Source organism: Micrasema longulum, unplaced genomic scaffold, assembly GCF_059751315.1.
Source record: "Micrasema longulum isolate JH-2025_06_02 unplaced genomic scaffold, ASM5975131v1 h1tg001137l, whole genome shotgun sequence".
In the NCBI taxonomy this organism is placed as follows: domain Eukaryota; kingdom Metazoa; phylum Arthropoda; class Insecta; order Trichoptera; family Brachycentridae; genus Micrasema; species Micrasema longulum.
Window position 1 is genome coordinate 112728 of NW_028278325.1, and position 288358 is coordinate 401085.

The following is a 288358-nucleotide window of genomic DNA, read 5'->3' on the forward strand; positions in this document are numbered from 1 at the left end:
TTCCATTTGTAAATACTCACTACAAACTACAAACCTTAAAATATCTTTTTTTCACTTAAATTTTAATTTTTTAACAACTTTCATTTATGTTTTCTTTTTCCTTCTCTTTTTTATACTTTCATAACTAACCTAACATATAATTGCTTTTTAATATGGAAACTTCACTGGTCCATTAGAATTAAGTCTAATTGTGTAAAATATTAAACTTTGTAACTGTACTGTATGTTTCCTGAATAAAAGAAAATAAAAAATAAAACAAAATAAAAATAAAACAATAAGCCAAATTTCGTTGATTTTGAATTTTTGTTTTATTTAACTCATTTTTTAAAAATGCATTGAGTTCGTTTTATCCGTGCATCCTTCAAATAGCATACTCGTACAACACATTTTGGGCCCACAATTTGAGTAAACAAGTAAGAAACGCGCACAAACAAAATTAGAAATGAAATTAATTCCGAATCCTAATTGAATAGACTCATTTCCATATTAAAGTTTACATTTATTCATTAAGCAGTCTGCCTGTTTATTTTCTCAACATCCATTCACACTTTCTGATGTGGGAAACAAAGGGAATATGGAATAAATAAGAAGAAGGGATCGTTTCTTGTTGTTACAGGAACAACTAATTAATCCTAAAGTACCAAACCGTAATTCTAATTAAGATACGACTGATGTACTGTAAACCCGAAATTATGCAGAATCTTTTGTTGATCTACGAAGCGAGCAATTTGTATATTTGTAACATATGTATTTATACGCAATGTTTTAATCGCGTCTCAATTTTGGCGTACGCCTTTTCCTTGTTAAAGAAAAATGTTAAAATACATTCAGAAACGAGGTAACACAGACATGTATTAACTTTTGAAGGATGAACTTTGTGGAAAAAATATTCCATATAATATTCTACAATGTTACTAAAAACAAGCAACGCAACGGAAAGCGGTTTGGCCAGATACCGAGAATTTGGCCTTTTGTCTTTTTTTTAAGCAAATATATTTTTAATTGAAAAATAATTTGTTGTAAACATTTTTAATCGCTAGGTTAAATTCTTTTTTAAGTGTACAATTAATAAAATAAAAAAATTATTTTTCCCATTGAGTAATTTATTTATTTATTTATTATATATATATATACATATATATATATATATATATATATATATATATATACGGCCTAAGCCAATTACAACAGTTACATGAAGAAACATAAATGCAAGAAACTGAACAAAAAGAACATAAAACTATTTAGCAAAGACAAACAAGGGAAAAACAATAATAGTATACAATATATTAAAAAAAACGAAAGACCAAAAACTTTGAGCTTAACCATGCCAATCCAACTTCATCCCACACTGTTTAGTCGCGAAGAGATCTTCTCAAATAGTCTTGATTTAAGGTAATTCATAAACAAATACGTTTATTTCTATTTTTATATTTCTTTAGTTTTTTAATCTTTTTTTTCTATTGAATATGTTCTGTAACTTGAATTATAAAAATAAAACTTTTATTTTATTGGTTGGTTGGTTGGAAGAAATTGTCATTTGGCAATAAGCCCGCCAATGTACAAATAACATTATGTACAAAAAGTAAAATAAATAAATTTGAACTGAATACTGACGTTTACTGATCGTTTACTTTGTGGTCAAAATATTTTGTTAAATGTTACTAAAAACAAGTGATGCAACGGATAGCGATTTGGCCAGATATCGGATATTTGGTCTGTTGTGTATTTTTAAAAATTTTAATTGAAAAATCGTTTGTGGTAAAAAATTTTGATTTCCAGGTTCAACTTTTATTTCAGGGTGTATACTAAACGTTAAAGAACGTATTTGTGCAAAAAAAAATTTTCACATAATAAGGGTTACTTCCTTTTTCCCAAACAAGGTCGATATTAATAAATCAACTTAGTCGCGTTGATTTCATGAAATTTTCGCAGCTTAATGAATATTCAGTATTAGCCAGATATTAGGCTATCCGGTATCCCACCGGATAGCAAATTAGGACCAGATAGGCCGGATATTGGATATCCGTTTCATAATTAAATTAAATATACCGAGCAACTATTTAAGAGCTAGGCAACACAGATTGAAATTTTGTAATTTTCTGTAATTTTCTGCAATTTTCTCAAACTGAACGGTTTGGGTAGCTAGGACGAAATTGCCTTAAGGCAATATGCACGCTCGTATAAAGTGCTAAATAAATCTAAAAACATTTGTTCTTCCTTAATGCAGGACAAATTTACCGTTGATGGTGCCGGAAAAATGATTGGTCTGTTGAATAGCTTACCAAGTGAAGTAGATCATTTCCATGCTGGGATTATCTTTTTAAGATTCTTCCTTTCTATGAATCATAATGTGTATTAGTGACGTATTCATTTTGTTAACTATTATTTTTATGGATTTATTTATATGTTGAACATTGATTTTTTTTTGTGTTTTTTTAAACATCTAATAACAAAAAATGTATATACCTCAGAGTAATAATGCGCCAAGTTATAGAGAAGCCCAAACGTAGGAAAACCATTCTATGACTATTGGGTATTAAGTTAGTTACAGTTCGCAGCAAAACAATGGGCTTTACTCGGGTCGAGAATTGCCAAATGGATATTAATTTGCATGGTAAATACTTTGAAATTTGTACCTGTGTATTCATTATTGCAGACTTATTCCAATTTATTTTTCTATAATTCGCCTATATTTATTTCATAAAACTGAAAATACATGCGTGTGTTTATTTATTAATTTATTTATTCATTTCATTCATTATACACTTATGTTGCATTTATTAAGACAAAAATCCCAACTCCATGTAACCAAAGTCCTGTGTTGAGTTTGTTTGTTTGTCCGTCACATCTCTGAAACGACAAGTCGTAACGGCCTGAAATTTAGACACGTCATTTTAGATGCAATTTCAAGGTTAAAGTTGTTATTTTCAAGTAAAATTTGAATCAACCTGTACTCGATAAAGACTCAAATTTTATACGGATGCCTAGTGCGGCCCTGACATATTGCCCGTAATCAACTATCATTATCAACAGTAAACATAGTTGAATTCACAAATTTATCCCCGAAATTTAGAAAAAATTGTATCTGAAGTAAATATGTTGATACTCGTATAAGGAAAGTTTTTTAGCACCATAATTTACGTGTCGGGACATTAAATGACAAAAATCAATGTAAATCATTGGAAAATATTCTAAATCAATTACCTGTGAAAACTGACTCCTTTAACACCTTTGACGCTCTTACTGTTGCAACCAAACATACTGCCATTCACAATTGTCAATTTTTATTTATTATAACCTAAATATCCAAGTTATTTACAAACAAAGCCAAGCACAGCGACAAAAACATCCGATAGAACCGTCACGCGTATATTTTAAAATAAAACGGCCACCAATTTGTTGCTAACTAACATCGCTTGCGTTTTATGAAACATAGTGATAGGGCTTCTCTATAGGTTGACGTATTATAATTCTGAGGTATATAGAAATTATATTTGGCAGTAGTGCTAGTATTGTACATTTAAATTAATCTCTACTTAAAACGCGAAAACCACTAAAATTGCCTAAATCACCTGATCAGTTTAAATCAGTGTTTTTTTACAGGGTACAAGCAAAGCAAAAGTGAAAAGTAAGGTATGAAAAACTGATATCCTGGGGAGAGGGGTTGCGCTAGATTTTTAAAGATCTGGTTTTCACCCCTTGAGCTTAAATTTTATTTATTATTTAACTTTTACATTGCCCATGACTGCGTTCTTTTTGAGCGAAGCAAAAGTTAGTCCTGGGGGTGTGGGGGAGATGACCAGCTATTTTTCTACTCGTAAGGGGGTCACGTATTAAAAGAGGTTGAAAAATACTGATTTCAATCATGACTCATATAAGATTTAGAAATCTTAAATACAATTAATAAATAATCACAAGTAAATAGTATAGAATTTTACATAAGGAAGGTTGTAAGAAATACTGTCCCTTTACTTATCAATAATTAATTAACCTTTTAATATAGCCCATTATATGAAACTGATGCTTTTCCCAAACCTCTTTTTTTTATAAATTACAATGAGTGTACGTTAGTGTTAGCTACTAAAAACATGTGTTGTATCGGGATATTGCTTTTATATTTTTGTACAATTACCATTGAAAAATCAGTGGAACGGGTCATGAATTTCAGATACCTTGGAGAAGAAATCTCAAGTCATGGCGATTTATACACTGAAGACCAAGAACAGGTCAACAGAGCATCAACTGTGTCTGAAGAATGTAATATGAAGAAATAAGGATATGCGTACAGAAAGTAAGGTCAGAATATACAAGACATGTGTGAAACCCATCATGATGTATGCTGTGGAAGCGCAAGCTGATACTGATTGTACCAAAGGGCTACTCAGAATTGCTGAAATGTAGGTCTAAAGGTCTATTATTGAAAAAACTATTCGAGACTATGATACTTTAATTAGAAATACGTGCGAAATAGAGGATATTGTACGATGGAGCAGATCCAGACTAAGATACTGGAGGGACTATCTAAGCAGGATGAGTGGTTACAGTCTTGTGTACACTGCAGCCAATAAAATCCTATTTAGACAAAGTCCGCTTGAAAAACCACCCAAGAGATGGAGGAACAGTTGGACTCCATCATCCCAGGAGAATAATTAGTTTTCCTTTACACAAATCTTAGGTTTCTCAAAATGTGAATAAAAGAAGAAGCAATTACAATGGGGAAGGTGTATCGTAAGATGTGCACGTTAGTTTAATTGGGGTCTTGACAAAGAGACAGGTCCGTCTCAAAACCGGTGGACATAGAAACGTCGGTAAGTGATTGTATAGAAAAATTTAGTCACATTCAATTGCAGTTTTTTAGACATATTTCCAGAGGAAACTCTGATAGTTATGAGAAAACTATCCTCCTGAGAAATGTCCAAGGGACAAGGTCGCGTGGACGTCAGCCGACAAAATGAAGCAGCCGACAAGATGAAGCCATGCCTGGAGTCAGGAATGATCACCATTCTCAGACTTTTGAGGCACGGAATGCAGATAAAGAGAGAGAGAGAGAATTAACAGTATTTTAAATTTGTCCAATTGTTAAAAGAAAAAGGTGGGTTTTTCTCCTTAAGGAGTTTTTAACTGTTAGAAGACAGTGAAAAGGAATTCCTTTGCGCGAAATTATGTAAAATCGTGTTAGCACAAGTAGAAGACGGAATATTCTAAAGTTCAGACATTTGAAAAAAAACATCGACACATACTGTTTAATAATTATATTTCAATCATTTATATTAAAAAAAACTTATGATTTTGTCCTGGTATAGCAAAATAAATTTAAAATCATGAATACGCAGCTCATTTTACGTACGTGCGTACTCTATCCCTGTTAATAACCGACTGAATCTGTTTCACACAAACACTGGCCACAGAGCAGCGTCTCTGTCTTCCTTGTTGTGAGTTCTATCTTCGTGCTCTCTCTCTTAAACAGATGTATTGCTGCTTTAAAATCCAGCATAGTTTTACAGTTTTCACTTGCTAGATAAGTTGTGAAAATGACAATTTGAAGGATTTAAAAAATACCACTTTATTATTTTAAAAAAATAAGAGGGATAAATCCACTTATACGAGTGGAGGCGTATAAAAAAAAAAATCCAGTCTTATATCGTATATAGACATCACAGCCATACAAGAGTTAGAGTTAAGTTGAAATGTATTGCAGCCATCGGGTTTCGATAATGGCTTGGTAATGATGACCTGAAATATTCACGAGACGAAGGAATTATATAATGTTTTCAAAGTAAATTATGGCAAGACGGCTACAATAACGGATTGAGATAATTTTAATAATTAGTATTCAGAAGGCGAAGCCTCTCAGTCCACGTCTCATTCTGTCTCCAGTTTCAGGTTACACTTATCCACAATAATAATAATAACATGATCAAATTTCCTGGGAACATATTTTCCTTATACCACCGGAATAGATAAACATGAAATTGTTTGAAGTCGATCCTTTGATTTTGGTGCAAACCCGTTAATTATTACAAAGTTATTTATTATATTTTATTAAGTACAATTCGAAAACGGTACTCTTAGAGTGCTATTTTGAATCGACTCCTTGTACTCGGCGATAACTATTCTGATATTGCTGATATTTCAATGTTCTTTATATATAATTTTTATGTGCGTGTGATGTCGCTGAACTCCTAAATGGCTTAACCGATTTACGTGCGGTTTTCAGCTAAATGTAGATCTTTGTGCTGCGCATGTTCGCAGAGATTGAAATTTTCAATCGAATCTGTAATAAAAAAGTAAGAAGCATATTTTTTTTATCGATCTACCAGGGTTGCATTCGACGAGAATGCAAATACAAAAAAATGGAAGAATGTTGTTTTTTTGTGTTTAAAAAAAATCGCTTTTTATGGATCCCAATCAGATTATTTCTCTACATGCCTTATAATTTTACTGAATGTTTGGTAAAACTAAAATAATTTTAACTGCCATTCATTACATTTTTGAAAATTGCATCATGAATAAAGTGCACCCTGTAGGTTAAAACGCGGAGCTTGAGTTTAACATTTACAAAAAGAATATTTGAAAAAATATATATAAACAATATGTTTTGGAATTCAACCATAAACAAGTACCTCGGTACCTACTTAAATTCAATATTTGAAAATTAATAATTTTCAGTTTTGGAATTCAATCATAAACAAGCACCCAGATACATCAATGAAAAGTTTTTTTCCAAGGTAATAGCAGGCAAGTCAACGTTCGGGCAGGACAACGTCTGTCGTGTCCGCTAGCAGTTTATATAAATCAACTCTTTTTAATTATTTTTATGATTGTGAACAGTAAAGCTTGAGTTTCCTAGGACAGCGGTGCCCGTATATTAACGGCCGTAGTGAACATTAATGCGATTGACAGTCGTCGTAACGGTGACTTGAGAGTGGTTTCCTATAAAAATGGTGTTGATAATACCGTTAAAAAATAAAATCACTCTCTAGTCACCACTACGACGGCTGTCCACCGCATCACCGTTCACTACGGCCGTTAAGATACGGGCACCGCTGTCCTAGGAAACCCTAGCTTAACTTACATTTGCTGAGCTATAGTTGAATATGTTGAAATGAATATTTTAATGAACACCCGGGCTGAAAGGGTTCAGTCTTTCAAGCTTTCTGTACAATTTAATTTTTTTTTTTTTTTAATAATACCTTTCTGATTATATAAAGGTATTATACTATTATACCAAAGTATTATCATACCACCGATATTCATTTTAGAGTAAAATATTGCAAACAACTGTCACGCTTGAAAAATGAGACTTTTTTATTCGACTTCAATAAAACTTCTAATCAAAATGATGCAAAAGAACTACATATTTTAAATGCGACAGTTTTCTACTATTCCAATATCAGTTTCACTTTAAGAGTTCAGAAAAAATGTCACAATGCTTAATGGAACGCTTTTTTATTTACCTCCTGTGATAGTTTCGCTTACGAAGAGACGAAAGAACTATCGCAATGCAAAATTTAAACGTTTGAACGACGTTTTGCTCAAAATACAAACGCTTACAAGTATTTTGCGACACTTTTCTCAATTACTGCCACAATCAAATGCCATAAAATTATCGAGTCACTTTGGTCATATAACAGTTTGTAGACCAAGTAAAAAAGATAGTTTTCTTTTTATTTATTTTTTTACATTTTCTAAATTCAGCTACATATTTAAATCAAAAGACGTATTTGCTTTACTAGTGACTCTTTTTTAGGAAGGTTCGACCTTATTTTAATTGGTAAATATTTTTTCATAATGTTTCAAGCGTTCCTTAAAAGAGACCAAGAAAGGTGCATTTTTCGTATAAAGAGGTAACTCATAGAGTGGGCTGATGATGTATGAGGTGCTTTTATTTTTTTAGACATCAAAGTGAAAGTGGTCTTAAGAGTTGCATTTTGGATCACATTGAACGTAAACATTATTAAAAATATATTCCATACTACTTTTAGTCTTCAACCGAGGTTTGAAGTTTATAACTTTCTGGATATTTTCTTACTTATCTGTATTGATAAAATATTTTTTATGTTAATGAAAATATAACTTAATTACATTACAAATTCGAACACGTTTAAAAACTACCAAAATGCAAAAAGTTTACAAAAAGTTTACACTCCACGGAACTGATTCCGTTGAGCGCCTGGCTAATATTGACGAAAACAATTCTACCCATTTATTACAAAACAAATTGTAACTCACGCCCTTAGATGCTTATTTAATAAGGTTTAATGCACTCTACAAAATTTAATTGGATTGATTTTCTTACTTAAATACAAAATGACAGCTGGTTTAGCGTAAAAAATAGACTTTTTCGACAATTTCAAGCTTTGGTTGGGGGCCAAAAGAAGTAGCAAATATATATATATTTTTTTTTACTTTCTAAGTAATTCAAAAGGCAACTTTTTAGACCCATTTTATTTCAAAATTCGTAAAAAAAAATATTTGCCCACCCTAGTAGCTCATTCTAAAGTCTGGCACATTTAACAGAAAAGGAATAGCTTGAAAAAATATATGGCTTAGTAACCTCTCTGCCTACTCCTGTGGTGAAAAAAAATTCGGTGGTTTGTTTGTTTGATTAGTGATATTGTATTTATTAACTACAGCGATAATAAATAACCATTTCTGTATTAAAAACGTCTGAATTTGCCAGGATAAAAAGTTTATTTTTTCGACTGAGATAAAGCTTTTATCTAAATTATAATATCAGTTACAGTGATTTGTTCGATCGAAAACGCAGCAAAATAACGAAATCCTTTAAAACAACCAAACAACCCCTGTATTTGGTTGAATGAAAAATTGGCCGCATCAACCAGGCAGAGAAAGCTCTCACCCCAAACATAATTCTTCCTCAGCTTTGAATGAAGCCTTCGGTTACTTATCGGTGTACGAATTAAGGCTTCGATTTATACACTTCACGGCAGATCGACTGGGCTATTTGAATCGTGAGAAAATTCGAGAAGCATTGAGAAAAAACATCCTTGAATAATTTTCTTATTTTCCGAGAGATAAATTTCCTTTTGATGATCGTAAAATCTAAATTTTGTACTCCGATAGTATACCGCTTAAACGTTTAAGTGTTCTTCAAATCCGTTTTTAAATTTGCGCACTTTTTATTTATATTTCAGATATTTTTTTTATTTTTTTAAATTAAATTTTAAAATGAGGGAATTATTTTCTCGTATTATAGGTACTAATCCGTGGTTTTGATTGGCTTTCATCATGACAATGTCCCTTGTCCAAGGCGATGTCCCTTTGTGTAATTGCTTTGAAACTGCAGTGGAACCAAGCGTTGTCAACCTTACCAATTTTTCTGTAGATCTACCAATTTTGGGTGAAATATACCGAATTTCATAGAAATTCAATAGATTTTAACAAAATTCTATTTTTTCCTTTTTTTTTTACTCTTTCTTCATTCCCAATCCACTAACAAATGAATAAACCAAATACACACTTTTTTCTTTTTGCTCAAAAGGGTACTTTTTATGCCATCTGTTTAATATGTTTTATATGTTATGTTTTTTTATATAATTTTTTTTTTCATATTTATGTTCAATATATGTTAAAGGCAATTTATGCCGTTTATGTAAAATAAATAAATATTATAAAAACTACTTATCCTTTGGTCATACATAATACATACGTTGATTGGTTAGTATTAGAAAATAGTAAATCCATGTTTTTTTCAAAGTTGATAAATTAAAATTACGTGATTTCATAGTTTCTATTTAATTTTGTAGCAACAGACAGGGATAACATTTTGGGAAGAAAATATGGCTTATGACTTGTTATTGGCTAGTTTGTATTCCCTTCTTAAAAATATGTTCCCTCTCTGTTGCAACAAACTTAAATATGAACAACTTTTTCAATATTACAATATTTGAGTTTGTCCAAATGTTCGTCGACAAAAGACTGGATTTCACCCCCTCGGGAGTCAATAAGATTAACAAATTACAACAGGGATGGAGAATACCTTCACTAAAATCAACAAATGGAAGAATTGAAGAAATATGGATGTTCAAACATATGCAAAATGTTACACAGTGTGTAAAGTGGCCACTTACATCAGCCAATGACAGGTCATAAGCCCTGTAAATGCCTAGACTTCCATATGCCCTTATTTAAGGTATTCTCCATCCCTGTTGTAATTTGTTAATTTTTCAATATTATTTCCTCACAAGTCTTAACTCAAACATTTAATTTTTACAATTCCTTATTTTTGTTACGTTGCATTCAGTGGCAGCTGAAGGGGTTAAAAGTGATGGGGTAATTTTTTGACTAAATAGATACATGTATATTTCACAATAGTTTTCACAATTAAAATAAATTCTTTTTTTATTCTTTTTTTTATTAGTAAATTTCATAAAAAGTACATGTTTTTGTAAAATTCTAAACATATCTACTTTTACACATTTAGTAAATGTTATCACTGTAACTCTCCAAAAAAAGAGACTAACTCTTGTGCTTAGAGAGAGACTTACACTGTTTTAGTTATTTATTTATAAGAGTTTATATAATTTTAAATACGAATACATGAAAAAAAAAACATAGGATATAGAAAGAAAAAACATAAAACAACAATACATTCATACTTATTAAAATTAAATGTTGTTTTTACACGTGTTCAAAAAATTTCTTTAGATTATCTTTAAATAATTGATTGATATATTATTTTTAATATTTTTTAGTTCATTGGGAAGATTATTTTAATTTTGTACACCTTTCAAGACAAAGCTATTTTGACCATGACTTGTATGGAATTTAAGAATTTTGATATTATGTATTTGGAGGCAGTCACAATATGATAAACAAATGCACAAAATATTACATTTTGAAAAACCAGTTAGGGTTAAGTAAGAAATATATCTAAATAAGAAACATTTTGAAATATTAAATTGAATCACCATTGGACAAAAATAATTATTGTTTACGGTATATTTGGTAAAAAATATACTAAATATTTTTACGTATTTGAAATAAAACGCCGATTAGTATATGTATTTTATAACTAAATATACCTCAAAAATAATTGTATTTGTTTTATGTTTATTTGCTTTATTTTTTAAGGGCACAATTTTGAAAGGAAAACCGCGTTTTTAATGGCTAAATCGTAAAATTTCCTCAATTTTTATCAGACCACAGCCGCCCGCCTACGTAGTAACTATTTATTTATATTTGATAATTATTCAATATTAAACAAATTTTTACGCAGATAGTGTTTTTCTGGGTTATTATGCCGTGTTTGTGGGCTTTGTATTGCCGACGTTTCGGAGCACATTGCAGTGTCCATCTTCAGGGCTGAATGTATGAGTGTAGTTTTTAGTGTGTTTAATTGTGAGGAATTTGTACCGTGTCGCAGTCGGGCAATGTATGTGGTTAAGTGTGTGGAGTTTGTACCGTGGGCTTTGGAAGTACCGGGTACCATGAGGTTCGTAGTCGTAACCCATCATCCCTGTTTATGTTATTAGGATGCTTGTATATTTCTATGGCTTCCTTTATTAAACGGGCTTGATGATTTTTGGGCTTTCCAAGGACATTTGGCTCAAATGAGAAATTATGCCCTGTTTCTATGTAGTGCTCTGCAAGAGCTGATTTATCCGGGTAGCCCAACTTGCATGCACTCTTGTGCTCTTTTATTCTTGTCATTATGTTTCTGGCAGTCTGCCCTATGTAGACTGTTTCACAGCTTTTGCAATTTAATTTATATACTCCATCTGTTTCAAGTGGGTCCCGATCTTTTACTGATTTTAGTAAGTTTCTTACTTTTGAGGTCGTACCGAACACTGTCCTTATGTCCCGTTTCTTAACAGTGTTCAGTGTCCTTATGTCCCGTTTCTTAACAGTGTTCAATTCAAATTCAATCGGAATTGTTTTTTCTGGTTGACGAACAAGCTAATGAACTAACATACCCTATCGCAGTCAGAATTGGGAAAATTAGATTAAGGGTGATAGACAAATCGACTACGGGCATTGGAAAAAATGAACGTAAATTTAAAAAAAACGAGAATCTTTTGTAAACAAAGAATTTTTAAAAAGGTAAAAAAATCATGTACCGTTCATTATAGCTAAAAAAAAACTTTTTTCCTCAATATAATGTACGGATCTGGGTAAGTAAGTGGCTTTCAATTCTTTTTTTAATGTTGGTTTAAAACTTGTCTCAAATATTTTTTAACTCAGGTAAGTCACTGTATTGCTCCCCTTCCTTACCTCCACCCCCACACATTTTGCAACATATCGCTAAATATTATTAACTTAATTTTAGTGCATGTTTGGACATGGTGGTGTTTGCATCCTTTTTAACTCCGCGTGTAATTTATGTCTGTATTTTTTCATAAATACTATGTGTACTACGGTGATAGTAAAAGTGAAGGTAAATTTCAGTATTTGCATGTTGGTGTAGTGAGTATCGAACACAGTACGAATTTTGCACTCTTCCATCAGTTTGTCCGGACTTGGGTATCGCGTTGGGAGCTCCTCAGATGCGCGGACGCCTAGGTGGGTAAAATATGGTGGGACAGGCAACTGTTTCTGTGGGATGCTCATTCAGTTGGGACTGTGCTTCCTTCCGAGCGTAACGCACACGTTCTTTTGTTTTGTCCTCCCCTTACGGGGGTGGTGTTCGGATCCTCTGCCTCTGACCACCCAGGGAGTCCTTCTTTATTCAAAACCGTTCTCTCATTGTAAATATCCGTGTTTTAAATTATGTTTGTTGTGTAAATTATCTTCTTTGTATATTTAGATACGTTTAATTATGTAAATTATTTGTGTAAATACATATTTTTTTAGTAAAAAAAAAACAAAGGCATTGAAAAGATCCTGAGGGGTGAGGACGACATGTTGGCCTTTGTCCATATATCCTCCTCCCCCCTCTTTAATCTGCATAGAGTTTGTATTCCTAAGGAATATTTATAATGACTTTTCTCTATGCACAGCTGAGAGTCTCCCAGAACTCTATAACAGCTGCGAGTGGATGGTGGGCTTAAGGATCTCCCCTCAATGTAGTAAGTATTCTGACGAAGAGACGAGTACTTCTCGAAACCGGTTGACATTAAAAATCGTTAAATAATTAAATAATTATCTTTACGAATATTAATTAAAATTTTTGACGACAAAGTTAATGCTTTGAACATAAATAATGCAATATAAGCTATAATCAAAATAAAAAAATGAAAATAAGCTAGCTTAAGAAATATTTTTTTTAAAATACAAAAATTTGCCTGCCTTTATTTTGACAGTCTAACTTTAAAAAGTGTAAACTGTTTTATTAACTGTGATTAACAGAGTTCGGAACAGTTAATTTATCTTATACCTTTCAGTGTCCCAATCGATCATTTTCAGCTTTCGGGGGAAATACATTTGTTTAAGTTAAGAAGCCTGTAATCACAAATTAGGGGTAGTTAGGCTTCGGTGAAAATTTATAGTAAGACCTCTTGCCTTTATTCTGGCGGTAAAACTCGAATGGTAAAAAACCTGCTTGGTAAATCAGTAAAATTTAACGATGAAAGCGGCTACGTATACCTTTATAAGTTGAATTTATAAATTCACTCGTAAAAATATTATAGACACTTACAATACTATTTAAAAGAGCCATAAAGATTGTATAATACAATGGAAAGACCGTAGCTATATAATTACAACGTTGTATACATATTTTAAAACAAGGGTAAAAAATAAATAAATTTAAAATCCTCATATGGAAGAATTGAAGAAATATAGATGTTCAAAAATAGGCAAAATGGTTGACTTAAATTAATATATTACAACAGAGATGAAGAACATTTAAGAGAAGGTAATATGGAAGTCTAGGCATCTACAGGGCTTATGACCTGTCGATGGCTGGTTTAAGTGTCCACTTTACACACTGTGTAACATTCACCATTCTGCCTATATTTGAACATCCATATTCCTTCAATTCTTTCATCTGTTGATGTTTGTGAAGTTAAAGAGCTGAAACCTTTATTTATGCGGGTGAGATTCATATAATTGAATTATTTCACCTACATACTAGGCAACGCCTGAAAATATTATTTTTTCAATTTTTATACTTCTTCATGGACCAAGTATTTTATCAACAATATTTTGAGTTTGTCCAAATTTTTGTAAATAAATTTGTTCCATGAAGAAGTATAAAAATTGAAAAAATTGTATCCAAACATTTAAATGTAACCTGGGCAGTTCCCTTCAGTCTTATGATCAGCGTCTAGAATATTTTGGTCTAGATAAATTGTAATTTAGGAGACAGGTTTTAGACTTGATAAATATTTATAAAATAATTCTTTGTAATGTTGATCCTACATTTTGTTTAGAGAATGTACCTTTGAATGTCCCCAGTTGGCAATTGATATTGTACACAAAATGTTCTCTTCCAACCTTCAATAATAATATGGCGCACTTTAATGCATTATCACGTATGTTAAGATTGTATATCAATGTAGAAAGTAATGCTGATATTGATACCTTTAACGATACATTTAATAATTATAGAAAAACTGTAACGCAATTTATAAAATCAAACAGTCACTTGTGTTAGTTAGGTACAATAATTTGTAAAAAACTGTTAGTAATAATTTATAGTAATAACTTTTATAACACAATAGAATTCAATTAAACTAGCCAATTAAAAAAAATATCTATTATAAACTTTTTTTCTTTATTTTGCATGCTGTGTTCACATATAATTGATAAACAATATCTAAAATAACAATTTGTAATTATTATACCAATATCATATGTATTGTTTATTGTTTGTGAACCAAAATAAATAAAATTAAAAAAAAAAAATATGTTTTGAATTGTGTAAATAGATTCATTTAAAAATAAATTTATGATAGCAGATTGTAAATTAATTCTTTAAACTGACAATAAAAGCTAGTGGATGCAGCCAAAAATTTATCTCAGACCAGAGAAAATCAACATGTAATAACACTAGCTAACTTGGTGTTGAGTCCTCTTACGTGTCGGCGATCAGCTCACGCTCTCAGAGAAATTGGTGATCAGGAACACTGCAGGCACACAATTTCGTCTGGAGGCGGCGAATGATGATGAACGGCGATGGATTGATGATAAATTTGCGGCGTTGTGCGAGTTTAGGCGAAGTTATAACAACTTACACGCTGAATAGTGGACAATACTATTCAAAAAGCTTGCGAACAAAAAAGTCTAAAAAGCGAAGAGAAGTGCGCGCGGGCCAAACAGTAAAGTCAAACCAAAAATGCTACGTCAGGCGTAGCAACCTCACAAAACCAAAATTAGCCTAACATTTGATTCTTCTGGCTAAAATACATACAAAAAAAATATTGGCTCAACCAATATGTTCATATGCTACTGATTTATACAAATTAAACGGTTTGGGTAGGTGGGTAGAAATAACCAATAGAAATAACCAATAAAGGCAAAATGCCCGTGTAAGTCATGTATATTTACGTAAACTGTGTATGTATATAAAGTTTTCAAATACATTAATATACAACTAGAGGCTCAAACTAATAATCATGTTTTTTTTGCACCACAAGAGGCCAGGAAGCCCAATTACTGTGGTGAATTACATCACAGAACACCCAGGCTTGATAAAAATCACATTCGATTTTTTGTTCTCATAGGAGTTTGAACCGTCTGTAGGGTCGCAGTGAGTCACATCTTGCTGGAGGGTGTGATCATAATTAATGCTGCGAACGCCCAGTTGCATTTCACCGGCAACACTACTGACTAGTCAAACTTGTGAGCGTCCACGTCGCGAACCCTGGAAAATGGGATCACACTTATAATGGTGTGATCACAGCAGATAACGAGGGGATGAAAGGCGAGTTGGTGGCACCTCCAAACCAGAACCAACCAGCTAAGGGAAGGTAACCCCCTCAGAAAAATCCACCAGAGAAGGCAACGAGAAACCACTCTGGTCATATTTTCCCAGGAATCACAATGGCGAGTACATCCAATAAGCAGTTGACCAAAATGCTTTCGCTGTAGTGATCGCCAACGTCGGGGGGACCTGATAAGGCACCGCAAGAAGAAGGGAATCGAACTTCCGTGTGTGAGTCAAGCGTCTTAACCACTACACCATGGAGGCCGCCAAATGTTGTTTTGGCTCTCCTATAAAATAGTTTTATTCGTACTTTTACTCACAAGTCCTTCCACCTTAGACATAATAATTTTTCTAATAATTCGTTCAATTGTATTTTTCCTCAAAACATTTCGCATTTATTCCCGTACAAAAAAGCTGCTTTTATATTAAAAGGTATTGGGGATACTTAAGCTGTCAATATAATGATGTATCGAGAGGAAAATCGATACTGGAGAGAGAAAATTCATTTCCCAGAAATAATAGATACTCTATTAAATGTTGATATATAATAGATACAGGGCATTAGGGTCTGAAATTATAACTATTAAGAATTGACCTTTTATTCGGCGAAGGAAATATACCAATATTCCATTTTATTTTGTATACGTTTCTATTTATTACGTAATGATATATTTATTACAATAAAATATTATATTATAACAAATATTAACAAGAAGTCGATGCATTATAACTTTTTTTCCATACATATATAATTTACATAGAAATATGATTACAAAAATACACTTTAGAAAAATACATCTTAAAATTAAGCTATAACATAAATTGGGAAAAATGCCCACGAAGACTTCAGCGTCTGAGCGTGGGCCATTCTTATTTTAATTATTTAAAAGTTTATAGCATATAAATATGGTAAGACATGACAATGAAAAGAAAATAAAAGAAAAATAAAAGAAACCAACCAAATGCCGATATTACGAAAGAATAATTTATTTGCAGTTCGCATTTATTTTTTTAATTTTTAAAAGAATGGGTCTATCTGTTCCTTCCATGCTAATCCAAGACCTCAAACCTACTTTAAACTGTACCAGCGTTTGGTCTCGGGAGATAGTATGTGGGCATTAGGGTAGGCCGATATTTTTTTACTGTATTTTGAAATAAAAGGGGTCTAAAAAGTTGCCTTTTGGATAACTCAGAATGCAAAAAATATCCAAAAAAATATTTGATACTACTTTTGACCCTCAACCAGAGCTTGAAGTTGTCGAAAACATTATTTTTTTGCGTTAAACCGGCTGTCATTTCGTATTTAAGTAAGAAAATCAGTTCAATTAAATTTTATAATTTGCATGAAACTTTATTAAATAAGTATCTTAGGGCGTAAGTTGCACTTTGTTTTGTAATAAATGGATAGCATTGTTTTAATGAGCCATTGTTCTCGTAAATATTGGCCAGGCGCTCAATGGAATCAGTTCCGCGGAGTGTAAACTTTTTGCATTTCGGTAGTTTTAAAAAGTGTTTAAATTTGTAATGTGATCAAAATATGTCTTTACAATTTTTTTAAAATTTTTATTTAATATAGATAATTAACAAAATGTTCAGACAGTAATATACTTCAAACCTCGGTTGAGGGCCAAAAGTAGTAATAATATATATTTTTTTAATTTTTCGTTTAATGTGATCCAAAATCCCTTTCACCTTGATGTCTAAAAAAATAAAAAAAACTTCATACATCATCGCCCACTCTAGTGGGCATGTATATGCCTGTCATACCTAAACGAGACCATTAACTTGGCTCTTGGGAGATCGAGTCCCCTTCTTAGTTTTCACTGGAATAATTATCATTCAGCGTGTCCGCGTCGCAGAGGTGGACACCTTTCACTTCAGGATACTGGAGTTTTTTGTGGTTAAGTTTGTATGGGGACCCAGTATTTATTTATTTATTTATGGTTTCAAGAACCTTTTACATGATAACAATAAAACCAGTGAAAAAAAAATACAACAACCAATAGTAACAAATATAAATATTTACCTATTTAAAAGAAAGGTAAATGAAAGAAAATATCAGTTTTAAAAAAGAGGAAGAGAAGAAAAAAAAAAAATGAAAGTGCTTGAAAAGAAAAGTTAAAATATTTGCACCACGGGATATATAAATATTAATATTTTACAATAATCCATTTAAAAATAATGAAAAACACAAGAGTAAAAAGTCAAAACAAAAGTAAAGAACCGATCCCCGAAATATCGGCTTTGACCGAACACCACATAGAAACGAGGCATAAGTTTAACTTCTAGCCGATAATCTTAGGGCATCTCGACAATATAAACAGGAATGACGGGATGCGTTTAAAATCATCCTGGTACCCAGTTACAAATCACATAAAAGCGTAGACTGTGAGGCGCCACAGATATAAAATAAACAAATAACATCAACCCTGATGATAGACGCTGTAATGCAATCCAAAACGTCCATAAATAGTACTAATGACACATGGATCTTCATAAAATTGGCTTCAGTGACATTCTTCTATCAAACTATCTTATAGATCGAAAGCAGTATGTGTCATATGGACTCTATCAATCTGCAGTTTTTCGGACCTTCTCGGGAGTGTCCTAGAAGTCTAATTTAGGACCAATGTTATTCACAATATTTCGAAATGACATCAGCAATTTTCCTTTTTTTTTTATTTGCCAACGACAGCAAAATTTTTGTGAAATACAAACTCCTTTGGACTATCTGAAACTTTCGTACGAAATTCAAAATATTATATAAAATGGAGTAAACAAAACAAACTGTTCTTCAATGTCTCTAAATGTTTTGTCATGTCGTAAACAAGAATGTTCAAAACAATTTATATCAAATTTATATCAAACAAAACAGTTATATCACGGATGGAGTAAAGCTCGAACGAGCGTCGACGTCCAGGAATCTCGGGGTGCTGTTTGACGCTAAGTTATCATTTAATCTACATATAATATCATTATTCAGTAACTCCCTTTGTTAATGCTTGGTTTTGTTTTGAGAAATGTCTCCTCTCTCCTCTCTCCTCTCTCCTCTCTCCTCTCTCCTCTCTCCTCTCTCCTCTCTCCTCTCTCCTCTCTCCTCTCTCCTCTCTCCTCTCTCCTCTCTCCTCTCTCCTCTCTCCTCTCTCCTCTCTCCTCTCTCCTCTCTCCTCTCTCCTCTCTCCTCTCTCCTCTCTCCTCTCTCCTCTCTCCTTCTCTCTCCTCTCTCCTCTCTCCTCTCTCCTCTCTCCTCTCTCCTCTCTCCTCTCTCCTCTCTCCTCTCTCCTCTCTCCTCTCTCCTCTCTCCTCTCTCCTCTCTCCTCTCTCCTCTCTCCTCCTCTCTCCCTCTCTCCTCTCTCCTCTCTCCTCTCTCCTCTCTCCTCTCTCCTCTCTCCTCTCTCCTCTCTCCTCTCTCCTCTCTCCTCTCTCCTCTCTCCTCTCTCCTCTCTCCTCTCTCCTCTCTCCTCTCTCCTCTCTCCTCTCTCCTCTCTCCTCTCTCTCTCTCCTCCTCTCCTCTCTCCTCTCTCCTCTCTCCTCTCTCCTCTCTCCTCTCTCCTCTCTCCTCAAGATTTTTTCAAATATTCAGGTTCTGAAAACATTGCATAATCTTCTAGTAAGAAATCGCTTGGAATTTAGTTCCATCATTTGGTCGCCAAATGAAACCAAATATTCCTTAATGATGGAGAGCGTGCAGAAAAAAATTCTGCGTTATCTGTTTCTCAGGTAGTGTGGATATTACCCGTGGTTTTCCCCGACTGACTTCTTACTAGGAATGCTGGGCTAACAATCATTGTTAGGGAGAAGGGATATTCATTTGGGTGTTCACTTTTTTCTACTCATTGGTGGTCACAGCTTGCCCACCATAAGTCTCCTTGGCGGTGCCCACATACACGGAAAATTTTCTCATTGTCAATCGAGAAAAGCTGCCCGAAGGAGCTCTCTGAAATCTGGTAGCCTTAGCATCTTTGTGCTGAAAGAAAGTAATCCAAAAGTACATAATATGTACTTCATTGGATTGAAAAGAGAGGGAAGTGAATTCTTCACTGACTGGGATTAAATTGATTGGACATGATCAATTCGCCGAAATGATAACAAAACTTTTTAAAAGCCTTGAAATTCATTTTGGAAGCCACCAGATCTGTATATCCGACAGATATATCCAACAGATAGTAGCGAGAAGCTCCATTCGGTAATCATAGAGAAGGGGAAAGGGACAAGACCACAGAATGTGTTCAGAAGATTGGTTAGGATATCCGCAGCAGCACGAAGGGGAGTCAACAATATTAAAAACAAATATTTTTTTATTAAATTTACCATGACCTGATGAAAACTGCGTAGTCCAGTGATCGGTGATAACCCAAGAAGATTCTAAGCTCTGACGGATTGAAGGAAAAAAAAGAAAGGTAACCCTCCCTGAAGGGGAAGATTTCCATCGCGATTGCCAAGCATTAAGAAGAGCATTTAAAGTTATTTTTTTAAAATTCGATTGCGACATTCTTTCAGTTGGTAGTAGACGCCACTAATCACAGAGGAACGCCTTATTTTTAGGTGGAAATTTGCAGATCGTCGCTGAACCTCCAAATCTAAAGGAAACAAGCCCGTTAGAACCGGGAGTGCATCCGTCAAGCATGTCCTATATGCTCTAGAAAGAGCCAGAAAAGGTTGCTTTTGTCCGCTTAAAATAATTCGCCTGAAATATTGAAACTCACATCGGTGTGCCCAACAGCCAGCTGCATAGCATACAATGCCTAGGAAAATGGATTTATAATAGACCGTTGAAGTTTCAAAAGATTGGTGGTCACAGACATAATTCCGATATTCTGAATGAATTTAGTATATTTGTCCCTGATAATTATCTTCGACTAAGGCAACACAGGTTGTTCTACTTTCCACGATGCAGAAACAACCTGCCAATGGTTATGCCGGTAGGTAAAGCAATCGTGTTATTCAATCGTATCACCTCGAATGTCGATATATTTCATGACAGTGGAATTTCTCTTAGGAAGGCAATTTCCAAATTGTAATATGTATGTCCATTTTATATGACTTTTTTTCCTCTATTTAATAAATCTGATGTATTTATTTTGTAATGTATTGATAATGAATTGGTAATACTTTGCAATTTACTCATTGTAATTAAAAAATAAAAATATCAGGTCGATGGGTTCAAATATATTTTTGCGTTTTTATGACCGAAACACAAAAACTCGCTATCCTACTTTCAAGATATACTTTCAGGAAATAATTACGAATAAACTTAATGTCTCAGTTTTCATACGCTTTCTAAATAAACCCCTAGCGAAACCTTAGAATGAAAACAAAATCCTTCAAAGTTGTTAGAGATCCTTTTGTAAATTAGTCAGGTACATGGTATCGTCCATGTACTAATTCGGATACGCTGTTTGTGCGAATAACGCAAAATCAATTAGAAATTAATAGAGTTTCGATAGAAGGTAAGCCTTATTGAATTTTCAGCGTAAAGATAAATTCCAATTTGAATTGATCTCACGTTTAAAATTATCTCGGCCTGTACAAACTGGAGAAAGTTTAGACAGATAGATAATTTAAATTAATGATTTGGTCAGTTGAGAAATTCATAATAATTAATTTGACGATTTCATTATTTTTTTGAAAGGTTAACTGTTTCTGTTTTATTTCAATGTACAAAAACGAAGTAGTTCTCTCCTATACACGTTTTTAATTACACAAACACATCTTCACACATTCATTCACACACATTCATACACACATACATGTATACAAACGTCGCGCACATACAAGTTTACAAACTCTTTTCTTATAAAATATTATGTATTATTAGATTAACAACGGATTTTTAAAATCGGTTCTAGTATTGTTAATATATTTCTACTTATTTTTATGTAAATAGCTGTGAGTATCCCAAAAAAACTAAAATAATTTGAAGTTATTATTATTATTACTATGGATAACTTATGTAGCGGTATTTTTGTAATACAATACCTCAAGGGCGCTTAACATAGTGATTCTGTATAAAAATAAAATTAATTGAAGCTTTTAAATTTGCAATTCAATTAAAACAATTTTTTTTGCTATTACATGCTACGGATTTATCGAAATGATTTAGACAACAAGTGGGTTTTAAGTTTTTTCCGAAACATCACTTCACTCTCACAGCCTCGCACCTCTGCTGGGAGAGCATTCCATGCCATAGGGCCTGCGAAATGCGCGTTCACCGAACTGAGTGCGCTGTTTGTGTAAAGGTATAATAGCCTTTTCTCTCACCGTAGCTGATCTAAGCGTAAGACACCTCTCAGCTAGTTCATCTGAAATGCATAGTTCCCTTAGATATTCCCGAGCAGAGTTTTTTTTTTATTAATAAATTTCATAAAAGGTGGATGTTTTTTTTTAAATTCTATACAGATCTACTTTCATACATCTAGTAAATGTTATCTCTGTAACTCTCAAAAAAAAGAGACTAACTCTTGTGCTTGGAGAGTGATTTACACTGTTGTAGTTGTTTATTTATAAGAGTTAATATAATTTTAAATTTATGAGTATATGAGTAGAAAAAAAAAACATGGGATGTATAAAGAAAAAAACATAAAACAATAATACATTCATACTTTTTATATTTATATTTTTTTTATTTATTAATCATATGCACAAAGTATTTTACAAGTATAATACGGTGAATTAGATTCCCAGGAGTTACAACAACTCAATTCGGGACATAAATAATATTAACATTTAGAAAATAACACATGTTGAGAACAACAAAGAAACAAAGCAAGTTTAGCACCTTTACAACTAAATATAGCACAACAATATATACTAATTGAAATGTAATGTAGTTTTTACACGTGTTCAAAAAATTTCTTTAAATTTATTTATAGATATATTATTTTTAATAGTTACTGTGTTATGTCGTTTTATATTTCATTTTGTTATTTGCGTACTGCTTTGATTACATTTTTAGACATGTAAATTTTCATTAGCAAAGGATAAAACTGTAAAAAATAAATATATTACAGCTGTTGAATATTTTGTGATTTGGAAACGACGATGATATTTCTTTAATAATTTATTCAGATTCGAGACGTGACGTCATCGTGCTCCAAATCCAAAATCCCCAAAAAGCAGACAAAGCCAGATCCTCTGAATCACAATGAAATCAAAGTACCCACCTACGCAATGAGCAAGCCAAAACATAACATAATAATAATAATATTCATTATTCGTTCGCCGGTTTGAATTCACAACGTTTCCAGCGTGGCAACAAATGGCCGACTGATTATTTCCGGTCCGGTAGACATTTTGATAATAAATGCAAAGCCTAACAATTCAAAACGTTCCATGTCCAAATGCAACGGATTTGTAGGCAGATAAGTTCGAAATACAAAATGGCGGATGTTTGTGTTTCACGTATATTAAGTAGTTACTAGATAATTCATAGGGGTGGATTAAAATAAATTTTATGAATGGATTATCTATCTACTCTTCATAAATTACGGTTACAGGAAAATATAATACTAAATTCAACCCTTATTTCTTAACGATGACGATCTTAGGCTGAATGCTGTAAAAAAAATATTTTTAGGCAAATTTGTGGTGATTCTTAAGGGTTTTCTATTGAGAACACTTAAAATTTTAATAAAACAAGGTGTACATGAAATATACTATTTTTTTTTGTTTAATTTAAAAGAATATTTAGTTACATTGTGAATTGAATATGGAATTGACCAAGTGACCGCCTTTTTTTCTGGAAGGCACGTATCCAAGAGAACGAATTTACGGTGACTCGACCGCATAAATCGGGCCCTTTGATGGAATTGTTTATTTTGACTTTTAAGGCACCAATCGTCTGATGTTTATTTGCATAGACCAGTGATATAACGTAGCCCCACAAGAAAACGTCTAGTGGCGTTTGATCACACGATCTTGGTGGCCAGTTGACGTCACTGAAACGTAAGATGACCATGCCGTGGAATTTTTCCTAGAGAAGGTTTGTTATTGCATGCGCCGTGTGGCATTTAGCGTTGAAACCACGTGTTGTGGAGATCCATATCTTCTAATTTAGGTAACAAAAAAATGCCTATCATAGACCCATATCTCTTGCCGTTGACAGTTATGGCGGTTGGTGGTGCCAGCTTTATTTTGGGGAGTTCGGGCCAATGACCCCACCGGACTAAAACTCACACCAAACAGTGACTTTTTCTGGGTGGATCTCATGTTCAACGATGTTTTGAGTATGTCCAAATGTCTTTGTCCATATCTAAATTTGTTGCAACGGAAAAGAAAAACATTTTTGAGAAAGAAATATAGAAATCTAGGCATTTACAGGGCTTTCTTCGACCTGGCCACTTTACACACTGTGTAACATTCGCCATTCTGTTTATGTTTGGACATTCACTTTTCCTCAACTCTTCCATCCGTAGACTTTTGTTTTTTCGCACTATCCTGGATTCAAACTAAAGATATGAACTCTTTTTTTCTATGATATATTTTGTTGCCCTTTAATAACAATATTTTGAGTTTGTCCAAATTTTTGTAGACAAGGACTGGATTCAACTCCCTGGGGAGGTGTTTATATTAACATTTTACAACAGAGATGAAGAACATTTAAGAGAAGGTAATATAGAAGTCTAGGCATCTACAGGGCTTATGACCTGTCAATGGCTGGTTTAAGTGGCCACTTACATAGGCAGAATGGTGAATGTTACACAGTGTGTAAAGTGGCCCTTTAATAATATGGAATATTTTTATGTTTTTTTTTATATTTTTTATTTCCTTTGAATTACTATAAAAAAAATTACTATGTCATCTTTTATAGAATATTTTATTTTTTCTTTCTTATGTTACACAAAAATATCATAACTGTCTATTTACAATAGGAGCGAAAATTCATTAACATTTTCTTGTATACCCACGAACAAGCCACGCCTTTGTGGGATTTTTTGTTTACTATTTTTTGCTACAAAAATTGTTTTCAGGCGTTGCCTAGTAGGTGAATCGGTTCAGCCAGATGAATCTCACCCACATGATATAAAGGTTTTAGCTCTTTTATTTCACAAAAGTCAACAGATGGAAGAGTTGAGGAATAGTGGATCTTCAAACATAGGCAGATTAATTAATGTTACACAGTATGTAAAGTGGCCACTTAAACCAGCCAATGACAGGTTATTAGCCCTGTAAATGCCTAGACTTTCATATTCCCTCCTCAAAAATTTTTTCTCTCTCTGTTGCAAAAAAATTAAGATGTTTATCTTAGGTTAATTGTTATCTCTCCAAATGCGGCAAACTGTTCTTATTTAGATAGCCACTTATCCAAAAATGGGCATCGTCACTTAAGATTATTTTTCTAACAAACGTACTGTAGCTGGGGCAAAGTGCTTGAATAAAATATTATCAGGTTGCCAAGACTGGAACGCAGACCTGATATGAACCTAACTTCACTCTATGACACTTGAAAGAACATCGCTTGCTGCATTTCGCTGAACTCTATTTGATATAATTATATTGTGATATACTCAAGTAATAAATATTTCAAATCTAATCAGTATGAGTTTTTATAAATCCGCACTCGCACATCAATATCCTTTAAATGGTGACCCCGACGTGATATGGAAAAAATTCTCAATATATCTAAAACTGGCCAAGGACCCTGCGTGCAGAGGAGACAAAAGATCGAGAAAAAATGCAGCGACTGATGTCCTTTTAAGTTTTATACAAAGTGAAGTTAGGTTCGTATCAGGTTTGCCAACTGAAGAGACGATTCAGTGTTGTCAACCTGATAACGTTTATTCAAGCACTTCACAATTATTAAAGATTTTTAAACTTTTTAATGTAATTTTTATTTGCTTCGTTTTGTTTTTACGCCGTTGAATTATTGCTTAGCGAGCGATTGTTGCATTCGTTAGTTCGCTAGTTCAGATTTCAAAATTTAAATTGTAAATCGACGAACGCTAAATGGTCCCGCGAAAGTGTTGACCAATCAAACAGTTCCATTTTGTTCTATTTTTAATTAAATTCCACGAAATGTTTATTCATTTTTAAATCGGTGGAATTCGTTACGAATATAAGGGGAGAGTCCGTTTGCGAAATATTTCATAATAAAATGGAGGAGTTAAATTAAATTAAAACGAAGATTCAAAATATAAGCCGCGTCATTTTTACTCCATTTTAATTTAATTATTATATTATTTCTTGAACATTTGACTTTCGTATTTCTTTTAGTCGTCTTGTTTTTCGCTAATAAATTGGGTCTTTTATTTATGAGTCAGAAATGAATACAACGCCAAATTATTGTTATTATTCTTAATAATTGCTTTTTAATAGATTCTCGTGTCTAGGCGAAGTTAAGAATACAATTCTTTATGTAAAATATGATCAAAGTCTTTAACATACAATTGCTTTACACTTTTTTAAGTACAAAAAAGACTGCCATCACTATTATTATCTGTCAAAAGTACCTTCTTATACTACCTTTTTTTGTCGGCCTCGTGGTGTTGTGATTAGCGCATTTGCCTACCATAAAAGGGGTCTCGGGTTCGATTCCCGACATGGTTGAGATGAAATATTTATTGAAAAAGGTGTTTTTACACTAGAATATTTCATAGTCCCTGGACTGACACATGAACCGTAGGACTGATCATCTTATCTTCATGTAATTAAAATGATCAAGATTGCTGCAATTGGTATGTCAATGCAGTGCCCTGCCCTATGCACCATTAGGTGTGAAAATGGAATGATGAATTATACAGAAGTGCCAAAAAATAAATTCGTAAAGTGGTCTCATAACAATGAGTTTAATTTAATAAATATAATCATGGTTTTCAACAAAGATAATACCAACAACAACAACAACAACACCAACAATAAACCATCATGCCGTTTCCCCGTAAGGGTAGGCAGAGAGGATAGAACGCCACATCACTCTACCTTTGTAAAAAGATCTCGCTTTCTCTACATTCATACATATTAATTGGTCTTGTTATTTGCTGTTATTCTTTATGTATTGTTTATTACTATGTAAAGTTATTATACCTCTACGCAAACAGCGCACTAAATTCGGCGAACGTGCATTTGCGGTCGCAGGCCCTATGGCATGGAATGCTCTCCCAGCAGAAATCCGAAACTGTGAGTGTGAAGTGATGTTTCAGAAGAAACTTAAAACCCACTTGTTCTCTAAATCATTTGAATAAATTCTTAGCACGTCCTGGAAAAGTAATATGAAAAAGCACATTATTTTTCTTAAATTAAAAAGTTAAAATTAAATTTATATCTTTTTATAATCAGTTTGTAAAGCGCCCTTGGGGTAATTTATTACGGAAATGGCGCTATGTAAGTTATTCATAATTATTATTATTATTTTGACTGTGTTGGTTTCAGAAATAAATAAATAATACAAAATATCTGTTTGTTTACTACAAATTTGAATGTAGAACTTTTGGTTTCCTAAATTAAATAAAAATAATAAAAAAACGATTCAATAAATAACATTCTTCGTCTTTGACGAAATATCTACGAACAGTAAAACACTTTGTTCTCGGTCTTAAACGGCCATCTTGAATATTTATCCACCTTTTAATTACCGAAATCCTTCGGCAGTCCTTAAAAGTTTGGGTTAGTAAAATTCTTTAGTTACCGAGTTGTACAATGAATATTCCCCTACCGATACTAAAGGCCAAGTTTTCTCCTCTTGAGTTATTTACGCACAAAAATCACAACAAATCTTTATCGGAAAATGCCTCGAAATTTTCCAGCAGTGGTTTCAAAGAAAACTTTTCGCAAGTACAAGTTTCGGGAATCCAGTTTATTTCACAACCTCATTAGCTAGTCACCCGCTAAGGCTGTGTCAATACAAAATACCGGCGCAGGTATTTCGTGTTCTTTCGAGTTGTGTCGTGTTATTTGGGTTTGTGTCGTATTGTATAGTGCCACGTTATAGTGTCACGTATTGTACCTTGATATGTTATTTTTTTATTATTTTATTCATACAAATACATACATTTTACAAAAAAATATAATAATAACGTATCCCAAACTTTATGAGGCCAAGGGCCCTGTGTTGAGTTAGGATACAAAATAATGGAAAGTGGAACAGGTACATAATGAAGTAATAGCAAAAATATAAACTAAATAACTAACTAACCATCACGCCATTTCCCCAGAGGGGTAGGCAGAGAGGATAGAACGCCACACCACTCTGTCCTGGCACACTTCCTTTGCTTCCTTCACATTCATACATCTTCTCATGCACGCACGTCGATTATTCCGACTTTTCACATGACCACTTTCAAGAATTTGTTGTACTTGATCATGCCATGTCTTTCTCGGCCTTCCTCGACTTCTACAACCAGACACATTCGCATCATAAATCTTTTTAGCCGTTCTTTCATCATTCATTCGCTCCACATGACCGAACCATCGCAAAAGACCTTTCTTAATTTTGTCGATAATGCCTCAGCCTTGCATTCTGCTCTAATTTCGACATTAGGGCACCTATCATACATTGTTTTTCCGCACATTCGCCTGAGGGATCGCATTTCAACAGCATTCAGTCTACTTTCGTCCCTTTTTTTCCAACTCCATGCTTCGCTTTCATACATTAGGGTTGGTACCAGAACTCCATTATGAACTGCTAATTTAGCCTCTTGCGATAGACGCTTATTTGCTACGACAGACTTAAAGGCACCATTAACTCTGTTACCGGCACTAACCCTCCTTTCAATATCCTTGTCCATATTTCCATCTCTAGTAAACATACTACCCAGATATACAAATTCTATAAAAATTAAATATTATTAAATATTATTTCATAAACATACAAACACGGGTTTTGGGGCCAGACCGCGAAACTTTAGAGTAACATTCTTTACGGTAAGCTTTAAAAAAATCGTATTATTTTTTTCCAAAAAGTAATTTAAAAAAAATAATAAAATATTTCAAAATGGAGTAAACCTTCAATTTCTCGGACAAGCATCCCTTCCGCAAACCCTAACCCTCCCTGACAAAAAAAAACTGCTATAAAAACGTATTTGAACAACGAAGCAATACGCACCAGACGCGGGCAAGGGAAGCGGCTGGGTAGTAGAGGGGTAGGGGTTTGTAGAGGGACTATTTGTCCGAGAAATTAAGGATTTACTACATTTTGAGATTCCATTATTTATAATGACTTTTTTTAAAATTTTGTTTGTTTTTTTTTTAAAGCTTACGATTAGTAATATTCCTCTGATGTTTCGCAGTCGGGCCCTGAAAAACCGTGTAAATTTTAAAGGGCATCTGGACAACACGCTTAATAGTATATAAATCTATGCAATATTTCGCAGCAGTCTCCTGCAATGGTCTCTTTCCTTAGACGAAATCCAGACTTGTACACTCCTCCTCAAAATAGATTTCTATCCAGGATATTAAACACTCTTGGGGCCACAAAAAAAAATCCTACGAGCAAACGTCAAACGTGTTTTTGGAATTAAATTATTCAAATGACAGGAAAACCTCGTACGAGCATTCTGCTGGGATATACTCTTGTAGCCACATGACCAGAAATGTGTCAAAGGCTCTTCAAAAAAAAATTGTCTAATGTCCAGTACCTTCATGAATTGGAACAATGTCTCAGATAGAAAAGTGAGGAGACAACGCAGCATCACTCTTAGTAATATTTTTTGTACGTTTATTATGTCGTTTGTATCGTGTTGTGTCGTATCGGTCGTCCCACGTCGTGCCGTAACGTGCCATACGGAATTGTTTCATGTCATTGCGCATTACATATTGCGGTCATATATCGAGGCTGTACTGACAGAATGCATTAAGTCAACAGTCTTTATATAAGAGTTTTAGAAGTGAACTTAGAAATCTCCACCAAAAACGGAAAACTAGTTATTGATTCCAAAATAAACAATACATAAAAACCTACCTAAATAATAGCGCGATTCAAAACCGTCTCTTAATCTTCCAAAAACAGATTTCAATTACACCACTTGACATCGCAAACTAAGCATTCTCTATTGAGTGGGTGAAGTATAATTAGAAATCTCACAATTCTTTTTTTAAAGTTTTTCGCTAATATCTAAGTAGTTCTCCTACAGTGAAGATTTCCCTCTCATATATTTCAAATATTTTCAAATATAGATGCAAGCTCTTGAATTTCAAATTTAATGGTATGCCTAGAATAAAGATTACTTATTCAAAGCATTAAAAAAAAAAAAAAAATAGAAAGTTGTGGGAGAAATAATGCTTTAACTTCTAAAGACTGTGGTAAATATTCCCTTTGCGCGAGGTGATGTAACATCGTGTTACCACTAGTAAAAGACGGAATATTCTAATGTTCAGACATTTGAGAAAAAAAAACATGGAAACATACGAGTACTATTTAATTTACACAGATTTATACAGAATAACAAAAATGCTCAATCTGGAGGAATTAATCTACACAGAAAAAATAAAAATGATATTTAAGATGGAAAATAATAAAATAAAGACAAATATTAAATTTAATTTTAACTACAACATACATAAAATAAATACAAGAGCATCAAATAATTTAACTTGCGAACAACCTAGGACCAACAGAAAAAGAAACAATTTTTTTATATACAGCAATAAATTTTTACACTTCACTTTTTAATGACCTAAAAAATATACAAAACATATACGTACTTAAAAAATACCTAAATAAAACAGTTTTTACAGCCCGTGTGACGAGTGATATGTGATGATATTTTATCGACTTTTTATTTAAACTATTGTGTAATTATATATAATATCACCTCATACCAGCACTTTTGCTGATTGGGAATATTTCGTTAATATGTAATGTTAAAATATGTAATGTTAAAATATGAAATGTTAAAATATGTAATGTTATGTAATGTGTAAAGTTTAAAAACCTTGTATTTTGACATAAATAAATAAATCTAAAATCAAATAATTCCTTTTCCATAATTTATGATAATAAACATATAATTTAACCCTGTTATAGCAAAACAAATTAAAAATCACAAATACGCCGCTCATCTTACGCGCGTACGTCCCCCATCACTGTCATCAACCGACTGAAGACTGAATGTGTTTTAGACAACACCCAGCGCAGAACAGCGTCTTTGTCTTCCTTGTTATTACTTTCATCTTTGTGCTTTCTCTTGTATAAGGTATCTGTATAGATGTGTTGCTGAATTAGCGGACATTCATTCTTCGTGCAGCAAGGAAAAATATTTTTTCTATTAACATTTAGCATAGTTATACAAATTTTACTTTCTAAATTGGGTGTAAAAATGTCTATTCAAAGATTACAAAAAATTCGAATTCATAATTTTAAAAAATAAGATAGATATATCAAGTCTTGTGTCCTATTTCGACTAGTGCGACATCACAGCCACACAAGAGTAAAAAGAATAAAAAATCTTTAAATGCGATTATTTCGGAACTTGTTTTAATGACTTAATGAATTATGTATTTTTGAATAATAATAATAAGTAAATGATTCTAGCAAATCCCAAAACGAACACTCCCACAATACCAGAGGTCAAACTAGGCCCCAAAATATTCAACATGTTACCCAAAGATTGTAAAACCATGACCCGGATTCAATTTAACAAATTTGCAAAAAAATCGGTTACTGGGTTATAGGTCGAGAAAAATCTGAAAATTTACTCAAAATACATTCCTAATAAAACAATATTGTAAAATTGTTTAGTAAATTAACTTGTAGGTAGTAATGTTATTGTTTATTTTTGCATAAAAATGTCTGCCTTAAAACATGTTGTACCTAGTAAGGCAAACTAGACATGATCCAGAGAAATCTATTACCTGAGTGTGTATGTAGTAGATAAAGTAATTGTTATTTTTGATAATAAACTATGATTATTTATTATTATATCAGTATAGCCTCGATATTGGTGTCATGTTTTTGATAGATAGAAATTACTGGCAAATGTGGTATATTTTTTTAATTATTATTTTATAAATAAAGGAGAATGTCAAATAGACGAAAATGAGCATTTTCGACACTTCCTTCTGTTTACATTCAATCGAGAGAATAAAATAATATCTGTAATGTAAAAGCAAATACAATATCTTGTAAAACATGGATTTTTATTCCGAATGACGTAACTTTCGGTGGTCGTTTTTCAATTTGAAAAAAACTGACATAACTTATGTTGAAACCTGATACAAAGTATGATCGAAAGAATATTAAACTACATGTTGTAATACAAAGAGTGCTAACCTTCCCTACGCATGTAAATGCTCAGAGGATCATCTATATGGTATGGACTGCTGACTGAGCAGATATCGATAATGTAAAATCTTCCCTTCGATTCATTACACTAAAAATGATGACTTTGGCGTGATGAAATATTCAAATATTTTAAAAATATGTTTGCTAAGAAAAAAGTCAAGTTTACAACAAATAAAATATTTTTTCATCAATATTTTGAGTCTATCCAAATTTTCGAAGACATGAACTAGATTCAAGTCCTTCGGAAATTATCAGTATTAATATATTAAAACTGAGACGAAGAACATTTTTTAAAAATGTAATATGGAAGTATAGTTAATAACAGGACTTGTGACCTGTCATTAGTTAGTAAAAGTGGCCACTTTACACATTGTGAAATATTCACTACTCTGCTTATGTTCAAACAGATAAATTTGTTCAGTTGCTCTGTTGAACTTTGTGGAGATAATAATGTAAATACATGAACATATTGTATAATTGTTCCATTTCCAAAATAAACGATTGCGAATTTTCTAGAACACAGCCTTGTACATGACATGTAAGGCTACTAACTACACGGGGTCCCAATCCTTTTTTTTAAGACTGCTATATTCAACAATAAATTTAAAAATATTTTCCTTTCAATGGTTTCGTCAATAACGGATCTTGGCATTGCTTAATTAATTTGTTTTTTTTTTTTTAAAGAAAAATAAATATCAACGTTTTTATAATTTACCCGTATATTTCAATTTTGGTGGCCACTTTTAACGAGTTGTAAATAACTCACTATTAGAAAATTCAAATCAAGTTGAGGTAGAGTGGGGTTCGACCCTTGGACCTCTAATCCGTGAGTCCGCAACACTAGCCACGGAACCACAACCCGATTCAAATTTCATTGCCGATTCAGTTAATACTATAAACTGTGGTAAAGTTGTGACACTCGTTGGCACTAGATGTCGCTACTAGGCTAGCCATGTGACGTGAGAGTGGAAGTAACCATCTGAAACGTAGCGATCAGCAGCTTGGCTGTAGGTAAATTACTCGGGCACTCCGATTCAGACCTTCCTAGATATGTTTATTATCATCATTCCCTTTCCACACCTAATGGGCGTAGGTCACTGCATTGATACACCAATCGGAGCATATTTTACTATCTTTCCGAGTGTATGTATCGAGACGTTATAGGAGCCGACTTTGTAGTCGATCGGTAGATACATACAGACGATCGCTAAGCGTACCGTCTAAGGTGATTTCCAAAAGTCATGCAAAATTCATGTGCAAGCGAGCATTTTTTGCTTGAATTGGGATTTATTGCAGCACTTTTTATTACAGAAACATATTTAAACTATAAATAAGAACTATTTTAAATGTTTATGACGTAAGAAACGCGGACTAATTGTTTGCGGTCATTCCATTGACTCCTGTTTTGATCATATGATGTCGATATGACAAGTAGGTAGAACGTACCGAGGTAAGATACAGATAGTACAGAAGTTAAGTATACCGTCTCGATATATACAGATGAAGATAGCGTTCATAATCAAAGCACAGGGACTATGAAATATTTTTGTGTAAAAACACCCTTTTGATTGATTATTTCATATCAACCATGTCGGGAATCGAACCCGAGACCTCTTGCATGGTAGGCAAACGCGCTGACCATTACACCATAAAGCCGATATGGCATAAAACGTATTCTTTTTAATAAACTTATATCTCTACATTAATAAGCTTTTCTTTTCTGACCATCAATTTATTACATTTACAAATGTCACAAACTTCTTGATTTTGTCAATAAAATGAAGACGGACTATTAATACTACCGAAACTATTGATTGATTTTGTGTTTATTTTATAGAAATTCATATTTAAACTTTTAACATTGGAAATCAAACACTAATTCGAGTCTACTGAGCACTTTATTTTATTTTTATAAATATAAAAACAAAAATTTCCTGACAATTGTTTCGCCTTGTTAGGGCATTTTGTTTTCACATTCGTTTTAAAATGAATAAATCCGCCAGTATTTTGTATAAATTAATATTTTAAACAAAACACAAATTCGTACCACTTAATTCCTTGTTTTAACATTATAATCAGCTTAAAATAATATGTTCTGACAAAATAATTTTTCCATAAATCATGATTTGTTGTCGAGAGCAAATTCACCCCATTTAAATTCAAAACGTTTGAGTGGGTGGAGTACATTCGAGAGAAAGAGGGATGATTTTATCACAAATAACAACTATTGTACCTGAAAAAAAACCTTAAAATTTTGCTTCATTTTATTCAAAGGCTTGCTTTTGACAAAATGTAAAAAATAATTACGAAAACAAAATACGAAATTATTCAATACGACACTGGCTTCTATTTATCAATTATTTATTTATTTATTCATTCAAAATTACACTTGGTTACATATTCATGCATTTATTAAAGGATTTGCATAATAATCAACAATAAAAAATATATGGTAATGGTAAAAAAAATGTAATTTTAATAGCATGTGATGCGATAGAATCACAATCCACAAAGCATAAACAAAAAATAGAGGAAGAAAAACAAAAAATTACAACAGAGAAATATAGTGTAGAAAATCAGCTTTAAAACTAATATTTCATGGTAGGAATCGAATCCAGGACCAGGATATTAGGCGGACGCATCAACGACTACAGTACGGGCGGACTTATTTCGACCCAATTTCCTTTTTCAGGATTTATAATGTATTCACCTACGCACAGACCATGCCTATGTGGGATTTTTGTTTTTATAAATAAATAAAGTGATAAATGTTACTTTATTTTATTTTTATTTTTATTTATTAAGGAAAAACAACAGTTGTTATATAAGAATACAAAATATAAAAAATAGTTCATACACCCAGTTAAAGTTATTCACAAATATAATGAGAGAACATGTTACACAGTAAAGAGAAAAAAATATATTAAATGAGACATGAGAAAAAAAAGAGCTCATAAGAAGGTTAAGGGATGAGGAAATAGAGTGGAGGAGTGGAAGAAAGGGATTTCCATAATATAGTTGACCAACTCAACAATAAAATAATTATATTTGAAGGAACATAAACTTATTACACACTGACAAATGTTTCATTTTACAGTGTTTCAAAAAATTTTTTTTTTGAAGTCACAAGATTTTGTATTAAAAATATCTAAATGGGGACAAAGTAAATTAAATTTGGAGCAGCTACGATAAATAAACGAGTTTTGAACATAATTTTTTTTGGGCAATGAATTATTAAAAAATGAACTTGTCGTGTTGACTTAATGACTTTACGGGACAATTGATTGAAATACGCTTCAAGAGATATGGACTATCGATACAATTTTGAAGAGGAAAGACAGATCAGAAATGTTTCTACGTTTAGCAAGGAAAGTTAAACTATGAAAAGAAGAAGAGTCTTCATACGAGTCAAAATATCTAAAATTAAACAAATGTAAACAAAAATTATAAATGAACAAATAAATATCTTAGAGTAATTGATTCGAAAGCAAACTCCAGGGTAGGTTTTGTTCTATTTTAAATCCAGAACTGTATTTTTCGTAATTTTATTCGTTGTACTATTTTTAGTATGTCCTAGTTTTATAGACAAACATGTAATACTTATCAAATTTTATCGATACAATTTGATCTGTTGCTAATGAAAATTTATTCCAAAATATAAACATAAAGATAAAAAGACAAGGAAACACATATCGGACGAGCAACATTTTATCTCTATGAATACTCGTACAAATCGTAACAACTTTTGGAGATTTTTTAAGAAAATAAAGTTTGTACAAGACACTGAGCGTACAATGGTTTGAATGACGCACTATAGTTGGCTATCATTATGAATTTGTGGACGCCATAAGCCCCATCTAGGCAGCGCACGTAGTAGCATAGCTAAAGAAATAGCGAGTTTTATAAAATAATCTTCAATCAAAGCTTTAGAATAATCCGTTCCCCCGGAGTAAAATAATTATAATCTATAAATAAGACACGTCCGCCGATACAATATAACCTCATTTCTCTGAGAAATTTTGAAATTCCTCCGTGTCTCTCTAACACAAAGCCTTCCTTAAGCCGCCCTTATAGACGCGCGTGCGTTAAAAATTGGCTTTCTAGTTCCTACCCCATTTCACCCCCATGCCTAGAGCCTTAGTGCTGAAATCACTCACCTCAAATTCGTGTGCGACTTTCGCGAATTGGCAAGTGACATTTATTTTTTTAATCTGGCATGCGACATTAAAAATCAAACCATTTAACTAGTCAACCATATTTTGAGAGCCCTAAAAACGACACGAACTTTTGCATGCGAGAAGCCACTTCTATGTCACTTTCTTCGTGCGAAACACGCACGATGCGTCACATTTCATATTATGACGCGGCTGTGAGGTTTATAAAGAAATAAATGGAATTCGCAATAGTTTCAGTAACTTACACTTGCTGGAATGTAATTTTATTATTGATAAAACTTTTTAATTTTATAGGTATTCCTTCCGAAATAAGTTCTAAATTTATCTCTTAAGTAATGAGATGAGTGTTAATTTTTTCATTCCTTGACCATGTTTTTTTATCGTCTATTCCTTAGTCCGGTGTTTCTTAACCTATGGTCCGCGGACCCCTGTGCCTCGATTATAAATGCTGTCTTCATCTATATATATCGAGACGATATACTTAACTTCTGTTCTATCTGTATCTGTCTGTTTGTATCTACCGATCGACTACAAGGCCGGCTTTTTTAACGTCTCGATACATACACTCGGAAAGATAGTAAAACATTTGGAAAAAATGTAATAACTAAATTATTTTTTTAGAGTGGTAACTTGCTAACGCTTGGCTACTCTTATTTGTTAATAAAACAGAATCTAGCGACATTATTTTCATATCTAGGCATTCGTTTTATTAAAAAGACAGTTATGTCGGAATTTAATTCGACTTCAAAATTTACTTATTTCTCGCTCATATTTTAATAGGCTTTAAAGAAAAAAGTGCCAATCATAATCGAGGCCCTGGGGGTCCGCAAATATATATATGGGGGTCCACAGTCTCATCTCTAGACCATTGAAAAATAATAAATAAATACCACCAAAAGTCTCCTAATCGCTACGCTTACTTTACACGGCGAACGTGCGACAGCGAGCAGTGAGCGAGACTGACTGAAGTGAAGTGAGTAAGTTGTGTGTTGCCAGTGTTGCCACCTTGTCATTTTGAAATGCCTCTTTAACATTTTTTCTTCAAATCCGACAGGAATTCCGTCATCTTAAAAATCCCACCAAATACGACATTTTCCCGCTTTAAGAGCGCTCCAATCCGCCAGATATGATGGGAAATCCGTCAAGATGGCATCGCTGGCGCTGGTCAGTTAGTGAAATAAGTGCAAACGGGTCGTGACTCTTTTTACTAAGAGGGTCCTTGAAAATTGTACTTGATTTCCTAAGAGTCCGTGGCTGAAAAAGGTTAGGAAACTCTGCCTTAGTCTATACCTTACTCTATGGCCGCTCTGTCTACTTCTGTCTATTAGTTATCCCATTCATAGATGGATTTCGTTTTATATAAAGCGACATTTTTCCAACGTGTTACGACGTTCGTTGACTTTACACGATCATTTCGAAAATATCAAAAAGGTTTCTGGTCGAAACAGCGTTATACCATCATTACAAAAAATTGGAGAAAAAGGACCTGTAATAATTTACGTATCAAATATCCTGCCTTCTCGTACTTGCGTGCCTGCCGTATCGATTACGAATCGTGTTGCTTTTGTTTTGTTGGTGAAACAACGCCACATTGACACCCGCACGATTTTTATTTACAATCTGTATTAGAGTGTTTTAAGTGTTGATGTTTTCCTGTCTTTGAAAAAAACTGGAAAACGATACGTTTCGAACGTTATTTTTAGCTGTCGAAAACAATCGGCGCCATCTTGAAAAACATCGAGGATGTAGAATATTTTTAAGTGTGGGTGATAATGTATTTACTTTCTAAGAATTTTATATTTAGAATTTAAAATTTATTGCTTCAAACCAAATTGTTTACCACGTATAAGTCCATAAAATATATTTATAAATTTGTTTGTTTTGTGTAAATTTGAATTTCGGGGCCACTATCAATAAACATCGATTTCTATTTTGAATACTTTGTCCGACATTTTATGTGTTCAATGCTAAATTTTTCCTACTTTTTTGATAAACCGGCAGCCTTTTTGGATTAACAATGAGTGATTAAAAAAAAAAAACAAATTTACGGACAATGTCTAATTTAAACAAATTATATAACGAAAAACAATAATAATAAAGTAACAGATAATAGAAGGAATACAACAAAGAAAAGCAAAGACAAGCTAAAACATTAGACAGGCATTGTGGAATCCAGGTTAATTTTACAAATATACAGTCAATTTATTGGGAATATTTTTTCAGCCTATTTGTAAAAAAACTCAATTTAAAATCAAAATAATTCACATCTTGATTTTCATTTACAAATCTAATCATTCTGGGTAGGGCGCATGGAAACCATAATTAGTCTTATGATGACCGAGGAACAGAATTTCATTATTTCTGAGTCTACGTGAAGGAACATTAAAAGATATTTGTTGGAGAATAGTCGGGACATCAAATAAACTATTAAGTATCTTCTTCTTCGGCCTTATTCTCTCCACTGCTGAATAAAGGCCTCTTCCAAACGTCTCCGTTCCTTCCTATCACCCGCTTTCATCATCCATGTTTTACCGGCAATAAAAGCAATGTCATCGACCCATCTTTTCTGTGGCCTTCCAGCACTTCTTTTATTTGCCCATGGTCTCCAATTTATTATTCTGGGTGTCCACCTGTCATCATTTTGTCCCGCCAAGTGTCCTGCCCACTGCCATTTTAATTTCGCTGCACGATGCATGATATCCATGACTCCGCTTCGGCACCTTATTTCTTCATTTCTTACTCTGTCTCTTAGACATACACCGAGCATTTGTCTTTCTATGAATCGTTGCGTGCATTTTATTTTAGGCTACTTTTTTGTGTTATAGACATGATTTCTAGTCCGTATGTTGTTACCGGCAATATGCACGATTCATATACTTGTCTTTTTAAGCATAAAAGGACTTCTTTATTTTTTAAAATATATTTAAGTTTGCCGAAAGCATCCCAACTTAGCCCTATTCTTCTTGCTAATTCCGCTATCTGGTTATCTTTACCAAGTTTGACTTTGTGTCCTAGATATATATATATTCATCAACCACTTCGATTTTATTATTGTTAATGAAAATGTCTCGTCCTGTTGGACTCATAATCTTTGTTTTATGAACATTGATCCGAACCAATCCTTTTTGAAGCCTCATGTAGTTCCATAATCATTTCGCCTAGTTCATCCATGTCTTTACTTATGACCACTATATCATCTGCGAATCTGAGGTGACTCAAGTACATGTCATTAATCTTTACACCCTTATTTTCCCATTTGAGGGTTTTCAATACATCCTCTAAGGCTAGCGTAAAGAGCTTTGGCGATATAATATCTTAAACATGCAAATTAAATCTGCATTAAATCGACGTCGTGAGAGACTGGATATATTCAGGAAAAGTTCCATGTCAGTATAGTAATAGTGATCTTTTGTGATTCCTAGTTTGTATGCAATTTTTCTGATAAATTTATGCTGAACGGATTCGATGCGATTTATATGAGTAACATATGAAGAAGACCATATTACGGAGGCGCATTCAAGAACGGGATGAACCAATGAGAAGTAAAGTGTTTTTAGAGTTAATTTATTTTCAAAATTGGATGTAGCTCCATTAACAAATCCAAAGAATTTAAGAGATCTGTTAATGATCTAGTCAATGTGTGCATTAAATTGATATGGAAAATATCTCTCATCATTTAATACAAACCTCAGAAATCAATTCAGAAAACATTGTTTTCGAGTTTTACACTATTGATTGTGGTGTATTTTTCAAAACTTCTTTACATACGTTCTGGTTTATATTTATATATATATATATAATTTCTCTGTACGTGTGATGTCACCGAACTCCTCCTAAACGGCTTAACCGATTTACGTGCGGTTTTCAGAGAAATATAGATCTTTGCGCTGTGCGTGTTCGTAGATATTAAAATCTTCAATCCAGTAGGTAAAAAAGAAAAAAAGAGAATAAATGTTTTATTCATCGATATACCAGGGTTGCATTCGAGGAGAATGAAAACATGGAATGATGTTGTTTTTTTCTGTATAAAAAAAATGTTTTTGAATGTTTACAAACAGCATTCGTTTTTTGTGGATCTCAATCATATTCTTTTATTAAATTTCTTATAATTTCTACCCCTTTATTTATTTTTTACAGGATTTTTGGTAATACTTAAATAATATTAAATTTAATACATTTTTAAAAATCGTATTCCAACATAAGTACACCCTTCTGTTGGTGAAAAGACTGGAGTTTGACGTTTGCAAAAAGAATGCCATATTTGAAAAAATACATAAACATTATGTTTTGGAATTCAACCATAAACAAGTACCTAGGTACCCACTTTTAGATGAAAAGTCTTTTTCCAAGGTAATAAATAGCAGGCAAGACAACGTTCGGGCAGGACAACGTCTGTCAGGTTCACTAGTTGCTTTTAAAATGTGAAACAACAGATTAGATAAAAAACAATAATCTACTTCGAACATCATCATCATTCCTTCTCGTGATTTTTCTCAGGCCTGGGAGTTTTGTGATTGTGATTGTGTGATTTGTTCCTCTTGGCCTATTGTGGGGCAAAAAAAATATATGTATAATACATATTGATCATTCCCTTTTCACACCTAATGGCGAATTGGCCACTGCATTGGTACACCAATCGCAGCGAATCTTGATCATTTTTGTTACATAAAGATGATCAGTCTAACGCTTCAGATGTCCAAGGACTATAAAATATTCTAATGCAAGAACACCTTGTTTTATAATAAATATTTCATATAAACCATGTCGTGAAATGAACCAGACACCTATTGCATGGCAGGCAATCGCGCTGACCACTACACTACGAGGCGGAGTAAACAGTATTCATCAATAAATAAATCGTATTTAAAGTGTTTTCAGGAATACCAAAAGGGAAATACCACGTTTTTTTTTACTTTTTTAAAGTAATTAGGTCTATAAAATACTGCCCAGTAAAAAAATAAAAAAAACCTAATTATTAGTAGCGTGCATAATATTTTTTAATTTGTAATTTTGAATTCGCGCAAAAACGGACGTTCCATTGGCCACGCCCCTAATACGTCACAATTTATGTTTATTTGTTCCTACCCACTCAAATTTGTTTAGAACATTATCACGAATCTTGACGTCACAACTACCATGGCCAAACATGTTGCGTTTTTCTAACAACGTATTTTTATTAAATTTCTTTTTTACATTTAAGTATTTATTAATTTATATATACGCCCAATAGGCCTTTTTAAGGACATATTTATGAATACAAAATAATTATAAAGGAAAGTAGAAAGACACAATGGTATATATTAGATTTATTTCAACAGAGAGGGAAAATTTTTGAGAAGGGGATATGGAAGTTGAGGCATTTACAGGGCTTATGACCTGTCATTGGCTGGTTTAAGTGGCCACTTTACACACTGTGTAACATTCACCATTCTGCCCATGTTTGAACATCCACATTTCCTCAAATCTTCCATCTGTTGACTTAGTAGGTGATTTGGTTCAGCCGGATGAATCTCACCCACGTGATAAAGGTTTCAGCTCTTTTACTTCACAAAAGTCCTCCCTTTGGCACTAGTCCAGAAAGACACCGTTATCGTTTGCACTGGTCACTTTGCACGTTTTCTTGTATGTTGGTGATTCGAAATCACTGTCACGCTCGCGGTACGGTTTTCGCAGTTGTGTTTTATTGTTGTGTTGTCACGCGTTGCTTTCTTGACTCGCCGTCAGGGAGGAGTAGGTACATTGGGATTCAAAACAAGGACCACCGGAATCAAAGGAAGGAATGGCTTGACACTTGAATAAAAGAAAATGAATCCGAAACAATGTATGAAAACATTTCTCCACAGCATTTATATTGATTTTAAAAATACAATTAACGTTTCTAAATACATTTCATATATTTTTATCGGTATTCGTAGTATGTGATATTTCCCTATTAGAAAGAGCAATCGAGATAACCACTCGATATATTAGTCAATGGGCGACAAAATATCATATAGTTCCAGCATAAGGCTCGTGGTTCATCCCCTTCCGTGAATAAGATGACAGAAGACAAAACAAAGCTAAATTTGCATAACCAACTTTTGATTTTGATGGCATTTTTTATTATTTTATCCAGCCACCGCGTTATTTCACGGGAATGTTTGCAATTTAAATAAGTGTATTTTAAGAATTAAAGTTAGGGATTACGAATTTTCATTTAAAAATTATTATCGCAAAATAAAACCAAGTGCAGGGAGGTTGTGGTCCCATGAATCAGAGATCTGAGTTTCGAACCCCAATTTACTTCAACTTGATTCTCATTTTCTATTAGTAAGTTATTTACAACTTTGAAAATGGCCCTAAAATTTAACTATTTTTTTTAATCATAATAACGCAAAAATTCATTGAAAAAATAATTATAAAAACTGAAATTTTGCAATTAAGTTAGAAATAAAATAATTTTCTTCTTAACCGCTACAAAATAATTTTTTTATTTGAAACACCTACGTTGGGGTTATTCGTTATAATAAACGTTGGGGTTATTCGCTATAAGACAACTGGGTTTTCTTTCTTTACCGACCGGTTTTAAAGCTATAGAAGCTTCTTTTTCAATGCTTAATATATTAATGAATCTTACCATATTTTATTTTAACACTGACTACAAAATAATAAATTTAAAGTTGTGACGTATTAGCTCCACAACATGTATCATTTTGTACTTGATTTCATAAATATATTATTTTGAAAAGAGATCATGTTTTTTACCAAATCGCGACACTAGAAACTCAACATTTGCTATATATTCGATACAGCTTGTAAACGAATAACGTTTCCGTAAGAATCAGTGGTTTTTTGATACTTTTAATCGAGGTCGAATAAAGTCATCTATCAAACTAAAATGATTATCTCGATTAATCCCCGCCTATAAAATATCGATTCAGTACCTGTGAGTACTCTATTTCATATCAAATTTCGTTATTCTAGCATATAAATCAATTTCCCTCATAACAGTAATTGTTCATCAACAAATTAATAAATTAATACGATGGTCGTTTGACAGAAAACAAGCCTTCGATGGGTGGCGTAACGTGACAGCAAACGTCATATTGTTTTTTACATTTGCCATCCAGCACACGACGTCTGACAAAATTTGAAGCAAAAAGAAAATTTTTTGTTTGGTTTTAACGATACAAAACAACACTTCAAAATCACTTTTACGACTTTTTAAGAGAGTGTTATTCATTAAATATATCAATTTTACTCAACTCTGCTCAGTAATTACCACGAAAATAATAAAATTTTGCACTGTCAGCTCCACCATCAAATCGCACCGCACAATAAAAATCTTGAATTACTCAAAAAACTTGAAAACAGTGCTGCTGGTGTAATTCATTCGCTAAGTTCATTTTAAAAATCCCAACGAGCCACGATAGTACATACCGATCGCAATTGAAGAATGATTTTTCGAAGAGTCTTAAATCAACATTTATCAATTTCAAAGAAGAAACACCAATGTAAATACAATTTCAAGCTGCATAATCAGAAAAAATACTTTCAGGTTCGGAAATTTACAAATTTATTTATTTATTTTATACACGGTCAAGGCCAATTAAAATAGTTATACGAAGAAACACATGTACAAGAAACTGAACAAAAAGAACATAAAACTATGTAGCAAAGACAAACAAGGTCAATAAAATAATGGTATACAATATATTCATAAAAACGGTCAACACAAAAGACTTCGAGCTAAACCATGCCAAGCTATCTTCATCCCACACTGTTTTAGTGGCAAAGAGATCCGAAAATCCAAAAGAAAAATATTATTTCACAATGCGCTCAAAAATCCTTATTTTAATATAATGTTGATGCATCTTCTGAGTTGTCTATTGTCCTGTAAAGCTAGGGTTTCCTAGGACAGCGGTGCCCGTATCTTTACGGCCGTAGTGAACGGTGATGCGGTGGACAGCCGTCGTAACGGTGACTAGAGAGTTGTTTCCTAGGAAAACGGTGTTGATAACACCGTTTAAAAATAAAACCACTCTCTAGCAACCTCTACGACGGCTGTCCACCGCATCACCGTTCACTACGGCCGTAAAGATACGGGCACCGCTGTCCTAGGAAACCCTAGCTTAAGAGAAAACAACCATTGGCGTCGTCGCTATATTTGGGAGCTATATGAAATCTGCGGAGCGCCAGATGTAATCAACTACGTCAAGGTGGGGCGCTTGTGGTGGGCTGGCCAAATAATTAGAATGGACGATAAAAACTCCATAAAACCCTTAACCCTCGCTGTGCCAAAAGGACGACAAGGACCAGGAAGGCCCAGAATGCGATGGATGGACTGCATCAGTGCAGATACGACAATGTTGGAAGTGAGGAACTGAAAAGGAAGGACATCAGACCGGCAAAGTAGAGAAGACTCCTGGATTCGGTCAAGGCACGCCCAGAGCTGTCAAGCTTACGATAAATTACAGTAAATTACCAAAGTGTATTTAAGTGATCTGATTGCATGACTCAAATCAAAAACCACTTTGACTTATCGTACAAAAAATCACTTAACCTTGTAGGATTTTGATGATTGAGGTGATGACTCTGCTCCGGTTGGAGGTGGACAGAGGGCACGAGGTTACTGTTTAATGTATATTTTTTACATGGTGAATAAAAAATCATGAATTAAATTGTTAAATTGAAGTAACTGCACTTGGACTACATGCTGGAACTGAGTGACTGCGCAGAACTAACTCTTCGGGCTGGCTGAGCTGACTGGACTGACTGGACTGACTGGACTGACTGATGTTGACTGACTGACTGGGCGTTACCTTGTCCTGGGGTATTTATACAAAGCCATTTTCAGAAGGAGTGTACACGTCTGGATTTTGTCTAAGGGAAGAGACCATTACAGGAGACTGCTGCTAGAAATTGCATGGCTTTATATACTATTAAGCGTGTTGTCCAGATGACCTTTGAAATATATGTATTTATTTATTTATTTAACTTTTTGTACATAATATTATTTGTAAGTTGGCGGGCTTATTGCCAAATGGAAATTTCTTCCAACCGACCAAGAAAATATTTTTTTTATTTTTATTGGCCACGTTCCTTTGTTCATGTCTCTATGGCGTGAATGTACTATAGAACATCGCTTATATGTCTTGCAAAATATAATAAATCAATTCAATATAAAACGATGACTTGCTTTATCGATCTGTATATTTGGATAATTTACAACAAACCATCACGCCGTTTCCTCGTAGGGGTAGACAGAGAGGATAGAACGCCATAACACTCTATCTTGGCATACAGACCTCGCTTCCTCTACATTCATACATCTTCTTATGCACGCACGCCGATTATTCCTACTTTTGACATGTCCATCTTCAAGTATTTGATGGACTTGATCGTGGCATGTCTTTCTCGGTCTTCCTCGTTTTCTGCATCCATCAACATTTGCATCGTAGATCCTTTTAGTCGTTCTTTCGCTGTCCATTCGCTCTACATGTCCAAACCAACGCAGCACCCCTTTCTTAATTCTGTCAATAATGCATGTCTCAGCCTTACACACTTCACGGATCTCGACATTTGTGCACCTATCATACATCGTTTTACCACACATTCGCCTGAGGGATCGCATTTCGACAGCATTCAACCTACTTTCATCATTATTTTTCCAATTCCATACTTCGCTCCCATACATTAGAGTTGGAACTAGAACTCCGTTGTGAACTGCTAGTTTAGCCTCCTGCGATAAACATTTGTTTGCCAAAGTAGATTTTAGTTCACCGTTCACCCTGTTCCCGGCACTCACCCTCCTTTCAATATCTTTATCGTCCTTTCCGTCCCTAGTAAACATACTTCCCAGGTACACAAATTCGCGGATAATTTATATGGCGCCATTTTCGTGAAAATCACCTCAAGGGCGCTGTATAATAAATCAATATCCCAGCACGTCTTGCAGCTACAAAGCGCATGGACATCAAGTATATTAGCCCCTATTCGTTTTTTTTTAATGTGACAATGAAGTTTGGAGTTTAAGTGATTTTTTTTAAAACTAACTAAAAACCAAATTTATCAAAATAGAAGCTAGATTACATCAAGTCTTGCAGCTACTGAACGCATGGACGGTTGGAATTCTAGACCCCATTTACTAAATTTAGGTATTTCATAGTTGATATCATTTACCTATTGAAGCCACTATTATTGTGGATAATGTGCGGTCGTCGCATTATTTCAGGTGAAATGATTTAGCAAGTGTGTGTCATTGATTATGGACTTTGAACTCCACAACCTGATAAAAACGGACAAAACACAAATTACTGTTTTCTCCACGGTCTACTTCGATTAATTATTTATTTAAATTTACATTTTCCTAACTTTTGATAGACGTGGGACGTAGGTTAAGTTGATTGAGGCAGGTAAAGATGCCACATTTGACCCGTATACATATTTTCACTTCCCTCTTTATCTCAATTCAGAAAAGTTCCTACGGTAAAATTCTTTAAATTATTCAAAACACAAATGACTGTTTGCTGCTTCAGTCAGATATTGATTCTTTTAATATGTGGTGCAAAGCCAGCTATCTAGAATTAAATATTAAAAAACGTAAAATAATGTATTTTTATAGAATGGAAAAACCAATCTCCTTAGATGTAGTCAAGTCTACTAAAGACCTTTGAGTTATCATGGACTGTAAACTTACCTTTAATGAACGTATTGATCCAATGATTAACAAGTCACTAAAACTCTTGGGTTTCGTTAGCAGGACATCTAGTGACTTTATTAATATGTTCACAGTTAAAAAAATAAATTGCTCACTTGTTCGCCCTTTTTTAGATTATGCATCCGTAATCTGGTCTCTCTTCTATATAGGCTGGATAAATCATATCAAATCGGTTCAACATCGTTTGCTAAGAAAAGTACCATGGATGATTGGCCTCGAGAGGGGAGACTACACTTACGGAGAAATGGAGTCAATGTTAAAAATCTCAAGTCTACAAAAACGTAGAAATAACATTGACTCCGTATTTATGTTTAATTTGCTGAATGGCTTAATTGGTGTACCATCGTTACTGGAACAAGTGGCATTCAATGTTCTGATCCACACGTTGCAAAATAATAATGTGCTGTTCCTCAATCAACACAGCACAAACAATGGCTTGCATGCACCAATGTCCCGATTGTGTCATATTGTAAACTCGAGACAAGATCTGATTTTTTTTGGTGCAAGTCTTTATAGATTTAAAAATTCACTAAGATGGATCGGATCTTGTCTTAAGGTAGTAATTTTTATTTTTTTTGTCCTAGCTTTAATTTAATTTAGTTGTATTTTATTTTATTAGTGCCTGTATTTATTATAAGAAATTGTATTTACCATCGTTAGAATGGATTGCATAAGTCCGTAAAATAAATAAATATTATGTGCATCTGAATTACCCTCTTTTGGCACAAATATGCCAAGACTACTAGATTATAGAGAGCTTTTACGGGCAGCTTTTCTTGTTTGGCAACGAGCAATTTTTCTTTGTATTTGGACACCGCCAGCGAGATTTAAGCCCTCGGATGCAGTATGTGGTGAGCAAGCTACTGTATTTTTACTAATGCTGTTTTTGGAAAATAAATCAATGAAAAATTTTGTCATTTTTGCCATATTTCGTTTTAGTCTGTTACTTCCCTTATTTTCGCCCTTCTCTCACAATGTATTTCATAACTTGTGTTAAAACTCGAATGAAACCAAAAAAAATTCATCAACAGTAAACTGTACTATCTACATTGAAAACCCGAAACCCTCTTTAAAAGCTACTGTGGGTGATTAAACTTGTTCGTGTTTATATAATAAATATAAATTGGTGACTACAGTATAGACTGCTTGTATACATGATGTTTGTTATTTTTATATTTTATCTTTGTAAACATTTGATTTTTTAAGAGGATGAAAGTAAGACTATATAATAAGAGATCACATATTCTGAATCAGATAAAAGAATAAGTATATCTGGGAAGTATGTTTACTAGGGATGGAAAGACCGAGAAAGATATTGAAAGGTGGGTGAGTGCCGGGAACAGGGTGAACGGTGCACTAAAATCTACTTTGGCAAACAAATTTTAAATAGGAGGCTCTAATGTATGGGAGCGAAGTATGGAATTGGAAAAATGATTATGAAAGTCGGTTAAATGCGGTCGAAATGCGATCCCTCGGGCGAATATGTGGCAAAACGATGTATGATAGGTGCACAAATGTCGAGATCCGTGAACTGTGTAAGGCTGAGATATGCATTATCGACAGAATCAAGAAAGGGGTGCGGCGTTGGTTTGGGCATGTAGAGCGAATGGACAACGAAAGAACGGCTAAAAGGATCTACGATGCGAATGTTGATGGATGCAGAAAACGAGGAAGGCCGAGAAAGACATGGCACGAGCAAGTTCATAAAATACTTGAAGATGGACATGTCAAAAGAAGGAATAATCGGCGTGCGTGCATGATAAGATGTATGAATGTAGAGAAAGCGAGGTCTGTATGCCAAGATAGAATGATATGCTGTTCTATCCTCTCTGCCTACCCCTACGGAGAAACTGCGTGATGGTTTGTTTGTTTGTTTGTAATCAACAATATTTTGAGTTTATCCAAATTTTTGTAGACAAGGACTGGATTCAACTCATTGGGGAGCTGTTAATATTAACATTTCACAACAGAGATGAAGAACATTTTAGAGAAAGTAATATAGAAGTCTAGGCATCTAGGCATACACAGTGTGTAAAGTGGCCACTTAAACCAGCCAATGACAGGTCATAAGCCCTGTAGATGCCTAGACTTCTATATTACTTTCTCCAAAATTTTCTTCATCTCTGTTGTAATCTGGGAAGTAAGTTTATTAGGAATAAAAAGACTGAGAAAGATATAGAAAGGAGAGTGACAATAACACAATATGTTTAAAGAAAAAATAAAATATATATATCATCACCATCATTTCCCTTTCCATATACAGCGGTGCATGAGGCACTGCATTGATAAAACAAATACATGAAATTTCGAATTGTTGACCAATTTGTAGTATTTTTTTTTGTTTTTTATTTTGAAAACAGAAAGATAACTGACAACACTTATGTCAATACTAAATAAATAAAATAATATATTAAATTAAATTTAACTTGTTAAAGTAACATATTAGTGAATTTACAAATTTAATTAACTAATCCTTTACGTTCTACCCTGTATAAGATATAGGTAGTGGGTATTGGTGTATATAGCGCAGTACTTGTGTGTAAAACTGTCTGAACAAGTGATTTATTACTTTTGGAAATAACAACCAATTTTACTTATTTCATTTATTTTGCCACAATGGAATGAATTATTATATACAGTTGTGGCAATTTCGTTTCGTCAAATCAAGCCCTTTTCAGGGGAATAAAATGGCTCGTATAAACACGTGTGCTTCCGTTATATAGAAATGTCGACACCTTAGGGTTGTTTAAAGTGTAAGGCCGATTTCGCCCCGGTTGCGGCCATACAAATACGTACGACATGGTAAAATTAAAATGGTTTTTTTTTATTCTGTTTAATTTTTTAACACGAGCTGAATTTAAGGTCTGTGAGATTGTTAGGACGATTAAGGTCTTGGCATAGGATTGTTTCTACTGTTGGTATTAGGAAAATGGTTTTTGCGGGGAATTCAGTACTATGACGAAAAGTAATTTCGTCTGAGTTCGATAGGGATCATGTTAGGATCTGTGTTAGGATTTTGCCGGTAGTATCTTGATTATTTGATGTTCCACTGTGATTTGTTATAGATACGTATTGTTTTTCTTCTGTTGATTGAGTGCATGTTGTATAGGGCAAATTATTCTAATGTTTCCTATATGTATTTGGGTTTCGTTTCGTTTGATTGATTTGTTTGTATTACTACGTTCTTCTTCCTTTCCGATGCGGGATTTGGAGCGTGCGGCCGCGGTCTCAATTTGGAACTAACACTGTATTCCTCCACTGTAATACTGGGAAAAGGGTGATTCTGCTGACCATGTGTATTTGATTGATCACAAACTGACAATACTGCAGTGAGGGGTACAATGAAAGTTTTTAAAGTTTATTTGTTTTGTTATTTTCGCGGTTTGATTGTAAAGAAATATTAAATTTTCGCTTAATTAGTTTAAAACAATAAATAAATTGATATTGATATGCGAAACTGAAGAAAGACTCGAGTCTTTATGAACAGTTTCGGGAAAGGGGTGGATGCTTTCATTCTAACACGAGCTGAACCCGACAAAGTTAAAAATGTGATTTTTCTATCGAATGAGATTCGACATTGGACCGGTAAGGGTTTTAAGGAAGCTGAACTTGCCTCGATAGAGTGGAAGTCGATAGGTTCTGTGAAAGAAAAAAAGTTTAATTTCTCTTTTTTTAAAATTGAGTAATTAATTTCCATTCGTGCTCATAAAACCATAGTGGAAAAAGTAATATCATTCATGTTAGCCCAGTGAAAGGACCGATAGTCTGCTGCCAGGGACTGTAGAATCAATATTGCAGTTTTACCTTTATTTTATGTCATAGAAAAAATATGGCCACCGGTATTTCTTCCGCAAGAAGCACCACATAAAATGTAAAAAAAAACCATTTTAAAATTGCCTTTTTTTGTTATACATATTCCAATTTCAGAACGTCCCGACGAGACCCTAGCGAAATATGGTAACCCTATACTAGCCGCATACATTCTCAAGTCTCCATACACATGCGAAGAGTTAGCTAATTGAGTTACCCATTTTCACATATTGCGAATACAAACTGCATTCATATCGTTGTGAATTAAGACTATCGTCTGATAAAAAGTAAAGAAATCACAATATTTTGTTTACCCTTCCCATTGATTAATTTTTTTAGATAATCCTACCTAATAATGTTAAGAATGTATCAAAAACATTTACAAATTTACTGCCGAATTCTTCCAATAATAATACGCTTTTGTTTTTACTTTTCTCCGTGCAAACAGAAAACCATAGAATTAAGAATAGTCTAGAAGGAGCGTAGAATCATATTTGAGTACATTGGACTGTGTCCAATAATTCCCCCACTGTGCATTACTTTCGCCGCGCGCATTCGTGATTCCGTCGCGTAATGTTGCACGATGGGAAAAAAATATAATTATAGTAAATAAGTATAGTACTGTCTTGTCCTGTTCCAATAAAAGTTTAAAATGCTAGAATTCATTGTCTTGTCCTGTCCTGTCCTGACCTTTCCTGTCCTGTCCTGTCATGTCCTGTCCTCCTCTGTTTTGTCCTGTCTTCTTCTGTACTGTCCTGTCCTGTTCTGTCCTGTCCTGTCCTCTTCTGTACTGTTCTGTCCTCTTCTGTACTCTTCGGTCCTGTTCTAATAATAGTTTAAAATGCTAGAACTCTAATTGAAAATAATAATTATAATTTAATCTAACTGTCCTACATAATATTTTTTTTTGTTTTCTTCAATACAATTGTAACCAATAATTTGTCCTGTACTATCCTATCCTGTCCTGTCCCGTCCTTTCCTCTTCTGTCCTGTCCTGTCCTGTCCTGTCCTGTTCTGTCTTGTCCTGTCTCCCTTTGTCTTGTCCTGTCCTGTTCTGTTCTAGCCTGTCTTGTCCTGTCCTGTTCCCTTTTGTACTGACCTGTCCTGTCCTGTCCTGTCCTATCATATACTGTCCTGTTCTGTCCTGTCCAGTCCTGTCCTGTTCTGTCCTTTCCTGTCCTCTTCTGTCCTGTCCTGTCCTGTCCTCTTTTGTCTTGTCCTGTCCTCTTCTGTACTGTTCTGTCCTCTTCTGTTTAAAATGCTAGAACTCTAATTGAAAATAATAATTATAATTTAATCTAACTATCCTACCTAATATTTTATTTTTTTTGTTCTCTTTTATATTGCAACCAATTAATTGTCTTGTCCTGTCCTGTTCCCTTTTGTCTTGTCCTTTCTCGTCCTGTCCTGTCTTGTACTGACCTGTCCTGTCTTGTCCCCTTTTGTCTTGTCCTGTCCTGACCTTTCCTGTTATGTCGTGACTTGTCCTGTCCTGTCTTGTCCGGTCCTGTCCTCTTTTGTCCTGTCCTGACCTGTCGTGTCATGTCCTGTCCTCCTCTGTTTTGTCCTGTCTTCTTCTGTACTGTCCTGTCCTGTTCAGTCCTGTCCTGTCCTCTTCTGTACTGTTCTGTCCTCTTCTGTACTGTTCTGTCCTGTTCTAATAATAGTTTAAAATGCTAGAACTCTAATTGAAAATAATAATTATAATTTAATCTAACTGTCCTACCTTATATTTTATTTTTTTAGTTCTCTTTAACATTGTAACCAATTAATTGTCCTGTCCTATCCTATCCTGTCCTGTCCCGTCCTTTCCTCTTCTGTCCTGTCCTGTCCTATCCTGTCCTGTCCTGTTCTGTCCCCTTCTGTCGTGTCCTGCCCTGTCCTGTCTTGTACTGACCTGTCCTGTCCTGTCCCCTTTTGTCTTGTCTTGTCTTATCCTGTCCTGTTGTGTCCTGTCCTGTCCTTTCCTGTCCTCTTTTGTCCTGTCCTGCCCTGTCTTGTACTGACCTGTCCTGTCCTGTCCTTTCCTGTCCTCTTCTGTCCTGTCCTGCCCTGTCTTGTACTGACCTGTCCTGTCCTGTCCCCTTTTGTCTTGTCCTGTCTTGTCCTGCCCTTTCCTCTTCTGTCCTGTCCTGTCCTATCCTATCCTGTCCTGTCCCGTCCTTTCCTCTTCTGTCCTGTCCTGTCCTATCCTGTCCTGTCCTGTCCTGTTCCAAACTTTTAAGTTTAAAATGCTAGAACCTAAATTGAAAATAATAATTATAATTTAATCTAACTGTCATACATAATATTTTTTTTGTTTTCCTTTATATTGTAACCAATTAATTGTCTTGTCCTGTCCTGTTCCCTTTTGTCTTGTCCTGTTCTGTCCTGTCCTGTCTTGTACTGACCTGTCCTGTCTTGTCCCCTTTTGTCTTGTCCTGTCCTGTCCTGTCCTCCTCTGTTTTGTCTTGTCCTCTTCCGTACTGTCCTGTCCTGTTCTCATAAAAGTTTAAAATGCTAGAACCCTAATTGAAATTAATAATTTCATCTAACTCCCTCACATAATATATATTATAATATATATATATTTTTTTTTTTGTTTTCTTTTATATTTTAACCTCATACTTTTTTTTTGTTTTTTTGTTTATATTGTAATTTGTCCTGTCCTGTCCTGTTCTGTCCTGTCCTGTCCTGTTCCGATAAAAGTTTGAAATGCTAGAATTTATTGTCTTGTCCTGTCCTGACCTTTCCTGTTATGTCGTGTCTTGTCCTGTCCTGTCTTGTCCGGTCCTGTCCTCTTCTGTCCTGTCCTGACCTGTCGTGTCATGTCTTGTCCTCCTCTGTTTTGTCCTGTCTTCTTCTGTACTGTCCTGTCCTGTTCAGTCCTGTCCTGTCCTCTTCTGTACTGTTCTGTCCTCTTCTGTACTGTTCTGTCATGTTCTAATAATAGTTTAAAATGCAAGAACTCTAATTGAAAATAATAATTATAATTTAATCTAACTGTCCTACCTAATTTTTATTTTTTTTTGTTTTCTTTAAAATTGTAACCAATAAATTGTATCGTCCTGTCCTGTCCTGTCCTGTTATGTCGTGCCCTGTTCTGTGAATTACAGTGGTGAATTACATCACAGAGCACCCAGGCTTGAGAAAAATCACATTTTTAATTTCTGTGTTCTCACCGGGAATCGAACCCGGAACTTTCCGTGCGTGAGTCAAGCGTCTTGACCACTACACCACGGAGGCCGCTTATGCACCATTGGGTGCGAATAAGGGTTTGATGATGATCAATATAATGTCATTGTATTATTTTTAATGTTTGTAAATCTAACATTGTGGATCATCGCAATATGTAATTTTGATTTGAGAAAAAAAAATATTATTTTGTGATCCACTGTATTTGTTTACACAACCGAATATATGTATTATGTATGTTTACTTGTTAAAAAACCCTAAAGAGGGAAATGTTTTGTAGCCGAAACTAATCAGTTGTGTGAACACATAAAGTGGTTTACAAAAAAAGTGTTTTTAATTATCTTTTTTTTTTGTATAATTTGATTGTTTTGGTAATTTTGTTGATAGTTGATTTTCTGCTTACTAAAGTTGAAGGCATAAACAAGGACTCTTACACTCGCATAAGTTAATGATTATTGTATGAAATTATTCCTTTATAATGTCAACATAATGATTCAAATAATATATACATTCAAATTAACAATGCACTGGCCTATGCACCACTGGGTTCTGATAAGGGTTTGATGATAATGTATTAAAATTTTACCGAAGTATGTATAAATTTATTTTAATATAAATAAATATCCGTTTTTATCAACGATAAATCGATATTATTATCGAAGCTAATTAAAACGAATAATGGCGGTACATCACTTTTCCACCAACACATTCGTAAAAACTCTTTGAGATGTTCTTATGAATATTATAAAACCGGTTGATCTAATCGAATATTTTTTATCCGATTTTTTTTTTTAAATTGGTATTGATTTAAAAACAATATTTTCCGAATAACTAAAACTTAAAACTGCACTAAAAAGTTTATGGTATTTATTTTATACCCTCTCTAATTTGTATTATACAATAATGGGTTATATTGTTCATTTTGTTTAAATATATGTATTTCATTAGTGTTTACATGTAGTTGACGAAAAATAAGTAGTGTATTTTTTCTTTCAATGTTTCTGTATTTTATTTTTCATTGTTTGTAAACCAAATAAATAAATAAATAAATGTCAGGCGGGATGGAATTGCTATGAAGACGATATATATTATTCAATAATACGCTAATTAGCAGCGCAGTTCATTTAATTTTCTGTGCAATTGACTTAACGGTTCCTAATTTATCATTTCATTTGTGAATAAAAAGTAGCAGATTTAAGATATATGCAAATATCTATAAGTAAAACACATAAACAAAATTTAAATAATAATGCGTTGTGAATAAAAATATTCATTTAGTCATGTTTCTTACAATTAAAGGAACATTATGAAAATTCCATTAAATGTATTTAAAACGTTTGTTATTTTTTTACTTGTCTAAATCACTCTAAAGCTTACAATATATTTGAATACTGAAGAATAACACAGTGTTTTTTTATTTAGCTAATGAAATAGTAAAACAAATCAATGCCACCTAAGCCAAATAAAAATATATCTATCTTTGCTCTTTTGCTAATAATTTAGGTTTATGCTTGATCAATTTCAAGTATGAAATTCAATTTTAAAAATATATGTTTGTTTTTTTATACAGAAACATAATTTTAGTTTAGTTTCATTGATTTATCATTTTTTGACACTAAATCTCAATTCCATAGAACCAAATTCCTGTGCATTGAAAGCTAAATACAAAACTATTGTGTTTATAAACAAAATGAACAAAAGTTTTGAACAAAGGGACTAAGGTTTTTTTCTAATCAGTGTGAACTTGGATATGAAACTAGAAATAAAAATGAAGTAAGGCTGCCATTTAGTAAGAAAACGAAGACTCAGAACTCGTTGATGCACCGAGCTCGACAGTTTAAAGAAATTCCATTAGAAATAAGACAGCAAAAAAATACCTCCAAAGTATCGAATATTTCAATATAAATATACTGAAATATTACAAATAAAAATATGAAAAATATATATATATTAGTATACACTTTACACCATTTATATAAATAACATTAATAACTATCACTATCAAAAAGATTTAAGTTATATTTTTAATTGCGACACTTTTGGATTTGCTATTCGACTTTTCGTGTTTTAATATTTATTTATAATTCGGAATGGTCAATACTTTCCAGATACCTTTTTCCGAACTTCGTTGAGCAAAACTTCGGTACATGAAGATTCCCTGAGTTACGCGTTATTATTATTATTTTCGAAATATTATTTTATTATAAAATTATTTTATAGAAATTCACCATTCCTTTCTCAACAGTCCCCTTGGTAAAACCTGTGTGAAGGAATATGTATTTAAAAAAAATAATAGTAATAACAACAAAAAACATTAGAAAAAATATCTAATTAAAAAACACTTTTTTCTTAAGAGAAATGGCCAAAAAATAGTTTTCACAATAATAATAATAATATTACGATTACAATACATAAGTTCTTATGTATTTTTTTACTTAGTTTATACAATAATGCATTATAATAATAGGCATATTTATATTATATATTTTTAATTAATATTTTTTCTTTCATTCTTCATACTTCATAAGTATTTTGAAAAAACAACGCATTATCCATAAATAAAAAGTCGATTATAATCTGATTCGGTTATTCGAACTATTAATATTGATAATAATCGTTTGCGATTAAGCACACCCCGACAGTTTGGAAGATTTTTGTCTGGCATACCGGGTCGTCTTCATTTTACAACGCGTGTGAAAAGGTAACAGATTTTGTATGCGTTTGCAGGATAAGCACGGTAAAATATCGGGTCGTATGGATTTGCGTGGCATGTGTGAAAACGGCCTTAAGCAACCAACAATATCAAGAACTCGGACATTGAATCGATTTTAGTGATCTCCGACAGCGTCAGCACAAACTTTTTTACCTTCCGAGTTCCAAAACCAGCCTGCCTCTAGTCATGCCGCTATCGGACTGTTTTTCCTATGAAAAACAGTCAGGCAACTGAACATGCTCACTTTGGAGATTGACATCTTTTACATCAGTTAAACGATGTTTGAGGGGCAAATCTCTTGCTATTGGAGAGTTCTATGCTTTCATAATCTTGAGCCATTTTCCAAGGGTCCTGGTTTATTTGGAATTCAATTTTGGTCAACCATAAAACGAATTTGAATTTCATACCATTGAATTTCAAATATTCCACGTGTATTTAAAAATCTGCTGTAAATCTCACGGGAATACAAATCAAACAAAAATCAACGGAAAATAGTATAACTTTTTAAAGGAATCACTAGCCATGATACAGTTAACGAATAACGAATGCATATAATGTTAACTCATGTGAATGAGTTTTAAATTCAAACGCACTACTCCTGGGAATCCGTGAAACGCGAAATTGTAAATGAAAAATTGTTTCAGAGACTGAAAATTGATTGCACAATCAAGTTTTGCAATGATTGCATTCACTTGGGCACGCATGTCGAGTGCAGCTTCTGATTTTATCGAATGCAATAAAGTACCTAAGTGCACTTAAATGCCATTTTGCCACGAGAGCTCCCTTGAGTATTTTCAATAATATAAATCATAGATTTTCCAGCTTTTTCCTACCATAATTCAAACATATTTTTTTCAGACACTTAGAATCATTAAAAAATGGCTTATTTATTCATTTATAAATTTATTGCAAAAAAATATATACATACTTAATAACAGGGAATCTATATAAAACCAATTAATGTAAAATAAAAACGGAGTGTTCTCTGTTTACGATAGTCTCCATCTAACATGGCACAGCCTGTTCTGAGATGGAGATTTTCTATCTTTAGAGCATAAGTAGTCCTATACTAATAAAACAATAACATAAAAAAGAAAAACTAAGACTACTTAATTATAAATGCCTAGCTTATCAAATGTAAGAAATTACAAATCGTTATTATACAAATATAAAGTATATATATGTGCCAAGAATACATGTTGCTTAAACATAAAAAATATAGTATAATATATAGTAAAACAAATATAAAGCAATGAAACACATAAAAAGTACTACGTTTTTTGATTTACATATATTTTTCAAAAAAATCTCTCGCCACACTATTTATATGTGCAGTTATTTTTATTTTAAAATTTGTTTTACATTTTGATTGATTTATTTATTTATGTTTTAATTTATTTTATTTATTTAATTTATTTGTTTGGGATAATTTATATAGCGCCATTTTTGTGAAAATCACCTCAAGGGCGCTGTACAATAGGCATCCCGATACGCTTTGCATCTACAGAGCGCATAGGCGGTTGGGATTCTAGTTCCCTATTAAATTTCCATTAAAGTAATTATAACAATGATATAAGAGCTAGATTACAACACGTCGTGTAGCTACATAGCGCATGGACGTTTAGAAATCTAGCTCCCATTTACACTGCACAAAAAAATTAGTAGGAAGTGTCTTTAATTTATAAATGAAGGTTTACAAATAAAATCTAGATTACATGTCCTGCAGCTACAGAGCGCATGGGCAGTTGAAATCTAGACCCTAGTTAAAGTTAATTTTGATATAATATGAAAGCTAACATCACAAGAAGTCTTGCAGCTACAAAGCGCATCGACGAGTGGAATTTCAGAAACAAGAGAATGATTTTAAAAAGTTTACAACAAAAAACGCAATAATTATACATCAAGCAAAGAACTAGTAAGTATATCAATTTAGTGAACATGTAACAGCACAAAAAGTAAACGATAAAAAACATAAACAAAGAAAGTATTCCTTAGTGTATTAAAATATTTTTTTTATAAACAGTGAATAAATCTAAAGTAAATTTAGAGAATTTTTTTGAACCCGATAGCATTCCATTTTAATTTGTAAATCTGTATTACAATTTTCTGTTTCTTTTTATTTCAAATAGTTTTAATTTTTTTCTCGTGTATATTCGAAATTACATAACTTCAAATGACTAAACTTTACACACTGTGTAACATTTACATTGTGTAACATTAACAATTACACAGTACGTAAAGTGGCCACTTAAACCAGCCAATGACAGGTCATAAGCCCTGTAAATGTCTAGACTTCAATATTCCCTTCTCAAAAATATTTTCCCTTTCTATTAAAATAAATTTAAATATGAACAACTCCCTAGGGAGAAAATCCAGCCAGTCTGCAAGCATTTGGACATAATCAAACATTGTTGAATTACTAAATAAATATAACAGTCACCAAGCGAACAATTTAGTCTCTTTTTTGAAAAGTTACAGTAATAAATTTAAAATTTTATAAAAGTTAATTGTAATAGAAAAAAAGCTTGTTTAATTTATGTAACTATATTAATTAATAAAAAAAAATTAAAAATCTATTCTATTCACTACCTTTTGTAAATAGAACAATTAAACAAAAGAGCACAGAACTATTGTTTAACCTACAATACTTCATTGTTCCTAGACTGGACCTGAAGCATAAGACTGATCACCTTACCATCATGTAACAGATGATCGAAATACGCTGCATTTGTTTTACCAAAACTGTGCCCTATGCACTACTGGGTGCGGAAAGGGGAATAACGATGGTGGCATTTTCTGTTTATAAATTAAAAATATTTTTTAACGATTATATTTAAAATTCATTTCTGCAATGAAATGTCAGTTTATAAACTCGATAATCTTATTAAGGGTGGAATAGTCGGTTGTTTGTTCTACGCTTAAAAGGGTAATGTTTTTTCCCTATTAATTGTGTCGAGTAACCTTTGAATTCTCCGAATTTTGTAACTATATGCACCCTTAACCACGAAAGTTCAGAGTCACCCAGAATCAGAAATAGAAATTAAAACTAAGAGATTTTCATTAGCAAACACTAACCAAACCATCAAGGCAGGGTTGGTTCAAATATTTGGTTTTGTTAATAGTCTCTTCTATACCCTCCCCTAAGGTTGTATAATTAGATCTTATTCACGAAGTTTGTATGGCGTGCCCATGTTTCTTGCCATTCCCCCTGTAGCGGTCAGACGTATAGGAGAGGGTAGAGCCTAAACCCCTTATTGTATGGATCAGAAATCTTAACAATCATTATTCTATTACATTGTGTTTAACCGGATTAATGCGGCCTGTGCAATGCATGCTTAAAACCAATTTTACTTTAGAGATGCGAATCGTGGCATCAATGTAAAACAAAACAGCATATTGTTAATTTTTACCTTTTAATTAAATTATTCGGTTTATTTGTTATTATTTTATACAAAATAATGTAAAATGTTTCCCTCAGCACTATAAAAATAAATACAATAATTTATAAATAATAATAAAATAAATGTGGATTTCAAAAACACATTACGATTATCACTATTCATATTCTTAAGGGGGAGATCAGTGTTTTACATGCTTCTGACGCCACTGTGGCCTATGAAGATCTATTGTGACGGATCTCCGTGAATAGTTCTCACCCTCCAAGCCGAGGTTTTTAAAGAGCCTGGCTACTGTGTGGAAGGCAAGAGTTCTCATTTTACTAAATCTCCCCCTCCGAGCCTGGATTCGCAAAGTATCGGGCTATTAGGTAGGGGGCGAGCTCTTTAACATCTTCTGGTTCAGCCCGTGGTTCCCCGAGTATGAGATTTCTTTAATGATGTAAAGCATCACATTGACATATAATGTGTTTTGGTTTTTACTCAGCTGCACTGCAACACCTACATGTAGATGTTTCGGAAAGGTTCATTCTAGCAAGGTGTTTGTTCAATCTTCAGTGCCCTGGGCGGGCTCTAGTGATAACCCTCACGCGATTTCGGCTGAGTTTTTTTAGGTCAAAAACAAACTTTTGCGAGTACCCTTTTATCAGTTCTTTTGCATGGTGCTGATTAGGTACTTTTTGCCAGAGCATTACACTCTGCTTCCTGGCCCATGACCTAAGCTCGTAACAAAAAGCACATTTAGGCAACATACCGTAGGGCTCGGGGCCAATTGGGGCTGTCTCTGCTCCAAGTCTTTCAAATTTCTCTCCTGCCTCATTACCGGAATCTGGATCTATTTCACACACGGAATTTTTCTCTTTATTCCACCTGGCAATATATCCGCCCTTATCTGTACAAAAAAATATTTATGTTAATAAAGATTAACCATATTTTTTACTTAATCTTATAAACTTGTCCCTATCTGAATTGTCAACGATACTTTAAATTTTCATAAAATGGCGGATGTTACGGTACACTGGACGTCCCGGATTTAACGAAACTGATAAGTATGAAAGTACCAAATAGAAGTAAAAGATTGCAGTCTACCTTTGTTGTAGCGTCTGGTAGATAAAATTATTTTGTAATTTCTTCAATCAAAAGACTACACCGGCTCGTAAATGAGTACGAATTTGACGTTTTGTTGGTAGTAAAAATTCTCACAGCGATAAAATGTTGCGAAATTCGAATACTGTAAAAATCACAGGTACATTTTTTATTTTGCTTACCTACACTTAGATAATCGTCATCGTTCTTTTTTTTGTTACATGAAGATAAGATGATCAGTCTTACGCTTCAGGTACCAGTCTAGGGATTATAAAATATTCTGTAAAATAAAACCAACTTTTTTTCCCCCCTAAAACTGCTATAATTGTAAACACATTTAATTTTGTACCGACGTATTTTTATGCAGTGTTTTATCTTCCAAATATAACGCGTTCGTTACTTTTACATATTTTTTGAAAATATTTAAAAGTACTTGTTATTACATAAAACTCTTAAACTTTAATTTTATACCTGTCATGTAAAAACCCTCTGGGCGTATAAAGACAGTAAATTATTAAATAAATTGAATTTCTTTATAAAACTTCGCGATTTCAAAAAATGCCGTAGTGACCTTTTTAAAATGTCGAACATTTCGACTCAAATTGAACAGAAAATGGGACTTATTCTAAATTTAAACATTTAGATTCCAGATTTGACGACGGAATATTTTCTGAATAAAAATCTGTGAAATTTGTCGTTCAATTTTCAGATCCATATAAACAGGGTTTACTTCGGGCTTGGAAATCAAAGCACACCCTGTATTGATAATCGCTAGAGGTCGTCTGGACTGAAACGCAGAATTGTTATTATTTATATTTTCCCAGATTATTGTTGATTTTTACGTATTTGCCAGGTGTGACCATAAGAAAAGTCACCATCATCATCATCATCATTCCATTTCCGCTCTCTAGTTGACGCTAAAAACCTTCTCTTACACAAGCAGAATAAATATTTAAAAAAAAATGCTTTTAAGAATAAAAAAAAGTAGTGAATCCACTAAGGGATATAAGGTCGTTAACATCACATGCCATGCAGATGATGCTGCCATGGTGATGATGAGAACATATCCATCTCAGTTAGTAAACATCTGGATGCTTAAGAAATGTCGTATAGTACAATGAACACATGATTATTGGAAACATAATTCGGATATACAAAACGTGTGTCAGACCAAATCATGGTGTATACAACAGAGGACAATAAATAGTAAGGACAAATGCTATACTATACAATGGCTTTAACACCACAATCACTTACCTGACTACAATATAAAATATGTTGGAGACAAATTTAGTTCAACATGAAAAAGCACATGACTTTACTAAACAGACTAGACTCAACATGACTTAACTTTTAAATATGTTTATATTCAATTTTATTAAATTATTTTTTTTAAATATAACATACACATAACAAACATATTATATTCAAAACGTACATATTACAAAAAAGAAAAAAAATCATGAAAGAGACTCATGTCAAAGTAGTAGGAGAATCCTGCTCCGGAAAACCCCTTCGGATACATGCAACAGATCAATATCCAGAGCGATGTTGTTCAGCATAGCGGTAGCCCTTCTAACAGGCATAGCCATGGGCAGGTTGGTCCTGTATATCGGAATATGAAACAATCTATGCTGACGCTGTCTTAGGTAATTATCAGGAACATACAAACCAATGCTCATCATAATCTCAGAATTATCGATCAAACCGCGCAACAATCGATAAAAATTTGTAGTCAAATACACATTCCTTCTAGTCTCTAAACTGTTGTAGCCAAGCATACCCCGGAGAAACTCAGTCGGGTAGAACCAAGGATAATACCCGCACTCTCTCATTTAGAGATATCTCAGAAACTTGTATTGGATTTTCACTATCATAAAAGAGTACTTCAGTTCATGTGGCCCCCAAACCTTCGAGCCACTACCGAGTCTACTTCGCACCGAGGAGTTGTAAAGAGTTCTCAGTACGCGGGTATTTTCGAAAACCCTGGCAGTAAGCAGAACAAATCCTAACAACTTAACCCTCTGGGAGTCATAGTCCATTGATCGATGACACACACACGTACGCAATGATTTCACCTAAAATAAAGAGCAACGATTGCAAGATACGACTCAGCGTTTTCTATTGGATACAATACATTATATTATATTAAACAGTATCGCACATAGACATCCATCGACATGAGAATAAAATCCTGAAGTACATTAAATTTGTTCCCGCCATGGAAACATGAAAAACTAAGGAAAACAGCCTATAAAGAGATCACCGAGCGTGGTAATGTCGGTAAGCTCAAAGAGTCAGCCCAACCGAGTCAGCTCAACCCAGTCGTGCAGCAAGCCCATTCCGGCACGCAGTCCGGGTGCAGTCAGTTCAACACATTATTGCCGTAATACTCGACATAATTCAATTCATTATTTATTCATCGTGTATTGAAAACGCATCAAACATCAGCATAGTTTCTTCTGTCAACCTCCTACTTGGGTACGAGCTCCACACCCAACAACAACAAAAAAAACCTACAGCCCTTACGGGTTTCTAAAATGATGCATGAATATTCCCATTTTTTCAAGGTTTGAATAATGAAAAGTTTTGATTAGTAATTATTTTGAAAATGTTTGGTCGTCTTAATTATTTTCAGAATTTCGTTAACAAGGCACGGGGTAGGAATTTTCTTATTTGAATTAATAAACCGAAATTAGCTCGGTGGGAACTAATGCTTTCTATTATATTTCTCAATCAGCAATGTTGTTAGAAGTTTCATAAGATAGCTTTTGTAAAGCCGTACCTTTGTATATAATTCCGCGTGCATTGTTAATGCCTTCTAGCCCCGAAATAGACGCAATCCCGGGATACTTAATCTTCAAATATTTTATCCCGGGATACCCTTTTGGAGACCGCAGTCTAACTTTTCTTCATACAAACATATTTCAGTATTTTCTTCCTGAATTACTCCAAACAGCGATGATATTTTTACACATTTTCTTAATGCCTTTTATAAGAACTAAAACTGTACAAAATCTTTTTAAATCCCCCGGTTTCATCTGCTGTTTACGAACGTACTGTATACAAATATAACGACTATTTTATTTCATGAACGAGCTGACACAAACAAAATCGGATACTGTTTCTTTAAAAAAAAGCAGGGAGTATTCTTGATATTCCTCTAGCATCTTTATATCGTAAATGCAGAATTACATACGTACCTCTTGTTATAGTAAAATTCTTTTGTTTTATCAGAAAGAAAGTTGAAATCAAAGGAAGAAACTTCATATATGAAGTATTAAATTATTGATTTAATGTGTATGCAGATAATTGCTAGAATTCCATAATGAAACATATAGTTTTTTTACACTTATTCGTTTATAAATTTGTATAAACCACTTTTTTTTTTTTTTTAATTACACTTCGACCGGTGTCGAGGTTACTACCTCGTCGTCAGGAATTTAACTAACTTATAATTACAATATTAGGCCAGCTTTTTATACTAATAATAACATAGGTAAAATATTAACAAATTGTAAAGATAAGGATGATAAATTAAATCATTCGGGAATTTATAAATTAAATTGTTTAAATTGCCCAAATTTCTATATTGGAAAAACTTCAAGTAAATTTAAAGTTAGAATCAAAGAACATGTAAGATGTCTGAGTAATAATAATTTTTCAGAATTCGCAAATCATCTTATATCCGAAAACCATGAATTTAATCAAGAAACAGGTGTAAAAATTTTGCATGTCAATAAAAATGGTTTTTGTTTAGATAATTTAGAACGATTAGAAATTAGTAAAGCCATTAATCAAAAACTTCAAATAATAAATAATCAATTAAATTTAACTTCGAGTCCTCTTTTAAAACTATTCCCGTTATAATTTATTTTATCTTTTTTCTCTCTCTTTCTTTCAATTTTCTGTCTCTTTCATACAATATTTTACTATATAAATAGCAACGCGTGTAATTATAAGATAGTTAAATTCCTGACGATAAGGTAGTAACCTCGAAACCGGTCGAAGTGTAATTTTTAAAAAATTAAAGTGGTTTATACAAATTTATAAACAAATAAGTGTAAAATGTCATACGACAAAGTGAAAAATGTTTTTGATAACAATAATATATAGTTTTTTATTTAACTTTTTGTACGTTGGCCGGCTTATTGCCAAATGGCAATTTCTTCCAATCAACCAATAAAATAATAGTTTTATTTTTATAGTTCAAGTTACAAAACATATTCAATAGAAAATAAAGATTAAAAAACTTAAGATTTATGTAAATAAAAATAAACGTTTTTGTTTTTAAATTACTTTAAATCAATACTATTACCCAACAGGAAGAAGGAAAAAAGAGGAAAGGAGGAGAGATTAAGGAAGATAAAAGAGATATTTCTTCAAACGTGATTTAAACAGAGATACGGTAGTAACATTTTTAATGGTGGATGGGAGATGATTCCACAGTCGAGCCGCTTGGACACTAAATGAGTTAGAGAAGAAAAGGGTATTGTGGATATGTATTAAGAGAGTGCTTTGAGAATTAGAACGAAGAGGTAAACCATGAACTGTTGAGCGATAAAAATTTTCACATAATAAAACTAAACTTTTTTATATTTAATTAAGATTTAAATTAGATTTAAGATAGTTAAAACACAAATTTTATTTCTATTTTTGTATATCTTAAGCTATTTTTAAAATATTTTTTATAGAATATATTTTGTAACTTGAATTGTAAAAATAAAACTTTTATTTTATTGGTTGGTTGTAAGAAATTTCCATTTGGCAATAAACCTACCAATGTACAATTTTTTAAATTAGGTACAAAAATTTTTATAAAAAAAATAAAAAATGCAATGAGTTTTGAGACTGTTTTACTCCTTATTGACAATCTTTTAATTTTTCTATCTCTTCTTTCGTATAATGCCATCATTGTAAGTAAAATTTGATTATATTTTTGTTTGATTCAACCAATTAATTATTTTATGAAATAACATGTATTTTTAATTTTACGATTCTCGCCTAAGGGGCATTTATATAAATAATACAGGTTAGTAAAAACATAGAAATAATGTTAAAATAAACAACACGATTTTTTTTTTAAATACATGTATACCAAAATCAGTGAACCGGGTTGTGGCCCCGTGGCTAGTGTCGTGGACTCACGGATCAGAGATCCGAGGTTCGCACCCCGCTCTACCACAACTTGGTTCCCGTTTTCTAATAGTGAGTTAGTTACAACTCTTTGAAAATGCCCCCCAAAATTAAAATATTTGGGTAAATCGTAAGAACGCAAAAATTAATTTATTGCTAAAAAAAAGCATGCTGCGATGCAAAATAAAAGTAAAACTTAGAGGAATAAAAAAAAAAAATATATGTTTATAAAGTAATAATATACATTGAAAAAAAAAACAGTAGGTTCAATAAAGTAAATAAGAAAAATGATAGAAGGAAAAAGTAAACTGCAAATATTTTTTTAAAAGACAAAAAAACGATTAGTCTTATTAAAATGTTACAATTCGCGAATTATCTCCTGTCTTCGTCCTGCTCAGTTAGTCGCTCGTAAAACAAAACGACAAGCATAGGTGACGCGTATGCGGAAGGGAGCGACATACTGAATATAACTCACAGTAGACCGATGTAAACAGTCCACTCTTTCTACTGTACTACTTGTTTTGCTAGTCAAAGTGACGAGGTGACGATATTTGCTATCTCCGGTGGTCAATCCCTGTCTTTAGGGGACGACTTTTTAGCTCGGATTTGTATGGAGTGTTATCTCCATATATTATATCTCAATGGTAAAAAAATAGAAAAATTTATTAAAATGTGTTGAATAAATAGAAAAAAAATTACATATTATTACAGCCAAAGTCTTTTTAACGTTTGTGATCACGCCACATACAGAATCTCTAGCTCACAGTGCTCACGTGTTTCAGTGCCAGACCGCGAAACTTCAGAGGGAAATTCCTCACAGTAAGCTTTAAAAAAAATCCTAATAAATTTTTCCAAAAGTTCATTAAAAAAAAATATATATATACGTATATATATATATATTTAATCTCAAAATGGATTAAATCTTCAATTTCTCAAACTAGCATCCCTTCCGCAAATCCCTACCCCTCTTCAACAAAAATATAGATAAAAACGTATTTGACTAACGAAGCGATACGCACCAGACGCGGACAAGTGAACTAGCTGGGTAGGAAAGAGGTGGGGGTTTGTGCAGGGACTGCTTGTCCGAGAAATTAAAGATTCACTACATTTTGAGATAATATATTTTTTTTTTTTAAATGACTTTTTGAATTTTTTTTATTAAGATTGTTTTTAAAACTTACTATGAGGAATGTTTCTCTGAAGTTTCGCGGTCTGGCACTGAAAAACCGTATGTACATGTTTTAATTAAAAATTTCGTTATCAACAATGCTCTGAACTCCAATACAAAATTATAAAAGACACTCACTTTATTCTGGGATTCTTCACCTTGCTGTCCGAATATTCTCGCGGTCAGGCTCGCTAGAATGACGCTTGGAACTGAATCCTTGTCACTTGAAAGTCACGCGCAACGACACAGTGGATTTGTATAAATAAATAACTGCAATTGCGCCGTGCAAGGATCATAAAATTAAAATTGCAATTGCCATAACCAAGCGACCGCACGGCGATACAGAATCACAAGCACTCGCATATACAGCCATTACCCCATTACCGCAGGAAAAAGTATTGACACCAATGGTGAATTTGCTACATTTTTATCAGAGCTCAGGGGGTAAATTTAAATTACAATATAGCAACCTTCATAGTAAAATGTGGCGCAATCAGTTTGACTAGATTTCAGACCATTTTTATTTATATTTTTTGATGTATTATTATTGTTTTAAGCGAGCAGGTTAAAGCTATATATTTAAGAACGTTAGTTATTGGCGTGTTTCCACCTTTTATAAACAAATATACCCCATTTTAATAATTCATTTATATGTCAACATTTTTGGTTAATGTTATATCATCCGCTTGCATGTTTAGCTAGGGTTTCCTAGGACAGCGGTGCCCGTATCTTAACGGCCGTAGTGAACAGTGATGCGGTGGACAGCCGTCGTAACGGTGACTAGATAGTGGTTTCCTAGGAAAACGGTGTTGAAAACATCGTTAAAAAATAAAACCACTCTCTAGTCACCGTTACGAAGGCTGTCCACCGCATCACCGTTCACTACGGCCGTTAAGATACGGGCACCGCTGTCCTAGGAAACCCTAGCTTTTCCCAGAGCAACTTTGTGTACATTTTTTATCCTCTCAATTTTTGTCGAGTATTTGATATTAAACTCATGTTTTTTCGTACAGTTCAGTTGTATACATATATATATATATTTTTTAGTAAAAAACTTTATTGGTATTAATAAACAATACATCCAGTAAAAAATTGGAACTTTCCAAAAAAGAGTCTGGCTCTTGTGTTTGGCAAGTTTACAAAATAACATAAAAAAGAAGCAAAACATGCAAAACAAGATAATAAAAAAATATACAATCTTAAAAATTGAGATCAGCGAATTGCTCTGCAAAAGCAAGCGCCTGCATCAGTGATGGTTTGAGTCACGGTAACTGCTACAGGATGCTCACCACTCGTTTTCATTGAACAGGGTGTAAAAGCAAATCAACAAATCTACCGTGAACCTGAAGCGATTTCAAATGATGCGTTGTTACCTTGGGCACGTAAAAAAATTGGTAGAAACCATTGAACGTTTCAACAAGACTCAGCCCCATCCTATAAAAGTTCCCAGCTTCATTTCATCTCAACAGTGGCCTCCATATTCCCCGGACTTAAACCCAGTGGACTTTTTCATATGGTCCATTCTAGAGGCCAAAGTATCAACTAAAAATTTGAGACAGTCGACGCCTTAAAGATATCTCTTCGCCGAGAATGGGACAAAATACCATCATCCCACATTCGTGCAACGTGTGAAGCCTTCTTGGACAGACTCAATACTTTTATCCGCGCTAAAAGTGGCTACATCAAAAAAAAACATTTTTTTTAATTGAAAAGTTTTTACGATATGCTGAAGTTTTTAAATTAAAAAAATCAAAATTGATAAAATTATACAATTTTTAATTGTTAACACTTCGAGTGCAGACCCCTGTATTTTATTTATTTGTTCATATTTTTCGCTTACAAACTATAATTAATAATAAAAATAATGTGACCTCACTGGGGTTTCCCGTGCCGAGGACACTTAACAATTTAGTTTTTTTTAATTACATTTGAGAATAAACAAAGAAGACTCACTTAAAAAACAAACATAATTAACAAATATTCAGACAGTTTTAAAAACAAGGTAATTATGTACATCTATATTATTTTTATTACAAAACAAACAATAAAAACAACAAAAACCTAACATAAGCTATACAGTTGTGGAGCAGTTGATTCAGCATTGGTATGGGTGAATGAGACAATCCATTTTACTTCTACCTAGCTCCACTATCCATTTTTTTATAATCTTTTTAAACATTTTCTTGTATTTGTTTAAGTTGTTTATGTGTTGAGGATCTAGTGATTATATTATTTGTATGTGATGTATTGTGGGGGTTATGTCTTTCATTTGAGTAAGAGTAGTTTTTGAATCTATAAGTGAGTATTGTTTTAGCGTATAATTGTTTTGGTGTCATAAGTTGTGATTTATGGAATATTTCTTCAGTAGATGTCTGTATCGGGACTCTGAGTATTATTTTAATGATGGATTTTTGTGCAACCAATACACTATTTAAAACTGTGTCACTCGCACCACCCCAACCGATTATACCGTACTCCAAAATTGATTGGCACAATGCAAAATAAATCTTTAAAAGTTCCGGTACATTAATTATATTTCGAATTGTTTTGAATATATACGTTAATTTCTTAAGTTTATTAGTAACAGTTTTAATCTGCTGTATATAGATTAAATACGTTTTGTACCTTTATTTATAAAAACAAAACCTTAAGTTGGTTAGAAGAATATGTTTTTTGGCAAAAAGCTCGCTAATGTACAATTAACATCGTGTACAAAAACTTCGATTAAAATAATTTTGAAAAGGGCAGAAATATGCAAAAGCCTAAATAATAATTCAAATAATCAATTTGTAAATCATTGAAAACTACTGATATTCATTTCAAAGATGTCACAATCCCGGAAAATAAAAATTCGGTATCGCGATTTCTGCCCGGGATTTCTCAGCCCGGGATTCGTAGTGCGCGAAGTAAACTTCTGGTAAAAGTGTGGTAACAGGTATACAGGACTCGGAGAAACAAAATGTTCCCAACTTTGATTGAATAAGTTCGGAGTTATTTCATCCCCAAATAAGTCGTAAGGCCGTCAACAAAACGACATGGCGAAAAACCTGAGACCGAACTATTATCAGACAATTTATTTCGCCTTTTCCGACAGCTGTTTCGAGGGCCGTTAATTTGAAAGTGTAAACTTAGACGTCTCGCGTCCGTAAATCAGACCGGTAAATAAATTAAATTTCCACGAATGAAAACATGATATTTTTTGTGTTGTTTATTTTGCTCTGTACCGACGCAAACTATTCATTATCCAGATGCATTGAGCGTACAGTTTTGTGTGTGAAATAGAACCAGTAACTCAATCACAAATAACTTTCGACGTGCTTAAAAACACGATAAGCATATGAGCGATCACAATTTACAATAATGAACATGCTTAAGTTATCGCAGTCATAAGTCAACGCGTGTGTAATCTCTACGTCAACGCTCGTGTCTGTTAGTTTTTTGTTTTACTCGTAAATAAATACAGTTCACTGGCAAAAAATCTGCGTTTACTGTAAAAAATAATACAATATATTGCATTTGCAAAATAGTAAGGAGTATCTTTTACAAAAAAAATAATACTATGGCGACTGCTTTCCTTGACATTTGGCTTGCCAGCCGCCGGCTAAATACAAAAAATAGCATGATAAATAATAAATAAATCAAAATAGCAGTTTTGAAATATTTTCCATATTTACACCGGAGAAATTCAAAGATGTGATTGCGCAGCAGGACTATACGTCGCGAAACGTAAATATTTTGACATTTAATATTAGGTGTTCACGGATGTTGCATTGTGATCGCGAATACGATAAACAATTATAGTGAGAAATTGTCGATAGTTATTTTTGATTGAGCTACAGAACCCTGGACGAGCGAGTTTGACTCGTTGGGTTCCCTTAAGAGGATATGCGGTGTTAGACAATTTTGATTAAAAGGTACTTAAACATTGTTTTTATGTTACTCTCTCGCACACGCCTCCTCGATACTGTGCGAAAAAGACAACTGCGCGTCGGAAAAATTCTGCCTAATTTAATTTGCCGAAATTGACGTTTCGCTGTCCCATTTTCCGCACCTCAAAACTAAACCCATTTTGTTGTAGAAATTGTATCAAAATGAAATTTTATGTGTTGGTATTTTTTGGGTTTTTTTAAAATAGTCATGTTTTTATACCGTACGTCTGAAGACCGCAGATAAAGCTGGACGCTTTTAAGAGTTTTTGGAAAGATCTAGTTCCCATAGAAAACAGTTTATCAAAAAAACAAAACTTTACGAACTCGCTAAATAAACAATAAACTCGGGTAAATTTTTATAGTTTGTAAAAAAAACATTGCTCTAGTGTTATAATCCAGGAAGAAAATACGGGAATGCGTTTGTATGATGAAAAGTGAGGCCGCACTAACCAGTACTCGCACACTATGACAGCCAGTAATCTCCCCTCGATTTCCTTTAACAAAATTTTCACCCGCGAGTAGAAACAAATGAAATAAAACGAAATAAGAAAAAAGTAAATAAATATCCACACACCATAATTTTACCGTACCGGATGGATTGGGACGATACGTGTAAAACGGACCATACGCTGCCCATGTACTACTGGGTGTGGATATAATTTTGATGGAATCTTAATTTATATAATATTTTTTGGTATAGAGAATAGCAAAGTTAGTTCGTTGATTATTACTAATACTACTAATAATACGTTTTTTCTCTGTAGGGATAGGCAGAGAGTATGTTCCGTCGAGTTTTCGTCTTCCCAAAGCAAATGCGGAGAAGTTCCTTAACTAGGCCAGAGCCGATTATCCCACCAGATCCTCACACTACAGTAAAAGTAATTAGAAAAAACATCTACTGAAGGAATATTCCATAAATCACAACTTATGACACCAAAACAATTATACGCTAAAACAATACTCACTTATAGATTCAGCAACTACTCTTACTCAAATGAAAGACATAACCCCCACAATACATCACATACAAATAATATAATCACTAGATCCTCAACACATAGACAACTTAAACAAATTCAAACTAATACCACTTTCGGACAAAGGGATTTTGAGTATTATTGAATTAAAATCTATAACCTACTTCCACTATCTATTAAAACAATTAGTAACGAGAAAATGTTTTAAAAGATTATAAAAAAATAGATAGTGGAGCTCTCGGTAGAAGTAAAATGTATTGTCTCATTCGCCCATACCAATATTGAATCAACTGCTCCACAAGTGTATAGCTTATGTTAGGTTTTTGTTATTTTCATTGTGTGTTTTTTAATATAAATAATATAGATGTACATAAATACCTTGTTTTTAAAACTGTCTGAATATTTGTTAATTATCTTTGTTTTTTATTATAATTATGTTCATATTCTAATATATTATGTTGATGTCAGTAATTACGTATGTATTCGTATGTTTATTATTATATTTTTGTACCTTTTACATTATTTTTGTACAATTTTTTTCTTTTCTTTAAATTTAAATTTATCTTGTTTTTATTCACTTTATTTTTTATAAGTATATGTAATTTTTTTTGCAAGTTTCTATGTGCTTAACAATTTTTAATTGCTTTTATTTGATACCGATAATGTACTTAATTGATATCTTACACCACTGTGGAAAATTTTTAATGACTGTTTTCACAATTTTCGTTCATATGTATTCTTATTTTTGTTTATGTTTTCGTTCATATGTAAACCTATATTTGAACATCTATATTCCTTTATTTCTTTCATATGTTGATGTTTGTGAAGTTAAAGAGCTGAAACCTTTATTTATGCGGGTGAAATTCATCTAATTGAATTATTTCACCTACATACTCATTAACTTCACAAACATCAACAGATGAAAGAATTGAAGGAATATAGATGTTCAAATATAGGCAGAATGGTGAATGTTACACAGTGTGTGAAGTGGCCACTTAAACCAGCCATTGACAGGTCATAAGCCCTGTCAATGGCTGTAGATGCCTAGACTTCTATATTACCTTTTCTTAAATGTTCTTCATCTCTGTTGTAATATGTTAATATAAACAGCTCCCCAGGGAGTTGAATCCAGTCCTTGTCTACAAAAATTTGGACAAACTCAAAATATTGTTACTAAATTTATTTGTCAATTTTTAAAATGTGTAAATGGGGGCTAAATTTCTAACTGTCTATGCGCTCTGTAGCTGCAAGACGTCCTGTAATCTAGCTCCTATGTGTTCTAATTTTTTATTGATCTTAATTGAAAACGAGGAACTAGAATCCCAACCGTCCATGCGCTCTGTAGCTGCAAGACGTACTGGGATATTTACTAATTGTAGAGCCCTTGAAGATATTTTGTTAAAAAATGGCGCTTTATAAATTATCCAACTATATATGTATATATATATATACCACTTATTTTCTCAAATTGAACACTTTAAGTAAGTAGGAAGTAATTGCCTTAACCCTTGTGCATGTGTAAGTAAACTTTTTATACATGTCAAGTGTTTAAATAAATAAACATATAAGTGAAGTGAAGAAGAAAGTGGTAGAAATCTTTTGTTTAATTATGTACATTTTTTTATATGGAAAATCAGAAAGTCGGTGCGTTTTATATTGATTTTACATTTTTTTCGGAAACCTGTTAACGAACTACTTAACACTCTCACAAACAAGTAAATAGCGATAAATAAGGAATTTATCTGTTCGCCTAATGAATACAGATCGTATTTTTCAAACCTAATTACGCGGGAAAGTCGTTTCCTGTCGGAAAAACGGACGCATTCAGTACACGAACACATAACTTCACAATAAGTTGGCCGCCGTAACGGGTCCCTTGTTAATAATTAAACACAATAATTAAACACAATAATTAAACAAGCAGTAGCTTTGCTCTAGCCACCCTGTACTTTGCAATTCCTTATCCTGCTCGTGTCCTAGAATCAGGTTTTACTTACTTTCCAAAAAAAATTTTTTAAAAAAAACAGTATTTCATCTGTGTCTAAGCATATAAAGAATACAGTTATGTGTGTGTAATAGAACCAGAACGCTAGATGTGTTTTATTTATTTATTTATTTTATTTGGGAAACCAACAGTACTACATACATATTTAAAGTAAACAAACAGATATAGTGCATAAACTCAGAACTAATAACTGATTTCCACATAGTATACAAAGTTAGTAAAGAAAATATATTACATATCAAATAAATACATATAAGTTTATACAAATAAAAATGTTATTTTCATGTACTCGTAAATATTTTTCAATAATCAAATAATTTTTAAATATTTATTTTCAGAACATTCAGTTACTGTAAATTGGGCGGGATTAAGACAAGAATGCTTGAAGAGAGGATAAGGAGGGGGAGGGAGATGTACATATTTATTATTATAATGTCTACTAAGTTACATAATGCATTTTTAGTGTAAATTTTAAATCTGACAGAGTGATGTTTGTGTAATCTATATTTTTAAATTTTGTATTGTACACTGAAAAAGTCCTACGAAAAAAAGCATTTTTAACATACGATGTTTTACTTATTGGTACATGAAACAGGTGGTACCGTCTAAAAATCCTGGCTGGCACATGTATTGTTTTTAAACTAAGTAGTTCTGTACAGTCAACTATTTCTGACATAATTTTGTAAAGCAGTAGTTGGTCCGCACACACTCTGCGGTATTGTAGAGAAATGATTCCATGATTGCATGAGTTGCTTTATTAAGTCTTCTTTGCTAAGAAAAGTAGCATGGATGATTGGCCTCGAGAGGGGAGACTACACTTACGGAGAAATGGAGTCAATGTTAAAAATCTCAAGTCTACAAAAACGTAGAAATAACATTGACTCCATATTTATGTTTAATTTGTTGAATGGCTTAATTGATGTACCATCGTTACTGGAACAGGTGGCATTCAATGTTCCGATCCGCCGGTTACGAAATAATAATGTGCTGTTCCTCGATCAACACAGCACAAACTATGGCTTGCATTCCCGATTGTGTCGTATTGTAAACTCGAGACAAGATGTGGACTTTTTTGGTGTAAGTCTTTATAGTTTTCAAAATTCACTAAGATAGACCGGAACTTGTCTTGAGGTAGTATTTTTTTCTGTCCTAGCTTTAATTTTATTTAGTAATATTTTATATAATTAGTGCCTGTATTTATTATTTGAAATTGTATTTACCATCGTTAGAATGGACTGCATAAGTCCGTCAAATAAATAAATTAATAATTAAAATAAATTTATTATTTGGACATATTATTTCATTTATTTTTTTTATTTTTTTCACATTGTTAACCATAATAAATAATACAAATTAACACTTACCCCACCTCTCTGTGGGGTTACTCGTGCCTAAGACACTTAACTCTACAAAGAAGACTTAATATGCATAGAGAAATCACTAAATCGTCGCTTCAGTTCTTGTCCAACAGACCAAAACACAAAAATGCAGAAATAAAGCTTTGAAGGTTTTTTATTTAACCAAATAGGCATATAAAATTACTACAACTTTAGAAATATATTTTTATCATTTAAGAGCCACTCTGATTGTGGCAAAAAGTCACGGTGACTAGTAGTATATGAGAGTGTGCTCACTGTGGTGACATAACAATACGGTGACAAAAAGTTCCAGCGTGATGTGACTGTCACCCGGCCTGTACATTGCTATGGGAGTGCGCTCACTAGGAACTTTTTGTCACTCTGCCGGCAGACGCCTACTGAACGGACGAGTGTTGTGAATTTTGCAGTTATATTTAAGATTAACATATTATTACAGCAGTGACGAAGAACATTCAAGACAAGATAATATAGAAGTCTAGGCATGTACAGGGCTTATGACCTGTCATTGGCTGTTTTTTATTAATTTTTTATTTACAATAAACATAAGAGATAAAACAGAGTATTAAAAAAAAGCATAATTACATAGCAAAGAAATACATATTAAAAGTAAAAATAGTAAACAAAAATCCCACAAAGGCATGGCCTGTTCGTGGGTTAACAAGAAAATGTCAATGAATTTTTGCTCCTTTAATAAATAATTGACAGTCATAATATTTTTGTGTAACATTAGAAAGAAAAATAAAATATTCTGTAAAAGATAATATAGTATTTTTTTTATAGTAATTAAAAAGGAAATAAAAAATATTTAAAAAAACACAAAAATATTCCTTATTATTATTAAGAATTTTTGCAAATAAAATAAAATATTCCTTATTAGTTTAAGTGGCCACTTTACACACTGTAAAACATTTACAATTCTACCCATATTTGAACATCTATATTCCTTTAACCCTTTCATCTGTTGATGTTTGTGAAGTTACAGAGCTTAGTTATGCGGGCGAGATTTAAGTTGGCTGCTCCTCTGCAAGAAGATTATATTGACAACAAATTGACAATAGAAGGCATAGAGAAAAGGCTAGCATTATTTACAAAAAAAATTAAGGAATTATCTGATATTTATTTGAAAAGGAAATTGTGGGACGAGATTTCAATTAAATTATTTCAAAACTGTTTATTGACATACGAAAAGAATTATAAAAACTTGAGAGGATATTGACGTAATTCAGAATACAGGGAGTAAAATTTTCATTTTAATAATCGTTCATTATATATGGGATGTACCCAATAATATTTCTTTCGTTTAATTTTCCTTCTGCGTAATTCAAGAGCGCAAATCACTGAGACCTTTTCGAAATCCATCGCTAAATTAACATTTTGTCACCAGTAGTGAGTAGTGAGCGCACCCACAGTGACAGTGACAAAAAGTCACCGTTAGCGGGTGGTGTTAATTTTATAAATAAAAGCTTCCTCAGAACTTCTGTACACTTACTCAATCTCGTTAAATATGGTCTGTTAAAAAAAACAAACTAAAGCGACAAAATTTCAAGGTAGTTTTAACAATGACGTATTTATCAATTAATTTTATTTTTTGGGTGAAACCGTGTCTGATGGATTTGTCCCGCGTTAGGCTACCATTGCAGGAGCCATCTTCGGGGTAAATTGAGTGTTTTGTAGAAAAAAAATATGTGTTTAAGTACTAGTAATTTGTACCGTGTCGCAGTCGGCAGCAGGCACATTTTTATTCATTTTTGTAGTACATAGTGCTGGGAACCATGTTGAGTTTAATTTAAGCCCGTCGTCTTTGTTTATGTTTTCTGGGTATCTGTGTATTTCAATTGCCTCTTTTATTATTCGAGCACTGTAATTACTGGGTTTATGCAACATTTTCGGTTCAAAGGCAAAAAAATGTCCGGTGTCTATAAAGTGTTCCTCTATTGCAGATTTGTCAGGGTGCGCGAGTTTACACACTCTTGTGTTAGTCAATCCTTTTCTTTGCTGTTTGCCATATGTATACTTTATCACATACTTGGCAACTTAGTTCATAAACAGCTTCTGTTTCCAGGAGTTTTCTACAAAACACTCAGTTTACCTTGAAGTTGGTTCCTGCAATGGTAGCTAAAACGTCTGAACAAATCCAACAGACACGATATCACCCAAAAAAGAAACAAATTGAAAACAGTGACCGTGAAAACCTTCGCACCTATTTATTACTTTTTATGTTTAAATTTAATTTTTGTATACCTTTATTATCAAACTATATTTAAGATGAAGATCCATAATTAGATTTTATCAAAGGGTAGAAATGAAATGTCACTGCCTAAATATTTGAGTGGTACTTTTCTCCTTCTTCTTTCCTTCCCGTCTTCTCTCCTCTCTTCATGGTATTGTGTTAATTTTATTTGGTAACTTTTGTTTTTAATTTTGTATAAAATTTTAAGATTAAGTATACTCGTAATTCCTTAGAATATGTCCATGTGTTTGTAATTTTCTCAAACTGAACGGTTAGGGTAGGTAAAAAGAAATTGCCTTAAGGCAACATGCCCGCCCTTATACGTATATAAATTGTATATGTATATAAAGTGTTAAATAAATAAGTAAATCCAAAAAACTGTATTATAACTGTACTATTCTGTATATGAAGGCGATAGGTTTCAATATTTTTTTTTTAAATAAAATAAATCAAGAAATGTGTTTTTTCTAATCTATAAGCTATTCTCGGATAAAAATTCTGAATAAGGAAATCGAGTGGAGACAACCTTGTCTGCCATTCTTGAGGCCTTGGGTTCGATTCCTGCATGGTAGACGTGAAATATTAATTTTAAAGGTGATTCTTCTGTACAATGTTTCAGTTCCTAGACCGGCACCTGAAGCGAAGGTTTCATTATCTTACCATCATGTAATGATCAAAATACTCAGCATTTAGTTTTCCAATGAATCACTGGGTGCGGAAAGGGATATGATGGTGATTTTATCAGTGTTTTTACACGCTTCAAAAAACACTTATCAGGCATTTTGATTTCGAATTAAATGTCAAGCTCACGTCAAAACCCGGCTGGCGGTTAGGAAACGGCTAAATACGCGTTGGGCACCAATGAGTCTTTGGACATGAGCTGAGTGTCATAGTTTTAGAGTGATCAGGGAACGTTTTTGTGTATTAATAGGTCGATGGTTTTATTTAAAAACACCGAACATGTAAATATCGTTACATAACGGTAAAGTTTTACGTTAACTTTAGTTTAACTTTAACTTAATTCCACACTTTTTTATTGTGTTTAAATGAAATCATCTCTGTACAAATACACACTCAAATATTACAATAGCAAAGCATTGCCGAGTTCAGCTCATTTAACTTTTATGATGGCCATGACATCCACGCTCAAATAAACCTCACCGTAACTTGCGTAACTATGCTGTATTTGCTACAGGAAATTTAAGAACCAATGTCTGATTCTTCTCACTTCTGCTCTCGTCATGTACAGTAGAAATCTTTTCCACCCCCGCGAGAACTTCAGAATAGCACCCCTGACCCCCGTTTTTATAAATGTGGTTGAGAATACAGTGGAACGACTCTCGAAGTTTTCAATACGAGGAAAAAATATAACAAGCGAAGAAATCTGAAATAAGACAGGAAAGTGAAACGAACGCAGAGAAAGGGTGTACCAGATTCACACCGGGAAACTTAGAGCATTTCGAGATTTAGAAACTTTTGTGCTACCATAAATATTATATAACAGCGCTAAATGAAACGGCTTAAAAGGCCACCCTAGCACTCAGTACTACCACGTTACACAAAGCTCTCGTTTGGAATAAAATACCTCTCCTAAATTTTACCCACAAACTTTCTTCCTTCCTACTCGTGCGTGATCGTTCACAGGCAAAAAATAAAAGCCTGGACAAATCCAGATTGAAAAAAACGCGTTTTGTCGAAAAATAAATTAAGCAACCAATGGATGGATTCACAATTATTTACAACAGACGAAAAACATGTTTAAGATATGATACGTCATTGGCTGATTTAAATGTTTATTTTACACACATTCTGAATTATTTTTTCAAAATTATTGATTGTAAAGGTTTATATTTTGTATATGATTTTAGGTGGGTTTTTAGAAGTCTCTCTACAGTCTTGAAAATCTGTATAATTGTATAATTTAACCTGTACATTTTCAGTTCGCTGTTCAACAGTCGAGATCGTCCTATTTTTGTTTTTGTTGTCTGTATGTGGTAATGATGTGAAATTCTCGTGCCGTGATTATGCATGTCAGTTTCTTTTGTTTGTGTGACGTCGTCATCCTTGATGTGGCCTAGTGTGATTTTGTGTATTATTTTGAGTATTTCAAGCTTTCTCAAGTTGTCAGTGTATAGGTGTTGTAAAATTTTGTACAGTATTATTATCGGCGCTAAGTAGTCTATATTGTATACATGTATCTTATTTTGTTGTATTTGTATTCTTCATAGCTTTGTTCTGTTTAAAGTTCCCCAAAAAGTTGTGGGGTTCATAGTCCAATGATCGATCACATAGACAACCTATGAAGCAAGGCATCATTTTATATTGAATCAACAATGCAACATACATGTATTCCGCAAGATTAGCAGTATTGCACATTACGACGAGAACAAGGTTCTGCAGTACAATTACATCATTCCTACCATGGAGAAATGAAGAACAAAAAACGTGGTCTATAATGAAATCACATGATGTGTTAAAGCCCAATCAAACCAAACAGTCAGCCCGAGCGAGTCAACCCAGTCGTGTAGCAAATTAGTTCTAGCATGAATTCCAAGTGGAGAAAGTTCAACTCCTCATTAGACTCACGCTCCATAATTCAATTCAATATTATTCAATATGTAATATTCACGCATTGAACAGCAACCTCGTCTCTTCTGTCAATCTCTAACTGGGGTAGGAGCTCCAACTCTTAGCTACCAAAATCTTAATATCATCATCATTCCCTAGATTCATCTGGACCTGTATTCTGAGTCAACCGTCTAAAATTGCAATACGATATAAATTTTGATTGTATAGATTCAATTCAGTTAATGTATTTTTTATTAGTTCAGATAAGATGGCTGCCCTTTATTCTGATCACTGGCTGTTTTTATTTATCACTTTTCAAATTAAAATTCTAACGCATATTATTAACGCATGGTATTTATCAATCAAACTAGAATCCTTCCATATTATAGGCTGGTAATCAAATAAAATAATATATGTAACGTAAAAATAAATAAAAAAAATTATACAGCTAAAAATTTTCTTTCGAATGAGGTTTAAAACCTATAACCAATTTTTTTTCTTTTGGTGCATTTTTTTTAATTTGGAAAAAAACTGACACAATTTATGTTAACACCTGATATTCAAATACTTTCAATTTTTGAACCTCAATCACCTGGTGTGAAAATGCCCATTGTGAAACCAAATAAATTTATCCGCTACAGAAGTATCTATGAAAAGCGAAACAAACCGCGTCGAAAATCGCCGGACAATTGAAATGTCAGTGGACTCCGATTTAATAATCGCTAAAGAACCCTCAAATTTTAATTCGAGTGGGCGCGAAACACCCTAAAATATAGCAGCCACAATGGCTGGGTTATTCATGAGATTTCAGGGGCGGGGATTATATGTATTTAATGGAACGGGGTACTTTTAGGGCCTCCAATTAACCGCCTAATTCGACTAAACGGTTTTCGGTAATTTTTAACGTGAAGGCATTTTACCGGTTTAGGCAAATAGGTTGAGAGAAACGGCGCGACAGTGTAGTTAGTAGTGATTATTAATTTGTATGTATAAGGGTATAAGAAGCAAACTTAAAAATCTCCATTGAAGGCGTTACTGAGATATTTGCGAAAAATTTTGAAAAAATAATTGTGAGATTTCTAATCTATTATGCTTCACTCACTTGATGGAAAATGCTACGAATAGGTTTGCGGTGTCAAGTAGTATTATTCAAATTTGGTTTTGCAAGATTTAGAGACAGTTTTGAATTACGCTTTTTTTAGGTAGGTTTTTATGTATAATTTATTTTGGCATCAATAACTAATTTTCCGTTTTTGGTGGGGATTTCTGTGTTTGCTTGTTAGAATATTGTAATTTTATTAGAATATTGTAATTCAAAATCACATTTCTAATCAATAATTCTGTGGCTTGAATCTGAAAGGGCCAAGGTCAGATTCCGTTTTTTTCTTGCCAACATTCTGTAGAGGGACGATGTCATATGAAAAAAAATAAAAAAATTATGTGTACATACTTACGTGGTAATATGTTTTAATAATTATTCGTTTCCAAACATAATCAAGAGTTTATTATGAAAAAAAAAAAAAACTAATCAAGAGCTTCTCCATATGAATCTATTAGTGATAAGATTTTAAGACCGTGTCACCCAAAAACCTTTTCTTTTTTAATATTTAATTTCAATTTCATTATTATCATAATATTTGATGCCCAAAATTTTAGCATTGAATTGAGTAATATACAGAAAACTGTTATTGGCTTTTCATTTTTGTTTAATTTTAAATATTGTACTTTTTTATTCTAAAGGTTATTAACACATTACAACAGAGATGAAGAACATTTTAGAGAAGGGAATATAGAAGTCTAGGCATCAACAAGGCTTATGACCTGTCATTGGCTGGTTTAAGTGGCCACTTTACACCATTTGGCCCATATCAAAACATCTTTATTCCTTGAAATCTTTCATCTGTTGATGTTTGTGAAGTTAAAGAGCTGAAACCTTTATTTATGCGGGAGAGATTCATCGAATTGAATTATTCCACGTACATACTAGACAACGCCTGAAAAAAATTTTTTTTCAATTTCTATACTTCTTCATGGACCAGGTGGATATATCAACAATATTTTGAGTTTGTTTTCTTTTAATAAAAAATCATAACGTTACAAAACGGCTGCAAAATTACTCTGCTGTGATATTGCGATTTACGAAATTGGCCTTTTTAGATCAACAAAAAAAAGTCGCAGATTTTAGGGGTTGAAATTCGCAGAAATTGAATCCGGCACCTCAAACACTACCACCACACTAACCACCACGCCATGAGGTGACTTTGTATGCATTCGATTACCTTTTCGGGATTTTTACCGGAAGTAGCAATCGATTGAACACTCTGGTTCAATTTCACACACACAAGTAAATCGATCCATGTTAAAGGGGCACAAGTCCGTACACTCAAAGTTTGAGAAAATCGATAAAAACTGTCCCTTTTTTATTGGAACTCGCCATAAATTTTAATAATAATTTGGTGTAAATAAGTAATACTGATAAAAAAAATAATTAAAAATATTATTTAGTAGGTAAGTTATTTTATTACATTGTTTTAATCCAAGGGCTTTTGTTCCTTTTAAGCATCTTAATATTTTTCTAATAAAATAAAAATTATTAAATCGTGTTTTATATTTTTTTCAGTAAAACAGTAAAACAATGGGGAAATATTACGTACTACGAATGCCGATAAAAATACATGAAATTGATTAAAAATAATTCATTGTATTTTCAAAATCAATATGGATATTGTGAAGAAGTGTTTTCATACATAAATATTTAAAAAAAATCAATAAAAATACGTCCGCAGAAAAACGCGACGTATTTGGCCTTGGTTGTTGTGACGTCAAGATTTGTGAAATTGTTCTACACAAATTTCAATGACAACGAACAATTAAACATGAATCGTGACGTAAAGGGGCGCGGCCAATGGAAACACCATTTCTGTTGAAATTCAGAATAACAAATTTAAAAGTATTTTTTATTCTACTAATAATTGGCAAAATTTTTTTTTTATTGGACAGTATTTCAAAGACCTTTATGACTTTTTAAATGTAAAAAAAACGGTATATTTCTTTTCGGTGGTTACAATAATAAGTATATTTGTACTTCCTACAGTTATGATGATTTATAGTTCTCATTTATTTACTACCATCTCGTCAACATCGTGACCACATGCGATGGTCAGAAGTGCGATAATATCTTCATAAAAAAATCGATGGTCTTCGGAAAGGTAATTTATCATCTTCTTTAAATCGACTGATTTATTAGCTCTCAAAGGTACAAAGTCCGAAGTATAAGCTCTTGTGAGTGAAAAAGAAGTTGTGACGTGACTCCGACGACCAAGTTCGAAACTTAGTTCGCCGATGCCTTCAATAAACTCCCGAGCTAAGATGTAGCCTTTGTGTTTAGACTGGTAGATGTATTGATGGTAGTTATTAACACCAAATGATATACAACCCCAACAAATGAGATTATTTATTTATTTATTTATTTATTTACGGACAAAGTCCATTATAAACATTACAATTAAAAGAAATTTTTACAAAGGAATAAAAAAATATAAGGAACAGAAATAAGCAGCAAAGACAGATGATAGATTTTTTAGATTAAGTAAAAAGCATAGGCTAACTATACAGATTCTTTAGCTGATTTGTAAAGAAAGACATCCTTACACCATAATAATCAAGATCTTGATGATCGTTCACCCGCCTGATCATTCTGGGCAAAGGCGACTGTGCACCATAATTGGTCCTGTAGTGACCGAGGAAAAGCATTTCATTATTTCTTAGTCTACGGGTGGGAACGTTAAAAAGAATCTTTTGCAAAATTTCAGGGGCATCAATGAGACAGTTCATAATTTTATACATGCAGATTATATCTGCAATGCATCTGCGTTTTTCAAGACTTGATATGCTTAAAAACCTCTCCATATCAGAATATGAATAGTCTCCTCTTTCCAATCCCATCTTCCATGCAATTTTTCTTATAAAACGATGTTGAACTGATTCAAGGCGCTTGATATGAACAGCATAATGAGGGGACCAGATTACAGATGCATATTCAAGAATAGGGCGAACTAAAGAGCAATAAAGTGTTTTAAGTGTAAGCATACTTTGGAAATCAGACGTAGTTCTATTAATAAAGCCTAAAATTTTTAAGGATCTGTTTACTATATTATCAAAGTGTTCCAGAAAAGTTAGTTTATTATCTAGGATCACTCCAAGATCTCTTATAGAGGTGACAATCGAAAGAACTTGGCCATTAAGTTTATAATCAAAAATAAAAGGATGTTTACATTTATGGTATGAAATAATTTTGCATTTATCGATGTTAAGTTCCATGTTATTAGTTTTGCACCAAGTATGAAATGCATTTATGTCTTCTTGGAGTCTGACACAGTCATCAATATTTTTAATTAGCTTAAGTATCTTGTTATCGTCAGCAAAAAGCCAGAATTTTGTAAAAGAAAAAACATTAGCAGCATCATTAACAAACAGATTAAATAGAAGAGGGGCCAAGTGGGCACCCTGTGGTACACCAGAAGTTACTAGGAAGCTATTTGATATGAAGTTATTGATTTTTACACTTTGTTTTCTATGTGAGAGGTAGGATTTTAAAAACGATAAAAAGGGATCTCTAATGCCTACAGCACGAAGTTTAGCACATAAAATGTTGTGATCAACTTTGTCAAAGGCCTTGGAGAAGTCTGTATACAGTACATCAGCTTGAAGATTATTCTCGAACGCTGTAAAAATAGTATCAGTAAAAGAAAGCAAATTGGTCGTCGTTGATTTGGCTGTCCTAAATCCATGCTGCTCCTCAATCAGCACATTTTTAAATATAGGTGTTATTTTTTTGTAATAATTGATTCGAATAGTTTAGGTACAGGAGATATCATTGAAATGGGTCTATAGTTAGTTACGTTAGATTTATCACCAGATTTGAATATCGGTCTTATTATAGAAATTTTCCAAATATCAGGAAATACACTCGTTGTTAAAGACATATTAAACAGTAAAGACAGAGGCTTGGCAAGACTAGATTTACAATTTGATAGTAGTATTTCAGGAATACCATCTGGACCAATACATTTACCATTACCAAGTTTACTTAGAGCGATTCTGACATCCTCAGCTGACACTTCACAATTATTCAGGTCTACAGTATTAGTATAGCTAAATAAGGAATTAACATTGGAAGAATTATTAACATATACTGAAGAAAAATGCGTTGCAAAAAGATTAGCTATGTCGGTACCATTAGATGCGTGTTTATCTTTAAGAAACATACTTATTGGCAGATCGTTATTGAAACGCTTATTAGAAACAAAACTCCAAAATTTTTTGGGATTTATGGACAACATTGTTTCAGTTTCATTGATGTATGATCTATAACAATTGGATGATTCAGACTTCGCAAGTTCTCTTAGTTGAGAAAATTGTTGATAAAATTTGAGATTCCCAGTTTGTTTATAAAGTTTGTGGATCCTTTTCTTTTTCAAAATCAGAGTCTTTAAATCAGAGCTAAACCATTTTGGAAACTTAGGTTGAATAAAATTTCCTTTTGGGATAAATTGTTCCATCCCAATTGCGACTTTATCATTAAATAAGATGACTGCATCATTTATATGAGAATTGCTTAGAATACTGTTCCAATCAATTTCTGAAAGATATTGACTGAGGCCAGCATAATCACCATCTTTAAATTTAAGATATAATGAGTCATTAGGTTTGAGTAAGTTATTAGAAAATGAATGGCAAATATCTCCAGAAAGTGGAGGGTGATGTTTATCGACTGGTAATAATGGATCAATGGATTCAATGACAGTAGAATTAGAATTATTGCTAAAGATTAGATCAAGGATTAGGAATTGATGCCACTAACCTTATCTCGGTTCTTGATGGAATTGCTGTGGTCCAACTGGTCATTTGTGAGTAGCACTAACACGAGGGCCGGCCCTCAATCTGGAGCTCAACAGTGGTGGTTGGTGGAAACAAAGTTTATGATGCGGTACACGTTTGACAAAATAAACGCGCCATGTACGACACGATGTCTTAATGTGGCGGGTTATCAAAGGATACTGAAGTGGGAAGTGAACAGTGGTTGTGGGTACAAAGGGTGTAGAAGTTGTGACAATACTTGACCAATGCATACCCACACAATTCGCAACCAGTTGGATTTAAAGCATTTTCGTTAGATATCAAATAAGCACTAAAAGATATGTCAACAATGTTTGAGTATGTCCAAATGCTTGCAGACTGGCTGGATTTCCTTCCTAAGGAGTTATTCATACTAAAATTTATTTCAACAGAGAAGGAAAACATTTTTGAGAAGGGAAAATGAAAGTCTAGGCATTTACAAGGCTTATGACCTGTCATTGGCTGGTTTAAGAGCTCTTTTACTTCACAAAAGTCAACACATGGAAGAGTTGAGGAAATGTGGATGTTCAAATATGGGCGGAATGGCAAATGTTACAGTGTATAAAGTGGCCACTTAAACCAGCCAATGACAGGTCATAAGCCCAGTAAATGTCCCTCATATTCCCTTCCCAAAAATATTTTCCCTCTCTTTTGAAATAAACTTGAAAGGTATGTATTTTTTCAAAAATCTTACATAAAAATGTCAAAATCACCAAAAGCGTGACTGGTGCTTTTTTAACATGGATCGATTGAAGTGTATTTTTTGTTTTTATATAATCGGTTTTACGTTACGTTTTTAAAACTGAGTTTCGGAAACCCTGACTCCATTCAAGGGTTCAAATGAATGGAATTCGAAACATGATATCTCACTTCACTACGGACTATCTGAATACCACTCCGAGTGATTTGAGGGTCTCTTGAATCCATGGTCGGGGAAATATTCCGATCTGGAGAGAAACATTAGTTGAAGCGGTCGGATCATGTTGGACAGTGGAACCCGTATTTGTAGAATCCCGTGTACTCGACTGACCCTTGAAAGGGCACTTCCTTTTACTAGCGAGGTTGCCAACTTTACATAAGAGTATCACTTGTAAACTTTAATATACCTGTTAGAGAAGCTTTCCGTCATAAGTACCAGGTACGAAATAACAGAACATTGGAATGAAATTCATATCTAATTAATAAAACAAAACACACGCTAACTCACGACTACCTAATCCAGATCTCAGAGTAATAATGCGTAACCTAGAGAGGAGCCTAAACGTAGGAAAACCATTCTATGACTATTGTGTATCAAGTTAGCTACAGTTTGCAGCAAAACAATAGGCCGTACTCAGGTCGAGAATTGCCAAATGGATATTAATTTGGATTGTAATTACTTTTAAATACGTACCTGAGATTTATCATTGCAGGGTTATTCCAATCTATTTTTCTATAATTCGCCTATATTTATTTTATAAAACTGAAAATACATGTTTGTGTTTATTTTTTTATTTATTTTTTACACTTATTTATGTTATATTTATTGAGACATAAATCCAATCAAAGTCCTGTGTTGAGTTTGTTTGTTTGTCCGTCACATCTCCGAAATGGCGAGTCGTAGCGGCCTGAAATTCGGACACTTCATTTAAGATGCGATTTCAAGGTAAAATTTGAATTGACCTCTACTCGATAAAAACTCAAACTTTATCTGGATGCCTAGTGCGGCTCTGACATATTGCTCATAATCAACTGTCATCATCAACAGTAAACATACTTTAATTCACAAATTTATCTCCGAAGTTGAGAAAAAATAGTATCTGAAGTAAATATGTTGATATAAGGAAATTTTTTAAGCAACATAATACACGTGTCGGGACAATAAATGCCGAAAATCAATGTAAATCATGGGAAAATATTCGGAATCAATTACCTCTGAAAACTGATTTCTTTAACACCTTTGACGCTCCTACTGCTGCAACCCAACATACTGCTATTCGCAATAGTCGATTTTTATTTATTATAACGTAAATATCCAAGTTATTTACAAACAAAGCCGAGCACAGCTACAAAAGCATCCGATCGAACCGTTATGTTTATGTTGTCAAATAAAACAAAATGGCCAACAATTGGTTGCTAAACAAAAAACCAACATCGCTTGCGTTCTATGAAACATAGTGATAAGGGCTTCTCTCTAGGTTACGCATTACTACTCTGAGATCCAGATATATTATATTCAGAGAATATCATTTTTCATCCAATGCAGGATATTATAACCCTCTGTCTGGCATGTGTAAACAGCTGTGGCGTGCGTTATATAGAAGCATATTTTATTAGCAGTGTCTACCCTATTCATCATAATCATTCCCTTTCCGCACTTAATGGTGCATAGGGCACTGCATTGGCGCACCAATTGCAGGGTATCTTAATTATTATTTTTTGTTTCATGAAGGTATTCTGGTGTGAAAACACCCTTTTAAATCAATATTTTATATTAACCGTGTCGGTAATCAAACCAGTCGGTAATAAATAAGACAAACGCACTGACCATTACATCACGAGGCCGACCTACCCTACCAGGTTATCATAAAAAATATTAATAAGATCAAAAATTAAACACAAAATTTATAATTGAAGCACTAACTTTAGGGTTATTCAATATAAGTTTATTTATTTATTTCATTTAAACGTCTTTAAGGCTTTTACCCTTTTTACATTCATATATACAAATAAAGACAGACATGCATTTTACTCAGAAGTAGCAAAAAAATATATAAATAATTTTTATAAGAAAAATATTAAAAATGTCATCTTTACATATTAGTATAAAAGTGGAAAGAACAGAAGTGCATTTTCAAATATGAAGACAGAAATGCATTTTACACAAAAAAAGTGCAAAAAATAAAAATGTATTAAGAAGATTAAGAAAAATAAAAAAAAATGTCATTACATATTAGTAGAAAATATATGGGGATTCATATTAATATATACATATATTGCAGTGAAGAACTGGAATGTATTATTTCGAATAGGTTATGTTAAAATAATCTTAAAATTAGAAGAAGTGAGAAAAATACTAATTTAGAATACAGATATAAGTCAATAAACGGTAAACAATTGAAATCAACATAGTGTTATTTAGGTATTACAATTTGAAGATAGTAAATTGATACACTGCCTTTTAAAATTCAAAAGTGTTATATTAAATATATCTACGTCATTTGCGTATTCATTTGCAAATGTATGAATTTTAAATTTTAATAGTTAAATAATAAAATAAATATAAAACAGCTTTGTTTTTAACCACTTTTATTTTCCACCGAACGGTTTCGAAGATACGCAAGCTTCTTTATCATGGTATACTCAACTCATGAATTCTATCCTATTTTATTTTTACATTTTCAAATACACGCATTTTCGTACAGACAATCTGATTTTATTTTTAAGAGAGTTAGAGATATCTATGTTAAGTTCCCATTGTAAAAGGGGCCCTGTAAATGCCTGACTTCCGTATTTCCTTTCCTTAAAGTGTGTTGATTTTAGAATTACGTGTTGTACGGTTTTTTACGAATATCATGTTTTATACCCCCCCATTGATAGCGTTGCATGTGAAAATGTAGACCCATTTTAAAACGAATTACGAAAATATTTTTTAGCAAGCATTTTTAAGAAAGACAGAATGATTAATTCAAAAATAAATTATTCAGCGTTGTACGATCTTAAATCTCCATTTTAGTTTTTTTAATGCCCTTAGGGAATTATTTAAAGACGAGACGAGTGGCACGAAGGATTACGAGAAACTCCGGAGTGGTTTCTAAGAAGCAAATATAATCGTTTTCTATCTACCTACGCATCTATCGTGTCCTCGTATTCTAGTTTATACCGTACAAACTCCATCTGATTCTCCAGTTCAAAGATATTTTTTAAATTTATTTATTTAATCTAATATAAAATACAAATACAACGTTTACAAAAGAAAATTTAATACAATAGGTACGTTCAATATATTTTAATTTTTATTTATGGATGTGGCCACTCCACTGGCCCACAGGCACGCTCCGGAGAGTCAGTGTATTATTTATTTTATACATAATTGTACATACTTTCACATCAACTGTTTAGAAAAATTCAAAAGAAATATGGAAAAAGATTTTAAAACATACCTATATCAATTAACCGAGAAAGGACTTTCAAGAAACTAAAATTATATTCTGATTTATGAAACATTTTCCTCAGCTTCCTGCCTAGTCTTTTTAGTAATCCATTTATGGACTCGAGCTTTGAAAATATTGTTTTTTATTTTGTTTACCAATATTTCCTTGCTTAAAAAGTTGTATAGCTTAGGGGCCAGAAAAGTATAATGCCTCTGTACGTAATTTGTTTTTTTCTTTGGGAGCATAAGTATTGTTTTTTGTCTTTGCCTAGTGTCGTAAATTTGTTGTCCGTCATTATGTCTGTCAGGATTTGGATTATGATTCTTATTCATTTATTCATTTTCTTCATATTATAAACAATAATTCTTTAAAATATCTTGTAACCAACAGGACAAGACTTTAAGCTACATTCAATTTGCCGATACCTACTACTCGTGGACAAATTATTTTTTCTTTAGAGCATGTCATTTTAATACCACTCCCTCCGGTCACTCGGACACGTTTCATCTCTCTTATACGAAAGATAGAAGATTCTAAATAGCATGACAAATAATAAATAAATAAATAAAAATAGCAGTTTGGAATATTTTCCATATTTACACCGGTGAAAATCAAATATGTTATTGCGCATCAGAATTCTACGTCGCGAAACGTAAATATTTTGACATTTAATATTAGGTGGTTACGGATGTTCCATTGTGCTCGCGAATACGATAAACAACCATGGTGAGAAATTGTTATCACGTCGCTTATTAGCACGTCGATAGTTATTTGTGATTGAGCTACTGTTTAGTGATACGATGTCAGTAAATGTGTACATATGTTCATTATTGTGTGTTAAACCTTCTACAAAATTTTTGTTTAATTGTTTTACATGTCTTACTCTTTAGTTTTTTTATTATTTTTTATTTTCATTTACATATTTATTAATATTATTATGTAATAACACATTTGTATTTTCTTACATTTTTTTATTTGCAATTTCTAAATTCCTAACATTTTTTAATTTTATAATTACTTATATTTTAATACCTATAATGTACTTAATCAACAGCTTACACAACATGCATGGCACGCTTCTCGGTTCAATATCTGCACAGTACCTATGTGTATTATATTACTAATATAATGATTTTTTTGTAATTTTTATTATTATTGATTTTACCATTTATTTGTGTAAGTATGTGTACATCTATACATACATTTATGTATGCGCATATATTATTATAGATACTAACTATTGTAACTTGAAAAGAATATAAAAATAATGTAAATTAATGCCTCAACACGGGTTATGCCCAGTTAGGTGTTTATATAGAACAGAAAAAATATAAAGTTTTATATGAAATATATAAATAAATTAAATATATTAAAACAAAATCATTTTGTTTTTATGTACCACTTATATTTTTATAATTTGACAACCAACTAGTTTCGGCAATACTATGCTTTCTTCGGTGTTAATTACAAACAAAGTGATTTTATTTTAATATATTTAATATAATGTTCCGCAAAGTAAGTGCTTCAAACATCAAAAATATATATATTAATAAATAACTGTGGAAATTTTATAATGACTGTTTTTACCATTTTAATATCTGTATATTCTTATTTTATGTGTTCAAAAACTGTTCTTTTTTTCCCAAATAATTAAAAATAATGTAACCTCACTGGGGTGATCAAATCTCATGATAAGGCCCAAGGCACAAACTAGCTGGCCGGCGATGCAAGGCATTTTATGCACTTATGCATTTCCACATCCACCTTACATATTTAAAAAAAAATCAAATTTAAACCGACGTGCGTCTAGCTCAAAGTATTTTTCCGAACCAACAAAAAAATAAATTGGATAGATTTTTTCAAGACGGCCGAAAAACGGTTAAAAGAACCAGCTTTATAATCACTAGGTAGATAAATACAGACGAAAGTTAAGCATACCGTCTTGGTAATTGTCAAAAAGCAGCATTTATTGCTTGGATTGGGATTTATCGGAGTTTATAATTGCTTTGATGTGATCACTTTTTAACACAGAAGCCAATTTAAAATAAAAACTATTTTTAATTTTAACTAAGTAAGGACCGCGGACTAAATTTTCGGGGTCATTCATTGGTTGGATTCGTTCATGTGACGTCAAGATGACGTTTGAGACAGTTTCACAATTTCGTCATTTTTAGTACGTTCAAGAAATCTAATTAATTTGTAAGCAAAATACATTTCGTACTTTAAAAAAATATTTGGTTATGTAGTTAGTACTCTATCATTTTAGGTTACAAACAGTTTTACGTTTATATTTCATATCTAGGTCCGTTTGTGAGTTTTAATGAATTCGTGAGCTTAGAGACATTTCGCCATTACGGAAATAAATAATGATGGAACACAAAAGGATTTCGTGTTCTCCGAACCCCAAATTATACAGTAGAGGCCTATTTCGATTTCAAAGTAAAGTTATGATAGCTAAGTGGGTGAAATTAAAATTCAATTATACCTACAATATCGACTGTGTGATCAAGTTAAAGGTTAAAACACTCTTGAAAATACTAGAAGTCAAACGATTTTTAAACATTTTAATCGTAAATCGCACTTTACCCCAACTTTTTTTATTTATTTTTTTCATTATACATAAGAGGTAAAACAGAGTATTCAAAAAACAAAGATTAATAACATAGCAATGAAATACATATTATCAGTAAGAATAGTAAACAAAAAATCCCACAAAGGGATGGTCTGTTCGTGGGTATACAAGAAATGTTTATGAATTTTTTGCTTCTATAATAAATAGACAGCAGTGGCAAATTGCGATTTTATTGACAGGTAAGCTATAAAAAAATATCATATATTTGTATTTGTAGGAGGTAGGTACATAATATAATGTAAGTAATATATACTATAAATTGATATTTTTCTGTGGTTCTGTGTGATACAACAACTCTCATCCATGAAATCAACTCAAACGATGTAACTTCGTGATATATTATACTATATAGATATATTATCCATTACTTTAATATGTAATTAATTAAAAAATAAATTAAAAAATACCATGAATTCAGTCGATATTGGGTATTCAATTGAAATGTCAACTGGCCGCATTGTTCTAGTAATTAAGAGTGCAAAAACGGCCGCGTGGAGTGCTGGATGTCCTGCAATATGACGCATGAAAGTAATTATGGTCTTATGTCGAAAGTACCATCTCAAAGAAAAATAGTCCTTAAGAAAAAATGTTAGAAATACTGTTTTCCAAATCAAGAATCTTCAAATACTTTGTGTAATCTGCAAGTTTAATCTAGGATAAAAAACCCGCACCGGGGTGGGGTTAATATATTCAAAATATAGTATACTTATTTGTATGAAAAAATGAGCTGGAATAATCGGCTAGTTTCTTAACTCACCGCAGGAGCTGGGCGCGCTTTTTCAAAATTTATATTTATATTAGGATAAAAATACAAACAGTGGAAATGACGCAACTTTTCCACCTGTTGACTTTTGTGAAGTATTAGTGTGTTGAGATTCATCTATCAGAGTTATTTCACCTACTAGGCTTAAATACTTTTCATTTTTTATACCAGTCAGTTGAATCAACAATATTTTAGTTGTCTCAAGTATGTCCAACTGTTTGTAGACAAAACTGGAAGAGTTATTAAGATTGATTTATTTTTTATACGTTTTATCATATTTACATATTTTACTTAAAAACTGTGCCCAGCTTATGACCTGTCAACAGTAATAAATTTCATTTTAGTTGTATCCATTCTGACTTGGTTATAAGATACCACTTAAATAGTTTACCCGTAACGTAAAACTAACCTTTTTTAAATGGTAATTGTAATATTATTGACCTTGATGTACGAGGTTTATATTTCAAAAGTGGATTTTATTTCCTGGCTATCTATATCTAAGAAGTGTTGGGAAAGGGAGGAAATTTCGGATGTGGACTTTTATAGGAACTTCTCCGCATTTGCTTAGTGAAAAAAAAACAGAGAAAACTCATTCAAGAGAAGCCGGACTATTGATAGACATCGGTAGGCCATCCATTTAACTTGAAGAGATCACGGCATTTTGTGTCCAGTTATCATTTATTGTCCTTATTACCTGTACTGTCCTAACTATTAAAGATACTACCTCTTGTGATAAGCCATTGTGACTTATTACGGAATGGATGTGCCTGATCCTCACTGACGCGTCTGCATCGGGCCTCCAGATTATGTCTTTCGACGCTGAAAAGGGGGCAATGCACCAACAAGTGGGGAACATCTTGAGGGGTTTCATCATCACACGGACAGCACTTGATCTCGGAAAGTTTAAAACGGTGACGGTAGCTCATAAAACCGCCATGACCCGTGAGGATTTGTGAGAGTTTGAAGCTCATACATTCTGAGGATCAAGGATATCAAAAATAGAAAGAAAGAATATTTTAGTTATCTGTCCTGTGCTTTTGTTGAAATAACGTACATTCCAGAGTTGCAGAGTCCTGCTTCTAATTTTTCTTTTAGCAAAACGAAGAGGAAACTTCGCAAAATCGGGAGCTGTCCTTTTAAACGTAGCTTCCCGAGCCTTTTATCTGCTCTTTTGTTACCTAGAATTCCATTGTCCTCTAACGTATACAAAATATAAATTTTGAGATCAAATTCGCAATTTGTGGACTTGGGTTTTTTTTTTATTTTTATTATTTCTGAAACCAACACAGTCATAGTAATAAACAATACATAAAGAATAACAATACCAATTATGGGTTTCATATAGGAACAAAAATATTTTATAAAAAAACAAAATGTACGAAATGGGAAAATAGGGAAGGAAGAGATGAAGAAATAGTAAGTATATATAAAACAATGTAAAAAGAAATAAAAATGTACATAAATGTACACATACAACATACATACATACACACACACATCCATATATAAACATACATATACACGCATGAACATGCATATACATATATACACATAAATACACACATGAACATATACGCATACAAATAAATAATTAATAATAAAATAATGAAAACTAATAAGTAAAACAATAAAAAAATAGTAACTATAAATTTTGCTCTTGTGACGTCTCTATCGCAATTTTGATATATCTTTTGAGAGTATTTTCTTTCGTTAAAAAGATCTATCGTGCTAATTTTTTTATCGTATGACGAGCACACTAGAGGATGTTCATTACAATAGTAAGACTGATCACATTAACTTCATATTACATATTTTCAAGATTACATTTGATGTACTAATGCAGTGCCTTAATTTTTATTTTTATTTTATTAAACTAATTTTGAGGATGTTCATTACAATAGTAAGACGTAAGACTGGTCACATTAACTTCATATTACATATTTTCAAGATTTCATTTGATGTACTAATGCAGTGCCCTAATTTTTGTTTTTATTTTATTAAAGTAATTTTCCTCCCGGCTGTATGTCCCATTCACTTGGGGTCAGCCCTCCCCTAGTCCTCAGTCTACACGTCGGGCTAGGAGATTGGTTGTTTGGTTTCTGTTTTACGGCCGGTTGCCACCTGACGCCGACAAAGTAACCCTTCTTGTTAATTGGGGCTTAGGATGCCACTGTCGACTATTGTTCATCCGCGACACACCGTCCTATCCGGCGCCGCAGTCTTCAACTAGCCCGAAGTGTGTCCAAATGACCTGAGAGAAGATTTGTGCCCCTTCCGGCTGTTCCGCCGAACTGATGCACTTCATCTCCACCATCACAGCCGTTGAGTAATTTAATTACGCTACGTAACGTAATTTAACTAGCTTAGTTTAATAGTTTATTAACAAATAAACATATTAAAAAAACCACTAAGCTTCCTCATTGCCTCTTCTTTACATCTGGGGCTCCCGCTGTCCAGGAAGGCTATCAATGACAATTTTTTGGTTTTACTCGGCGGAAGTAAAGAACAAGGCGAGAGTGCTGGCCGGCGATATGATACATTTTTTTATTTAGTTTGATAGTCTATTAATAAATAAAAAAAAATATTTAAAAAAACCCTCAACTTCTTCATTGGCATATTGTATTATTTTCAATAAATTAAATAGGAACATTTAGAAATAAAAATAGACTTGATTACTTTTAAACAAAGTAAGAATGTGTATTTAAAAATAAATTTTTCAATGTACTTAAAAACTAAATGAAAAAACACAAAGAACATATTTCAATAAAATCATCAAAATATAAAAATAAACAAATCGACTATAATAAAATAACTTATAAATTTAATTAAATGAAACCCAAATTTGTAATTCATTATATATTATGAGATCAGAATATTTGATTAGAAATTATGATAAAATTAACAATTATTACAGGAAAACATGAATTTGAACACCTTCTTAACCTCGGAGTAATAACCAGAGTAAGCTACCGCTTATAGAGCTGCTCATGTGGGCAAAAACTGTTCTAGTATTATAAATCACGAAGTTAGCTACAGTTTTCAGCAAAACAACTCAGTACTCGGGATTAGAATTGCCAAATCGGTATTAATTTGCATTTATTTATTTAATAGATGCCCCTAGGGCTCTAACAATATACAGTTAAAATTACATATAAAATATTGCAGAAAATAACAAAAAATAAACTCACAACTATTACACTAAACATGTAATTCATTCTAAAAAAAATAAAAAGGAAATAAAGTGAAGATGAATGGAGAAACACATTAATAGGGGAGAATTGGGATGGCCATTCAGTGGATAGAATAGCATAGCATAATTTGATAGCAGCAGGAGTGGTGTGGAGCAAGTCCAACAGCTCAGCATAATTATTAGCTGGTCTGTGGATGCTCACTAGGGCAGGGGAGAATGGTGGGTGAAGTTTGTCCTATTGTATTTACACTGGAACACGTGTTGGAGTCTGTTGGTTCTTGTGGGTACACGAAAGTTTATCGGGGACAGTAATTTTGGGCAATCTATTATGGTGCGTATCACTTTGTGCATTAGAGTGAGGTCAGCAATTGTCCTTCTGGTGGAGAGCAATAGTAACCTCAACTCAGACATTAAAGTTTCGTAGCAAATTTCATTTATAGGTTTACCCTTTTTGAACTGTTTGTAGCGTAAACACTGTAATTACTTTTAAATGTATTTATTTATGTAGGTATTATATATGTAATTATTATCGCAGGTTTATTCCAATTAAAATTTCTATAATTGTTAGTTTATTATTATAATACGGAAATTTCTATATTATTTATGAGCAAATACCAAGATGAAAGCGTCTATTACAAGTTGTTTGTTAAACCAAAAATTTGCAATGCTTTTGTTCTATGCAATAGAACGAAATGGCATCTCTATAGGTGGTAGCGTTTGTTATTACTCTCAGATCTTTAAACATTTTTGCAAAGAAAAATGATTCCTGAGAAAATAATAAAATAATTTAGTCGAACTCGGTTAAAACGGTCACGGAAATAGCGAGATCTCGGATATAATGAGGAAACATTAGTAGACAATTAAGTTTGCAGTTTTCTCCATACATTTATTCACTTTTATAACGAGCTTCTTCTCGGACATACCGAACAACAATATTGTCAACAGTTGAGCAAAAGCTCTTCAATTGTTTAAAAACATAATTTTCGAAATAAGAACTTAAGTAGCAAAATCCAAATGGGGGACCAACTTATTACCGATGTCGCTGGGCGTTGGGATCGGTTTACGTTTATGATACTATGCAAGTGTCCAAGTACCTGATTGGTGTTTTTGCCGACAGCATTGACAAAGTATCACACATATCGTTGAAATTGCGTGTAAAAAATCCAAGGTTTGTGAACTTAGTAAGCACAGGCTCGGCACCTCATTACAATTTACAAGTTCTTTTGTAGTTTATGAATGACATCCTTGTTTCGGGGGTTATAGAATGTTTTTTTTTAATGTTCTATGGTCAATGCATAATGAGCATTACAAGTGGGTGATGTTAGATAAGTTAAAACCTGACCCTTGAATGGTAAACATGACTACTAACAAACGGAAGTGTTTCAATTTGCTAAAAAGTGGTAATTATTTGTAAAAAGAACGTGGCGCGAAATGTGTTGAAGTGTGAAAAAAATTATCAATCCCTATCACATTGTCAACATTGTGAAAAAATACAAATGTTTATTTTTCCGAATTTGAAATTTAGAAACTGGTATGTTTGTAAGCATTTATTATAATTTTTAATAGTGACAATATGCAATGGGGATTAGATTTAAAAAATCTTTCTCTTGTATAACTAAACGAGAAAATTCAGTCGGTCCCATCTTCCTCGTAATAACCAAGTTCGACTGTATATAGTTTGACATTTTTCAACAACTCAAAGTGAATATTTTATTATGAAAATTCAGTCAATATTCGTGATTTTTTCATTCCTGTGACTTAAAAATTTATGAACAAAGAGAACATTTGGCAAATAAATTTTTGATAATTACTAAAATGACTGAAAATCACTCAAGCAGCTAAATATAAAATTTAGAAAAATTAAAACAATTTTCATATACAAATTTTTGGCATAAATTTTAGAGCTCTTCACATTTTATTTTTAAAGAACTAACGCCGGTCTTAGCTTATTTACTTTGCATTTACTCAAATTTAATATAATGTACGAACGATGCATAAGTTTAGAGATCCGTGCATTACTGTGAGGCCGAGATAAGCATTATCGACAAAATCAATAAAGGAGTTTGGCGTTGGTTTGGACATGTAGAGCAAATGGACAGCGAAAGAACGGCTTACAATATTTATGATGCAAACGTTGGTGGATGCAGAAAGAAGACCAAAAAAAAATGGTACGACCAAAATCAACAAATATTTGAAGATGGACATGTCAAACTATCTTCTGTCATCCCTTACGGGGATGGTTTGTTGTTTTAACTCAAATTTTGAGATTAGTAGCACCATGTTTATCAAAATAGCTTAGCGAATATGCAATGGAGATTCGTCGGTTAGTCGTGAATTTTTCGGTTTTTTCCCATCTGCTCAAAGCAATGGGAAATATCAACATTTGGGCATTTTCGGTTACAATCGAAAATACAAAATAACCTTAAACATGAGACAAATACAAGTAAAAACACACTAGTGAATTGTAAAAATCCATAGACAAATTAGCTGGTCTGCTCAGTTTACCATAATGCAAGAAAAGGTTGCCTGGTAGGCTTTCGTGTTGTAGTAGTCAGCGCGTTTGCCTACCATGCAGGGGATCTCTGGTTCGATTCCCGACACGGTTGACATGAAATATTTATTTAAAAATGTGTTTTTACACTAGAATGTGTTTCATGGTCCCTCGACTGGCACCTGAAGCGTAAGACTAACCATCTTACCGTCATGTAATTTTTTTAATTAAGATACACTGCAATTGGTGTGCCAATGCAGTGCCCTATGCGTCATCGGATGTGGCGAAAGTATGACGATGAAGGAAAGGCTACCAGTCAAATGAGTATAAGTGACGCAAAAAGAAAGTTTTAATGGCACATTCTCGATATAATATGGTTTTAAATGACTCATGTTACATAATAAATATTTTAAGGTTATAAGCTTATGTTTATTTTGATGTTTCACGACACGATACATTTTGTAATTGAACGAGATCATTTACACTTTAAAGTTTGCATTTTTTGCGATTGAAGTGTGTCCAAGAATATTTAAAATGAAAGATACAATATAAAAATTGTGTGTAGTTCCCTTTTACAAACAATAAAATTATTTAAAAATATATATATTTATATGTATATTAGCCTTATAATTTACCCAAATGTTTATATTTTGGTGGCCATTTTCAACTAGTTCTAAATAACCCACTAATAGAAAATAGATATCAACTTGGAGTAGAGTGGGGTTCGAACTTCGGACCTGTGATCCGTGAGTTCGCAACACTAGTCACAGGACCACAAACCGATTCTGTATTTTAAAAAATTACATTTTACACATTTTGTTTTTTTTTGCACCACAAGAGGCCAGGAGACCCAATCACAGTGGTGAATTATAGCACAGAACAGGAAGCTTGAGAAAAATCAAATTTTAATTTTTGTGCTGTCAATGGGAATCGAATCCGGAATCCTCCGTGTGAGTCAAGCGTCTCAGCCATTACATCCCGGTGGTCGCTTTTTTAATAATTTTTCATTTTTAATAATTGATAAAACAATTGTATTAATTGTTTCAATGCTGAGTAAAGTATTGTAAAAATTTTCAAATCAAAGAACACACTAAAAAATTATGCATTTTTCCCGGTTTGGCTTATATTTGTAAAAAAAAAAACATTTGCAATAAAATAATTTGCAATAACTGTCAAAAATTCAACCCAAGTATCTTGCTTGCAACTGTTTCTTTATTATGTGCTAAAGACAGATAAATTTTATGATTGATTATAGTATTCTGACGAACAGTAAACTCAGTTTGTACCCCCTTTTTAGAGTAAAATACATCCGATTCATTGGGTGAGTTATACAGGTGTCCCAAAAGAAAGTTTTAATTTCATCGGCTCTCTGCACAAATGCAACAACTCTGAGGGGCTCGGGGCCTATGTCAATCGATAGTTCCCGTCGTTAGGAATTTAGTAGCTATGGAGGATTTTTCCAGAGAAAACTGTGTGTTGTGTGCGTGAGAATTTGACAAAAATAATGATACGGGGACTGTAATTCAGAGAAAAATCTGCAGTCATCATGGTTTGAGTAACATTAAAAGAGCGCTAAGTATTCCTCTCACCCGGAAATGGGTTCAAAAGTTTGAAGAAACTGATTGAACAATGGATAAACCTAAGTCCAGTGACCAAGGTCATCAAGAAGTGACTAAAAAGCGTGAAAAGTGCTTTAAATGTCCCTCAATCATCATTGTGTGGAGATGTTTGACAATTTATTGGTACTTGAGCTGCAAAACTTTACTCATTATGATCAAAGAACATGGTTTAAGCGGGACAAGAGTTTGTGAATTTTTCCCTAGCAAATTGATCTCCAGGAAGGGAGCCATAAACTGGAATCCACGCAGTCCTGATTTGACCCTTATGGACTTTTTCATGTGGATATCAAAAATCAAATGTTTATCTCAATAAACCGGGTTCTCTCGTGCAGAAATATCCGACACGAAATGGCAGCAATTACAGAGACTATGGAATTCTGCTGTTTGTATAGATGAGTGCCATAAGAGTGAAGGTTTACGATTAGATGACATTATTCTTCAAAATTAATTTTCTAAAATGCGTATTTCAATAATAAATATGTAAAGGTTTTATTGATGAGCAAATCCCTTTTACTTATATTGCAATACCAAAAAAAAAAATCCTTTGGGATACCTTGTAATCTCAATGTAGTATATTTTTCAATATTGTTAATCAACATAGTGTTTATGGAGAAAAAAGCCACAGTTGCATTGAGACATTGGTCATAACGGAAACAATATTATGTAGTTATATTATGTATGTACATAAGAAATCAGTTAACATTTAATTGCGTACATCAAAACAAATTTTGCACACCTCTATTTTAAGTGCGATACATCAATGGTAACATGTTTCCTTATAATTAATTGGTTATTATATAACATCACGACAATTCTTACGCAATACAAATACATTTATAAAATTACATGTATACAGTCAAAACATCCAATAAGTTGTTCGCATTATTAAATTGAAATAATATTACAATAAAATGACATACAAAATGTAAACAAAGCTACTGTTTGGTGTGTTGTGTCTCACAAATGGATTCACATGATATAAAAAATATTCATATACGGCTACAAGTTTTAAATAAGTTTTACTCGTATGACTTCCTAAACATTATTATGTATGAAATCCATCTTACAACCTTATTTATAATGAATCTAAAGTAGAAATTTTCATTGAAGATTCAATATTGTTGAAAATTGGCCCCAGAAAAGATTTTCCGCTTCTCAAAAAGCAAGCTTAGTACTGATTAGCCCGAATATAACGCAATGCTTTTTACCCATAATTCAGCCAGATGAATTTCACTTACATCAATAAAGGTCTCTGCTCTTCTACAAAATATTTTTAAAATAAACATTCGCGTTATATTGGGGGCTAGATTAGTGAATTTTCACTTTTATAACTGCTCCAAATATATAGATCACGTTATATTCGGACAAAAACAGTATTTGCCCAAACAATGGATATGCAAAATAAGTTTTTCTGGGTTATTATGACGTGTCGTTCATCGGATCGCATTACAGAGCCCACCATCAGAGTTTATGTTACTCGTGTAGATAGAAGTGTAACGTTAAGTACTTAGTATTCGTACCGTGTCACAGTCGTCACAATAGCGCAAATGATTATAAAAAAATATTACTGTTTCTCAAATCAAATGTCAAATTTTTAGTGCCATACAAAAAAAAAAGTGATACCTTATAAATACAATTTTCCAATATTTAGGGAAAAACTAGTTATTTACATTTTATGCATTTAACTTTATGCATATTCAAATTTTTATTTTCGTGTTTTTAAGGTTAGGTACCTAGATGAAATTATTTATGCATGTATTTATTTTAATTCAATAAAAAATGACACATTGCAGTATTGTTTTAATAAATACAAAATATTTTTAATTATATCATTGCTAAATATGAATAATACCCAATCATGACAGTTTTCCTGCAGTAAATTTAGTATCGTCTTGTACGATAATTATATTTAAATGAAATTTAATTATTTCCATCCATTTTTCATTTCCTCACTTTAAAGCTTTCCTCAGTTTTACACTTTTTTTTGTTGCTCTCTTGAAAAACGTAAAACGGGGGTTTTACTGTTTTAAGTTTATGTATATCATACTACATATATGTTGACAATATATATCATTTATATTGTCGGGATGTTTGTAGATCTCGATCGCCCCTTTGCCAATCGAGTTTGGTGACTCTTAGGTCTCTTTAAGATTATCGGCTCGAAGGAAAACTTTTGCCCCGTTTCTACGTGGTGCTTTTAAATAAAGCTGATTTTTCGGGGTAGCTGAGCATGCATGCACTCACGAGCTTCTTTACTCTTGTTGTAATTTTTCTGGCAGTCTGCCAGACATTCACCTCGGGCCAGTTTTTACAATTCAGCTAATAAATACAGTCAGTTTCAAGAGGATCCCAGTCCTTTGCTGATTATAGAAAATCTCGCATTTTTGTGAATGTGCCAAAAACGGTTTTGTTGCCGTGTTTTTTTAGACGCTGTAATGCAATCCGAAACGTCAGTGAAGAGTACAAATGACACACGGCATAATAACCTAGAAAAAAAATATTGTGCACCTTAACGGCTGTGAAAATCTAAGAAGTTAATTCACAATAAGATATATTCACATATCAGAATAACGTTAAAGATTTTATTCATATTTAGAGCGGATTTTAACTATTCCAAGGATATAACTGTCAATGTATAAAATCCTCGCAATCGCAGCGCTGCAATCACAAGAAATACAAATGGAACATACTTTCTGGATACACCGAGTAGAAAGAGATGAAAATTAGTAACTCGGAGTTGAAAACACTTAAAATTGGCGATTCAATTGGATTATAAAATTAAATAATTGTTAACCTTTTTTCGGGCCTTAAAAATAGATAATATCAAAAATACATACATATTGGTTTCACAAGCTTTTACCCTTTTGTTTATAATTAAGATATACAACGTAAAAATGAAGCAATTTTTTTTATTTTACATGTATTTAGCAAATCATACCCACAGACTCAAATTTAATTGTGAGTATCAAACGAAATATCATCGTAAGCACACTGGCGACAATAAACATTTTCATGGCGATGTAAGATTTTAATGACACACGTGACATTCTAAAACTGCAGAGAAATGGTGCCCAAACACACAGTTTAACACAAGGAGAGTGGCAAATATTACACAGTGTGAAAAGTGAATATTTAAACCAGCCTGTAAATTAAAATACCTTCACTTCCATATTCCCTAATAATTTCATTGTCTCTGTTGAGATGTCTCTTTATCATGCAATTTCAATTATTATTATGCTTCCTTGAACAGTTTCAGAAGTGTTATTACTACTACTGCTACCATCCTGCCATTTCTCCGTAGGGGTAGGCAGAAAAGGTGGACCGCCACACACGTCTATCTTAATATACATTCCTAGCTTCTTCCTCATTCATACATCTTGTCATACATGCTCTCTGCTTTTGAAATGCATTAAGACTTTGGTTTATCTGATCATGCTGAGTCTTCCTTGGTCGTCCTCGTCTTACGTTACCGTCTATTCGCGCCATATAGGAATATCTGTTTTAACATTCTTTCGTTCTACATGACCAAACCATATCAGTGACCTTTTCTTAATCTTATCGATTATACCTATCTCAGATATCCTCTATTGCCTGATTGTATTATTCGTAACCCTGTCATACATTGATTTCCCACACAGTCATCTAAGAGATCGGATTTCAACAAGTTCACTCAGTTTTCATCCTTCCTCTGTCAGTTCCATGGTTTTCTTCTATGCATAAGTTTTGGGACTAAAACTCTGCTGTGCACTGCCAGTCTCGCTTCAATCAACATATTTTTATTATCAATTACTGTGCTTAATGCGCCATTAATTTTGCTGCCCACATTCACTCTCCTTTCTACCACTTTTTCTACTCTTCCATCTCTTTAAAACATGCTTCCCAGGTACACAAATTCCTCTACTTGTTCAAGACATTCGTTGTTTACATTAATTAAACAATCAGCAACCTTACTTCTCCTTTCAAATACCTTCACTTTTGACTTACTTTCATTCGTCACCAATTCGCTCTCCAGGCATACATCACACTACATTCAAGAGACTATTAGTTGCAAATCCTCCTTGCTGCTTGCTATAAGAACTGCATCGTCAGCGTACAACAAACAGCTTACTGCAAAATTATCAATTGTAGCTCCAATATCCATACATTATATCTCTTTCATACAGTTGTCCATGTGTAGATTAAAAAACCGTGGTGACATTACACATCTGTTTTATGCCTTTTGAGATCGCAAACCGCGATGTAATGTGTCCATTTCTTACATCAAATAAAAGCAAATCACCTGACAAAGTTATTTATGTAAAACGGTGAAGTCAAGTAATTATATCAATTCAACATCCAAAATGAATAAAGCCTTTAACATTAGCCTCTAACTTAAATATGCATATATTAATATTACAACCCTTTCAAGTCCTTAAAATGTTTTTAAAAAAACATTACGATCCCACACTCCATGTTTTCATTTTTATCAAAATTTTACATTATTGTTACAAATAATGTGTTTGCACTTGCCACAAATATTGATAAGCAAGAAGTTCAAATGAAATGACCTAGATGTAGTCAATTTTGTCAGTCAATATTCAAATTAGTCAATTGTGAGAATCAACATGTATTTGGCAGCTGTAACAATATTTTCACCAAAAATATTGAAAAGCCTATATTTTTGAGAAATCATTGTTATCTACTGGAAAAGTATTCCAGTAATTAATAACAGACTGTTATTTATATCAATTATGTTTCATTTTAAATTCTTAATTTTATTTGAGAGATTCCTCTATGCATTCTCGATTCCAAGCCCCAGTTTGAGAAATCGGGTCATTCTCTTGGATCATGAGTATTATGTCATAAAACTGTTTTTTAATATTGAAATGCCACGAGGTTATTTATTCTGTTGGCAAATAATATTAAGTAATATTTATGACTCTCCTGCTTGCAATTTGAATCTAAATTGATATTCATTCTCAAAAAAGTTTAAAAAAAAAAAAACCTAAAAAATTACTTCCATGGAAATAGGGGCCACATTTGAGACCTCGTATATCAGAAATATCCATTTTTATTTATTTGTAAAATGGGAAAACAATCTCAGTCTTGATCTTACATTTTTCTCTTTCCAGCTTCAAATATATGTTTTATGTGTTCAGCCACCCAATCGGAACATTCAAACGAACATATCGATGGGTGCGAAGGTTTTCACGGTCACTGTTATCAATATTATGTATCTTTTTTGGGTGATACCGTGTATGTTGGATTTGATCCGACGTTTCGGCTACCATTGCAGGAGCCATCTTCAGGGAAAACTGTGTGTTTTATAGAGAAATGTATGTGTGTAATGTGCCTACTGCTGACTGTGACACGGTACAAATTACTAGTACATAAACACATACATTTCTCTATAAAACACACAGTTTTCCCTGAAGATGGCTCCTGCAATGGTAGCCGAAACGTCGGATCAAATCCAACATACACGGTATCACCCAAAAAAGATACATAATATTGAACATATCGATTTTCCCAATGAAATACAGATATATTTAACATTGATAGAACATTTTTTGACACATTCCTTTTTCCTTGATGAAGTATTCTCTGGCAATGGATTGAGAGTATTTCAAAACCTTGTTAAGTCCCTTATCATTGGGGCAGAGTTTCTTTGCGACCAAAAGGTCCGCCAATCCGAGGGAATGGTCGTTCATGGCCATTTGAGCTTGCCCACGCCTGAATAGGGCCTTGGAACAGTTCGGATCATTCTGCAAAACCTATAAAAAAAAGTTACAGATTCACAAAATAGTCATCAAAGTCAAAAATTTTGTAAAGAATAAAATCATTTTTTGTTTTTGAATGGCCAAAAGTTGCAACATGTGGAAAATAGAGACATAATACTTGACAGAAAGGCAACAAAAGGTCTAAACAAATAGGTACCTCAATGGAGGGCAGCGGCCCAGGGGACTCGCACAGATTAGCTTCAATGTACCTCACTGCAATTTGCGTACCGATGCTGTATTTGATGTAATAAATTTAAGAACCAGCGTCGGATTTTTTCCAACTCAGCCAAGAATCCTCAGAACATTTGGCAAAATCTCACACAACAGCACACTCGATGTGTTACCACAGCAAAGGCAAGCATTAAAGAAGCAAACGGTGTTATTACTAGTGGCTTAAAGATAACACTCTTGCCATGTCTGCCTAGATCATGCTATTACCATACCTGCTTTAATTTTAAATAGTTTCTAAGATTGTTAAGGTTAAGTTCAGATGATGTATATAACTTTAATTTAATCCATAAGGGCTTTTGAAAAGCCTGTCGATTGGCTTTAAAAAATAAAAAAAAAGCAGAAACAAGGAGGAATAGCCAGAGACAGAAGCCGATAGAAAACACTTATGGAATAGGTCAAATCCCACCCAGAGATGTAGCGTCAAGAAGAAAAATAAAGTTATTTGTACAATTAGCAAAAGGGACGTCATTTTATATACTTCATTCTGTTGTCAGACTCTGTTTAATTACAAGTGGATGATTATAAAAAATATATTACAGAATCTACTTGGTTGGGTTTTCATTTAGGTGCATTTAATTTAACCTAGAAGTCACTAGTTGTGTACCCAAGACATTAGGAAAAAAGAGAATAGATTTTTAAGAACACTAAACATCAATCTCCAAAATTTTTTTTTATGACTCGCACTAAGCCAACGACGTTCACCTTTAAGCAAAATCATTGAGATTTTATATAAAATACGTGCACAATAAGGGTTTATATCCTACATCATGAGAGAAAGCTAAAAAGTATATTTTTAAATACATTGATATTTTGCGAACCAGCTTAATTAATAGTAATAACCGAGTTAATTATGAGAAAAATAGTGTTGTCACCTACCTCGTTACACAAAAAAATAACATCTTTATACTTTCGCAATTTCAATTTTGTCGCCGCAAGATTGAGCGAGGATTCCAACTTGGCTATTTTCACTGTCTTCATGATGGGCAGATCAATCGCCTTTCTGGGTCCTTCCTGAAGAGATATCCGGTCACTGAGCCACTGTGTGTAACGAATGGCTTTCTCATAGCGCCTGTCTGAGGTCTTGTACTGACCCTTGGAGAAGAAGTTGTTTCCACTTAATTTCATTCGGTTAATAAATTCCAGGATCTCATCATACTGAAATCAAAGGGTGATGATATTATTCACTTGAAATTTGAAATAACACGTTCCTAATATCAGAAGACACATTAATCTATCTTCCGCACGTTCTTGGAAACTCCTACATTCACTCGGGGTGGGCAAAGCTATTTCTGAATTTGCTGAACCTTAACGAACTAAACTTGAATTTTTCTTTGCCTCCTGTGGTGATTGACGAACCTTTAAAACATTATTTGCTACGCAATATTAACAATACTCAATATACCAACATCTCTCAGTTTCGTTTCTCTGTCGTCGATGAAACAGAAGTATCACGTATTCTGCTCTCTATCAAAACCAAATCTTCCTGTAGCGATGAATTGAGTTTGTCAATGATCCAAATGACTATGCCTTCTATTATATCTGTAATTACTAATATTATTGATTATTCCCTCACATCTGGTCACTTTCCAACCCAATGGAAATCTGCTTTTATCATTTCATTTCCTAAAAATGGGTCTCCAGCATCTAAAAAGGGTAACAGACCCATCTCCATTTTGCCCCTTTTCTTCCAAGTTTTCACTCAAGAATGAATAGCCTACAAACAAATTGATTGTTATCTAATACAATTTTTTTTTGTTAATTTTTGTTTTAGATTGTTCTATAAAATTATAAAATTCTGTTAAAATATTTCTATTAATTAAATTATTACTTGTAATTTTTTCAAACTGAACGGTTTGGGTAGGTAAGAAATTGTCTTAAGGCAATATGCCAGCCCTTTATGTACATAAATATCGTCATGGCTAAAGATAAATAAATTGAAATTAAATGTTAGTAAAACAAAATATATGGAAATAGGTAATAAAGCACATGGCATAACAATGAATGTAAATATTGATGGTAAAATTATTGAAAGGGTTGATGAAATGAAATACTTAGGAATTATTCTTGACTCCAGATTAAATTTAACATCACACTTTGAATATATACATAAGAAAATTTCAAAAAAGATTTTCTTCCTAGGAAGAATTCGAAAAAAAATAAATAAAAAGAGTACAGAACTTATATACAAAACAATAATTGCCCCTCATTGGGACTATTGCTCTACTATATTATATTTAGCTAACGAGGGAGACATAAACAAGTTTGAAATACTACAAAATAGAGCAATGAGAATTAAACTGAAAAAAAGCAAATATAATAGTGTTGAAAAAATGAGAAAACAATTGAACTGGATAGGAATAAAGAAAAGACTATTGTATAATGTATGTGTATTTATATATAAAGTGTTTAATAATCTCATGCCAAAGTATTTTATAAGTGAAATTATATTAAATAGAAATGTACATAAATATAGGACAAGAAATAGAAATAGGATAAGACTACCACTTAAGAAAAAAACAAAATAGCTTAATGTATAAAGGGTTAAAACTGTATGATGAGATGCCTGAAAGTATGAAGAATGAAAGAAAACTTACGGATTTAAAAAAAAAATGTTATGTTTATTGTAATAATGTAGTTATGTAAGAAATATTTAATAAGTATTTGTTATAATTGTAAATATATTAGTTAATATACAATGTAATATTAACTAACTTAAGTAAATAAATATTTTTTAAAAAAAAATTGTATATGTATATAATGTATAAAATAAATAATATCGCATATGCTTATCAACTTATCAGAGTTGAAATGTCATAGAGTACAAACATAAAGATTTTTTCAGCCGCTAAAGTTCATTCGAGTTGAACGAGAAGAAATCTAGTATGGAGAATGGCGTACATCCGTATGTTACGGACGCGTTCAGAGGGTTAATGGTATAAGGTAAGGCAATGATACTTCAGACATTTCTCGAAGACACGTAATGAAGTGCAACTGTTACATAAATGAGTTATTGAAAAACGAAATATGATGAAGTGGAATGCAAAGAGTTATGTTGTTTGATTAGCATAGAAAATTATAATAGACTGAAAAACAGTAGAATTTATAGTGATATTTTCAAAGACAAAATTCAATACCATTTTATTTTTTAATCTCTAAAAGCTAAATGCCTACTCACTGTTATATTAGGGTCGTGGTCCCAATCGCTAGGGTGCGCAGGCAAGTTGTCTATGGTGCAGTTTATATCTCCAACTACCCAATCATCACCCGGAAAAAGTTCCCCGCAGTCAGATATAATGCAATCCTGCAACAGATTAGTTGAAAAACTTACACGGAATATTTGAATTTCGAATTTAAATATGGAATTTTAAGTCTGTTATTTTTCCTAGATTGGTACAGATAATTTTAATAAATTTGTCAATTTTCCGCCATTTAGGACACATAGTTGGTTTTTGACAGACAAAATAGTGATACATATTTTGGTGTGACCAGAGAATTTCCAATATTTTTATCAAGGTCTGTGGCTTGTTTGCAACTTTCTGACAAAAAATCAGATTGTATCAGTGTGTATTCTCGATCTTAGCCCCCTGCGACTTTTAACTGTTCCCAAAGATGAAGAGGATTATGAAAAGACGGAATTTCATGACACTAGAGAAGATGAAGACCAAATCGCTAAACTGATGGCCATACTGAGAACCTCATTCCAGAAATGTTTTAAGGATTGGATAAAACGCTGGACATGAAAGGAACATCATTAATATTGAGGAATAAATAAAGATTTTTTTGATGTACTCTAATTCCATGTATTTTTAAAATCAAACTGTGTATTCATTTGATTATGAAATCCAAAGAGAATACAGATCTGGACACATACGATGAAAACAATTGATAATAATGATGAAATTTAGTCATAGGAATGAGTAGATGATAGAAAAATGGTGGAGCATATCTGGTAGAAACATGTCAATGACAAATTACGATCATCAAATGACGCAAGAAACATAAATTAGTCTATTGTCATATGAAAATCATTAAACATCGCATGAAACATTATTTTGTCAGTCATTCAGTTTATTGGCTACTTAACATGTGTACTTTTTTTTATATATACAAGGGAGTAAAAAAATATTCTCACATCTCACAACATCTTCGAGATTTGCACTGGTTAAAAAGCCCAGAGAGAAAAAAATACAAGTTGTGCTGGACAGTATTCAAATCCCTTCATGAAATGGCTCCAAAATACCTATCGGACCTTTGTATTAGGGAAAATATATGTCAAAGAAAATCTACTCTTAGGTCAGCATTTGATTCAATCCGGCGCTCCCCAAACACTAGATTTGGAGATCGTGTTTTTGCCACCGCCGGCCCCTCTGCCTGGAACCAATTGCCTTTAAACTTACAAATCATCGACAGTCCCAGTCAGTTCAGATCCCAACTAAAATCCCACTTCTTTAGACTATCATCCCCTCAATTTAAAATCTGGAAATATAATATGTCACTTAAGTTTAGTTAGAATGTAAGTTTAGATATACAATTGTAAAGCGCCCTTGAGGTGATTTTTTACAAAAATGGCGCTATATAAATCAGCCAAATATTATAATATTATTGACCAAGTTTATTATTTTTTAAATAACAATTACTTTTTCTTACAATGAAAATTCTGAAAAAATCAAAGCATTTTCATTAGAGAAAGATAAGTTTTTTGAATTAACAATATTAATTTATTTTTGCACCACAACAGGCCACGAAGCCCAATTACAGGAGTAAATTACATACAGCACAGAACACTCGGGCTTTAAAAAATCACATTAAATATAATTTTTGCGATCTCACTGGGAATCGAACCTGGAACCTCCGTGGGTGAGGCAAGCGTCTTAGCCAGTAAACCACGAAGGCAGCCAATCATAAATCGAAGATTATCTGGTACCAACTGTCAATATTGGACGATCACCATTTGTCGGCGACACTTGACGATCTGTATTTTAACGCAGCTTGTCTATTGTCGAGTACATCTATAGGCAGTTGTAGTGGTGGTTAATAAACTTACCACAAGGAGAAAGTTTTTCTCAGTCTGCTCAACTTTGTCCATTTCTATCATGAAGTCCAATCCTCTTATGACCCTGCCGAAGGCGACATTTGTGCCATCGAGGTGTGTACACGGAACAGTAGCAACGAAGAACTGGGAGGAATTTGTGTTAGGTTTTCCAGTATTAGCCATGCTGACAGTACCCACTTCATGCTGCAAACAAAAGTCTTTAATCAAACATTTAGTTACCAATAATAATATTACTATATTTAAGCCGTAAAACAGTAGCCAATGAGAAAATTGAGTGCTAACTGGTTGGAATATTAAGTTTAATTCAGTGATATGAATGTGCAATAAATATATAGTTTATCTTCTTCCTAGTCAGTCCCTCATGACTGAGGATCGTGACAACCATGTCGCACTCTCGAAACTGCAGTCCTCCACTTGTCTCGGCACCTCACATATTCCGGAGTACCACAAGGTTCAAACCTTGGTCCTCTCTTCTTTACCATCTTCATCAATGATATCGCAAAGGTTATAAACTTCTCGCGATTTCTTTTATTTGCAGATGACTTGAAATTATTCCTTGAGATAAAAAACCCAATTGACTGTTTGCGCCTTCAGTCCGATATAAACAATATCCTAGATTGGAGTAATATCAATCAAATGTATTTCAAAATGCGAAATTTTATCTTTCACTAGAGCATTGCGCACTGTATATCACAGATACGCAATGGGTGGCCACCAACTCATCCGTGTTTCAACAATTAAGGATCTTGGGGTAATCTATGAAAGCAGATTGACTTTTCATGCTCACATCGAGAGAACATGTGACCTTGCAGTAAAGATGTTGGGTTTTATTCTCCGAACTGGAAGGGTTTTTGAGAATCCCCGTTCACTCAGAATTTTGTACAACTCGTTGGTTCGCTCGAGGCTTGAGAGTGCATCGGTGATATGGAGTCCTCACGAAGCGAGATACTCATGTTGGAGAGGGTTCAGAAAAAATTTCTGAGGTATCTCTACATGAGGGAGTATGGTAGTTATCCGTGGCTCTATCCCACTGGGTTCCTCTTGGATATGCTTGGGACCAATAGTTTGCAACTTAGAAGGGATGGGTCTATACTGACCCACTTTTTCAGACTGTTAAGGGGTTTCATCGATAACTCGGCCATTTTAGAGAGTATCAATTTTTATGTTCCTGATGGCTATCTCCGACAGCGTCAGCACAGACTGTTTTACCTCCCGGTTTCCAGAACCAACCTGCCTCTGGTCATGCCGGTTGGAAGAGCAGTCAAGCAGCTGAACATTATCACTTTGGAGATCGACATCTTTCACATTAGTGAAACTATGTTTAAGAGGAAAATACTCTCGTATAACCTTAATAATGTAGAACCATCGCTCAAGGGTTCTTGGTTTGATATAAAGTTCCAATTTAACGTCTTAAATCCTTTGTTATTTGTTAATAACATTTGAATTTGAATTTCTGAGAAAGCAAGTGCTTGTTGCAGATTTTATCTGGTCTGACCACCGAAAGGGAGACCTCCCCCGTCCTCTTCTTCCCTCTACGCTGCTGAGCAAGCTTCCAGGCAATCTTCCACTCTCCTTGCAAGGTGACCAAAATATCGGAAAACTCTTCTGAAGAATATCCAGGGTATTCGTAGCATACGCCTCCAACATCACATCTCAAAGGTATCTATCATGTTGTGTTATATGGATAAATAGTGCAAAATACATATATTCTTTTATTCCTCGCTAAAAATTTCAAATAATGTCATTCGTCCCTTTTCAAAATATAATTGGTTATCTAGGCTAGTTATGTACCTAAAGAACAACTTGCATAATTGACTCAAAACTCTTTTTTTTCCCCATTTCGATGTTCCTTTCGCGCACAGCATTTATGTTTTTATTTAAAACATCCAAGTACAAAAATTTTAACAACGAAGTTTATTTACAGGTAGAGCTTGCACATATGTATAAACTTATTAATAAAAATAAACTTATGTTATACTAAATGTGAGATCAGAATGAACGGAGATATTCTGAATCAGGTAGAAGAATTTGTGTACCTGGGAAGTATGTTTACTAAAGATGGAAAGACCGAAAAAGATATTGAAAGGAAGGTGAAAGCTGGGAACAGGGTAAATGGTGCACTGAAATCTACTTTGGCAAACAAATTTTAATCGCAGGAGGCAAAACTAGCAGTTCACAATGGAGTTCTAGTGCCTAATGTGGGAGCGAAGTATGGAATTCGAAAAATAATGATGAAAGTAGGTTAAATGCTGTTGAAATGCGATCCCTCGGGCGAATGTGTTGTAAAACGATATATGATAGATGCACAAATGTCGAGATCCGTGAACTGTGTAAGGCTGAGACATGCATTATCGACAGAATCAAGAAAGGGGTGCTGCGTTGGTTTGGACATGTAGAGCAAATGAACAGTGAAAGAACGGCTAAAAGGGTCTACGATGCGAATGTTGATGGATGCAGAAAACCAGGAAGACCGAGAAAGACATGGCACGATCAAGTCCATCAAACACTTGAAGATGGACATGCCAAGAGTAGGAATAATCGGCGTGCGTGCATGAGAAGATGTTTGAATACAGAGGAAGCGAGGTATGTACGTAAAGACAGAGTGATATGGCATTTTATACTGTCTGCCTACCCCTACGGTGAAACGGCGTGATGGTTTGTTGTTGTTGTTGTTACTTATGTTATGCGCATTCTGTGATGAGGTAAGTGAAATCAGGTAATGAGTATAAAAAGAGACAGGAGAGGATCCAGGAAAGGGAAGGAATTAAAAATATTTTTAAAAATTAAAAAATAACAAAATTACGGGAGGTTCCGATTCTACCGATAATTTATTTATTTATTTGACTGACTTTTGCAGTCTATTCTAACGATGGTAAATACAATTTCTTATAATAAATACATGCACTAATAAAATAAAATACAACTAAATAAAATTAAAGCTAGGACAAAAAAAATAATAATTACTACCTCAAGACAAGATCTGGTCTATCTTAGTGATTTTTTAAATCTATGACTTACACCAAAAAAGTCCAGATCCTGTCTCGAGTTTACAATACGACACAATCGGGACATTGGTGCATGCAAGCCATAGTTTGTGCTGTGTTGATCGAGGAACGGCACATTATTATTTCGCAACCGGCGGATTGGAACGTTGAATGCCACTTGTTCCAGTAACGATGGTACATCAATTAAGCCATTCAGTAAATTAAACATAAATATGGAGTCAATATTATGTCTACGTTTTTGTACTTGAGATTTTTAACATTGACTCCATTTCTCAGATAAATAATGTTGATTCAGGCGTTTATTAAAAGTGGCCAAGAAAGATGCATTTTTTATACAGAGAGGTAGCTCATTCCAAAGTCATTCTTATTGTGATTACATAGATGCAATGTTAATATGTAAAACTTACAGAAATAGTAAAATTTTCATCATCGAAAAATTTCCCATAAATGCTTTCTCCACTCGTTCCTTTATTTGTCGAAATATCGCCTCCTTGTACCATGAAGAGAGTGACAGCTGAAAAAATGTAAAAATCTGAGTAGAATTTTTAAAATATATTTTATATTTCTTTATGTCATAATTCATCATCATTCCCTTTCCGTAACTAACTGCATTGGTACACCAATCGCAGTATTTATTTCAGGAGATAACAGCTGTACAATAATATTAATCACACATAACATAAAATAATAATAATAGCCAATAACAGTTCTCAAATTGATGGCACCAAAAAATATAGAATAAAACAAAATAACAATTCAGAATGTGCAACTTAAGCACACCGGCACATTTCACTGCAATGAGAAAGTTCGGTGCTACAAGAAATTGGATATAAAAAATGTTTACTGTGTTTTTAAAGGATTTTGGAAATTCTATCCATAACATTCTCACATTTCGCAAACAAGTTATCCCTTTACAATTGTCGTTATTAATGATGATAATTCATGTGTCTTGTTTGTATTTGATATGAAAGCTATTCATCATGCTGTAATGCGATCCCGAAACATCAGTAAATAGCACAAATGACACAAGGCATAATAAAGATTAATTAAATCGGATCGTGGTCCCGTGGCTAGTGTTGCGGACTCACGGATCAGAGGTCCGAGGTTCGAACCCAACTCTACCCCAACTTGATTCCCATTTCGTAATAGTGAGTTATTTAAAACTCGTTGAAAATGGCCCTAAAAATCGAAATATTTGGATAAATAAAAAGAACGCAAATGTTTCCTTTTTTCCTTTAAAACAAAATATTTAAAAAACCCAGAAAAACTAATTGTGCACAAAATTAGCTCATTACGTTAAATCTTTCCAAAAATGGTCTCGGTCCCTAAAAGAAACGATGGGATAGTAACCTGACGATGAGGAATACCTCCTGTCTGAACCACCTCCTGAAAATAAATCTGTCGACGTATAAATCAAAATTAAAGATTCTATTAATCTTAAAAATGTAGAAATAGTTTGAGATTTGATAAATGAAATAAATACCTTTGTGGAACTTGGATCCTTTGTAATGAAGAGGTTTTCCACGTAATCCGATCCCACGTTCTCCAGTACACAAGCATCTGAAGTTCTCCACCGTTTTAGGCACCACATCTTTTCTCAGTTCTATGATCACTCGGCCAGCTATAAAATGAGTATTTGATTGAAATTTCCATTTTTCCACGAGAACTTACGAGTCACGGGCCATAAGATGCACCCGAGTGCAGCCGTCCGTAATCCGACACATCTCGACCGCAGGTTTCGGCTGAGCCGAAGTTTCGGTCAATTTTTGGCCAAAACCGAAACCGCGTCAAAAACTCAGTTCTTCTTACTTTGATACCATTATCGTTTCGTTATTCATTTCTCCAAGCAGAGAAAAATTGTTTTCGATTCCTTGAATTTTACATTTTAAATGAAGAACTATTTGATTATTGCAGTCTAGTACTTACTTATCTACGTAGTACCTAGTACCTACATTGTCGCATATAACTTCCATATTGTTCTTAGTTTTTATTATTATTTGTTACAGGCAAGGCAGCCTTTGCTGATGCGCCTATATCTTGTGTACTGCTTTTGGTCAATTTTACAGTTAATTTAAATATCAATTTATTTATTATTTAATTTATTTTCCTAATAACTTACCTATGTAAAATGGCATTGATTAGTAATAAATTTCGTATGGCGCAAATGCATTTTGAAATCATTCAAACCTATTTAGCTATTGATGGGTCTCCGGATGATATAGACAATTTTTTGGCTTATGTTAGTGATATCGAAAATATCAATAAATCATTTACAGATTACCATATGTCAGTTTTGAACAATAAAAAAGAATAAATAGAATTATTAGAATCGGACACAAATTATAAGCGTTACAAATAATTATGAAATTTTGAAATGGGAAATGAGAATTTCCAGTGTAAAAAGTCACACTAATCTTTCTAATAATTTATTTATTATCGCCCAAAGGGCTTTTACATATACAGAGGTTATAAAAAATTGAAAAAAATTTTTAAAAAAATTACAGGCATAAAAAACAAATGAAAATACTAGAAACTAAAATACTAATCAATTTGCTTTTTTTTAATAATTGGCTATTGAAATTTGATAAAGTTTTAGCAAATATATCTATTTTTTGGTCATCAGTATATTTGTTCTCGAGAGAGTGAATTCTCGGGAACAGAGAATTAATGTGCGAATTCGACAGATATATTAATATATCTAAAGGAAATATGATGCCTCATTGGCCTATTGGGCACATTGAAATAGATACATTTAACCAAATCAGGAACATCAAAAAGATTACTAATAATTTTATACAAAAAAAAAAAACAGATCAGATATTATTCTTCTTTTTATTATTATTATGGATTACTTATAAAGCGCCATTTTCGTAATATAATATCTCAAGGGTGCTTTACATAGTGATTCTATAGATACATAAATTTGATCGAAGCTTTTAAATTTGTAATTTAATTAAAACAATTTATTTTGTCATCACATGCTACGGATTTATTCAAATGATTCTATCACTAATTTGAAGTAAATTTAGGGGAAATTTCACCATCTCCTTGTAAATCCTGATTAACTTATATGTCCTACTAAATCGGAGTTAACTTTAAAAACCCATTTCATGATATTTAAAGGAATATCCTTTGTTTAAAACACATTTAAAAATGGCATCGTGTTCTTTGTCGTTTTGACTGTTCTACTCGAATTTTTATGGCATTGAAAACCGTTTACAATCTAAATAAAATTAGCTAGGTATCTTTTCAACAAAATACAATTAAAGTTGATTACAGCGTGTATAAGGAAACATTATCTCGGTACGATTTCATAACCTAGCTGAGTTGTGTTTTGAATTTTGACGGTTAGCAGTTGTCGCAGTTCCGCAGTTGAAGGCACAGTTCGCCGGTGTTTCACTGAGTTTCGTTGCATAGTTTTGTTGTGTTTAAAAGGAGTAAATATGGAGCTGATCCGAGATGTAGAGGAAGAGATTTCAGAGGCGATGGTAATATTACGAAGGCAACAAATATTCAGACCCAGAGTTAATTACATAGATTCTCGATGATGTTGACTTTCGATCAAGATTTCGTTTGACCAAGGAAGCCGTCAAACATCTTCATGATTTGGTCAAAGGTAGAATTACTCCTCGAACTACACGGTATGTAAATTCTCTGTAGTATAATATGATACAATAAATAGTTTGATAAAGTGGCGGCTTCCGTAATGTAACACTTGTAACTTTGATAAGATTGTGGTTTGATTAAATATAAAATATATATCTTGTTTTTCAGAAATCGAGCCGTTCCAACGATGAGCAAATTGCTTTTGATATTGAGATATTTTGCTACCGGCTCCTACCTCATGTCAGCAGGCGATTTCAGTGACGTTAGCAGGTCATCTGCTTGTTGGTTCTTCAGAGAAGTTACTGATGCCATAGCTTCGTTAGCTCCAACGTTCATTGGATGGCCCCTAGATTTCGGTCCTATAAAGCAAGGATTTTACAATTTGGCTCGCTTCCCAAGGGTCATTGGAGCTATAGACTGCACGCACGTTGCTGACTCCAAGTTAGTATGCAAATAAAAATTATTATTCTATTTATTGATTCCTTCAAAGAAAGGGAAAAAATATGTATGCCTAGCAGGGGCGAATGCTCCTTATAATCGATTACATGCAGCTTACCATATTTTTTTGGGTTGCGCTACAGCCCGCTGTGGGCCCTGGCCTCTTCCAGAATTTGTCTCCATTCATCCCTGCACCCCGCGGCTATTCTCCAATCGCTCTTATGTCACTTTCCACATTATCCGGCCATCTTAATTTTGGTCTGACTCTGCTTCGTCTGCCTTCCGGAGTGGTAGAAATAATCTTTTTTGGGGTGCGGTTATCATACATTCTGTTTACATGGCCCAACCATTGTAAGCTTCTTATTTTGATGAATAGTGCAATGTTGGGTTCGCCATACAGTGCCCCTAATTCATGATTAAACCGTCTCCTCCACACTTCGTTTTGGTTGACAGCACCAAATATCTTCCTAAGTATTTTTCTTTCGAATACTAATACCATATTTTCACGAAAAAATTACTTTAGATAAATCAAACTAAACGCTATAAAAAGTAAACAAAATTATTGATTCTAATCTTAAATAATGAATAAAATACTGTGATATATCTTGGTTACGCCACATTGAATCTATGTGCACACATTTATATATATTATATATATATATATATATATAGCACATTTGCTAGGATGAGACATTCGGATTTATTTACTACCTACAGGACCCTGGTTAAGATGTTGCATTTTGCCTACCGTGGGTACCGAGATTGTTCTGGCGCCAGAATAACAACTGAACTGGGCGTGTGTACATGTGACTTCTTATATTCTCACTGCGATCGCAAAGAAGATGTTTTGCAATCAATAACTATTCAATCCACTGTGTTGTGTAATTCGTCAAGTGCCCTTCCTTCCTGACAACAAGATCAGATCTGATCCTGACTGCCACGCGACTGAAGTACCAGCAATAAAGGTGCCAGAACCCAGAATAAGGTAGGAATTGAAATCATTGTATTTAGGGTTCTGTGGCAAAGTGACTAAAGGATAACGCATCCTGCGAACCAGCAATTTCGAGCGTCCATCTGCTAACGGGCAAGTGGCGCAATCATATCTAAAACTTTGAAAGACTAATGAAAACTGATGAATTGATGAAGTTGCTGAGAATTAAGAATGCATGGGTAGGCGTGTTTTGACAGATAAGTGATTGATTTTTGTCATTTTTGTCCATAGATTTTTGCATTTCGGCATTTGGCATTGTGTTGGCAGGCAAATGTCTTTATTAACTAGTCAGAAGATTGATTTAGCATTATTTCGATGGTGAAATCGGTACGTTGCAAATATCGTTTTAATCGGGTAGAAAATTTTAACTTACATTTAGTTGATCAGGATTTACAAGTAGATGGTGAATTACCCCCTTAATGTATACGAGGGCGGATTGATAATGAAGCTACCTAGCGCTAGATGGCAGCACAATCACAAAAAAGATTTATTTTTTCCAAATTGGGATCTGTCAAACGGCAGCTGTTAAAATGTCACCCAAATTCATCGATTAGTTTATTTGTTGTAGACGTTTGAAGAAAAACAATTTTATGTTTGTTGAAAAATGGAAAAAAGAAAAAAAAAAAACACAAAAATTCAAAATGTTAATACCATTTTTGATGATTCATTTTATATCCCTTGACTTTCGAACATTCAACATTCGCACACATTTTCAGGAACCGATTATGTTCGAAAGTCGAGGGCCTACTGTGCTGTATTTTTCCGGGTATCTCCAAGGCCAGACCTGAAAGAGAACCTTCGTCTTTAATTAGGCCCCAGCACTTGGCTAACAGATACCGGGCTTCCTAACTGTAGTCCTTAAAATATAGCTTGATAAAAATGACAGCTGTCAAACTAATGTCACCAGTGATGGGAAATCATTGATCATGTACCGATCAAATCTATTTTATCAGTTTTTCATGCAAACATGAGACTGTTTCCGAAAATTGATATAAAAACGCAAAAACATGCCTATTATGATGTGTTTAAGACAATTATTTACTAAAAAATAAGACATTATTTACTTTTTTTCATGAATAACAATGAATCATTTTTTATTTGATCGATTTACGCTGATCAATTTGTCTCATCTCTAACATTTTTACAAAATAACGTAACCTTGTAGGAACGTCGTTAATAATTAGGTTTATTTTAGTTTTAAAGCTGATTTTATATAATTATGTTGATTTATATGTCAAGCATTGTAAATAAAAAAATAATTAACATGCCAGATTGGAATGATTTTTAATGTATCAATATAAATCACTCCTAAGACGTTACCACCAAGTATGTCCTTACTTTTGTTGACAACTGTCATTCTAATCAAGCTATATTTTAAGGAGTATAGTTTCTTATGTGCGCGCGTCAAAACAAGTAAGAAACATGTATCCATGTTTTTACAAAAAAAAACCAATTATATCTGATGTTAAATGGAGTTAAGACTTTTATCCACAATTTTAAACTCCCACGATAAAAACACGATCATTTCTACATCCTATAAATATTATTTGCATATCGGCACCATGCTGGCGTACCGGCGTCACACCAGTCAGAGACTACGTCTGACAATTTTCTTTATGACCATCACAATAAGCAAATAATTCATATTTTAGGTTTGAAAAGCACCCTCCGATATACTGTATATAATCAAAATAATATTACTGAACTAAAAACTCCGTAGAATGTAACATAATCAAATGATAAACAAAACACGTCATGGAACCGATAAGAAAATAAATAATAAAATAAGTTACCTCGTTCTCCATCGATGCTTACTTCTAGAAAAACGAGCGGATTGTCGGGATTTAAGTCTTCTGGCCTCAAAAATTTCCTTTCACAATAATCCATTAGGTGGCTGCGTGCTGAACCTAACAAAATATGAATTTTGTGCCGGTTTTTTTTCCCACTTTTTCTACGTCTCGTACCGAGGTGCAAAAGTCAGACATAAAATACACAGATTAAAAGTTAATAGGTACTAGATGAAAAGCAGAGACTAAAGAAACTTGAATCTCATGGACATCCATAAAGTATTGACGAAATAAATCATCGACTAAAAAACTTTGCTTAACCAAAATAGTACCTACCAGAAGGCAGGAAAATTATTTCTTTATATAAAATACTTCCCAAGAATAAACTATATTGGCTTCGTGGTGTAATGATCAGTGCGTAAGCTTACCATGCAGAGGTATCGGGTTCGATTCTCGACATGGTTGGTATGATAATTTTTTTATTTTTTTTAAAAGGTGTTTTAATATACACCAGAAAAAATATGTCATAGTTCCTGGACCGGTACTTGAAGCATAAGACTGATAATTTTACCTTCATTTGACAAAAATGATCAAGATACGCTGCGATTGATGTAGCAATGCAGTGTCTTATGCACTATTCTCATGATCAGTCTTATGCTTCAGATACCAGTCCAGGGACTTTGAAATATTATTGTGTAAAACACCCTTTTAAATAAAAACTTCATGTCAACCATGTCGGGAATTGAAACTCAGACCTTTTGCATGGTAGACAAATGCGCTGACCATTACACTACAAGGCCGTGAAGTCTTGTATAGTTGTGAAAAACTTTAATTGGACTAAACTGTTAATGGACTGTTAATGGACTAAAAAATTAATTAAAGAATTATGTGAATTATTTATAAATTTTCTATTATTTTTCCAAATAAATAAATAAAAAAAGTTCGCAGAGCCAACCCATTGAAACTCCATAAGCCAAATTTTCAATCACGTGTTAATATTTTATATTACAGATTTTTCGGAATGGGAAGTGGATTTGGTAGCATTTTTTTGAGCATTGTACTTTAATACTCTTAAATATAAAAAGTAAATTGTGAAGCGCAAAGAGGCAGTATTTGTAGATAAACAAAATCTAAATCAACTTAATGTCGAAGAGCCAATCAACTGCGGCCTGGTGGGCCAATAAAATGAGAAATTTTTATGAGATTTAACAGTTGGCGATAAAACCGTTGCCTGTTAGGAAAGTGTAATACAAATAACTCCAACACGAAATCTCTCTTTCAACACAACCACCTTGTTCCATTTGAGAGGGAGAAACGTAAAATGAAAATATTTAGGAATGTAAAATTTTGAACATCTAACAAATAGTGTTAATTTTAATAGTGAAACTAGGCAAAAATACAACACCAATAATTTTCTATAATACCTACTACATTTATAACGTTTTCCCAAGGATTTTCTTCACGCATATACATAGTTCTACGTTGTCTCTGGCATACATATAATAACTGAACTCCAACTCATACACATATATTTTTCAACACATACAATAATAAATATACATATACAATAATTTTTATACACATCTACGATAGATTAATAATATTGCGCATGAGCCGCGTGTTTTGAATTGAAAACTCGATTTTTGACAAGTTTGACAGTTCAATACAACGTATTATTTGATATTGTAATACTCATAAAATCTAACATCATCTTTGGGTGAGTTTTTACCGTAGAATACGTGTTTATTTATGCTATTCGAACATTATTTATTGATGTGTTTAGTTTCTAGGTATTTTATCCGATGTAGATAACCCTACTTTTGGTGTAGTGCTTTGGGATACGTTCACAGACTACAGATATCGTTACGTTTTCTTGTTACCCTCTTTATCGAAGCGGTTATGTTTTTATACGTTTCGTTGTTATTGTGATGAAAACATGTTAAGCAATGTCTCTTTACGCCGCTTGTTATCCTTTAGTAATAAAAAACGAAACGCATCATCTGAATCGAACCATGATATCACGAAACAAAGATTTTTGCCAAATAGTAAAACCCGAATCATAAAACGTGCGCCCCGCGCAAAAGTAGTTTCCCAAAATTGTAATGAATCCGATTTGAAGGTGAAAAATAGTAAAAATGTAGACTCTTCGGTAAATAAAAACAGTAATGTTTTTAATGAAGACTTGGGAGAATTTCGTTTGAATGAAATTAATGTTCAAATGCTGTCAAGAAACATTTGTGAACAACTTTTTGATAAACTTCATGAAAACACTTCTCCGAATTTAGATGTTGTCAAAAGGTAAGAAAAGAAAACACCCTTTTTTCTTCAACTTTGCATAATTCAAACTCAAAAATACACGTTATGTGAAAACAAAAAATATATTGTATCAGTTATCTGGTTATTTTTCATAATAATCACTGACCCAGGTAAGTACTTGATTGAAATAAAAATTTTAAATTATTCAACTCGAAAACATTAGGTATTTTTTTCCAAATTTGATTTTTCAAATATTGAATTATTTCTGGTTGACATTTCAATTTTTTAAATATTTTTCCTTCAAGTAACATTATGTCGCATTGAGTAATGTTGTAATATTTTGAATTATTAGATGTAAGGGACAATTGCATGATCATGGGATGAAAACAGAAGACTGTCCTAAGCTTCTTGATGTGAATTTTAAATTACCGAAACTGCAAGGAAATGATATCCTGGAGCATTTTTACAATATTGGAGAAGAACAAAGCTTTCCTTACAAAAATCTTATAGATAAGCTTATTGAGAATGATATTCCGCCTATTCCAAAGGTAAATTTATCACATTTATAATATATATATTCAACATACTGATTTAAAATTTATACTGTAGAATCATAGAATAGTCCAGAAACCGCATACGCACATCAAACAGAAGGCGACTTAACTACTCATAAATGAGTAGATTTACGTTTTGACCCATTAGTTGCTTCATAGACGTCGCTCAGTACGCAACTCCTGATTTGAATTCAACTATGCAGTGTTGTGTCCTTTTAAAGTGTAGAAATACTGCTAGGATCTTAAAGAAACAGGATGCAATCACATTTCATGTGTAAATGAATGCGTATGTAACAAATGCATTACTAAAAAATTGAATTATTTTTCCATCTGCCAGATTGTCGAATAAACAAAATGAACATTTCGTTAGTGTTGCCAGGGTAGTAATTTTCTACCCTACTTTGCTCATCTAATGAAAAAAAGAATGAAAATTAGACCTCGGGTTAAACAACGCCGTGGGGGACATTTGAACGACATTATCTTTAAAACATAAAATATTATTTTACATGATATAAAAATATCAATTTTATGTGAAATATTTTTTAAAAAATATTTTAAGTTCAAAGTTCATTAATTCAATTACTCTTATTAAAAGACTCTTTACTTATCTACTCTGTTGTGCCAATCAATGTTTCCACGTGCACAATAAAATTATAAAGAAATTAACAGATTGCTTTTTTTTTACCTTACATTTGTGTTATAATTATATTTTTTCCCATCGTGCAACATTACGCGATGACATCAGGAATGCGCGCGGTGAAAGTGGGGCATAGTGGGGGAATTATCGGACACAGTCCGATGTATACAAATATGATTCTACGCTCCATCTGGACTATTCTCAATTCTGTGTGTAGAATACATTTTTCGGGCTTTGTTAATATCTTGTCGGGGTCTACGTTCGAAGCGCACGGAAGATATGCAGCAGTGTACTGTGATGCTGTCTGGTTGAGCTTAGAAAAAAAATAGCCGGCCAATGTTCATAAATATGTTATATTCTTGAATATCTAGGTGCCAGTTTTTATCACATTATTACCGTGTACCTCGAACGTGGAGTCCGTCTATAGTTCTAACTTTTATTTATTTACTTATTGTTATACTAATGCAGTGGTTTATGCACCATTAGGTTTGGATACAATATTTTTTCTGGTAATTACAGCAGTGGAAATGTGCACCAGGATGGCACCAGTATGGGAAAGATGGTGTAGCCGTTCCAATTGATTATCCTCCAGAAGAAGCGCTGGTATTTGATATTGAAGTTTGTATGAGTGCGGGGTTCAACCCAACATTAGCATGTGCCTTGAGTCCTACACATTGGTAAATAGTTTTCAATGTTTTTTTTATTTTTAATCTTTTCATTCATTTGATTTTCATAAATGTTTCATGTTATTTATATTCAAAGAATTAAATTTGTAGTTGAGCATTTCAAACAATCATCATTTGCATATGGCACTGCCTTGATACAATAAATGCAACGAGGTAGTTATTATTAAAAAAAAATATATTTATAAATAAATATTTGCATTCTTATAATTTACGCAAATATTTCAATTTTGGTGGCCATTTTCAATGAGTTGTAAATAACTTCTTATTAGAAAATGGAAAAAGTTGGGGTAGAGTGGGGTTCAAACCTCAGACCTCTGATTTGTGAGTCCGCAACGTTAATCACGGGACCGCAACGTTAATCACGGGACCGCAACCTGATTCATCATTTTAATCGTACCTGTAACTCCACTTTATTATTCTGGGTGTCCCCCTGTTATCATTCTGTCTCGCCAAGTGTCCTGCCCACTGCAATTTTAATTTTACTGTATGAACCATGATATGATATAAAAATGTTGATATGATAATGTTGTTCGAATGGCAAAGGGGTAATTATTCCTATTTCGAAATAGAGCAATCTCCTAATCTTCATTGGCGAAACGTAGAACTAAAATGGAGCTTATATGAATTTTCAAAATACTTAATACTATAATTGATGTCCCATATCTGTTGCAATCAATTTCTTTTCATGTTTTCAACCGTGTCACCAGAATTCAAAATCTGCTATTTGTCAAATCTTCTAAGCGCAGCTTTTGTTTTTATACCCCTATGTCCAGAATGTATAGATTAGTCGATTCATCAAACAACTTGAAATTTTTTGGGATGGATCTTCCGGTTTTTTGTAGATCTCTTCGCCACTAAAACATTGTGGGATGAAGATGGATCGCATGCTTTAGCTTGGAGTGTTATATGCTAATCGTGCTCTTGAATATATTGTATTCCATAATTTTACTGCACTTGTTACTGACTATTTGGCTGGTGGGGCAGAACTTCCCATCCGCTATTCTCCAAATAGTTTTTAACGGGTTGAGCAATATGTGGTCGAGCATTGTCATGTTGGAAAATCAATGTTTCGTGTCTGGTCTCCCATTCTGGCCGTTTTTCCTTCAACGCTCTGTTTAAACGAATCAGCTGTTGTCGGTACAGCTCTCCAGTAATGGTTTCACCCGGTTTTATAAGCTCACAATACCTTTTGGTTTCATCAAATACAGAGCATTATCTTGGCAGCGTAAATATTCTTCTTCGGTGTCGATTTGGCTGGTTGGCGTTTTCTTTGCAAAAAAGTGACTCAGCAAAACTTCCCGCAAATGCTGCTTTTTTTTTGACAATTTTCAAAATTTTCTATGGTTGAAAAAAATATGACACGCACAAGCAAATCAAACACTGTTGACTGATTTTGACAGCTTATGAATAGGGCTTCAAAATGACATGCATGTCAATGATTTGCTACAGCGCATACACAAGTGCTGACATCTAGTGTCAAATTCCGGTTTTTAAATTATAGACCTAATAGTAAATAAAATAATATATTACTTTTTTGTTTATTTAAATTTAAACTAATTGTTTTTTTTTGTCTTTTATGTTATTGTTCATTTAAGGTATGGCTGGGTCAGTCAAACTCTTCTAGATGGAAGTGCTCAACCTCGAGATACAATACACTATGGCTTAAGTGATCTTATACCTCTGGAGAGTTTACCTAGCGCTAAAGGTTATAAACTTAACGAAAATCTCCTCAAACCAAAGCTCGTTGTTGGACATAACGTATCCTATGACAGAGCTCGAATCAAGGAACAGTATTGGTTAGTTCGAACAGGTAAATATGTGTCTTAATTGGAAATTATTGTCTGTTTGAGACCACAAACAAGTTTTTAAAAACTAGTTTTTATTTGAAATAATTTAAAACCCTTACGGATTATTACATGTTAATTAAAAAAAATATTATAAATAAAACTAGTTTTTTATAGTAATTTCAAATTATATTATTTATTTATTTATAAACGCCCAGGGGGCTCTTATGATATTTAGTTAACAAGTACATAAAGTATTATAGCAGTTGACATAAAATAGAATCAATTATTTCACTGATATGTTGATAATTTATTTAATGCACAAAATACACAATTTTATCATAGGCACAATTATATGTTTTTTATGTCCCAACTTGTTTGAAAAGTTGGGACTCTTCGATATATAAATCAAAAATATTTATTTACACACTAAAACAATATACAAGTTATCAATACAATATGCAAAATAATCAAAACAATGTACAAAATAATAATAGAAAAATATAAATAGTAAAAATTTATACATGTCAAAAAATGGAATGCAGAAAAGTTTAATAATAATACGTATGATAACCGATATTAACATTTTAAAACAATATATAAATAATCAAAACAATATACAAAATAATAATAGAAAAATATAAATAGTAAAAATTTATACATGTCGAAAAATGGAATGCAGAAAAGTTATATAATAATACGTATGACAGTGATGATATACACATATACGTATATGGATAATAATGAAGACAGCAGCGATGTTATATATTTATTGCCGAAGCAATTTCATACAGTGGTCTCTACCCCTCGATACAATCCAATTATGGATCTTCATCCTTAATATAGACCTTGTTTTTGAGAACTTAATATGTTCATCCAAGACGTTGAACACTCTTGGAGCTATATATGAAAAGTGTCTCCGAATTATATTTAAAAAAGATAAAGGAAATAAGTACAGATGAATAGAAATCAAAAAGAGGAGAAATGAGGGGATGGCCATTTGACGGAAAGGATAGCTAATTTGATAGCAGCAGGAGTGGTGTGGAGCGAGTCTAACAGCTCAGCATAATTATTAGCTGGTCTGTGGATGCTCGCCAGGGGAGGGGAGGATGGTGTGTGAAGTTTGACCAATTGTACTCACACTGGAACATGTGTTGGAGTCTGGTGGGTCTTGTGGGTACATGAAAGTTTATCAGGGACAGTAATTTAATTGAATTATGAATAATATTTATGCAAACAGGCTTAAATGAATCAAATGAAATGAATAGTTTAAACAAACAAATCATCACACTTGTTTCTCCGTCGGGGCAGGCAGAGAGGATAGAATGCCATATTCCTCTGTCTTTGCATACAGACCTCCCTTCCTCTACACTCATACACCTTGTCATGAAGGGCGCCGATTATTTTGACTTTTGACAGGTCCATCTTAAAATATTTGTTGGATTTTATCATGCCATATCTTTCTTAGTCTTTTTTTCTGCATTTATCAATATTCGCATTGTATTTTTTTTAGTCTATTCTTTCGCTGTTCAGTCCGAACCAATGCAGAGCTCTTTTCTTTGTCGATGATGGTTATCTCAGCCTTAAATAATGAATAGTTAATTTATTAAATAAAAAATTAAAACATAACATAACTAAGTTTTTAAAATACTCATTGATGAATTAATTTTGTTTGCAAGATAATGCTTTTAACTCTTTTGTGGCTATGATGTCACATGAGTCTACATAGAATGCAAGATTTGATATATCTCTCTTTTTTAAAAAATAATGAAGTCATATTTTGCAATGACAAGCCTAAATTATGTTATCGTTTTATAAATTATAAAAAAGCATGAATTAAATTCAAATCATTTTTTTTTTCAATAAATGTAATTCAAAATATCTCGTCTTTTGCTAAATGTAACAGAGCCATTTGCAAAATGATATTTTAGCTTTCTTTTAAGCGTTAAATTGATACATTCATGTTTATAAGAATAATGACGTCTTGTTTAATTTTAACTTTAGCCTTTCCCGTACTGTCCGAAAAACATCCACACAATACAATGCTGTGTAGTCATTACATTAAAATTAGAGATTTTATATCGGAGAAATGTAATGTTCGTAGGCAATTGGTTCAATTATTTATAGTCAAATTCAAAAATGATAATATTTTAAATCTAATTGCTAAAAACATTAAAAAAAACATTTAAGTTGGTAAGTGAAAATTCTTGATGGAAGTTCATTGTAATTTATTATATAAATAAAACACGAGTGATACTTTAATCCACAAATTTGGAATATCCAGTGACCGGTTTCATCGCTTTCGCGACATCTTCGCGACTGGTATCTTTATTAAAGAGTTAAATGTATTTATACAAAACTCATTAGTTAACCCAAAGAAAATTTGTTGATAATGATCCTTAAGATAAAAATAACTTTATTTAATTTACTTACATATAACTTTGAATTATCTATCCTTACCTCTGTTTTGTATAAATACATTTAACTCTTTAATAAAGATACCAGTCTCGAAGATGTCGCGAAAGCGATGAAACCGGTCACTGGATATTCCAAATTTGTGGATTACAGTATCACTCGTGTTTTATTTATATAATAAATTTTAAAAAACATTAGCTTGTGCTCGCAGCTTGGGCGAAAAAACCACCCTCGTCGAAAGCCAAATGGCTACTAACTGGCATCTGAGAGAAGTGCTAGAAACTTTGCTGTTTGTCTCTCCTGCTCCCGAATATACCTGTATTATCGAGAGCGAGACCTAAAAAGTGTGTGAGATAATTATATTCAATATTATAAAAGGTTCTCGGCAACGCACGACTTTAATAAACTTACTTCTTTATTGGTGATTTATCTCCGATTTTTGATAAAATGCTTTTTCTGTTCCTAATAACCATTAATTATTTAATAAACAAATATTTTAACCAATACGTAAATGTATAACGGAAGAATTCCAAATATCTTAACCCATAATTTTTTATGTTTGTGGAGATGTTTAAGTTATTAGATGCACTGTGTACTAGCTACATATCACTGGGAAGGGAGAGTTCGGTAGTCAGATGGCAGATGGGACCATCTGTAATTTTCAAAAATGTTCAGGAGGGCTGAAATAAGACTTAATTTCATGACTTTAATCCCTAAACTAAAATATTTTCAAGTTACTTTTCAACGATAAAATACCATTCTAACTAATGCTGTTTTTTTTTTCTTTTTTCCATGTGTATTTACTGAAATATTATTTTAAAATTTTTAAAACTAAAACACAGAAAAAAATACAGATGGTCCCTTCTGCCATCTGACTACCGAGTTAAGAAACAACTTTTTTCCTTTGAATATTTTTCCATACAACAACCCTCTGGACACAACCCGTGTTGAGGCATTCAAATAAATACAATGTGTAAATGAAAGTCCTTAATAAAGAAAAAAAAGTATTAAATTTATTTACCTTTTCATCTTCGTTTAATATTTTATTTATTTTTTGGCTTAAGCTTCAAGGTTGGATGACATCGGCTGCTGCTGGTGAAAATCAACAAATATAGCATACAAGCTGCTCTATCAGATCAAGTTTTTTAATACCGCATCTCTTAAATTCATTAAAAAATTCTTCATCTTTCCACTACCATTTGTAATTTTGCAGGCACTCGATTCCTCGATACAATGTCCATGCACGTCTGTGTGAGCGGCGTGACCAGCTACCAAAGGGCCGTGTTGAAATCTAAAGATAAAGAAATTGATCCTGAAGATGAATATTGGATGCAAATCAGCTCCTTGAATAGTTTGGCAGAGGTAAATATGGTTTCATTCTAATGTTTATCTTTCCGTACATAAATTCCGGATATTCTTCTCATGGAGAAAATTGACATATTACTTTCATTGATTTAATAATCAATGGAAAATTCACATTCTACAATCGATCAATTATGAATAGCCGATTAAATAGTAGTACGCTAGAACCTCTATTTACAATTTTAAAATAACACTGTACAAAAATCGATACATGTATGTATTTTTTAAACATTAATTTAGTAATGTGTAATACTGATATAATTATAGTATTCGCCTTTTGCATTCCCTACATCGCTCTTTTACTTGCTTTTATTTTTAAATTTTATTGTCGTGTTTTATTTTTAGATAAAATTTAAGTACAATAAATAATAAACAATGAGGAAGTTTAGTGTCTTTTTTTTATTTTTTAATTTGTTCATAGAATATTAAACTTAGCCAAAATTTTTGATTTTTTATTTTTATAAATCTTGTTATCAGCGCTATGATTTTTCAAAGTTTTGTATTTCTGAAATAACTCAGCGTGTGATGTCAGAGGTTGTTCTATGACAGTTCATCCGATTGGTTAGTTTACGGTGACCAAACAGGATATCCTGCAAAGCTCTCATATCATTGGATGGTTTATATGAACCTGTGATGTCATTCAAAGTAGTGAGTTTTTGTTAAATTATATTAAAAAAAAAAATTTCGTACATTTTTAAGAAATTTTACCGAACAATTTAATGCTCTAATTTTTACCACGAGAAAGAAATTATTTTTTGTATCTAATTTCCTGTATGACTGAAGTTCTTCATTTAATGTTTTTTGAAATCTCGTTTTTTTTATTCGTTACTGCGTGGAACATATCCACCTTAGAGTAAAAATAACTCAATTCTGCTACAGAGTTGCCTATACAGACAATAATCATTCTAGAATTATCAATCACAGAGTTAATTATAGTTTACAGCAAAACAATGGGCCATAAGTACTCGGGTCAGGAATTGCAAACACAGCGATGAAACCATCCGTTACATGTTTTTTGTCAAACTAAAAGCCAAACCAAAAATTTACAACGTTTTTGTTCTATGCAATAGTGCGAAATGGCATCTCTATGGCTGTAGCGCGTTATTACTCCGATATATTCACAGTATAAAAAGAGGTTCTGGTGTATTGCGGATTGCAGATCATTGGTTCACTCCCTGATGTACCACAGCTCAATTATCATTTTCTAACATGTTTATTTACAATTTAATAAAAATAGGTCTAAAATTGAAAAATGGTACATCATAAGCTCGCAAATATTCCCTGTTTAAAAATAAAAATATGTGTATTGTTCATCTTCTTTTAGGTCCATAAGCTTTACTGCGGGACAGAAATATCGAAGGAATCTAGAAACATATTTGTTGAAGGAAGTCTAGAAGATGTGAAAAACAACTTTCAAAATCTGATGGATTATTGTGCTGGTGACGTTATAGCTACTTCATCAGTGTTGAGAAATCTCTACCCCATGTTTAAGGAGAGATTCCCACATCCGGTCACCCTTGCTGGCATGCTAGAATTAGGTAAAATTGGTTTAAATTAAAATGAAAAATTGATTTAAAAATACGCAACATATTTTGAAACATTATTCATACCTAATTTGGAAGATTATGGTGTCATTGTCACTAACATACTTGATATATATTTTATGTTTGTATTTTTTTATCAGTTTTTTGTCTTGATTCATTTACCTATATAGCAAAATGTTTGTTTTTTGTTTTACTGATTACATACGTATTGAAAAAAACTTTAGTTAACTGAATATTATATTATGGTATATATTTTTTTTTATGAAGAGGGTATGAATGAATGTAACCATAATGTTTTCTGTGACTTCTTTCTCATTGAAAATATATATACACTTATGTATATGTTTATAAATTTGTATAAACCACTTTAATTTTGAGTTGCACTTCGACCGGTTTCGACAGTTTAATTCCTGACGATGAGATAGTTACCTCGAAATCAGTCGAAGTGTAACTCAAAATTAAAGTGGTTTATACAAATTTATAAACATACAGGGTGTTCTTTAAACCCTGTCACATCCGAAACCACGATGATCAGTATGGACAAGAAGACATAATGGCATATTTAAAAAAATATTTAGAACAAACAAAATAAAAATAAAAAAAAATTAAAAAAAACAATCGGTTGCCTACTTCTGCAGGGGAGAAGTGAGGGGAGCTCGGCCATACGGTTGCCGGCGTTTCATATCCGTATGCAGAGACAAAACTTAAGGTGAGGAAAGTACATTCTAATCTCAAATGCAGAGAATAACCCGAAGGTGAAGACAATAGAATGTACTTTCCTCACCTTAAGGTTTGTCTCTGCATACCGTATGCAGAGACAAAACTTAAGGTGAGGAAAGTACATTCTAATCTCAAATGCAGAGAATAACCCGAAGGTGAAGACAATAGAATGTACTTTCCTCACCTTAAGGTTTGTCTCTGCATACCGTATGCAGAGACAAAACTTAAGGTGAGGAAATTACATTCTAATCTCAAATGCAGAGAATAACCCGAAGGTGAAGACAATAGAATGTACTTTCCTCACCTTAAGGTTTGTCTCTGCATACGGGTATCAGACTCCCCCCCTCGTTTCTCCCCTGCAGAAGTAAGCATCCATTTGCTTTTTTTGATATTTAATTTTTTAAAATTTTATTTGTTCAAAAAAATTATTTGATGTGCCAATATGTCTTCTTGCTCATACTGATCATCGTGGTTTCGGATGTGACAGGGTTTGATGAACGCCCTGTATAAGTGTAAAATGTCATACCACAGAGTGAAAAATGTTTTTGATAACAATAACGAAAATTCGTATTTTTCTTTTATTTATAAACCCTCACAAATTAAACAATGTTTGATTATGTCCAAATGCTTGCAGACTGGCTGGATTTCCTCCCTAGGGAGTTGTTCATATTTAAATTTATTTCAACAGAGAGGGAAAATTTGAAAATTGGAAAATTGTTTTCAGGCGTTGCCTAGTAGGTGATTTGGTTCAGCCGGATGAATCTCACCCACGTGATAAAGGTTTCAGCTCTTTTACCTCACAAAAGTCAACAGATGGAAGATTTGAGGAAATGTGGATGTTCAAACATGGGCAGAATGGTGAATGTTACACAGTGTGTAAAGTGGCCACTTAAACCAGCCAATGACAGGTCATAAGCCCTGTAAATGCCTAGACTTCCATATCCCCTTCTCAAAAATTTTCCCTCTCTGTTGAAATAAATTTAAATACCTCACAAATTACATTAATTGAAAAAAATAATGTTATGTTTTTTTAAATTCATATTCTATTGTTAATGATAATATTTAAACATCTTTTGTAAAGGTTGTCTGGTAGTTTATTGTACAATAATTTCAGTCCCTGGATTATTAGTCTCGACTGTCCTTGTCTCGTTTTAGAATGTTGTATGTATATGATATTGTTCAGGTATTCTCGTATTGTGTCTATGTTTACTACATTTTTTTTCAAGTATTAGTTCTTTGTCTACAATTTACATCATAAATTTTATTTTAATTAAAAAATGTATCATTCTGTGGCCTGAAATGACCGTTATTTTATGCCGAGTTCTTTTTCTATTCAGGTTCTCCATATTTACCTGTAAATTCCAACTGGACAGAATACATTAATTCATCAGACCTTACTTACGAAGATGTGGAATTGGAGTGCAAATTACTTTTGGCTAAAAAAGCCGACAAAGCTTGCCGATTGATGCACAACCAGCAATATACCAAAGATCTCTGGATGTGGGACCAAGACTGGTCAACTCAGGAGCTGAAACTAAGAAAGGAAAAATCCATAATCATTAAAAGATCTAAAAAGGGAAAAGAGGATTCAGAACCAGTAAAGCAAAATGAAATGGAAAAATTCTTTGAACGAGCTTCAATCCTTAGCTCCGATGAACTTGCGATGAATCCGAATGATGATAAAATCTTCGGTGCATTTGATTATAAAGGAGTCTTCAGTCTCTTCCGGATCAAAGATAATTATATTTCAAACAGAGAGAAGTCGAAGCTCGACGACGAGGCTGCAGATCCATTTCCTGATCCCCTTGAAATAAAGTTCAAGGATTTGTTTGATAAGGCAAGCCTGCTCCCAATCAGGAGGCCATTCTTGCCAGGATACCCGGCCTGGTACAGAAAACTTTGTACCAAGAATGGAAAAGATGAAGAAAGCAATTGGGTGCACGGCCCCCATCATATAAGCACCAGTATGCAGGTAAATCTAATTTTGTATGTGTTTAAACAATTGTACATCAAATATACACTTCCAAAATTATATAGAATGTCTAAACTAATGTGTTTTCAACAGTAATTATGAAGATCCCAATTAATCGGAGGTTCTTATTTCTTATTTTTACTTCTCTTGAATAAAGATCCTAAAAAAAGAAATTGAAATTACCTTTAGAAATAACAAGTATTGAAAAGATAAAATTATTTAAATCGAAATTAAAAAATCATGTGAAACCCTCTCTCTCTCTCTCTCTCCGATGGCGCTAAAGCCCATATCGAGCTATGGCCTCCTACAACTTTCGCCTCCAACTCTGTCGGTCCTCAGCCGCCGTCTTCCAATTTGCCACCTGGAGAAACTGCGCTGCATCCTTTCTCACTTCATCCTCCCATCTCAGCCTGGATCTTCCCACTAATCTCTTTCCTCCCGGGTGTCCGCACATTATTGTTTTAGGGACACGTGAGTCAGGCATTCGCTGTACATGTCCGGCCCATCGTAATCTACGCATCTTCATATGTGCCGAGATGCATGTGAAACCCACTCCATCCTAATTTCCATGCCGTATCAATTGATTTTTGTAATCAAATATCATCATTCCTTTCCGCTCCCTAGTTGGAGCATATGGTATCCACAAAAAGCCTCCATGCATCTCTGTCGGCTGCTAACTTCTTTGCTTCCTCCCTAGTCACGTTCTCATCAGGAAGTTCCGACATAAACTGCTGGTGAACTGTCAGCAGTGGACATCGAGAACCTGATGCCTTGTAAAGTAGGCAGGCGCGGTTAAGGCTCTCGAAGGCATCTGCAGTATATGGCCTAGCCAACTGTATCAAATATACTTACATAAATATTTTTGTAAATCTTTCCAGTCACTGGACTAACCCCAGCCAAGGACACTTTTATACTTATTTTTACATTATACTCTTTTTTTATTAACGAGAAATACAGATAGAAAACTTTGCATATCTGTAGACAGAAAATCATATTCATATAGTATCTTTAGTTTTATATACGTATAACAAAATATCGAGATACATAGACGAGTAGTCTCTGAATGGGTGAATTCAAAACCACAGTGCTGTTTTTATTCACATTAATTACCTATTGAAATATTGAAATGTATTGTAAATTTCTAGATAACACCGAAACTGATGTCTCTGTCCTGGGAAGGGTATCCTCTTCATTTCATCAAAGGTCATGGCTGGGGTTTTCTGGTGCCGTATAGACAAGACAGACCAACCCAAGATGAAGTCACAGTCAGCAGTGATGATGGCGAGAAAGGGGACAATGTTCCCTTTGAAACTCTGGTGGAGCGTTGTCCCGTAGTTGACCCAAAGCAACTCTCAGCCAACTGTACGCAGAGTGAAGGAGTGTTAAAAACTCTTTGGAAAGATGTGGAGGTGAGTTGAATTTTACAAAATGTATCATCATCATTTCCATATCTGCACCCAGTGGTGCATAGGGCGCTATATTAGAATTCCAACTGCAGCGTGTATTATTATTATTTTTTTTTTTTAAAAGAAATATTTGCGTTCTTATGATTTACCCAAATATTTAATTTTGAGGGCCATTTTCAACGAGTTGTAAATAACTCACTATTAGAAAATGGAATCAAGTTGGGGTAGAGTGGGATTCGAACTACAGACCTTTGGTCCGTGAGTCCAAGACACTAGCCACACTTATGTATTTAAATTATTTTTATGATATGGAAGCTCTCACTTATTTCGTTTACCATACCCTCAATTTTAAATCAGAAAATATAATATGTAACTTTAGCTTAGTTAGAATATAAGTTTACATATAAAATTGTAAAGCGCCCTTAAGGTGATTTTTCACGAAAATGGTGCTATATAAAACAGCCAAATATATTGAAAAAAACAGTTAAAATGAAAAAAAAAATATTATTATAAAGTTAAGGTGATCAGTCTTAGGCTTCAGGCGCCAGTCCGGGAACAATAAAACATTGCAGTGTATAATCATCATCTTTAAAACAAATATTCCTCGTCCACCCTGCCAGGGATCCAATCCAGGACCTCAGGAATGGGCGATGATTACTTACGAGGCGGGCTTATCTTCGCTCGATTTCTTTTTTCTCATGAAGCGAGTCATCGTTTTATCTTAAATACAACACATTATATTCTGCATGACATGAGAGCAACGTCCTGCGGTACATTAACACTGGGCGTGGAAACGCCCAGTCAGCCCCAGTCAGCCCGAACAGTCAGCCCGACAAGTCAGCTCGACACAGTCACTCAGTTCCTCATCGCCGTAACACTCGCGTTACATAATTCAATTCATTGTTTATTAATGTTTATAAATAAATGAATCCCAAGTTAATCATATTTAATTATCCTTTTAATTGGTGTACCGATAGTTACGCACATCACTCACCACAGAAAAGGGATTAATTTATATATTTTTTTCATTTCTAGACCCAGATTAGCAAACGAGAGTATTATTGGAAGAAGAAGAAGGACAATAATACATCAGGCTACACCGGCACTGGTGTATGGAGCGGTGTTACACTTGCTGATACATGCTTCTTCATGAAACTGCCCCACAAAGATGGCGCTGGTAAAAATGTGGGAAACCCCCTCGCCAAAGACTTTATAAATAAGTTCAGCGAGAATGTGCTGAATGGAGAAGGCCTCGATGCGGAAAAGGTGAGCGTTTCAACCCTTTTTATTGCACGGGGCCAAGCATCAATCTCAACTGGTGTATATGCAAAAAATCCTACAACATCTATCATCAAACCCAACTTTTATATACTTGAAAGAAATAAAGTTATTAGCTATAATACCCTTCTCATACAATTCACTCATATGGGTACATATCATTTTTTAGAATATTTCACTTTTGATTGAACCGCAGTTGATGGTTTAAAGTAAATCTTATGTTTTTTTACAGGAACAAAATATCTCCTTCTACCATATTCAGTTTCACGTTGGCTATAGCCGTCTTCTCTATTTATTTCTTTTGGTCAAAATCTTGTCTTGCATTTAGGAAATGACAAATGACTACAGCCGGCATAACCGCGAACTTGTCAAAAATCCCAAACAGCCCATCATCGATCCCAACTAGTGTACATGCCAAAGTCCCGCAGGGCCGACTATCAATCCCCACATGTACACGAGAAAAATCCTACAGAGCCGATTGTCAACCCCAACTTATACATGTAAAATATCCTACTAGGCTAATCTGTTTCAGTGTCTTTTTACTTTTTTTAATAACTTTGAGAATTATGCATGTCTCAGCGGATGATCGTCACGGCATAACAGACAGTTGAGTTAAATTAGAGTAATAATTTAATTTTTTTAAGTAAAACAGAAGGCGACTAACCTACTCACAAATGAGTAGGTTTACGTTTAGACCCAATAGTTTATTTGTAGACGTCGCTCAGTACGCAACTTCTGATTTAAATTCAACTATGCCGTGTTGTGTCCTTTTAAAGTGTAGAAATACTGGTAGGATCTTAAAGAAACAGGAGATAATCACATTTCATGTGTAATTAGTAAATGAATGTGTATGTAACAAATGCACAACTTAAAAATTGAATTATTTTTCCTTCTGTCAGAATGTCGAAGAAACAAAATGAACATTTTGTTAGTGTTGCCAGGGTAGTAATCTTTTTTACCTTACTTTGCTCTTCTAATGAGAGAACTAATGAAAATTGGATCTCGGATTAAACAAATCTATCGTGGACATTTGACCGACATTATCTTTAAAACATTAAATATTATTTAACACGATATAAAAATATCCGCTTTATGTAAAAAAAAATTGTTTTATATTTTATGTTTAAAGTTCATTAATTCAATTACTCTTATTAAATGACCCTTTACTTATCTACTCTGTTGTGTCAATCAATATTTCCGCGTGCACAATAAAATTTTAGAGAAATTAACAGATTGCTTTTTTTTAACCTTACATTTGTGTTATAATTATATTTTTTCCCATCGTGCAACATTACGCGACGGCATCACGAATGCGCGTGGCGAAAGTGAGGTATAGTGGGGGAATTATCGGACACAGTCCGATGTATTCAAATATGATTCTACGCTCCTTCTGGACTGTTCTTAATTCTATGCTATTTCCAGGTATTAACGGCCGCCCGTATGCTCTCATATTGGCGCAACAACCGAGACCGAATCAAGAATCAAAATGTCGTTTGGCTAGATAGTCAAGATCTTCCCACTAAACTGAGGAACACGGATAAAAGATACGGTGCTATTTTGCCTCAGGTCGTGGTATGCGGCACGCTCACCCGAAGGTAAATAAAACATAGTATTGTCATTAATTGTCGTACATAAATTGTTCAACACGTGGCTCAAGGCTAACCGAGGCAGTAGTGACTGTGGCTGTTCATCAGATTGGTCATCCTACCGATACATGTTCCAGATGTGTACACAAAGGATTTCTAGCTAGTCAGGAACATAAATAATATAATAACTAATAAGTCCGCAACATCAGTCCCATGGTTTTGTTGGTAACTCCAAATGGATGTTCAAAACCCCTTCTGCCATATCTTGTTTCCTGTTTTCTGACACGGTTGTTTACGACTCAAAGAAAATGTCACAAAAAAGTGAATTTAAAATACAGTAAAAACCCTCATTTTACATTTTTCAAGGGAGCAAGAATAAAAAGTGTAAAACTGAAGAAAACGCTTATAATAATAATAATAATAATTATGGATAACTTATATAGCGCCATTTTCGTAATATAATACCTCAAGGGCGCTTTACAAAGTGATTATATAAAGATATAAATTTAATTTTAACTTTTTAATTTAAGAAAAATAATGTTCTTTTTCATATTACTTTTCCACCACATGCCAAGAATTTATTCAAATGATTTAGAGAACAAGTGGGTTTTAAGTTTCTTCCGAAATATCACTTCACTCGCAAAGTTTCGGATTTCTGCCGGGAGAGCATTCCATGCCGTAGGGCCTGCGACCGCAAATGCACGTTCGCCGAATTTAGTGCGCTGTTTGTGTAGAGGTATAATAACTTTTCCTTTCGACGTAGATGTAGCTGATCTAAGCGTAAGACGTCTGTCTGAGGAAATGAAAAATGCATGGAAAAAATAGCAACTACCTGTTTTTTTTATTTGATTTAAAAACAGCATGTTAAAATTATTTTATGTGTAAATTAAAAAAAACGAAAATAGAATTTGCAATATGCTTAAAATATTTTTCCCCTAAATGTTGGGAAGTTTTATTTATACGGTATCATTTTTTTTCTATGGCATCACTAAAAACAACTGTCATATAGATCGCGGCAAAATTGTTTCCATTTGTTTATGACAACTTTTTAAACCATCTTTTTTATAACTTTAAATATTTATATTGTTATGTTTTAAACATCGCAATTTAATGATATTAAAACTTTATTGTTTCTGAACGTTTGTCAACTGCTAACATGATTTGTACAAGTCAATATGACGTTTTTGTTAGAATGAAAACTAAGACTGACTCTAAAGGAAGACACTTAAACAAAAAGGTCAATTTCTGTGCACCTCATAGTTTATCCTTTATTAGTAGTTAACCTGTTTTTATTCTTCATTTGCGTGACACATGCGGTGGCGCGCAGGCCGCGACATAATTTTAGTTTTTTTGACACATCAAATGAATTCCGAAAATTTTTAAACCAGGGTGATGAAAAATGTAAAAAAACATTAATTGGGGGGAATATTTGTACATTTATACATTTTTTTTGCACCACAACAGGCCAAGAGGCCTAATTACAGTGGTAAATTTAAAAGTAAAAACGAGGTTTTACTGTAGTTTAAGTTGAATAATTATCATGTTTTCATGAAAATTGTTTTACTGGAATAAATTACTTTTTTTCCTTTAGTTTTTTTCGGTACAACTGGCCCCGAGAAGAAAAAAGAGTTAGCACATTATTTTGAATATTTTTAGAGCAATGGAGCCTACTTGGATGACGGCCAGTAATGCCCACAAGGAAAGAATAGGTTCGGAGCTAAGGGCTATGATCCAATGTCCACCTGGATATAATTTTGTCGGAGCTGATGTGGATTCACAAGTGAGTTTACAATTTTATTATTTAAGTTACGTGTATTTTTCTTGTTTCTAAAACAAAAGTTGAGCCTACCAAACTATAAATAAATGATTTGAAAAATTCTATACTATGTACATATTTTATTTAAAACGACTAAGAGCAAATGTTTCCAAATATTCTAAACGGACTAACTAGGCGCTGTGATTTTTTTCCTGTGGGTGAAAGCACCAATCACTACACCAGGAGGCAGATTTTCTTTTGCAAACTGAGAGAAGCCATCACCTCGAAATCACTCGTCCAGGATTCTGGTTCTGTTTCACACACAAAACTGTATCATTTTAAGAATTATTTTATAAAGTACCTTAATTAAACTCACGAGAATTTCCTACTCATTTGAAAAAAAAAAAATTCGTACCTAATGAAGATTTTTTTTAATGTTTTGATTAGGAGTTATGGATAGCGGCCATACTAGGTGACTCTCAATTTGGAATACACGGAGCCACACCGTTTGGTTGGATGACTCTCGCGGGATCCAAAGCAGATGGTACTGACATGCACAGCCACACAGCCAAAGCAGCCCAAATCACCAGGGATCATGCCAAAGTCATCAACTACGCTAGAATCTATGGTTAGATTATTTTATTTTAAAATGTCTTTTTAGTCCCGCACTTTTTTTGGTATATTGTCGGTGTTAACGAAAAGGCGGACTGTAAATGAAAAACGAATTTCATTCAGTTTTGTGATAGGGTAATATTTGAGAAAGGATAGGAACATGGAATGGATACCTACCTTTAATACGATGTTAATGTTCTTCAATTTCTGGCACTGGATGACAAATTGAACTATGAAATGTAACAATGTTTTCCACGATGCGCTACGATTCCAACTACTTTTTTATCCGATTTTATGTGAAGTCAAAAATGTGACTTGGTGTTTCTTCTAAATTCGAATCTTCTAATTTTGAATTTCTTTTATCTTGATGTTAGGTAGGTACCATAAGGTTGGGCCAAGGGAAGAATGGGAAGAAAGGTAATCGGCCAGGAATAGTATCGATAAATGCTGTTATTTACTTAACAGTCGGTGATACTGTAATACCGCGTAACTATCGATTTAATTTTGGCTGGGGAAGTCCAAATCAAATGCCCAAGATTCTTACCCCGCTCTATCATCATAGGATTCCCATTTTCCAACACGGTTATTTACGACTAAATAAAAATGGTCCTAAAATCATATTATTTGGACGACTCGTAAGAATACAAATATTTTTACTATGTGTTTTATGTTTTATTCTCTTCATTTACCCAGGTGCTGGTCAAAACTTCGCCGAAAGACTTCTGAAACAATTCAACCCTTCCATGTCTGATTTTGATGCCAAAAACAAGGCGCTTAAGATGTTCAGCACCACGAAAGGGCGGCGTTATTACCGACTCAAGGCTGAATACATCGAGAGGGTGTTTGGCGACAGTGACTATACTCCCCCAGAGGAGGAGAGAACTCTTTTGGGGTACCATGCCAGGAGGATAGCAAAGGCTAATGGAAAGTCACTGGAAGATATGTTTGAGAAACCAAAATGGGTTGGTGGTACAGAATCTGATATGTTCAATCGACTTGAAGAAATAGCAGGTAAGATCCTTTCTAAAACACCATATGTATCAATATTTCTTCATATTCTTTCAACGTAAAATAAAGGACAAGAATCGCCTTTTATTTGTTTTATAGAAATATTTTTAATATCAAAAAAAAATTTCAGATTGTGGTATGATATTTTTCACTTACTTTTTTATGAATTTGTAAAACCAAAAAAACCACTAAAAAAAATATTTATACATCGACCTGGTTTGAGGTTACTACCTCACCATCAGGACTTGAATTAACTTAGAATTACACTTATTTGTTAATAAATTTGTATAAACCACTTAATTTTAATTTTTTTTTAAAATTACACTTCGACCGGTTTCGAGGTTACTACCTCATCGTCATGAATTTAAATAACTTATAATTACACGCGTTGCTATTTATATAATAAAATATTGTATGAAAGAGACAGAAAATTGAAAGAAAGAGAGAGAAAGAAGATAAAATAAATCATAACGGGAATAGTTTTAAAAGAGGACTCGAAGTAGTAACCTCGAAACCGGTTGAAGTGTAATTAAAAAAAAATAAAAAAATTAAGCAGTTTATACAAATTTATCAACAAATAAGTGTAAAATGTCATACCACAAAGTGAAAAATGTTTTTGATAACAATAATATAACTTAGAATTACTCGCCTTGCTATTTATATTTAAAAATATTGTAAAAAAGTTAATTTTTAGAATCTTCCTCTTGATGGCCCTACAGCCCAAATCGAGCCTTGGCCTCCTTCAACTTTTGCCTCTAACTCCGCCTGTCCTCAGCAGCCATTTTCCAATTTGCAACTTGTAGAAGCTGTGCTGCATCTTTGTTTACTTCATCCTCCCACCTCAGTCTAGGTCTTCCGATCCTTCTTTTACCCCCCCGGATGTCCAGTCATGACTGTCTTAGTTACTCGCGCATCAGGCATTCTCTGCACATGTCCAGCTTATCTCAACCTGAGCAATTTTATATGCGTTGAAATATTACGGGCTTCATATATGCTGTACAATTTGGCATTTTGCTTAATGCCCCACTCTTCTCTATCTTTCATGAATCCACAGATTCGGCGAAGAACTCTCCTTTCAAATATATCCGGCATCTCATTGGACCTTACGGTCAGGGTCAGTGCCCCACATCCATACGCCAATACAGACCCAATAATGGTCTTGCACAGGATTAATTTTTAAAATTAATTGTAGAAAATTTACATATTAATAAAAATGGTTTTCATTTAGACAATTTAGAAAGATTAGAAATAAGTAAAGCCACTAGCAAAAAATCTTCATAATACAAAATCAATTAAATTTAACTTCGAGTACTCTTTTAAAAATATTCCATTTATGATTCATATTAACCTCTTTCTCTTTCCTTTCATTCTTCTTTTTCTTTCTTACAATATTTTATAATATAAATAGCAACGCGAGTATTTCTAAGTTATTATTTATGTTCAAAGCATTAACTTTGTTGTCAAATTTTAATTAATGTTAGTATATATTAATATTTAACAACTTACCTACTTTTTTAATCTACCGGTTTCGAGACTTACCATAACCCCCCCCCCCCCCCCCCACACATGCTGCGTCATATCACTACATATTATTAGCCTAATTTTAGTGCAAGTTCAGACATGATGGTGTTTGCATCCCCTTTAACTCTGCATGTGATTTATGTATTTTTGGAAATACTATATATATATATATATATATATATATATATATATAGATATATATATATACTACTGCGATGGTAAAGGTGAAAGTGTATTTAGGTATTTGCATGTTGGTGTAGTGAGTGTCCTGGCAAAGAGACTGGTACGTCTTGAATCCGGCAGACATAAAAAGTCTGTAAGTGGTTAAATACTAATATTTACTAACATTAATTTATTCTAAGTTAGTTCAAGTCCTGACAATGAAGAAGTAACATAACTCAAGAGTTTAGTGATTTTTATATATTTATAAATAAATAAGGTTTATTTACAGTTTATACCCGAGATAGTTTATTTAATAAACTGCTTTCAACTTCATTATTTAGTAAAAGTATATATTTTTTTGATAATTATCCAGATTACATATTTTGAACTCAGGCATATTTCGTTTTGATTTCTATCCGTTTAAAAGACATCTAGTGATTATGATAAAATTATAAATAAACTTATCATTGAAACTTCTTGGTTTAGTTTTAATTTTTTTTTATTTTGACCAACGAGCGCTTTCGCCTAAGTAGGCATCTTCAAGACTGGTGCCTGATGCCTACTTAGGTTAAAGCGCTCATTGGTCAAAATAAAAAAAAGTAAAACTAAACCAAGAAGTTTCATTGATAAGTTTATATATAATTTTATCATAATCATTAACTATGGAGTTTTATCAAGAAATATCAACAAAAAACATCAATATTATTAAAAAATATCTGATTAATTTTTTAAAACGACGATTTGTTTTTAGGATCGGAAATTCCAAGAACACCATTCCTCAGTTGCCAGCTAACTAGAGCTCTGATGGCAGACGGAGAGCTGAGGAAACGCCACCTTCCTACTGCCGTTAACTGGGTCGTACAGTCGGGAGCTGTAGACTTTTTGCATCTCATGCTGGTTAATATGGCTTGGTTGACTGGATCCAAGGCTAGGTCAGTACTATTACCCTACTGATGTTGTTCTTGGAAAAAAACACTGACAACTTACGGAATAAAAATCCAGAAAAGCATCATTAGAGCCAGACATGCCCAAACCGTAGTCCACGGCCACATATGACCCAATTGAAGGTTTTATTTGGCCCTCCCGAGGTTTTCAACTTTCTGTACATTTTGCATTTTGTTAGTGAATTCAAAAATTACGCCACAATTGATATTGACAATTAACATTCTGAATTTGTAACATGGCGAAAACACTAAGCCAGTTACTGTATAATCTATGACTAAAAGGACATGTGACAGTGGCGTTTTTTGCACATAGCAGAACTACCCAATATTTGACTTATGTGTCCCATCTGTTTCAATCAGTATTAATATATTTTTTAATATTTTTTTTTTTTGTGTAGGTTCTGTCTGAGTTTTCACGACGAGGTCAGGTATTTGGTAGAGGAACAGTACAGATACGAGACGGCACTCGCTCTGCACATCACAAATCTCTTCACGAGAGCATTTTGCTCTGCAAGGTAATTTTACAATTTTAACATTTAATTTCAATCATTTTACTTCCAACTTTTTAGCATTCATGTCAAGGTATTTACGTTATCGTCGACAGTATGTCACTTATGGGAACCACATATCTTATGAATAAAACACAAATTCTGGAATTCTCCAAGGATCCTATCTGGGTCCTCTTCTTTTCATTTTATTTATAAATGATATTAGTGACTCAATCAATAACTCCGACTACCTTCTCTTTGCTGATGATGTCAAGATTTTCAAATCTATTAAAAGTGCTGAGGACTCCTCTTTCCTCCAAAATGATTTGAGAAATTTATGGTATTGGTCGGTATCTAACAAATTACCTTTTAGCATACCAAAATGCTGCGTTATCTCGTATACTCGATCCAAAGAAACAATTCTTTTTCCTTACAACATGAATAATGTAGTTTCACTGCGCAATTACCAAATTAAAGATCTTTGTATTATTTTTTAAGCAAATTTCACGTTTAAGTCCCATATTACTGGTGTTGTAGATAAATCTAGTAAAATGCTTGGATTTGTACTTCGAAGCTCTAGATATTTCAATAATACTACTGCAATTCGCACATTGTATGATACACTAGTCCGCGGCATACTAGAATACTGTTCCATCATTTGGGACCCTTCTGAATAAAACCACATCCTTGAAATATAAAAGGTTTAAAAGCGATTTTTGTGATATTTATATCTTAAAGAAAATTATAATTATCCATTCTTGTATCCATCATTAAGGGATGCTGGATTACAGCACCCTCGAATCCTAGCGTCAAATTTTTCTTGGGAAACATTTCTATAAGCTGATTTCTGGAAGTATATAATATATAATCCAAATATACTGAAAGAGATCAGTTTGTATGTTCCCAATAATTAAAACTAGAGCGAGATCTCATGCACTGTTTTACACACCCAGAAGCCATACAAATGCAAGTCAGAATTCACCCATTAATAGGTCAATTTGTTTGCTGAATATGGCTTCTATGGATAATATGGATCTATTTTTCTGTACATATCGGCAGTTTAGCAGCTATCCGCTTTCTTTTCATCAACTTCTAACGTATATTTACAGTCTGCATTATGTAATTGGTTAAATAGCACGTAAAGTTATGCACACTAAAATTTTTCAAGTAAATAAATTATTATCAACTCCGAGTGAAAATATAAAAGTGAAAAGTTTCAAGTAAAATTTAATACATTGGTTGTTATCATAATTTGTGTCCGTTTTTTTTTCCAAATGAAGAAAACAAGAATCCGTATTTTGAAAACGAAATTTTAAACAGCCCGAAGTCGTTACCGTTGTAAAAGAACACCGAAAACTGAAGGTGTTTCCACAACGGAGTAGCAAATTAAACTAGAACAGTGTCATAAAACTCGAGACAAGATCTGGACTTTTTTGGTGTAAGTCTTTATAGTTTTAAAAATTCACTAAGATAGACCGGATCTTGTCTTGAGGTTTATATTTTTTTGTCCTAGCTTTAATTTTATTTAGTTGTATTTTATTTTATTAGTGCCTGTATTTATTATAAGAAATTGTATGTACCATCGTTAGAATGGACTGCATAAGTCCGTCAAATTAATAAATAAACAGTTATAACCTCTAAGACATGAAAAAAAACAGGAAAACTACACTGTTCTAATAAACGTGACACACCGTTTAAAAAAAACTGCATTTCAAAGAAACCCTGTTTAAATTTTACTGGGTAATATTTTTTACCTTTTTGACCCATCCATCCTTACGCCATACAATAGCATCAGAATTTTCATACATTTTTATCTTAAATGCCGGCGCTGCCGTTAGATTCTTTTTGATAATAATTCATAATTAGCACCTCAAACACGTATGTTTTGAATAATGAACACCATATTTTAAAAAAGGTTTTATATTTTACATGATAACACATTGACGAAGTAATTATTTGTTAACTCCTAATATAATAGGCCACTTTTCGAACTCTGTTCAGGAGAACTATTCATGCAAGCTTCACACAAACACAAAATAATTCAAATAAATAATCTATCAAATTTATTGGTCTCGGTAATGTAATACCTAAGACGCTTGCCTCACGCACGGGAATTCCGGGTTCGACTCCCGATGAGATACAATAAAAAAATAGTCATTTTCAATCAAGCCTGGATGTTGTTTGCTGTGTGTAACTGAACACAGGAATGTGACCTTTTAGTTTGTAGATTAAAACAATAAAATAATCAATATTGCGGATGAGTTGTTTAGTTTATTTTGGCGGTTCGGAAAGAATGCTCAAGTCTACGCCTCGGGTCATTATCGAGATTTAAGTATGTAGTTCATATAATATAATGTTTCGCCTTTCGTCCTACTAACTGGTCGCTTGTTGGGGGCCTCAGGCTAAAGTTAAACAGACACCACTTTTGTTAACACCCGATACATGAAAGTAAAAAAAAAAATATGTAGGCTTGAATGCACGTTGATGCATGGGAACTCCTACCTGGGATGTTGTCTTTATTGCATGATTAACAAAGAGAGTAACTACGTAGACGTTTTGTTTTGAATCACTTAGCACTGAACAGGACTACACGTTGAAACTCATTTTAGCCGTCCAAATTACATTTCGTAATTGTATTTCATATCCTTTTTTTTTTTTAAACGGATCCGGGTAAGTAGGTGGGGCTTTCAATGCATGTCGCATCCTTATAATTATCCGGTGTTCATTTTACTTCTTGATGAGGTTTTGAGGTGTGTACCGATTCCGTGTTTCTCAGCGATTTTACATCCGCTCGTATCAGCAGTTTGTTAGTAGTCAATTTAATGTTTTGATAGTAGGTCAGCTGACACTGAGAATTAATTTTCGGGTGACTCCTACAAATATATAAGTACCTACATACATATTTTTTCTATCCTTCTTTTAATGACCCATGTAAATTAGCACATTCGTGTGACTTTATTGACTGTAAATAAAATGTATTGTGTTACCGATGTGTTTGTACGAGAGATTCGCGCTAACTTCGCCGGTAATTTTACCCTCGCGACTGCCATTGTCATTACAGTTTATTTAATATCACACCACTGTCATACTGCCATCGTAAGACCGTTTTCTAAATAGCTATCTCTCTTTTAATACTCCGTAAAACGTATCCCCGGCTCCTGGCACGGTGCCAGAAACGATTTTCTATCGTTCGCCAGTCGTTTCCTGCCATGTACCAGTTCCTTTTGGCCCAAATCCAGTTTCCGGCGGCCCGAAACAACGACATTTAGCCCCCCTACTCTCGTTTTCTGCAAGGTGTATTGTCTTTTATTTTGTGATTTGTAAATGCGAACTTTCGTGGCAGTTTCAAGGTTTTACAATGCGTAATTTTAAGAATTATTTTATTTTACGATCCTCCTTCTATCGAAAGCGACAGCCCTTTTCCGAAACTGTTTATAAAGACTTGTGTCTTTAGTTTCGCAAATTCGTGATTAATTTTTTTGTGTTACGTTTCATGAAACAATGCCATGTTCCGGTAGTTACAATAACGCATTTATTTATTATTTTAAAATTACACTCGTTTAAATACAAGTTAACTTATTAGGGCTTTTAGGCTGTGCCCGTGTCAAGCCATAATAATTAACAATAAAAAATACATAGTAAAAATAATTAGATTGATTATTTGAAAAAATAATCTTTTTTTTTTGTTTTTTTACAATAAACATAAATGATAAAACAGAGTATTCAAAAAATAAAGCATAATTACATAGCAATGGTATACATATTAATAGTTAAAATAGTAAACAAAAAAATCCCGCAAAGGCATAGCCTGTTCCTGGGTATACAAGAAAATGTTAATGAATTTTCGCTCCTATAATAAATAATGGACAGTTATAATATTTTTGTGTAACATAAGAAAGAAAAATTAAAATATTCTGTAAAAGATTATATGGTATTTTTTTATAGTAATTAAAAAAGGAAATAAAAAATATTTAAAAAGAAACACAAAAATATTCCTTAGGGCAACAAAATATATCATAGAAAAAAAGAGTTCATATCTTTAGTTTGAATCCAGGATAGTGCATGTTTTTTAAAAGAGGGAAAATTTTGAAAGTTTGGAATCAATGAAATATTATCAGTAAAAAAATAATTAAAAATAATTTCGGACCGTAAAATATGCATGTCTCTGTGCGAGCCTCGTTTTACAATGTGGTATTTCTAACACACGATTCCTTCTTTGACTTGATCTATTTGAATTACTTTAAAATAAATTTTGGTTCTTAAATATGTATTTTAAACATTAAAAACAATATATTGGTCATAGGTCTAAAAGTTTAGCTTCTCGGAAGAATTGATGCAATATAATAAAAATCCAGAAAAACAAGGTATAAGTAACAATTAATGAAATTCCAAAGAATACAATTTAAAAAAGATCATCATCATCATTCTCCGCTCCGAATGGCGCATATGCCACTGCAGTGGTAAACCAATCACAGCGTATCTTGATCATTTTTGTTACATTAAGTTAATGTGATCAGTCTTACGCTTCAGGTACCATTCTAGGGACTATGAAATATTCTAGTGTAAAAACACCCTTTTAAATAATATTTTATGGCTGCGATTGGTGTATTTTGTATATTTGATAATGTAAGAATCTAAATTTGCATATTTTTTATTTTAATATTTACGTCTGATTATCTTTTTGTCGGCCTCGTGGTGTAATGGTCGGCGCGTTTTTCTACCATGCACCAGGTCTCGGGTTCGATTCCCGTCATGATTGACATGTCGGGAATAATAAATAACATCTTGTAATAAAATATTTTTCAGACTTTGAAAAAAAATGTTTTTTCCTTGCCCTGTAAAGCTGACAAAATGATACATGGCATGTCTCCCAGTTATGGATTTGTGAAAATCTTTCATTGGATGTAAACCGTTAACCAATCCACAATATATCATTAAAAATAACATCTTGTAATAAAATATCTTTAAGACTTTGAAAAAAAAAGTTTTTTCCTTGCCCTGTGAAGCTGACAAAATTGTACATTGTACATGGTACATGTCTTAAATACAAATAATGGTACATGGTACATGTCTCCCATTTATGATTTGTGAAATTTTTTCATTGGATGCATAATATTGATCGCACAATTTTTCATTTATTCCATAGCGTAGAAGTTGCCTAAGAATGTTGTCAAATTGTTGAATGACCCATTCATTCTGCCAATATTTTCTCCATAAACTCGCAACTTCACGCATTAAGCTCTCTGCCCACGATTGTCGTATCCTAGCACAATTTTTCATTTATTCCATAGCGTAGAAGTTGCCTAAGAATGTTGTCAAATTGTTGAATGACCCATTCATTCTGCCAATATTTTCTCCATAAACTCGCAACTTCACGCATTAAGCTCTCTGCCCACGATTGTCGTATCCTAGCACAATTTTTCATTTATTCCATAGCGTAGAAGTTGCCTAAGAATGTTGTCAAATTGTTGAATGACCCATTCATTCTGCCAATATTTTCTCCATAAACTCGCAACTTCACGCATTAAGCTCTCTGCCCACGATTGTCGTATCCTAGCACAATTTTTCATTTATTCCATAGCGTAGAAGTTGCCTAAGAATGTTGTCAAATTGTTGAATGACCCATTCATTCTGCCAATATTTTCTCCATAAACTCGCAACTTCACGCATTGAGCTCTCTGCCCACGAGTGTCGTATCCCAACAGAAGTTGAGCGCGCAGTAACATTAAATCCGTAAGCAATGTTCGTGAAATAGATGCCCGTCCAGAAGCGGTCATGGCGTATTGTGATCTCTGACCTAGTTCGGCGATAAATTGATTATTATTGATCCCCATTTATTTCAAGTGTGTTGGGAAAGTCGCACGAGAATCCCCCTTTTCATACCATGCCTTGTGGCAAAACAATTTATAAATGAACGGATTTTTTTCGAAATGTTATTAAATATTTGTATTTAACCACTTTCCGACTATCCTAAGTCTACTGGTTTCGAGACGTACGCGTATATTTGCCAGGACACCAATTAAACCAACATGCAAAGTCCACTACACACCTTCACCATAGTTGTTGCACAAAACTAAAAAACCAGCATGCCATGAATTTTAGTAGGCAACCCTTAAATGCACTGATTGGGTTATGAAAATGTTTGATATTGTGGGAGAAATAGTTGAAAAAAGAGGGAGGGGATGAAGGGAGGGGCGTGAGTTTAATAGCCATAGAGTGACCATTACAATGGTAACTCGTAAATTCGCGTTAAAAAACACATGCGGTGTCTTAACAATGAAAATTTCTCCGAATCCGCAAATCACCGAATTGATTTTAATCATCACTTTAATAAAGACGGAAGAGCGAAAATCTTGCATACAAATTAAGTATTAAAAGTCAATAATATGGAAATATTTTTCATTAGGAAAGCTTCAAAAAATAATGTTCATTTGATCAATAATCAAACAACCTTTCAATATAGCCCATTATACGATGTTCCATTGTAATGGTCACCCGATACCAATTGAACTCACGCCCCTCCCTTTTTTTCAATTATATCTCTCACAACATCGAAATTTTCATAACCTAATCAGTGCAAGTAAGGGTTGCCTACTAAAACGCATGGCATGATGGTTTTAAATTTTTGTGCAACAACTATGCCGAAGGTGTATCGTGGGTTTTGCATGTTGGTTTTATTGGTGTCCTGACGAAGAGACGCGAACGTCTCGAAACCGGTAGACACAGAAAAGATGGTAAGTTGTTATGTACAAATATTTAATAACATTTAGCAAAATGTTTGACAGCAAAATTGATGATTTAAATATCAATAATGTTTTTTCAGAACAAATTCGTACCGTTTTCAATACTTTTACATGTTTTTTTTTATCATAATCATTATTTTCCCGAAGACTTTTATTTAAAGCAAATTTCTCACGCAACCTCAATTTATTTTTTTTTACTCCGTCTTTTAAATATATTGCGACTTTTGCGAAGAAGGTCGAGAAAATTTTAACTTCAAGAGAACACGCACACCTGGAAATCGCATCTTGAATAAAGTGTAAAAATGTCTAGATTTATATGCAATTGATTTTATAAGGAATTGTGCACACACGGTTTTTAAGACTATACCGCGAAACTTCAAAAGACATCTTTTTTTATGTACCTTTAAAATTATTTGACTTAATTTGGATTGAAATTTGATTTTTTTAGAACGATTGCAGAATATTTATATTCGTTATATCTTTGATCTTCGCAAATTTGACCACTTAACCACGTATCGCACGCAACTACACTGGATCAGTATCAGGCATAGAAGAAACATTCACATTCTATCACTTCTTCACAATATTTTAAATAATCCGTTAATCTGAGAGAGCTCATCCAACCTCTTTCACGACACGGACTATCTCTTCGTTCTAGTAACGACAGAACCCTTTTAATACCCTGTCATCGCTCCAACTTTCTTGCCTCCTCGTTCACAGTAGTAACCTCTCGATTGTGAAATAATCTACCCACTAATGTTAGAGACCCTTCTTTATTTACATTTAAGTCAAGATTGAAATGTCACTATCTAAATATTTAAATTGTTCCTTTATCCTTCTTCTTACCTTCCCATCCCCTTTCCTCTCTTCATAGTAAAGTGTTAATTTTTATTATTTTTATTTTGTTAATCTTTGTTTTTAATTTTTGTATAAAATTGTAAGATTCAATATGTCCATGTATTTATAATTTTATCAAACTGAACGGTTTGGGTAGGTAGGAAGAAATTGCCTTAAGGCAATATGCCCGCCCTTATATGCAAATATATTGTATATGTACATAAAGTGTCAAACATTTTTTTTTTTTTTTTTTAAATCACATTTTTATTTTAAAACTTTAATTTAAGAACTTGTGACGTCACAAGTGGAATAATTTAAAATAATCATAGCGCTGATGATACGATACATAATAAAAAAATAAACATTGAACCGTGATACAACACAAGAGTAGCATAATTTTCAAATATGTATACTTTTATTTTACGCTTCTGCCCCTCCTCTGGTAACCCATTTCCCGGAACTTAAAAATGTAATTCAAAGACGTCACGTTCCCAGCAGTGCTCTAGAGCGGAAGTGTCCATTTTGTTTACTTTTACTGTCGTCCCACACCAGTGTGCGCCGGCCGGACTCCCATAGGAATCTTTACTGTTTATTGCCGGAGTTCCTCTAGACGGATCGCACTGTGGGTCGAGCGTCTTATACCGCCGGACGAATGATAATACGCCGAGTTGCGAAAGTCCTGCAGGGTTTGAAGTTATGCAGCGAATGCTGAACTGCTCTAAAAAAATGAGATAAATTTTCCGGATAATGGTTTGAAGTTTTCAACAATTGAAAAGTTTCACATCGTTACTATTCAAACTTTTTTACGGGGCACTACAGAACTTTCTAGTGGAAATTTTCATTTTGTCTCAAGAATATATTTCCTTATTTAATTATGATCGTTTTGCCTCTAAATAACGTATCATAATCTTCGTCGTACTAGCGAACAAAACAGGGTTGTGGTCTCATAGTCATGTGGAAGAATGGAACCACAGAGACATGCATATTTTACTTAATTCTTTTTTTACTGATAATATTTCGTTAATCCCAAACTTTCAAAATTTTATTTAAAAATAAAACGCACTATCCTGCATTCAAATTAAAGATATTAACTCTTTTTTCTATGATATATTTTGTTTTTCTATGATATAATAAGGTTGTAGGTAATAAATAATACTTTTATGTTTTTTATTCCCTTTTTTAATTACTATAAAATAAAAAAGTCCCTTCTAATCTTTTACAGAATATTTCCTTTTCTCCTTCTTATATAACACAATAATATTACACCTGACTTTTTATTATAGGAGCAAAAAATTCATAAACATTTCTGTATACCCACGAACAGGCCATTTCTTTGTGGGATTTTTTTTTTACTATTTTTACTGTTAACATGTATTTCATTTCTATGTAATTATTTTTTATTTTTTGAATACTCTGTTTTACCTCTTATGTATATTGTAAAAAAAAACAAAAATATAAAATAATAATTAAATAAAATAAAAAAATAAAAATCATGTGTAAAAAATTCCAAGTTCGAACACTTCTCTATCGCAACTTGTCTCCTGTGATTATTTACTTAATATATAAAAAAATATATATAAAAACCAAGAGAGGATACAGAAAAAGTTTATAAATTTAATTGTACACCAAATGTAATTCAATGGAGTATAGAATAGTGATTACAGATCAATAATTTAATTTGAAACTTGTGAACAACTTCACTGTTATGCGGATGACCAACAAATCTATTTTTTCTGCTCTCCTTAAGATATAAACAATTTTAAAAATCGTGTGTCTCAATGCATCCAAACCGTCAACAACTGGATGTCATCAAACAGACTCAAACTCAATCCATCTATAACAGAGCGACAAAAAACCGACAACACCTTTTAGACCGATCTCCAATTTCAATCACAGGTTGTGATCTCACCCCTAGTATAAATGTTAAACTACCGGGTGTTCATTTAGATTCAGATCTTTCTCTTCATTCTCAGGTCAATAAAACGGTAAGTGCTGGTTTCTTCCATCTCCGACAGATCAAATCCGTGCGGAGAAATATTCCTATAGATGCAACTAAAGCTCTTGTAAGTGCTTATGTCGTTTCGCGTCTAGATTACTGTAATGGAATATACGCAAATCTCCCAAAATATCAAACTAATAAACTTCAATCTGTTTTCAATGCAGCAGCAAGGCTTATTACGGGAGTAAAAAAATATTCTCACATCTCACAACATCTTCGAGATTTGCACTGGTTAAAAAGCCCAGAGATAATAAAATACAAGCTTTGCTGAACAGTATTCAAATCCCTTCATGAAATGGCTCCAAAATACCTATCAGACCTTTGTATTAGGGAAAATACATGTCAAAGAAAATCTACTCTTAGGTCAGCATTTGATTCAGGAAGAGGAAAACTTGTCGAAATCCGGCGTTTCCCAAACACTAGATTTGGAGATTGTGCTTTTGCCGCCGCCGACCCCTCTGCCTGGAACCAATTGCCTTCAAACTTACGAATCATCGACAGTCCCTGTCAGTTCAGATCCCAACCAAAATCCCACTTCTTCAGACTATCATACCCTCAATTTTAAATCTGGAAATATAATATATCACTTTAGTTTAGTTAGAATGTAAGTTTAGGTATACAATTGTAAAGCGCCCTTGAGATGATTTTTTACAAAAATGGCGCTATATAAATCAGCCAAATATTATTTTAATGGATTGCCCTTACTTACAAGTTCTTTAGAATATCTTGTTCCCAAGAGGACAAGACTCCAAACTACATTCAATTTGCCGAGAATGAATGGTTACGTAGGACGAGGTCGAAAACCCCAGGTCTGGTCATGTCAAAAGCAGACACAACCGAATTGCATGTATGTAAAGATGTATGAATGTGGAAGAAGCTAGGAATGTATGTCAAGATAGACGTGTGCGGCGGTAACATCGTAAACCATTGCACGATATGTAAAACTGACCATATTTTTTTCTCAAGGACACTTATTTTTATAACATTTAAAACAATTGATTCGGTTTTAAAATAATAAAATCAAACCGCTTGCGCCCTTCCTCGTGTTATTGTTGTTTTTATTTAAATACGAGAAGAAAGATAAAAGCAGGAAACAACTAATAAATAACTTTTTAAAAATAAAATTTATGCTTGAAACATATGTTTAACTTTGTGGTTATTCATTATAATAAAATAAATATAAAACTTTGTTTTTAACCAATTATTTTCTATCGACCGATAAAGGTATACTTAACGAAGTAATATTTAGTAATTAATTTAAAAATAAAATAGGATATAATTCATTAGTCAATTATACCTTGATAAAAAAGCTTGTGTTGCTTTGAAACTGGTCGGTAGAAAGAATAAACAATACGTGATTAAAAACATTTTTAAAAAATATTTATTGAATAAATAACATTAATAAAATATCTCAAATTAATGGATTGAAATTGTGTTTATAAAGTAGCACATTTAATCTAGGGTCAAATCACCAATGAATGACCGTTTAAGGTTCAGCTTGTAGTGAAATCCACATTAAAGGTATAAATTTCATTATTTAAGCGTACAAAATAAAAGAAAACAATAAAAAACACATTAATTTTTCTAAGTACTTTTTTATTAAAATACGAGTATTACAATTATAATTGATGTTACTTTAAAAAAAATAGCAGAATCACCAGTGAATGACCACTACTAGCCCAGTGAAAATAATACTCAGATTTACTTACATCATAACACTATAAAACACCCTAACACATTAGAATATGGATATATTCAAAGAATTGCATAAGAAATAGCATAAAATAAAACACTAACCACACCTTTCCTTATAAAAAACACTATCAATCTCAGAACAATATTACCTTTTGACAACTCATAGTTCAAAACTGATAGATTCGTTTCTTAAAGATGTGTGCGCCTACCGCTTTTGTCATAGTTTCTAGTGTTAAAAGTTTTTTGACTGGACACATGTAGCAATTCTTATTATATTGTGTTTTATTAACCAATGGTCATTTACTGGGGGGTGGTCATTTACTGGTGCTTTTTGACCCTATTATTTTTTGTATAAAAATTCTTTGATTTTTTCTCGTTTGAGACTAGTTAAATTTAATGTTTCTACTCATAAAGCTTTCGAGTGTTTTTACATTACCCCCATGATTTTTCTATTTTCGTTTCCGGCTTAGTAAAATAAATGTTGTATTTATTTGTCGTGTTGATATTCAGCAGTTACGTCTTTTGTAAACAGCACGCACTGATTGGTTTAGGATGAGATAAAGCATCGAGTCGAATTTAAGATCATTCATCACATTTCTGCTATGAACTTAGGTATACGAGATCGCGTTAGTTATTAATTTGGCTATTTTGTAACGAAATATTGAATTTTACAGCACAAGTGCACCATAAAAATCTGCTATATTTTATTTAAGTTTGAGTAGTCTCACTCATAAATACGTGCCCTTTGTCGTATAAACACTTCACTTTTAATAAGGCGTGTATTGGGTGGCATTCCTTTAACATCTTAGTTAATCGAAAAAAAATAATTCACAAAAAAAAAATTGTTTTGTATTTGAAAATAGGAAACTTGCTATGATGGACGATATGCCGATCATGAAATATTAAAACTAGTGAAATTTCTTGGCAGTTCGTTCTAATTAATAAAATTAACTATTGAACAAATGACGGGTTGACATTTTAATCCACTTAGTTTGATGGGCCAGTAACCGGGTTTATTTATTTTATTTTATTTATTGGAGATATCAACAGTAATACATGTAAAAAAATAAAATGTTCAGAGAATAAAACCAATGACAGATATCCACAGAAATACATGAAATACTCGTAAAAAAATATCTTAAGAGTCCCAATCAGAACTAGCTCCCTCGGTATATTCGAAAATCTTAATGTAAAATCTATAAAACAGCTTTATCTAAAAGCTCTGTTACTATAATACGCACGTAAACAATATTCTCCTTTCGTTACAAATACAAAAGTTACTAGATACTCCACCTGATGCTTCAAAAAAAAAAATACAACCTTCGGTCAAAGAGGATTGGTCTACTACTCGGTTAAAGTGTACAATCTACTTTCATTATCCATAGGGACAATTAGTAAGTACTCACAATATAAAATTGCTATTAAGAAATGGATAGTGGAGGTGGGTTGCACACGGATCGATGAGTGGATCAAGCCAAATAGGTAAAATGTGTGTACTGTTTATGAAATTTGGTCTATTAGTTTATATAAATTGGTTATGTTTTTTGTGATTATTTTAGTTTATATTGTTTATTATGTTAACTTTGTTAAATAATTCATTTAAGGCAAGTATCACATTTTGTAAAAGGAGTGAGGGAACATTATTCTGTATAAAAAAAAGACTACAAACAATGTAAAAGTATAATTAAAAAAATAAATACATGCGAAAATTAGAGGTAAAATAAGATTTTATTGTAGAAAAAGGTGTGTTTTAAAACGCGCATTTCAAATGTTAATTCTTTACTATCAAACGGATCAATAAGGGAAATGTTCAAATTATATTCACGAGCTAAACGTATAAGTGGAGAGTTCTGGGCATAGTTCGTACGAACTGCTGGCACATGAAATAGAGAGTTCGACGTGTGACGGGTGCGGTAGCCAGGGACATTAAACGATAACTCCGACATAAGAGCCGGACTATCGAGGCGTCCACTGAGTATGTCATGAAGAACCCCCATGTCTAATAGTAGACGGCGATCTTCTAAAGTAAGCAAGTGGTGCTTTTTGCAGGAAGACATATAATTGAGATCGTTTGAGATTCCGGCATCTCCAGTATTGCTCTCGCGACATCCTCAGACTGGGATGGTTTTCAAGAAGTGTACACCATTATATAGGCTGTTCAACGAGGAAGTTGTGATTTATTTTTTAAAAATTTATTAATGGACTATTAAATATAAATATAAAGTATCGTATTGTCAGCACTATGATTTTTTAAGGTTTCGTATTTTTGAAATTACTCCGCATGTGACGTCAGAGATTCTCTTCCGCTTATTTTCGGTCAGTTCTGCCGATCGGTCCGTTAACGGTAAGTAAACCGGATATCTTGCACAGCTCTCTTAGTGTTGGTTGATTCATTAGTGACGTGGTTCAAAGCAGTTCGTTTTAATGATTTTTTTCGTACATTTTGAAGAAACTTTGCCGTATAAATTAAACAGGCATGTTGGCCCTGTATATCGGAGTATGAAACAGTCTATGCTGACGCTGTCTTAGGTAATTATCAGGAGCATACAAACCAATGCTCGTCATAATCTCAGAATTATCGATCACACCGCGCAAAAATCGATAAAAATATGTAGTCAAATACCCATTCCTTCTAGTCTCTAAACTGTTGTAGCCATGTATACCCTGGAGATACTCGGTCGGGTAGAGATTAAGTTCTATTTCACACTCAGAACGGTAATCTTTATCCGCCCAGCGCAGAAAAATGTCGTTGGCTTTTTCATCGGTAAAATTAAATAGTCTAAACGGTGTCGACAAATTCGCCGCCACCTTATACCGTGCGTACTTTCCACTTTAGCACCGCCCCGTGAGTAATGTGGCCAGTAATGTCCCGAGGAGAGTTACTAAGTTAAGAGTACTTGAAGTGCGACATTCCGGACTGTAATTCCTGGGACTATTTTTCCCTAGTCCGTCTTCTAGCGCCGTATGGTGAATAGTGATCTGTATAGAATATTGTCCATCATTAAGCGTACTATAAATTTTTCGATACGCAATAATTGGACGTAACGTATTCTCTTACTTTCTCTCTAGATTATGGCACTACAGCGACGATCTTTTTACACGATAGAATAGATATCCACCATTGGCGTGTCTCTATCGTCTGTTTTGTTTGTTTGTTAATAAATTGTCTTTTATAACAGCTAAAATCATCCAAATACACCTAAAACGCCGAGTGTTATCTGGCGTCTACGTACGGTATACAAATATGAAAACTTTTTTTGAAAAAAGTAAAGCGTTCTTACGAAAAATTTCCTTCTGATATTCTTTCTTTAAAAAAAACAGAATTGGTGCAGTTTTGTGACAGAAAAACTGTATTCAACCGCTTTCTGTCGCATATCCTTTTAAGCTGATTAATATATGGTGCATAGAATGATTAAATACTGTAACCAGTTGCAAGTAACTGCTAGAAAATATTTGAAGTGCGATAACAATTTTACATCGATCTAAGAGGTGGTTGATAGGTTTCCTCATTAAGGTCTGAAAAAAAAAAACAGATTACTTTTGATAATCATTGTTTAATAATTCCACTTAAATTCACTACAAATTGTCACATACATACAATACCCACACACCCATACACATATAACACACACCCTCACACAATATATACATTCTCACCCTCACTAACATGTACAATAATAACACTGATACACTAAAACAAGTATTTAGCATAAATATTTTTATTTTATTTAAAAATCATATAACACAAAGTATTTTACAAGTATAATACGTTGATTACATTCCCAGGAGTTACAACAACTCAATTTGGGATATAAATAATATTAACATTTAAAAAATAACACATATTGAGAGCAACAATAATGTTATAATAAAAGTAATCCTCATAATGTAATTGAGACACATTTTATATACATATGTCTACCGACATATTGAATTCATTGTATTAATTCTTTAATGTGTTTTGTTTTTATGAGAAAAAAAAAATAAATAAAAAAAAATATTATCGGGTTGTGGTCCCGTGGCTAGTGTCTCGGACTCACAGACCAAAGGTCCGTGGTTCGAATCCCACTCTACCCCAACTTGATTCCATTTTCTAATAGTGAGTTATTTACAACTCGTTGAAAATGGCCCTCAAAATTAAATATTTGGGTAAATCATAAGAACGCAAATATTTATTTTTTTATTTTTATTAATAATAATAATAAAATCAAATTAATAAATTTTTGGCAGAACCATTGTTGTCGTCCCTCGATTTCTGATCGAGAATCGTGAAATCACCGTACTTTGGGATTTAAAACCAGACTCAAAAACTGGTTTCTTAATTTTTTGTCCATACCTAACAATGTAGTATTTGACTTTCTAATTAAAAAAAAACAACGTAGTTTTCAAAATTACATAAAATATTAACAATAACGCTTCCCCCTGTGTTTTCTTACAATTTGTTTTATCAGCTCTAAAGTTGTGTAAACTGACATCATGATACGATGATGTAGACATTGTAGACTGTACTGAACATATCGTATTCACTTTAAAATTCTTCCTCCTGTGTTCCTTACACGGTGCGCTTCACTTCACAATTTCACGGTATCGTGTTTATGTTTGGAAAATGTATGTTTAAGGCAGTTTCTTTTACGCTACTTATGCGGGTGCAGGGGATGATATTATGAACTTCAGAATTACACTTCGAAGCGGCATGTTACTTGGTCTTGGAACGAATGTGTGTCAACACCTTATTTTCTCAAGGGAAGGATGTGGGTGGGTAAGATCGAGATGTTTAGTCTTGAGTTTTTATTACGAAAATGTAATCCAGTAATTTATTTTTCAGTCGCTTCTTCAAAATTAAATTAATTAGTATACGTTTTAGCCATTTCTTGCCATAGAACTATATGTACGTACTACGTACTATAGGCTGTCCCAAATTCGCGCAAGAAGTCATTTTGATAGCAAACACAGGCTTTTAATTAAAAGTTGTAATTTTTTTATCGATTCATAAGGTTTACAGGTATAAGGTTACGTATTTATTTATGGTTCCATAAACCATTTATGCAATTACAATAAAACTAGTGAAAAAAATGCAACAAAAAATCATCATCGTTCCCTTTCTGCACCTAATGGTGCATAGGGCACTGCATTAGTATACCAATCGTAGCGTATCTTAATATTTTTGATACATGATGGTAATATGATCAGTCTTACGCTTCAGGTACCAGTCCAGGGACTATGAAATGTTTTGGTGTGAAAACACCCTATTTAATAAATATTTTATATTTACCATGGTGGGAATCGAACCTGAGACCTCTTGCATGATAGGCAAACGCGCTGACCACAACACCACGAGGCCGACAAACAAAAAATAGCACAATATTATAAAGAACAAAAACATCGAGAAAAATATGCAATAGTAAACAGTATTTATATTTAAAAAAAAAAGGAATATTACATCTGTAACAAACATAAATATTAACCTTTATAAAAAAAAAGACAAATTAAATAAAATAGCAGTTTTTTTTTTGAAGGAAGAGAATAAAAATAATTTTAAAAAAGTGCTTTGAAAGGAAAGTTAAAAAGTTTACATCATGGTACATATAAATAATAATACTTAACAATAATAAATTTTGAAATTATTTAAAATCACAAGAGTGAAGAATTAAAATAAAAGAAGCGAACGAATTATTCCTTCAAATTTCAATTATTAATTCTTTTTCAAAACACAGGACTTGATCATCAGCGGCGTGGTATAAAATAAATCATCACTGTATTGATTTGCAAGTCGCTGCGTGCGAATAATTTGTGAATTCAATGAATAATTAGTACCACGATGAAGACTGTAAAATAAAAAAAAAATAGTCGTGTTGGTCTGTGTGGAATACGAAAGTTTATTAAAGTTCTGGGCAATCGATTTTAATATTTAATAATTTATGAATAAACAAGAGGTCATTTACTGTCCTCCTGCTTGACAGTATCGGTAAATTTAAATCAGTCATCAAGGATTTATAATTTATTTCTTACACCGGTAGACCTCATTTTAATAGAATGTATATTTAAAACTTTCTTTGTACTCGTTCAAGATCATATGAGTTGCAGTAATAAGCGGGACTCCAAACTGCAGATGCATACTCTAGCTGTGATCTTACAATAGAACAAAATAAAATTCCAATTGTTTCAATATTTAGAAAATGCTGAGTGTACGTATAACAAAACCTAACATTTCCATAGCCTTATTGGAGATAATTGCATAGTGATGTGAGAAAGTGAACTCAGTATCAAATAGTATTGAATAGTATATCGGATAAATGGCCTCCACTACTTTGATAGCACATTTGCATTATTTTGTCGAAATTTTCCATTAAAGTTTTTCATAAATGTGTCTGAATTTCATTTATACTGCGCTCAATTTGCTTCAAAGCGTGAGTGATCGTGGGCTTGTTGGCATAAACTTTAGCCAAAAAACCCCAAATAAAAAAAACGGTGGTAAATCGCATGATCTGGGTGGCCAATTTTGATCACCCTACCGAGATAAAGCATGATCAAAAAATGAATAATTCAGTTTTTGAATTATTTCTCCTGTTGTGTAGCATGCGGCAATGTCTTGTTGAAACCACATGCCGTACGCATCAATATCTTGCAATCAAAGTAGATTAACTAGATTACCGTGGCGTGTTAACAAACACCATTAACTGTTATCTCCTGACCAACCGCATTTTCGAAAAAGAATGGTCCGATGATGTCTCCAGCCCGAAATCTGCAACAAACAGTGACACGTTGTGGATGCATTTGTTTCTCAACGATCACTCGTGGATTTTCTGAACCCAAAACGCGACAATTTTAACGATCAACGAAGCCATCAAGATGCAAATGAGCCTCATAGCTGAAAATGATTTCCACTTGTTGTTGATGGCTAATCCATTCAACGAACTCTCTTATTAGCCAGAACCATAGCCATTCGAACTTATTGTAAATCGTTTATATCTTCCTACAAAAAAATATCCATAAAGTGCGCTCAGCCCGTTCTCAGTGAACGATGAAACTAGCAAATTACCTCAGCTTATTTCTCCATACAAAAAAGTACACTAATTTTATATCTTAAACCCAGTCGCGGTTTTTTAGTACTAAAACAAGCTTGAAGATTACAAATATGATTTGAAAATTCTCCATTTGAAAACTACTATTTTGAAGGACTATTTTTCTTTGATATGATATCGTTGACATACTACGTATCAGATATAACATGTGGCGTTCGAAGTGGCCGTTTCTGGAATTATTCATTTTTAAAGGAATCGGCCGGTGCTCAGTGTACACATTTCAATCATTTTTATTAATCACAACTTTTGTTCGAGGGTTTATTAAATAGTGTTGGATAAATCTACGTGTATCGCGAAGTTAATAATAATTATTGATTGAGTTGATTTTCACAGAACCACAGGAAAAATATCAATTTATATTACTTATATGTAAGTACAAATGAATGATAGTTTTTGCAGATTACCTATAAAAAAATCACCGCTCGCCACTGCTAGATATCCCTTTACGCCCGGAAGGGTTGAGAACCACGCGCCGTTATTTTGGAGCGGCTGTAGTAAATATAACCTAAGCCACCCGGGTGTATTCATCGATACCACAGTGCAGTTCGTTGCAATTCCGTAGCGGTCATGACAGAGTGCGGCTTACATCTCGGAAGGAAAGTTATCAAAACTAACACCCCCGTTTCCGCTCAAACGAGTATCCACAAAGATCCATTTTATAAGTCTCCATTTTATGCAAAAGAATTTCAGCTCGTCTGGGTACTTCTGAACGGATAAAGAAAATCTATATTCCATTCTGTAAAAGTTCGGCATAACTTTGGAAGTTTTGGCAATCTAATAAATTAATAAGCTTTTATTGTTAATTACTCTATATAAATTATTAAGATACCCGGAATTTGGTGCAGGAGTGCAGTGCTCTATATACCACTTGGTGCGAATGGGGTAATGATGATCGTGGTATTTTGAAGTAAAATCCTGAAAAAGAAAATCGAGAGATTTCTCCGCCTACTGGTGTACTGGTTAGTGAATTTGCCTACCATGCCTCATGTCTCAGGTTCGATTCCCAGCCAGGTCAGTTTTAAATATTTATCGATGTTTGAGTATGTCCAAATGCTTGCGGACTGGCTGGATTTCCTCCCCAAGGAGTTATTCATATATTAAAAGTTTACAAATGTCAACAGATGGAAGAGTTGAGGGAATGTGGATGTTCAAACATGGGCAGAATGGTGAATGTTACACAGTGTGTAAAGTGGCCACTTAAACCAGCCAATGACAGATCATAAGCCCTGTAAATGCCTAGACTTCCATATTCCCTTCTCAAAGATGTTTTCCCTCTCTGTTAAAATAAATTAAAATATTTATGTAATACTGGGTGCCTTTTATGTTTCTGGCCAATGTTCGTCTGGCCTCCATTTTGGTTTGATTGTCATTTTTCGGCTCATATTTGACAGTTGTGGAGAGCGGTCGATAAAAAATATATTATTTATTTATTTTAACATGAACGGGATAAATGGAGTATCTTACACCACAACAACGTGTTGAAATTATAAAGAAATATAAACTTATATTTGAAGCACTAACTTTGTTGTTATTCATTATAATAAAATTAATTTATAACAACTTTGTTTTTAACCACTTTCAAAAAAAATCTGTCGACCGGTTTCAATGCTACCCAAACTTCTTTTTCAAGGAATACTTAACGATGCAATATTTAGTAATCACCGTAAAAATAAAATAGGATAGAATTCATTATCTTATCCTATTTTATTTTAACAGTGATAACTAAATATTACGTCGAAACATATGTAGCTAATAAGTCAAGTCTTTGACATGCTGTTCTTGTAAAGATGCAAAGTGTAAAGTGAAGGTTCATTTGTATAAATAAGCTTTTGTAGCTTTGAAACCGGTCGGTAGAAAAAAAAAAAAAATAAGTGATTAAAAACAAAGTTGTTTTATATGTATTTATTTTATCAAAAAAAAAATGTTTTTAAATAATCGTTCGATTGTGAATACTCAAAGAAAATTGATTGATTGCGTGATTTTTTCGGTGCAAAGCCAGTCAAATATTCAAGCGTGCCATGAATGTTTTTGAAATTGTTTGTATCCTGGGAGATAAATCAATGCTCGGACGACAACATACCCTACCCTACATACTGAAATACGAAATAGAAAAGGTTCAAAAGCGGTTTTTGCGATACTTATATCTAAAAGAAAATATCAATTATCCATTCTTGTATTCATCATTATTTCTAGCAGGGGCGGATGGATTACAACACCCTCGAATCTCGTCGTCAAATTTTTCTCTGGTAACATTTCTATAAGATGATTTCTGGAAGTATATATAATCCAAATATACTGAAAGAGATCAGTTTGTATGTTTTCAGTAACATACTAGAGCGAAATCTCATGCACTGTTTTACACACCCAGAAGCTGTACAGAAGCAAGTCAGAGTTTGCCCTTTAATATGGCAATTCACTTGCTGAATACGGTTTCAAGCGGATAATATGGATACATTTTTCTGTACATATCGGCAGTTTAGTAGCCTTTTGCTTTCTATTCATTAACTACTAACTTATATTTTCAGTCTGCATTGCGTAATGGGGTAAACAGCAACGTAATGCAGACTACAATAAGGAAGTTCAGTGTCTTTTTTTATTTGTGAATAGACTCTTAAACTAAGCCAAAATTGAATTTTAATTTTTATGCATCTTATTATCAGCGCTATGATTTTTTAATGTTTTGTATTTTCTGAAATGACTCCGCGTGTGACGTCAGAGGTTCTTCTCTGTCAGTTCTTCCGGTTGGTTCATTTATGGTCAGCAAATAGGATATTCTTCATAGCTCTCGTTTCTTTGGTTTATTCATATGTACTAAAATTTTATTGTGCACGCGGAAATATTGATTGACACAACACAGTAGATAAGTAAAGGGTCATTTAATAAGAGTAATTGAATCAATGAACTTTGAACGTAAAATATTTTTAAAAATATATTTCACATAAAATTGATATTTTTATATCATGTTGAATAATATTTTATGTTTTAAAGATAAAGTCGTTCAAATGTCCCCCAAGGCGTTGTTTAACCCGAGGTCTAGTTTTCATTAGTTTTTTCATTAGATGAGCAAAGTAAGGTAAAAAAAATTACTACCCTGGCAACACTAGCGAAACGTTCATTTTTTTTTCTTCGACAATCTGACAGATGGAAAAATAATTCAATTTTTAAGTAATGTATTTGCTACTTACACATTCATTTGCTAATTACAATAAAATGTGATCCCATCCTGTTTCTTTAAGATCCTAGCAGTGTTTCTACACTTTGAAAGGACACAACACGGCATAGTTGAATTCAAATCTGGAGTTGCGAACTGAGCGACGTCTACAAATAAACTAATGGGTGAAAACGTAAAACTACTCATTTATGAGTAGTTTAGTCGCCTTCTGTTTGATGCTCGTATGCGGTTTCTGGACTATTCTTAATTCTATGCCACAGGCTTTCAAGTGTGAGAAAAAACATTAAATTACATGTCATTCCTTCACACGCTTGACCCTTCTATAAGCTGACAGCAGTCTGCTGTAGAAGAATACCGAAAGGACCCAACTATTAATGGTTGTATGGAAGGGCAGTAAATCCCAGTATTAAGAGATATAAATACGAGGCGCGTCTCTGGAAACCCCCAGTTATAAATTGTCATGGCATTTACACTGTGGGCATTCCTTTAATATAATGAACAAAGGAATTCTGAAACGGTTTTAATTTTCCCGGATTTGAGCGCCTTCTTTTTCACCATTTTCATTTTGATACTGTTGCAAAGAAGGCAGTTTTTTATTTAGTTCGGGTCTTATATCAATGCACACTAACAATGAGGAAGTTTAGTGCTACGGGAAATCGGATATAAAAATTTTCTTAAACGCTGTGTGTGTAAAGTGGCCACTACACAGTGTGTAAAGTGGCCACTTAAACCAGCCAATGACAGATCATAAGCCCTGTAAATGCCTAGATTTCCATATTCGCTTCTAAAAAATGTTTTCCGTCTCTGTTGAAATAAATTTATAGAGCAAATAAGCCTTTTAAATTGGTCCTTCGATTGCCGAATCAGGGTTTTTTATGATGGAATCGTCATTCTGCGGTAGTGAAAATGGAAGCATCGTCCGTGGTATGACGCCAGTGGAGTGGGCGTCTGAAAAGTTGAGATTGGCGAGACCGTGGAAGCGAGAACCCTGCACCAGCAAATCAAACTAATTTTGGGGTATTTTTGAGAAGGGAATATAGAGGTCTAGACATCTACAGGGCTTATGACCTGTCGTTGGCTGGTTTGAGTGGCAACTGTACGCACCGTGTAACATTCGCCAATCTGCCTATATTTGAACATATATATTTCTCCAATTCTTCCAACCGTTGATGTCTGTGAAGTTAACGAGCTGAAACCTTTATCGATGCGGGTGAGATTCATCTCACTGAATTATTTCAGCTGCAAATGTAGGCAACACCTGAAAATATTTTTAAATGTTTATACTTCTTTGACCAGGTGGATTTCCAGCATATAATTCAGAGCAGAGATTATGATTAAGGTGACGGGTGGTAGTTCTTCACAAGAAGCCAATGAGCGTCAGCCGCAATTTTTTTTCTTAAAAAATAATGCGGGCAATTTCCGGCAAATACTATTTTTGGGACGTAATTTGACACGTTTAACACTATGAAATGTTATTTACAGTTCGGCGGAATAATATATACTGCCACTTCAAGCTTGAAGGTGGAGCTTCTCGATGAAGTTGGCTTTAGTATTGCCCGATGCAAAAAGGCTAAGATAACATCTGAACTGAAGTACTCTCTTATGATAGAGAAAATCCAAAAAGTTTCTGACTTATATCTACACAAGAGAGTGCGGGTATTATCCTTGGTTCTACCCGACCGAGTTTCTCCAGGGTATGCTTGGCTACAACAGTTTAGAGACTAGAAGGAATGTGTATTTCACTACGCACTTATCGCACTATCGATTGTTGCGCGGTACGGTCGATAATCCTGAGATTATGATGATCATTGGTTTGTTCGAATAAGTTCCTGATAATTACCTAAGACAGCGTCGGCATAGATTGTTTCATATTCCGATATACAGGACCAACCTGCCTGTTGGAAGGGCTTCCGCTATGCTGAACAACATCGCTCTGTCGGTTGATCTGTTCCATGCATCCGAGGGGTTTTCCGGAGCAGGATTCCCCTTGGAAGCGATCCGGCAAAGGAATTATGGGCTGAAGATTTTCAAGATAGAACGTACTCAGTTTGTGATGCAGCACAGCTTCTTCAAGTTGCAAATTGAAAAATGGGTGCAGAGGACTGGCGGAGTTGGGGGCAAAAGTTGAAGCTGGCCAAGGCTCGATTTGGGCTGTAGCGCCATCGAATTATTTTAAAATATTTTTAAATTTATTTTAATTGATTTGATTTGAATTGAATCTGTCGGGAAACAGCGAGAATTATTTCAAGTCCCTATTTGACTTAATTTGATACTAATAAATAAACAAATAAATAAATTAATAAACGTTCTTTCCTACGCATCATTTATGTGCGGATAAGGGTATGATGGTGTTGACGATACCTAACAAACAACAAAATGTAAAAAATCTTTTTTAATTATTTTTTTGTATATATATTCAGGATTCGGTGGCGTTTAAAAACGTTTAGCTGTTGGAATTAATTATTACTTAAAACCCAATTAAAATTTCGTTCAAAACTCCCACCTAACTTCACAGCACCATAGACCGCTCCCAAGCAAGTCGGAACATCTTATAAAACTTTTGTAATTTATAATCAATAATCTGAGAACCAAATTACGTACCGCCTAATCATTATCAAATGCCTACTCAATTTATTAGTTTCACCTGAGTGATCATAATCATTGTTATTAGAAAGAAAAACCTCGGTTTATTTTTATTTTCAATAGATTTTTCGGGTCTTCTGATTTTAAAAATTAATTTTACTTCTTGCTCTCATATTAATAATGAAATCAAAATATTAAGCAGTAATTTGAGAATATCCAAATGTTTGCAGACAAGCACTGGATTTTTCTACCTTGGTTATCAAGATTAAACGTTATTGAACATCTTTATGTACAGAATATGGAAAACTAGGCTTTTAAGTGACTTACGCCTGTCACTCGCTGGTTTAATTGATCTTTTTATATACTGTAAGGCATTCGCTATTCTGCCTTCAACATCTATATTGGGAGGAGTGGAGGAAGAAGTGTAAATGTTACATAGTGAGTAAAATGATCACCCAAACCAGCTAATTCCACATTCTTCTTTAGCCTTGTACTCGTATTATTATTTATATTTTAAAATACTTATTTTCAATTCTACAAAGGTGTATTTCTTAAAAATGATATGTTTTCTCTTGTTAGACAGATGTTTTCAGATGGAAATGAATTAACTTAACAATTTCTCAGCTCCGTATTTCATTAAAACGTGATAATTTGCATAACAACTTTATTTCTAAAACTAGTAACCATTGTGTTTATATTTCCTAAAATATATATATATTTATTTACTTATTTTACAGAAACAAACAGTCGACAATGATATAATAACATAAAAAAGATACGGTTTAAAGACAGATCAGCGAAGTTTCTAAATAAAAAATATACATATTAAATTGTGGTGCAACAAAAATGTGTGTTTATGTGTATTTGTATGAGAATAAGTGTAGAGGTGTGTTTGTGTGTATTTGTGTGGGATTAAGTGTTCAGGTGTGTGTAAGTGTGAGCATCATCAAATAGCAAGCGGGATCATATCGCAGCCAGAAAGAATGAGTTTATTTTTAAATAAATTAAAAGCATTATAGTTAAACCAAGAACGACAGAGGAAAGAGTGTTGTGCATAGTTTGTGCTACGGACTGGCAGTGGAACAAATACTTATTTCTTGTCACGCGAAAGGGGACATTAAGATTAATTTTTGAGAGTAGGTTAAAAGAGTCTACTTTATTATTTAATAATTTATGTAAATAGCATAATTCAGATACAGTGCGTCTATTTTCAAGGGTAAAAAATCATTTTTGTCTAGCAAATTGGCTGTAAGTGCGAAGCGTTCTATTGTTTTTATAATCTAGGTATTTAAAAAAATTTCGTTGAACATTTTTGATCCTTTCTATGTTTGTAATCTTCATTTAAGATGATATAAATAATTATACGTTTTAAATCATTTCAGATGTGTCAAAACTTGAGCCATTTCTCAAAACGAGTAGTATCGCTGTATGGGACTGAGCCATCGAAACAGCCGGGCCTAATTGTGTTTCGAGGGCACTCGAAAGAATTCAAATTAAGAACAATAAATCCCATTTACGCACATCCCCAAGTTTACACTCTGCACTAATCGAATGTCTTTAACTTTCTACGCTGGTACTCGAAATAAACAAAAGATTGAGGCCACCCACAGACCTCGGATATGGCGGAGAATTGGGTTAATTCAGAGAAACAAAAGTAATAACAAAAACAACTGCCAATGCTAGATGTGCTCTGACGTATTTATGCCAACGGGAAGCATTTAAATTAAGGAAATTAAAATGTTTTTCTTCAACTCCATTTCTCTGTGTAACTTGACCTTGTTTGTCGTGTTTTTATCCTCTACAACTTGCTATTTACAAAGTAGTCAGAAAAAAACATTTCTAAGTCGATGTGTTCAATTAATGAAAAAAACAACTATCCTTCCTACCAGTGACCCCCTTACAAGTAGCTAGCTGGCGACTCCTCCCCCCAAGACCAGGGCCTCAATTATGAACGCTATCTGTATCTTACTCGGTATGTTTTACCGACTTGCCATATCGACATCTTAATATGATCGAAACGAACCAATGAACGACCGCAAAAATTAGTCCGCGTTCCTTACTTCGTTAACATTTTAAATAGATCTCATTTATATTTCAAATAGGATTCTGTGATAGAAAATGCCCACTTCAGAGCTATTTTAAACTCCAATAAATTCTAAATTAAGCAAAAAATGCTCGCTTGAACACGGTTTTTTAAAGACTTTTGACACTTGCCAAGACGATATGCTTTATATCGTCTGTATTATCTACCGATCAACTACAAAGCCGGCTACTTTAACGTCTCGATACGAACACTCCGGAAGATAGTAAAACAGACCAAAAAAAAAAACTCAGTTTATTTTTTACATTGGTAACATTTTACGGCTAGATGCTCTTGTATGTCAATAGGGCAGCATCTAGCCAGTCTAGCTACTGCATCTAGTTACTCGTTTCCGAAACTGACAGTTATATCAGAATTTATTTCGACTTCAAAATTTACTTATTTCTCTCTCATATTTTTAATAGGCTTTTATGAAAATAGGTTCCAATCTCAAAACGATTTAAAAATTAAGTTAATCGTAATCAAAAGAAGAATTGTCACTTTTAATGCGTAGATAAATGCATCGAGGGGTTCTAGACCCATCGATACAAATCGATGTTCTTACAGCAAAACTTGATGGTGGGGGGATCGGTAGCGTATCTTAGAAATCGGTCTGGAGAATTTTATGTTCAACTATGACGTCATATTGAAGCCCTGTCATTTTAGTGCGTACATATGTGTACCGTGACGTACGCTTCCCCTTGTTTCATATCGATGTAACTACCCAAAACTTGAAGGCGGAGGGTCGGTAGTGTATCTTCGTAATTGCTAGAGAGAATTTATCTTCAACTATACCGTCAAGGTAAAGGTATGACGTCTTTATCTTCCCATCATTATCGAGGCCCGGGTCGCAGTTATGAGCAAAAGTTACGGTCCTGGGGCAGGGGGGGTAGGGTAGCGCCAGATGACGATTTGCTCGAAGCGTGTGTGTCGCTCCCGTACATTATTTCTGCTCAAAATAGCCGCAGATTTTTTATTAATTAGTTGGTCCTTTAACAATTCGAATACATTTTGGTATAAAATAATTTATTTTTTCCTGAACTCGCTTATAATAAACGCCGCCGTTTGTTCATTTTCGCACAGCTCACGTATGTGCGGCGGAATTTTCGTATTGTCTGGCGCGGTCGAGGCAGCCCAAGCAGCTGGGTCAAGACAATAGAGTCATATATATTGTTTCGTCCACGTGTAAACGATACTTTACTTTATACTTATGCCTTTCTTGGGCCAGTGCCCACCCCGTAACAAGGTTTCACGACGCCCAGGGGGTCACGAAGCCCAGGGGGTCACGACTCACAGGTTGAAAAACAGTAAAATAGGTAATTAAAATAAAGAAAACATAACAATGATTAATTAACATAACAAATAAGGCAATGAAATGTCTCGGATATTTGCAGCGAACTGTAAAGGATTTTAATTCCATCACTACCCTCAAAGTGCTATTTACTGCCTTGGTTAGAAGTAATTTAGAATTCAATTCAACAATTTGGTCACCTTATTACAATGTTCATATTTTAAAGTTAGAAAGAGTACAACGTAAATTCCTTAGATTCATCAATTACAAACTTAATATACCCGCTGAAAATATTGATTATGATAATTTATTATGTACACTAAATATGTCAACTCTATGTAAAAGAAGAATTATAAATGACTTATTAAATTTATATAAAATAGCGAATGGCGTATTGGACGTCCCGGAATTAACTAGTGTTATCAGCTTGAAAGTACCTCTTCGAAATACTCGGCAGCTAACGTTATTTTTTGAATCTCCTGGCAGTCACAATTATTATTACAATTCACCAATACCTAGACTACACCGGTTAGGTAACGAGTATGGTGAAGTTGATATATTTTGTCTGTCTTTATATAAATATAGGTTAAGTATTCAAAAGGTTATAAATTAATTTATGTAAAATTTCTTAATATTTTTCTTTATTTACTATTTCTTTTTCTCATGTATCTCTTTAATAATGTATAAACTTATATGTATGTATATGTATGCGTGTATGTTTTCATATGTAAATTTTAAAAATATTTTTCTATGTACCATATACCTATGTTGGTACATTTCCTGATTTTTACCTATTATTGTATCTTTTAGCTTTTCTTATGTTATCTTTTATTTTTACCAAACTTACATACTTATGTTTCACTGCTGCACTTAAATGTAATTTCTAAAATATGTAAAAGCCCATTGGGCGTGTAAATCAATAAATAAATAAATAAATAAATAAATAAATAAATAAATCCTATTATCTACTGCATTTTTATAATTATTATTTATTTATCTTTTTGTACATAATATAAATTCTGCATTGGCGGGCTTATTGCCGAATGGCAATTTCTTTCATCCAACCAATAAAATATCAGTTTTTATCATATACAAAAATACCTGCTGTATATCTGCATTTATTTAATATATATACAGCATAATAATAACAATAATTTTTATCATTCCCTTTCCGCACCTAATGGTGCATAGGGAACTGCATTGGTGCACCAATCGCAGCGTATCTTGATCATTTTTGTTACATGAAAGTAAGATGATCTGTCTTTTCTTTTGATTTACATGAAACGCCCATAGAGCTTTTATAATACAAATTTGCTTATGTATAATACATAATTAAGTTTATAAACAATAATAGGTAGCTGTTATAAAAAGGTTTAAAATGTAAGGTAATAAAAACATGTTTAAAATGATACAATATATATTTTTTTAAAGTACGCAATTTACTTTTTACTAAGTGTAATATCTTAAATAATAAAATCGAAAATGATTAAATAAAAAATGCACTCGCATATGTATATATACAAATTTGAAAGGTTATTTAATCAATATAATAATTAAGTAGCAAAAGATTGACTAGTTAAAACATTATTTTTAATTACTTATTATATTGTACGTGACATAATTTTTGATTATAATATTCTAGTGTAAAAACATCCTTTTTAAATAAATACGAGTATTTCACATCAACCATGTCATGAATTAAACCCGAGACCTGCATGATAGGCAAACGCGCTGACCATTACACCACGAGGCTGACATAATATATTATTATATTGTAATGAAAATTAAGAAAATTATATAAATAAAATACCTAAACTAGCCAATGCCATGTAAATGTCTTAACTTTTATATCAAAGCTGTGCTGATAGAATGCATTGAGTCAACAGTATTTATATATTTTAAATATTTTTAAATATATGTGCAAGATGTTTATTTAAAAAAAATATTTTTACTCTTTCAAAGCTCTAAAATATATTTTTTTAAATGTGGGAGAAATAATGCGTCGAATTAATAAAAAATCATTGTATGCGATTATCTCTATTGACGTAATGCATTCTGTGAGTAAAGCACAGATATTTCTATTTTACAAAATGCCTTCTGAAAAATGATTTTTCTTTGTGTTGCAATAAATTTCGGAATCTCATAATTAATCACAATTAATAATTTATTTCCCGCTTGTTTCAGACTCGGATTGAAAGACCTACCCCAGTCGGTTGCATTTTTCAGTTCCGTCGACGTGGACACCTCCTTGCGGAAGGAGGCTCACCTTCAATGCGAAACCCCCTCAAATCCCCACGGGCTGAGTGTGGCTTACGGGGTGCCCTTGGGAGAATCCCTCGACATACACCAGACACTACAGAAGTGCCAAAATGGTCTCGGGAAGCTGTACAGGGACAAGCAAACAAAAGGAGCGAGCGATATAAAAAAAAGAGATATAAAAATGGAACATGTAAAAAAGATGTAAAAAGAAAACCCATACTGAAGAGATAAAAAAAAGATACATAAAAATAGTTCTCAAAAGCGAAGATGTAAAAACATGGATAAAAAAAGAGAGATAGTATTTGATATTCTCAAGAACTTTTAATATTTTCAATAAACATTTTTTCACAGAAAACTTTACTATTTTGTTTCATTAACCTTCAGAGAAACTCGACACTTCTAAAAATATCGTTTTTATTATATTTTATTTTGGTTTTTGGTTTGCCAAACTTTGACGTAACGAGTTTGCCAAATTTGACAAAGATAAAATCAACGTGAAAAATTGAAGAAATATGGATGTTCAAACAGAGGCAAAATTGTGAATGTAACACAGTGTGTAAAGTGGCCACTTCAACCGGCCAATGACAGGTCATAAGCCCTGTAAATGCCTAGATTTCCATATTCCCTTCTTTAAGGTATTCTCTATCCCTATTGTAATTTGTTAAAGATAAAATCATTTTTACTATAAAATCATCCATCCATCGTACTAATATTATTAATGCGAAAGTGTGTTTGTTTGTGTTTCCTTCACGTCACAGCGGAGTGACCAATTGACTTGATTTTTGCACAGTGATAGCCGGAGAGTTGAGAAGTAAAACGGGCTATTTTTCATATCGAGAATTTTTTTTTAACTCCCTTGGGAAAATTCTTAGTGGAAAAAATGAATTGTTTTTTTATATCGCAACGGGGTGAACGATTTGCGTGTTTTTTTTTGCATAGGGTAAGCCGAAGAGCTGACATGTGTCACAAACTGTCGAAGCCTGTAAAGCTAGTAATTATATCGTCAAGATAGTACAACAACGACGCATGTGATTTTCTTCAACAGGCAGTAAAAGCAGTTTAAAAAAACTTTGACGCTTCGTGTCACAACTTGATAATTAAAAAAGTATATAATTTTATACTTTGATTAGTTTTAAAGGGTGTTCTTTAAACCCGGTCACATCCGAAACCACGATGATCAGTATGGGCAAGAAGACACATTAGCATATTTTCAAAAATATTTAGAACAAATAAAAATGAAAAAAATAAAATATTAAAAAAAAACAAAAGGTTGCTTATTTCTGCAGGGGAGAAGTGAGGAGAGCACGGCACAGTGACCCTCCTCGTTTCACCCCTGCAGAAGTAAGCAACCATTTGCTTTTTTTTGATATTTTATTTTTTAAAATTTCATTCGTTCTAAAAAAATATTTTAATGTGCCAATATGTCTTCTTGCTCATACTGATCATCGTGGTTTCGGATGTGACAGGGTTTAAAGAACACCACGTATATACTTACAATTTTTTTTTTAAACATGGAAATTAAAGCCTTAATATAATATTTTCGATATTAAATATAAAAGAAAGTCAATGTCGAAATTTTCGCATATCTGTCGTTTTTCTACGAACCCGATGTTAAATATATACAAACCACGGGAGTCACATTGAACGAAATGTAATTGCTCCCCAGGTTTGTAAATTACAAATCAAATTAGTAAATAAAAAAAATCCACTTAAAAAACGCTCTAAATTTTAAATTAGAACAGGTGTTTTCAGGCATTTCACAAATTTTCAAAAAAAATATCAACTTGAATTTTAAACTCTATCCGGATCTCAAAATGGTTTAATTTCCTCCCAAATTTGTTCCACTTTGTTTCTCTCGTAGAGGTCACCGAATGTCTAAGTGTATTATTCAAAAAATACTTTCGCCTTTTCAAACTTCTTTCTAAAGTTTCTATTTGTCGTGAGAATTTTTTTAATATTTATGAAAATCTTTTGAATTTTTTAGCCTTTTTTGAACTTTTTCGCCGAATATTTTACCTAAGACTTTTAAATCAGACTTGGAGTAAACTTACGCCTGTTTCTTTCGCTTAAGCCTTCAAAAGGGTTTATTTACGCTTGGTTGAATTATACTGTAATACCGTGGAATGAGGTCCCAGATTTGATTTCTTTACATGCTCATTATTAAATTTAGTTGTTAATTGAAATAACTTCGTTATGTAATTTTTTTACAGAATTGTATTTTTTCACAACTACGTAATTTCGAAAAGAACGGAAACTTCTATAAACGGGATATTAAACGTGCGAGCAGCTAATAGGGGTTTAGTGCCATGGCATCATTCACCGGAGCACAACGTGCGCTTTGCGTTCGTGAGTACTATCGAAACAACGGTTCTGCGACCGAATCTAGACGAAAATTTTGTTACTACTACAATTACAGAACACAAATCAAGCTCCAACAATCTAAACGATTCAGAATTAATTTATTTATACTTTTACAATGCTTGTATTCTTTTTTTATACAGAATAATGCTCTCTCACTGGGGTGTCCCGTGCGTAAAGGAGACTGATGAGAAATAAATGGTTTTTGAAAAAAAAAAAGTTTTTTTTCCTACTTTGCTTCATTTTCAATCCGCCCTCGTAATAATAAAATAAAAACATAATTAATCTTATTAACCTAATTATCATTAAAATAATAAGCAATATAAACTAAAATAATCATAAAAAACATAACCAATGTATGTAGACCTGTATACTAAATTTCATAAACAGTACACAAATGTTTACCTATTTGGCTTGATCCACTCATTGATCCGTGCGCAAGCCACCTCCACTATCACGAATTGGGCGCTTAAGCTCGAAACGATGGGTTCAACATTAACTCAACTCGATGTCCTGACATCGGAAGAACCGGAAAATGTAGAGCGTGTACGAAAGTCTGTTCTAGAGCAAATAGTGCCTCGATTATGAACGCTATCTTCATCTGTATCTGTATCTTACCTCGGTATGTTTTACCTACTTGTCATATCGACATTATACATATGATCGAAACAAGCCAATGGAAAGACCGCAAATAATTAGTCCGCGTTCCTTACGTCATTAACATTTAAAATAGTTCTCATTTATATTTTAAATAGGCTTCTGTATTAACATATTACAACAGAGATGAAGAACATTTAAGAAAAGGTAATATAGAAGTCTAGGCATCTACAGGGCTTATGACCTGTCAATGGCTGGTTTAAGTGGCCACTTTACACACTGTGTAACATTCACCTTTCTGCGTATATTTGAACATCTATATCCCTTCAATTCTTTCATCTGTTGATGTTCATCTCTGTTGTAATATGTTAATATAAACAGCTCCCCAGGGAGTTGAATCCAGTCCCTGTCTACAAAAATTTGGACAAACTCAAAATATTGTAGGCTTCTGTAGTTAAAAGTGCTCACTTCAAAGCGATTATAAACTCCAATAAATCCCAATTCAAGCAAAAAATGCTCGCTTGAACATAAATTTTGCATGACTTTTGGAAATCACCTAGACGGTACGTTTAACGATTGTCTGTATTTATCTACCGATCGACTACAAAGCTGATTCCTTCAACGTCTCGATACATACACTCGGAAAGATAGTAAAAACATAATAACTAAATATTTTTTTTAGAGTGGTAACTTTCTGACGCATATAATCTGTGTCTGACGCCTAGATACTCCTATTTGTTGATAGGACAGAACCTAGTGACATTATTTTCACATATAGGCGTTCGTTTTATTAAAGTGACAGTTATGTCGGAATTTAATTCGACTTCAAAACTTACTTATTTAACTCTCATATTTTTAATAGGCTTTTAAGAAAAAAAAGTGCCATCCTCAAAACGATTAAAATTAAAACAAATTATAATAAATGGAAAAATTGCTCGGGGGTACAAAATTTTTGACACTTTTAATGCGTAGATAAACGTATCGAGGAGTTCTAGACCCGTTGGTATACAATTATGTACTTACATCAAAACTTGATGGTGGGGGTATCGGTACTATACCTTTGTAGTCGATCAGGAGACTTTTATCTTCAACTACGACGTCATACTGAAGCTATGTAATTTTATAGTGTAAATATGTAAACCGTGACGTAAGCTTTCCCTTGATTCATATCGATGTACCTACCTAAAACTTGAAGGTGGGGGGTCGGTAGCATATCTTTATAATCGCTAGGGGGAATTTGTCTTATACGGTATGACGTCTTTATCTTCCCATCATAATCGAGGCCCTGGCCTGTCCACTCGAAAGCGGTCTACCGTACATTCACGGAGACTGGACCGCTGTGCACGTGCAAACCACGAGCCCACTGCGTGATATCGCACGATTGGCCCATTCCACACCACGGCAAAATCTACTCGTCATGATTAAATACAATACGGTGGATCGATATTTATTGTTTTGCAAGTATTTACTTATTTAATGTCTGGAAAACGCGACAATTCAATTCCATAAATTAAAAAAATACTTACTTGTTTATTTTTATTTATGTTTATATATTATATCAAATTGCATTGTAGTATTGGCAAATACGCATTTCATATATACATATTTTTATTTCTTCTTTTTTCGCGATAATATATGCTTGCTTGTTTATTAATTTAACTGAAATTTATCTTTCTTGCTTACCGTAACACTTTATTAACTGTGTTTGCTTTACAGAATTTATTTCATAAGCTTATATCTTTGCATTTTTTGTTTATATGCTTACAGTTTTTTCTTGCATACCTTCGTTATTATTGCTTTTTTTACTTTGTAAAACTTTTTATTATTTCCTTTCTAACTAATTTCACATATTTTTTCTGTATATTCTGTGTTTATTATTTAGTATGTTAGCATGTATTTTATTTTTATAAATGCCTTTTGGGCGTTAATGAACAAAATAAATAAATTAATAATCAGTACGCCTTGATACCTACTAATTTCAGTAGATTTCCTTTTGCTGGATTTCAATAATGATTTTGATTAAATTATCATTTAAATCTCTTCTCTTAAGTTTGACTATATTATTTGAATCGGGTTGTTACGCTACCCCAACTTGATTTCCATTTTCTAATAGTGAGTTATTTACAACTCGTTGAAAATGGTCACCAAAATTTAAATATTTCGGTAAAATATAAGAACGCTAGTATTTTTATTTTTTAAAAATTATATATTAACCGAGGCGTTTTTATTGATATTTTGACTAAATTCATAAAGTCAACCTGCCGCGAGAGATCGCATTTCGACAGCATTCAGCCTATTTTTATCCCTGTTTTTCCAAATCCATACTGTTTTTCCAAGTCCATACTCTTATACATCGGGGTCGGGACCAGGACTCCATTGTGAACGGCTATTTTCGCCTCTTGCGACAAACTTTATTTGCTAAGGTTGATTTAAGTGCACTGTTCACTCTGTTTCCGGCACTCACCCTCCTTTCAATATCTTTCTCAGTCATTCCACCCCTAGTAAACATAATTCCCAGATAGGTACACAAATTCCTTTACTTGTTTTAGTATAACCCCATTCACAGTGATTTCACATATAGTCAGGCTTTCATTTCTTTCAAAAACCATCACATTCGATTTATCGACATTCATCAGCAAATCGCTTCCCTTGCATACATCGTAGACCTTTGTTACCAAGACTTGCAGTTAGCAAAAAGCACGGCATCATCAGCATACAAAAGACAAAAGAAGAATCTGATTATAAAACTAAAATCCACGTAACATGTGCTATAATCTGTCAATTTTGAGAAGGTTAGAGGCAAAAACGCCACTCTCAAAAATAAGTTTTGAATGTAAAAATGTTTGTTAGTTTTTCAAGACAATTATGAAAATCTCTAATCTATGTAGAATCCGTTTTCAAATTTGGGTTGAGATGTAAAAACACCATTACCCACAAGTATAGGCATAACAAACAAAAACGCCACAGTCCACATTACCCAATCACAAGAAACCGTTAGTAAAGAAAACCATACGGCCGCTAGTGACACTCTTTTCTTGTATGAACAACGTGACCGTTTTAAATTGAGTTTTAACCCCTTCAGACCTGGTTTTCATACAAATATACACGATATTTAAGATAAATTTCTCCCGTACATACCGAAATTTAAAAGCGGTGAAATTATTTTTTATTTACTGGTATTGGTACCCCTAAGTACGTTTCTATTTTTTTTTATATGTCGGTAATCAGCATTACACAGAATAGTTTGTTTTTAACTTTGACAGCTGGCTTATGGCCTTATAAATGATAATATGTAAAGCAAGTTTGAATTAATTTGATTATTTTTTATTTTTCTAAATGGGAGTTGCTTTATTATTTATCTTGCTTATAATTAACAAGGTCTGTATTTCAAAAATTGGATTTTTCTGCAATTAAATATCTTAAAAATTATCTAAACTATTGGGATCAGGAGGGATATATTAATGTGGGCTAATCAGGAACTTCTCAGCATCTGCTCATGTGGAGAGGAAACCACTTAAAACTCTTAACCGAAATTATTATAATTACACCGAAATTACTTCAGGTCTGAAAGGGTGAACTAGTTTTTTAATAAAAATGGAAGAAAATATTTTGCCAGGTCAAATTGAGAAACCTAGGAAAAGGTCTTTAAACACTGGGAGTGGAAAAGGAATCGAGAAAAGCTCAAAAGCTTTGTTAAAAGAATCTCCTCTTTGCATGTTAAGTGGCCTTTTTATATATGTTTTTAAAAAAATCTTGTTATTTGTATATTTATAATTTTAATGAAATAAATTTCTTGATACTTAAGCACAAAATATAGAGATGAGAAAATATTAGACACAAAAACAACACGTAGGCTATACAAATTCGTATGAATTTGTTTGAACGGTCAGCCGGATTCGTAACGCGTGACGTCACAAGCCTATTCGGCATCCGAATGGTCGTTTTGGCGCCAATTCAAAGTAAATGTTTTTAAACCGCTCTGAAAAATTGACGCGTCGACATAAAAAAAAACTGCACAGTTGCCATCGTAATTTTTTTCTCTATTTTTTTGCAAAATAATAAAAAAAGTTATGAAACCCTATTGTTAAAAAGTTTATAGCACATATATATGGTATGACATGCCCATGAAAAGAAAAGAGAAGAAAATAAAAATTCTTGAAAAGTTCTGACAACAGTATACTTTATTTACCGAATTACACCTGTTTTTTTACTTGGCAGGCCAAGAAATATAATTTCTTGTACAGTTTTCTGATCTATGAAATGCGGTATTTAGTGCCAGATGCATGAAACGCACGAAGCCATGCAGAAACCACAAACGAGTAAACTTATATTCATTTCTCTGCAAACTCGGTAAGTTCTTGTCTCATTCAGACCTGTTCATTCCACGTTCTAAATTACATAACTTTCTTACTGCTTCATAAAATGTCATCTGTCTGTTTTACGTTGCACGGGTACAACGCAAATTAAAAATGTTCTCTGTTAATATTGCGGAGTTATTGCATTAAGTTCCCTAGTGCTGCACAGTAAATTGGAATGAATGAGCCTATTTCGGAGAATTTGACCCAGTGCGAAAATACTGGAGCATTTCATATGTGATCGGCGGCCTCCGTGGTGTAGTGGTCAAGACGCTTGACTCACGCACGGAAGGTTCCGGGTTCGATTCCGGTGTGAACACAAAAATTGAAATTTGATTTTTCTCAAGCCTGGTTGTTCTGTAATGTAATTCACCACTGTAATTGGGCCTCCTGGCCTGTTGTGGTGCAAAAAAATGAAATGAAAAAAAAAAGAAAAATGAAAATGAATATGAAAAGTGACTAGAATGATCATAAAAAGAAGAAAATGAACGTGAATTTCCGCATTTATTTGTCATTTTGTTTGAAAATTACGAAATTTATTTAACTTTTTGTACATAATGTTATTGGTACATTGGCGGGCTTACTGCCAAATGGCAATTTCTTCCAACCAACCAATAAAATAAAAGTTTTCTTTTTATAATTCAAGTTACAGAACATATTTAATAAAAAAAAGATTAAAAAGCCAAAGATGTATAAAAATATAAATAAACGTATTTGTTTATAAACTACCAATCAAAACTATTACTCAATGGGAAAAAAGATGAAAGAGGAAAGGAGGAGAGATTAAGGAAGAGAAAGGAGATGTTTCTTCAGACGTGATTTAAACGGAGATAATAAAGTAACATCTTTGATGGTGGATGGGAGATGATTCCACAGTCGAACCGCATGGACACTATATGAGTTAGAGAAGAAAGAGGAATTGTGGGTGGGTATTAAGAGAGTGCCCTGAGAATTAGAACGAAGAGGTTAACCATGAACTGATGATGAGCGTTCGGACTATGAAGTACATTGAACAGAAATGAGAGGGAAGTGATAGTCTCTCCGCTGTCTAATTTTGACCCATAAATGTACCTTATGCATGTATTCTGAAGTCGTTCAAGTTTATCGAGTTGCTCACAGCTTAAATCAGTCACGGAAACATCAGCGCAATCTAGAATGGGTAGTAGTAATGCTTGTACAAGGGTGCATTTAGTATCAATGGGTAAGAATTTTTGCAACCTTCTAAGTGAGTGTAGACTGAAAAATATTTTGCGGTTTAATTCATTAGTATGAGCTCGCCAGCAGAGATGTTCATCCATTTGTACTCCTAGATTTTTTACGGGTTTCCTGTATTGAATATTGGTACCATTGACACTAAGAGGATTAAGTGAAGATACGTCTAGCTTACTAAGCAATCTTTGACTACTCGCAAACATAATTTGTGTTTTAGATGGGTTTATTAGTAAACCATACTCTTTTGTCCATGTTGACACGCAATTTAGTGTATTAGACATCGATTCTATTGCTTTGCTGGTGTTTTCAGGTCTGCAATAAAGATATAGTAGAATATAGTAAATAGAAATTTAGACGTTTGATTGACGTAAATCAACCCAATCAATTAAAATATCTATTGATAGGAAATGACGTTTGAAGGTGCATTTAGACTGCAATATTACAGTCCTCAGCCACAATTACAAACGCTGTCTTTATCAGTACACACCGAGACGGTATTCTCAACTTTCATACTATCTCTATCTACCTCGGTTTGCTCTACCGATCTGTAGATACGTGTTTTTATTACGTCTTCTCGACGCCATATGATCAAATTCTACCAATAAGTGTCGCTACTCCACGTTCAGTGATAAATTAAAATTAAAGTATTACTATTTCGTCTTTTAATGCAAGGGTGCTTGTCCGTAAATGCTATTCTATGGCTAAAATTTGTTACTAGATATAGATTTGATAGTTACTACCAGAAAAGGTATATACATGCACATAATACAAGACTAGCACAACGTGAAGCCTTGTCAGTACCGAGGTTTGTAAACAAGTATGGCCAAAGAACACTTCATTATATAATTTCTAAAATTTTCAATTAGATTTCTAATCAGATCTTAAAAGAAAATGTTGACAAAACTTTTAAGAAAAAAATAATTCAATGGCTAATATGTAACAAGGCTTTATTTTGATAATTATTTTATGTTAACAGTCATCTATTTAAATTTTGTGTAAAAAATTCGTGTGCTTTTAGTTCTTAATAATGTTTATATTACTTTTTAAATTTATATAATTTCTTCAACCTTTTCTTTGTACAGGAAAAATAAGAAACCTGCTGACAAGCCGGTTTCACGATTTAGTGGTTTTGCTTTTATATTTTCTGTCATGTTTACCTTCTTAAATAAAAAAAATACAAAAAAACAGGCTTTTGTGATAAAAAGCAGCCACTTCAAAACTATTAAAAAGTAAATAAATCACAATTAAAGCAAAAAGTGCTCGGCGGAACAAACTTTTCGTCACTTTTATTGCGTAGATATACGTACCTTGGGTACTTGAGTCCTTAGTACATATCGATGTACCTACCTCAAAAATAGAAGATAAAAGATCGGTAGTGTATCTTCGTGATCGTTTGGGAGAATTTATCTTCAATTATGACGTCATTATGAAGGTGTGTCGCGTAAGTGCGTCGATATTTGTGCTGAGGCGTGTGCGTCCCTTTGACGCATATCGATGTACCTACCCCAAAACTTGAAGGTAGAGGGTCGGTAGTGTATCTCCGTAATCGCTCGGAAGAATTTTTCTTCAACTATACCGTCATGGTGTAGAATTGACGTCCTTATCTTCTGATTTCAAGCGCTATTTTCATCGGTACTTATCGAGACGGTATAAAGCAAAATCGATATTTATGTACGAAAATGTGTATATTTGAATGAAAAATATATATATAATCTATCCTTATATATATAATATATCCGATACGTGGGAATAACTATTGCCGAGTTCATGAAGTCTGTTTAATACGGCATTACAAGAATACACTGTCCGTAAATTGTTGCTACAAAACGGTGGCACCTGTCTAGTCATTCTTCCAGGCACCCTGAAGTTGATGAGAGATATCAGTTCAGGGCAATCCCATATTGAATTTACAATTTTGAATAAATTTAAAAGGTCTGTTATTTTTCTGCTATCATTAAGTTTTAACAAATTCAACGTTTTTAGTAAAAAATCGCAATTCAAAAATTCATGACTGATTCTATGTTTAAAATTTATATACCCTAAGAATTTTTTTTGGACTCTAGAGAATTTTGGTGACAGTTTTAGTATTCTGCTGGGATCTCCTATTGTAACCGCATGACCAGAAAAGTGTCAATGACGCTTTTAAAAATAATTTGCTAATGTTCAGTACCTTCATAAATTGAAACAAACAACAATAAAATACTTAAAATTTAAAGAAGCTCTTATCAGATAATGATTAAATTGTGTTGACATTACATTTAATGATATTTTTACGAAAGTTTTCATAAAACTTAAAAATTACTTTATTACGAATTTCGAAAAATGTTTGCAGTGATCGGATATTGGAATGTAATAAAAATGCAATTTAATTTTACTATCTGTTTCAAATTTCATAGATATAATAAAAATTATATAATACATTTTAATTTTAGGGGGCATTAATTTATGATATTAAATTTGTCATAAAAAGTTTGAATTCCTGTAAAAACATTAACATAAAACAAATTTGTAGAACATTTAAAGAAGGTAATATAGAAGTCTAGGCATTTATAGGCCTTACGACCTTTCATTAGCTAGTTTAAGCGGCCGCTTTACTCCGAAAAATTGTAAAATATTTTCAGGCATTGCAATAATTTGGTCAGAATATCACCCGCATCAATAAAAGTTTCAGCTCTTTAACTTCGTAAAGATCAACATCGAAAGCCCCTCCCACTTACCCGAATCTGTTTCAAAGGTCTTGTGGCTTCTTTTCGGAACCGCACATTGCAAAACCATTTTTTTAGCTGTAATGAACGGAAAATTGATTTTGTTAAAATCTTTGTTTTCAAACGATTCGCGTATTTTTATTTTTTGAACCTACATTTACCGCTTTAAATGCCCTGATCGCCGTCAGAGCAACCAAACTATATACTGTCAATTTGTCTGCCACCCTCAATCAAATTTTACCGATTCTGACTACGATCGGGTATGTTAGTTCATTAGCTTGTTAGTAAACCGGAAGAAACAAGTCCGATCGGGAGAACCAAAACTGTTACCACCCTTTCACCAGCCAAATAATTCAAACCTATTAAGCCCCAAAAAAAATAATTGTTCATCAATTCACTCCTAGCACCACCTTAGTCAAGACGAAAACATAGCATCAATCTATTCAAAATCTAGCATCCTAGTCAAGACCTATAAACTAATCTATAAAGATCAACAGATTGAAGAATTGAAGGGGTAAAGATGTACAATCATAGGCAAAATGGTGAATGTTACGCTGTGTGTAAAGTGGCCACTTAAACCAGCCAAAGACAGGTCATAACCCCTGTAAATGGCTAGACTTCTATATTGCCTTCTATAAAATATTCTCCATCTCTGTTGTAATGTTGATATTAATAACTTCTAATGGGGCGTTTTTCCCAATATGTTCTATATTTTCTATTTAGGATTTAAAAAAATATTTTGCATCCATTTTCAGCTTACGAAATTTAATTTTTGATTTAACCCTTTTCTTACTGCGCCAAAAACATCTTCGCATTACGGTGCTGTGTAATGATTACATGTGCAAAAAATGAGAGACTTTATATCAGAAAAGTGAAATATTTATGGGCAATTGCTTTAATTATTTAAAGTTAAATACTAAAATGATTATCTTTTTAATCTAATTGTTAAAAAACATGAAAAAACCATTAGCATATGCTCGCAGTGTTGGCAAAAAAAACCGTCTCTAACGAAGAGAGCTACTAACTGGCCGACTGATGTCTGCCAGATGTACTGGTAGCTTTTTAGTTTGCGCGTGTTACGCCTGTAATTGTTATTCTCGCTCCCGAATATACCTGTGTTATCGAGAGTGAGGCGTAAAGAGTGTGCGAGACAATTATATATTCGGTACTCTTACTTCATATTATGCGATAAGCGACTCATTGGTAAACTTTCTATTGTATTCGTGATTTATCTCTGATTTGTGTTAAAATGCTTTTTCTGTTGAGTGCCGAAAATCTTAACCCATAATTTATTATATTTATAGAGATATTGATGTTATTTGATGTAATGTGTACTAGCTGCACATCACCGGGAAGGGAAAAAAATCCTAAAAATTATATCATTCAACAAAGGGTTAAAATGCGGTTTTTACGCATAGTCCCTGGACTGGCATTCGAAATGTATGAATCATTTTCTTATCTTCATTTATTATCCTCATTTTTGTGGATTGGGTGAATGGATTAATAATATTGTCGCAATGTAGTAAACAAATGCAAGAATCAATGCAAATAACAATGAATAAAGCACTTAAAGTACCATTTAATATTCATAAATACAATAGAACCACAGATTTATATAGAATAACAAAAATGCTCAATTTTGATGAATTTTTTTACACAGAAAAGATAAAGGTGATATTTAATATGAAAAATAATAAAATAAAAACAAATATTAAAATTAATTTTTACTAAAATATACATAAAATAAATACAAGAGCGTAAAATAATTAAACAATGTTTGAGTATGTCCAAATGCTTGCAGACTGGCTGGATTTCCTCCCTTGGGAGTTCTTCATATTTAAATTTATTTTAACAGAGAGAGAAAACATTTTTGAGAAGGGAATATGGAAGTCTAGGCATTTACAGGGCTTATGACCTGTCGTTGGCTGGTTTAAGTGGCCACTTTACACACTGTGTAACATTCACCATTCTGCCAATGTTTGAAGATTCACATTTCCTCAACTCTTCTATCTGTTGACTTTGTGAAGTAAAAGAGCTGAAACCTTTATCAGGCGTCGCCTAGTAGGTGATTTGGTTCAGCCGGATGAATCTCGCCCTCGTGATTCACAAAGTCAACAGATGAAAAAGTTAAGGAAATGAGGATGTTTTTCTTTTTTCCTTTTTCCCATTGAGTAATAGTTTTGATTTAAGGTAATTTATAAACAAATACGTTTATTTCTATTTTTGTATATATTTAGCTTTTTAATCTTTTTTTTCTGTTGAATATGTTCTGTAACTTGAATTATAAAAATTAAACTTTTATTTTATTCTTTGGTTGGAAGAAATTTGCCATTTGGCAATAAGCCTGTCAATGTACAAATAACATTATGTACAAAAAGTTAAATAAAAAAAATGTACAAACATGGGCAGAATGGTAAATGTTAAATGTAAAGTGGCCACTTAAACCAGCCAATGACTGGTCATAAGCCCTGTAAATGCCTAGACTTCCATATTTCCTTTTTAAAAATGTTTTCCCTCTCTTTTGAAGTAAATTAAAAATAATTTAACTTCGAACAACCTAGGACTAACAGAAAAAAAAAAAGTTTTGTGTATACAGCAATAAATTTCTAAAATTTACTTCTAATGGCCTAAAAAATGCACAAAACATGTATGTACTTAAAAAACACCCAAATAAAACAGCTCTTACAGCCCATGTGACGATTGATATGTGATGTTATTTTATAGACTTTTTATTATAACTATTGTGTCTTAATATATTATATCCCCTCATACCAGCACTTTTGTTGATCGGGAATATTTCGTACAAATAAAATATGTAATGTAATGTAATATGTAAAGTTGAAAACGATGTATTTTGTCATAAATAAGTAAATCTAATCTAATCTAGTATCCATTTAAAATTCTAAAAAAGGAAATCGAGTGTGGATTATTTCGCCTCGCGGTGCATATTTTTTTTTATTCTTTCTAACTCAAACACGTTAATAAATGACAAGTGTAATCTTTTCAAATACCTCGACTTTTACATTCCCTTTGTAAAAAAATACTTCTCTATTGTTTTTTTTTTTAAAAAGACAATTATTTTTTATTCCAGTTTAAATCATGTCGAAAGCAACCAAGATGAAGTACGTCATGGATGAAGTTATGGTCCAGGAGTTGAAACTGCCAACTGCCAAGCAGTCCGTGGTTCGTATCCTGGCGAGCAAAGGAAATAATCTGCATGAGGTAAGATTCAAATATTCTCATTGTATTTGTGTGCTAAATCGCCAAACACAAAACCATATTTTTTTCTCCTAATTTCTTCAGTAGGTACCTTAGGAATTACAAAACATTAAATCTCTCATACAGTTTAAAGTAGGTTTGAGGTCTTGGATTAGCATGGAAGGAACAGATAGACACCTTTAAAAAAAAACAAAAAATTCAAAATAAAATATATGCTGCAAATAAATCCTGTTTTTGTAATAGCAGCATATGTTAATTTTGTTTATCTTTTCATGGTTATGTCAAACTTATAAATGATTGAAAAAGGAATGGCCCACGCTCAGACGCTAAAGTCTTTGTGGGCATTTTTTCCAAATTACGGTATAGCTTAATTTTAAGAGTGTGTTTTTGTAATGAAAATTTCTATGTACGTATGGAAAAATAATGCTTACGATATACAATAATTTACACAAGTTTACTCTCTCACACGAACACAACCATTGTTTTGGGAGAGCATTCCACCTAACAATGAGTGAAACGGAAAAAATATTCGGTCAAGTATTTTATTAAAAATAGCTTTTCCTTAAATATACGAGTACATGTTAGCCAAATTTCCACGCTCCCAGTAATTCATTCGTCTCTGTTAAGATATCGGTCTATTTAGATAAAATTCTATAAGGGTGAGCATACTCAATATATATATATATATTTATTTTTTAAATTTTTTTATTTATAAATTTATTGCAAAAAAATATAAATACATACTTAATAACAGGGAATCTATATAAAACCAATTAATGTAAAATGAAAACGGAGTGTTCTCTGTTTATGATAGTATCCATCTAACATGGCACAGCCTGTTCTAAGATGGAGATTTTTTATCTTTAGAGCGTAAGTAGTCCTATACTAATAAAACGATAACATAAAAAAGAAAAACTAAAACTACTTTATTATAAATGCCTAGCTAATCAAATGTAAGAAATTAAAAATCATTATTATACAAATATAAAGTATATACATGTGCCAAGAATACATGTTACTTAAACATAAATAATATAGTATAATATATAATAAAACAAATATAAAGCTATGAAATACATAAAAATATAAATAATATGTGTACCAATTATATATTATAAAATGATATATTAAATTTATGTCACAACGAACAGGTACACAATACTTTCATTTTAAAAATACCAGACTTTTTGATGAATTTTCCTTTTATTTATTCGAATATTTTGGGTACAAAAGTCACCCTTTTTTGACAGCCCTTTTTTGCCTCCAAACACGCTTCTTGACGTTTACAAAGCCTTGTGCAATATACGCATCTGAATTCCCTAAACAAAATTGCTTCAATAATGTAATATGTTCAAAAATTGCAAAAGGGCCCATAAATTTTCTTGCGTTTTTCCGCCATTTCGCCCGCGGTGGCGGTGTTTTGCATAGCCACCGACACGGTCTCTTTACAAAGCACCGCACAAGGCATCTGCACTTTTTTTTCATCATAATAACCATCCGGCGCATAGGGCACTGCGTTAGTATTGTTATCGCAACGTTTCTCGTTCTTATATTAGTTTAAAAAAATAAAAAAATCTTTAAACTATTTTTTATGTTTATTATTTTTTATACGGATACAGTATTATGTATGTACTCTTTTTATTTGATTATTAATTAAAACTAATGTCTGAGCACCCGATGACAAACTTTTATTAAATAGTTTATCGGGACAAAATATATTCTAGTACTTTGTATTCTTTATAATGTACGAGTATTAATATTTTAATAATGTGTATATTTTATTGAATAAAGATTCTATGAAAAAAACATAAAATCAGTGCTTCTATATATATGAAATAAAACTCTTTGTTTTGATCATATAGGCAAAAGTGGATATTTTAAATTGTGTTTTGTCCTGCCGGTAAAACATATTTGTGACTACAATTTGATTCCTAGGTCACTTTGTTGATTTGAAATATAAAAAAGAGTTTCCCACTCACAGCGCTAGATTAGAGAAAAACTAAGGATTCCCTAGTCGATCCCCGATGTCAAATTACTTAAGAGGTCGAACATTAAATTGCGTTATTACAAGGTTTTTCAAAAAGCTCCCGAAAATCATTTTTAACATAGAAGATCTTCCAAAAAAAAAAACTGAAAAAATACCTCCTTCGTATTTTATAGTAAATCACAAAAGATGATTTATAAATGAATGTCTGTAAAATAAACATGTTTTAAAGTATTGTGTCCCACCGAAAAATCTCTAGACTTAGCAGGCAACAAAAATTGCAAGATGTTACTAAATATGATAAATAAACATTGTTCTGCACCACTGAAGTATATTTTTATGATGTTTGCAATTTGCAGTTAATTATTTATTTTATTTAACACTGTATATACATGTACGATTTATGTACATTTACAAGTCATGTCGGCCTCATGCAAGAGGTCTCGGGTTCGATTCCCGACATGGTTGATGTGAAATATTTATTTAAAAGGGTGTTTTCACACTAGAATATTTCATAGTCCCTGGACTGGTACCTGAAACGTAAGACTGAAAAGATACGCTTCGATTGATGTACCAATGCAGTGCCCTATGCACCAGTCGGTGCGGAAAGGGAACGATGATGATGATGATGACAATTTATAAAAGTATAAGGGCGGGTATATTGCCTTAAGGCAATTTTTTCCCACCTACCAAAACCGTTCAGTTTGAGAAAATTACTGGTACATGGACGTATTTTAAGTAATTATGCAGAATCTTATAATTTTACACAAATATTTCAAACAAAATTTACACTTTACTATGAAGAGAGGTGAGGAGAGGAGATTGGAAGGAAAGAAGAAGGAGAAAAGGAACAACTGAAACATTTAGATAGTGACAATTTAATCTCGATTTAAATGTAAATAAAGAAGCGTCTCTAACATTAGTGAGTAGATTATTCCACAATCGTGCAGCTACTACTGTGAAAGAGGAGGCAAGAAAATTAGAGCGATGAAAGGGTATTGAAAGGGTTCTCTCGTTACTAGAGCGAAGAGATAGTCCATGTTGTAATAGCGGTTGGAAGAGCTCTCTCAGAGAAACAGGCGAAGTGGGATTATTAAAAATATATATTAAGAGACAGACAAACTAACACATGGATAAGAGCGAGTTTGAAGACCACTGGTGTGATCCACAAGGTTGCTTACCAAAAATGGAGCTTAGCTAGTCATATTGCTAGAACCACAAACTCTAGATGGACTAAAACAGTCCTGAATGCGACAGAACGGGCAGAAGTGTCGGCTGGCCGCAGGCAAGGTGGTCTGATGACATAAGTCTGTTTGTAGGATGTGGTTGGATGCGGTTTGCCCAGGATAGGATGGTGTGGAGATCTAAGGAAGAGGCCTTTGTTCAACATTGGACACGAGAGGGCTGATGATGATAATGAATGTTTCGGTAAATAGTATTTAGTAAAAAGTCGCTTTGTGATATTTCCCGGTCATTATATAATATAACTAAAGAACCTGACAGACGTTGTCCTGCCCGAACGTTGGCTTACCTGCTATTGGCTTGGAAAAAAGACTTTTCATTGATAAGTAGGTACCTACCTAGGTACTTGTTTATGGTTGAATTCCAAAACATAAAATAAATATTTTTTCAAATATGGCGTTCTTTTTGCTAACGTCTAACTCCGGTCTTCTCACCAACAGAGGTACTTATGTAGGAAAACAATTTATAAAAATGTGTTGAATTTAATATTATTTTAGTATTACCGAAAATCCAGTAAAAAGAAATAAATGGGTAGAAATTATAAGGAAGGGATCTGATTAAGATCCACAAAAAACAAATGCTGTTTTAAAACATTCAAAAACAAGCCTTTTTAATTCACAAAAAAACAACATCTTTCCATTTTTTTGTAAATGCATTCTTCTCGAATGCAACCCTGGTAGATCGATGAATACAACATTTATGCTTCTTACTTCTCTTTTACATATAAGATTGAAGATTTTAGTATCTACGAACACGCACAGCGCAAATATCTATATTTCTCTGAAAACCGTACGCAAATCGGTTAAGCCGTAAAGGAGAAGTTCAGTGACATCACACGCACAGAGGAATTATATATATAAAGATAAAGGAAATCGAGTGGAGATTAGTCGGCCATTTGGTGTACCGGTTAATGCGTTTGCCTGCCAAATAAATAGTAAATAAAAAAGAGATTATAATGCAACTACTTTGTGGATTTTTACTGGTCGTCTGAAATGGGCTTATGCCATTTATAGAGGAGGAATTTCAAAGCATAATGGGCCAATGGCAGAGGGGTTGTATGGCGTCGAAATTGGGGTGCGTTTAATTGTATTTTTATGTTTTGTGTTACATATTGTACTCGGTCGCAGCGGGAAGCAAACCGGGTATTCGCCGAATCAGCAATCACCCACTGTGTCCTACGGCTTTTCATACGTTTTCGTGCAATGAGAAAATCGTGTCTATTTTGAAATTGTGCAAATAAAACAAAATTAGTTTTTCGAAAATTTAATTGGTAAAACAAGAATTTTAGTACACTGTAAGCTCTGAACATGTTGCAACAGAGAGGGAAAACATTTTTGAGAAGGGAATACGGAAGTCTGGGCATTTAAGGGCTTATAATGAAAAAACTTAAAACCCACTTGTTCTCTAAATCATTTGAATAAATCAGTAGCACGTGACAACTAAATAAATTGTTTTAATTAAATTACAAATTTAAAAGCTTCAATTAAATTAATTAACAATAGAATCACTATGTTAAGCGCCCTTGAGGTATTTTATTACGAAAATGGCGCTATATAAGTTATCCATAATAATAATAGTAATAATAATAATTTAAAAAACAATATATATTTATTTATTTTTCCATACACATATTATTTACAAAGAGATATAATTAGAAAAATACACCTCAGAAAAATACATCTTAAAATTAAGCTATAACCTGAATTGGAAAAAATGCCAACAAAGACTTCAGCGTCTGAGCGTGGGCCATTCCTTTTTTAATTATTAAAAAGTTTATGGCAAATTAATATTGTATGACATAACCACGAAAAGAAAAGAAAAAGAAATGAAAAACCAAATTAACATATGCTATGATATGATATGATATGATATTACGAAAGCATGATTTATTTGCAGTATGCATTAATTTTTTTATTTTTTTTTATTTTAAAGAAGGTGTCTATCTGTTCCTTCCATGCTAATCCAAAACCTCAAACCTACTTTAAAATGTATTAGTTATTTGATGTTTTGTAGTTCCTTGGTTATAAAATTGAAGGATCTTGGACCATCATGTGAGGAGTGTCTCTGTGCGAACTTAGTTCTTCATCCTGGAACTGACAGTACACTATCGGATCTATTACTAATTCTATTTAAATTAAACAATTTTCTATTCAAGTAAACATATTTTATGCACTGAAATTAAAATAATTTTCTAAAACTAAGGAGTCCACTCTCTACGTAAAATTTGTTACTGGGAAAGAGTCTATGTTTTTTGCAAATTATTTTAATTATATTTTTCTGTGTAATTTCTATTGAGCGACTGTGCGCGTCCAAGACTCCTCCCCACGCTATTATACCATATGTTATCTATCACTGAATTAAAGCGTAATATACAATTGGCTGGTTTAAGTAGGCACTTTACACACTGTGTCACATTCACCATTCTGCCTATTTTTAACCATCCACATTTCCTCGACGCTTTCATCTATTGACTTTTGTGAGGTGAAAGAACTGGAAACTTTATCATGTAGGTGAAATTCATCCGGCTGAACCATTTCACCTACTAGGCAACACCTGAAAACATTTTTTTCTTATTAACAATGTTTTGAGTATGTCCAAATGTTTTAGTCATACTGGATTTCCTCCCTAGGGAGTTATTTTGATCCTAATTTGTTGAAAAAAAACAAAGAAAACATGTTTAAGAAGGGAATATGGAAGGCTAGGCATTTACATGGCTTAGTAATTCAGTCGGTCTACAAACATTTCGACATACTCAAAACATTGTAGATTGTATGCTGTCCAAAAACGATCTCTAAGGCCAATGGTAGCTAATCTTATTTTTCATATTTTGTAAAATGTTTCCCACGGCACGGGACACCCCACCTCAGTGAGGGAACATTTTTCTGTATAAAAAAAGAATACAAACAATGTAAAAGTATAAATAAATAAATAAATTCAAACAAAAGTCATGAAAAGGGAGCATCCGAACGATAGGTGCTCAAATGTCAAGATCTGTGCAGAATGTAAAGCTGAGACAAGTATCATCGACAAAATCATGAAAGGAACGCTGCGCTGGTTTGGACATGTAGAGTTAATGGACAGCGAAAGAGCCCATCAAAAAAATTACCATGCTAATGTTGATGGATGCAGAAAACGAAGAAGACCGATAATGACAGAAGAGAGAGGTCTGTATGCAAAGACAGAGTAAAGTGTCGTTATATCCTCTCTGCCTACCCACCCCTACGTGAAAATGGCGAAATGGTTTTTGATGTGATTTGATTAATTATTTATTCATAAATTTATTGCGTGAACATATACAGGGTGGGCCTTAATTGTGTTATTTATTTATTTATTTATTTTAAAGAAACAAACAGTCGACAATGGAATAATAACATTTTAAAAAATACAGTTTAAAGAGAGACCAGCAATGTTTCTAAATAAAAATCATACATACTATTAAATTGTGTTACAACAAAAGGATGTGTTTATGTGTATTTGTATGAGAGTAAGTGTAGATGTGTGTTTATGTGTATTAGTGTGGGAGTAAGTATTCAGGAGTGTGCATCATTAAATAGTAAGTGGAATCGTATCGCAGCCAGAAATAAAAAGTCTTAATTTATTTTTAAATAAATTAAAGGGTATGTAAAATATATCAATGGATGAAAAAAAGACATCATAGTTTGAGCAAGAACGATATGGGAAAGAGTGTTGTGCATAGTTAGTGCTACAGACTTGCAGGTGGAATAAATACTTATTTCTTGTCACGCGAAAGGGGACATTTAGATTAATTTTGGAGAGTAGGTTAAAAGAGTCTACTTTATTATTTAATAATTTATGTAAATAGCATAATTCAGATACGGTGCGTCTATTTTCAAGGGTTAAAAATCAATTTTGTTTGACAGATTCGCTGTAAGTACAAAGCGTTTTATTGTTTTTATAATCTAGGTATTTAAAAAAATTTTCGTTGAACATTTTCAATCCTTTCTATGTTTGTTATGTATTGTGGTATCTACACAACGGATGCAAACTCCAAGTTGCTGCGTAAAAAAGTGTTGTGTAAAGTTTTTAATTTATTTGATTTTTTAAAAGGTTTGTTTCGTTATTTTTTTAATAATACGTTGGGCGAACGCGGTGCGAGGGGTGAGAGGGTGCGCTTTTTCGTGGAATTTTTAGTCGCCATGGAGCCATTCACGGAAAAGCAGCGCGCGTTTTGTGTTCGCGCATATTACGTAAACAACTTCCGTGACGATTTCGAGACGAATGTACCGGGCTCACTTCGGTTTACGAGACATTAGTCAAGCGCCAAGCGCAAAGTCTATTCGAGGATGGATCAAAATGTTTGAGACAACCGGCTCAACAGTAAGAATAATGAATGAAGGCCACCCGAGGTCGGCGAGAATACTAGATGTGTTAGTGAATCAGTAATTGAAAATCCGCAACAATCAACTCAACAGCAAGAGAAGCCAAGCCTCAAACAACAAAAGGACCATTTTACGAAGAATTTTACGCTATGATTTACATCGAAATGCCTTTAAAATTCAACTGATGCAAGAGTTGAAGCCGAATGATACTGATCTTCGACCGTTTGAAGGAGATGTTTCCCGGGAAACTCATTTCACGAGAAGGGGACATTGAGTGGCCCCCGCGGAATGCGGATCTCAGCCCGTGTGATTATTTTTTGTGGGGATACTTAAAATCAAGAGTCGATGAAAACAATCCAACAACAATAAATCAACAAATAACAACAGGGATGGAGAATACCTTAAATAAGAGAATATGGAAGTTTAGGCATTTACAGGGCTTAATACCTGTCAGCTGGTTTGAGTGGCCACATTACATACTGTGTAACATTCACCATTTTGCCTATGTTTGAACATCCATATTTCTTCAATTCTGCCGTTTGTTGATTTTAGTGAAGTTAATGAGCTGAAACCTTTATTGTTGTGAAGAGATTTATCTGACTGAATTATTTCACATACTAGGCAACGCCTGAAAACAATTTTTCAATTTTTAAACTTCCTCTTGGACCAGTTGGTTTCATTTCAATATTTGAGTTTGTCCAAATGTTCGTTGACAAAAGACTGGATTTAACCCCCTCGGGAGTCATTAAGATTAACAAATAACAACAGGTCTTTTGTCTACAAACATTTGGACAAACTCAAATATTGTAACAATGAATCAGTTAAAATAAAACATTTTACGGGAAATTAGCGCCATCCCACGGCAACTTTTTAACTTTTTTTTTGAGAATTTGCGAATCCGCCTTATACAATGTTAACATGCTGGTAGAACTCACTTAGACAATATTATTTTTGAAACTAAAATACAATTACATTTTCCATTCATTGTAGTTTCTGAAAATATAAATAAAAAATTTGAAAGTTCTACAATTATTTATTTTTTGGTAATTGAAACTAGGTATACAGTTAAGGCCCACCCTGTATTTATTTATTTCTAGGGAATCAATATAACCGTTTGAGTCTTACTTATAAACCTGGTGTAAAGTTATGCCTAGGCAGTGGTAAAATAAGGATGGTAAAACCATCCTTATTTTACCACGGATGGTATTCCTATCCCTATTCTGCTACTTTTCCTAGGTGTAATTTTATACCAGGTTTATAAGTAAGGCCCTATAGCATTTTAAAATGAATATTAAGTGTCCTCTGGTAGTTAAGTCTACATCTTGCGTGGTGCAGACTGTTCTATGGTGGGGGTTTTTTGTGTTTGAAATCGCAATCAGTTAGTTATTAAAAAAAAAACCGAAAACGTATGATTTATTTTATACCAGGACTTATTTGTACCTTTAAGGAGCAAAGTGTGAACAAATAAGTTTTTTGTCCAATGACGAATAAATATGTAATAATACATGGATGGGGGGGGGGGGGGAACTTACAACAATTATATTAAACTATTAGAAACTGTTCAAAAAATTATATTAAAAATAATGCTTCACAAAAATCGCACTTATCCCCCTTTCCAATTGTTCCAAGAAGCTAAACTTTTAGACCCAAGACATATATATTGTTTTCAATGTTTAAAATATATATTTAAGAACCAAAATTCATTTACAAGTAATTCAAATAGATCAAGTCAAAGAAGGAATCGTGTGTTAGAAATACCACATTATAAATCGAGGAGGCTCGCACAGAGGCATGCATATTTTATAGGCCCAATTTTTTTTTTTTTTTTTCCTAATAATATTTCATTGATTACAAACTTTCAAAATTTTCCTTCTTTTAAAAAACATGCCCTATCCTGGATTCAAACTAAAGATACGAACTCTTGTTTTCTATGATTTATTTTGTAAATAAAATAATAAGGAATATTTTTGTATTTTTTAAAATATTTTTTATTTCCTTTTTTAATTACTATAAAAAAATACGGTATTATCTTTTACAGTATATCTTATTTTTTATTTCTTATGTTACACAAAAATATTATGGATGTCTATTATTTATTATAGGAGCAAAAATTCACTAACGTTTCCTTCTATACCCACGAACAGGCCATGCATTGCCATGCAAGAAATATTTGGGTTCTTATGATTTACCCAAATATTTAATATTGAGGGCCATTTTCAACGAGTTGTAAATAACTCACTATTAGAAAATGGGAATCAAGTTGGGGTAGAGTGGGATTCGATCCACAGACCTTTGGTCCGTGAGTCCGAGACACTAGCCACATGACCACAACCCGATTCAAAATTTTTTTTTACCATTTTTACTTTTTTAATATGTATTTCATTGTTATGTAATTATGCTTTATTTTTTAATACTCTGTTTTATCAATTATGTTTATTGTAAAAAAAAACAAAAAATAACTAAATACATTAAAAAACATACGTTTTAAATGCGTAGAATCTATGTATTAAAAAAATACATTTTAAATCTTACGCATAATTCAAACCAAGGTTTAAATAGTCGTTCACTTATCACGAAATAATTTTAAAAAGTTGCGAGCGCTTTAATCTTTTTATAATATTTACGAGTACGTACCTATTTGAATAAAAAATATTAAAAATATTAGAGTATTTAAATTGCCCTTGAATAAGGTAAATATTTGGATTGGTCCTTTCATCTCTCACCGTCAAGGAATAGCGATTTTTTATGGGTTTTTTCACGGCCCGATGTTTACGGCCATTGACACGCGATTTATAGCCATGAAACGAAGCCGCCGTTTTAACGTTTTTGAAAACATATTTTATTTTGGCTTATACGTCAAAATTTTAAGTGGATACTTAAAATGAGAAATTTCCTTATCCACACCTAATAGTGAATAGGACTCTGTATTTGTACACCGAACGCAGCGTATCTCGATCGTCTGTTATATAAAAGTAGAATGAACAGTCTTACGCTTCAAGTACCAACCAGTTCAGTGACATTGAAATATTGCACTGAAATCTCTTCAAGCGGAACGCACACGTTCTTTTGTTTTGTCCTCTCCTTACGGGAGTGGTATTCGGATCCTCTGCCTCTGACCACCCAGGGAGTCCTTCTTTATCCAAAGTCGTTCTCTTATTGTAAATATCCGTGTTTTTGTGCAAGTTTTGTTTGTTATGTTACTATAGTTTTAAGAAATTGTTTATGTATATTTGGATACGTTTATTTATGTAAATTGTTTGTGAACATATTTTAAGAATAAAAAAAAACAGAGTCATTGAGGGGATCCTGAGTGGTGGGATGTTGGCCTCTGTCCATATTTAGACATGTGGGCGCTCGCACCTCTATAAATCTGCATGTGATTTATGTATTTTTGGAAATACTATATGTATACTACGGTGATGGTGAAGGAGGGGGTGTATTTTAGTATTTGTATTTTGGTGTAGTTAGTATCCTGACGAAGAGACGGGTACGTCTCGAAACCGGTAGACTAAAAAAGTTGGTATGTTGTCATATACTAATATTGACTAACATTAGTTAAAATGTTTGACCCCAAAGTTAATGCTTTAAACATAATTAATAAAAATATACAAACTCAAAATATTGTCGATAAAAATTTAGTAACATTCTTTTGTACCTTTTAATATTTCCGATACGCGATTTTTAAATTTTTGTAAAATTGACAATCAAAGAAAAATTAATACAACGCCACGTTCTTAATAAATGGGGCTTTTAAAGTATACTGTTTCCGCTTTATGGCCTGGCGGTTTATTTAAAATTTAACACTCATTATTTCAAAAAAACATCTTTTCCATCGTTCTATTTATAATATTCAAATTTGGACGACCCTTCAGCCAATAGAAGGCGCATATCATGTAGAATACTGTCTTATCTCTTAAAACAGTAATATGTCCTCATTTAATCATAGAGAAATATCAATTTTACACGATTAGATATAAAATACATTTAATAGACTTAAAAATCGATAAGTAGTTATATAATAATATTAACTAACGTGTTCGTGCCCGAACATGCAATAAAAATAATGCTAATACTGTTTAGTGGTATGTTGGAGAAGGGGTGGTGGTGGGAAGGAGATGGGCTAGGAGGTTCATTGTTATACGATAAAACATAATTTCTTGGGAAACATTTCTATAAGCTGATTTCTGGAAGTATATATAATCCAAATATACTAAAAGAGATCAGTTTGTATGTTCCCAAAATTATACTAGAGCGAGATCTCATGCACTGTTTTAAACACCCAGAAGCATGCACACTAATTTAAGTCAGAATTCACCCATTAATAGGGCAATTCGATTGCTGAATACGGCTTCTGCGGATAATATGGATTTTTTTTTTTTTAAAGAAACATTTGCGTTCTTATAATTTACGTAAATATTTAATTTTGAGGGCCATTATTCAACGAGTTGTAAATAACTCACTATTAGAAAATTGGAATCAAGATAGGGTAGAGTGGGATTCGAACCACGGACATTTGATCCGAGAGTCCGAGACACTAGCCACGGGACCACAACCCGATTTTACAAATCGGCAGTTTAGCAGCTAACTGCTTTCTATTCATTAATTTCTAACTTATATTTACAGTCTGCATTGCGCGATAGGTTAAACAGCCCGTAAAGTAATGCAGACTACAATAATTGTCAAACAAATAAATAATAAATAACAAAATCAAAATTGCATTAGGTAGATATAAAAAATCGTTAAGTGGTTAAATACTAATATTTAATAACACTATTTTTTATCAACAATGTTTTGAGTTTGTCCAAATTTTTGTAGACAAGGACTGGATGCAGTTTATTCACCATTCTGCCCATATTTGAACATCTATATTCCTTCAGTTCTTTTATCTGTTGATCTACGTGAAGTTAAAGAGCTGAAATCTTTATTTATGCGGGTGAGATTCATTTGATTAAATTATTTCACCTGCATACTAAGCAACGCCTGAAAATTAATTCCAATTTCTATACTTCTTCATGGACCAGGTGGATTTATCAAAAATATTTTGAGTTTGTCCAAATTTTTGTAGACAAGGACTGGATTAACATGTTACAACAGAGATAAAGAACACTTTTGAAAACGTAATACAGAAGTCTAGGCATCTACAGGGCTTATGACCTGTCATCGGCTGGTTTAAGTGGCCACTTTACACACTGTGTAACATTCTATATTACCTTCTCTAAAGTGTTCTTCATCTCTGTTGTACTATGTTTATTATTTTTTATCAAATTCTTATCCTTCTGAATTATCTATGGGGTAGACTCCAGCAATGAGGCAGTTCAGTGTCTTTTTTAAAAAAAATTATTTGTTAATATAATATTAAACGAAGCCAAAAATTTTTGTTTTCATTTTGATGTATCGTATTATCAGCGCTATGAGTTTTTAAAGTTTTGTATTTCTGAAATAACTCCGCGTGTGACGTCAGAGGTTGTTCTATGACAGTTCATCCGATTGGTTCGTTTACGGTGCCCAAACCGGATATCCTTCAAAGCTCTCATATCATTGGATGGTTCATATGAACCAGTGATGTCATTCAAAGTAGTGCGTTTTTATTAAAATATTTTATTTTTTTTCGTACATTTTTAAGAAATTTTACAAACAAACAAACAAAACATCACGCCGCTTCCCCGTAGGGGTACGCAGAGAAGATAGAACGCCATATCACATTATCTTGGCATACAGACCTCGCTTCCTCTACATTCATGCATCTTCTCATGCACGCACGCCGATTATTCCTACTTTTGTCATGTCCATCTTCAAGTATTTGATGGACTTGATCGTGCCATGTCTTTCTCGGTCTTCCTCGCTTTCTGCATCCATCGACATTCGCATCGTAGATCCTTTATGCCGTTCTTTCGCTGTCCATTCGCTCTACATGTCCAAACCAAAGCAGCGCCCATTTCTCGATTCTGTCGATAATGCATGTCTCAGCCTTGCACACTTCACGGATCTGGACATTTGTGCACCTATCATACATCGTTTCACCACACATTTGCCTGAGGGATCGCATTTCGACAGCATTCAACCTACTTTCATCATCATTTTTCCAATTCCATACTTTGCTCCCATATATTAGAGTTGGCACAAGGACAGAGCTGGTACAGGAAAATAGCTCTTAAAATTAAATATTTGAGTAAATCATAAGAACGCAAATATTTATTTTTTCTTTAAAAAAAAAAAACAAAACATTTTTGTATCCTTTAGAGCTGAAATTCCTCATTGTCTGCAAAAATTTGTACTTACTCTAAATACTATTCATTTTCTCGAGTTTAAACAACATCGAACTAGATGTCGGAAACAAAATGTTCTTCTAAATAGGGGCGCGCAAAGCAACGCCTTGCATTCAAGGAATAATTTATTCGCGTAATCTGCGCGGAAACGTCCATATTTAAGTACAGAAACATTAACTGCTTTCACGTAAATTTATGCGTATTTCAACACAATTACTAAGCCTCGTTTTAAATACGCTAAAATAACAACAACGCTGCTTAAGGGCCAATACACAAACTAGCCGGCCGACGACGCTGGGTATTTTACGCTTATGCTTACGCAGTCCCACGCCCCGTCTTAGGTATGCGGCCTCCGTGGTAAAGTGGTCAAGACGCTTGACTCACGCACGAAAGGTTCCGGGTTCGATTCCCGGTGAGAACACAAAAATTAAAATGTGATTTTTCTCAAGCCTGGGTTGTTCTGTGATGTAATTCACCACTGTAATTGGGCCTCCTGGCCTGTTGTGGTGCAAAAAAAAAATGTGCAGTAGAACTCCGTTTATTCGAACTCCAGTCATCCGGATTGATAAATATCCGTATAGTTTTCAGTAAATATAAAATAAAGATGTTTTAATAAAAAATAAAAAAGGATGAACGAGTTTCTTCATCAAAACAATCAACTTTGCTGGACACGTTAAAGTAATTTTAATTTATTTCAATAGAGAGAAAAAAAACCTTTTTGTGAAGGTAATATGAAGTCTGGGCATTTACAAGGCTTATGACCTGTCATTTGCTGGTTTAAGTACCGTTAGCGTACCTTTAAAAAGCCACTCCCCACACGTAAAGAATAAACAAAATATTACAATAATAATGAAATAATAAAAAAAATAAAAGACAGATTTTGTCGATAATGCGTACCTTCGCCTTGCATAATGTACGGATCTCAACATTTGTGCATCTATCGTTCATAGTTTTACCACACATTCGCCTAAGAGATTGCATTTCGACAGCATTCAGCTTACTTTCATCCCTGTTTTTCCAAGTCCATACTTCGCTCTCATACATAAGGGTCGGCAAGGTGTTTGCCAAGGTAGATTTAAATGCACCGCTCACTTTGTTCCCGGCACTCACCCTCCTTTTAATATCTTTCTCATTCATTCCATTTCTAGTAAACATACCCTCCAGAAACACCCAGATACGATTATGTGGTAAAAACTACAAAACGTTTCATTTTAAATAAATTCAAAAAGTTTTTCCACAAAGTAAATGCTGAAACAATAAATATTTATTATTTATTTATTATGGATAACTTATATAGCGCCAGTTTCGTAATAAAATACCTCAAGGGCGCTTTACATGGTGATTCTATTGTTAAGTTAATTTAATTGAAGCTTTTAAATTTCTAATTTAATGAAAATAATTTATTTTGTTGTAAAATAATATAAATGTATAAGATAGTTTGTAAATATAATGTGTCGGTGATAAATTAGACTATTTTCTTACATTAGATCCATCTTTTGTAAATGGTCAATATTCTTTAAAGCAATGAAAAACGCTTAGTCATGGAAGGACGCGGTGATCCTCGAAATTACTCTGACTTAACGTTTCAAGTGTTTTTGATATCGGTGCTAAATCATATTAAATTTCATCTTTTATGCGAGGATTTTAGTTGGGAAGGACAATAGTAATTTTTATGGGTCTATAACTGGAAGTCTCAGTAAGAAACTTTAATGAAAGTGTAGATAATGATGCTCATATTTTAGTTACTGCCTTAATTTTTTATGGAATTACCACCATATCAGAAGGAAAACTGGAAAGAAAACGAATTGCGTTTGTACTTAAAAGCTAAGGAATACTATAGTAAATTTATATTCTTTCACCTCCTTGTTTTTATGTACACAGCGATGAGAATTGTTGATGCTTGGTACGTGAAATAGTATACGGAGTGTTCTTTAAACCCTGTCACATCCGAAACCACGATGATCAGTATGGGCAAGAAGACATATTAGCATAATTTAAAAAAATATTAAAAATAACAAATGGTTGCTTACTTCTGCAGGGGGGCGCGGCCGCGCGGTTAAGCGGAATTAGATAATAGTTTAGAAAAATATTACCTTTATGTTGTTACCTTTATGTATTGTGAGAGTAGAATTATTATTTTTTTTTTAATTTGTCTTTTTTGTTTTTGATTAGAATTTTTATCAATTAAGTTCTCATTATATCCATTATTATAAGCAATCTGTTTATTGTTTTAAGTTTTTTTTTTAAATTCGTATCATCTTGTGGAACGTTAATTAACCTATGAATCATTGGATAGAATGCGGAATATTTATCGGCAATTGGATGATTTGAGAAATTATGAATAATTGTGTCTGTATATGTTGGTTTACGGTATATATCGAAATAATTTTTTAAATTTTTTATTGTTAAAGACAAGTCAAATAAGTTTAATTTTTTATCTTTTTCTATTTTTAAAGTGAATTTTATTTCTTTACAAAATGATTTTAGGAAATTAAGAAATGTCTGATGTTCTCGGTTTGACCCTGTAAATAAACAAAAAACATCGTCCACATAACGACGCCATAATTTGATACGTTTGATAAGTGGTGATTTGCCTTAAAATATTTCATTCTACAGTTCGTTCATAAATATGTCAGCAAATAACGGGCTAGACCCTGTGTTTGGCTATAAATAACATTATTATACTGAAAAAAGTTTTGATCTAAACAAATATTACAAAATCTACATAAATCAGAAATCAGTTTTTTATCCAAATCTGAACTGAAAAAAAGAAATTTAGAGATTTTTGATTTTTTTATTAATATTTTATTTTTTTTGTTTTTTACAAAAAAAAATATAATAAAAAAGAGTATTAAAAAAATACAGCATAATTACATATCAACGAAATACATATTAATAGAAAAATAGTTAACAAAAAATCCCACAAAGGCATGGCCTGTTCGTGGGTATACAAGAAAATGTTAATGAATTTTTACTCCTGTAATTAATAATGGACAGATATAATATTTTTGTATAACATAAGAAAGAAAAAAAAAAAATTCTGTAAAAGATAATATGGTTTTTTTTTCATAGTAATTAAAAAAGGAAATAAAAAATATTTTTAAAAAAACACAAAAATATTTTTTATTATTAAAGGGCAACAAAATAAATCATAGAAAAAAAGAGTTCATATCTTTAGTTTGAATCCAGGATAGTGCATGTTTTTTAAAAGTTGTTTGTGTTGTATAATTAATTAGAATATGAGTGAAAAAGTTAACTACGTCGAATGAGATTAGTTTTGTATTATTTGGAATTTCTACAAATACCACACAGTTAGTGCTTCAAACATAAAATTTAGATTTTATTTCTTTACGTAATGAATTTAGAAAGTTAAGGAATGTCTGAAGTTCTCAGTCTGTCCCTGTAAAGAGACAAAAAACATCGTTCACATACCGTCGAGATAATATGATACGTTTAAGAAGTCGTAAATTACTTAAAACTATTTCATTTTCCAGTTCATTCATACATTTGTCAGCAAACAATGGGCTACAAGTCTGAAATCGGTCGGGAGAAAATAAAGTGGTTAAAAACAAAGTTGTTTTCATTTATTTTATTACAATTAATAACCACAAAGTTAGTGCCACAAAAATATAATTTATATTATCATTATTACTTGCCCAGAAAATACAGTGACCTCTATATTATTTCTCTTCTACAGTTTATTTTGATCGGCCATACAATATGATACATTTGTCCCATTCTTTTTATTCCCCTTTATTACAACATTTGCCATCCTTTTACATCGAAGTTTCATAAAGTTTTCCCATATAAATGCAAATATTTTTATAAGCAATCTATATGATTGTGTCGTTATCGTTATTTTTTTAACATTCCTACCATACCTTTGTCCCGTATGTATTGGATATATGTATATATTTCAAACTAACTGCGATCTTACATGTTCAGTACTTGATACAACTGACAAAATGAAATATCTCGAAGCATACATAGACCAAAACTTAAAATAAAACTAGTTAAACGAATTAGAAAATGTACATACATAATTATTAGATTAAGGAATATTTTAAAAATCTTAATTTAAAAATAGCTTATTACTCAATTGTATAATCTTTGTTACAGTATGGTATTGTAGGGTGGGGTAGTTCATACCCCAATATATTAAACCCTCTTAAAATAGTACAAAGATGAATTATTAAAGTATTTCTAAAGAAACCCTCAACATTCAATACGCAAAGTCTATTTTAAATATTTAAGGTTCATACAGCAGACACTCTTTATAAAATAAATCCTATTATACAAATATATAAAAAAGAAAAAAATAAAAGAATTTGAGATGAAAGAGTCACTCAGATACCAACATAATATTAAAATTCCTAAATTCCACACAAGTCATGGTCAAAATAGCTTTGTCTTCAAAGGTGTAAAAAATTATAATAATCGTCCCAATGAACTAAAAACTATTAAAAATAATATATAAATAAATAAATTTAAAGTAAATCTAAAGAATTTTATTGAACGCGTGTAAAAACTACATTAAATTAAAATTAGTATGAATGTATTATTGTTTTATGTTTTTTCTTTATATATCCTATGTTTTTATTTTTTTCTCATGTACTCGTATTTAAAATTATATAAACTCTCACAATAAACAATAAACAACTAAAACATTGTAAGTCACTCTCTAAGCACAAGAGTTAGTATAATTTTTGGAGAGTTACAGAGATAAGATTTATTAGATGTGTAAAAGTAAATATGTACATAAGATTCTTAAAAAATATGTACCTTTTATGAAATTTATTAATAAAAAAAATAATAAATTAAAACTCTGGCTGTGGTCCCTTGGTAGTATTGTGGTCTCAAATACCACTCTACCACAACTCAATTTCCATTTTTCCAGCACAAGTTATTTACGACTTTTAGGAAATGGTCTGAAAATCTAAATGTTTGAGTAAATAATAAAAAGTCAAATATTTCTCTTTTAATTTAAAATATATATATATTTGTTTATTCAATCAAAATAACACTCGTTTACAGATTCATAAACTTATTGAGGCTTTTTAGGCTATGCCAGTGTTCAGCCTTAAATTAAATTATAATCATGTTACGTGTGACTAAGGAATTCAAAAACATAGGCACTTTGAAGTTGATGTATACTTCATTAGTGAGAAGCCAGTTAGAGTATAACTCTACAATATGGACTCCTTACTCCTTACTACAACTGTCACCAAAATTCTCTTGAAAGAGTCCAAAAAAATTCTTACGGTTTACAAATTTTAAACTTAGAATCAGTCATGAATTTTTAAATTACGATTTTTTACTAAAAACATTAAATTTGTTAAAACTTAACGATATAATAAAAATTAAAGACCTTTTAAATTTATTCAAAATTGTAAATTCAATGTGGGACATAAAATTGTATTCATGATAAAATAATACAATAACCCACTGAAAGAACCTAAAAAAACCCACCAAAGAACCACTGTCTAAGATTTCTGTGCCAAGATGCTTTTTGCCGTCCCATACTCCGCCTGCCCTTTATATTTCTTCCAAAATGAGTTGAGAATTATACGATTTGTGAACGTTACATTTATTTAAATAAAAAAAGCATTCTTTAAAAGTTAACTCTTATTTGAGTTTCTGTGGAGAAATAAACAAGCAGCAAATAAATTATCGCTTCTCAGGTAGCCATAATAAATAACAGACCCTTAAATTAATGGTACTTTGGAGACTCGAGTACTTCGAAGTTGTTGCTTTCATTACATTTTAGTACGCTATCGTTTTAAAAAACAGTATATTAGGGAAGTGTCATTTTTTTTACAATTTTAAATTAATAAGGGTGTATGAAATACTGTCTAGCATAAAAATATTTTTAAATTTTAAATTCCCATTAAAACGGTTCGTTGCATTGGCCACTATTACGTCACGATTCGATTAAATGTTAAACTTTGTTTGTGACCGTTCAAATTTAAATAGATCAGAATCACGAATCTTGACGTTACGATTGTCAAGGCCAAATATATCGCTTTTTTGTAAAGACATTTTTTTGACAATTTTATTTTAAAAGTTTTTTTCAGTTAGCTTCATTTTCAATCCGCCCTCGTATATATCATACACATTTATTTACTATTCATTTTTCATACATCAATGTTACAGTAAAGAATAATTTAAAATATATTTAAAAATTTAATTAAAACGGTGTCCATGCATCTCTTTTGATAGCTTTACTATATCTGGCAAAGAGCTACTTGCTTTTAATTGAATACATGATTGTAAATTTTCATCCGTTGTTCTGTTTCTACGTTTATTTTGTTCATAGTTGAAAATGTTTGTTCGCATATATATATGTAGAGCCAAAGATTGTGAGAATGCTTAAAGCTAGTTTTTTTTTTAACGCGTCATATGTGTCAGGCAAACTATTCCATGTATCAAATATTATGATTCTATTTTAGGCAGTTGCTATATAACTGTCCACTTTTGTTGAGGAATTAAATTAGATTTCTCTCTTACGAGTGTGGTCATTTGCGGACGGGCTAAAGAGTGGTAGAGAGTATGCCGTACGAGTCGAAGATTGTTCGGCGGGTCTATCTAAAGCTAGGGTTTCCTAGGACAGCGGTGCCCGTATCTTAACGGTCGTAGTGAATGGTGATGCGGTGGACAGCCGTCGTAATGGTGACTAGAGAGTGGTTTCCAAGGAAAACGGTGTTGGTAGCATTTATCTACACCGTTTTCCTAGGAAACCATTCTCTAGTCACCGTTACGACGGCAATCAGCCGCATCACCGTTCACTACGGCCGTTAAGATACGGGCACCGCTGTCCTAGGAAACCCTAGCTTAAGTTAAAAGGTCGCTTAAGATAAGGTGATATTGGAGTTTATGTCCGAAAGGGGCGAAGAGCCGCAAACGTCTAGGCAAAGAGCCGCTCCTGCCGACCTCTGGCCTAGGTTGATTTGAGTTCACCGTTCACCCGGCTCCCGGCAATCACCTCCATTTTAAAATCTTTTTCAGTCTTTCAATCCCTTGTAAACATACTTCCCAAATACACAATTCTAACAGCTTCAGAATATATTTTTTCGCAATGCTCCGTTAAGATGAAACGAGGTCTGATTTTTCTTCATACTCCCGTATTTTCTCCCCAAATTATGGCACTAGAGTAGTGATTTTTTACACACTAAATATTAACCACAAGCGTGTCACAAACTATAGGTACTTATCTCCATACGTCAATTCCATGTCGAAATCGGGATAGAGGCACAAAGAAGCGAAAACACATGCGAACTAATCACACACCGCGAGCGTACTTACGCTTGGCTTGTTGCGCCGCTATCAACAGTTCAACTTTGAGTATTGTTGTCGCTACGCGTAGACATAATTGCTCTCGCTGCTGGTACTCAATAAGTGCAGCGATTAAGAGAGTATTGTAAAAAAATGCTTTCGTGTGATTAGGGACATTTCAGTTCTGGACTTTTGTCTCTCTGGATTGGTAAAAAGTAATGCCGTGCGTCAAGGGGACCTGATAAGGCACCGCAAGAAGAATACTTATTACACAATAATAACAATAATATTTCATTATAATAAAATAAATTAAAATGATGTCACTAAAAATATTAGAACTTCAATCAAATTCAAAATAAAAAGTTTTAACAAAAAAAAACCTTTTTATTTATTAAGGAAAAACAACAGTTGTTATATAAGAATATAAAATATAAAAAATAGTACATTCATCCAGTTGAAACTTTTCACAAATATAATGAGAGAACATGTTACACAGTAAAGAGAAAACATAAGACATGAGAAAAAAAAGAGCTCGTAAGAAGGTTAAGGGATGAGGAAATAGAGTGGAGGAGTGGAGGAGAGGGATTTTCATAATATAGTTGACCAATTCAAAATTTTGATATTGTAATAAAATAAACATAGTTAAAGGAACACAAACTTATTACACACTGACAAATGTTTTATTTCAAAATATTTCGACTGTGGTAATAAATTTATTAAAAAGCCATAGATCTATTGTTTCGTCGTCGAAGCCTGAATCATTATTGAACGAGATCAAAGGATGAGGTTTCTGTTTATCTACGGGTGCCGAACGATTACGAAGTTAGCTACGGATACAAGTATTTTGTTAACCATCCCTTGCCTGTGGGGAGTATCTAGGGTCCCCCGGTAGCATATTTGTTTAATACCTGTTCATAATGTTAAGAATATAAAAACATTTTTTTTAATATTTTTCGGCCGGTTTCTTTCAATGATAATTCACATTTGTCCTTGCTTCCCCCCGCGCAAATAGCAAGCATTTAAATTGATTTACTCTGTAGTTTAGTAATCTTCGACACTTCGGTTAGTTTGCACGTGCGCCTCTCCACTTCCAATCCCCCGCCGAACCACCCCGCTTACTGGTGGCGCGACAAATCAGTGTTATTCAAAACGTAGCAGCGAGAGGAGCGCGCTTCCCTATATAATTAAGTAAACTAGCCGCGTTTACTTTGTCCAATAATAGCTGCAGGCTTTCCATACTATCTGCAAGGACAGTATCACCCGCGTATCGGATATTATTTATGATTTGTCCCTTTAGGCTAATCCCGTCGGTTAGTTCACTTAGTACATCTCTAAAAATGGCTTCTGAGTACATATTTAAAAGGAGAGGAGATAGAATGCACCCTTGCCAGACAATTAATTATCAATTATTTTTATATCTCTAGAATCCAGGTTGTATCTTTTAAAAATCTCTTAAAATTGAAAATATAATTTGAATACAGAAATAATTCAGCCAGATGAATCTCTTCGCAATAATAACGGTTTCAGCCCTTTAACTACACTAAAATTGCCGGCCTTCGTGGTGTAGTGGTCAAGACGCTTTGCTCACACACGGAAGGTTCCGGGTTCGATTCCCGGTCAGAACACAAAAATTATGTGATTTTTCTCAAGGCTTGTTCGTGTAGTGCTTTGTAAATCGCATTCGATATTAGAAAAAATGTTTTTTATTCCTGTATTTTCAGAGTTAGTTAAACTCAGTTACCTTACACCTCGGTTCGTCAAACTATAGCGCTGAATAAATAAATTCGTTTGATCAAACAATAGACGCAGACCGACCCAGGGAAAAGGCTCGAATTGCAATGAGACGATAAGAGATTTACATTATATTTTTTTTAATACTCGAAGCTAGTTGGAAGTCTCCTACGAAATAATAGGAACATTTTTATGTTTTGTCCTTGACATTCACGACTAGTTTAAAATAGCGGCAAGCGGTGATTTTTTAAATTGGTAATCTTCAAAAAAATGTTCATAAACTTGTACTACCATGTTTTATTTGGTTCTGTGAACATCATCTCTCTGCTGCAGATGATGACAATAACCAATCAAATCAACTCAAACAGCAATTATTATTAACTTCGCGATATACTCGTATGTAGCTATATTCTACACTATTTTAATACAAAACTTGTGCAAAAGTTGATTAATAAATACCACAATTACATTCAGCAAATATTGTTGAATTGTCAACACGATACTCTGTGCCGACTTCTTCTAAAAATGAATAATGCCAAAAAGAGCCACGTCGAACGCCACATGTCCTATGTCATATGTCAACTTACTGCATTATATTAAAGAAAAATAGGCCTTAGGAAATGATGTTTGAAATACTATTATTCAAATAGACAATCTTCAAATGATATCTGTAATCTGCAAGCTTACTTAAGGAAGAAATAACAGCAACTGGTAATTTTGACATTTCAAAATTTTGTTCGAAATTTTCGACAAACATCGATTAATTTTAGCATTTCAAAATGTTTATAGAAATTCGAGACGATTATATCGACAAATGTCGATAAATTTTTTATAACTTTGTTATCTCTATCCGATGCCAGTGGTCGGAATATTATTGCCCTCGGAAAAAGTGGGGCCTTTTTCTTTGGCTAACTTATTTTGCCTTTGAAGTTTTTTATTAGCATTTATTTACGATTCAAAGTAAGCTTTTCAATTTCTTAGCCGTAAATATTTTCTCTTTCTTTTATTTCTCCTAATTTTGAGGCTTAGCCCTCTCTATCGTCAATGGAATAAATTATTTATAATATTCATCGCATTCATTTAATTTTTTTCTGAAATGAAAGTATTTTGATATAATTCATTGTCATCATCATCAACGTCATTTAATAAAATAAAATGTATAAATCCATATCCATACTAATATTATAGTTTGTTTGTGTGTGTTTCCTTCACATCTCAGCGGAGCGACTGAATGAAATTTTTTGCGTAGGGATTTGTTTGCTAAGGACAGACGTGCGATTGGAGGACATTAAAACGTACGTGAGCTATGTTTTTTTGTGAATTAAAAAAAAAAACCTACACGTTCTAAATCAATGTATACGCATGCAGTCATGTACTTAAAATAAATCTTCTTGGTTGTATCAATACTAAAATGACGATGGGCTTCATTCGAATTCATCGCTTCACAGTTTAATAATATTTGGTCAGTTAGCACGTGTACTTTTTGCTATTTGGGCGCAAACTTCCAGTTATAACCACAAACACTGAATTTCGTGCTTTACATGCATTCCCGCTCCCAGCTCCCGCGTACCGCAGTGCTAACGCGTAGCGAGATTTTCGATCAGTGTTGTTCAACATGTGGCAGAGAGAGCAGCGCGATGCCATATTATAGCGTTCTCTCGCAACAGTATTTTATTTAAAAAAATATGAATTTCGCAGAAAACTCGAAATATTATAAAACCGCTTTATAAACACTACCGTGGCAATCATAATGACATTTTTTTTTTTTTTTTAATTAAGTCGTATTTATAGCATTTTAGCTGGGGTATTCTTGGTACCCCCTCAGGAATTTTCGGATTGCTTTCACTATCAGGCTCGGAAAGATGAACAAAACCTAAATAAACACAGCGGGTACCAGAGGCGGTTCTTGAACCTTACTGTAGGTTGCCTAAATGTGCTCCTCGTAATGAGCTTAGGTCATGGGCCAAGAAGCAGAACGTAATTCTCTGGCAAAAAGTACCCGGTCAGCACCATGCAATAAAACTGATAAAAGGGTACTCACGAAGTTTTGCTTTTGACCTACCTAATAAAGCTCAGGCGAAATCAAGTGAGGGTTTTCACTAGAGCCCGCCCAGGGCACTGCAGATTGAACAAACACCTTGCTAGAATGAACCTTAGCGAAACTTCTAGATGTAGGTTCGGCAGTGCAGACGAGGAAACATCTTTACATATTCTATGTGAATGTGATACTTTACATCATAAAAGGAGCCTCATCCTCGGGGGACCACTGGTTGAACCTGAGGATGTGAAAGAGCTCGCCCTCTACCAAATACCCCGATGCTTTACGGATCTGGGCTTGGACGAGGAGATTTAGCAAAATGTAAACTCTCCCTTTCCACACAGTAGCCAGGCTCTTTATAACCATGGGCTTGGAGGGCATACACATGTGAATTCCACGGGTGTTTATGGAAAATATTCCAAAACTGTTAATAAAATAAAATAATTTATCTTTATTAAGTTTTATTTGTTGGTCCACAATTTATCATGCTATTTATTGCATTTGGCCGGCGGTCGGAAAGCCAAATGTCAAGAAAAGCAGTCGCCATAGTAATTGTATGTAATTTAATTTTCACTTTTCTGTATTAGATACTCCTTACTATATATTGTATTGTATTTTATAATGAACACCGATTTTTCGACAATGAACTATATTCATTTACGAGGAAAACAAAAAACAAACCGACTTGAGCGTTGACTTATACGATAACTTAAGCATGTTCATTTTTGTTCATTTTGATCGCTCAAATGCTCAGCATGTATTTAAGCACGTCGATAGTCATTTGAGATTGCGCCGCTGGTCTCTAAAATGTAGCCGAGCATACCCTGGAGAAACTCGGTCGGGTAGAGCCAAGGATAATACCCGCACTCTCTCATGTAGAGATATCTCAGAATCTTCTTTTGTATTTTCTCTATCATAAGAGAGTACTTCGGTTCATGTGTCCCTTAAATCATTGAGCCACTCTCGAGTCTGGCACCAAAGAGTTGCAAAGAGTTCTCAGTACGCGGGTATTTTCGAAAACCCTGGCAGTACGCAGAACAATTCCTAATATATTTCATGCTTAACCACTCATTGTCTCTATGTGATCATGAGATGTCAACATATCTAACTTAATATGCCTAGTATAAGTTGACTGAGTGTAAAGAAATGCACTTCTAAAGTTTTTGTTCAGGAGCCGCCTGTGATGGGTACCAGGAGTTTGCAGTGAAGTTTCTGATTAGGGAAGCAGACACTTGGTACTAGGTACATACATGTACATAGGTAAAATTTGTGCCTACTACTAACACAGAAATTCAAATCAAGTTCTTTAAAATGAACTAAAAAGCAATTTTATGCCAGAACTTCAAAATAAAATAGTAATATTACTTAGTTTAATATTATTATAATGCCATCGTGTCAACCGATTTAAATGCTATTTTTTTGTAAAACCGTCACAATACATAGAAAATAATCCTCGATGTGTTTGTTAGAATTGGTTCCACAGATACTAAAGATCTGCGTTTGCGCATGCGCGGATTTATGAAATTCTGTTCTTAGGAACCGCCTTAAAGGAACTAAAACACTTCTGCAGTTCCACATTCCAGAATCAGACAGAGCGCACTGTATTTTATGCCAGTCCGCGCATAACTGCGATGTCTGAAGGTTGTGTGCGGGGTTGTCGCAATTTTTTGGAAGTTATTGATGAATGAATATCGAACCCATCTCAGATCGCTACGATTAAAACCAATAACAAAATATAACTGTAGTTATTTAAAATATTAGTTAACTTATTGCTGATTTCATATATTTAAAAAAGGAGATACTGATTGTTTAGAGGCCAAAATTTTAGGGAAACATTGGTTCTTCCAATACGTACCTACGTCTTCTATTTTGTTTTGTTCACGCGCACGTTTATTTTGCAAAAAAGTCATTAATAGAAGCTTTGTATTCTTACAAATTGAATTTTAAATATAGAAGTAAAGAAAAAATATTCGAAATACATTTTTTGTGCGTATTTTCTTCGACAAGTTTAGAGCGGGGAATGATAAATAGGCATTTAATTTTCAATATTCGTTCTCCTGAAACATGTTGCCATGAAATTATTTTATCGTTTCTTGCTGTTTTTAGCTATTTAGTTTATTATTTTTGTAAAATAGCTTTTATCCGCGATTTCGCTCGCGTAGTGTTAGAAAAAAATTAGTTAATAAATAAATGCTGTCGTTTAACATTAAGAATTTTCCCAATGGAACGATTAATTTTTTCGGAATAAAAAGTAGCCTGTGTCCAACTATCGCTATGCAAAAAATGGTGATCCGTTGGTCTATATCGACGTAGCGTCGTTATTCTGTTTTATTGTTAATTAATTTTTTCATTAAGAACTTTTCTGAAGGAATGATGTTTTTTGGGATAAAAAGTAACTTGTGACACTTGTCAGCTCTCCGGTTATCCTTATGCACACAATCACGTCGCTTTGTTGCTCCGCTGCGATGAGAAAGAATATTTTTTTCCCCACTGAGTATTTTCCTGAGGGAAAATTGGACCTTCAGGTTGTCCGTGAATTTAATTACCTCGGTTCTTGGACAATGGACAATGGTAGTTGTGAGCCTAAAATAAGAATTACTGGGATGGCAAAAAGTGCAATGGCAAATTTGTAAAAGATACGGAAGGCCAGAGGCACATAGAAAGCGACCAAAAAGAAATTAAGTGTTTTTATTTTTTTTCTACGGAGCAGAAACATGGACAATAATTTGAGATGTAGGGCTGAGGGCCTATACTAAGAATACCCTGGACAGCCAGACGCATCAACGCCTCTATTCTTCAGGAACTGAAGCTGATTGACAAACTTTCGACCATACGCCTCAGAATAGTTCTCCGATATTTTGGTGACCTCGCAAAGAGAGAAGGAGATTGCCCGGAGAAGCTTGTTGTGGTCGGCGGCATAAAGGGAAGAAAGGACGAGAGAGGTCTTCAATGCGCTGGTTTAGCCGGATAACTGCAACAGGCTCTTCCTTTGTGGCAGCTCTCAGCGACGCGGGGTGTCGGGACGAGTGCGACATTGTTGATTATGATCCTCGGTCGCGAGGGACCGACTAGGACGAAGTTACGAGTAGTTGATTTTTCAGCTTTGCCGGATGAATATTTATGTTCTGAAACCTGTCGGGTCAATAAACTTTTTTTTTGTGATTTAACACAAAGTAAATACGTAAAGTCTGTTCATTATTACAAGAACTTCCAAATAAACAAACCAGCCGAGTGATACCCGACGGAGAATAGCCTATTTCACACATATCATCTTAATAGATATTGTTCTTTATTTACTAAATTTTACAAAATGTTTCTTTATTTTTTATGTATCTCTAAAACAATTTAATTGACTTGATTTAATCAAAAATTATTTGTGTTTAATATTGTTGACTACCCGTCGTGCTGCTGCGGATATCCTAACCAATCTTCTGAACACATCCTGTGGTCTTGTCCCTTTCCCCTTCTCTATGATTACCAAATGGAGCTTTTCGCTACTATCCGTGGCCCTGTTATAGGTCCTGTCGGATATACAGATCTGGTGGCTTCCAAAAAGAATTCCAAGGCTTTTAAAAAGTTTTGTAGTCATTTCGGCGAATTGATCATGTCCAATCAATTTAATCCCAGTCAGTAAAGAATTCACTTGCCTCTCTTCTCAATCCAATGAAGTACATATTATGTACTTCTGGATTAATTTCTTTCAGCACAAAGATGCTAAGGCTACCAGATTTCAGAGAGCTCCTTCGGGCAGCTTTTCTCGTTTGACAATGAGCGAATTTTCCGTGTATGTGGGCACCGCCAAGGAGACTTATGTCCTCAGATGCGGTGTGCGGTATGTGGTAGGCAAGCTGTATCTCTATAACAATACATATATTTATGTATATACATAAATGTGTGTATACATGTATGTTTATGTGTGTGTGTATGTGTGTGTGTGCATACATGCATATGCATGTGTATGTGTATGTATGTTTGTATATTTGTGTATGTAAATATATTAAATATCTTTCTGTATACCCCTATACCTATGTGGGTACATTTACTTATTTTTACTTTTTATTGTTTCTTTTAGTTTTTCTTATTTTATTCTTTCTTTTAATCTAATATATATATTTATGTTACACTGCTGCTCTTGAATGTATTACTAATAAATGTAAAAGCTCGTAGGGCGTATAAATAAATAGATAATCTAAACGGCACGGTAAAATTATAAATGATTGACATTTATTAGATTCGTTTATACGTATTTAAATATGATTATATTTATATTGTTTGTTTTTTTTTATAAAACTCCATAGTTAATAACTTTAATTTAACATATCGATAAAAACGCTTCGGTTAATATATTATTTTAAAAAAAAAGAAATGTTGCAATTTTGGTGACCATTTTCAACGACTTGTAGATAACTCACTATTAGAAAATGGAAATCAAATTGGGGTAGAGTGGGGTTCGAACCTCGGACCTCCCGATCCGTGCGTCCGCAACACTAGCCACGGGACCACGACCCGAATCGAATAATATAGGAAAACCTTAACAAATGTATGACAGGGTTACGAATGATGAAATCAGGCGAGAGTGTAAATCTGAGACAAGTATAATTGAAAAGATTAAGAAAGGGTCTCTGAGATGGTTTGGTCACGTAGAACGAATGGACGACGAAAGAATGGTAAAACAAGTATATATGGCGAAAATGAACGGCAACGTTAGACGAGGACGACCAAGGAAGACGTGGCATGATCAGATAAACCAAAATCTTAAGTCTGGTCATGTCAAAAGCAGACAGAACCGAAGGGCATGTATGACAAGATGTATGAATGTGGAAGAGGCTAGGATTGTATGCCAGGATAGACGTGTGTAGCGGTCCATTCTCTCTGCCTACCCTTACGGGGAAATGGCGTGATGGTAGTAGTAGTAGTAGTTAGAAAAATATATTTTAATAATAATTTTATTAAGATCATTATTTAAATTTAGCGAGTACTCTCAGTTAAAAATCCTGGAAAAGAAATCGACTGAAGATTATTCAGTCTCATGGTGTACCAGTTATTGCGTTTGCCAGGCATTAATAAAGTAAATAATTGTAAAATAATAAATACCTATCCACTGTATTGTATTTTATCATGCCGTGTAGATTTTTGCCGTGGTGTGAAATGGGCCAATCGTGCGACATCACGCAGTGGGCTCGTGGTTTGCACGCCCACAGCGGTCCAGTCTACGTGAATGTACAATAGTTACATTATTATTGTAATAATATTGCCTAATCATTAGATACAACAGTGAATTATAAAAATATTAGTACAATGAAATGAATTGTAAAATTATCGTTAAATTCGGATTCTTGTTTTCGTAGTCTTCTTTTGGCGTTGAATTTACTCTGGTAATATTTATTTTTTGCTCGTAAAATAACGCTAGTTTAAATCTTGAATTTATTACGTTTACACAGATCTCAATTGACAATTTGATTCCTGTTTCATAAAACAAATAAAGCGTTGATTTCACGAGTCAATAAACCTTATGATAAATATTTTACTTTTAGAATTTTCAAATAATGAAATTCGCAAATATCCTTATTTTCCGAGCAAGAAATTAATAATTGAAATAGCATAGATCCGGAAACTGATCCTCGAGCGATGCGAAATTAAACTAACGCTGTAGCTCAATCACAAATAACCATCGACGTGCCTAAAAACATGCTGATCATTTGAGCGATCACTATGAACAATAATGAACATGCTTAAGTTATCGCAGTCATAAGTCAGCGCGTGTGGAATCTACGTCAACGCTCGCGCAGGTTCGCTTTTCTCGTAAATAAATACAGTTCACTGGCGAAAAATCGGCGTTTAATACTAAGACAAAATACTGGATTTCACCCCCTCGGGAGTCATTAAGATTAACAAATAGCAACAGGGATGGAGAATACCTTAAATAAGGGAAATGGAAGTCTAGGCATTTACAGGGCTTATGACCTGTCATTAGCTGGTTTAAGTGGCCACTTTACACACTGTGTAACATTCACCATTTTGCCTATGTTTGAACATCCACGTTTCTTCAATTCTTCCATTTGTTGATTTGACAGCTAGTTTAGTTTTAGTTTTTTTTTAGTTTTTCTATTTAGTTTTTCAACTTGGTTTTTCGTATTTTTTTATTTCTCTCTATCTATCCTCGCCTCTGTTGTATACACCATGATTAGGTCTGACACACGTTTTGTATATCCGAATTAGGTTTCCAATAATCATGTGTTTATTGTACTATACGACATTTCTTAGGCATCTAGATGTTTACTAACTGAGATGGATATGTTCTCATCATCACCATGGCAGCATCATCTGCATGGCATGTGATGTTAATGACCTTATCTCCCTTAGTGGATTCACTACTTTTTTTTATTTTTTATTCTTAAAAGCGTTTTTATATATATATTTATTCTGCTTCTGTAAGAAAAGGTTTTAGGCGTTTATATTGTTGTTGTATATTTAGTTATAAAGGTGCTAAACTTGCTTTGTTTCTTTGTTGTTCTCAATATGTGTTATTTTCTAAATGTTAATATTATTTATGTCCCGAATTGAGTTGTTGTAACTTCTGGGAATGTACCTCAACGTATTATACTTGTAAAATACTTTGTGTTATATGATTTATAAATAAAAAAAACTGTCATCAAGCGGAGGCGATACGGTTGTCTAGGCCATATACTGCGGGTGCCTCCTGAGAGCCTTAACCACGCTTGCCTACTTTACAAGGCATCAGGTTCTCGACGTCCTGGACGTCCACTGCTGACTTTCCGTCGGCAGTTTATGTCAGAACTTCGGGGCGAGAACCTGACTTGGTAGGACGCAAATGAGTTTGCAGGCGATAAAGATACATTGAGGCTCTTTGTGGATACCATATGCTCCAACTAGGAAGCGGACATGGAATGATGATGATTGTGTACCAATGCAGTGTCCTATGCGGATATGGAAATAATGATTATGATGATGTGATGATGATGAAGATGACGATGACGGTGTTATTTTTTGTCGAGGACTGAATTTTGATTGACACATGTTTATTACAACAGAGATAGATAAAAGTTTCAAGAAGATAATATGGTATTTTAGTATCGGTATGAATCGAACCCTGGATCTCGATCATGGTACGCGTATACCACCTCACTACAAATTAAACGTTCTTCGTTCTCCAAGTATGTTTTTCGATCTGGTCTGTCACGTCCTTCAGAGTAGTTTTTCCTCGCTGTTTATTTTCTTAGGTCGACTACCGACAGTCAGTTCAAATATTGACAGAACTAGAAATCGCACATTCCATAAAATATAGTTTACCTAAAAAAAAGATATTTACAGTTGAGTATACAAAATAATATAAGAAAAAAATCAATTTCTTCAAAAATTGGCAAAATTCTAGCTGTACGAATTTACCTGCATGACGACTGTATTACACGCTTAACACTTATATTTTTTCTTTTCTCTTTTTTCCTTTTTCCCATTGAGTAATAGTTTTGACTTAAGGTAATTTATAAACAAATACGTTTATTTCTATTTTTATATATTTTTAACTTTTTAATCTTTTTTTTTCTATTGAATATGTTCTGTAACTTGAATTATAAATATAAAACTTTTATTTCATAGGTTGGTTGAAAGAAATTGCCATTTGGCAATAAGCCCGCCAATGTACAAATAACATTATGTATAAAAAGTTAAATAAATAAAAAAATAAATATATAATGGCGCCATTTCCAAACAGTGTCATATTTGAAACACTTATTTTGACGCTGCCGTTCTCAAAGAGTGTCATATTTTAAAACACTTATTTTAACGCCGCCATTCCCAAACGGTGTCATATTTAAAACATTTATTTTAACGCTGCCGTTCCCAAACAGTGTCATATTTAAAACACTTATTTTAACGCCGCCATTCCCAAAAAGTGTCATATTTAAAACAGTCATTTTAACGCCGCTATTCCCGTGTCGTATTTAAATAAAATAAAGTGCCAACAGAGATTTTATTTATAAAATATTGTAACTTTTTTCAAAGACAAATCTAAATATATGTGACACATCAATATTGTCTTAAAGGGTGAAAATAAAAATAAAAAAACGCAATGAAAAATGCTTCGTTTTAAGACGTGTTAATTTAGTTTTTTAATGAGGAACTTCAGCCCAACGGGAAATTGGTGACAATCAATGTTTTCTTGCGTGCGGTAAAATTTGTAGAATTAAATTGTACGGCAAAGTTTCCTGAAAATGTACGAAAAAATCGTAAAAAACATTTTAACAAAAACAAACTACTTTGAATGGCGTCAATTGGGATTGATGCCCGTCTTAAGGTCTTCTAACTTCTGAACAAGTTTTTTTTACATGGTGTAGTCTTCCTTATGTCGCATGTCGGTTTAAATGCCAAAATACGTTACCATGAAAAGAAAAAAAGAGGAAAGGAAAAGAAAAACAAAATTAGCATAAGCTTAAATTTGATGCAACAGAGAGGAAAAACATTTTTAAAAAGGAAATATGGGAGTCTAGGCAGTTACAGGACTTATAACCTGTCATTGGCTGGTTTAAGTGGCCACACACACTGTGTACATGTGCCACTTGAACCAGCCAATGACAGGTCATAAGCCCTGTAAATGCCTAGACTCCCAAATTCCCTTTATAAAAATGTTTTCCCTCTCTATTGCAACAAATTTAAATATGAACAACTCCCTAGGGGGAAAATCCAGCCAGTCTGCAAGCATTTGGACATACTCAAAACATTGTTGACTTAACATAAGCTGATATTATGAAAACAGTATTTATTTGCAGTATGCATTTTATTTTTAATTTTAATAATGAAGGCTTAGAAAACGAATACCTACCTTAAAAGTATCTTGGTATTTAAATTTCATTATGAATCAATTAAAAAAATCTACATAATCTCTATGTTTATTCGCTAGCACGTGGAGCCGTGGAACACCTGGCGTAGTTTGAACTGTGTGATCAACGGAGAAGGCAATGGTTTACCTCGAACACGCTGTCTCACGTATTGTTATATGCTTGTCCCTAAATGAGTTTTTCCGAAACCTCTTCGGGAACAACAACAAACCATCGCGCCGTTTCCCCGTAAGGGTAGGCAGAGAGGATAGAACGCCACATCACTCTATCTTTGCATACAGATCTCGCTTCCTCTACATTCATTCATCTCCTCATGCACGCGCGCCGATTATTCCGACTTTTGATATGTCCATCTTCAAGTATTTGTTGGATTTGGTCATGCCATGTCTTTCTCGGTCTACCTCTATTTCTGCATCCATCAACATTCGCATTGTAAATATTCTTAACCGTTCTTTCGTTGTCCATTCGTTCTACATGTCCAAACCAGCGCAAAGCTCTTTTTTGATTTTGTCGATAATGCTTGTCTCAGCCTTACATAATGTACGGATCTCATAATTTGTGCATCTATCGTACATAGTTTTACCACACAATCGCCTAAGAGATCGCATTTCGACTGCATTCAGCCTACTTTCATCCCTGTTTTTCCAAGTCCATACTTCGCTCCCATACATCAGGGTCGGGACCAGGACTCCGTTGTGAACTGCTAATTTTGCCTCTTGCGACAAACATTTATTTGCCAAGGTTGATTTAAGTCCTCCGTTCACTCTGTTCCCGGCACTCACCCTCCTTTCAATATCTTTCACAGTCATTCCATCTCTTGTAAACATACTTCCCAGATACATAAATTCCTTTACTTGTTTTAGTACAACTCTATTCACAGTGATTTCACATTTCGACAAACTTTCATTTCTTTCAAAAACCATCACATTCGATTTATCGACATTCACAGCAAATCGCTTCCCTTGCATACATCGTAGACCTTTGTTACCAAGAGTTGCAGTTCCTCTTTGTTGTTAGCAAGAAGCACGGCATCGTCAGCATACAAAAGACAATTGACATTTAAATCACCCATTTTGCTCCCATTCTTAAGCCTTTCAGTTCTTTCATGCAGTTATCGATAGACACGTTGAACAGCCATGTTGACTTCACGCATCCCCGTTTCACTCCTTTATGAATGTCTCTCTTCGGGAATATTACGTAAAATCATGTATAGTACGATAGTTTTCCAAGTAAATAAAAAATATAAATACCCAAAATATCGGCATGGTGCCATCTGCCTCCCACCTACAGAAAAAATAATAAAACTCGTGGGGAAGTCCCGATTTGTTCAACCATTTCTTACGTATGTTTCCGACTTTATCCTTTCCATCTCCCTGTCCCTACCCCGGGGAATTAGGAAATTCTTTCTAGAAGCACAAATGGTGTGAGAGAATGAATCCGAATGTCTTAAAAAGTTCGCTTCCTCGCAGATTTTACGACCAATCGCTTTCTCTCTGTAAATCGTAAGGTAGGAATTAAAATCCTCTAACAAATAAATGGATTTCATAATAAAAAAAATGGCAGTAAATAGTAAATCACTATGACTTATCATCATACACCTTCCCACACCCAGTGGTGCATAGGGCACTGCATTGGTAAACCAAATCGATACCCTAGTACTAATTCTGGTTCTGTTATAAGTTTTGCTGATGACACCGTTCTATTATTCAAAGATAAGACATGGAAGGAAACATTTGAAAAATCCGAAAAATATCTGAATATAGTAAAGGCATGGCTAGATACTAATAACTTAACTCTTAATAAATCTAAAACTAACTTTATTCCATTTCTAATCAGTTCTAGAACCTATTCACAAAATGCTTATCTTAACATCAAACTACATAATAATAATTGCCTTCAAAGTGCTCATTGTAATGGCCCAATACTGGATAGGACAGACAATGTCAAATACTTAGGAGTTATTATTGATATAAATCTAAAGTGGAAACAGCAGATTTAAAATGTTACTAATAAACTTAAGAAATTAACGTATATATTCAAAACCATTCGAAATATAATTAATGTACAGGAACTTTTAAAGATTTATTTTGCATTGGGCCAATCAATTTTGGAGTACGGTATAATCGGTTGGGGTGGTGCGAGTGACACAGTTTTAAATTGTGTATTTGTTGCACAAAAATCCATCATTAAAATAATACTCAGAGTCCCGATACAGACATCTGCTGAAGAAATATTCCATAAATCACTACTTATGCCACCAAAACAATTATACGCTAAAACAATACTCACTTATAGATTCAAAAACTACTCTTACTCAAATGAAAGACATAACCCCCACAATACATCACATACAAATAATAAAATCACTAGATCCTCAACACATAAACAACTTAAACAAATACAAACTAATACCACTTTCGGACAAAGGGATTTTGAGTATTATTCTATTAAAATCTATAACCTACTTCCACTATCTATTAAAGCAATTAGTAATGAGAAAATGTTTAAAAAGGCTATAAAAAAATGGATAGTGGAGCTAGGTAGAAGTAAAATGGATTGTCTCATTCGCCCATACCAATACTGAATCAACTGCTCCACAACTGTATAGCATATGTTAGGTTTTTGATGTTTTCATTGTGTGTTTTGTAATATAAATAATATAGATTTACATAAATACCTTGTTTTCTAAACTGTCTGAATATTTGTTAATTATGTTTGTTTTTTTAAGTTAGTCTTCTTTGTTTATTCTCAAATGTAATTTAAAAAAACTAAATTGTTAAGTGTCCTCGGCACGGGAAACCCCAGTGAGGTCACATTATTTTTATTATTAATTATAGTTTGTAAGCGAAAAATATGAATAAATAAATAAATGAATAACTCAAAATAGCTCATTTTGAGTTACCAGCACTTATTTTTCGTATTTTATTTATTTGTTCTTTTAAAATTGATGTATTACTTTTTTTACATTAATGGCAGTGTTCCCTAGCCAAATTCGACGGATTTTTTTTATTGACATATGGAAAGGGAGTGTTTCTTTACCATCTAGCATCATTAATTCAAAATTTTAAGATTTTGAGCTATTTCCCTATAGTATTGAACTGGGGTATTAAAATGCAACGTGTCATTGTTTTAGGAAGAGTATTTCATTTCTAATGTTTGTTTTTAGTACACTTTTAATCTTACAATATAAGAAATCAAATATTAATTTGAGTCTACTGAACACTTAATTTTATTTCCACAAATATAAAAACAAAAAAATCGTGACAATTGTTCCGCCTTGTTAGGGCATTTTCAAACGCATGTGAAGATTAGATGGATTGAATGTCCTTATATAGTTATATCATTCAAAGTACTTAATTAAAAAATAAAAATAATCTTATGAACCATAGCATATACACTAATCATAATTGTGGGAAAAACCAATGGTTAAGGGCAGGGCTAAGTGTTTAATAGGTAATGGAGAATTAAAGTATTTATATTCAATGTAAATAAAGTGTTCAGTAGACTCAAATCAGTGTTTGATTTCTAATATTATAAGTTTAAATATGGAGTTCTACAAAATAAACACCAAATCAATCAATAAACTTTTAATGTCCACGAATGGCCGAGATGAATGTCAAAGTTTTGCTCTAATCGTACGGTAAAAATGAAATATTTGCAACCAAAATATTGTTCCAAAAACAAAGCCATTAAATGTGATTCCATAAAATAAGGACTGAAGTCATAATTTAATATATATATGTTTTTAATGTTATTTAAAATGTTAGTATCTCTTACCTAATTTTTAAAAAAGAAAATCCAAGTCAATAAACTATTAAACTTAGCCAATTTTTTTTTTCAATTTTTATGTATCGTATTATCAGCGCTACGATTTTTTAAAGCTTTGTCTTTCTAAAACATCTCCGCGTGTGACGTCAGAGCTTCTCTTCCGATTATTCTTGATCAAGCAAACCGGAAATCTTTCATAACGGTCATCATTGGTTGATTCATATTAACCAGTGACGTCGTTCAATGTAGTTCGTTTACATCAAAATGTGTTTTTGTTATTTTTTTCGTACATTTTCAGGAAACTTCGCCGTACAATTTAATAATCCAATTTTTACCGCGCGCAAGAAAACATTTATTGTATCCAATTTCCCGTAGGGCTGAAGTTCCTTATTGCCTTATTTAGTTAAGTTTTCAACATACATAAAATATTATACAAGAAATATTAGTTGTGCGGTTTTTATTCCGTCTCGACGATAAAATGAAATATGTAATTTTGTTCCCTCCCCTTTTTATCAAATATCAACGGACAATACATCTTGTATTTATTTTATCTCGGGATAAGAATGTTGCTTACATGTTTTTTAAAATAGAAAATTTACATAAAGTATTTTTTTTTTACTCATTTTAATATAACATACAGACTGCGAATCTATAATTTTACTCAAACCCAAATATAACCCAATATTTCGGTATAAGTTAAATTGTTAGACCTACGCAGATACTAAAAACGGTTAAATTTCAGCGCTATTTTAAGATCTGAAATATACGTACTCAAAATTTGGCTTAAGGTGATTTATGAAATTAAAAGCACACTACCTTTAAAAACGTTAAGATACATATATACCTCGTTCATTGAATCCATTATATCTTACGGAGTGCGTGTCTGGGCCTGGGGTCTCACCTTCCAGTCTCCTCTGGGTAAAATTTATGATATTCAGGTGAGACTGTTGAGAGGGATTGTACCGGATAGCATAATCCGTGTATATTTTTAAATTTTGTAATGTCCTGCCGGTAAAACAACTTTTTGACTACAAATTGATTGTAGATCACTTTGTTGATCCGGAATATAAAAAAGAGTTTCCCACCCTCACAACACTAGATTAAAAACTAAGGGCTCCCTGTCTGTTCCCCGAATTACAAATTACTCCGGAAAGCGAACATTAAATTGCGTTGTTCCAAGATTGTTCAATGATCTCCCACAAACCATAATTAACATGAAAAATCTTCAAATGAAAAAAAAAAGAACTAAAGAAATATCTTCTAGATACTATAGTGCATGTTTATAAATAAATCTTTAAAATAAAATAAAATAAATGTAATATAAACCTGTCATAAAAAAAAAATGTGTCCCACCGAAAAGTCTTTAGACTTAGTGGGTGTATTTTTATGTATTTTTTAATTATAAAATAAACGCTGCTCTGCAGCACTGAATCTGAAAATATTAATAATCTTATTCTTGATTCTGGATTTATCTTATTTTATTTTCAATATATTAATGTTACATTTATTGGGACACTAATCCCGACTTCATGGAACCTAAGTCCTGTGTTGAGATTATTATTTTTTATTTTTGTTTTTTCGTATAAATACACATATTACTAAAAAAATAATAACATATCTACAATATTTTGAGTTAGTCAAAATTTTTGTAGACAAGGCCACTAGCACGGGACCACAACCCGATTCAGTACTAGTGACTAATACGAGTGACATGTATGTTGTTAAAATGTTATGCATATATTCGTCCCAACTAAGAGACATGGTACTATAAAATGTATTGTCCAAATGTTTATGGAAAAGTATGTGTATGTAATATTTTTTATTTGTGGTATTTTTTTTATTTATTATAATTTTTTTGCATTTTACAATAAGTATACATAAGTTACAAATAAAACAAATTTAACATTAACACACGAAAAAATCCCACAAAGGTATGGCCTGTAATAATATGGATGCTTTCACTTTGTTGTATCCCAACTCAACAAAGGGCCCTTGGCCTCATAGAGTAACAGATATGTTATTAATATATTACAACAGAGATGAAGAACATTTAAGAGAAAGTAATATAGAAGTCTAGGCATCTACAGGGCTTATAACATGTGAATGGCTGGTTTAAGTGGCCACTTTACACACTGTAACATTCACAATTCTGCCCATATTTGAACATCTATATTCTTTCAAATCTTTCATCTGTTGATGTTGGTGAAGTTAAAGAGCTAAAACCTTTATTTATGCGGGTGAGATTCATCTAATTGAATTATTTCACCTACATACTAGGCAACGCCTGAAAATGTTATTTTTTCAAATTCTATAATTCTTCATGGACCAGGTGGATTTATCAACAATATTTTGAGTTTGTCCAAATTTTTGTAGAATATAGAAGTTTATATTACCTTCTCTTAAATGTTCTTCATCTCTGTTGTAATGTGTTGATATAAACAGCTCCCCAGGGAGTTGTATCCAGTCCTTGTCTACTGGACAAACTATAAATATTGCAGTTTATTACATTTTAAACAAAGGTTGTTTTTTTGTGTCATCCTTAAAAAAACCTATAACTTGGCCATCCGCGGCTATCCACACTAAAATTTTATGTTGTTATTTAGCCCAATATATGAAGTATGCACAGTTACAAACATTACGCGATAAGATGCGATAATATAACAAAATGTCTTATAAACATGAAAATAAAAATAAAAAATCATTACCAAACAACATTTTTCATGAAGTTCTACAAATAATTTCAAATAAAGTTAAAAATCGTGTAAAAGTATCAAGACATATACATTATTATCTGAATTATTTGAATCCATTTCAATTATTTTAATAAGTTAGGTGGACATCACAAAATGTATCTTTGTTTAAACGTTTACACGGAGCGCTGAGAACAATGACGACCCGCACTCCGCGAGCCGACCAAGTGTCAACTAACTGCGCGCGCGCACGGTGAAAGGTGCGTTAGCGGCGATGGTAAATTTTTGTTACTGTGACATTTTTTCGACTATGATTTTTTTGGTATTTTTAACGTCACTTTTGAAATTTTACTTACGACCGGCTAATTCTTAAAAATCAAAGTTTGTGCATGGTAGATTCATATTTATGATAACATTCTTAACACTAATTGCCAAGAAATGCAATATAATACATTTCGAAACACAAAAGAAGAACCATAACATGAACATAAAAATAAACAACGAAATTCTTCAAGAACTAGAACATGTGACTTACCTAGGACTCACAATGGACAGACAATTAAAATGGACAATACACATAGACGGACTCACTAAAGTAATGGCATCACTACATAGCCTCTTCTACAAAATTAAAGATATTATATCAAGAAAGGAAAAAATTATGATGTACGAAGCCTATGTCAAAAGTAAATTGAGTTACATGATCGCCTTTTGGGGAACTGGTAACAAGACAGACATAACAAGAATACAAAGACAACAAAATAAAATTCTTAAACTAACATACAACCTGACCTCTACGACTGAACTGTACAAAAAAACACACCAGTTTGACATAAACTACTTGACTAAAATTGAGACCTTAAAAATTGTGCACAAAATAACACTGGGAAACATACAAGACGACGACATAATATTAGTCAAAAATGCTGACATACATAAATATAACACCAGACAACAAAAACACTATCATATTGAAAAAGCAAAGACAAACACAGGACAGTCAAAAATACTACATAATGGACTTAAACACTACAACGACCTACCTTACTACTTGAAAACTTTTAATGGAGACAAATTTAAAATCAATCTGAAAAAGCACATGATGACTGAACTAACTAGACTAGACGAGACATAAAGTGACTAGACAATATTAAATTTCTAATGTAACCCTAACGGGTTTTTAAAAATTGTAAATAAATAAAAAAAATAATAAAAAACACCAAGATATGTTATAGAATCTAGCCAACAGGGATGAAAAATTTACTCAAACCTCTAACATAAAAATTGTGTTTTAAAGCCCATTTCCTGTATCTCATACATGCCACTTTTAGCCTTTTTTAAGATTATTGTGGGAAACCTCCCAACTATAAATTGCCATTTGTAAAATCTCTTTGACAGTTCGCTAGCACGTTCGCTAGTAATTTCCTCTATACCGGCCTTGTTTCCCTCTACCACCTCCGAACGTGTCTGATTCCTATTAGATTACTAGCATTATTAGATTCGATATCAGGTTATTTCAAGGACTTGAACCGGAAACATTACCGCCACGAGTTTAAACGCATCGCCTTAAACTAAAGGGGTTTTTTTTTTTTTTAAATATATTTGGACCCCTGTATTTAGTAGCCTTACGTGTCATGTACAAGGCTAAGGTACTCGGAAAAAAAAAGTTTTTGTTTGTATTGGAAATGGGATGTTCGATCACTGATTTTGGTTTATTACCTTTACGAGTCCAATCACCATTGTTGCAAAGTTCAAGAACAATGGCGCGTGATAAATACTTTTTACTACAGTGTGGATATCTGTCAAGGATATTCCATCTTTCCTGCATTCTGCTTCAAGATTATGGCGTTGCAAACTGAAAAATGGGCACTGAAATAACAGATGTTCTATACTCTGTGAAGAAATATCATCGCATGGACAATAGTCATCATTCCTTAATTTAAACCTATATAGATAACTTCTCATAGCTCCGTGTCCGGTAAAAATTTGGGTCGTTTCGAAAGTACTTTGGTGATGATGACGGAAGTTTGCTGCATCAGCCAGCGTTGGGAAAAACATTTTAGTGATTTTACCTGCAGAAGAAGCGCGGTAATGATCCTCCCAACGCTGCTGCGTATTTTGTTTTATACAGCGTTTAGCAAAGCTAAGGGGAAACACTGAGAAGAAAGGTGCCGTTCTTTTACAAGTTAAAAAAAAAAAAACTAAAGGGGTGGACGCCTTGTCAAAAAAGAAAATCAAATGAATTTCGACACGTATTGCTAAAATTAATTGAAGTTAAAATTAACAGAGTGGGAAACCATTTTTGAAAATGGACTATGTTAATCAGTTATGCAAAATTAAATGAACCCTTCGTTACATGAATCCACTATGGGGCACAGGAAATCAAGGAGATATAAATAGATTTTGTACAGCACGCTAACAAAACAAATGTTTAAAACTGACATACGACTAATCATATTTAACGCCAACAGTAGAAGTATATTTATTATTTTTTTATTTGTTCTTTTTTAATTTACGCATTACTTTTTTTTCATTAAAGATAATAAAGTAACGCTGAGGTGTTTCGTGCCGAGGGAAAATTTTTATATAGTTTTAAAACATGCCTTATTAAACATAATTAAATCAGAATAAAAAAAATACTTTATAGTTTTATTCCACATTATTTATGATTATTTTGTAAATTTTTTACCAGTGACCGGGTTTCGTCGTGACCGACATCGTCAGACTGGGGGTCGGTCGATGTCGTTCGGACGATGTCGGTCACGACGAAACCCGGTCACTGGTAAAAAATTTATAAAATAATTATAAGTAAATGTGGAATAAAACTATAAAGTATTTTTATTATTATAATTTAAATGTAGTTCCACCAAGAAATGTCAGTAGAAAAACTCAATAATTAAATCATGTTGGATTTCATAATCTAAGATATTGGTGGACTTAAAATATTGTACACGTCACTTGTGAGAAGCATTTTGGGGTACAACTCCACAATCTGGGCTCCTCACTATTCTACCACCAATATTGTATCTAAAATAAGTTTTTACGATTTATTAATTTTAAATTGCTAGCGTTTATTTTGAAATTATTAAGACTAAGCAATTGGAGAGTTGTAAATTTATATAAAATATTCCATTCTTTGTTTGACACCCCTGCAATTTTATCACTTATTAATTTCAATGTACCGAAAAGGACAACTCGGCAAACCTACCAATACAGTGGCAACAATACTTCGACATCATATGGTAAAAATGCAGTCATCAATAGACTCACTCTCTAGGCAATGAGTATCAAGACGTTGGTGACTCATTGCAAGTGAAATTTAGTACATATAGAATGGCTTTTCTACTGTATTTCATGGGTAGGAGAAACTAATATAATTAAGAGTTAGGCCTGTAGATAGACCTTATTTTTTTATTTAAGTATAATGTGCAGCTCCCTTGAAGTGATTACTCACGAAAACGGCGCTATGAAAATCGTCTAAATTTGTTATTATTATTAATAGGTACCTAATAGTTCTAGATAACTGTTTTTTTTTTCACCATTTACTATTGTTCAAAATTGTTTAAACTTCTTTATTATTATCTTATATCATAACTATGCAACAAGAGGATCTAAAAATATAAGACTGGAAAAGAAATCAAAAGCAATGTCCCAGAACTGCCTTATGGACAAGGGAATACAACTATTTGAAGAAATGCCAGAAAGCATAAAAAATGAAATTAATGTAAATACATTTAAAATTAAATGTAAAAAGTATATATGTGAAAAATATTAGGTAGTATATATAGTGTAAATAGTGAATATAATTAATGAAAATGTACATATGAAACAGTTAATATTATAAATTAGGATATTAAGTGTATAATAGTGATAAATAATGTTAGAATAAGTATAGATGTAAATATTGTGTTGTAAATATATATTAGACTATGTTATATAGAACTAAATAAATAAAAATTAGTGTTTTTTTTTTCGTTTTTTTTCTTGATTTTATTTATGGGTACAAAATATTTCTCTGTCATTTTTTTTATCGCTAAGTGTTATTAAAATTTGTTTTCTTAGTTTTTTTACTGGCTCATAGTATTTCTGATACCAAATTATTATTTTTTATCAATAATTTTATAACTGGTAATAATTTATTAGACTTTCTTAATTTGTTAATTGATAATATTGTTTTAAATGCTTGTATTACTTGTAATTATGCTTACATGTGTATATATTTAACTGTAATTGTAACTAATATGTAAAAGGTACTAAGTGCCGTTTATTCAATGAAATAAAATAATATCAAATACATAGAAAATATAATAAAAACACTAAATAAAAACAACTTTCTGTTTTCTGAAGAGTTGAGGAAATGTGGATGTTCAAACATGGGCAGAATGATGAATGTTACACAGTGTGTAAAGTGGCCACTTAAACCAGCTAATGACAGGTCATAATCCCTGTAAATGCCTAGACTTCCATATTCCCTTCTCAAAAATGTTTTCCCTCTCTGTTGCGATAAGTTATAAAAAAACAAATGTAAATATTAAATCATGTAAATAAATGCCTGGACACGGGTTGTGCCCAGTGAGGTGTTCATATAAAAAAAGGGTTATGTAAAACGTAAAATTAAAAGAAAGAAAAAATTTAGCAAAACTTTTGTTTTATGATCTTAACATTAAGTTTTCCGTATATGTTGAGGGAGCTAGTTCTGAAACGGACTTTCAGGATAATTTTTATGAAAGCTTTTTGTGCAATGATATGAATAGACAAAATGTATAAATTAATTCAATTTTATTTTAATTTATTCCGAAATTTTACGACAATAGATATCTTTAAGTACAAAAGTGGCTACAAGAAAAGTTAAAGTATTGCTTTGTCATGTTTCCTTTTGAATTAAGCAAAGCAGGGGAAGAAAGTTTTCATTCAACTTGTCAAATGAAAAATATAATGAACATTTTGCTTACAAATACAAGCGATTTGTACATGACCGGTTTTTATAATGTTCGCTCTCTGTCGTAAGAATAAAATATTAATTATAAGCGCCATTGGGTTTTGGTTTAACTAAATGAAGATGTATTGACCCTCCGGGCCTCAGTTAATTAGGATCTGGGATACTCAGAAATTTAACCTTATTGTGATGCCCAAAGGGCTGAAAGATATATATCGAATACTTATCGCCTCCAAAAGTTAGTTTAGTAAGCGATCGATTTTTTTATTATTTAATACACCCAATACCCAATTTCATCAAAGCACAATTATAATTTTCATGTCTCGACCTGTTTGAAAATTTTAGAAAGTAGGCTGGAGGTTGGGCTTATGCAGAGGCCAATATACGTTTAATGAGTATGTAAACTTAATATGTATAAAGTGTTGAAATAAATAAATATTTCCGTTTTTTCTCCTTGGATCATGGCACTAGAGCAGTGATTTTTTCCCGCACTCTAAACATTGACCATTGGCGTATCCCAATTGTTTTATTTTTTTATAAATAACTTATTACTGGAACTAAAACCATCCAAAAACCTGTAAAAACGCCAAGTTTTATCTGCTGTCTTCGGGCTGTCTTGGGTATCGCGTTGGGAGCTCCTCAGATGCGCGGACGCCTAGGTGGGTAAAATATGGTGGGACAGGCAACTGTTCCTGTGGGATGCTCATTCAGTTGGGACTGTGCTTCCTTCCGAGTGGAACGCACACGTTCTTTTGTTTTGTCCTCCCCTTACGGGGGTGGTATTCGGATTCTCTGCCTCTGACCACCCAGGGAATCCTTCTTTATCAAAAGTCGTTCTCTTATTGTAAATATCTGTGTTGTTACTTATGTTTTGTGTAAGTTATGTTTGTTATGTTACTATAGTTTTAAGAAATTATTTTTGTATATTTGGATACGTTTATTTATGTAAATTGTTTGTGAACATATTTTTTGAAAAAAAAAACAGGCATTGAGGGAATCCTGAGGGGTGGGGACGACGTGTTGGCCTCTGTCCATACGTCCTCCTCCCCCCTCCTTAATCTGCATAGAGTTTTTATTCTTTAGGAATATTTATAATAACTTTCCTCTATGCACAGCTGACAGAGAGTCCCCCGAGACTCTAAAACAGCTGCGGGTGGATGGTGGGCTTAAGGGTCTCCCCTCAATGCTGTCTTCGTATGCAAAAATGATAACTATTTTTGAAAAATGCAAAACGTATCGACACAGAAAATTTTATTCTGATAATAAATTTCCTGTCACCGCATATCCTCACAATTTATGTAAACCGAAACACAAAAATAATAATGTATAATAAGTTAGAAACTAGCTTAAATATATCTTATCTTCAATACCGTTGAAATAAATCCGACCTTTTAGTCCTATTCTTAACTCACTCTTTGATGTGCCTGAACTACTCGCTGAAGATAAAACAGCTGTAAATCAATGTTTCGGATAGTTTTTAATGCATTTTATAAATTTATATCTTTCTCTATGAACAATATTTCTGATTTAATTATCTTGGCTTTGATTCTATCTTAAACTAAGCAGACTATCACTCAAGCCTCGGTTAGCCTCTCTCACCACGCTTTCCACCCAAATGGCCACTCTGTCTGAGATTGCCAACACGAAGCGAGCCAGTCGAGTTCTGTCCTTTCTAGAAGGTTTTTTATGACCTAGAATATCAGAAACCTTCTCCAAAACATTATCTGCCATATCCTTTACACTCAGCCCGCCATTTTGGTCTTGAAAAAATCCATAATCTTTGTGCTCGACCACCCACTCACAGAGATGTCGAGCAACCCGTGAAGAACTCTGATAGCCATCGTCTCTTTTCGGCTGTAGGAATTTTCTTTTTCCTCTTCCTGCCAAAATTATCGGTAACTAGCTGACGGAAATAATCTTCTGTTTGCTCTGGCGTAACAAAGTAATTAGCTTCAAGTGCACTCTTAATATTATTGCTATAACGCAAAGGAGGCTGAGTCCTAACTACTGAGCTCAATAAAATTAAATATCCCAACTAGAAACCTCAGACAAAACTTACTCTTTCATACCGACAACCATAGAACTAACTATGGTTTTAATTCATATGCCAAAATTCTTACGTCTGCCAACAAACATACCAGTCTTGATTTTTTTTATAACAAGTTGTCTTCTTTCTAACGATCACTGGGTCAAATTAAATTATAAACATATCTCTCCCGCTTCCACCCCCGTCAAGTCTACTATATACCATTGTATCTTTCTACTTTCCTTTACAATAATTTTCTACGTATAAATATGTCCTTAATAATGCCCATTAGGCGCATATATAAATAAATAAATAAGTAACATTTTTTTTTCATTTTATTCATACAAATACATACATAGGTATTACAAAAAATATAATAATAACGTACCTATCACAAATACGTATACGTTTTTTATTGTATTAATTAACTGCCGTCATAAAAAAAAAGGAAGTGTTAACAAAAATCACAAAATTAGTTACATATGAGGTAATGTTCTACAAGAAAATTCGAACCATTTGACATATAGCAATAAGCAGTAAAAAAAATATTTCAGCACGAAAAACAATGTGTAAAACCCAGTGTAGATCTGATACACACGGCGATCTCCGTGGTGTAGTGGTCAATACGCTTGACTCACGCACGGAAGGTTCCGGGTTCGATTCCCGGCGAGAACACAAAAATTAAAATGTGATTTTTCTCAAGCCTCGTTGTTCTGTAATGTAATTCACCACTGTAATTGGGCCTCCTGGCCTGTTGTGGTGCAAAAAAAATGAAATGAAAATTAAAATGAAAGCTTTTATTATTTAAATCCTATTGATATTCTGTGTTTTTACTTATGATTATTTACAGTTTTTTTAAGTTGGCAGCCTCCGTAGTGTAGTAGGTCAAGACGCTTGACTCACAAACGGAAGGTTCCCGGTTCGATTCCCGATGAGAACACAAAGCGCCCAGGCGCTGATCATGAGATTTACTTTTAATGTATAAAGCGCAGTTTTGTAGTATAATAGCTTTACAAAAGCTTTTGAATTGGGTTGTGGTCCCGTGACTAGTGTTGCATGCGGACTCATGGATCACAGGTCCGAGGTTCGAATCTTACTCTACCCCAACTTGATATCTGTTTTCTAAAGTTATTTACAACTCGTTCACAATGGCCACCAAAATTGAAATATTTGTGTTAATTATAAGAACGCTAATATTTATTCTTTATCAACAATAATAAAAGTGATTATCTATAATATGTAAGTTTATTTGACTATATATTTAAGTATAGTTTTAGAGTAAAAAAAATATTTTGTCATCACATGCTGAGTATATATTTCAATGTCTTTATCACACTGAGATGTTCTGGTAAAGAGAATTGCAAGTACATATATACCTAAAATAACAAAATTATAAAGGATTCTTTTCATTTGAGGGTGGGAGGCGCCATTGCATCCGTTTAAACTTTTCAATCATAACTTTGTAAAAAAGTTTACGTCCTTTTATTCCTTGTGTATTCTTTAGATTGACTCGCGAGGTTATACAGATTTATTCTGAGGAAAAATCCTAAAATTACTAAACAGCTATTTGTATTTCTAAAAAGGTTTTTATATAAATATTAGTGGACCCGACAGACGTTCTCCTGCTCGAACGTTGCTTTGCCTGCTATTATCTTGGGAAAATACTTTTCATTGAGAAGTAGGCACCAAGGTAATTGTTTCTGATTAAATTCCAAAACTGAAAATTGTTAATATTAAATTTAATTAGGTACCTAGGTACTTGTTTATGGTTGAATTCCAAAACATAAAATAAATATTTTTTTAAAAATGGCATTCTTTTTGTAAACGTCAAACTCCAGTCGTCAATATAGAAGTCTAGGTATATACTGGGCTTATGACCTGTCAATGGCTGGTTTAAGTGGCCACTTTACACACTGTGTAACATTCACCATTCTGCCCATATTTAAACATCTATATTCCTTCAATTCTTTCATCTGTTGATGTTTGCGAAGTTAAAGAGCTGAAACCTTTATTTACGCGGGTGAGATTCATCTAATTGAATTATTTCACCTACATACTAGGCAACGCCTGAAAATGTTATTTTTACAATTTCTATTTATTCTACATGGACCAGGTGGATTTATTAACAATATTTTGAGTTTGTCCAAATTTTTGTAGACAAGGACTGAATTCAACGCCCTGGGGAGCTGTTTATATTAACATATTACAACAGAGATGAAGAACAGTTGTTGACATTTGTTTATTTTTATCACTAACTTCTTGTACTTGTAGTCAAAAAGTTTAACATGTGAACATTTTTGAGGAGAGGACACGTAAGTTTAATCAGTAATAGGGTTTGCGACTTGTCACAGTCTGGTTTATGTGAACACGCACTATTCATAATTTTCTGTCTATTTACTTATCCATATTTCTTCGATTGTTCTATGCGTGAAGTAAAAATCTATTGATCTACTAAGAATTTACTCACTTTTCGGTTTTTCTAACTTCTTGAAGTATTTGGTTTATTCCATTATATTTTGAGTATGTGCAAATATGTTATGCCAAGTCCTGGATTTTTCCCATTGGAAGTTGATGAAGATTGATATAATAATCATGTTAATATTGATTTTTTTTCAGGTTGAGGCTGCAGACGGCGAACGTTACCTGATGTCCATGCCACCGAAATACCGCCGAAGCGTTTGGGTGAAGAGAGGCGATTATGTCCTCGTAGAACCCATAGAAGAAGGAGATAAAGTTCGAGCAGAAATGGTTCTTGCCCTCACCAATGAACACATTGACCACTACAAGAAAGGCGGTGTCTGGCCAGAGAAGTTCAAAGCCATCAAAAAAGTAGTAAGTTTAATTCCAGAATCCTTAGAGTTATAACTTTCGTAATCCGTGTCAACCACTCCAAAAATAGTTAACTGGCTGGGGTTGCTGCGCTGAAACTGCATCAAATCCCGTACCAAAGTACAGTAAGTGGTTTTTGATTCGCTTCTGTTTATTTTTCAATTCATAAATTCAATTTTTTCATTCAATATTCCGATCCGCCGGTTGCGAAATAATAATGTGCTGTTCCTCGATCAACACAGCACAAACTATGGCTTGCATGCACCAATGCCCCGATTGTGTCGTATTGTAAACTCGAGACAAGATCTGGACTTTTTTGGTGTAAGTCTTTATAGATTTAAAAATTTACTAAGATAGACCGGATCTTGTCTTGAGGAAGTAATTTTTTTTTTTTTTGTCCTAGCTTTAATTTTATTTTATTAGTGCCTGTATTTATTATAAGAAATTGTATTTACCATCGTTAGAATGGACTGCATAAGTCCGTCAAATAAATAATAATAATAATAAAAATAAATACTTTCTCATCTTCTTAGATTATGTATTTTACACGTATTTTAGATCCTCGTGTAAAATTATGCTTTTAAACGACGCGACGGTAAGGGGAATTTTAAACATAGAAATCGAATTTTATTAGTAAGGTTCCTTTTCCAGCAAGCATTTTTCTTTCTCTATGTCTTTCGTATTTTTTGATGGTATAGTTAAGATTTTAACTACTACCTTTTCAGTTGCATTATAAAATAAGGATGACTAGTGAATTGTTTATCAATGTGTAACTAAAACAGGTTGCAAATCTTATTCCACTTATCTAAACTTGTGGTTTTAAAAACAAGTAAAATATTTATATTGTTTCTTGCTATGCTGTGCTTTAAAATACTCTGAATATGTACAAGTTAGTGACAATGGGTTCGGGTTTTCATGGGATTCTTACAAATGGTTATCTAATAACATATTTTTTAGATTGATGACCGCTCATCAGACACTGATTCCGACGATGGAATCGGCAGGAATACCAACCGCCCGAAGATCCGCATTGACAAAGGATCATCCTCCTCATCGGATGATGCAGACAGTGAGGAGAGCAGCTCTGATGATGAAGATGCAAAAGCCAAAAAGGAGCTTGTAGACTGACTGAAGGTTATCAATGGTCCACGCGTCTATTACCCTGTCATGTGCGTGGCTATTTTCTTCGCTGTTAGACCAATTGTCGTTTTGATTTCTGGTTTTGTGTGGAGTGTTGTTTGTTAATTTAAATTTTAATCTACTCTCTTCGTATAATTTCATTTTGTCTATATCATTAAATTAAGAATATTGATGATACTCACTTTATTCGTTCGAACTCTTTTAATATGCTGCATTTTTTGGATGACAAACAATTCTTTGATGATGCTTATAAATGTTTATAATTGATAAGTACTGTTATTTTTAAATTCTGTTATGCCCGTGAATTTTATGTTTTGATAAACTTTCTATCAATCCAAGTGTATGTGTTATCTTTAGCAGCTTTGAAACTTTTAAGCTCAATAATTTTAAGACAGTATTTTTTATTGTAATTTTGCCGAACGTTATAACTATTTTCACATAGTTCAAAAGATAGGTTTCATCTATAAGATAGGTAAATATACTATGGTTCATTGATATACTCCACTCCTGACCTATTTTGAAGTGGATGTGAAAACGTTTTTGTACCTTATTTTTCGACGTTGTTCCCTGGACTTGTACCCACTTAGTCCAGCGATGCTCTAACAACTGGTAAAACAATTTCCGACCCCTGTCGAACACTCATCTACACAGCTCATGACATCATTGTCGCCCAAAAAAATATATCCGCACTTTTGGTCAAAAACATTTGTTCCTTGAGTTTTGGGATTAGTCGGTAGTCACTGGTGGCTAGATCAGGTGAATATAAGGGGGTTCAACCTTTTCAAACCCAGCAACTCTTTTCGTGAATATTAACCATTGACACTAACACCCCGTGTGCTGGAGCATCGTCCTGATGGAACAGCATTCTCAGTGCAGTAGTCAGGGGTCTATTGTAACCAAACCGTTGCGGGATTCTACTTGTTGCTCTGTACATTACACTTTAGCAAATTTAGCTGCAAAATGCGTACACATCAGTTGGGCTGATCGTCGGTGAAGCGTACCAATCAACCCTTGCATCTACATGTTCATTAGGGTGGGCCGATATATTTTTTTCCGAATTTCGACATGAAAGGGGTCTAAAAAGTTGCCTTTTGGATTACTCGGAATGCTAAAAATATTTTTTTTTTTAATCTATCCTACTTTTGGCCTTCAACCAGAGCTTGAAGTTTTCGAAAAAGTCGATTTTTGCGCTGAACCGGCTGTCATTTCGTATTTAAGCAAGAAAATCAGTCCAATCAAATTTTATAATGTGCATTAAACCTTATTCAATTCAATTTATTTATTTTAAATATAACATATACATTACAAAAATATATTCAATACGTACATATTATAAAAAGGGAAAAAAAATACACGAAAGAGACTCATGTCAAAGGAGTCGAAGAATCCTGCTCCGGAAAACCCCTTCGGATACATGAAACAGATCAATATCCAGAGCGATGTTGTTCAACATAGCGGTAGCTCTTCCAACAGGCATAACCATAGGCAGGTTGGTCCTGAATATCGGAATATGAAACAATCTATGCTGACGCTGTCTTAGGTAATTATCAGGAACATACAAACCAATGCTCATCATAATTTCAGAATTATCGATCATACCGCGCAACAATCGATAAAAATGTGTGGTCATAAATTGTAATAAATGGGTAGCATTGTTTTAATGAGCCGTTGTTTTCGTCAATATTAGCCAGGCGTTCAACGGAATCAGTTCCGCGGAGTGTAAACTTTTTGCATTTCGGTAGTTTTAAAACGCGTTAGAATTTGTAATGTGATTAAGTTATCTCTTTACTAACAAAAAAAAAATATCAATATAGATAATTAACAAAATGTTCAGAGAGTGATAAACTTCAAACCTCGGTTGAGGGCCAAAAGTAGTATGGAATATTTTTTACGTTCAATGTGATCCAAAATGCAACTTTTTAGGTCCCTTTCACTTTGGTGTCTAAAAAAAATTTTAAAATCATACATCGTCGGCCCCCTCTTATGTTCATGTTTCTTTCTAGAAAGGAAGATTGCTTCCTTTTTGACTTGTATTTTAGTAAGTACTTTTTGACTAGTTTACTTTGCTCATCTTCAGGGTAGTTAGACTGACGCTTTTAGTATTGTGATCCTAGTGAGAGACTTGTTACTACTTTTGTATGTAAAGAATCTAGTTATTTTAGGATTTGGAAGATAAAACTTTTCCAATATAAATTTTAACAAATTGTTATCTATCTAGCGTCTTAGTATACCTGAGATAACACGTACAAATATCTCCTAATTCCCTTTTCACTACCTTTCAATGTAGGACAATTGAACGTAATTGTAGTTATGCAGAAAGCAGCCAGCCATAGAAAAGTAAAACTGAGATAATAGCACTGTTTTGAAAAGAGTGAATTATCAAATTCACACAACAATTGGAATGTTTTTGACTTTAACAAATGATAAACAATGAATAAATAAGTTTTTTTCATATTACAAACAAGAATCTTATTATGAATTTGACCAGTTTTAATGATTTTTCAAGTACGATAATTTTTTCCAGTGCTGTGGATGTTTTCTGCAAATTGAGAAATGTCGTGTTTGTGATTGACACTATTTTTAGAAGGTGATTATTACATTTTTTTTGTATTAAAGCGGGCTGGTTGTTTTTAGCAGAACATAGAATTGACCTTACTGCACCCGATAACATCAATTTTTTTTCTAAATTCTGGACTGGCTGCTTTCTGGATAACTACGTTCAATTGCTGTTTTAAATTGTTAATTTTTAAAATAAAATAAAAATATGGAGAGATAAAATATTTTAATACTCGACGACTTCTCTTTTATTCATAAAAATATATGAATTTATATACGCAATTAGAAGTATAGTTAGAATTGCTTTTAAGATTTTATTAAACACCCCTATTTTTGTGAATCCTTTGGAACAAATTATTTTTATAAAGTACATATATTTCTTCTTAATTCTTAGTTCTCATTATCTCCCCTAAATATTTCAATTTTGGGGCCATTTTCTTTTAATCGTAAAAAACCTTGTTAGAAAATGAGAAACAAGTTGTAATAGGCTGTTACGTAATTATTTCGTCGGGGTCGTAGAACAACGACGGATGTGCGAAAAATGCGACCTTGACTTTCTTTTATATTTGATACTGAACGGAATATAAAGGTTTTTATTTCCAGGTTTGGAAAAAATATATATATAACTAACCCAAGTATCAAATGGAATACTTTTCTACTTGTCAAATTGTGCCATAAAGTGTCACAAAAAATTAAACCGCTCTCACGTAAAATTGAAGAAAATACACGAGTCGTTGTTCTACGATCCCGACGATTTGTAACTATATTACAATATATTACCCTACTTGGCCAAGACTTGGAAACGCCTGACCACACACTTTTTGGCTGCCCAATAACGGGAGGACATAATAATTATTTTGAACTTACAAACATAAATTTTCCCATAAATGTCGCTTCTCTCCTATCCCCCCCGATTACCCCCGAAGTGATTCATCACATAGGAAGATTTCTGAGTGAGACATGGTATTATTATTGTGTTTTTTTTTTTAATATTTTTTTTTTATTGTTAACTTTTTAAAATCATTCTTATGTTGTTGAAATTCCACTCGTCAATGCGTTTTAAAGCTACAAGACTTTTTGTGATGTTAGCTATCATATTATCTAAATGTTATTAACTATCAAATATCTAAATTTAGTAAATGGGGTCTAGAATTTCAACCGTCTATGCGCTCAGTAGCTGCAAGACTTGTTGTTGTCTAACTTTTATTTTTATTAATTTGCTTTTTATTTCGTTTTTTTAAATATCACTTAAACTCTAAACTTCACTGGCAAATAATATAAAATAAAAAAATTTAAATAGGGGGCTAGATTTCTTACTGTCCATGCGCTCTGTGGCTGCAAGACGTGCTGTTATCTAGCTCCTATATCATAATTAGAGACGAGGAAATAGAATCCTAACCGTCCATGCGCTCTGTAGCTGCAAGATGTGCTGGGATATTTATTTATTTTACAGCACCCTTGAGGTGATTTTCACAAAAATGGCGCTATATAAATTATATAACATATATATATTAACATATTAATGGTGTGAACTTTTAGGAGGTTTTTAATTATTTTTTTATTTATCCTTTTGTACATAGTGTTATAGTTCATTGAAGATCCCGGTCTACATCAGATCATTTACGTGCATGGCAAAAATCATCCTTCATAGGATGAATTGCCAAAAAAAAAATATCCTAAACCTCCCTATTTTTATAAAGTAATGTACTATCCGAACCACCTTAGTACTGCGAAAATCTGTTGAGATCAGTACGAGGGTTTTCTTTTATGACTTTTAGTTATGCATTAAAAAAAACGTAATTTTTAGACCTTCTGCTTCTTGGAGTCCACGACTAAATTAATTAGAATAATATAGTTTTTTCAGATTCTACTTCTTCTTTTAATCCCAGAATTGCTCTGGAGCAAATACCGCATCTCCTTAATCTAAGGTCCTCAGCGTCTTTTTCTAACTGGCCATATGATATGTAGTTTGTGTCTCCTTTAATTTGTTCAGGGTACTCTAGGGAGGGTCATTCTCTTTGCCATTCCTTTTGAAATTGTATGTCAGAGATGAATTTATTCATTATTGTAGATATATTAAAAATAAAAAGTAGGAAAATATCATGTTTACAATTTAAAATTAATAAGGGTCAATGAAATACTGAAAAGTAAAAAAAAAATGTAGTTATTATTTTAAGTTTGTAAGTGAAAATTCTGGATGGAAGTTAATTGTAATTTATTATAGAAATAAAAGACGAGTGATACTTTAATCCACAAATTTGGAATATCCAGCGACCGGTTTCATCGCTTTCGCGACTGGTACATTTATTAAGAAAATTCAATGTATTCTGGGCCCCATAATATTCAATATGTTACCCAAACATTGCAAAACCATGACCCGGATTCAATTGAATAAATTTGTATAAAATTAGTTACCGGGTTTAGGTCGATAAAAATCCGCAAATTTATTCAAAAACATTCTTAAGTAATAAATAGTATAAATTATTATTGTATAATTGTAAATTAATTAGTAGGTAGTAGTGTTATTGTTTATTTTGCATAAAGATGTTCAATTCAATTCTTTTTTTTTGTCTGCCTTAAAACAGGATGTACCTAGTTTGGCAGACTACACATGATACAGAGAAATCTATTACCTTAGTGTGTATGTAGTAGATAAAGTAATTGTTATTTTTGTTAATAAATCATGATTTTTATTATTATTATTATTTATACAAAACAGATGTAAGGATTGTATATATACAATACTATATACATTACAATAAAATAATCTATATACAATACTTACTCAGGACTCATTAAAAATATCATTATATCAACTTATTAGTTAACCTAAAACACTTTGTTAATGATCCTTAAGACAAAAATAATTTAATTTAATTAACTCTCATACAATTTTGAATTCTCTATTCTTACCTCTGTTTTGTATAAATACATTGAATTTCTCATTAAAGATAAAAGTCTCGAAGATGTCGCGAAAGCGATGAAACCGATCACTAGATATTCCAAATTTGTGGATTAAAATATCACTCGTCTTTTATTCCTAGTGTAATTATTAGTAGCATAAATAATATTTAATAATTTATAATTTTAAATTCTTTTAAATACGTCACGATTTGCTTAAATTTTGGAACTTTGTTTTTGACCGTTTAAATTTAAATAGAATATCGCCATCGTCACGAAATCTTGACGTCTCAATTGTCAAGGCCACACATGTCGCGTTTTCGTAGAGACATATTTTTTATTAATTTTATTTTCAATGTTTTATATGAAAACATTTCTCCACAATTCTCATTTCTCAATTCTCAATTCTCATTTCTCCATATCGATTTTGAAAATACAATTAATTTTTCTTAATCTATTTCATATCGGCATTTGTAGCATGTGATATTTTCCTGTCCTAATTTTATTGAAAAAATATTTATCTATATTATATTACCGAAGATGTCTTTATTATATTTGAAAGACAGTTATTTTGTTATTGTGTTTAAAAAAGTTTTCTCCAATAAATCGAAATAACTGTCTTGTAATTAAAGTTAAAATATATTTTAAAAAATGTAAATGTGAATTGGGGGAGGAGTCAAGGAATTTTCATCGGTTAGGGTAGATCGATCTTTTAAAAATATTCCAAATTCAGTAAAAAATTGTCCAGCGTTCAATGAATAAAGTCATCATCATTCCATTTTCAGCACCCAATGGTGCATAAGGTACTGCATTGATACAATAGCCTTGATTATTTTTGTGACATTAATGTAATATGATAAAATATTTTAAAAAATTCACTAAATGTCATTAAATATTTGTATACAACCACTTACCGAATATTTACAAATTCTATGTTTTTGATCTATGTATCATTGTTAAAATACCCAATAAATAAATACAAAATATTCATGGTTCATTTTCTGTTGTGTAATTGGGTGGTGTTATGCGAAAATGCGTCAAGCCACAAAATAGAGAAAAAAAAAAAAACAAAAGTTATATTCTTGGTTTGAAAAAAATTTTTTAGTTTTAGTTTAGTTTTTATTTTTAATATTCTACATTCAAATCGCAAAACGCAATGAGCTGCTTTTTTGCTATGTTGTTTGGATCCGTTAGGGGAGTGTAAAACTACGTTTTGCAAGCAAAAAAAAATTGTGCTACCTGCGTAATACGCGAAAAACTGCAAAATTTTCGCTTTATTTCACTTTTTGCAGTTCAATTCAAATATAATGGGCTTTTAACATTAGTTACTAAATCATTTTGAAAGTATATAAAATTGAAAACAATTGAAGCCAACCCACAATTCCGTATGCCTTATAGTTTTTGAGATATGATGCTTGAAAAATTTACTTGGTTTTCAGAAATGTTAAAATTTTGAGTTTTGTTTATGTTTTCAGCCGAATATTGGCATAACCGCTCACGCTTATAGAAAAATTGTTAATAATTAAGTTTTAGCAAATTTAATTACCTTTCATTAAAGCGCAAAATGGGGGTTTTAAACTTTATAATTCTCTTGTAATCGTAAAAAACAAAAATTGCAACAATACAAGTTATAAAATATGTATAGTAAATAATGACTGCACTATACAACAGCGAAACAATTCATGGAAAGGGTAAGCAGTAGCCAAATATCAAACAATACGTGCTAGCGCGGCGCAGAGTGGAAACTAACTAAGCCACTGTAACTTAACTCAACCTTACCCACATCGTCATCAACAGACCTGTATTCAATAATACCGACCAATCAGGGCACTTGCCGTCGCCGATAAAGGACTAAAGCAGATAAATAGATAGATTTATTAGCTAATAAACTTAATGACATACGGCGTTTGCTTTCGAAATAATTCGTAGTATTTTTTATTTTCTTTTGATTTTTTTTATTTAAATCTTAAAGTAGGGCACACATATCATACATATTGTTATGTGTGTTCAAATAATAACATTGCATATATATTTAATTTAAAATTATAGGTTTTTATACCTTTTTGGAAAAATTATAAAACGAGGATGTTGAGTAATTTGTATGTTTAATGTAATAGTGATTTTTAAAACTGTATGAAGATTTTTGAAAAGTAACGTAAAAAATATTAATGAAATAAAAACATTATTAGTCATAGTAATTAAAGTCAAAAAATTGACTGATGAATTAGGAACATGTGTATCAATCTAGGAAAAAGGTTGTTACAATGTCTAAGTTCAGCCCTACGGGAAATTGGATGTAAAAAATATATTCTTAAAGCATTAAATTGTGCGGGGAAGTTTCTTAAAAATTTATTTAAAAAAAAAAAAATGATTTTAATAAAAACGAACTACTTTGAACGATGCCAACCAATGATAAGAGAGTTGTTATAGCTTTCCGTTTTACGGTAAGTCAACTGATAAATCAGCAAAACACATCGAGAAGACGGGAAAGAGAACTTCAGACGTCAATAAGTAATTTTAAAAATAGGAAACTCTGATAATGCGATAAATAAAAAATATCTTTAAAAAATTGGTTTAGTTAAAGTCAATTAAAAAATATAAAAAAATTGAAAAATCCCTCAACTTCCTCATTGGGTGGTGTATTTAAATTCGAAATTCAAAAATTCCATTTTTTGTTTATCAAACTTCGTATATCACTGAAAGTATAGTTAAATACGAGTACTGTTTTAATTTCATACCTACTTATTTTGACCAAAATCTGACAAAAACACTTCAAGCATTAACGCCCAAAAATAAATATTCTCGGGTTAATGCTCAGCCCTGCGAAAACTTAGGTAATTCATAAAAGAATATTTCAAGATATTTTTCGTATCCTGAAAAACAACATTCGTTAATTTAATACCCTTAAGATGAAGCAGAGATTTTTTAATATTTTCTGCAACCTTAGACAAGTAAAGCCTGGCAGCAAGTTAGAACCCACATTTTCTTTTTTAACTGAACAAATTTCATAGCTAGAAAGGAGTGCATAATTTTCTTTGCCAAAGAGGGACTTTTCAATTTCGAAATCCTCTAAGGCATAGGTTTTTTAATTTAATTCACCCACCGCTCACTATAAGAATGAAAAAGTTTCTGCAGCTCCCAAAAAGCTTACCACAAAGCAAATAAAAACTTAATCGGGTTGTGGTCGTGTGGCTAGTGCTGCGGACTCAGGGATCATAAATGGTGGATCACAAGAACGCAAATACTATTTTTTTATTTAAAAAAAATACAAAGCATTTGTCGCTTTCGGAGTGGAGGGGGGAGAAGACACTACCTGAAAATGCCATACCGACCACAACCAAATTGTACCTTTTATATACCTTTCGTAAGCCTTTTTTATAATCTTAATTAACTTAATTTTCTCTGGGCCTTCTACCGCTCCCCTGTAGCTCAATCACAGATAATTATAGACGTGCTAATAAGCGACGTGATAACAATTTCTCACCATGGTTGTTTATCATATTCGCGATCCCAATGCAACATCCGTGAACACCACATATTAAAAGTCAAAATATTTACGTTTCGCGACGTATAATCCTGCGGCGCAATCACATATTTAAATTTCACCGGTGTAAATACGGAAAATATTTCTAAACTGGTATTTTGATTTATTTATTTATTATTTATCATGCTATTTATTGCATTTAGCCGGCGGTTGGCAAGCCAAATGTCTAGAAAAGCAGTCCCCATAGTAATTGTTATTAAATTTTACCTTTTTGTATTAGATACTCCTTACTTTTTTGCAAATGCAAAATATTGTATTATTTTTTACGGTAAACGCTGACTTTTCGCCAGTGAGCTGTATTTATTTACGGGGAAAACAAAAATCAAATTGACACGAGTGTTGACTTATGACCGCGATAACTTAAGCATGTTCATTATTGTACATTGTGATTGCTCAAATGCTTAGCATGTTTTTAAGCACGTCGATAGTTATTTGTGATTGAGCCACTAAAGGCTTTCAGCGCCCACAAGGATTATTACGCCACGCCGTTATCCCCACTGGCGGCTTCTGACCGAAAACATTGGCAGTGCATTTCTTTACATTTTGTCAACTTGTATATTAAGTTCAATAATATTATTACAATATGACAGGTCTGACGTGATAAACGAGCAATAGTATGATAGCCCGCGCATCGGAACCAGAAACGCTAAATGAGCCCAACATAATACGCACGTTATAGGTAACAAAATTCGTACTAATATCATGATATGCGTGCGTAATGACATGTCATTACGCATGCTCAAAGTGACATGACAAACGAATTTCAAACTTCAAATCTGCGCATCCGTTGGCAATGCCCGGAATATGCATATTATATTCTCCCTCTAACGCACAATTCATCGGTATGAAGCATTGTCTGTCTCGCTCAAATTACGATTTTAGGAGAATTGGTGTTTTTATTTTATTTTATTTTATTTTTATTTTATTTATTTCGAATACAAACAGATGTACAGGTTAAATTAATATTTAAAAAAAAACTGTATAAAATGTATACACAGTAGGGCCCTGCCATCCAATTAAATGTTTTCACTAAATAATACTGTATTTTGAGTTTGTCCAAATTTTTGTAGACAAGAACTGGATTGAATTGAAGAATTGAAGGAATAGAGATGTTCAAATATGGGCCAAATGGTGAATGTTACACAGTGTGTAAAGTGGCAACTTAAACCAGCCATTGACAGGTCATAAGCCCTGTAGATGCCTAGACTTCTATATTAACTTCTCTTAAATGTTCCTTATCTCTGTTGTAATATGTTAAAATAATACTGTATTAAAGCGACGACGGTTTAAAGTTTAAACTATATACATAAGAAATATATTATATATATTAAAATAAAAGAAATATGGACAAAACAAGGAGATAGTGGGAAGGAAAAGAAGGAAATTGATAAAGAGTGGTAAAGGATGATTGAAGGAAAGTAAGAGTGGGAAATTGCATTTGATTTAATGATTTAATGAAATATGAATGAAGAGCATGAATCAAGCCCATTAATTCTCTTCTGTACATATTGTACGGAGTGTTAAATATATCAAGACTATTAAAATTGTTGTTAAATGTTTCACATATACGAGGGACCGTAGAATGTTTCCGATGATTAGTTTTAATTTTACGAATATAAAAAATATCAGAGAGTCTAGTTGGCCTGGAGGGAACACGGTTAGCAAGTAGATTAATGAAAATAAAATTCAGGGTAAAAGATTGTGCAAAACAGAATGTGCACTGGGACGATTGCGCATGCGTAGACAAGATGAGAAAATCGTCCGCTAGAGTCGATTTCGTTAGATCTTTTGGCGCTAGTATTGAATATTATGACGTTTACGAGTATAATATTGCAACGAATCCCTGTTTCTTTGTACCTACCTATAACATATTTTTACTATCAATAAAATTACTAATGTATTTACACAAAATTTTACTTGGTTATCACACACTTTGAGAAAGATTGTTCTAAGTGGTATGAGAAGAGTAAAAAAACTGATAAAATGAGGAAGAGTTTATTTTTCAGTAGAACAAAATGAATCCTTTTGCTCGCAGAAAATGCTCAGTCATTAATGCTTTTCAGTGACTGATATCTGAAGAGTGACGTCATCATCATCACCATTTCTCTTTCTACGCCTAGTGGAGCATTAATAAACCAAATGCAGCGTTTTAAATCTCCATTTATATCAAAATAAGGTGGTCAGGTCTGCGCTTCAACTGCCAGTTCAGAAAAAAATGAAATACTGCAATGAGAAGAGCCGTTAAAATCAATATTTCACGTTCATCCTGACATGAATCAAACTCAAAACTTCAAGAATGGTAGGCAAAGACGAACTTATATTCACTTGATTACATTTTTCTGGAACTGTATACTTGAAAGAACCCTTTTATTTATTTATTCATATAAAGACACATATTTCAAAAAAATAATAACATATCCCTAACTCGATGAAGCCAAGAGCCTTGTTTTGAGTTCGGATACAACAAAATAAAAAGTGGAAGCTTGCATATTATTTAAGAATACTACATTTTTTTTACATAAACATACATTCCAATAAACAACTGGACAACACGCTTAATAATATCATGTATAAATCTATGCAATCTATTTTAATACCAATTCGCAGTTCTAATGTTTTGCGTCCTCTTTCACAGTAGTACCCGTTCGATGGTGGAATAATCTACCCACTTATGCCAGAGATTTCATTTTTATTTTATTTTATAAACATAAACGGAAAATCTGCCTTTTTCAAACATTTATAATACTAACAAATTTGGCTAAATATTTTTTTTTTTTTCAACATAAATTTCCTTATACCCAAGATTTATAATAAAAAAATAAACCTAAAAATTATACAAGATTTATATTTAAAAAATTAACCTTTAAATTAAACATCATATTCAGCAGAAAGTTTAATTAACAAAATATTCTACAGTAATACAACAAGAAAATCATAAGTACTGTTTCATACAGCTGGGCAAAGTGAACAAAAAACTGTACATATTATGAAATGCTTGAATAAATAATAATAATAATCATTCACCATCTTGGAAAAAGTTCAAAAGTTTTGGTCTATGGGAACTATGAACTAGGAACTACCCTACACTAAATATATCAGATACGTGGGAATAACTATTGCCGAGTTCATGAAGTCTATTTAATACGACATTACAAGTATACACTGAATTGTTGCTACAAAACGGTGGCAGCTGTCTTGTCATTCTTTAAAGCACCCTGAAGTTGATGAGACTGTTGATGAGTTCAGGGCAATCCCATATTGAATTTACAATTTTGAATTAATTTAAAAGGTTTGCCCCTACAAAGGGGCAAACAATAACATTAAATCGCAAAAAAAACTGAATATCACAATTTTACCTTTCTCCTCCTTCTTTCATTTCCTTTCCCCCTATTCTCTTCGTAGTAAAATGTAGATTTTTGGTGCATTTTTGTTTCTATAAAAAAATCGTACATACGTTTACATCTTGCTCGAGGGTGTAATTCTATTAAATGCTGCAAACGCCCAGTTGCATTCCACCGGCAACACTACTGACTAGTCCAACTCGTTTGCGTCCACGTCGCGAACCCCGGGCAATGGAATCACATTCATAACGGGGTGGTCACATCAGATAACGAAAGAATGAAAGGCGAGTTTCTGGCGCCTCCAAACCAGAACCAACCAGGCTAAGGGAAGGTAACCCCGACAGTAAAATCAACCAGAGAAGGTGACGGGAAACCACTCTGGTCATCTTTTCCCAGGAATCACTATGGCGAGTACATCCAACAAGCAATTGTCCTGGTCCCGGAGTAGCGCAGACCGAGATGCTTCCTCTGTAGTGATCGCTAACGTCGGGGGGACCTGACAAAGCACCGCAAGAAGAAGAATCATTACATATTAATAACAATAATATTTCATTTAATAAAATAGACTTCAAATAACAAAAATGATGTCGCTGAAAACGTTAGAACTTCAATTTGCTGCCTCTGTTCTCTTATTACTTCATTCCTCACAAAGGCAAACCACCGCACACCCAAGATTCTTCTCAGACATCTATTCTGGAAACTCAGAATTTCGCTGTTTTGGTAAGTAAGGAGCGACGTTATATGGGCGACATTTTGTTTTCACTTAGTAAATATCCGATCTCCAGACAGGCTTCATACTGTTGAATGTGGCGCCTGCTACTCCTAGCCGCACTCTCAATTCTTTTCGAATGCTGCCATTTGTTTTAACATGTACTTCCATTTATTTGAAACTGATGTGGTTTGACAGAGTCCGGGGATTTTGAACATCAAGGCAGGGAGTTTTACACAGTAAATGATAATTCACAGTAATCATATCTATTTAATAAATTCCATTGGTATCATTTCCTTTTGAAACATTAAAATATATCTCAATGGTTTTTAATCACTATTGCTTGCTTATAATCTGGAAAATGCAAGCTACAAGCGTTAGTGAACGGAAAGAAATAATAGAAAAATAAGCGGCCTTCATGGTGTAGTGGTCAAGACGCTTGAAACAAAGGGTTTTGGGTTCGATTCACAATGAGAACACAAAAAATAAATGTGATTTTTCTCAAGCCTGGGTGTTCTGTGCTGTAATTCATCACTGAAATTGGTCCTCCTTGCCTATAAAATAAATAAATCATTGTAATGGTGAAATTAAAAATACTTTTTTCATTAAACCAATGTATTTCACGTAGTACAACAAATAATTTTGATTTAGTCAACTTTTTTCTAGCTAAGTTACTGCCTCTTAAAGAACATAAGTTTACGCGTCAAATGAGCATATTTTACTTAAAACTGACGTTTTTAGGGTTAATGGCTTTTCGTCGCTTTAGTTCGTTTTTGTCCAACAGACCGTTTTTAATGAAAATGAGTTAAGTGTACAGGAGTTCTGAGAAAGCCTTTACTTTTAAACAATATTTTGAGTCTGTCCAAACTGTTAATATAAATATGTTAATATAAACAGCTCCCCAGGGAGTTGAATCCAGTCCTTGTCTGCAGGAGTTTGGACAGACTCAAAATATTGTTGATAAATCCACCTGGTCCATGAAGAAGTATAGAAATTGAAAAAATAACATTTTCAGGCGTTGCCTAGTAAGCAGGTGAAATAATTCAATTAGATGAATCTCACCCGCATAAATAAAGGTTTTAGCTCTTTAACTTCACAAACATCAGCAGATGAAAGAATCGAAGGAACATAGATGTTCAAATATGGGCAGAATGGTGAATGTTACACAGTGTGTAAAGTGGCCACTTAAACCGGCCAATGACAGGTCATAAGCCCTGTAGATGCCTAGACTTCTATATTACCTTCTCTTAAATGTTCTTCATCTCTGTTGTAATACTTTACTTTTAAAATTAAAATGATAAAAATTTATTTTAAATTTTTTTTACGGGATTTTTTAACGAATTTTATCTTTAATTGTGGTCATTTAAAAAAAAAAAGCTCTATTTCTGCAGATTTATGTTTTGGTCTATTGGACAAAAACGAACTGAAGCGACGTTTTGCCTGAACGGCGACAATGTACTCCTTACGTCATTTCTTTGTTCTTTCATTTTCTTTCCACGTTTCATTCGTTTGAAACTGAATCTTTTTCCGTTGCAAGAACTGGCTAATTAAAAAAAAACAATACCCTTTATCAGGGTTCGTGTTCTTTTGACAATACTTAGCATCGACACGCTTTTACACTTAAATAACAATTAATTCAATGAAATGAATATTCCGAAATGTCACGCAACACAGGCATTTTTATTGTTTTTCTTTGTTCCTGCATAAACAGTGTCATATAATGCCACAAAGAAAATCTACTTATGCTAATTTAATTGACCTACTAAATCGTTTTCATAATATAAACGGCCATAATATAAAAAAAACTTACATTTTTCGAAAGCTGAAAAATCCCAGATTTTTTGTATTTTACTTTCTACACTTCAATAATACCTATTGTTAACCTATTTTTTTTCTTTTTTTTTTAAACAATTAGAATTCCTGAAAATATTTCATTATGTACCTAACTATTTTTATGTGATATTTAATCTTAATTTGTGTATATCTATAAGGCATAATGTAATTCGATACTTAAAAAAAAACAGTTTCAGTATATTAAAATGAAATGACTTTTTTTATATCCCACTTTATTTATTTTGAATTTAATAACGAAATAGTTTTGGAAAAATTCAGATTAATTACAAACCTGAAAAAGGCATGGTGGTTTTGCTTAGTTATTCATTTTAATATATTTAATATCTTGCACAATAAGTTTTTCTGGGTTATTATGCCGTGTGTCGTTCGTACTCTCTACCGACGTTTCGGATCGCGTTACAGCGTCCATCATCAGGGTTGATGTTATTTGTGCATGAATATGTGTTACGTTAGGTACTTAGAATTTTTACCGTGTCGTAGTCGTTTTTGTGTGATGTTATGTATTTGGGACTTGTACCGTGTCGTAGTCGTTTAGATTAATGTGTGTTAATATCTTTACCTTAAAGCTAAAATGCTGGAAGTCACATTTGGTAAATTGTTCAGAAGAGTGGTTTGAAGTTGTAAAACTGTTTTAAATGTATCGATTTATAGGTTTTTGATAAGAATATTTAAGAAAAAAACGTTTATTGTATGGATTATCAAACAGCTATGGGACTGCAATGTGTTTTGTTTTAACCGCACGTCCCGCGCCCTAATTCTTTCTCGGACTTTAGTATAAAAAGTCATGTAGAATTAAATAAAAAACAACGTATTTATAAAACTTTCTTTTGCCAAAAACATTGAATGACGTGCCATTACTTCAAACATCAATTATTTATAAAAATAACAGGTAAATATAAATTTATTGACACGATATTATTAGCAAAAAAACAGTTATTGAAAGTAAACAGCTAGTGAAAAAAAGCAAAGTAAAATAATGAAATTAACGGCAAAAGAAATGGCATAACGGTTAAATATGGTTGATTATGACAATAAGACTTAATCTTGTGCAAAATCTCTCGCTGCGTCAGAGGTAGTTTGTTATAAAAGTTGTAGAATTTATTCGGTATCCACTGCTTTAATACCAGCAAATCGTTGAATTTAGTTAAAAGCATGAGTATTATATAGTATTAGAATTTATTCGGTATCCACTGCACTACTGGTATTTTAGAACAAGCTATTTCAGTAGTGGTATACCGGAGGACTCCAATGTTTTTAGCATTAATAGAATCTGAATATATGAACAAAATGACAGTTATAACTCAATTTTGCAAAAAATGTGACTTTCAGCTTTAAGGTGCAGATATGTTACACCATGTTCTTAAACATTTGAAAAAAATGTATTTAAAAAGTAATAATCTATTTATTGGATTCGCGTATTTTTCGATCTGCATATTAACTTTTGTAATGAAACGCTTGGATTGTAATTTTGTACTTGTCACATAAACACGATTTTTTTATTCTACATATATGTTGTAACCTTATATTGTGGGTGTCCCTTGTGGTTACTCCCCATGTGCACACATAGATATATATTATATATCTAGCACATTTGCTAGGATGGGGCGTTTGGATTTGTTTACTACCTATGGGACCCTGGTTAAGATGTTGCATTTTTCCTACCGTGGGTACCTATATTGTTCCGGCGCCAGAACAACTATTGAACCGACCGTGTGCACATGTGATTTCTCATATTCTCACCGCGATCGCAAAAAGATATTTTGCCATCAATAAGTATCAAATCTACTGTGTGTATAATTCGTCAAGTGCCCCTCCTTCCCGACAGCAAGGTTGGATCTGATCCTGACTGCCGCGACAGAAGTACCAGCAATAGAGGTGCCAGAACCCAGAATAAGGTAAGAGTTGCAATCGTTGTAATTAGGGTTCTGTAGCAAAGTGAACAAAGGAAAACGCATCCAACGAATCAGCAATTTTCGAGCGTGCAACTGCTAACGGGCAAGTGGCGCGATCAATTACTGCACTACTGGTGTTTTAAAACAAGCTTTTTCAGTAGTGGTATACCGGATGACTCCAATGTTTTTAGCATAATTAGAATGTGAATATATGAACAAAATGACATTTATAACTCAATTTTGCAAAAAAAGTGACTTTCAGTTTTAAGGTACAGATATGTTACACCATGTGCTTAAAAATTTAAAAAATATATACAATAAAAAAAGTAATAATTTGTTTATTGGATACACATATTTGGATCTGCATATTAACTTTTGTAATGAAACGCTTGGATTGTAATTTTGTACATGTCACATAAACATGATTTTCTTATTCTACATAGATGTTCTCACCTTATATTGTGGGTGACCCTCGTATATACATATAATAAACATAATATTATGTTAGGCCCATGACGTTAACTAACTGGTAGTCAACTTCGGGTATTTTATGCAGAGGAAGGTGGGGGAAACCGAATAACTCAAACGACAGCGGAAGAAACAATTTAAATGAAACCCTTATCAGAATGTGTATTTAAAAGTAAACTGTGTATTATGTAAGCATAATAATCAACAAATATGTTGTGTATTTTGTTTTATTACTCCTTACAAAATGTAAGGAATTGAAGCGAATAAAAATTGTCATGTTATTAAAAGTTTTTATTAGTTCTTAAGATCTTATGAACTAACTTAATATACCTAGCATTATTATAATAATGAAATAAATACATTGCTCATACATAATATTGAACAAACACGCGTTATAAATCGTTAATAACATCCATATTTAATACTTTTCCTACGTGCATTCTTCATCTGAACTTTCCATATTGTATAATTTTAGAATTTTATTTAATTTATTTATAGTAATAGAGCTTTTTCATAAAGTTGTTTTACAGATGTTACATTAATATTTACAAATATACCGAGGGAGCTAGTTCTGATTGGGACTCTTAAGATAATTTTGATTTAAGCTTTTTGTGCAATTATTATTTGTTTGATCAGTGTGTCATTTGCACATCCCTATCCAATTATTCCATATTCTAAAACTGATTGACTTATTGCGTAATATATTTTTACAAGTTCTTTTAGGCTTATTATATTTCTTATAGTTTTAAAAAAGTAAATTAGCCATTTTAAATATGTTTTATTTGATTACTCCATCTTTAATTCCCATCTATATAAATGCTTTAATATTTAATTGAATCTACCAGAGTAGACAAATGTATTTGTAAATCGTTGGACAGATCCAACGATTTACAAATACATTCAACATTCGAAATTTGGTTATTATAATTACAACTGTGAATAGTTAAGGAAAGATTTGGATTACATATAGTTTTATTATTAATTTTAAATGTTATGTATTTTGTTTTCGAGTGATTTAGTGTAAGATAATTTGAGTCTAACCATTTTTTTACAAAGTTTAAGTCATTTTCAGCCTTTTCAAATACAATATCCCATGAGCTTCTTTGAGATAGTAGCACAGTATCATCAGCAAAGCTTATTATAAAGCCTTTTATAGATAAATTACAAATATCGTTTATATAGATAAGAAACAAAATTGGTCCAAGTATGCTTCCTTGAGGGACGCCAAATAAAATTTTGGTTATTAATCTGAACTATTTGCTTTCTGCTTTTCATATAACTTTGAAACTCAATTCGTCCAATATTTGACAAAATTACAGGACGTGCTTTGATTTTTATTATTTTTTGCTTTGACACTGACAAAACAACAACACGTCGACCACCATTTGCAATATCACCGAGCGTCGTCTGCGGACGCCTTCTGTTTAGTGAAAATTTGACGCGACGGCGGACACGTTGAAATCTAAGCTATCTACTTTCGCCCCGTGTCTGGTTTCGCCCCATCTTCCCTTATTTACGAAGTCCTGTATCCCGCCTTATATTTTTCAAAACTTTACGATTAAATCCGACTTGCGTCTAGCTCAATGTTTATTTCTGAAGCGACAATTCCCTATTCTTAAAATTTTATTGAATTGTTTTGATGTGGGTTTAATGCATTAAGAGAATTTTTTATGTTACTTTATCTTTTTTAGGAAATGTTTTCTTCGTAAAAAATTAGTAACGCGCCCATGAAGAATGAGAAGGAAATCATTTTGGGAGTTTTTACATAAGTTCCTGCATTTATTTATCATAAGATTTTATTTATGGTATTTAAAAGGGATAGTGAGGTTACTGACTGCATAATAAATGTAAACAACGAATATCTCGAACAAGTAAGAGTACGCATTGTTTTTTATTTATTTTATTTTATTGTAACTACAATTACTATAATTATTGACATACATTTAAAAAAACGTATTACTACTCCTCGACTTTATTGATAATCTAGTAAAATTATATTCGATTGTATTAATTGCATCTATGTTAAATTAAATTTTGTTAAAGTAATCTTATATAAATTCTAATAAACTGCTTTAATAACATATAATGAAAACAAAATTTCGGTCAATACACAATTTTTAATTTTTCTTTTGTGACTATTGGTGTTCACATATAGTTGGTGAAAGGTGTTTAGTCTTATTAATTTTCATTTTATAATATTGTATTTATATTGTGATATGTTTTACTGTTTGTGAACTGAAAATAAATAAATAAAAAAATAAGTAGAAGAATTTGTGTATCTGGGAAGCATGTTTTTAAAAGATGGAGGAGTAGAAAAAGATATTGAAAGGAGCAACAAAATAAACGGAGCACTGAACACAGTAATTGCTAATAAGAATATGTCAATCGAAGCTAAACTGGCAGTGCACAACGGAGTTTTAGTCCCAACACTTATGTATGGAATTGAAACATGGAACTGCCAGAGGAAAGATGAAAGCTGAGTGAACGCGGTTGAAATGCGATCTCTTAGACGAATGTGTGGGAAATCAATGTATGACAGGGTTACGAATGATGAAATCAGGCGAAAGTGTGAATCTGAGTCAAGTATAATTGATAAGATTAAGAAAGGGTCTCTGAGATGGTTTGGTCACGTAGAACGAATGGACGATGAAAGAATGGTAAAATAAGTATATATTGCGAAAATAAACGGTAGCGTGGCCGAGAAAGACGTGGCATGATCAGATAAACCAGAATCTGGTCATGTCAAAAGCAGACAGAACCGAAGGGCATGTATTATAAGATGTATGAACGTGGAAAAAGCTAGGAATGTATGCCAGGATAGACGCGTGTGGCCATCCATTCTCTCTGCCTACCCCTCCGGGTAATGGCGTGATGGTAGTAGTAGTAGTAAGATTTAAACAATTTGAATTTGAGATTTGTTTATACATCATATATATGCACAATCAGTTTTTCTGGGTTATTATGCCGTGTGTCGTTCGTACTCTCTACCGACGTTTCGGATCGCGTTACAGCGTCCATCATCAGGGTTGATGTTATTTGTGTATGAATATGTGTTACGTTAGGTATTTAGAATTTTTACCGTGTCGTAGTCGTTTTTGTGTGATGTTATGTATTTGGGACTTGTACCGTGTCGTAGTCGTTATGCGATTTCTTTATGACTGGGTACCAGGATGTTTTTAATCGCATCCCATCATCTCTGTTTATGTTGTCGGGATGTTTGTAAATCTCAATTGCTTCTTTTACTAGTCGTGTTTGGTGGTTCTTTGGCCTCCCTAAGATTATCGGCTCAAAGGAAAACTTATGCCCCGTTTCTATGTGGTGCTCGGCCAAGGCCGATTTTTCGGGGTAGCCGAGCCTGCATGCACTCATGTGCTCCTTTACTCTCTTTGTTATATTTCTGGCAGTCTGCCCGATGTAAACCTTAGGGCAGTTTTTACAATCCAGTTTGTAAATGCCGTCGGTTTCGAGAGGATCCCGGTCCTTTGCTGATTTAAGAAAATCTCTTATTTTTGCCGACGTGCCGAAAACAGTTTTGATCTGGTGTTTTTTAAGGATTTTGGAAATTCTATCCGTAATATTCTTTACATATGGCAAACAAGCTATCCCTTTATAGTCATCGTTATTGCTGTCATACGTCTTGTTTGTGTTTGATATAGAAGCTATTCTAGCCAAAATCTCTTTCTTTATGTATCCGTTTCCTTCCAGCGCGTTTGTTAATATGTCCAATTCAGTTTCTAAACTTGTTTCTTTACAAATACGAGTCGCCCTTTTGGCAAGTGTATTTATGAGACCCAGTTTTTGGGACGGATGATGGTGAGAGGTAGCATGAAGATACCGATTAGTATGAGTCGGCTTTCTATACACTTTATGGCCCAGGCTCCCGTCTTGTTTTCTCATAATTTCGACATCAAGGAATGGAAGGACCCGTTTTTGTTCTTTTTCCATTGTAAACTGTATAGAAGGATGCAGGCTATTCAGGTGTTCTAGGAACACTTTGAGTTTATCTGATCCATGATCCCATATCACAAAAACATCATCAACGTAACGCCGCCAGACTTTGGGGACGAAGGGAGCAGTATCCAAAGCGGTAATTTCAAAGCTCTCCATGAAAAAATTCGCTATTACGGGTGAAAGTGGATTACCCATAGCTACTCCTTCTATCTGTTTATAAATTTCCTTTTCAAAAGAGAAATATCCATTTGTCAAACAGTATTCAAATAAGGCACACATGTCCTTATCAAAAATCTCTCTTAAAAGGGCCATTGAATCAGTTATTGGGACATTAGTAAACAATGATACTACATCGAAACTGACAAGGATGTCTCCTTCTGAGACATTTAATTCTTTTATTATGCTTACAAAGTGCGGTGAGTCCTTTATAAAGGACGACGTCTTTCCTGTGTGCACTTGTAAAAGGCCCGCTAGATATTGTGAAAGCTTATATAAGGTAAAAATTCTAAATGCCTAACGTAACACATATTCATACACAAATAACATCAACCCTGATGATGGACGCTGTAACGCGATCCGAAACGTCGGTAGAGAGTACGAACGACACACGGCATAATAACCCAGAAAAACTGATTGTGCATCTTAACGGCCGTGAAAATCTAAGAAGTTTAATCATATATATGATTTATACGTGCGTTCATGTGTGTTCGTGGTTGGTATAGATTGTACATTCGGTATTTTTATTTATTTTGATTTATTACCTCCATGGAAAACGCAATTTTCAACAATTATTATTTTGTCATTTGAAATTCTTATTTATTTTTTTGTCAGATTTAATGTTTTATATCTTTTGCATAATTTATGAAAACTTAATTGGTCTTTTTATGTTAAAACTTTGTTGTTTTTAATACTTATGATGCATAACTGTATGTTTTCTGAATAAAATATAATAAAATTAAAAAATTGAAAAAAATCAACTGTTCAAAGAATCTTTTACAAAAAAATATTTTACAGAAATAATCACAGCATTGAACAATAATTATGTGAATATGAAGTATAATTGACTAATTAAAACTTAACAATTTAGTGAATTCAAAGTAAAAAGAAAAAGTGTAAAATAATTCAAATAACTTCATACCATAGATATTTATTTACCTAATTATCCATATAGAATTAACAGTTCAATAATAAGTAATATTGCTTCTGTTGGAATGATGCCAACTGATGTTTCTAATATTAAACCCTTAAGTTAAAACGCTAAAAAATGAAACATTCCACTAAAAATAAATGTCGTTTTATTTCCTAAGAACACGGAAATATAATATAATATATATTTAACATTATTATTTTGTTATTCGATACTTAGATAATAACAATCAATTGACGTCATTTGCGAGTATAAATTAATTTAAATAATTATATAGACAACATCTTAATCTGAAATTTAATACCCACTAAGTGTTGGTTCATCTTGCACCGAGCGGTTAGCATATTCATGAAACCACCCCATTAACGGTTCGGCCCTAAAATGCCTTCGAAGGCTATTTCTATGTAATACAATTACGTTTAATTACAATCACCCCCTTGGTGCTTCGAGTTTCCAAGCTAAAGGTCGCAGTATTTCCAATGTATGAAGAAATGCCGATGACTCAAAAATTATGTCTGAATTAAAATAACTGTAGTGTTGCTTATTAAAACAAACGTCATCTAAAATCTGAAATTAATATAATTTAAAACACATGATGTTGTCACAAGTCCATCTCTATTTTACTGTTTAAGTTTATTGTGTTATTTTTTATATAATTGTGCATCTATTTTATAGTTTTTCAAACATTTTTATCCGTTTTCTATAAAATACGGATACAGCTTTTTTATAGAAGCTATACCGTTTTAAGTTTAATGTTATATTCGAGCACCCGATGACAAATTGCTTGAAAAGCGGTTTTTAAAAAAATAAATGATTATTTATCAAAATTTAATCCAATGGACATATGGAATATTTAATAAACCCTCATAGATTTTTATTTACATACATAAGGTTATTGTACATTATTTGAGACAGTAAGTCCCAACTCCATGGGACTAAAAGTCCTGTGTTGAGATGGGACGAACAATTATATGATACAGACACATATAGGATTAGAATCATAATCAGAATATCACCACAAATATAGGATTAGAAACATATAAATAATTTTCAAAAATATTTTAAAAAACATATTTATGGCACATCAATATGGTAAACAGTAAACTCAAGCATTTGGAAAATCATCAAGGAGTTTCCCACTCAAATCCCTCCCACTAAGGAAAATCCAGTCCTTAACTCCTTTCTTAAAAATAATTTTTGTCCTTGAGAGCTTAATACGTTCTTCCAAAATATTGAACACTCTCGGTGCGATAAATGAGAGATGTCTCTGAGCAAAAGTCGTAAGATTGGTATATAACTAGTATTGACAAATTACAACAGAGATAAAGAGAGTATTTTATAGAAGAACATATGGAAGTCTAGGCATTTACAGGGCTTATGACCCATTGGCTGGATTAAGTGGGCACTTTTATTAGGCAACGACTGAAAACAATTTTTCAATTTTTCAACTTCTTGGATCATTGGGTTTTATTACAATATTTTGAGTTTATCTAAATGTTTTCAGACGAAAGTCTTGATTTCACCCTAGTATGTGAAATAATGCGATCAGATGAATCCCTTCACAACACTAAATGTTTCAGCTCTTTAATTTCACTAAAGTCAACAGATGGAAGAATTGAAGAAATATGGATGTTCAAACATAGGCAAAATAGTAAATGTTACACAGTGTGTTAAGTGCCACTTAAACCGGCCAACGACAGGTCATAAGCCCTGTAAATGCCTAGACTTCAATATTCACTTATCAAAAATGTTTTCCCTCTCTGTTGAAATAAATTTACATATTAATGTTTTTAATTAATATACTAATATTAATAAGAAAATGTTAAGCAAAAAAAGGTAATGAATAAATAAATGAAATTTCATAAGTATCGCCTACTCGCGTCAAAATCATCATTTTTGGTTACGTCACATTTTATACGTAGGTTGCGTATTAAATTTGCTAATTACCTACAGAGCCCTAATAAGAATGTGGCAATTCCACCGTGGGTACCCATTTTGTTTTTTCCCCCGTCTCAATAACACCACAACTGTCACAATGTGGTTACAATGTCGGCATTCCCGCGCGTTACCCATAAATAAACATTATTTTGTGATCCGTGCAGCGCTTGTGTATAGTTAGTTATTCAACTCATTGAATCGTCATTGAATCAAGACCACAAGTGCATAGTACACCACAGAAAATTAGAACTAGGCCGCGATAGAAGTTCAAACAATATGGCTGGATACTTGGAGAATCTCAGTACGGGGTAAGTAATTGCATTCATTTCGTTTTGGGATTCAATAGCGACCTCATACATAAATATACGAAAATAAGAAATTGATTCTGCTGAACTATATATACATATAAAAGGCAATGTTTGAATAGTTGTCCTCGATGGACTTGATAACTATCGGACCGATTTACGTGCGGTTTTTACATCAATGTCCATCTTTACCACGAGAAGATTTAAAGCTCATAAAATCTACAACGTATTGTTTTTTTATCCATCACCAGGGATACAAAAAAAGTGAATGGAGGTTTTTTTTTGTGCATAAAAAAAACTGGTTTTTGAATGTATACAAACAACATTCGTTTTTTATGGATCCCAGTCAGATTATTTCATTGAATTACTTATAATGTTCACTTATTTATTTATTTTTACTGGATTTTTGGTTATACTAAAATAATATCAACTAACATTCGATACTATATTTGAGTTTGTCCAAATGTTTGTAGAATGTTACACAGTGTGTAAACTAGCCACTTAAACCAGCCATTGACAGCCCTGTAAATGCTTAAACTTTCGTATTCCCTTCTTTAAGGTATTCCCCATCCCTGTTGTAGTTTGTTAACATTCGATACATTTTTGAAAATCGCATTCCTGACTAAAATGCATCCTTGAGCAGAGTTTGATATTTACCAAAAGAATTCTATACTTGAAAATAATAAACTATTTTATGTTTTGGAATTCAAACACAAACAAGTACTTAGGTACCTACTTAAATGAAATATTTAAAGATCAATTCCTTTTAAATTTGGAATTCAATCATAAACAAATACCCAGGTACCTACTCAACAATGAAAAGTTACAACATCTTTTTCACGTTTATCCGAACGGTATTTTTCACGTATTTTCTCTCTGAATTATGGCACTAGAGAAATGTTTTTTTTTTACAATAACAACAACAAATTATCACGCCGCTTCTTCGTAAAGGTAGGCAGATAGGATATAACGCCACATCACTCTATCTTTGCATTCAGATCTCGCTTCCTCTACATTCATAGATCTTCTCATTCACGCGCGTCGATTATTCCGACTTTTGCCATATCCACCATCAAGTATTTGTTAGATTTGGTCATGCCATGTCTTTCTCTGTCATCCTCTATTTCTCCATACATGAACATTCGCATTGTAAATATTTTGAGCCGTTCTTTCGTTGTCCATTCGCTCTACATGTTCAAACCAGCCCAGAGCTCTTTTTTTTTATACATTATTGATATTTAAAATTGGCTTGTCGCTATATTGTTTCGTTTTAAAAAAAAAAATTGCTATGGGAACTAGAACCATTCAAACCCGGTTTTAAAAAACACAGTTTTCAAAAACACAGTTTTCAAAAACACAGTTTTCAAAAACACAGTTTTATCTGCAGTCTTCGGGCGCACGGCGCTCGGTATACATATATAAATATTTTTGAAAAACGCAAAACATATCTTTACAGAAAATTTTATTCTGATACTCTAAATCTAAATCTAAAAAAATAAAAAAATCGGTTCAGTTTTGAGGTGCGGAAAACGGTAGAGCGAAACATCGATTTTGTATATTCTAACAAAAGGTCGGACGTTCAGTTGTCTTTTTCGCACAGTATCGGGGAGGCATCTGCTAGACAGTGACAGGAAAACAATGTTCCAATACATATTTATCCAAATTTTCTGTCCTCACAATTGTGATTAATAATTATTTATCTAAACCGAAACACGAAAATAATATTGTTTACGTACATATCTAATTTGGACTAAATACAGTAATTGAAATCAAACTTTCGATTGTGTTCATTTAATCTATTTAGCAAGAACTCAAATCTAGCAATAGCAAAGCATTGCCGGGTTCAGCTCGTCACTAATAAAATTTAGAATACCCAGGTTTAATAGTAGACTCAAACATTTTTTTTCAACATCTCTTCATTGTTCGATTATTCAACCTGGATAAAAATGAACACATTTATCGAGTATGCACGTCATATGATAAAAATAAGCGCGATTGATGTTTTTAACAAAAAAAAATACTGTATTAAAAAATATATCAAAATTGCGATTGAGACGTCACAAGAGCAAAATTTTAACTTACTATTTTTTTTATCGTTTTACTTATTAGTGTATACTATTTTATTATTAATTACATACGCGTAAGTATGTGCATTAGTGTATGCGTATATGTTCATGTGTGTATGTATGTGTATATATATATATGCATGTTCATGTGAATACATATATCAGTGGCGAGCCGTGATTTATTTTATAGGGAATCAATAAAAAATGTTCATTAATTTGTACCTACATAACATGTAAGTAATAAATAAATTAACATATCCAACAGAGATGAAGAACATTTAAGAGAAGGTAATATAGAAGCCTAGTCTAGTAATAATATTTTCAGGCGTTGCCTAGTATGTAGGTGAAATAATTCAATTATATGAATCTCACCCGCATAAATAAAGGTTTCAGCTCTTTAACTTCACAAACATAAACAGATAAAAGAATTGAAGGAATATAGATGTTCAAATATAGGCAGAATGGTGAATGTTACACAGTGTGTAAAATGGCCACTTAAACCAGCCATTGATAGGTCATAAGCCCTGTAGATGCCTAGACTTCTATATTACCTTCTCTTAAATGTTCTTCATCTCTGTTGTAAAATGTTAATATAAACAGCTCCCCAGGGAGTTAAATCCAGTCCTTGTCTACAAAAATTTGGACAAACTCAAAATATTGTTGCTTATTAGTGTATACTATTTTATTATTAATTACATACGCGTAAGTATGTGCATTAGTGTATGCGTATATGTGTATGCGTATATGTGTATGCGCATATGTTCATGTGTGTATGTATGTGTATATATATGCATGTTCATGTGAATACATATATCAGTGGCGAGCCGTGATTTATTTTACAGGGAATCAATAAAAAATGATCATTAATTTGTACCTACATAACATGTAAGTAATAAATAAATGACTTTTTTTTCTGTGGTTCTGTGAAAATCAACTCAAACAACAATTATTATGAACCACGTGGTATACGTAGCTTTATTCTACACTATTTTCATAGAGTACTTGTACAAAAGTTTATTAACAAATACCACAACGACATTCAACAGATATTTCCATTATGATTTGTCATTGACAGAACTGTCAAAGTGTCAAGACTTTAGCACTGGCCGATTTCTTTTAAAATGAATAATGTCAAAAACGGCCACTGCGAACGCCACATGTCCTATGTGATACATAATATGTCAACGGTATCCTATCAAAGAAAAATAGTCCTTCGGAAATAATGTTTGAAATACTAGTTTCCAAATAGAGAATCTTTAAATAATATTTGTAATCTGTAAGTTTGTTTTAGTACTAAAAAGCCGACTTGTACTTTTTTGTATGGCAGATTAAGCTGAGGTTATCGGCTTTATTCATTGTTCACTGAGAATAGGCTGGGCGCACTTCATAGATATTTTTTTGTAGGAAGATATGAACGGTGGTTTATAATAAATAACAATTATATTATTTATTTTCCGATAAACATGGTTACTATAAAAAAATATTATCTCAAGTCAAATATAATGGTAAGCTGTGCATAGTCGCTTATTTTGACGATTCGCCCCTGGTGTACATGTATGTTTGTATGTATAAATATATTTAATTTATTTTAATGTGCCAATATGTCTTCTCGCTCATACTGATAATCGTGGTTTTGGATGTGAAAGGGTTTAAAGAACACCCTGTATTTACACTATAATATAATTTAATAACAATTTTAGTACTTCATTGTATTCAAAATAAAGAAATAACAAAAATAAAATACTAAAAACATTTATGAAGTAAAAAAAATTAAAACAATTATAAAAAAAATATATGAAATAAAATTTAATAGAATAAATGACAAAAAAGTAAATAAAATTCAAATTAATTAATCTTTTTTAATTGGCAACCAACAGTTCTAATTCCAAAAACTAAAAAAAAATCTGAAAACTAAAGTAAAGAAAATAACAGATATAAAAACAATGTATAAATCTAAAGAGGACAACAATACTATTGTGACAGGTACGAGTGTTTAAATTTTACTCTTCAAAATTTAAGTGTTTTTTATCAAAAAAATTATCCACAACACTTATGGCTCCTAAAAAAGACATAAGAATCAAGGATTTGGTGGTGCAACCTAATTCTCCTCAACCACCTTTCTCTATAGGCGAATTAAAACAGAACTTGGCACAAGATGGGGATAGATGGAACAAAGTCCTAGAAAATCTCGATATTGCAAAAAAAACCATTTATGAATTGAAACAAAAAAATCTGGAACTGGAAAATAGAGTGACTAAACTGGAAAGAATTGCTGAGATACAGGAACATGAAAAGAAATCCTGCAACATCGAAGTAACAGGGGTGATCGAAGACAAAAGCGAAAATATCATGGACAGCTTCACGAGAATATGTAAAACTATCAAGACATCGATAACTGCCTTGGATGTTGAAACTGCATATAGAGCCAACACTAAACCGTCAGAAGACAACACTCCGCGTCCCATTATCTACAAACTAAACACAAGAATGAAGAAAGAAGTGTTACTGAAAGACGTTAGAAACCACAATTCAAATAAGAAGCCGGAGGATAAACTTAGCTCCAAACAGGTCGGTTTCTTAGGAACGAACAGGCAGATCTACATAGCGGAACAACTAACATTTCGGGCTAAACATTTATACTACTTGGCGAGGAAAGCTGGAAAGGACCGAGAGTATAAATTTGTTTGGACCAGGAATGGAAAGATATTCATGCGAAAAGATGTCGGTGCTCCGATCATACCAATTTTATCTGAAGATAAACTCCCTAAGTAGTTCCAGGTTAGATATGAATATTGTTTTTAAATTCACACTGTTAATATTTATGATTTATCAAATATTTATTATTATAAGAAAGAACTTGAAAACTAAATTAAGTTTCTATTATTATAGAATTATCTTTTTTACACTCACTTTTAATACAAACCAGTTATTATTTATACTGAAAAAGAGATTTTTTTTGGCATTAACCATAGTACTTTATACTAAAGAAATAAAAATCATTCAACAATCGATGCTAAATTTTTCAATGTTACTTATTCATTTATATATAATTTATATGCCATTGAAGCATACAAAATTATTCCAGGCTCAACTTTACTATGTGAACCAAATGTCACTCGTTATTATGACAAGATTGAGCCCGTTTATTGAAAAACTAGTCGGTAAAACAGTCGCCACTAAGATGATAAATAATATAAATTTCATTTCTTATTACTATGAGGAACGCACTTATCAATTATTTTGTAGTATTTCAAAAACAAGTAATGTGTTAGAAACTTTATTTTTAAATTTGTTTTTATGTTTTTATTTTAAAGATCTTTTGGAAACAGTTTCTTTTTTACAGTATGTATACCCAAAAACATTCTGTAGAATTATTGTTATTATCAAAACGCTTGTCGGTAAAACAGACGCCATCAATATTGTAAACATCATTTTTACATATATTATTAATATGTTGATTACTAGTGTATACTCTGATAACCTGAAAATATATTTCTGGCTTGTGACTAGAATCCTCTTCTGTAAATGTTTTTCAATTCCATTGTACTCTTTATAACTATCATGAATTAATCTACTTTTATCCTTTCATTCTGTATTTATGCCTAAATGTTATCTTTTACAAAATCACAGAAACAATTAAAACACCATCTATTGTTAAATATCCAAACCATTTTATTGTTAAATTATTGCATCTTACAACCGTTAATTTAATATCCTGTCGTATTTTCTTACTTTCTGGAAATAAAATTGTATGCCAATGTATTCAAATTTACAAGGAAACGATAATAACTACTCATATCTATTATTATCGACCATATCACATTTACACAAGTCAAATGACCATTAATATTTGTGTACATTTTAATTACAATAAATTTATTTTCTCCAACATAAAAATTATCTCAAAACCTGACGCATATCTTTTTAATATTTAATTATGGAGGACAGTAATAATGATTTTTTAGAGAAAATGTATAATAATATAATAATAGATAACCTTGAAGAAATAAAGATATATGACTGGTATGGATACAATTTAAAAATAATTCACCAAAATATAAGGAGTACGGTAAACTTAGATAACTTTTTAACTTTCTTGGATAATTTTAATGATAAATTCGATATAATTATCCTCACCGAGTGTTGGATAAATGAGTGCTATCAATCTAAAACGATTAATAACTATATTGAGCATCATTCTATCAAATGTATAAATAGAAGTAGTGGTATAATTGTATATGTTAAGGAAGGACTTATTGTCAATGTGGATGAAATGTTACTTTCTCAAGCTAATTGCCTAAAACTAACGTGTAATGATTTGACAATCCTGGCTATTTATCGGTCGCCATCGTTTCTTAATATTCACCCATTTCTCGACTCCCTTCAGTCTATACTCAATGACATGAGAGATCACAGGAAACAGATCGTTATTGGAGATATCAACATAAACACGATTAACAATAAACACCATCAAGCAAATGAATATACCTGTTTTCTCGGCGAACAGGGTCTACATTTGATTTCAGATGCGATTACTAGAGAGCAAAGTAATACATGTATCGATCATATTATAACAAAAGGAATATATGGTTTCGATGCCTTTACTTTTCATTCTAATATAACAGACCATCACACCATTGCCATATGTACCAAATCTGAATCTCACATTACAAAAGAAAAAAAATCTCGCGTTACAAAAATAATATACTCTGATTTGACAAATGATCTAGAAAACGAAATGTGGGAAAAAGTTTTTATGGAGAATGACGTGGATATGGCAATGGACGCATTCATTACAACATTGACTCAATACATAACCAAACACACGACCACAAAAAATGTATCTCACAAAAAACTAAAATTCACTCCATGGATAACCAATACTTTAGTACAAAATATTCACAAACGGAATAAATTACATGTAAAAGCCAGTAAAAATCCTAGCGATATAATTATTCAATACGAGTATAAGAAATATAGAAATTTGTGTAAAAAGAATATAAGATTAGCGAAACAAAACTACTACAAAAAACTGATTTACGAAAATAGTAACTGCGACCCTGCACGGATGTGGAAAATAGTGAGGGAAATTACAAGAACTTCAAAATCGAAAACTACCCAAATAGACAGTATTGACATAAATAACACAACAATATCAGACACTAAATCGATAGCAAACCATGCGAATAACTATTTTACTTCTGTTGGAAACACTTTAGCCCAAAATATTCTTAGTGAATTAAAATCTAACGAAGACACCTTGGCTTATAATATACCATCTCTTGCTTCAGCACATAAAATTGAAGAAATTACAACAACACCTATTGAAATAATAAAAACTATAGACTCCTTGAAACTGAGCACAGCTACGGGTCCAGATAAAATAAATTCAATTGTTATAAAATCAATTAAAACATATATAGCAAAACCATTAGCATTTATATTTAATCTTAGTTTTAATATAGGAATTTTTCCGAAACATTTGAAGGAATCGACTGTAATACCAATTTATAAAAATGGTGACAGTAAACGTATTAAAAACTACAGACCAATATCCTTGCTCAATACTGTTTCTAAAATTATTGAAAAAATTGTCAAACTAAAACTTAATAACTATTTAGAAAAAAATAATTTACTCTCAGAAAACCAATATGGATTTCGGACAGGCATGGGTACTGAAAACGCAATAGCTAAATTGACTGAAACAATAGCTAAACATCTAGACAATAGGGAAAAATGCTTGGCTATTTTTCTGGACCTGGCTAAAGCTTTTGACACTATTTCACATAAAATTCTATTTAAAAGGTTACATAATATAGGAATCCAAGGGCAGTTATATAAATGGTTAAACAGCTATGTAAGTGGAAGATTTCAGAAGGTGAAAGTGGGTAGTGACTTGAGCGAACCTGCTCAGCTCTCATTTGGTGTTCCACAAGGGAGCACTTTGGGACCACTGCTGTTCTTGATATATATTAACGAACTTTGTAACAAGCCATCACTTGGACAAATCATTTCATTTGCAGATGATACAGCTATAATTTATAGCGCATCAACTTGGTCAGAAACTCATAAAAAAGCAAGCAATGACTTAAGTTATATTAAAAAATGGCTAGACGAAAACCTGTTGACTTTAAATTCGGATAAAACAAAGTTCATTCGTTTTAGTGCAACTTCCGCCGGGCAACCTAATGAAATTCACGAACTTCAACTACATAATTGTTCAGTGATGGTAAATTGCAACTGCAAAAAACTGAGTAGTGTTCAAAGTATAAAATATCTTGGAATAATTATAGACCAGTATTTGAGATGGAATGAACAAATTGAAACTATAACTGCAAAAATTAAGCGCTTAATACATTTTTTCATCCCACTTAGAAATATACTTAAAGTCCCGGACTTGAAACACCTATACCATGCACTGGCAAATTCTGTGTTGACTTACGGTCTAATTGGTTGGGGAGCTTGCACAAAAACCGCCCTTGAACCTGTAGCAATTGCACAGAAATCTTTAATCCGAGTCATCTTAAAAAAAACATTTCGCTATCCAAGTGACTTGCTCTTCAAAGAATTCAGAGTACTGAATATTATTCAACAGTATATATTGAGAACGGTAGTGGTTACACACATAAAGAGAGACATTTACCCAAGCGTCAACCACAACCATAATACAAGATACTCTAATAGGGATCTGATACTAAGTGAAGGGGTCAACACTGTTCTGGCATCGAGACAACACTATAACGTAGGCAAAAAGGTCCATAACCTTTTGCCAGAATCGTGGAAAGACGGGAGTGTTGTCAAGTTACGGAAGGTGTTGACCTCGCTCTTTCATGACATTGGTCGTAGGGAGTCAGAAAAGTTGATGCATGCCACGGATTGGAGAACCTTACTGGATGTCAAAAATAAAATATAAAAAAATAAGGAATAATTTAAAAAATATATATTTATACATACATAGATTGTCTATGTTTTTATAAATGTATGTACGTGTATGCGCATGGGCGTATGTACGTGTGTGTGTATGTACATGTGTATATATGTGTATATTTACATATACATGTGTGTATATATGTGTATGTCTGTATGTATATGAATCAAAATATGTATCCGAATAAGTTTAATTTTGTTTGTCTGTGTTCTATATTAATTTGTTAAGTATTATAATATATTAAAATGTAATTGCCTAGCTTGGAACGGGGTATGTACCCTTGTTAGCTGGGCAAAGTGAATATGGAATTGTATTTTGATAAAGAGTGTGAATAAATAAATAAATAAATAAAAAATCAAATTAATAAAAAATAGACATTGAATATTGAAGAATGAAAGCAGCATTAAATTTTTATTCCTAGAACCTTATCCAGCTGACTTCTTCCGATGCTGAGGAGCCACTCTTTAACTTCAGTTGCGAATTTATTTTTGGAAGAAAGAAAAAATATTATTATGATAATGCACAGCTTAACATTATATTTGACATCCGATAATAATGTTTTATAGTAACTATTTATATGGGAAAAAACAAAATATTTGTTAATTATAAATCAACACCCCCGTTCATATCTTTTTACAAAAAAATCTGTAAGGTGCACCCAGCCCATTCTCAGTGAACGATGAAACTAGCTCAGCTTATTACTCTATACAAAAAAGTACACTAGATTTTACATCTTTAACCCAGTCTCGGTAATTTAGTACTAAAACAAGCTTTCAGATTACAAATATTATTTGAAGATTCTCTATTTGGAAACTAGTATTTCGAACATTATTTTAAGGACTATTTTTCTTTGATACGATACCGTTGTATTTAAGTATTGTAAATTGCATTTTTTTTTTTTTGCACCACAACAGGCCAGGAGGCCTAGGTGAATTACATCACAGAGCACCCAGGCTTGAGAAAAATCACATTTTAATTTTTGTGTTCTCACCGGGAATCGAACCCGGAACCTTCCGTGCGTGAGTCAAGCGTCTTGACCACTACACCACGGAGGCCGCCGGTGTATATATGTGGTGATATACTCGAATGCTTGTGTCAACTAATTACTCGTCCGAACTCAATAATCCCACTTCGCCCGTTTATCTCTTTGTTCTAGTAACGAGAGAACCCTTTTAATACCCTGTCATCGCTCTAATTTTCTTGCATCTTCTTTTACTGTAGTAGCCGCTCGATTGAATAATCTATTCACTAATGTTAGAGACGCTCCTTCTTTATTTACATTTAAGTCAAGATTGAAATGTCACTATTTAAATATTTAAATTGTTCCTTTATCCATCTTCTTTCCTTCTCATTCCCTCTCTTCTCTTTAAAGTATAGTGTTATTTTTTTACAAATATTATTTTGACAATCTTTGTTTTTAATTTTTGTATAAAATATGTCCATGTATTTGTAATTTTCTCGAACTGAACGGTTTGGGTAGGTAGGATGAAATTGCCTTAAGGCAGTATGCCCGCCCTTATTTGTATATATTTGGTATATGTATATAAAGTATTAAATAAAATAAATAAATAAACCCAGCACGGGACTTTTCAAAAAGTAACTAAACAAATAAATATTATGTACTTATATGTCGGTACACATTAATGATCAGTTTTTGTAGATTACCCATATAATAAATCACGGCTTGCCACTGGGAGTAAGTTATCTTCTAAACTTCGGAAATATCTGATTTCCCTTGATGTAGGTACACAAGAATTGTTTTTCTTTTACGTAATGGGAAACGTCAATATGAATAAATGTAAACTTATAATATAAGAAATTAAACACTGATTTGAGTCTAATAAACACTTTATTTTATTCTACAAATATTAAAACAAAAATTTCGTGAGAATTATTTCGCCTTGATAAGGCGTTTTCAAACGGATGTGAAGATTAGATGGATTGAATGTCCTTATATAGTTATATAATTTAAGGTACTTTAAGTAAAAAATAAAAATAATCCTATCTTTGTATATATAATTCCTCTGTACGTGTGATGTCACCGTACCCCTCCTAAATGGCTTAACCGATTTACGTGCGGTTTTCAGAGAAATATAGATCTTTGCGCTGTAAAAGTTTTTAGAAATTTTTATTTGTGCTCATACGATTAACCTTAATATTTTAATATTTAAGCTTTTCTCTATATTATGTGATAAATGTCTTTGGGAATGGACTAAATTAACAAAACTTTTTGTAAATGAAAATTTAGTTGCGGGAGCCGGAATTCGAACCTTGGTCATCCGATTCGCAAGTCCGTGACTAATGGACCACAACCTGGCTTAAAATATATACTTCGAAATGATCCCTAGACATTGATGTATTATTGCTATTATTATTACCATTTATTATTTTTCAAAAGGGAAAATAAATATTTGTATTTATTATGATTTACTGTAAATTAAATTTTCTAGGCTATTTTCAACGAGTTGTAATTAACCTACCATTAAAAAATGGCAATCAAGTTGGGGCAGAGTGGGATTCGAACCACGGATCTTTGATCCGTGAGTTCGAGACCCTAACCACAGGATTACAACCCGATTCGATTTTAAAGTATGTAATACAGGTTGACCATTGCATCGTCATAAAAAAGAGGCATTTAATACCTACTCTGAATGAGAACCCCTATGTACAAATTCTCTGAGATATTTAAAGCTCTTTGTTTTTAACCTAGGGCGGTCAAAGTCTATTGACCGATGACACACACACACTTCAAATGATTTTACAAGAAATATAGAGTAACCACCCAAAAAGCAACTCAGAATTTTCCATTGAAAACAATACATTATACTCTGCAAAACTTACAGTATTGCTCACAGGACGTTAAATCGATAACGAAATCGGATTACATGTCCAGTCCAGCGTCCTGGAGATATTTAACTTAATTCCCACCATGGAGATATAAAAAGCAAAGAAACGCGGCATAATTACTTTTAAACAAAATTAAAATTCTAAGCTAGTTTTTTTCTTAACTTTAATGCTCTTTGGTTTGACAATATTAATAATTTTACGTTGATCTCGACTTTTTGTTTTGTATACTATGCTTTTTACTGGATCATGTTTTGATGGGGTTTACCAGAGTTGGAATTTCATTATATTGGGGTTGCGGGCACGTACATATAAATACTAATTACATGTAATTAAACTTGGCTGGCGTTGTTAAAATATTCCAAAACTTTAAAAATTTTACTTGATACAAAACCATGCTAACAATTTTAAAGAAAAAAATAATTAAGTGTGTTATTTCGTTAGTTGGTTCCCGTTAAATTTATTTAGAAGTTTAAAGCGTTTTCTTTTTTCAGTATTTATAATATAACTTTGCCTTAAACTCCTAAAAACTTTAAGTAGCAAATTTTTAAGAAAAAAAAATATAAAAAAGTATTAAATAAGGCATTTTTGTAAGACTTAAGCATTCTTTTATTTTTAATAAGGGAATTAATATTTTTTAAAGGGGATATATCCTGTAATTATACCTCTATTCGCTCCAGACAGTGCATGGGGCACTGAATTAAAACACCTAATGCAGCGTACCTCGGTCACCCGAAAATTCTTCAAAAAGGAAAGTGAGTGGGAATAAGTCGGGGTCATAAAATATTGGTTAGTGGGTTTACCTACGCGTAAAATATTTGTTTTATTGGTGGTTTAACACTGCAATATTTTACTGTTCTTGGGCCCAGTAGAGATTAATTTGTCCTGGTGTAAAATAGCTCATATAGCTTTTATAAACGTATGCGTTTGATATGTAGGATTTTTGCTCGGGTGGTCCCGCGCCATTTGGTGGTGATGGAGACAAGAGACGATGTCGTAGTTTGGATGAATATTTATCACATGGAAAATAAATAATTAATTATGTCGGTCAAGTGTTACGTCGATGATAATTTGAAGAGACTGCACTTGATCAACATGCTGGAACTGAACTGAACTTGTTGGGCTGATTGACTGGCGTTTTCACGCCCTGTGATCTCTTTATAGGCGACGTTCCTTTGTAGTTCATTTCTTCATTGTAAGGACGATGTGAATGTTAGTGTCAATGTCGGGGCATCGTTCTGCAGTCAGAACGATGCCCCGGATTTTATGTGCAATACTGTTTGAGTTGCATTATGTGTTGAATTGGATTCTATAGAAAATTATGACTTTGCTTTCCTTGGTCATCGCACTATTTCAGGTGAAACGTTTTAGCACGTTTGTGTCATCGATTATGGACTATGAACTCTACAGCTGTAATTAATCAGTGTTGGTACATATTTGGATATTTTTGAGTGGTTTTCGCTATTGTGAAGTAATTGGTTACAAAAATGACGCTTGGGAATCAATTTTGCGTAGAGCTGTCACCCATTTGGCCGGGCAAAATTACTACTCCTCTAGAAACTTTAACAATATAATTATAATGGCAACTGTAAGTTCTTCAATTTTCAAAAAAATTAATTGTTTGTAATATTATAATTGTTTGTAATAAGTGTAGCATAGCAAGTTCTATATTCACGAGACGCACAATCCCAAAAAGATCTCAGAGATTGTTTTTATTATATAATGATATAACAACATTACATCACTTTCAATTCAACCGGAGCAATGCACACAGAAATAGTATTGTTGTCAAATATATTCATAGAACGACAAACTGTCATAGTCAATTCATAGAAATTCAAAAACAAATTATTTTAAACCATAGATTTATTGTATTCATTATTTATGTATTTATTTTTCTATTCTTTCTCGTGCCGTATTATTATTTTGCTGTGTTAAAATCTTATATGCCAGAGAATCAGAATAAAAAAACTACTTTTAGTTTTAATCAAATATGTTCATGCGAAATTCTATCTTTCTTCCAAGTTTTAAAAAAATGGCCTTATTATTTATACTATTTATATACTTATAAATTCAATTTCTTAGATTCAAATTATATTATGGATATGGAATTACGTTCCTCTATATTTGAATCAAATTGGATTACTATGCTACTGATCTGTAAATATACTATATTTCTACCTCAGATACGAGAAATAGTTTTAAACTATTTTTCTATCTCATGCTACTTTTTTATTGTTTTCTTATTTTTTCATTGTATAATTCTATTACGTCATATATATACAAGTCATGAAAAATTAAACTATATTATTTCATTACGTTATTACAATGCTAAAGTATGTTCTTATTATTGTATTTTACTATATTGCTACCGTATTATTGCTGCATGTTTTTACTATGTTATTTTATTACGCTATTTATCTAAAATATTTGTCTGTTTTTACTACATTACTTTATTTCGTTACTGTTTTGCAATTCTACTATATAATTCGAATATATCCTATTTTACTTTAAACCTTTTTTCTTTTATAAATATTACAGGCATATATTTTTGGGGACATAAACTTTGTCTTATATATTTTAAGAACATGTTATTCCTTTATATTTATTTTTTAAATTTTACTAATCCGAATAACGTTTTTTCTTGTATTTCAAATGTATATTTCATGAATATTACAGAGGCTCGTGTTTTTTATCTTTATTTTATAAATATTGCAGACATACATTATTGTGGTGATAATCTTTACCTAACAACTTTTGAATGCATACCCTTTTGTTTTCTTTATTTTAAATTTGAAAATTTGATAAACGTTTTTAATTGTATTCTTAATCTTTATTTTATAAGTACTTTAGACATATGTTTTTATAGTTATGATCTTTGTTATGGTTTTAAACATATTCTTAAGGTCTTTGAAGGCTTAAGATTTTGTTATGTCTTTGACTATTGTTTTTTAAGTTTTGAATGCATGAGTTCTTCTATCTACTTTTACTTTTTGTATATATATTGTGTACTATTAATGATTATAACGGGTTTTGAAGCTATCAAAAATACTTTTATAAATTTCTTATGGTATCTGTGTTATAAACGTAAAACAAAACATAACTTTTTATATTTTTCAAAACCAAGGCACTGGTCGCAAAGTCGATTCACAAATTGCCGGCGCTAGTTTTATTACAAATGAAATAGATAAACTACTAACCATAACTCAAAATGTTGGTCATAACGCTAGTGATTGTAATAATATTTTAGACAAATATCCTGATTCCTTGACATTTGTCCATCAAAATATTCGAAGCATTAATAAAAATTTTGACGAGTTTCTAATAACAATAAATCTATTGAAAAAATCTGTGGACTGTATTATACTTACTGAAGCACATCTAAATAGCAATTGTCAAGAAAATTATAAAATGGATAATTATAATTGTGTCTCAACCCATAATCATATAAATAAAAATAGCGGAATAGTAGTTTTTATTCACAATAACCATACTATTGAAAAGGTTCAGGAAATACAGTTACAACTTGCAAATTGTTTATTAATAACAATCAAAATAGGCAGTAAAAGTTTACAAATATTTGCAATATATCGCACACACAGTTCACAACCTATCCAATTTATTCAGGAACTAAAACAAACCATTCTCAATAACAAGGAATACCCTTCAATAATAATGGGTGATTTCAACATAAATATTGCTGATAACAACAGCGGTGAAATCAAAGAGGAATATCTTAATATGATGGCTGAAGTAAGTTTTATTTCATGCATGGAAAATTTTACAAGAGTAGTTCCGGGACAAACTCCTTCATGTTTAGACCACATATGGACAAACTGCAAAAATATAGATAAAATGGAAACTGTTATATGGGAAACAAACATTACTGACCACTATACTGCTATTTTAATATATGATCAAAAAATAACTAGTCAGAAAAGGGATAATATTAAAATTATAAGTAAGATTAATATCAAAAAATTGCGTGAAAACATACTAAACGAAAACTGGTTATCCACGTTATCTTCTAATAATGCACATGATTGTGCGTTGTCTTTTGAAAAAACATTAAATAATTATATCGAAGCGGCTTCGACTCAATCTGTCTTCAAAATAAAAGCTAAATTTCGACAAATAAAGCCATGGATTACCCATGGAATTGTTGTGTCTATCCGCAAAAAAGAAAATCTTTTTCGACTTTTTAAAAGATATCCACAAAACTTAAAATTATCATCGTTTTATAAAAAATATAGAAACAACCTAACAAAAATTATTAAACGGACTAAAGAAACATACTTTAGAGAAAAAATACTAGAATGTGACAATGACAATAAAAAAATTTGGCAAATAATAAACGACATTACTGAAAGAAAACGAAATGTTTCTAATCCGATACAAAAAATTAAACTTAATAATCAATTAATTCTGGCAGACAAGGAACCAAAACAGATGGCTAATCACTTTAACGCTTTTTTCCCTAAAGTCGGTGAAAATCTAGCAAAAAATATTAATCCAGATTTTAAAAACGATATCCTCGAAAACAGTGTAAATGAAGTAAAATTTGATTCTTTTGATGAAATAGAAGAAGATGAAATTAAAAAACACATTAATAGTCTAAGAAACTCTGCCAGTCCTGGTTTTGATTATGTGACTGTCCCATTAATCAAAGCTCTATTACCTTTTATAACTAAACCAATTACTCATATTGTAAATACAAGCTTGAAAAATTGAGTTTTTCCGAAAAACTATAAAAAAACTATAGTAATCCCAGTGTATAAGAACGGAGATCACGAAGAACTTACCAACTATCGTCCAATTTCTCTTCTATCAAATATTGCCAAAATTTTTGAAAAAGTAGTCAAAAAGCAACTGTTAATTTATCTAAAAGAAAATAACATACTTAACGGTAACCAATACTGGTTACCATACGGCCATACGGCTTTAGAGAAAATATAAGCACTCAAGATGCCATAGCCAAATTAACGTCAATAATATACGATTCATTGGACAAGGGTAATAAGGTACTTGCAATATTTGTGGATTTAAGAAAAGCTTTTGACAGTGTATCACACGTCAGACTGATAAACAGATTGAAATTTTATGGGATTGGTGGAACGGTTCTTGTGTGGTTAGAAGAATTCTTAAAAAACAGAATCCAATACACCAGGATAAACAAAACATTGAGCGATTCAGTTTCCTCCTGTTTTGGCATCCCACAAGGTACTATTCTAGGTCCTATACTATTTATAATATATGTCAATATCATGTTCAATTTACCACTTAAAGGCGAAATCATTTCTTACGCCGATGATACTGTGATGATTTTTAATGAAAAAACTTGGAATGAGCTTAATAAAATGGCTAATAAAGACTTAAAAGTTTTTAAAGAGTGGTTGGATCAAAGTTACTTGACAATGAATTCAGAAAAAACCCACTACCTAACATTCACATTAAACAATAGAAATAGACATAACCATATAGACCTAAAATCTCACGACAAAAACTGCGGAGACCATACAAACTGTTCTTCTCAATGTGTTACCCTGACCGAAAAATCTAAGATGAAATATCTGGGAATAATAATCGACCAAAATATTAAATGGAAAGAACAAATAGATTCAATGTGCAAAAGACTAAGAAAATTATTCCACATATTTTTAAAGCTTAGAGGTATTTTATCGACGAATCAATTAAAGACAGTTTATTATGCTCTAGTACAGTCAATCATTCAATATGCAATAGTTGGATGGGGGGGGGCTTATAACACTCATCTTAGACCCTTAAAAATTCTACAAAAAAAAATCATCAAAATAATGCTTTATAAACCATCCTTGTTCTCAACTACCGAACTGTTCAAAGAATTTAATGTTTTAAGAGTGGAGGATATCTACGGAAAGTGCTGTATGCTCCAGGTGCATAAGGATAGCCTCCCATCGGACCGTATTACGGGAAGGTTGAGAACAGGATGCCTCGCTCTACCGAGAATCAAAACTACCACGGCCAAACATCATTATACTTACATAGGACGGAAGCTTTTCAATAATTTACCTCAAAATCTACGTCAAGAAATAAATTACGAAAAATTTAAGGATAAATTAAAGAAAAGCTTCTTGACATAACTCCTGACATCTTGACATTAACATTAACTGTATTTTAAAAAAAGAGATGTATGTTTAATATGTGCCCGTGTTTACAAATTTTGTGTTTTTATTTAATATATTTTTTTTTATATAAATATATATTTTTTTTTTTTTTTAGTGTTATATTTTCTCAATTTTTAAAATTGTTTAATTTTTTATTTATTTTATTATTTTGTTTTGCATTTTTATGTTTTTATTTTTTATGTTGTTTTGTAAACTTGCCAAACACAAGAGCTAGACTCTTTTTTGGCAAGTTCAACCTTAAGTGTTTCATTTTTCTACTGAATGTATTGTTTATTTATGCTAAAATAAAGGTTTTTTTAAAAAAAAAAAAAAAAAAAATACTGGTTTTTCATTTATTTTCGATGATACATCGTTTTGAAAAAGTAAAAGCTTTTTATATTGCAATTCTCTGATGGTACGAATTTGTTATACTATTATGGAGTTTAAAAATTAAGAAAGGGTCTCTGAGATGGTTTGGTCATGTAGAACAAATAAGTGATGAAAAAATGGTAAAACTAGTAAATATGGCGAAAATGAATGGTTGCGTAAGACGAGGACGACCAGATTAGATATCCAGGTTTGTCTGTGAGATTCATCTAATTTAATAATCTGAAACGCAAGACTGACCATCTTCCATTCATGTATCAAAAATGATCAAGATACGCTGCGATTGGTGTACCAATGCAGTGCCTTTTGCACAATTAGGTGCGAAAAAAGAATAATGAAGATATACGTAAATGTTTTATATAATGCTTCATAAACAGAAAATAATAATAAATGCATCAGCATAAATTTCACAATTTGGTATGTTTTAATATTTTTCATTAAATTTAATAATACTCGTATTATGTGACAAAAATGTTCAAATGAGTTTTTTTTAAATGTTTTTAATGAACAAGCTCAGTTCAGTTTTACAAAGTTATCTACTTATTACAATAAATATGCTTACACATTATTACAATTTTATTGAACAATATTTTGAGTGTGTCCAAACGGTTTGCAGACAAACTGGATTTCCTTCCTAGGGAGTTATTAAGATGTATATTTGTCGCAACAGGGAGGGATTGAGAAAAGAATACGGAATTTTAAATATGCGGTGAAGATGCTCTGTATTATTTACTAATTTGTTGTAAAATAATGAAGGAGAATACCGATATATTATTGATCAATTTGTGGTATTTTTTTGTCGTGTTCTCTTATTCTCTCCATTTCAAAAAAATACACAGAGTATTCTTGGTACTTCTATCGGATCTTTATTCCGTGAATGCGCGCGCCGTGCCCACACGAGCCCAAATTTAAACCCCCCACACGTAGCGCTGTGACGTCTCGTGACTCCGCTTGCGACACTATTTCCGGTAGACGACAAAACTGGCTATCCATTCATAGTTTTAGATATTATGTAATTCCTATAATTTTTGTACACGTCCTTGAAAGTACACAAATATTGGTCGCGGCAAAACCTTACATGACACTGATAACAAGACGTTAGATGCTCATTCGCATTCTTATAAAAAACGGAAGCTATTTATATTAACACTTAATTATTAATTATATATATTATTAATTTTATATATGTACGCGTATGTATGTGCATTTGTGTATGCGTACATGTACATGTGTGTATGTATGTGCATGTATATATTATATGCATGTTCATTTGTATGTATGTATGTATGTATGTGGATGTATATATATGGATGAGAGTGTGTATGTATATATATGGATGAGAGTGTGTATGTATAAGAATGTATGTTGTATATGTTTTTAATTATAAATGTGTACGCGTATGGATGTGGATTTCTGTTTTAAGTATGTTTTGTTTTACATACTAAGAAAATTATCCGTAACATTTTGGGTTTTTGAAATTTTGCATTTAATTTTATTAGTTTTATTTCGACCATTTTATGACTTAAGACCTTTTTCCCGCGCACGGAAGATATGTTCATGTGTGTATGTATATATATGCATGTTCGTTTGTGTATGTATGTATGTATTTGTATGTGTATATTTATTTATTTATTTATTATATATACGGCCTAAGCCAATTACAACAGTTACACGCAGAAACATAAATGCAAGAAACTGAGCAAAAGAATATAAAACTATTTAGAAAAGGCAAACAAGGGCAAAACAATAATTATACAATATATTCATAAAAAAGAAAGACCTAAGACTTCGAGCTAAACCATGCCAATCTAACTTCACCCCACACTGTTTAGTCGCGAAGAGATCTACAAAAAGCCGGAAGATCTATCCCAAAGAATTTTAAGTCGTGTGATGAGTTGACTAATCTACACATTCTGGACCATGGGGCATAAAAACCAAAGTTGTTGTATATATATGGATATCTCTGTTTATGTATATGTATGCATGCTGTATGTGTATTTTAATTTCTTTGTTCTTTGTTTTATATTTACTTACTATTTCTTCTTCTCTTCCTTCCCTATTTTCTCATCCCACTTCCTTTCACCCCTAGCGAACTGTACGTTTTTTTGTTCCTATAAAAAACCCGTAATGGGTCTTGTTATTTATTGTTTTTCTTTGTGTATTGTTTATAACTATAACCGTTTTGGTTATTAAAATAAAAAAATTAATAAAGTTGAAAACGACGTACATAGACTGAAAAACCTAGTATGACTTACAAACGCGATATTTAATGTCATTTTTAAATTAGAAATTCAGCATAAATGAATTTGCATAGAAATGATATATGGTTTGGCCTAGTTTTTTTCCCTTTGGATTATGTAAACTGCATAAATCAAGATACGCATCTCTTCAGAGCTTTTACTTTTTTCAACGGAAAATTCTTTGTCACAATTCCGTGTCTTTAAACCTTGCATACTTATATTACTCGTATATGCATATCATTCTATTCACGCGCATATTTTTATATCCCGTATCTTTGTTAGGGTACAAAGGCTTGCCCACGGCGGGAACTGTAAGAATTATGACGTTCTAGGTATACCACGTAAAGGTTACAAGGATACGAAATATAATTTACTTATAAATATAGTTTACAATAAATGTAACTTGTGTTATTTTGATCATATTTGTTTGTATCTTAATGTCATTAACTTTTTAAATACGTGTTTATAAACCAATCCTATCGATTGCTTTGAAAAAATTTTTTTTTAAAAAAAACTTTTTTTTGAAGTAGGGATGTTTTTCGTACAGCGGGTAGCCCTAAAAAGTGGGTAACCCAGGATAATAGTAGACTTGAGAGTGGCTCGATGATTTGGGGACCGTGTGAGTTGAAGTACTCTCTTATGGTGGAGAAGGTTCAGAAGAAATTTCTTCGTCTTCTCTACATGAGGCAGTTCTCACTGAGTTCCTCGGGGGTATGCATGGTTACGGCAGTTTGATGATCAGAAGGAATGTATATTTAACAAGGCGTTTCTTTCGATTGTTGCGCGGTATTAATGACAACTCTGAAATCATGCGGAGCATTAACTTTTATGTTCCGAATAATGTTAACCTTATACAGCGTCAGCATAGGCTGTTTCACATTCCAATATAAAGGACTATCCTGCCATTGGTTAAGTCTGTTGGAAGGGCTATCTATATGTTGAACAACATTACTTTGGACCTTGATATTTTTTACGTCTCGGAGGGAGATTTAAATTTTTATTTTTTTTATGAATAAATTTTATAAAAAGTACATGTTTTTGTAAAATTCAAAACATAT

The 288358-nt window shown here is 32.9% G+C and overlaps 4 protein-coding genes across 6 annotated transcripts; 3 read left to right on the forward strand and 1 right to left on the reverse strand.

The window, feature by feature from the left end:
• Positions 1-106609: 106609 nt before the first annotated feature.
• Positions 106610-122343, reverse strand: Cyp40 (Cyclophilin 40). 2 transcript variants are annotated; one of them, XM_088233665.1, is made up of 8 exons: positions 122098-122343; positions 120956-121088; positions 116753-116890; positions 115677-115783; positions 112256-112447; positions 110387-110512; positions 108088-108366; positions 106610-106974 (listed from the first exon to the last, which is right to left on the reverse strand). In XM_088233665.1, exons 4-8 carry the CDS (start codon positions 115767-115769, stop codon positions 106750-106752), a joined length of 915 nt encoding a protein of 304 aa, XP_088089791.1. In that variant the 5' UTR covers positions 115770-115783; positions 116753-116890; positions 120956-121088; positions 122098-122343; the 3' UTR covers positions 106610-106749. The 2 variants fall into 2 exon arrangements, with proteins under 2 accessions (XP_088089791.1, XP_088089790.1); XM_088233664.1 differs by lacking the exon at positions 120956-121088 and having other exon boundaries at positions 122098-122314.
• Positions 122344-123687: 1344 nt separating this feature from the next.
• On the forward strand, positions 123688-242424 carry LOC148276852 (putative RNA-binding protein EIF1AD). Its single transcript, XM_088233663.1, has 4 exons — positions 123688-123808; positions 190842-190972; positions 240734-240949; positions 241904-242424. The coding sequence occupies exons 2-4, from the start codon at positions 190850-190852 to the stop codon at positions 242072-242074; spliced, it is 510 nt and encodes a 169-aa protein (XP_088089789.1). The 5' UTR covers positions 123688-123808; positions 190842-190849; the 3' UTR covers positions 242075-242424.
• On the forward strand, positions 123699-176878 carry PolG1 (DNA polymerase gamma, catalytic subunit tam). 2 transcript variants are annotated; one of them, XM_088233661.1, is made up of 17 exons: positions 123699-123808; positions 123875-124389; positions 124700-124895; positions 126058-126215; positions 127820-128034; positions 131637-131785; positions 133110-133323; positions 135387-136021; positions 137167-137430; positions 138463-138693; positions 140128-140300; positions 141948-142071; positions 142495-142675; positions 143353-143670; positions 146102-146282; positions 146693-146809; positions 176449-176878. In XM_088233661.1, the coding sequence occupies exons 2-17, from the start codon at positions 124028-124030 to the stop codon at positions 176726-176728; spliced, it is 3798 nt and encodes a 1265-aa protein (XP_088089787.1). In that variant the 5' UTR covers positions 123699-123808; positions 123875-124027; the 3' UTR covers positions 176729-176878. The 2 variants fall into 2 exon arrangements, with proteins under 2 accessions (XP_088089787.1, XP_088089788.1); XM_088233662.1 differs by having other exon boundaries at positions 123721-123808; positions 123882-124389.
• A 28386-nt stretch (positions 242425-270810) lies between the features above and the next one.
• LOC148276854 (uncharacterized) lies at positions 270811-271530 on the forward strand. Its single transcript, XM_088233666.1, has one exon. The coding sequence runs from the start codon at positions 270811-270813 to the stop codon at positions 271528-271530; it is 720 nt and encodes a 239-aa protein (XP_088089792.1).
• The last annotated feature ends 16828 nt before the right edge of the window (positions 271531-288358 follow it).

Coding starts and splice junctions, on each gene's coding strand:
- Cyp40 (XM_088233664.1), bottom strand. CDS start 122,191: ATGGATTATTGTGAAAGGAAATTTTTGAGGCCAGAAGACTTAAATCCC. Junction 115,784..116,752: donor AGGATCCAAGTTCCACAAAG/GTATTTATTTCA, acceptor ACATTTTTTCAG/CTGTCACTCTCTTCATGGTA. Junction 106,975..108,087: donor TTATTTTTTTGTGTAACGAG/GTAGGTGACAAC, acceptor TTTTTTTTATAG/GTTTTGCAGAATGATCCGAA.
- PolG1 (XM_088233661.1), top strand. CDS start 124,028: ATGTTAAGCAATGTCTCTTTACGCCGCTTGTTATCCTTTAGTAATAAA. Junction 126,216..127,819: donor GCCTTGAGTCCTACACATTG/GTAAATAGTTTT, acceptor TGTTCATTTAAG/GTATGGCTGGGTCAGTCAAA. Junction 138,694..140,127: donor AAGGCCTCGATGCGGAAAAG/GTGAGCGTTTCA, acceptor TGCTATTTCCAG/GTATTAACGGCCGCCCGTAT.
- LOC148276852 (XM_088233663.1), top strand. CDS start 190,850: ATGTCGAAAGCAACCAAGATGAAGTACGTCATGGATGAAGTTATGGTC. Junction 190,973..240,733: donor AAGGAAATAATCTGCATGAG/GTAAGATTCAAA, acceptor ATTTTTTTTCAG/GTTGAGGCTGCAGACGGCGA. Junction 240,950..241,903: donor TCAAAGCCATCAAAAAAGTA/GTAAGTTTAATT, acceptor CATATTTTTTAG/ATTGATGACCGCTCATCAGA.
- LOC148276854 (XM_088233666.1), top strand. CDS start 270,811: ATGGCTCCTAAAAAAGACATAAGAATCAAGGATTTGGTGGTGCAACCT.